The sequence below is a fragment of the Hippocampus zosterae genome, chromosome 8, assembly GCF_025434085.1.
Source record: "Hippocampus zosterae strain Florida chromosome 8, ASM2543408v3, whole genome shotgun sequence".
NCBI classification, from domain to species: domain Eukaryota; kingdom Metazoa; phylum Chordata; class Actinopteri; order Syngnathiformes; family Syngnathidae; genus Hippocampus; species Hippocampus zosterae.
In genome coordinates this window covers 22167815-22451510 of record NC_067458.1, presented here as the reverse complement: position 1 = coordinate 22451510, position 283696 = coordinate 22167815, and the positions used below count along the sequence as shown (strand labels likewise).

The 283696-nt window shown below is 44.7% G+C and overlaps 13 protein-coding genes and 1 long non-coding RNA gene across 23 annotated transcripts; 6 read left to right on the top strand and 8 right to left on the bottom strand.

Annotated features, from left to right (window-relative positions):
- The first annotated feature begins 1497 nt into the window (after nt 1-1497).
- Nucleotides 1498-13618, top strand: sh3gl1b (SH3-domain GRB2-like 1b). Its single transcript, XM_052073753.1, has 9 exons — nt 1498-1854; nt 4779-4847; nt 5181-5253; nt 5360-5503; nt 6271-6404; nt 6495-6653; nt 6746-6849; nt 7719-7852; nt 11304-13618. The coding sequence occupies exons 1-9, from the start codon at nt 1810-1812 to the stop codon at nt 11495-11497; spliced, it is 1056 nt and encodes a 351-aa protein (XP_051929713.1). The 5' UTR covers nt 1498-1809; the 3' UTR covers nt 11498-13618.
- Nucleotides 13619-13816: 198 nt separating this feature from the next.
- Nucleotides 13817-20527, bottom strand: mpnd (MPN domain containing). The gene is made up of 13 exons (XM_052073744.1): nt 20174-20527; nt 18756-18952; nt 18434-18655; nt 18249-18351; nt 16918-16996; nt 16743-16839; nt 16540-16612; nt 16372-16448; nt 16122-16290; nt 15176-15246; nt 14786-14875; nt 14600-14692; nt 13817-14478 (listed from the first exon to the last, which is right to left on the bottom strand). The coding sequence occupies exons 1-13, from the start codon at nt 20175-20177 to the stop codon at nt 14392-14394; spliced, it is 1362 nt and encodes a 453-aa protein (XP_051929704.1). The 5' UTR covers nt 20178-20527; the 3' UTR covers nt 13817-14391.
- A 569-nt stretch (nt 20528-21096) lies between these two features.
- Nucleotides 21097-26260, top strand: mutyh (mutY DNA glycosylase). Its single transcript, XM_052073736.1, has 15 exons — nt 21097-21456; nt 21581-21711; nt 21793-21832; nt 21908-21981; nt 22052-22093; nt 22175-22246; nt 22408-22521; nt 22593-22690; nt 23438-23582; nt 23739-23829; nt 23909-24091; nt 24494-24642; nt 24912-25061; nt 25444-25494; nt 25655-26260. The coding sequence occupies exons 1-15, from the start codon at nt 21351-21353 to the stop codon at nt 25790-25792; spliced, it is 1584 nt and encodes a 527-aa protein (XP_051929696.1). The 5' UTR covers nt 21097-21350; the 3' UTR covers nt 25793-26260.
- Nucleotides 26261-26841: 581 nt separating this feature from the next.
- elovl8b (ELOVL fatty acid elongase 8b) lies at nt 26842-30380 on the top strand. The gene is made up of 8 exons (XM_052073763.1): nt 26842-26988; nt 27080-27143; nt 27879-28066; nt 28381-28461; nt 28602-28658; nt 28818-28932; nt 29304-29431; nt 29891-30380. The coding sequence occupies exons 2-8, from the start codon at nt 27086-27088 to the stop codon at nt 30053-30055; spliced, it is 792 nt and encodes a 263-aa protein (XP_051929723.1). The 5' UTR covers nt 26842-26988; nt 27080-27085; the 3' UTR covers nt 30056-30380.
- A 4059-nt stretch (nt 30381-34439) lies between these two features.
- Nucleotides 34440-119278, bottom strand: LOC127605904 (zinc finger protein GLIS1). The gene is made up of 11 exons (XM_052073775.1): nt 118732-119278; nt 84565-84757; nt 82894-83772; nt 82272-82833; nt 54598-54759; nt 51324-51434; nt 47633-47774; nt 41837-42008; nt 37150-37295; nt 35685-35837; nt 34440-35592 (listed from the first exon to the last, which is right to left on the bottom strand). Exons 1-11 carry the CDS (start codon nt 119015-119017, stop codon nt 35456-35458), a joined length of 2943 nt encoding a protein of 980 aa, XP_051929735.1. The 5' UTR covers nt 119018-119278; the 3' UTR covers nt 34440-35455.
- LOC127605907 (uncharacterized) lies at nt 90608-91863 on the bottom strand. 2 transcript variants are annotated; one of them, XR_007963684.1, is made up of 3 exons: nt 91692-91863; nt 91147-91219; nt 90608-90675 (listed from the first exon to the last, which is right to left on the bottom strand). It is a non-coding gene; the product is annotated as an uncharacterized LOC127605907 (long non-coding RNA). The 2 variants fall into 2 exon arrangements; XR_007963683.1 differs by lacking the exon at nt 90608-90675 and adding an exon at nt 90922-90989.
- Nucleotides 119279-120912: 1634 nt separating the features above from the next.
- Nucleotides 120913-128045, bottom strand: ube3a (ubiquitin protein ligase E3A). 2 transcript variants are annotated; one of them, XM_052073727.1, is made up of 11 exons: nt 127848-128045; nt 126603-126649; nt 126265-126506; nt 125002-126131; nt 124698-124842; nt 124383-124588; nt 124143-124307; nt 123384-123539; nt 123225-123298; nt 122372-122515; nt 120913-122140 (listed from the first exon to the last, which is right to left on the bottom strand). In XM_052073727.1, coding segments are annotated over exons 2-11 (2385 nt in total). In that variant the 5' UTR covers nt 126605-126649; nt 127848-128045; the 3' UTR covers nt 120913-122019. The 2 variants fall into 2 exon arrangements, with proteins under 2 accessions (XP_051929687.1, XP_051929688.1); XM_052073728.1 differs by having other exon boundaries at nt 127986-128027.
- A 2827-nt stretch (nt 128046-130872) lies between these two features.
- Nucleotides 130873-158787, top strand: atp10a (ATPase phospholipid transporting 10A). Of its 2 annotated transcripts, XM_052073703.1 has the most exons (21): nt 130873-131288; nt 134814-135018; nt 135108-135193; nt 135515-135621; nt 135699-135830; nt 136896-137026; nt 137504-137756; nt 138036-138253; nt 138589-138783; nt 141655-142216; nt 147624-147727; nt 148415-148541; nt 149069-149253; nt 149965-150319; nt 151309-151385; nt 153364-153489; nt 153621-153821; nt 155045-155125; nt 155205-155309; nt 156221-156408; nt 157976-158787. In XM_052073703.1, exons 1-21 carry the CDS (start codon nt 130873-130875, stop codon nt 158265-158267), a joined length of 4146 nt encoding a protein of 1381 aa, XP_051929663.1. In that variant the 3' UTR covers nt 158268-158787. The 2 variants fall into 2 exon arrangements, with proteins under 2 accessions (XP_051929663.1, XP_051929664.1); XM_052073704.1 differs by lacking the exons at nt 147624-147727; nt 148415-148541; nt 149069-149253; ... (6 more) ...; nt 156221-156408; nt 157976-158787 and adding an exon at nt 140390-140424 and having other exon boundaries at nt 141655-141832.
- Nucleotides 158788-162044: 3257 nt separating this feature from the next.
- On the bottom strand, nt 162045-181544 carry gabrb3 (gamma-aminobutyric acid type A receptor subunit beta3). Of its 2 annotated transcripts, XM_052073737.1 has the most exons (10): nt 180245-181544; nt 170442-170489; nt 169130-169221; nt 168979-169046; nt 166654-166874; nt 165999-166081; nt 164900-165037; nt 164652-164804; nt 163657-163901; nt 162045-163312 (listed from the first exon to the last, which is right to left on the bottom strand). In XM_052073737.1, the coding sequence occupies exons 1-10, from the start codon at nt 180385-180387 to the stop codon at nt 162950-162952; spliced, it is 1554 nt and encodes a 517-aa protein (XP_051929697.1). In that variant the 5' UTR covers nt 180388-181544; the 3' UTR covers nt 162045-162949. The 2 variants fall into 2 exon arrangements, with proteins under 2 accessions (XP_051929697.1, XP_051929698.1); XM_052073738.1 differs by lacking the exons at nt 170442-170489; nt 180245-181544 and adding an exon at nt 169340-170145.
- On the top strand, nt 169364-186041 carry gabra5 (gamma-aminobutyric acid type A receptor subunit alpha5). 2 transcript variants are annotated; one of them, XM_052073742.1, is made up of 11 exons: nt 169364-169426; nt 171328-171423; nt 172374-172477; nt 172573-172697; nt 173405-173472; nt 173756-173976; nt 174877-174959; nt 177993-178136; nt 182142-182294; nt 182602-182813; nt 183623-186041. In XM_052073742.1, the coding sequence occupies exons 1-11, from the start codon at nt 169364-169366 to the stop codon at nt 183914-183916; spliced, it is 1563 nt and encodes a 520-aa protein (XP_051929702.1). In that variant the 3' UTR covers nt 183917-186041. The 2 variants fall into 2 exon arrangements, with proteins under 2 accessions (XP_051929702.1, XP_051929701.1); XM_052073741.1 differs by lacking the exon at nt 169364-169426 and having other exon boundaries at nt 171282-171423; nt 172393-172477.
- A 2605-nt stretch (nt 186042-188646) lies between these two features.
- LOC127605886 (gamma-aminobutyric acid receptor subunit gamma-3) lies at nt 188647-201438 on the top strand. Of its 2 annotated transcripts, XM_052073745.1 has the most exons (9): nt 188647-189111; nt 189932-190077; nt 192309-192376; nt 195009-195229; nt 197469-197551; nt 198614-198751; nt 198894-199046; nt 199925-200124; nt 200805-201438. In XM_052073745.1, exons 1-9 carry the CDS (start codon nt 189056-189058, stop codon nt 201084-201086), a joined length of 1347 nt encoding a protein of 448 aa, XP_051929705.1. In that variant the 5' UTR covers nt 188647-189055; the 3' UTR covers nt 201087-201438. The 2 variants fall into 2 exon arrangements, with proteins under 2 accessions (XP_051929705.1, XP_051929706.1); XM_052073746.1 differs by lacking the exons at nt 188647-189111; nt 189932-190077 and adding an exon at nt 191282-192069.
- Nucleotides 201439-208137: 6699 nt separating this feature from the next.
- On the bottom strand, nt 208138-231700 carry oca2 (oculocutaneous albinism II). Of its 2 annotated transcripts, none has more exons than XM_052073721.1 (24): nt 231404-231700; nt 229025-229246; nt 227770-227865; nt 227482-227667; nt 227279-227336; nt 226733-226805; nt 226469-226626; nt 226258-226340; nt 225350-225503; nt 224511-224582; nt 224175-224240; nt 223668-223724; nt 221591-221715; nt 221346-221484; nt 219173-219305; nt 218582-218729; nt 215973-216030; nt 215725-215833; nt 214244-214371; nt 214063-214122; nt 212932-213036; nt 212634-212727; nt 210688-210781; nt 208138-208754 (listed from the first exon to the last, which is right to left on the bottom strand). In XM_052073721.1, the coding sequence occupies exons 2-24, from the start codon at nt 229237-229239 to the stop codon at nt 208667-208669; spliced, it is 2499 nt and encodes an 832-aa protein (XP_051929681.1). In that variant the 5' UTR covers nt 229240-229246; nt 231404-231700; the 3' UTR covers nt 208138-208666. The 2 variants fall into 2 exon arrangements, with proteins under 2 accessions (XP_051929681.1, XP_051929682.1); XM_052073722.1 differs by having other exon boundaries at nt 227482-227637.
- Nucleotides 231701-233043: 1343 nt separating this feature from the next.
- Nucleotides 233044-280619, bottom strand: herc2 (HECT and RLD domain containing E3 ubiquitin protein ligase 2). 3 transcript variants are annotated; one of them, XM_052073700.1, is made up of 91 exons: nt 280397-280619; nt 279022-279140; nt 278537-278630; nt 277866-278009; nt 275813-276032; nt 275624-275724; nt 274321-274462; nt 274136-274240; nt 273840-274011; nt 273399-273572; nt 272081-272269; nt 271850-272001; nt 271506-271663; nt 271304-271417; nt 270708-270959; nt 269708-269901; nt 269023-269223; nt 268676-268904; nt 268317-268441; nt 267196-267374; nt 266870-267057; nt 265727-265882; nt 265470-265655; nt 265177-265353; nt 264998-265101; nt 263682-263832; nt 263310-263524; nt 263107-263239; nt 262896-263023; nt 262197-262392; nt 261802-261929; nt 260996-261175; nt 260777-260913; nt 260148-260299; nt 259865-260056; nt 259490-259677; nt 259202-259394; nt 258744-258926; nt 258469-258653; nt 256985-257132; nt 256703-256899; nt 255985-256215; nt 255746-255884; nt 255476-255622; nt 254819-254961; nt 254475-254751; nt 254136-254278; nt 252844-252942; nt 252611-252779; nt 252221-252346; nt 252025-252133; nt 251562-251701; nt 251053-251243; nt 250867-250972; nt 250670-250761; nt 249784-249959; nt 249599-249710; nt 249381-249462; nt 249085-249319; nt 248420-248597; nt 248251-248332; nt 247358-247529; nt 247130-247274; nt 246570-246795; nt 246063-246234; nt 245619-245805; nt 245221-245364; nt 244756-244947; nt 244500-244653; nt 244319-244426; nt 244005-244136; nt 243661-243819; nt 242913-243031; nt 242685-242810; nt 242378-242533; nt 241828-242142; nt 240696-240910; nt 240376-240553; nt 240049-240210; nt 239812-239903; nt 239595-239734; nt 239092-239279; nt 238703-238900; nt 238555-238638; nt 237767-237908; nt 237187-237381; nt 236284-236396; nt 235409-235599; nt 235176-235281; nt 234260-234472; nt 233044-233710 (listed from the first exon to the last, which is right to left on the bottom strand). In XM_052073700.1, the coding sequence occupies exons 2-91, from the start codon at nt 279091-279093 to the stop codon at nt 233438-233440; spliced, it is 14508 nt and encodes a 4835-aa protein (XP_051929660.1). In that variant the 5' UTR covers nt 279094-279140; nt 280397-280619; the 3' UTR covers nt 233044-233437. The 3 variants fall into 3 exon arrangements, with proteins under 3 accessions (XP_051929660.1, XP_051929661.1, XP_051929662.1); XM_052073701.1 differs by having other exon boundaries at nt 258744-258923; XM_052073702.1 differs by having other exon boundaries at nt 261802-261926.
- Nucleotides 280620-282087: 1468 nt separating this feature from the next.
- On the bottom strand, nt 282088-283177 carry LOC127606245 (odorant receptor 131-2-like). The gene is made up of 2 exons (XM_052074353.1): nt 282402-283177; nt 282088-282293 (listed from the first exon to the last, which is right to left on the bottom strand). Exons 1-2 carry the CDS (start codon nt 283124-283126, stop codon nt 282194-282196), a joined length of 825 nt encoding a protein of 274 aa, XP_051930313.1. The 5' UTR covers nt 283127-283177; the 3' UTR covers nt 282088-282193.
- Nucleotides 283178-283696: the final 519 nt, after the last annotated feature.

The window sequence follows — 283696 nt, the reverse complement described above, 5'->3', positions numbered from 1 at the left end:
TTCACGCTATAGTTCAACCGGAAATGGAAAAAAGTTTGCAGCCAAAAATTGGCCAAACGATCAGATCGCAAAATCGCTCGTATCTCAAAGTACAGCTGTTCATAATTTGTCCGTGAAATTTTCATGTCCTTTAAAGGCAAATTAAACTGACGTTTTTGCCATGCAATGTTTTCTTTACTCAGTTCATGAAATGCAGAGAGCAGATTTTATAAATATAGTACATTTTGTGAAACGTTAATGGCATATTTTGCATGTCGGATATTGCAGTTTGCTTGGTTTATGATACAGCTTTGTGAAAAAAATGGAGACCAGAGCAAAATGGTTTGGTTTGTCGTTTATTGAACATAAAACATATAATCATTTGACAGAAAATAATGTAGATAAAATTGTAAAAAGAAAGAAATCAGTCTTCATTCAACACAGTTATTATGTTCAAGGGAGTAGGAAGAAGTAAAAAAGTTATAGGATATTATCACTTCCTCTGATTTTGACATTCGTAGGTATATGTTTGAGTGAAATGTTATTTCATTCTATAATCTATTGACAGCATAACTCGCATAAAGCAATTTTGAACCGTAAAAAGTAGTGCATTTCTGACACCTTCTGGTCAACAGTAATATTGTTTCAAATCTGGTTTAGAGACAGAAGTTAAGCATACTTTTCAGTCATTTTATTGGAACACTAGAAAATTATGACCAACAGGAACAACAACATCAAAAAAAGATTAGAAAAATAAATCTAAAAGACTCAATGTTTCCAAGCCAAAGTTTTGGTTTGACGGTTTGAATGTTAGGTAGTTGTAACTCAGTGGAGGCCCCCTAGAAGCCCCTGACTCACTGAGCAAGTGATTTGTGCAGTGGTTTATTTCAATTACAGTACTATTCTTCAAACAAGATCGTAACATAACACATACTTTCGAGAAAAGATTCACTGTAATCTGCCAGTACATTTTAGACTTCATTTTAATATACTTCTATTTGTTTCCATTTTTAAAATTCGTTTGAAAACACATCTTGATTCTTTGGCTTTGGACCCAACACAAGACTGAAAATATTCTATTGTTTTCTGATGTCGACTGTGTATATGTTCATATCATTCATTTGTGGTTTAATTTATTGTTTTCTTTTTTTTGCTGTATTATTTTTATTTTATGTTATATGTAAAGGGCTCTGTTACAGCTGCAGTTGTTGTGAAATACGCTATATGAATAAAGTTGTAGTGCACTAAATGCCTCACCAGCCATGAATCTCACCGCACGTCACTGTAATTTGGCGCGAAAAGTTTTCTTGTTGTGTGAGTGAGGTAAATGATCATTTTCAGCCTATATGACAAGTGAAGTTTGTCTCTGACGACCGAGTAAAAAGTGTGCTTTAATGTAAGAGCAACGAGAACATCTGGCCCGGTGACCTAACCTGCACCTCCAATCGCAACCACACGGTGGTGGTAGACACCAATGCAAGAGTTCTCACCCCCGCCACCCAACACACATTGAAACTCGCCCCAGAATCGTTTCATTCCTCCACAGATTTGTTTGTGTGAATACGTGGAAACTCGCCACAATTCACCACTGCACTAAATTACACTTCGGGAACAGTCTAGCCGGTGTATGTCCGGTGACAGTGGGACAACTCCCCCGCGGACGTGGACGTGGACGTGGTCAGTCGGCGTGTCCCGACCCAGTTGACGGACATCTGTGCAATCCTATGATACCTCCGAATCATTTCCACTCGTTTTGCCCCCAACGCTGCGCGGCCAACTTGGGACACTTTCACGCCACGAAAACGCCGTGAAGTTGAAGACACTGCCAAAATGTCCGTGGCAGGCTTGAAGAAGCAGTTTTATAAAGCGAGTCAGGTTTGTGCAACTTTTCTTCTTCAGCCCAGTTCACCACCACCACTACCCCGCTTGGGTTCGGCTAGCTAACAAACTCTCGTAGTTAGCTTCTCTTAGCGTTCAAGCTAACGCGGTTGAGTTTCTGCTCATGCTAATGATTGGTGCACTAACAACAATAAAAAAGGAAATGTTACATTTCCCGATGCGTTTAGTGTTTTTGTATTTCGTGTGTTTTGTCTCCTCCTCCCCACCCCCAAGCTAATTAAAGTGGAGGTGAATCTTCCAGGCGTTTCGTTCCCTTTGAATTTTTATTTACCAAAGTTCACCGACGATCGTTCTTTCAGCCTCCCGTTGAGTCACGATCGAGAAGCAAACAACTTTTGAATGTATCTGGAAATGTGTCAACTTTCTGGAAGACCTGGCGACCTCTTTTCCACTCCAGCTGTGTTGTTAGCCTTTTTTTTTGTTTGTTATTTAAATCCAGGAGATCCACAAATCACCCATGACATAGATTGTGAACCCCCACTGGTGTCTTTGGCCACACAATTGATGAGAATTAATGTAAACGTGGGACTTCTAATCCTACTTCTACTCAACCCGGGCAAGGATTCAGAAAAAGAATGTCTTTTTCTTCACCACCCCTGCTGATCTAAGCAGGAAAGACATTTGGTTTCTGCCTCAGGCTTCCTGTCAGGAACACAGACAGATCCCTGACGGTTAGAACGTGTTGCAATGCCAGACGAGCTTGTGTATAAACACCAGAAGTGGACGCTAAACACTATCTGAACAAGCGCGGGAAAAAATTAATCGATTAACTCAAACCACTAAGTTAGGACCAAAATCTCTGTCTTGAGTTTGTCTTGGGATCATATCCCACAAGGACGAATGCAACTTCAGACGCAATAACCACTGTGTGTAGAAATAAAATGGAATGAATGCGGTCAGCCATAAGGAAATTGTTTAGGTTCTTTTTACACTTAAAAAAAAATACAGGCAACGTATCTTAAATAAACACCAAAAGGTAGAATATCAATGTTAGCGGTGTACTGTTTATTTTGCTGTATTGTGTAGTTTTGATGGCTTCTATAATTGCGATGTGATAATGGTGGGATTCAGTTGGGTAATTTGCCACGAAAGGCCCAGGTCCTAAATATCCAGTCAAACACTGTTAAACGCATCGAGATAAGCGCTACTTTCCCCTTTTTTTATTATTATTATTTGGGCTTCACCTCCTTTGTTTTCCCTCTTCTCAATAACAGTTGACATGGCTCGGATTTTCCTCACTGGAGGCATACAGGAAGCGGGACTGGATATCAGTGCCCAACAGTGCTCACATCCTTGTTTATATCCTCTCCTTTTCTCGCCTGCTTTTACATCATCATTAACTCCAAAAGCATTGAACCTTAATGACCAGACAAACAAAAATCACGTTTGACAGCTAGAATGGCCAGAGGGTAAAAGTTGCATTTTATGGCATTGAGCTCCTCGACAGTTCCAGTGAAACCTCGAAGGCAGTCTGTTGATGTGAGAGATGATCATCGCCTGACCTCTGGGAATTTATCCAATTTTGCTTAAAATTGGACCAAAAATTGTTAATTATTCACCACAAAAAGTATAACATTGACATTGCTCGATTTCTTGGTTGTTTTCTGCTCCGTTTCCTTCAGCTTGTGTGCATGTAAACAAAAATGTTGCAGCGACGTGAGGGCAAGGACGTTACGTAGGCCGGTTTTACCCTGCATGTACAAGTGCCCCATTCTGGTTTGTATCTACATTTTCAAGTGACATACATCCAAGCGTAATGACATTACCGCAAATATCATGTTGTTGCATTTAATTTTATTAAAAAAAAGAAATCGGGGAACTTGACCACTGTGTATTTCCTGACAGCATTAATCATTTCCATGATACGTTAAATAATTCATAAAAAGTTCCCTTGATCTTCTCGAATCGAACGAGGGGTTTAGTTCGTGAATCTCAGCTCATGAATACAACTTGTAATAAATGCGCGGACTATTTGTTGATCCGATTGATGCGTCGATGCTACGCTCAGATGGGCAGCGATCCGATTTGTATCTGACTTTTCATCCATATTTGGAAGCGGTCCGATTCCAATCTGATTCAATGACACATATGCAAAGTGCGCCCCTCTGGAGTCAAAGAAAAATGAAAAAGCAAAGTCCCTTGAACCTTCATATAAATCCAGCCGTTCGAGCTCCCTTCTCATAGATAAGCAAACTTGAACCCGGAGACACAAATCTTGATTTCTGTGATGTCGAGTCAGCAAAGACTATCTTGTGACGTGACTGTCTCAAGGCTGCGTTTCAACCTTAGCCTTACGCCCCCCCCCCCACACACCCCACACAAAAAATGTAATTCCAGCCATGACAAAAGGATTTCAAGCCTTACCAATAATTCAAACTATTTTTGGTTCCATCATCCTCATGTGACATTTGCCTGATAATTACTCACTTAAAAAAAAAAAAAAAATTATGGTCGTCGATACTGAAACCAGAAACAGATTGCTGGGAAAAGTCTGAGCATGACGTAAGGGTTAACAAAAAAAAAGTGTATTTATTATGCTGATAAAGTGGGTCACACAGTTATACTGCAACCCAGGGCTGTAAATCATCGCCGTTATCTAAGTTGGTGTTTACGGCCAATGGATCCGGGAGGAACTTAAAAACAAAACGGGACAGATGTACAAAGTCGCCGAGCCCAAAGTCAACAAGACTGAAGCAATTAGTCCTTGCACCAGAACAATACAGTCAAGCAAATGGCGGCGTCTAGCTGCGGAGCAGGCGTGTGGATTTGTCTATTAGAACCGTATGGGCCTCATGAAATGAGCTCACCCTTTATACTCCCCCCCCCACCCCGTCCCTCCCACACTTTTCACCCCCCCCCCCCCCCCCCCGGCTCTTTGTCTTCCTCCTCTCTGCCGCTAGATGGTGAGTGAGAAAGTTGGCGGCGCTGAAGGAACCAAACTTGATGACGACTTCAGAGATCTGGAGCGGGTAAGGCAACAGATTTGTTTTCAAAATGAACAATGAGAGCGCCAACAATAGCAAAAAAAAAAAAAAAAAGGTTTCTTAGTCAACAAAGTGGACACGAGTAGGTCAACACACCCTAGCGAGAGTGAAAAGGGCCCTGAAAAAGGGATTCTTATTGTTATAATTTTTTTCCTTCTTTTTAAGAATGACTACTTTGCAGATTGAAATGAACAGCAGCAAATAAAGCCAACCATCAATTTGGAAAAATCCTGTTTATTCCTCATCATTTTTTTTTATATGGGGTAAATTCCTGGAATTTTATTTGCTTGTTGAAGTTCATGCCGTTTCACCCTGTAGAAAGTGGACGTGACCAGTAAGGCTGTCGCAGAAATGATCTCCAAAACATCGGAATATCTCCAGCCCAACCCTGGTGAGAGAGAGGAGGATGAGAAGGGGGGGCGTTTGCATATTTACAATATTATATTGCAATATTTTGGAAGCGTTTCATCAGCTTCCTTCTCTCTGCCCTGCCGCAGCATCGAGGGCCAAACTATCCATGTTGAACACCATGTCGAAAATCCGCGGTCAGGTGAAGAACCCCGGCTACCCCCAAGCCGAGGGGCTTCTGGGAGAATGTATGACCAAGTATGGAAGAGAACTGGGAGAGGAGACTAACTTTGGTAAGTAGGAGAACCACGTCGTGCCGCAAAATTGAATCTTCATCCTGTCATATTATTCACTCGGATAATAACCAGCAAATCAGGCGACCGTACGATACACAAAGGTGCTTGTCATTCACGGGATTTTCCTGGACTTTCAAAAGAACATCTACCAAATTTTAGCATGTGGGTCTGAATCATTGCATCAGCGCTAAATGGCAGCAGCAAAACACACATTTGCAAAGTGTGGCCAGAATGTCGACGCTCTTTTGCAGGGGTGTCCAAACTTTTTGCCAAGGGGGCCAGATTTTATGTGGTAAAATGTCGGGGGGCCGACCTTGGCTGACATTCTTTACATCGAACAACAATATTGTTCAACAAATTTTAGTAAGCCAGTCTGTTTCACATTTCACAATTTCAACAATCTTAAGAATTTCTTTTGGTTCATTTGAAACAGGAATTTGAAATATGACATATCAGTCAATATAAACACGGAGTGATGTCTTGTTAACTCGTGAGTGATGCCCTCTAGTGTTTAAATGCTATTACTCATTTAGTGAATGCTATTACTCATTTAGCCACTAGAGGGAAGCAGTACTCTATGAAACATCACTCACCAGTCTACGAGACCTCAGTCAATGCAACACGTGTTCCATTGCGCCCAACCTACGGGCCAGACGGCACTGATTTTATGACGGGGGCCGAGGGCCGGATGAAATTCGACCGCGGGCCGGACTTTGGACATGCCTGCTCTATTGCCTCGCTGACATGTTCATGTCCGTCTCCAGGTGGCGCACTCGTGGAAGTCGGGGAAGCCATGAAGAGAATGGCGGAAGTCAAAGACTCGCTAGACATTGACGTCAAACAGAACTTCATCGACCCATTGCAAGGCCTCTGCGACAAGGACCTCCGAGAAATTCAGGTTTGTTTGTTTTTTTTACCCGACGTGACGCGCCGCATTTCGCCAGAGGGGTGCGCTGTGGAGACATTCTGTGATTCCGTCGGTTCGCAGCACCACCTCAAGAAGCTGGAAGGTCGCCGCCTGGATTACGACTACAAAAAAAAGCGGCAGGGCAAAATTCCCGATGAGGACATCCGACAGGCCCTGGAGAAGTTTCACGAGTCGAAGGAAGTCGCAGAGACCAGCATGTATAACCTGCTGGAGACCGACGTGAGCACTCGCTTTATTCACTTAAGCGTACAGTTGGACCGGCATCCGTGACGTAGTTTGGTCGGAACGCCGTGTTGTGTGTTTGTGAGTAGATTGAGCAGGTGAGCCAGCTCTCGTCTCTGGTGGAATCTCAGCTGCAGTATCACCGGCAAGCAGTCCAGGTCCTGGAGGAGCTGTCTGACAAGCTCGGAGAAAGGTGTGGTAACATACACCGCCTTGTGTATACAACTCGCACACACTTAGCTTCCGGAAAACATCATGGCTGCACTTAGTATTGATCGGGCAGTATCAGTTCACACTTCAAAACGGTGCGGGGGGGGGGATGCTCGCTGTAAAATGAAATATACGGCGTGTGGCGGGGGATAAGAGAGCTTTTTGTTAAATCATGAATTTTCACGCACGTGAGGCACCACCGCCACCTACTGGTTTTTTATATGATTTACAATGCAAACTGCTTATTCTCATTCACAGATTGCATCAGACCCCTCCTCCTCTCTGACGCAAAAAAAAAAAATAGACGTACAAGTACATCCTTGGTAGGCGGGGCCTAATTTTAAAAAGACGTACACGTATGTCTTGTGGGGATGTAAGAGTTAAATATTGCATGTTTAAATAACAAAATGTTCAACCAGACCGTGAAATGAAAGTCTGCTGGCTTTATGCTAGCATGTGATAGGAAAAGCTCAAGATGGGCTGATGGAAATTAGGAGAGATGTTATACTGTTCCTGTTCCTGTTCCTGTCACTTCAAACAGCCGAAAGGAGCACACGAAGCAGCAAGACATTCAAACAGACCATAAAAAAAAAAAAAAATAAACTTACGTATACAAAGTATCCCATCTGTGCGAACGACAATGACTGCTTTAGCCTTTTGGGGCGGGACCTTCTTTGCCTCTTCTTCTCTTCCTGCTCGAAATCTTGCTCTCTTTTTTTAGTAGAACTCAGCGCCGTCTGGCATGTTGTGGCATCGCATGGTACTGCAATGAAGGTGCAACCTGGACATTGAAGTGATCTTCAAAACGAGCTCTAGTGGTCATGTGATCGACGTGCGCGTCTTTTTGAACAGGATGACTGAGGCCCAGTCCCGACCAAGACGCGAATACACACCCAAGCCCAAACCTTTGTTTGACTTCGGAGAAGACAACCACTCCAACGGGGGCTACACCACCTCAATGGCCCCGCCGCCTTCTCGCAACTCAGGTGAGGCACTCATAAATTTGCTGAATTTCATTTGGAAGGGAGACACACAACATGTCCGGCGATTCCGGGAAAACTGCAGCACGGATTTGAGGACACGTCTGTTTCTTTGAAACTGAGCCGAGAAACATTCCAGCCATTTCCAACGTGATTGCACAAGACCTTCATGAGTCAGTGCAACACAGCAGAGATATGCCGCACACATCTGGTGTGTTTGTGTGTGTGTGTGTGTGTGTGTTTCTCTTTTGGCTGGTCATTGTCTGACTGACCTTGGTCCTCTTCCCCGTGACATCACCAGAACGATCAATTCACTGCGTTAGATTCTCTTTGCGGAAGCAAACATTGCGTGAGTCAAAGTGGGCGGAGCATGATTTTTTTTTTCCTGTGGTATTATGTGTTTGTTTTGGGTAGCTTTTTTTTTTTTTTTTTGCCGGGGGGGAGGTTGTGAAAAATAGAAAGCAGAACACAAACTAAATTGTCGAGGAGTTTCAACACATGCGCCTCATGGCTTCATGTTTTCATTGCTAACGTTGCACGTGGTGAAACGCATCCGCATCCTGCGTTCTGAGCCGAAGCGCATTTTCGTTTTTTTTTTTTCTTCAAAAAAGGAACTCAAATTGCCACGATTTTAAATCATGTGCTGTTGAAACATATTTGTGCATTGCACCGCATCTTGTCAGTCATCTTTATCATTTACCCCCAAAGTGCACTGTACACGGTTTGCTCTTACCCCGCACGACGTGTGACATTTCGGCATTCACGAACCACGACACTATCGTGTAGGAATTAGATGCGGCTTCTAATTTGCCTCATGTTAACATCAGTCTTTTCTAACTATTTTACATTTGAAAAGGGTCTACACTCACGTTTTCAAACTACTACAGTCTGAAATGAATGAATTAATGAATGGTTGTATTTTAGGGGGATCCTAGGACTTGGGTAGCGACCAATCACGGCTCACTTCTTTTTCGAGTTTGCTCATGTGACATTTGCAAGCAACGGATGTCATTTTCAGGCGGCCCGGTAGTCCAGTGGTTAGCACGTCGGCTTCACAGTGCAGAGATACCGGGTTCGATTCCAGCTCCGGCCTCCCTGTGTGGAGTTTGCATATTCTCCCCGGGCCTGCGTGGGTTTTCCCCGGGTGCTCCGGTTTGGGCGGCCCGGTAGCCCAGTGGTTAGCATGTCGGCTTCACAGTGCAGAGATACCGGGTTCGATTCCAGCTCCGGCCTCCCTGTGTGGAGTTTGCATGTTCTCCCCGGGCCTGCGTGGGTTTTCTCCGGGTGCTCCGGTTTCCTCCCACATTCCAAAAAACATGCGTGGCAGGCTGATTGAACACTCTAAATTGTCCCTAGGTGTGAGTGTGAGCGTGGATGGTTGTTCGTCTATGTGTGCCCTGCGATTGGCTGGCAACCGATTCAGGGTGTCCCCCGCCTACTGCCCGGAGACGGCTGGAATGGGCTCCAGCACCCCCCGCGACTCTTTAGAGGATCAAGCGGTACGGAAGATGAATGAATGAATGGATGTCATTTTCAGTCAACAGCAAGTGGCAAAATAGCCGCCCCCTGAGATGCCTAAAAATCGGTGGATTTTGTCACTTATTTCATATTTTACAAACGCAGTACAAATCTGAATACCGTGTTTACACTCGTGGGGCCGCATAGAACATATTTATGTGAAGAAAATGTTTCACTTTACTTCTCTTTTAACTAACAGCAAGGACAACCCGTCCCCCGCCCCTCCATCCAGTCGTTTGGGGTACGCTCTATCTTACCCATAGAAAATGGTTTTAATATACCACAAATTCGACCACTGTTCATTCCATGCAGGTTGGAAATTAATAATTGAAAGAATGTGCCCCAAATCCCTCAAGTGTTTCACTTAACGTAGGCAGTTCCATTCGTGTCAGTGTCAAATACCTTTTCAAGACGTAACAACAGGAGGAGCGATGAGCTCTTTGCGCCTCTCCAGCTCGACAGTGACGCCACACAAAGAACGAATTGTTCAATGACGATTGTGCAGTTTCTTTGTGCACGGAGCTCCCCCTGCTCCCAGATCAGATGAGTGACACGGGTAGTGGGAAGGCAGAGTTGTGGGGGGGAGAAGTACCCACGCTCTGGACTTGTAGTGTACCTGTGGTGGTCAGATGGGGAAAAAAATATATATACAGTGGTACCTCTATTTACGTAATTAATATGTTGCGGAAGAAATTTCTTAACTAGAAAATGTAAGTAGAGACACGTTTTCCATGTAAATGCCCTAATCCGTTCCAAGCCACCCCAAAATTCAGACATAAATGTTTTATAAAGCATCAAAATATGTATCAAATACTTGTTACAATTAGATTATTGCACAATAAATGAGAGTTGTGCATAATGTAAAAAACATAGAATAAAGAATAAAAATGATGGTCATTTAACTTTTAAATCCGTCCTCATCGGGGGTTTTTTTTGCCCTCTTTAGTCCGTGTTGTCTCTCAGAAGTGTTTTTTTGCCTGGCGTTTTGTCAAGAAATGATCCAAGGATATTTGCTTTTGTCGGCTTTTAACGATCCTTTGAAAATGAGCGATCGCCCAACTGGTGAACACTTGTTTCGGGTGATTCACATTTACATAAAACGATCTGAACACCTCATGGCCTGAGGGACGAATGACGAGGAAGCTGCATAGACACATACGGTAGAGGTCCCTCTTAGCCAATGGGATGCCAGGATGATGCTAGCTAATAGCTAATGGCACAGCAGCTATAAGTATGTTGTGTTCAGGAAACTCGGAGCTACGAGCGACAGCCTATACTGTATTTTTTTACCTTTCGTATCTTGAAATTTCTTTCGTAGCAAAGGGTAATATTTTTCTCTTGGGGCGTTTTGTAACTCGAACATTTCGTATTAAGATACATTTGTAAGTCGTGGTACCACTGTATGGTTTATCAGAAGAAAAATTGCACCTTAATGTGTTTTTGGGGGACACTTGTTACATTAAATGAAGCTTATAATAGCTCGCGGAACTTATTTGTCGACACGCCATGACTGCTACTGCGAGCGGGGCGGGCGTACCTGCCTGCAAGAGGCGGGGCTGAAACATAGCCGTGTTGAAAACCGTCTTGGCACCTGGCGTACACCCACTAGAGAGCAGCATTTTCTCGGTCAGATTCTGACGGCTCTGAGGATTTCCCGCAGAAACGTGCACCACTAGTTTAAAGGGTCTTGAGGGAATCTCGAAACAATGGTAACAAATTCACCGTGCCTGTTTTTAGTATCAGAGGACAAACGGGGAGTATGTGTGCATGGAAAATGAACAGGATGTAATTGTTACGGACAATAAGGAACTTTTTTTTTTTTTTAAATAACCACCAAGCAGGAGATGACACTACAAGAAAACCGGTGCCTCAGGATGTTGTGACATTGTCTGTAATGCTGTGGTAAAAAGTCCTGCTTTTCCCTCCCCCTCGGCCGCAGCCCCGGAGCAGCCCAGCTGCAAGGCGCTCTACGACTTTGAGCCAGAGAACGAGGGCGAACTGGGCTTCCGGGAGGGCGACATCATCACGCTGACCAATCAGATTGACGAGAACTGGTATGAGGGGATGCTCAACAGCCAGTCTGGATTTTTCCCCCTCAACTACGTGGAGGTGCTGGTTCCGTTGCCCCACTAAGCCAAGAGTGGGTCGGGCGCGGGGCCTCAGACAGACCCGGCGTGGTCCACACGAGAGCCGCTTCCGCTCGGAGGACTGACTCTTAAATCCTCCCTTGAGTTCTAGACCGAGACAAAGCAAGCACGCAAAGCTCAGGTTGATGCAATACTCCCCCAGTTTCAAATTTGAGCGCCTCAGTGATGACACCTGCTGGCCACTCTGACAATTGCTTTTTATTTTATTTTTAAAATCTGACTGAGGTTTTGAACCACACCGTCGCAGCCTAGCGCTTTCTAGCAACAAATGATACCTGTGGAAGGCAGTTGAAGCATTTATTCCATAACCTTGATCGCCGGTTGCAGGTCCAAGTACTAGTCAGCGCTTTGCCCTCACAAGCAACTAAGTGCACTACAATACAATACAATACATGCTGATTTATATAGCGCTTTCACAACAGCGGCAGCTGTAACAAAGCGCTTAACAAAACACTAGTAGAACGATTATCCATCCACACAGCAGTGAAAGGAAAACCTTCTTTTCTTACGCTTATTTCCATGGGCAACCCATACTATGAAAACTGCAGGGGCCCCAAAATTGAACCCTGTGGAGCAGAGTTGGGACTCTGGTTAACCAAGGCCGAACTCATGTGCAGAAATGTTTTTTGGAGTGGTGCGCTTACAGAACTAGTACGACACTTGTCCTACTTTTGTCTTGAATTGTCTTGCTCAGGATAAAGGGCGTACTCGTACTTGCACCTTAAGCTGGAAATCAAGAATATGGAAAAAATGGTCAAAGAGCTACCCATAGCCACCAGATAGCCTTCAGTGTTTTGGCTTTTCAATGGTTTTGTCTACAGTGTTTTCTTACAGCATCTCAGTGATGCTAGCATCACTTGACAAGTACACGTTGCCCCATTTTGTTTCAGTGTGTGTCCTGACCCCTTATAGAGCCCCTTTTACACACGCGGTGCCTGAAAGGACGACGCTGCTGGCAGCGTTTGTGTCTTTTTGTCCGTAATGTGAAATTCCTGCTTCCCTCTTCCATTTTTTTTTTTTTTGGAGAGGTGCGGGAGTGGCAAAAGTCTCCCTTGCAGGTATTTCCAAGCTCTGGATTTTTATCTCAACTCTTCCTGTGCTTTTAATACAAGTGGAATCACCAAAGTGGAACGGCCCAACAGTGAGACAAGTTTTAAAATATTGAACACACTTTTAAAAGTATTCCTCAGCGTAGCAACTATTTTTACTCTTACGCAGTCCAGAAATGGGAGACTATCCTTTAACATCACTTTCAGGAAAAGACGATTCGCTCGCAGTCATCCAATGTAGAGGTAAAGTGTGCATGCTTCAAGCTTTTTGTCTTGGAAGTTTACTGTAAAACTGACACACAAACAAAAGCGAGTGAAACATTGTCCACTGAAACAACAAAACGTTTTACCGAACCACGTCATCTAACGAAAGTAATGATAACGATGCGAAAGGAAGAGCTAAGACATGTTAGCGTTGACATTAAATTCATGGACCTCATGTACAGCAACCATTTCCGGTGCAAAGACCAGGCGGCAAAATTGTTTCACCTGATGTTTTGTAATATTCAACACTTTTTAGAGCCGATGCTTTACAAGGTTGCAAGAATTTGAAGTTCCTTCACTCACTCCAACATAGATAGGCGCTAGGCCCCAAAATGGTGCCATGGCATGTGTTTTATATTAGTCAGGGCTTTAGCAGTGGGTCAAACAGATTGTGTTCCACCCTGGAGCTTCCACTGAACAAGAATCCATTTGTGTACGGTTTGAGGATTCCAAACTCACTCAAAGGGAAAACGATCAAGGGAAAAAAAACTTTGATTCGGATATGTTTTTACCATTTTGTCAGTGTTTGTGTATTTACCAGAGCGCCACTGTGTTTTGGTCCTTGTCTAATATGTTTACAAGTGGTATCATAGCACTGTGCATGGATTGCTTGCTGTTGAAGGAAAAAAAACAACAACAAAAAATTGCTTTAGAGTGCCTTTTGGAACAGAAAGGTGGGAAACCAAAAACGAATGGAGTAGCTACTTTAACTAAGTGGTCCACAATTTCAAACCCGTGGAACTTTTACAACACTACAGCTGTTTCCCTCACATACACGGATAACTTTTTTTTTTTTCCAAAAAGTCCCATTCATTTCCTGATTGTAAAGCGCGACGTTTTGTGTAGTCTGTCTTAAATATTCAACGGAATCGTTCTTACACGTATTCGGGCTCACTATAGTATTATTTTTATATCTAAACCAATTACAAAAAAAAATGGCATGTAGTCCTTTATGATATTCTTCATTGTTGTACCCTGTAAAATGTTAGATGTAAGCCACCTTTTTACCTCTGGTATTGAGAACTGAATTTAACCACAATTATTTGGTCTTTTATTACCATTATGTGCATCTTTTCTGACCCTCTCCACTTCTTACAATAAACAAAAGACAAAAAAAAACGTGATTTTTTTTTTTATTTTCTGATAAGGTAATGCAGAAAAATACAAAATACAAAAAAAAAGAAAAAGAAAGTTGGTTTAAATAATTCCAGTGTGTATTGGTTGAAACGCTTTTGAAGAACAGCCTTACGGGATCGCTCTGTTCACATGCAGTTGCGATAATAAATAAAAAGTTGAGAGAAAAAGAAACAAGTGCACAATACAGTCGGTCTCAAACTGGGGTGTGTGGGCAGGCTAATTTTTTTACATTATTACTCTTCTGGGAGCCTAAAACCTTTTGAGAAAACGGCATACAGTGAAATCACCTCAGTGTAACCTCAACAAACATTCACAAAATCACCAAAACGAGAAAAAAAAATAGACATATGAGACTTTCTGCCCCCCAATCAATGTCTTATCAATGACGAAGGCAAACTAAACGCGGCAGCGATTGGTCCGTCCGCACGTCTCACTGAACGCCGCTCAGCTGGCTGTAGACGTGCTCCAGGATCTGGGAGTAGGCTTGGTCCTTGGGGGCGTGGCAGCTCAGCGAGCCCTTTGAGGGGATGGAGCAGCGAGCAACCGTTGACTTCATTAATTAATAATGTTACCAAACACAAAACCCCAATTTTAAAAAATGGTTCCATAAAGCTGATGTTGGAAGTTGTTGCCCTCACCTTGATCTTGTCCATCATGGTGGTGTCGGGACACCAGTACTGGTTGAAGTGGACGAGGTCTGGGGCGGCCTTGTAGAAGTCCACCAGCAGCACCTGCAAAGAATTTGCAGTAAAAAAAAAAAAATGAACCAAATTTGCACTTATTGTCATTTATTTTTATTTTTTTTCTGCCACAAACGGTGATACCATCTCATTGAGGACGTCACTGGTGAGGAAGTTGTCTTGAACATACGTGACCTCCACAGCCACGGGGATCCCGTAGTCGTTGGGCCTTTGCTGCAATGAAAGAAACCGCCCCCCCCCCACCCCAAAAAAAAAAAGTCAACTTTGTGCTTTGCGGACAAGTTGGTTTTTTAAAACGGTTGCGCGGGCTACATCAGTTGTAGATGAAGTATAAATAAGGAAAATAGTTTACTGAGTGCAATAATTAGAATGAACCAACTTTAATTCTTTACATGCACATTTTCAAGAAATGAAATATTGTGGGAGGGGGTGGGGTGGTGAGCAGCTAAATGAATGCACCAAACATTGCATGACTTTTATCCAATGTAAACGCCTGAACGACTGCATGCTCACCTCGGGCGGTGGCACGACCCAGAACGGCGTAATAGTGGAGGCCACACCTTGATTACCGTGATAATACGGTCCTGAAAAACAGTTGAAATGCATTTTTTAAAATTTTCCTCACTTAGGTTAAAATATGATAATATAATTTAATATAATATATTATATTAATATTAATATAATATAAAATAAGTTGTAATAGGTAGCGAGCAATATGGATTTTCTTTTTTAGGGCGATGACTGCTTAATAAACCGATACATTTTTGGGGAGAGAAGTGAGGCGGGGGGGGGGTCCCTTAACAGTCACAATAAAGATATGAATTACTGGCAGAACATTTCATTGTTTGACCTTTAGTATTTTTTTTTTTTACTTTCCCACACAGAGGGAAAAAAAATTACCCGATTTTTTAAAAATGTTTGAATGTGTTGAGGCGGCCCGGTAGTCCAGTGGTTAGCACGTCGGTTTCACAGTGCAGAGGTACCGGGTTCGATTCCAGCTCCGGCCTCTCTGTGTGGAGTTTGCATGTTCTCCCCGGGCCTGCGTGGGTTTTCTCCGGGTGCTCCGGTTTCCTCCCACATTCCAAAAACATGCATGGCAGGCTCATTGGACGCTCTAAATTGTCCCTAGGTGTGAATGTGAGCGTGGATGGTTGTTCGTCTCTGTGTGCCCTGCGATTGGCTGGCAACTGATCCAGGGTGTCCCCCGCCTACTGCCCGAAGACGGCTGGGATAGGCTCCGGCACCCCCCCGCGACCCTAGTGAGGATTAGGCGGTTCGGAAAATGGATGGATGGATGAATGTGTTGATTTGTATTTAAATTTTAAAATTGGCTGCTTTGTACCTTTTTTTTTCTTTTTTTTTTTACAAGTGCTAATATGGGGCCACTTAAATCATCCAGCTGATTAATCGGTCAGCCCCTAATTGTAATATCCAAAAGAGTCCCGAGGCGCAGGTGTACCGCAGATGACGCCAAGGCACGGCTGGAAGCCGTTGTTGGAGCCCTGCAGCCTCAGCTGGTGGTCCATCTGCGAGTCGATGTCCTGCAGCGACGGCAGGGCCGGACCCCGAGGGTGACTGTGGTACCAGCCAACCAAGGACAAGCCGCGCATGAACAAATTTTGGCAGATCTGGTAAGAAGGAAAAAAAAAAATCAATAATGATAATTTTGTGACTTTTTAGTGAGTGTGACAATTTTTTGTGTGCGTTACCTCCTCCTCAACAGCAGAGGCAGCGTCTCTGTCCGCCAGTCTCGTTCGACAAGGGAACGCCCGCAAGACGGTCAGCACTGAAACAACACAAAAAGATTTGAAGGATGTTATCATGATTCTTTGTTGTTGTTGTTTTTTTTTTTTTTTTACTTCTCAGGTCAAACTTACATTGCGTGTTGGTGTCCCACCGTCCTCCCAGGTATCCCACCACCTCACTTGTAGTCAGGTGGCAGTGGAAGTCCTCAGGAGGAAATGCAAACAGTGCATGTGAGTGACGGCGTTTGTGTATGATTGTTTGAGCCCACCTTGAATGTGCCCCCCCCCCCCCCCCCCGCCCCCAAACGTTTTTAGTGTGCCTGTTTGCGCGTTACCATGAGCAGCAGCACATTACTAGACACGGCCACGTTGAAAGGCTGGAACCTGTTAATGGCCGAAAAGGCTGACAGCTCCACCAGCGTGTGAGGGTCTCTGAGGATGCAAGGTCACACCTCATTAGTTCTCTCCGGAGGACTCGCTAAACTTTGACCAAGGATGACTTTTAAAGACCTGGAAGCATCCCTGGTGCCCAGATTGCAATATCTGACTGGGATTCTTTCCCGGTCCGTTCTCCTCGGAGCCAGAGCATCTGTAACAAAAAAAAAAAAAAATCCTAATTATTTGGCCAACTTATGTTATAGGGCAGCATTCAGTCATGTCTGTCATCTAGTGGTGAATAGTGGTACGACAACGTAAAACTTGGCAGTTTGGTACCCATGAATTTGCATTTTAGTGATTTTGGTGCCCATAAAGGTTATGGACGGAATCTCTAGGCGCAGCCGAAGCGTTGAGGGGGTCCGTTTTGGTGGCCTCAGTATTGCATCCCTGCTTTTTGCAGATGATGTGGTGCTGTTGGCTCCTTCAAACGGGGCTCTCCAACTTTCACTGGAGCGTTTCGCAGCCGAGTGTGAAGCGGTTGGGATGAAAGTCAGCACCTCCAAATCTGAAACCATGGTCCTCAGTCGGAAAAGGGTGGAGTGCCCCCTCCGAGTCGGGGGGGAGATCTTGCCCCAAGTGGAGGAGTTTAGGTATCTTGGGGTCTTGTTCACGAGTGAGGGCAGGAGGGAGCGAGAGATCGACAGGCGGATCGGTGCAGCGTCTGCTGTGATGCGGACATTGTATCGGTCTGTCGTGGTGAAGAAGGAGCTGAGCCAAAGGGCGAAGCTCTCAATTTACTGATCGATCTACGTCCCAACCCTCATCTATGGTCACGAGCTATGGGTCGTGACCGAAAGAACGAGATCCCGGATACAAGCGGCCGAAATTAGTTTTCTCCGGAGGGTGTCCGGGCTCTCCCTTAGAGATAAGGTGAGAAGCTCGGTCATCTGGGAGGGGCTCCGAGTCGAGCCGCTTCTCCTCCACATCGAGAGGAGTCAGATGAGGTGGCTTGGGCATCTGATTCGGATGCCTCCTGAGCGCCTCCCTGGTGAAGTGTTCCGGGCATGTCCCACCGGGAGGAGACCTCAAGGAAGACCCAGGACACGCTGGAGAGACTATGTCACCCAGCTGGCCTGGGAACGGCTCGGGATCCCCGGGGGAGAGCTGGAAGAAGTAGCTAGGGAGAGGGAAGTCTGGGCTTCCCTGCTAAAGGTGTTGCCCCCGCGACCCGGATAAGCGGTAGAAGATGGATGGATGGATGATTTTGGTGCAAAGCTAAAGGCCGAGACTTCATTGCATGTTTATGCGGACACAAATTTACATATTCTTTCCCCGCCCTCTTCCTTAAAAACTAACTGATAAGTCAAGTTACAGAACTTCCTGCCAGCCGTCCTTGAAATAGGAAACCATTTGCTGAGGAGCAGATGGGAGATTTACAGGGGGTGTGTGGGGGGGGGGGGTACCGTGTAATCCTCCAGGTTTGTTGTTTCTGTTCTTCTCTTCTGCTTGTATGGCTGATTTCCCTTCCTCTTCGTCCTCGTCGTCATCTTCTTCACTCACCAGGCTCTGACGTCAGCAAAACAAATAATGAGGTAGTTGTGACCTACACTGAAAGACGGTTTGTGATTTAGATGACACGTTTCCTCACCATGTCTGCGCTGGGCTGGTACTTGTGCAGCCAGGTGGTCTTGTATTGGGCCAGCTTCTGCCCGCGGTAGCGCACCGACGCCCAGCCGCAGCCGGATTTCTTGGCCGGGTTGACCAGACGCTTGCAGTGGGTGGCCCAGGCGCTCGGCGAGTTGAAGATCTGACCCGTCTCCACCCAGCGGATTTTGCCGTCATTCAGCAGGTCCCCGATGAAATTCTTACCCTGATGGAAGGAAGCGTCGGACACGGCGACAAACGTGATCACAACGATGAAGCCTTTTTTTTTTAGCAGTTAAAAAGACTGTCACGTGCTATTTTCTTACCAGGTAGTGAATGGCCAGCACGCCATCGCCAGGCTCCACCAGGCCGTCCTTGAGGAGCACCCGCAGCGTGATGCCTCGCCGCGTGAGTAGCGAGCCTCGGCCCGAGCTGGAGCGCAGGTCGGCCTCCTCGCCGCCGCTCAGCTCCTCCTCGTCATCCTCGCCAGCATCTTCCACCACCTGAGGCGAGCCGGGCACCTCTGGGAAGAACACACACACACACACACACACACAGTAAACAATGTTACCTTCTCAAACTTTTACCGGTGATGCGCATAGAACTGTATAACTATTATGAACTATATTAACAAAGGGATCATTTCTATAACCAAGCAGATTTCAAATCCGTTCTAACAGGGTTGATGTCAGCATTTTTCCATCCTCTGATTGGTTGGTCAGAGCAAAACATGTTACAGCCAACTTGAGCTAGCAAAAGACAACAAGCAGCAGGTTAGCAAAAACTGACCGATTCCAAATAGAGGTATCAAGCTCTTGCCATTCCCAGTTAAAATTTACTTTCAAAGTAAACAGTGAACAGCTACACCCTGCATACGCAAAGCAAAATGTTATAAACAGCCTATAAATAGCATCTATGACGGTATTATAATACTTCGAAACAGTTGAATCACACAGTATAACATGAGTCACTGGGGAAATAGTCTTTATCCTCTTTGTGAAAAATAATTTCAGTCGACCGAGTCACTTTGTTGTAAAACTCGTCTTTGTTTGCGTCTGTATGATATTATATCGCCTCCCGTGGCCGAGGCGCGCACACCAGAGGGGAGTATAAAGACTGGAGCGGATAAATGGCATTTCCATTCATTTTAACAGGGAAAAATGATTTTCAATGAGAGTTAAAAGAATTAGCTATATTTTATGCTTGCGCTTTTTTCAGGTCAAAGGTTTACATCCACAAAAAAGGCGTTTATAAGTTTAAGTACGTTTTCATATGTTTGGACGTATTTCAAAAATGGGGGTTCTACAATGTGTTTTTTTTTTCATTCTTTCTCCCCAACTGCGCATGGATGTGTTATTTATCCTCCGCGGTAAACGGGGGTTTATCTCTAATTACTGTTGACCAATTGTTTTAGTTTTCTTCCGGTGGGCATAAGGATTTGGTTGCCAAACCGGTCAGTGTCAAATAATCTACTTTAATGTCTCAGTGATAAAAGCCTCCTATTGTGGCTGCTATATGCTAAAGTGATAGTAATCCCCCCCCCCCCCTGTTTGTGTTTTCAGGGGGCAAAACGACCCCCCAAATGGCGCGTCTCCGTTTACTGTCGCTAAAAGTACCGCTGCTAGTCAGCTTTTTTTTTGTTTCCGCGTTCCGCCAGGACCGCGGCCCGCTCCCCTCCGTCCTTTTTCGTCCCCCGCAGCCTTCGGGATGACAATTAAAGCCCACTTTCATTCATCCTCCTCACCCATGATGGCTCCGAGGGCGCCGGGAACGAGTCGCTCCAGCTCGGGAAGCCAGGCCGCTTGAGCTTCCAGTCCGGATCGGGGTTTTCTCTCTCTCGCTCCCGGTCGAAGATGTACCGTTTTACCCCTGCTCACGGTGGCTCGGGCTTTTGAAAAGCTTAAAATGAAGGCTGCGCTGTGGTCGTTTCCTTGTGTTGCTTTAATGTCGGCTCCCCTCCCCTTTCTTTTTCCTCCTTGTCACTCTCTCCCTGGGCGCCAGCTGCCATGCCGACCACCACCCACTTCCCCCCGGGAGGCTTTTATGCACTCACATTATTAGTAACATTAAAACACCCCACGATTGGAGGACAACATTAATCGTGCTAATTATTGAAAATACATCAAGAATGTAAATAGTGTCGCGGTATTGTGTGTGTGTGGGGGGGGGGGGGGGGATTTGGAAATGAAATGTAAAAAGCACGCTGACTACTGTGGGGTGTTTTTAAGCGAGAAAGTGTTACACGAAAAGTTTATAAAATTCCACATTGTTTCAAGACAGTTTGTATCCGCGGCACGGTCGGCGTCTTTTGGGAAGAAAAGCTCTTTTCTTAGACTTTGCCAGCAGAGGGCAGCAAATTTCTAGTGTCTAACGCCGTTAATTTGATTTTTTGTGTTTCAGTAACAGCACGTAGTTGTACCTGGCTTTTACAGAATGAGCCTGAGACGTTTTACATGAAGTTGGATGACAAACAAGCCGCCGTCTGTGGAAGTTTGAATGTAATTATTAGGAGAAATCGATCTTATCTTGATGTTCTGTATTTGCCTGATGCTGTCTTTTTATTGTCTTTTTTTAAATTCGGGGATGTTTAATTTTAGACCACCATTTAGAGAAAAATCATGATGCTGATGAGAGTTAAAATCCCTAATCTTTTTAAATCATATTTGCATTGTATTTTGTACAATTTTATACATTTATATTTTTTAATTAAACATTTGTTGACTTTTATAACCTGTCAGTATCAAGTTTCGTTTTTACCGGATATGACGTCTCGTCAAAAGTGTTCCCTCGCAGCTGATTGGAGGAGCGCGGGTGAGGGGACGGTTCTTTAAAGTCGCGGGAGTGGAAGTCAATAATCAACCGTTCCTGCTGAAAACAGTGACGGGAGAAATTAAATAATCGCTTTCCACGTAAGTTTTCGTATGTGTGCGTTACGTTTAACGATGCGTCGGCTTAAGAAAGAAGCTCTAGAACCGGTGGAAAACGTCAAACCGAAGCGGAAGAGGCAGCGGACGCGTGAAAAAGACGGTAATAATAATAATGTGACCCAAAAAAATAACAGCACGCTTGCTCATATCGCTGTTCATTAAAATGTTTTTTCCTGCCCTAACTTGCCGTGGTATGTTACATCACGCTGATTTTTCTCCTGCAGAAGAACCCACGGGTGCTGTTTTGCCCTCCCCCTACCACACATTCTGTGACCCTGCTAATGTTGCCTATCTGCGAACTCATCTTCTCAGCTGGTACGACCTGGAGAAGAGAGAACTCCCATGGAGGACTCTGGTATGAATTTAGCAATTTTTTAAAACACTACACGTGGTCCTCGTGTCATGTACTAACTAGTCACTTGTGTTACTCCAACAGGCACTAAGAGAGCCCGATGTCAACATAAGAACATATGCAGGTAAGCTTAAAGGTCGTCATTGCATTATGAAGCTGCCAATACTCGCTTGAATGTATTTGTCGTTCCCTGTTCAAGTGTGGGTGTCTGAGATCATGCTACAACAGACCCAGGTCGCCACAGTTATGGACTACTACATAAAATGGATGAAGGTACACATTTTAATCGATGTGTGGTGATATTATCAGTTTGTTGATGTAAAGTTGTGTGAATGTGTTCCAGCGTTGGCCCACGGTTTCGGATCTTGCCGCTGCGACACTGGAGGTGACCACTCTCACCTTAGATCTCAGTTTTAAAAAAAAATACATAAAATGAATTGAGACTATCGATTTTATTCATGAGTAGGAGGTGAATCAGATGTGGGCGGGCCTTGGCTATTATTCACGGGGGAAGCGTCTCCATGAAGGTGCCAAAAAGGTGAGTCATGGGCACCTTTTGTCACATTAAACTGCATCTTAATTATTTATATTGCGCTGCATTGGTCAAATGGTGCCATAGTAAAAAATAAAATATATATTAAAAAAAAGGTCTAATGGACACCTGGTTATGTAATGTCATTGGTGCTTTTGTATGTGCAGGTGGTTTCGGAGCTTGGGGGCCAAATGCCCGGCACGGTGGACGAGCTGCTGAGACAACTACCAGGAGTGGGCCGCTACACTGCCTCAGCCATCGGCTCCATCGCCCTGGGCCAAGTCAGCCATCATAGACGCACACCGCGAACGCCCTTTAATGGCAGGAAATAACGATATTGCTCATCGCTTAGGTCACAGGAGCCGTGGACGGGAACGTCATCCGCGTCCTGTGCCGTATGAGGGCCATCGGGGCCGACTGTACCAGCCCTGCAGTCACAGAGGCCCTTTGGTGAGTAAATCAACTCCGTCAAGATCTCTGAAAATTCAATCATTACAAGCAGCCTGTGTGATTGATCACAGTGTTAGTCACGTTAAATCTACTACAATGAGTGTACAAAAGAGAGATAAGATCACAAGAGATTTAAATTTAAGTAGAAACAATGACATCATGTATGTACGTACACATGCATGCATTTGGGCACACGCTACTAAATACTACTACTACGAAATAGCGTGCAAATAGTTTACGTTTGTCAGATACATAATTGTCGCATTGCTAATTCATTGTGAATTAAAAATACAAATTAAAAATAATTTTGCTATCAAAAGTATGTTTTCATTTCATTTTCATTGTTGTTGTTATTTTAATAATAATAATAATAATAATACATTTTATTTGTGGGCGCCTTTCTAGAAACTCAAGGACACCTTACAACAAGCAGTTAAAATCACGAGTACAATGTTAAAAAACTACATCAAATAAGATAAGAATTTTAATTAAATTTAATTTAATTAAATAATTAATTATTATTATATTTATTATTATTATTATATTTTATTATTTATTATAATTATTTATTATAATTATATATAATTATTATTATTAATTATTATTAATTACATAATTTAATTTAATTTTAATTTTATAGAGACTTAGAGGACTGTTCAGACTTTTGAAGTATCATTCAAGCAAAAAATGATTCGCATCAGGCCCCCCAAAAAATGAATGGTTCTTTCTTCTCCGTTTGTCTTTCAGGGCTCTGGCGAATACGCTGGTGGACCAAAAGCGACCGGGTGACTTCAACCAGGCTATGATGGAGCTTGGTGCCCGAGTTTGCACCCCAAAGCGACCCCTGTGCGAACAGTGTCCCGTACGCTCTCAGTGCCACTCTTACCGCAAGGTACAATCAAAATTGCACACACTTGGGGCACACGCGGCACTTGAACATTCAGCGTTGGTGTGTCACCTTCGGGTCGAGTCAAGCTTGTTCGTCTGTTGGTAGAACTTCAACTAGTAACTGGAGGAAATTATGCTTGGTAATCATGATTGTGTGTAGGTTCAAGCCAAACTGGAGCAGAATTCCAAGAGGCTGTTCGGAAAAATGGACACGAAGCCGGCGGCCACACTTCCAGACATAGAAGACTGCAGTAAGTCATCTTCTTTTCTTCACACGGGACTTGCCATCATTTTTTATTTTATTTTTTTTCTGGCAACTCTTGCCAGAAGGTGCCGACGGATTATGCCCACTATGCCCACGCGAGCCTTGGGATGAGGAGTTGGGGGCTCAGAACTTCCCGAGAAAGCCCGCCAAGAAGCCTCCCAGGCGGGAGCGAACCTTGACATGTGTGCTGACTCGGCGCGGAGAAAGAGGCGAGGAGGAGTTCCTGCTCATGCAAAGGCCAAATAAAGGTTGGAATTTTTGTTGCAATGTGGATTTTGATTCTCATGATGCATTTCGGTTGGAGTGCAATTGCCGTCGCCTTCGATCCATTCCATCAAGATCGATTCTATTTTCCGCACGAAAAGGCGCAGCGAAAAGCCTTCCGAGAGTTCAACGTTAACGAGTCAATGTTACAACTTGCTGTTGGTTAAGTGAACTGCGTCTGTTGGCGTTTCCTTGCGTGTAGCTCCATCTAGTGGATGCATTGTAGATTGCATCTAATAATGCAGTGCGCCCAATGCATGAAAAAAAAAGACAAAATAGGCCATTCATTGAAGTTGCGCCTTATAATCCAACGTGCCTTTTAGTGTGGAAAATACGGTATGTGGTCTTATATACATTTGCCCCCAAATCCATGTGGTTTTTGTCAGGTTTACTGGCAGGCTTGTGGGAGTTTCCTAGTCTTTTGTTGGAAGAGGAGGAGCGATCTGAAAAGAAACACAAGACGGCGCTGTGCGAGCACCTCAGCAAACACTTGCGAGCGCCGTTGATCGATTGCTCCCTTCACTACGTGGGAGAAGTAAGTGCTTGAAATTGAAAGCTGTTTTCTCCAGGCTTGAAAGCTCCTTTGAATTCTGACCATGTGCTTGAAAAGCCATCAGAAGGACTCCTTGTCCAAATTAGGTGGTCTTAACTCATCCATTAAAATGAATTCAATTCATGCAATGTATGCAATGTTACTTTGCATCTCTTCATATTACCGAAATGGAGAAAAAAAATGAATCCACTGTTGGTTTTGATTTTTCACCGCGGATGCTTCCCCTGAATTTGTTGCCCTGTTCATCACAGGTGCTTCACATCTTCTCGCACATCCATCAGATCTATGTGGTTTACGCTTTGGACCTGGGAGACGACGAGGCGCCTCCGCCGATGGGAGACCTGCGCTGGATCAGCAGGCTGGCGCTGCAGGAGTCCGCTGTGTCTACGGGAGTGAAAAAGGTCACGTCGTATATTAATGGAATCCACAGACGCAGTCAACCCCCTGCATATTTGCATTTCGGCAGTTGCAAATTTGCAGGTTTTTATTTGGTGGGGAGAAAGGAGGGGCTTTCCTATGAGGTCACATGACTTTTTAATTTACACAATGTGTATTTATCTTTGTTTTATATTTGGTTTGACAGTGAATTTCCCTTTTTTTTTAATCAAAGCAAAAAAGGAAAAATAAATCAGTCGAACGTTGGCTAGCAACTTGAAAAACTATTAAATTGTGTCTCAAGACACCTCTGTATTTGGACATTGTTTCCTGGTACTTTTAAAACTATTTTTTTGACATTAAACGTTTGTCTTTATTCAAATATACCGTATGTCAACTCCTGTGCAGATTGTGAAGCTTTATGAATCTGCAAGCCTTCAGAAGGAGCGGAACACTCCAGTAAGTATTCTTCCGCTCCTGGCCTTGTTGGAAGCATTTGCTTTAGCGTAGCGTGCAATTTTCAAAACGGAGATGCTGCTATGAAAAGCCACCAGAAGCTTCTTGATACTGCCTGTGATGATGATGATAATAATTAATTTGCACACTTGCCTAACTTTAGGATGCGACGAGGCAAAAGGACGACGGCAAGAAAAGACCACGCGGTACAAAGAAAGGCAAGATGAAGACGTCCAGTAGAAGCAACAAGCAACTGTCAGTCTCCTCCTTCTTCAGGTCCACGAAGCAAGAACCTTGCTGAATACTTCATATTTCTACGTTCTGTACACGACCGTCTACATTTACGCCGACCGTTTAGAAAACCTACATGGCGATTTACTTACATATGTCAGTGGCCGTTGACGTTGAGATTCCACTTGACGAATATAAATGTCCATGGGAGTGAACGAGTTAATAGCCAACTTTCAATTCTGCAAATTCCCCCCCCCCCCCCCCCAATGACGAATTCCCCCGCATTTTCCAAGTTCCTAGAATTTTTTAACCCTCATGACAGGATCAAACAAATCACAGAATTGCTGTATTTGTAGATGTCTAAAACGTTTTTAATTGCGATATATTATGTCAACGATACCAAAGGTATTAGAAATGCAGCAACAGAATCGAGGCACACACATTCCGAGGTTTACTTCATTTCTTTACATTCTCCTATGTTTTATCATGTTTTTATACAATAGTGTTATTTTTATTTTATTAAAAAATGGACAAAGTGGTGGTGGGTTGTTTTGGGGGGTGTGGGCTGAGACCGATTAATGAAATGTCAATTCGTTTCAGTGGGGAAAGCTGATTTGACATGAGTACATCGAGTCACGAACTCCCCAAAGTAGGGGTTTGGGGAGTTGTGAGGAGGATCCGACCAATGTTGTAATGTATAAAAAGTTTTTCCATATTTTTTTAACTTAATTGTTTTGCCATATGCCCTGCTTCTAACTGTGGTAAGAAGAATGAGGACAAAGAAGAAGAAGCCGATGATGTCTAATATGTCTGTCTAGCGAATTACAGGTCGAAATCAGTCGAAAAACATGAGCCAGGTGTGCGTGTTGTCGATTTAGAGAAGCAGTACGAGCGTCGTACTTCAAAATGTACGATACAGAAACGGAAGGAGTCGATAAAGGCTAAAAAGATCAAACGGGTGTTTATTTTATTTTTGTTTTTTTTAAACTGCTTGAAAACGCGTCAGGTGCCATTTGTATTTGTTTGAAAGACTCGTCGATGTCTTGAGTTTCATCTTGCTCGCGTCGTCAGTTTTAAAACAGCCAAAAGGAAAATAAACAGCGCCCCCCAGTGTACAGTTTGTGTCCTAACCTGACTTGGCATGCAAAGAATGCGAGTGCGTGTTAGTCTCGTTCCTCTCCATTGTTGCGCTCGAGTGTTGGTCGGCCGCATAAATGTGCTGCTCTGCGCAAGGAGGAAGAGCAACGGCCCACAACCCAACCTGAAGTATGTAACCTCGCTCACGCGGCGGTTCCGCCGGAAAGTATTTCAAATGTTCTTCAAGATTTTGATGACGTCTTTTTTGGCATATAATAAGCTGGAGATGACGTCCGCGTGGGAAACGATCTTGTCCGTCCACCAGCACATCGTCGACCATGGCGGTATGTCCCTTTCACTCTTTTTTAAGGCAACAGCAAATTTGTAGATTGTTAGCACATGTTTAGTTTTTTTGGAAAACTTTTGCGATCTTATTGTTAAATACTAAGTGTGTCGGGTGTACGCCCCTTTGAAACCTGCTAGACGTGTCGAATGAATGGCAGCATTGTCTCTGTGTTTTTAGTATTTAATCTCGTGTCACATCGTTTGGCGCCTCCATGTGACAAAATTTCATGTTCAAATCCTGATTTTCATTTTAAGAGGCCGGTCAGTCACCTCATTAGGTACATCGAAGTCCAATACCAGCATATCAAGTAGGCACCTTTGATCAAATTGTCCAATATCTCTAAATCATTAAATAAGACAGCGATCCGAGGCAGTAAAGCGCTACTTTTTGTCTCAACAAAACTTCAACTTTGCACTTTGTCGAAATGAAATCCTCAATTGACTTTTATGTAATTCCGCAGCACCAAAAGGGCAGCAAGGCACTACTTGTGTCTTAATCAAGGATGCCTAAGTCTGGTTTCTCGACTACCAGACTTGGGGATGACATTCAAACGTTGCCCCCACCCTTCATCTGCCCTAAAAATCCATATCGGTGATAACATGACAACTTTTAACCAAGATTTTTTTTGGTGGGGGGGGGACATTTGTTTTGACTTCACTTTTACTCACCTTGTGAACCTGTCATGTACCTTTATTCATTATTTTCTTCTTCTTATTTTTATTTTATACTCCAGACAAGAGAACTGACCCGTGGCCGCTGGTCTACTCGCCGATACCGGTCACGCTCATCGTCCTACTGTACCTGTGCCTGGTCTGGGCGGGGCCTCGGCTCATGAGACACCGAGAGCCCGTCGACCTCCGGGTGGTCCTCATCTTTTACAACTTGGCCATGGTGGGCATGTCGGCCTACATGTTCCACGAGGTGCGTCAAACCCGTCTTTGTGGGCGAGAACGGGTTCTGCGGCGTGTCTAATTTGCAAGAACAAAATACCGTACGATGAAACGGTCAAATGTAAAGCGGCACTTTGACACGCGTCATGCTACGTTGGCATCAAAATACCCCTTGCGGGAGATCGCAAAAAGGAAGCGCGCAAGCTAGCAAGCTATCGAGCAGGGCGCAAGCTAGCCAGCCGCAACTTCCGCGTATGGATCCGGCAAGCCCACGATAATTCCGCTGGCTTTGCTGCATCCAAAACAATCCAACTGTGAAAATTCTCGTTGTGACTTGTCTCGCAGTTCTTGGCCACTTCCTGGCTGTCCAACTACAGCCTCCTGTGTCAGCCGGTGGACTACAGCAGCAGGCCGCTGCCCATGAGAGTGAGGAACATTTTGTCGGAAAGCATCTCGGAGTGACTCCAAAAGCACGTCATACGTTTCATGTATTAATGATTATAATTAATAATTGATCTCAGTTGCTTCTTTTTTTTGTTGTTTTGTTTTGGTTTTTTTTTTCAAAGATGGCTCGCGTCTGTTGGTGGTTCTTCTTCTCCAAAGTCATTGAGCTCAGTGACACGGTATAGTATATACATCCACCTTTCTAATAGCTTGTAAACAGGTGTGTGTGGGAGAGGTGGGGGTGGGGGGGGGCGTGTCATTGAGAAAGATCTTTTGTTCTCTTGTCTGTCGCGTGACATGAAGAGAATGTCCTTTCTCTGTGTCGATGGGTGGTTCAGGTCTTCTTCATCCTGAGGAAGAAGAACAGCCAGCTGACTTTCCTTCACGTCTTCCACCACGCCACCATGATCCTCAACTGGTGGTCTGCCATCAAGTACACGCCGGGCGGACAGTGTAAGTCGACTTCTGCTTTCGGCAATCAAGTCAAAAAGAAAATTTGGCTCTTCGTAGGGAATTTGAATGTATTGTATGGGAAAATATCGTTTTTTGCATACCTCGAGTCAAATTTCATGCAAGTACACCGCGGTGTCTTGACTCTTAACATTTTTTTTTCCAGAAGCACCCACACGCTTCTATAAAGTCAAAGTCCTCGATTTTTTTTTTTTTTTTTTGGGTGGATTTTGGGTCGCGTGTTTTGGATGTTGAGCCCTTTGACCTCTAAAAATGAAAGCAAAACAAAACATCAAATCTTGAGTTGTTTGCCTTTTGGACGTCCACGTCGCTTCCCTTCATCCGCTAATAGAATCGCCGTGTGGGTATTGCAGGTTTCTTTATCGGCCTGCTCAACACTTTTGTCCACACTGTGATGTACTCTTACTATGGGCTGGCTGCTCTGGGCCCTCACATGCAGAAGTACCTGTGGTGGAAGTCATACCTCACCTGCCTGCAGCTGGTAAGAAGTTTTCTTACCAGTTTTTCTTAATCTGTTTTTTATTTTTTTTACATCGTCATCTGTGGAGGTCGAGCAAAGTAGCAAGTCTATTTTGACAGAGCAAAGAGTAGAAATTACAGATACAAAGCAGCAATACCTGTTCTTTGCAGAGGATTAATAATATATGCCGGGGGGTATTGTTGTGATGATTGTATGTCTGCGGGCGATTTGTATTGTTTGATAGCTTGAAGCTAAGCGGTTGTTAGACACACACAAATATGCGGATGTTCTGTGTATCGGTTTTCAAATGTAGGGAGTGAAATAAAACGTCATCAGGAACACACACAAAAAAAAAAATTCAGGTCGAGTACAAATAACTCGACTGAAGTAACTATAGACCAGAAGAGACCGAAAAGCACCACTCAGTAAGTGACGCGCAATGCAAAGAAATTGACGCCAGCTTTCATTCTGCCTCGCCAGCTGCAGTTCCTGCTGATTATCACGCACACGACCTACAACCTGCTCACCGAATGCGACTTCCCGCTCGCCACCAACATTTTGGTGGTGCTTTACGCCAGCATCCTCGTCATCCTCTTTGCTAACTTCTATCGCCAGAGCTACCTAGACAAGAAGAAGCGAAAGTAAGACGGGTTCAGATTTGTGCAGCGCTGTTTTTTTTCCACTTGAAAATGTTTACATCCAATCACACACAAGTTGCTGAACTCTGTTTGTGCGCACGGGTGTGCATACTCATCATTGCCACAAGAGGGCAGCGCATGCCCATTTTGGATTAAAAACAATTCGTAGGTGCTGACATGTTTCATTCATATATTTATTATTTCTTGAATGGAGAAAATGGCAAACATTCTAAAGTGTGTTTTGAGCAATCTGTACATTTTTACACAGAGGCTTGGTGTGCTTTGCATTACTGTACCAAAGGAAATAAAAACCCCAAGCCCACAAAATCAAACGGAGGAATGCAAAGATTGTTTCCCACTTGTTAGTCAAACAACACAATATGTTTGTTTCTGTGCTTCGGTCTTAAAACAGATATGCCACGAAAGACGATGTTTAAAAAAAAATGAATGAGAGGAGACGTTCACACTGTCACGATATTTCTTTCTTTCTTTTTTAGTCAGTAAAAGTGATTATGAGAGAATTTTGAAGGCTGGCCCCTTCTCATGAAGCCTCCTGTTTTTTATTTCATTGGGACTGTGCACATAAATCAACACAAGAATAAACTGTACTTAGCATAAAAGCTAGTTTTCAGCCGTAGTCCCAAGGCAGGTTTCTATAATAGCATAGTGAGACACAAAACTTTAAAACCACGATGACAGAAATAGGAACCAAATGACCACAAACCAGCACAGACTAATTACTTACAGAAACAAATTTGCTCCATCTTCATTTAGATTTACAAAACAGTTAAAATCACATTTCTTGACACCAAGACGCCACCAGATGGCGCCAAAACAATCGATTTTAAAGAAGAAAACGAGGCCTGCTGACGATTTTTATTTTCCATCACCCATCTACTTTTTGTCACTTTTTTTTTGTGGACCATATGTATTCAAAAATATTTTCAAAAGAGTACAGCGCTGGCTCCCGATGATATCATCTTCCGACTGGTTTGATATGAGCCAAACCGTTTGACAACACGTCATCGTGTACGGTTGGCGTCCTAACCTGACCCTTTGTTTCTTTTTTTTAGAATGCGGTCTCGTTCCTCTGCATTGTTGCACTCTAGCGTTAGCGGGCGCCTAATGTTGGAAGCCCGAGGGCCCTCAACTTGAAGTTTGTTACCAATCTGGCACGGCGCGATGTCGGAAAGTGTGTCAAATCTTTTTGTCGATTTTGATTGGGTCTTTTGGGGGCTCGGTGACAGCCAGGTGATGACGTCCGCGTGGGAAACGATCGCGTCTGTCCACCGGTACATTGTTAAACTGGAGGTAGGTATATATAAACATGTATCCATTGTTGATACATGTTTATTTTTCCTAAAACTTTTACTTTATTGTTCAAATACTAAATTTGAAGTGCGCTCTTTGAAAGCTGCCAAAACGTGTTGCATGAATGTCGGCGTTGTCTTTGTCTTTTTGCTATCTCATCTCGGGTTAGAATGTTTGTTTGTCCTTTGCATGGGACTACATTTAAATGAAACTCCTTGTTTTTGTTTGAAAATGTCCATCGGTCATTTCATTAGGTACACCGACAACCGATATCAGGATATCTAACAGGCAACTTTGATCAAATGTCAAAAACCTCTCAATCACTAAATATAACAGCTGTCCGTGGCGGTAAAGTACACCTTGTGTCTCAGTGAAACACACTAAGATCCGACAGGGTGGTGGTGAAACAACAAGTTTGTCTAGATGAAACCCTTCAACTCATTTCCACACAGTTCCTCAGCACCAAGATGTGATGATATGACGGTAATGCCTTACTATACATGGTCGTTTTGTTCGGCTAAAAACGCCTTACTATACATGGTCGGGTTTTTTTTCCATCCAAAAATGCCTTACTATACACGGTCAGGTTTTTTTTCGGCTAAAAACGCCTTACTATCCATGGTCATTTTATTCGGCTAAAAATTTTGTCCAAAAACGCCTTACTATACATGGTCGTTTTTTTTTTCGTCCAAAAACGCCTTACTATACATGGTCGTTTTTGTCGGCTAAAAATTTTGTCCAAAAACGCCTTACTATACATGGTCGGTTTTTTTCATCCAAAAACGCCTTACTATACATGGTCGTTTTTTTTCGTCCAAAAACGCCTTACTATACATGGTCGTTTTTTTTCATCCAAAAACGCCTTACTATACATGGTCGATTTTTTTCATCCAAAAACGCCTTACTATACATGGTCGGTTTTTTTCCGTCCAAAAACGTCTTACTATACATGGTCGTTTTTTTTTCATTAAAAAATGCCTTACTACACATGGTAGTTATTGTCGGCTAAAAATTTTGTCCAAAAACGCCTTACTATACATGGTCGGTTTTTTTTTCGTCCAAAAACGCCTTACTATACATGGTCGTTTTTTTCCGGCTAAAAACGTCTTACTATACATGGTCGTTTTTTTTCATTAAAAAATGCCTTACTATACGTGGTCGTTTCTTTTTGGCTAAAAACGCCTTACAATACATGGTCGTTTTTATACCGGTTAGAAACGCCTTACTATACATGGTCGTTTTTTTTCATCCAAAAACGCCTTACTATACATGGTCGTTTTTTTTCGTCCAAAAACGTCTTACTATACATGGTCGGTTTTTTTCGGCTAAAAATGTCTTTCTATACATGGTCGTTTTTTTTCCATTAAAAAATGCCTTACTACACATGGTAGTTATTGTCGGCTAAAAATTTTGTCCAAAAACGCCTTACTATACATGGTCGGTTTTTTTTTCATCCAAAAACGTCTTACTATACATGGTCGGTTTTTTTCCGTCCAAAAACGTCTTACTATACATGGTCGTTTTTTTTCCATTAAAAAATGCCTTACTACACATGGTAGTTATTGTCGGCTAAAAATTTTGTCCAAAAACGCCTTACTATACATGGTCGGTTTTTTTTTCGTCCAAAAACGCCTTACTATACATGGTCGTTTTTTTCCGGCTAAAAACGTCTTACTATACATGGTCGTTTTTTTTCATTAAAAAATGCCTTACTATACGTGGTCGTTTCTTTTTGGCTAAAAACGCCTTACAATACATGGTCGTTTTTATACCGGTTAGAAACGCCTTACTATACATGGTCGTTTTTTTTCATCCAAAAACGCCTTACTATACATGGTCGTTTTTTTTCGTCCAAAAACGTCTTACTATACATGGTCGGTTTTTTTCGGCTAAAAATGTCTTTCTATACATGGTCGTTTTTTTTCCATTAAAAAATGCCTTACTACACATGGTAGTTATTGTCGGCTAAAAATTTTGTCCAAAAACGCCTTACTATACATGGTCGGTTTTTTTTTCATCCAAAAACGTCTTACTATACATGGTCGGTTTTTTTCCGTCCAAAAACGTCTTACTATACATGGTCGTTTTTTTTCCATTAAAAAATGCCTTACTACACATGGTAGTTATTGTCGGCTAAAAATTTTGTCCAAAAACGCCTTACTATACATGGTCGGTTTTTTTTTCGTCCAAAAACGCCTTACTATACATGGTCGTTTTTTTCCGGCTAAAAACGTCTTACTATACATGGTCGTTTTTTTTCATTAAAAAATGCCTTACTATACGTGGTCGTTTCTTTTTGGCTAAAAACGCCTTACAATACATGGTCGTTTTTATACCGGTTAGAAACGCCTTACTATACATGGTCGTTTTTTTTCATCCAAAAACGCCTTACTATACATGGTCGTTTTTTTTCGTCCAAAAACGTCTTACTATACATGGTCGGTTTTTTTCGGCTAAAAATGTCTTTCTATACATGGTCGTTTTTTTTCCATTAAAAAATGCCTTACTACACATGGTAGTTATTGTCGGCTAAAAATTTTGTCCAAAAACGCCTTACTATACATGGTCGGTTTTTTTTTCATCCAAAAACGTCTTACTATACATGGTCGGTGTTTTTCCGTCCAAAAACGTCTTACTATACATGGTCGTTTTTTTTCCATTAAAAAATGCCTTACTACACATGGTAGTTATTGTCGGCTAAAAATTTTGTCCAAAAACGCCTTACTATACATGGTCGGTTTTTTTTTCGTCCAAAAACGCCTTACTATACATGGTCGTTTTTTTCCGGCTAAAAACGTCTTACTATACATGGTCGTTTTTTTTCATTAAAAAATGCCTTACTATACGTGGTCGTTTCTTTTTGGCTAAAAACGCCTTGCAATACATGGTCGTTTTTATACCGGTTAGAACACGACCTCCAACCTGCTCACCGAATGCGACTTCCCGCTCGCCACCAACCTTTTTGTGTTTTTTTACACCACCATTCTCATCCTCCTTGCCACTTTGTGTGTACATACTGACCGTTGCCACAGGGGGGCAGCGCATGTCCATTTTGGATTAAAAACACTTCGTAGGTGCTGACATGTTTCATTCATATATTTATTATTTCTTGAATGGAGAAAATGGCAAACATTCTAAAGTGTGTTTTGAGAAATCTGTACATTTATACAGAGAGGGTCGGTTTGCTCCGCATTACTGTAGCGAGGACACAAACCCAAACCCACAAAATCAAACGGAGGAATGCAAACATTGTTTCACCCCCGTTATTAAAACAACAGAGCAACATGATACGCATGTTTCTGTGCTTCACTCTGAAAACAGATGACCAATACAAGATGATGTTTTCACAAAAACGCATGAGAGGAAATGTTCACATTGTTGCGGCAGGGTCACCAAATCCATTTCTTCTCTTTCTATTGGATCAATAAAAGTGATTGTGAAAGGAATTTGGAGAATTCACTGGTTCAACGCCTTTCTCACAAACCCTCCTGGTTAGCTTTCTTTGGTACAGTGAACCCCCGCGAATATAATTGACAAGTGTAATAATGCTCTTAACTGTAAAGATCTATACATGCCACCTAACGGCAGCAAATAACTACTTTTGTCAAAATGAATCTCCTCAACTCACTCCACTACTTCCTTGCCACCAGATGTCACCAAAGTAATCTACTGAGTTACATGTTGACTTGCGTCTGAGCTCCCCCAGCGAGGCCCCGCCTCTCAAAGGCACAGGCATGTACACTGTCAACATATATTTGCTATATAGTTTTATGCAATTCGGGGTGTTCAAATATCTTTACGATGTGTTTTAATAAGCTTTTTTTCCCCTAATATAGTCTCGATAACTATTGCGAGTCAATTATCGCGGGGGTTCACTGTACAATCAAAAGAAGGCGGAGTGAATACTAATGACTTAAAGCAAACAGGATGGAAAGTTTTCACCAGCTATATCTCAAAAGTGTTTTTTTTTTCAAAATACTTACAATAAAATCAAAATTAGCGTTTGTTGTAAAAGTGGAAAGCTCCGCCTCTGCCACTGGAAAGGTACGTGTGACGTGATAATGGCGAGTTCTAAATACTCTATACGATATCTGGGTTACGACTCGGAGTACACTGACGACATGTGGTTGAGGCTGCGCTCAAAGCTGCCCGTCTGGAAGTAGGCGCCCTCCTCTGGACTGGAGGAGAACTGGCACTCTGTGCCACCTTGCAGCTCCTGACTCAAGTTGAAGCCTGGAAGACGTGCGCACAAACACACACACACCAACATGATGCAGGCGGAATGATTACCCTGGCCTGAATGGAAGCATTATGGGATGGCTCACCTGCGGGGCCCAGAGAGTTGCTGGTGGCCATGTGGAAGCCATTGTGCTGATGGGAAGCGTAGGCGTGAGAATCTTTGCCGCCACCGTTCACCGTCTGCTCCATGCAGAAGGAATCCGAGAAGTGGAAGCAGCTCTGGAAGCTACCTTGGAATTCTGCAGAGGTGATAAAGAGAACTCAAAAAGAAGCCCGAACTTCATCTCTTGACACAAGCCTGTGTGCACAGCAGGTTTTTCCTGTCCAATCCGATTTGAGCCTCTTGTTGCTAGGCCGGCCTAATCTGCCCAGGACTTTATTCTAAGGTATCGGGTACTTGTGGAGGCAGCCGATACCAACCGCGATAAGGGCCAAAATAAACACAAATATGACATTGTGAATCCTCCTCGGCAGTCGTTGACGCATTACGGCGGTAGTCTGACACATCATCAGCTGCATCGGGAAAAAAAATGGTCTTTGGTCACAATTTTTCGGATGGCTACTCTGGATTGTGAATACTCGAAGAGTAAATACTGTGTGCTGGGGCATAGGTCTAAAAATATGCGAACATCCTTACTCATAACAGGACATTTTGTTAGCTTAGCGTTCTGACTTCAGCGTTATGCGATTATGAAAGGCCCCTTGATAACATTTGTCCTCTCTCCTTGGACCCACAAAAAAAAAGTTCTCTCGAATCTATTTTAGACTCTATTGTGAGTCTTAACTTAGACTCGATCATTGTCTGCGTTGTCGCTGCGTGTGGAGAACTGGAGTCACAATAGCGGCGAGGCAACCGTTTCTGGACCGTGTCGAGGCGACGGCGTTAACCACAAAGCGGTGACGGGAACGTCCGTGTGTTCAAGTGCGCCGAGAAAACAGTGTTTAACTTTAAAGCGTGACCGGGGTGGCGGCCCGGCTCGCCATGTTCTCTGAGAACAGCGCGACGCGCCGGCTGCCGTTTTCTTGGCCCAGAAAAATGCTCCTCCAGACACGAGTCAGCTTTTTAAGAAAGCGCTTCCGATCTTTTGCGACGACCTTGACAGGCAAAATCACCTCAGCGGCCGGATCATTAGGTACACCTTCATTATGCCATTAAATTGTACAGAATTGATTAGAAAAATGATTTCATCATTTCGAAATGCACAACATTTAATCGTGATGTATTTCAGCAATAATTTTGAGATCCATTTGGTTTGAATTTTATCTTGCTAATTATTTAATGAACCAACATACACGCGTGACTACTTCATGTTTAAAAATTCATTGACAGTCATGTCAGTTTGTAGCCGTCATTTTGCATTCTTCACTTTCATTATTCGGTATTACATTTGTTCACACAGGCCCCTAAAATTTCTTAATATAAACTTGCACTGGCCAAGGAAACCACCTTTTGAATTATTATTATTATTATTATTTTTTTTAATGCATATGTTTGCGCAGGTGTCCTAAAGTGTCCTGCGCTTCAGAGCAAAAGTCCTCATTTGGCCTTACCGTTGTTGGGGGTCTGATGGTGGTGATAGTGAGAGAAGGGCTTGTGCTGGGCTTGGACGTGATGCTTCTCCAATGCGGGAGGGGGCGGAGGGGGTGGGGGGGTTGCTGTTCCCTTCATCCCCGGAGAGAGGAGTGGACCCGACACCCTGGAGAAGACACACACACACACACACACACAGATGTTGTCTTCCAATCTCAATCCATCATCTGAGGACTTGAACCGAGTCAAAGGCGTGATGACATCCCAAACGGACCTCCGCGCCTGCTCGCTCACCGCAGAGGAGGAGACGTGTGGAAACTTGGGGCCTCCCAACAAATACGGACTGTGCTTTAAAGTCAACAAACACTCAACCGAGTTTGCATTTCAGAGAAATGTCTCGAGATGTGCGTTAAGTGCCGTCATGGAAGACTGCAAATATTGGAATATTAGGGCTTTTAAAAAGTGGCAATATCTGTATTTTTTTTTAAACATTAACACTTTCCAACATAAGATAAAGATATTGACATTAAGAGCTTAATGCTGAGCGACAATGCAAAACGCCATAGATGGGCTAACCAATACTGTAGTTAGTCGCAGGGTAAGATTCCTTCCAGCAACACATTTGAACAAAACCGGTGTAGCAACACATGTCGACATTTAATGTCAGAATACTTATAGACATATATTCTTTATCCATTACTGGAAGCACCTGCTGTCTATTATTTACAAACAGAATGAAAAGTTGCATTGTAGTTCCCCCCCCCAAGCCCTGCCCCCGCTTTTTATTTTGAAAAAAAAAAAAAAAATCACAGATGGAATATCCCATTTCCGTCCATCCTGCTCCTCAAACACCCAGGCGGCCGATTCCGGCACGGCTACGCGCCAGCCGGCCACACCTCGCGTCTCGGGTGAGCTTGCCCAGAAGCGCCCACCGGGGGGCCCCACACGACAACCGAGCGAGTCTGCACTGCGTCACCGGCCGGTCGACACGCACGCTGTCGTTGAAAAACACACCAAATGGTGTTTATCCAAGCCGTAACTGTAAAGTATTTACCGCAAAGGGAATATTGAAGTAGCATGAATGACATCATGCTTTTTTTCGATTGGAGGCGGTCACACCAAGGGAATGTCATGCTTGTTTATTTTTATTTTTCGGCAGTAGAAATGGGATTTTTTTGAAAACAGCAACCCAGCTGTGTGTGTATGTGCGTGTTTATATATATATATATATATATATATATATATATATATATATATATATAGTGAGGATCAAGCGGTTAGGAAGATGAATGAATGAATGTATATATATATATATTTATTTTTTAAAAAATATTATATATATATATATATATATATTTAATTTTTTAAATTCCAATTTTGTTGGTAAACGAGGATAGCAGAGAAGGCCTTGCTTGTCGTGACCGCCCGCCACTCGCAGTAGTTTTGCACTGTAACCGCCTTTAATAAAACGCAGCTGGCAAGTCGACTCCCCTTAACTATTCAACAGCTCCTTAGCGTGTGCAGATAAGGAATGCAGCGCATAAACTACTGCTGCTGCTGCTGAAGAAGCACACGCTTGGCAGAGGCCGACGACGCTGCCGTCGGACACGGCCAAGGAGGTCAAAGGGGCGGGGAGGTGTGGGGGGGTGCTAGCAGGCCCCGTTCGGACCTCCTCTGACGGTCCTCGGTCGATTTGCAAAAAAAAAAAAAAAAAAAAAAAAAAAAAAAAAAAAAAAAGGCCGAACGCTGCGGGATTCTTGGAAATGAAAATTCACTTGAGTTTTTAACGATTGCAAATAAAAAGGTAGGAATTCTGGCTGGGGTTGAGATTTCAAAGTAGGGTTTAGAACAGGGGTGTCCAAACTTTTTAAGATTAAGATATCCTTTATTCGTCCCACACGAACTTTTTGCCAAGGGGGCCAGATTTTGTGTGGTAAAATGTCGGGGGGCCGACCTTGGCTGACATTCTTTACATTGAACAACAATATTGTTCAACAAGTTTTTGTAAGCCAGTCTGTTTCACATTTCCATTTTTATTTTAATTTCAACAATCTTAAGAATTTCTTTTGGTTCATTTGAAACAGGAATTTGAAATATGACATATCAGTCAATATAAACACGGAGTGATGTCTTGTTAACTCGTGAGTGATGCCCTCTAGTGTCTAAATGCTATTACTCATTTAGTGAATGCTATTACTCATTTAGCCACTAGAGGGAAGCAGTACTCTATGAAACATCACTCACCAGTCTACGAGACCTCAGTCAATGCAACACGAGTTCCATTGCGCCCAACCTGCGGGCCAGACGGCACTGATTGTATGACGGGGGCCGAGGGTCGGATGAAATTCGACCGCGGGCCGGATTTGGCCCCCGGGCCGGACTTTGGACATGCCTGGTTTAGAACAAGGTGAGGGGGTTTTAGTTGGGTTCCAATACAGGAATAAGGCTTTATGGTGCTTGTATTAGGGTTTGAAGCCAAGGAGAGGCGCGAGGTTTCGCCTTCACAGTAGGCGTCTCTTAACGGAGTTGGCGTTTGCCACTCAAATTCAATTAGCCCGCGTCCATCACGGCTGCGCAATCTAAACGCCCGGCGCTAATATTTGCACAGGGGCTCTAATATCAATACGCGGCCGTCAACGGCAGCATTCAGCCGCCGAAAGGGCTGCGCGCAGCGTTTACACCCGACATGTTGGAAGACGAGCGGCGGGTGGCAAAGTGACAAAGTGCGGCGATTGTAAATGGTCCGCTTAAGTCCGGGGGGGGTAAACACATTTAAGCGAGGAGGTTAACCACATTAGACAGTTTTCTGTACAATTTAGGTTACTTTTGAGCCGGCAGTTTTATGGGCATAACCCCCCCGCCCCCCCCCCTCATATTGATTCCTCGTAATTGGCGAAACTTTGTAAACTGCGCATTGTGTCGAAGCCCTTCAACCCAAATAGACAAAAACTTCATTGTGGCAGTCAAATGTTAAAGAAGGTGTTAAGAATTCAAAGTAGGGTTTCAAGCCAGGGTTAAGGTTTGAAAATAGGGTTTAAAGACAGAATTTGCCTTTCAAATTATGATTTAGACTCCCGGTTGAGTTAATATGTATAATATATACTGTATTTTTTAAAATTGCTTTTCAATCCTCAAAGAGGGTATCAAATGTGGGGTATGGTTTCAAATTACACTTCTGAAGAAGAGTTTCAGTAAAGGCTTGAAAAAAATTAGCGTTTCAAGACAGTGTTATGTTTTTATTCAAATCACCTGAACTCTTAGGAATTATTCTCACCGACTCACACAATGACCGTGTATGACGTGGAAGGCGCCCCGCTAACCCCACCCGCAATGACCCAAACGTCACTGCTAATTTCTTCCCGGACGCAGCAAATGAGGCGCAAATCTCACGTTGGTACAAACTCATTGCACAATCTTTTTTTGGGGGGGCTCCGAGCGCGTGCCGAGTCGCCGTCCTCGCAAGGGGATTCTGGTCCTGACGTAAGGGCGTTTAGCAAAACCGTACCCCCCCCCCCCCCCCCATGCTTTGACAGTTTGCTCTCATTAACACGTGAAACCCTTCCAGCTAAGGAGAGGTTTGCTCATCGCTTCGAGGCCGTTGGAGGAACATTGCGAACGCCGATCGGGTGCCAGAAAAAAAATGCAAAAGTGACGTGTCACGACGAACTCGCCGTGACCAGCGCGGCCCCTCGTCCCCGTCAGGGGGGGGGGGGGGGGGGGGGTATGGGGGGTCAAACAAGCGGATTCGTTTCCAGGAAGAAGAGCCAAATAGGGTTTGTGTCAGCGGGGCCGAGAAGTTCATCCTCCAAACGGGATCGCCCTTGCGTTCCCGCCGGGGATGAGGATGACAAATCGGCAGAAAACAAAGCGGGAGGGGGGCCTCTGCGGGACAAAGTTGATAATATTATCGGTGTGATTCATTTATTTGTCGAGTCCACGGAGATTCTCTTGTACAATCCCGATGATGCTCTCGCTACGGTCGGCTGGGCTTGAATCACAATGCGACGCGCTCACTAAATGAGCAGGCTGGCAAACCCCCCCCCCCCCAAAAAAGAAAAATCCTCCCCATCATCGTCCACGTTGTCCGACAAGCTCACATTTTTCCCGCTGCCAGTTCATTTGAAAGAAAACGGTGCGCAAGCATGACCAGGATGCAATCAATGGCACTTTTAGTATGAAAAAAAAAGGGGCGGGGACTAAGGTATGCCCTCGTAGGTGGGCAAGGAGTCCTTTTGGGGGAGGATGGGAGGGCGCTAGATGTCCCAATACTTTTGCAGGACGCTGTCTTCTTTTTTTTTTAAAGCTCTTTTGCAATAGCTCACATGAAATCAAGAGGTTTCACGTTCACGGAGTGTTTTGGCTCTCTCATCTCGTGGCTACGTAACATCGCCCTGCGGCCAGTAACGCAGACGTTTTTGTTAATGAGGAAACGTTTTGCGATGCCTGTCCGCCCCACATCGGCCGCCCAAAGTCAGCCATCGGGTACTGATTTTTCCACCCCCCTTCCAGGTCGTTGAAATTCATCTTTTTTCAATGGCATTCATCAAATCTGAAATTTGCGGTTACGCCTACGACACACGTGTGAGGAAATAAGGAAAAAAAATCAATTGCAGGGGGGGAAGCAGTTACGGAATGGTGAGATTTTCCCCTAAATGACTGTACTCCTGCCCCCCCCCCTCCCCACAAATGAATATCCACAATACTCACCCGTCCCTGTTGCCCCCCATGGGCGACAGATGACGCGTGCCGTTGAGGTCCGGGTCCAGGCAGTGCTGTCGTGAGGGCAGCTCGGCGGCGGTCGCGCTGGCGGCGGCGGCGGCGGGGGTGGCGAGGAGCTCGGCGGAGGCGCTGTGGTGGTGGGGGCCGCCGGGGTACAAGCCTTGAAAGACAAACACGGCTAATTGGTCAAACGTGCCAAACGCGCCGCAGGCTCCGCACTGCGTCCAACGTCGTGTCTTTTCGGTGCATTGAGACGACCTCTGATGCCAAACGGGCCTTTTGTTTTGACAAACTCGATACAATCACATGAATTTTTTTTTTTTTGGTGCATTTTGTAACTGAAAGGTTTTTTTTTTGTGGGCCGCCACAGGGGCCGTGCTTTCAGCTGCTTGTCGTTATTCTGCATAATGAACTTAAAAAGTTACATGTGCTCCTCCGACCGGCAGAAATATTTGAAAGGAAGAGGAAGCGGTTAGAGGTTTGCCTTTGTTATTCATCTGCATCATCTCAACGGGCAGATCGTCGTTTCGCAATCTCAATCGAGCCAACAGCGCACATAAGATGAAACGTCAAATTGTCCCAAGTCGCTTTTGAGCATCGTCAGAAAATGAGTCCCCCCCCCCCCAAAAAAAAATAAATATTCAAATGAACTGAAACAATCCAGGCGGCCCGGTAGCCCAGTGGTTAGCACGTTGGCTTCACAGTGCAGAGGTACCGGGTTCGATTCCAGCTCCAACCTCCCTGTGTGGAGTTTGCATGTTCTCCCCGGGCCTGCGTGGGTTTTCTCCGGGTGCTCCGGTTTCCTCCCACATTCCAAAAACATGCGTGGCAGGCTGATTGAACACTCTAAATTGTCCCTAGGTGTGAGTGTGAGTGTGAATGGTTGTTCGTTTCTGTGTGCCCTGCGATTGGCTGGCAACCGATTCAGGGTGTCCCCCGCCTACTGCCCGAAGACAGCTGGGATGGGCTACAGCACCCCCCGCGACCCTAGTGAGGATCAAGCGGCTCGGAAGATGTATGAAAGAATCCATTTGGCTCAATTCAAACATTGTGGATCACCTCAATTGAGATGACTGACAACCTAGACGGAGCGAAATATTTTTTTTAAACCCTCAAATTTTTGTTGCTATTGTGACAGTAAATTAGAAATGACATTAGGAATGATCCGAGTTGGCCAACGACATTTTACATTCGAAAACAATTCATGCCACAAAGCAAAAATGGCACCAAAAGCAGACACGTGTGGTCGCGCGACGACTAAAAACACAAATCTCAAGGCACCGCTGAACATGGAGACAGTCACTCCTCAGTAAGTCGCAGTAATTGCAGTCGCTCTTTGCAGAGGATAAAGAATATGCACATATGGTTTCATTAGCTTTCTTCATTGATTGTGCAATTATTTGTGGGTTATAAAAAATACCAATGCTATTCGTTAGCCTGTGTATGCTATTTTGCATTGCCTGTTAGCTTTAAAAGCTGTTGGTTTCGCGTTTAGCTGAACGTTAAACTCCAATTAGGAATTACATTAAACGGCCTGAATCATCTTTTTGGGAAAAGACTCGTGACAATCTGGGATCTCCCATTCACACGAGTTTCACTTTCCTCCAAACGGAATCATGTTCAAGAGCGAACGTGACTCACACTTCCAGTCAGAGTTGCTTGAAGTCTGCCCGCCGTAACTGCGGCCAGGGCGAGACTTACGAGAAGCCCTCGTGAATTTTACCCGGCCTAATGGGTGCGATCTTTAAAGCAAGAGGAAGGACTTGATCATCGCTTTTATTTGGCTTTATGTGCTCCCGCCGCTATGGCTGCTTTGCCTCGCCATCCAAACAAGTTTTGGACGGCGCCGCTAACCATCGCGCATCCTCTCGCGCTTCTTTCCAAAGTGGAACCAGTGATGAAATTGAGGCAATCGCCGCCATTAAGTGTCGACGGCGTTTGGCCGCTCTCGCGGCAGATGTTGCTGCTAAAGACCCTGCACTGTAAAAGTGAATTCGGAGATTTGCTTCGGAATACATTACACATGTTTGAAGATAATTGCTGAAAACGTGTAAAAGCTGAGAAGCGCGCATTAATTTTTTTTTTTTTTAAAGTCTACAAACCCCTGCTCAAAATACATTAGTTCAACACTTTTCCCCAACATTAATGTGATCTACAACCTGTCCACAAAAGTATATACATCAAAGATTTAGAAAATGTGGTTGCATAAGTGTGCACACCCTCTTATAACCGGGACTTGACGGTTCAGAATGACCCAATCACACTCAAAACCTTTTGAAAAACGGGTTATCGTCGGTTGGGGTTTTATTTTATTTCTGTAAATTTTGTATTTCATTTTGTCTTTTTGCATTTTGAAATTCAGTTTTAATTCATTTTAGAGCAGGTTTTTTTTAAAGTTTTTTAAATTATATTTAGTATTTATAATTTTTTTTTTCAATATTCTAGTGAACTCTTCAAGTTTCTCTGGTTAAACTTGGGCTGTTCTAGTAGGCTTTTCCTGACACTTTTTGACCATAATTGCAAAAAGTGTTACGGTCAGGTTCGGATATGTAGCATTTCCTCTTCCTAGGAGCGTGATCAGTCCTCCGACTTTTGACGGCATTTTTTTGAAACACAAATGACGCATCTTCACTTCCACTAAAGTACAGTCCGCGAGTACTTGTTCCACCTGTGCCAGCTTGCAACACTCAAAGCCGGCACGCACCTTCGCCGGCTCCTCGAGGGACTTTAGCGCAACATCCCAGAACAGAGAGGAGGGCCCTGGTGAAGAGCCAAAACTCAAAAGGTTCCTTTTGGACGTACAAAAGACATGTTGAGCGTACACACTTGTCAACGGTGCGCAGAGTTCCAGCAACAATAAGAAGGAGCACCGGGGATTCTGGATGGCGTACAGGCCTAAAAACAAGGACAGATGTATCCAGAAAGGCGGGAGGCCCGCAAAGGCATCGCTCTTTTGTCTTGAATATCTTCAAAACGCATTTATCTCCGTCCCACTCCAAAGTGGTGCGGACGCCCGCTGATGGAAAAATGGACGGGCCCGCATGACGACCAATAAACGTTTCCTTGGCCCGCCTGTTGCCGAGCGCTCTTTGCATAACAAGACACATTGAAATGACGAAATGCAAACAAAGAGGTCGGGTTGGCCGTCACCGGGAATGAAGGCTGAAATATCCGGAGTAAAAATATAAATAACCCTGAACGCACCCGCACGTTGGCCTTTTGAAACGTGTCAGCCTCACATTTTGTGTTTTCATTTCATATGGATGCGGCCAGAACGCTGCCATGACGTTCTGGCATCACGGTCGCAGTTTAGCATCGTCCAAAAATATGTACTGGCACTGAAAAAGATTGCATTGAAAAAAAAATACAGACCAGGTGTCAAACGCAAAGCCCTACGGGTCAGATTTGATCCGGGTGTCAAAAACCTAGCCGCAAACGCTAGCTATTACAGTTCATGAAAATGAACAAATTAATGAAATACATACATATGTATATATTATATATATATATAATAAAACTATTTGGAAACAATATATACATATATTGAAAACGAAAAGTACACATTTTTACTCCAGCTCCCCACACGGAACAAACGGTACGGGACAAGAAGTGTAATTACATCACATCCTAGCCACAAAGTTTGTAAACAAACACATTGCAGCTCAGCTTCTGGCTAGCATGCCCCCGTCAGAAGAGCAATGCGAGTAAAAATCAAAATCGTAATTTTATTTATTAATTTTTTTTTAAATTTCAATGCGTTTGGGAAATAAACCAGAATTAGGCTTTCCAAACAAGGTTGGAATTATTTTCAGGGTTTCAAATTGGCTTTCGCGGCAGGGTTGGGGTTTCAAACTAGGATTTCAAAAGATCTTTTCAAGTCAAAGTTACAGTTTCAAAATAGCTGTTCGAGCATGGGTTAGTGGTTCAAACAAGTGTTAAGGTTCCAAATCAGGGATTCAAGTCAGTTTCTTTTGCGTCTCCAAATCTCTTCGGGTGAAAGCAAAGCAACTAATGAGCGTCGTCGTGTTGACGGCAGCGCTTGGACGCACGCGCCGACCATCATCCACGTCAGTCACGCCGACACGGTTGTTCAACGAGCACCCGCGGAAGCTCCGGCACCTCATTTGCGAACCGGCTTTGGAATGAACGCCGCCTGAAACGCGGCCAGTCTCTTGCGGTCTTTACTACGAATTGCTCAACAGCGAAGAGGCTCCGACAACTCCCACTGGTGTTTTCTTTACAAAAATGGGATTATTCCAGCAGTAGTGCTTGTTAAAAGATTGTTTCGTTTGGTTCAAGTCTTACGCTCTGGCATGTCAGATCTTCAGAACTGCAACAGATACAGACCAAAACATGCCCTGTAGCCAACTTTAAATCTATTTGTCAAACAGAAAAACTATATTTTCCAGATATTGACTGATAGACCCCCCCCCTCTCGAAATACTACAATTCTTTTAAAAAAGTAGATGAATTAAAAATTTCCAGGCAACGATCCTTTGATTCACATTTTAAGTTATGCAACTCAAGTAAAAGAACATTTATCAAATTTCACAGTGAAAGCATGACATATCGGATAGTTTTAGTTTTTTTTTTTTAATTGCTGTCAAATGTCAGATCGAATGTGATCTGAGAGGTTGGTAAAAGTTAAAAAAACAAAACAGTGCACTTCCCAACTCAGTAAAATTCCCCAGCACACAATCGAATGTCTCCAGCTTGCACAGCAAACCTAAAAATAATTCCTGCGCTTTTGACAATTGGCTTAAAATGATTTTGGCACACGCCAACTTGCTGACCATTTGCATCCTGGCTCGCAGCGTGAGCTCGGCCATTGTTGACTGTCAACAGGTCCAATATAACAACGACGCCAGACTCCAAAAACAACTTTCCACTGAAAAACCTTAGCTTTTCACCACTACAGTTAAGTGCTCAACTACTCGATCGATGTAATTTTAAATCAGTATCAGTACAGTTTTACATTTCCCACTCGTGTCTGTGCCTGCTTGTGTGTAGGAGCCCTTCCGAGTCCAAACGAACCTCGTGACAACGAACGCGGAGGGACACACGACGACTCGTTACAATGGTAGTTCGTTGTCACCATTTCCAATAAAATGTCCGCCAACTACGATGTCCGAAAAAGCGTGAAACATGAACGTGTATTGCAAGTGTAAACATAGCGTTCGTACTTCATCTCTGACATGAAATCAGCGAATGTTACGCTAACAGGGATGGCAATGGCTAGCGATGAAAAATGCGGAAATGGGCGTGGCTCGGACGGGGCGATCAATCACAACAAGTAAGACATCATACACGTCCAATCGCAGGGCTGTTTACAATCGGAAGATGGAAAGACTGATCGGGAGAGCTCGTGAAAACTCGACGATAAGGTACCTGCCCCCCCCCACACCTAAAATGTTCTCAACGGATTTAGACGATTCACAAAAATGATCAATTTAAGAAATAAAACGGCGAATTTCCGCGGATCCGCGGAAAATTGCCATCCCCGCCGTAGGCAACGGCCAGGGCCGCCGACGAAGCCAACTGTCATTTTGTTTCATAAGCTACGTCGCGGCGGCGGTTAGCTTCCCGCGGTTCGTTGTCACAATGCCTATTGTGTGGGAAAAAATAGGGTCGTTAAAACCAAGTGAAATCGGGACTTTGAAATGTGAACGACATAGCAATGAAAACATGTTTTTGGAGTCTGGCGACATTGAAACGAGGTTCGACGGTATCTACCGAGTCTTTTTGGCTAAATTACAGAGTGGTGTCAACGTAGGAGGGTCCAACCTGAAAAAACGTCTTGGCTCAGCCCTGGAGCGCAGCCGTCCTTGCTGCTGTATAGAAGTTGAGTCTGACTGGAGGTCTGGAGGTGCTGCATGGACAGACAGTCGCTCAGCACGTCCTGCTCCAGGTGAGGACACGGACGGAGCTGAGAACGACAAACAAATCATCACAGGTGGCAAACGTTGCTTTGGAGTGACTTTCTGTGGCGCCCCCTGGAGGGCACAGCGCCCTTATCTTTCATTTTCCGGATAAACTCTGCTTGTATTTAGAGTTTTAAAAAAAGTCCCAGGAAAAAAAATGAATACATGGGAATGCAACAGCTGCCTTGCTTTGTATACGCTAGCGATATCCACTGTTTAACATTGCGGTAATAAAAACAACATATTTTCGGTACGGGGATTTGTGTTTATCAGCCGCAAGCCTCCGAGGAAGACTTGCAAACGGCCCCAAATGTGCACTTGATTTGGTTTTCTTTCATGTGCGCTTCCACCTTCCACGTTGTTCTCATTGTCAGCGAGAGCTCACGAGCAAACAATCAGCCATTACTTTAAGCCAATACTATACACAAATAATACTGCTCAAATCTCGTGTGTGTGCCATAAAGCCCACGTCGTTGGAAGCCGGCTAATAAAGCACACAATCACCGAGCTACGACGCTACGGGAGACCGTTCTCATGACAATGAAGCAGGATTTTCGACGTAACGTCATGTCGTTCGCACAAAGTAGATTTTTATCATTTAGAAAACGTGGTGAAAGTCACTAATAAGCCATAACGATGTGCGGCGTGCCTAAATGCATCATATTCTTGTCTAAATTCAATAAATGCAACCTCTGAAGTTTATGTAGCAAAGACTCCGTAATTTCAACTAACAACTATCAACTAAGGCTTAATTTTGACCCCCCCCCCTCCTCCACCTATATAAACTGAGATGTATCCCTTTAACAATACATCCTAGACAAGAAGTCCTACTTTCTTATTATCGTGGGCTGCGACGTCATCTTGTGGCATCTTACATTGTTCTAGAAAGAGGACAAAAAAAAGGCAAACGATGACGTCATAAAAAAGCGCCCGCTGTACATTTGTAACTTTTTACACTGTCACACAAGTAAAAAAAAAAATCATCACTTTTGACATTAAAACACAAAAAGAATGAGACATTTATCTGACTTTTTGATGTTATTTTTTTATATTTGTTTCGAATTATGTTGCCATTTTTTTTCTGAACGCACTTTAATGAGTTTCTGATGAAGCCGTGACAAATCCATTTTGCCGAACTGACATCAAAACCGGGGGGAAAGAAGCACCGGTCTTGTTCCTGTTAAGTCGCTTAGCAACTAGCGAGAATGATGTCTTCCCTTTGCTGCCCAGCGTCGTAACAAACAGTTGGCAGGGCAAAAAAAATAAAAAATATGGAAGTTAACATCCATGTTTTAGGAATGTGGAAGGAAGCCAGAGTACCCGGAATTCAAACTCAGAGCTGTGAAGAAGCCGTGCTAACCACAACTCGGATGTGCTAAAGTTTTTACTCTTTTTTTTTTTCTACTCGTGATTTTAACTTGAGCTGATATGTTTAAAATGAATCAAAGGTGGCACGGTCGTACTTGAAATCAATCAGCAGGAATGCGGAACATGACAAGGTCAACTTCAGAGATGTTTTCATTCATCGTCCTCATTCCAAACCGCCCAATCAGGCGCACGCGTCAATCATCTTATTGCCGAGAATTGCATTCAGCCTTTGTTCCAACTTGGTGGCTCCCCCCCCTCCCCTCCCCTCTCCTAGCAATAACATACACACACAAACCCCTTCACAGCCATCGACTTGATCACCCCACGCGCATCTTTTGACTACCACCCTCATCGCAATACATTGACGACTCAATCGCCATCGGATCGATTTCACTATGCAAACGGCGTAAACATGTACACGGGCTGAGCGGCTCCTCCTGGGAAACCCTCCCTGAGAAACATTTATCACGCGTAATCCGCGCGGCGCTTTCCACCCAGCGGCAACACGCCAAAAAAAAAAAAAAAAAGTGCTTTGCTTTGCTGTGAATGCGCAGTTAAGAGCGCTCGCGTTTGACATTTGTCCATAACATCTGGGGGGATTGTGCATTACGGCTTATTAACAACGCTACGAGCGCACATGTGTTTCCCTTTATGAGCCCGCAGCGAACGGAACACATCACGCGGCCTGCCACTATCCACAACAATGAGTCCATTCTCTCTTATTTACTCATTTCCAGTCAGGGAGAAGAATGGGCCTTTGACCGTGAACACAATGACTTGCGCTCAAAATCTGATCTATTGTGGCGAAAATGAAAGGCAGGCCCGGGCCAAAGCCAAATTACTCGGGCTAAACTGTGATAATGTGCAAAATGCAATGTTTGACTTGTGTAAAGTTACGCGGGTGGCAGGGAACCAACGCAATGGACTGGAAATGACACCACGCTCGGGGTTGGGCAAACTCGGGCTCGAGTGCTAGGTTTGACGTGTATATATTCAAAATAAGATATCAATAGATAAAAATAACCAATTTTAGGAAAATATGGCTAAGTTTCAGGACACATGCATTAAATTGAGGGCGTCAAATCGTATACACGATGAGAAGAAAGGAGCATTAGTGCGGAGCGCCGATGCAGATTTGGAACTGGGAGTCGCAGCTTGGAGTTTGAAGCGGATTATGTGGGACAGGAGAAGTGAACTAATCTCTGTTTGTCAACGGACGCTACAGCTTCGTGTTTGCTTTCAAAAATTAGCTTGTAGCAGACGCGTGCACATTTTCAGCATGACGTCTCTGATCCACTGGTGAAAGGACACTTTGATCCTCTCCTCTTTCATCTAGAACTGCTTCAGACAACAAAGTGTATGCAGAAAATTGGTGAAGATTGCACGACTGTCTGTGTCCTATGTGTTGTGTTATTTTTGTTCTTTTGACTTCAAAATGGCGCCGCGAGAGTGGCTGCCTTTCCAGCAGCTCCTATATTTTGTTTGTTCTACTTCTTCCTTTCATAACTTTGCTGCTGTGAATTGGGAATTTCTCCATTGCAAGACTAATAAAGGTTTTCTTTTCTTATCAATAACTGATTCTGAAATCAAGTCAGGGAAAACAGACACTGACGGCAGTGCCACTGCGACTGGGCATGAGTGTTTGGTTAGCTTGAAATCTTTCGTTTTGATAAAATTAAAAAATATACGTCTGTAAGTATTCTGAGATTCAATGTCGACATGTGTTGCTACACCGGTTTTGGAAAAAAAAATTCCTCTTGCGTTCATCGATGGGGTAAATCCACTTTTTGCTCACAAAGCGGTAATGCGTTAATTTTGTAAAAAAAAAAAAAAAAATGATGGCCTATTCCTAAATTTAAATTCCAATCCAAGTCTGTCAATCTCAATCTGCAGGTGTACACGAAGTGTAGATAAAACACGATGTCGAAATGACGGTGTACATGCGAAATAATCATTTAATAAAGACACAAAAATATATTCTCCCGTTTTATTTTTTGATACACCTGAGGGGAAAAGACGAAAATAAATGAAGAAGACCCGAATTGCCGAGGGAATCATTCGAGCGTTCACAAAGTGCAAGAGAGAAATAGAACGAGAGGGTCGCGCGGGGCTCATTGTGTTTTATTTTGACGGGTCCAGTTTTTGGATTACATTCGAACGTTCTCACCCACGTGCGCAAATCTTACCTTTCTACGCACCTGTTGCTCTTTGGCCGAGTGGATCTTGACGTGCTTGCGCAGGGAGCTCGGGTCGGTATAACGCTTGGTGCAGCCGGGGATCTGACACGCGTATGGTTTCTGTAAGAAGGCGCAACGTATGCCCATTTAGACAGCGACCGGAATAAAGCGGCACGGCCAATGGGGGATCAAAGTGGGAGGAAATTAGATTGGAAGGAAAAGTTTAAAAAAAAAAAAAAAAAGGTCAAGTTGAAGTCTTACCTTCCGGCTGAGAAGGAGTAACAGGAAATGTGAAGGAAAAGCAAGACGGGGAAAATGAACACAAGTGAGTATAAGACAATGAAATTTGATTAGCATGAGCAACATCATCTTAGTCTGCTTTATTAATATCGTGCTTCACATATCTATCAAATCAGCTTTCATAAACAAAAAAAAAAAAAATGAAGAGTTTTAATTAAAGTCATGAAGTCAGTGAAGCCGAGCATCGATCCCTTTTTTCCCCCGCCATTCAGGAATGCAAGCAGATAATTGACCGATAATTAACCGATAATTAACCGATAATTAACCGATAAATAATAACGTGCTTCGTTATTTTTTTCCCGAAAACAATCCATTTGAAAATCCATGCATAACAATAATAGTGATATTTTAGCATAGACATTTTTTTTTTATTAAGCACTTGAAACAGTAGCAACGTACTGTATTACAGAAATAATCTCCTCTCATGAGAATTTAGTAAATATTTGAAGCAAAAAGTACGGTACATACAAACACACAATGAGTAGAAAATTGAAATAATTTATGTTGAAGTCACTTTAAAAAATATTTTTTCCAATTTCCTCACATGGATTTATTTTAATGAAACAAAAAATGTTGTCCGTTTGGTGCATCTTGTCCTCCATGTTTTTGCATCTGCTTGTGCCAGTGGAATTTTTTTTTTTACTTTTTAGGAAGCGTGTTGGAATGTCGTGTGAGTTTTCTGTGCTGTTTCGTTGATATTTTTTATTGTGGGCAACATGCTATATATATAATTTTGAGCGAATACAATTGTATTGTTTTTCTTTCCGCCTGTCTTAACTTATATTTACGTATTTATTTTCATAATACACAAAGATCAATATGATCTAACAACCAGAGCTCAGAAAACCCAGTTGGGTTTCTATAAAATGAATGACACCACATTATTATTATTATTATTATTATTATTATTTTTAAGAGTGGGTGTGTGACCACTCTACCTTTCTCTCAGAATACCGAATAAAATGAATACGAACTTCATTAGAAAATCTTATTTTGTGGCGGTCTAGTGTTTACATTCTCAATTGATTTTTTTTTCTTTTTTTGGGGGGTGACCGATTGAGATATCGCAAATGACAAGTGAAAAGTTGGAATTTCCTGATCAATTTGAGCTCCCCTCATTAGTAAAGCAAATATAGCATGTCATATGGCAGCCCCCACACACACACACACATACACACACACACACTTTAGAAACATAAAACGGCTATTAAAGCGTAAGTCGATACAGGTCTTTATTGGCCGTGCCTGCGCGTACGTTGACGGCCTCCGTAAATAAGCCGTTTTGTTATTCCAAAGGCGCTTACAGTGCCACTCATCTGGGATCGTGTTTGTTTTGCAGCCCGGCGTGGCACGGCGCCTCGAGTCAACAAAAATCAAGCGTGACTTCTGTGTGTAGAATAAATATCATTAAAGCTTAAAAATCATTTTCCCCTCAAGTGCTCTTGGCAGAGTGGGCCTTTAGCCGGGGGGGGGGGGGTGTTAATGTGAGGCCGTAAGCAGATTAGCTGTATCATTTGTCCGACTCGTGGAAAGAGTGGGTGGTGGGAAACTTGACTGATATCGTAACACAAAGCCACGTTCAATATTGTGCCCAAGCCGAGGCTTGTGACTCTGGCTGGACACGTGTGGCTTTCCCATACAGGTGGGGGGATACATGGGGAATAAAGTCTAGAAAAGGAAATCCCCCCCCCCCCCCAAAAAAAATGAAATCATTTCATTTCGGCTAAAGCTGACATAATTGAGGCAATCTGGGGACAATTTAGATGAAATGTTACTGCATGTTTGCAAATCGCATTATATTTGCAAACATATGGCAGACCTGCCATGACAGTCAGATTAAATTAACCTTTTTCTTTATCCTCTTCCAGGCGACCATTTATCCTTTACATTCTACTTATGTTATTATATGTTTTTATATGGTACAAAATTTAATTAAAAAAAAAAAAGAAATCTAGCATTTCCATTTGTTTCAATGGAGAAAGACGATTTGTGATGAGTTTTAAGTTCCGAGCACGGTCACAATTTCAACTCGTATCTCAAGGCAACGGCGTGATTGTAATTCATCAACCTGGCTGTAACGTTACCATACACGAAACAGCAACGCATACAAACACAGCAACATACAACTTCCCCTACATGCTAAAACCCAAACGTAACGCTCGAAGCAAAAAAAAAAAAAAAAAGGGACTGTAAAAACCAGGACGTTGAAACTGAAAAACGACCACACTGAAAACAATCAAAGCAGTGTCCTGCAAAAAAAAAAAAAAAAAAAAAAAAAGGAGTGACATTCATACTACACACACACACAAAAAAAAGTCCAAATAAAAAGTGTATAACGCAATATTTTTCAGTGCCAATGCATCTTTCCTACCAAGCCACGATTTATTTTCAAATCCCAAACTTAATGTGTTTGCTACTTAGTGTTCTGGCTCCGTACGGGCCAACCTGTAAACGCCAATAAAAATAAACACAACACACTCAGCTAAGAGTCAGTCAATTCAAGTTGTCCTAACTCGAGTTTTTTTTTTTTTTTTTGGGGGGGGGGGGTCACAGTTTAACATTTTTAAGAATGATTGCTCGTCTTTTTTTTTCCGTTTAGATTTGTTTTTAAAATTCAGTTCATTTCAATTTGTTTTGATTTTTCAAAATTGCTTCATTTTACGAGAGTTATTAATTTTTTTGAATAGATGGGGAAAATACATATTTATTTAAGTATCATGTAAAAAAAAAAGTAAAGTACACGAGAATTCTCATTGCGTGTTCGCAGAAGTGGTCTTTGTGTTTTTTGTTATTGTAAAGTGTCCTTGGGTGTCTTGAAAGGCGCTTATGAATAAAATGTATTATTATTATTATTACTGTACAGTGTTTAACTTTTGCGTAACAATTTCTTCTTCCTGAGTGCTCCTGAGAGCAAACGGAGCCGCTCTGGAAAAAAAAAAAAATCAAAGAGATGAGACGCAGCGGACACTTGTTCATTTCTGACCGTGTCCAGGTGAGTGCGCTGGTGCTTGGCGCGGTCGCTGGAGTTGCTGAAAGCTTTCTGGCAGCCGGGGTGCTGGCACAGGTACGGCTTCTCCCCCGTGTGGCTCCTCAAGTGGATCTTCAAGTTCTCCAGACGCGAAAACGCTTTGTTGCAGCCCTCAAACTGCAGAAGAGACCAGCATGTCGATTACACACGGACGTTAGGATGACAAAGCGTCCATGCAGAAAGGAGCAGACTTGAATGAGGTCGAATTAAGGCGCTGTGCTAGCTCGCCGCAGTTTCAGTTGTTTCGTGACCAAGCTCGTGACTCAAAAAAAATACATTTTACTGTCAACTATAAATACAGTGACGCAACTTATACAGATATATAGTATCATATATACAGTATATGCATATTAGCAATACTCAAAGGCATGTATTCTTTATCCTCTGTGAAAAATGAGGAATATTTTCGCAGCTTATTGAGTCACAGAAGAAGAGCTCTGACTTCTTCATTTGTGTCTGTACTGTATTATACTGCCCTCCAGGGGCCAAGGTAGGCACGTCGGAAGGAGCGGCAGCAGGAGCATTGAATTGCCGTATGAACTTGTGATGCACAAGCTGTGTAATTCTTGACATTATTTTACATTGTTTTACAAGGACAAACCCATATACTGCAGTGCTCTTTTTTTAAATTTTTTTTAGGGCCCAACCGATATGCATTTATTAGATTTTTTAAAATGTGAACTCCAATATCTGACAGAATAAAATTCTGATAACCCATGAATCAATCGATTAATTAAAAAAAAAAATATATATATATATATATACACACACACACATATATATATATATATATAAGTGACAGTATATATATATATATATATATATATATATATATATATATATATATGTTATTAATCCACATCCAGCGCAATCCTGCTTTTTACGCCTACATCAAGCAACGGCTGTGGAATCATTTTGTAGCGTACTGTTGATTTTTCTGCGTTTGTTAGTTAAAAATATATATATATATATATATATATAAAATGAATGAAAGGACTTTTTTTTTGGTCCCTTAAGACTTACAAAAAAATATATATTAATTATAGGCAGAATATTTGTGTCTTTTATTTTTCCCTTGTCTTTGAGTTTTTGGCACTGCAGAGAAAAATCGGAAAAATTGGGCAAAATTTTTGGGCCACTTTTCGAGGAATGACATTTTCTTTTCCTTGTGTTGTAATGTCTTTAACTGTTTTGTTAAGCGCTTTGTTATAGCTGCTGCTGTTGTGAAAGCGCTATATAAATCAGCATGTATTGTATTGTATTGTATTGTAAAAAAAATCAAATAAATGGAGGGTGACTATGCCCTGCCGGCACAGCCCATTGTACGCCACTGGTACAAAGACTTTTTCCCCCCCTCTGCGCTCAACCCTGTGACTGACAGGTGATCAACGCAGGGTGGGCTCGCCTCCAGCTTCCCTGCGACCCCTGAACAGGGGAAGCAAAATGGATGAATCTTGTCTCGCACTTTCCACGAGTTCCCTGATCACTTCCACAGCTGCACAAGTTCAAATATCCAGCACTGCCGCCTTGGGAAAAGGAGTGCCGCTCTCGAAACACGGGTGGTACGATTACAAATCTATTTTCCCTTTGGCCCGTGGACGTGCATTTGATGTCATGCCCAGTGACTTTGAAGACATGGCGTGCGTCTAAGTGACAGTTAATGGAAAGTGGAACGCGGTGAATGGTGCGGTAACGCGTAGCATGAGCCGAGCGCTCGCCGCCGGCGTCAATGGCACATTAGACGGACAAGTGACAGCGCCCGTAAACAAGCTCGTATCTGACCCCGCTCGCCCCATTTGATGCCGAGCACTCAGCCAATGAAGCCCACAGATTTGTGAACTCATGAAAGATTCAGAAGGGGGTCGCTTATCGCGTATCCGTAAGCTGTACACAAAACCTACCGCAATGTCAAGGCCCGCAAAAAGTGTGCAGTTGTGAATTCACTGTTACTTATAGACCAGTAGATAGCGGCAGACGTGAAAATTTGATAGCATGAGAATGAAAAATAAACAGAGCCGCTTCTCCTCCACATCGAGAGGAGCCAGATGAGGTGGCTTGGGCATCTGATTCGGATGCCTCCTGAACGCCTCCGGGCATGTCCCACCGGGAGGAGACCCCGAGGAAGACCCAGGACACGCTGGAGAGACTATGTCACCCAGCTGGCCTGGGAACGAGTCGGGATCCCCCGGGGAGAGCTGGAAGAAGTAGCTAGGGAGAGGGAAGTCTGGGCTTCCCTGCTAAAGCTGTTGCCCCCGCGACCCGGCCCCGAATAAGCGGTAGAAGATGGATAGATGGATGGATGGATGGATGAGAATGAAACGGGGAGTGCTGTTTTGGTTGAAAATTATTCATCCACATCCTGCGCAATCCTGCTTTTTACGCCTACAGCAAGCAACGGCTGTGGAATCATTTTGTAGCGTACTGTCGATCTTTCGGCGTTATTCTTTTTTTTTGTATTGTGAGATGATAAGATTGTTAGTTAAAAAAAAACATTTATTTGTTAGAAACACATGCAATCGAGGGATCGGTACACTGTGCCACTGGCCAATATTTTTGTGTTTTTGTGTTATTGTGTTATTGCTATCCAGTTATAGCATTACACATAAAATTAGCATGAAGCTAAAGGACTTTTGTAGAACAGAATTACGTGAATTGATGAAAAAAAAAGTTTTCTTTTGTGTTATGTGTCAGTTTTTCATCAACTTCAACTGAAAGTAACCGCCCCTTAAAAAAAGCTTGAAGCACGCACACTGGGCTTCGTTTGCCATTTTTGGACAGTGAGACACCTATCATGGGTGTATCCGGGACCCGTTCAATAAATGCGGGTCCGGCTCAAATTGTTCATTTCGAAAATGTCCGCATGGGTCGTTAGCAAAGCCTGGATCAGATCCGGTTGCAGCTAAGGGCAGAGTGAGAGCGTTCATCGAACAGGCCTGCCGCTTCATCAGGCTCATCCCCCACTTGTCGTCATTCACTCACACAACGCAGGCTGAACGCTCGTTCTATTCACCGACGCTCCATTTAATATCGGCGAAACCCAAACCCGTCACGGCACAGGCGGTTCGGGTGACCGCGGCGGATCTGTCGCCGCTTTTACAATTGTCCCTGCAGTCTGGCAGCTACGCCGGGTCTGAGTATTATTTGGAAAATGGAGTCAACTTTTTTTTCCCTTCTTCTGCGGGTTGAGACTGAAATTGGGCGTTAAGATGCAGAATTAAACGCGTTGAGCAACATTGCCGCAAAAAACTCAACAGTTGGCTGAAGCAAACCGTAAAAATTTCCACACGGCGCACTCTGCTCTTCTTTTTGGGTCTCGTTTGTTTCATTGTTCTCAAGTATATGAACCGAAAAGCATCGAAGTAAGTGCTTATTCAGAAAAGAAAGATAACGTTTTACTTTCGCCAACTGGCAGCGCGCTATTAAAACTCAAATAATCAAGCGTTTACGTCCAAGACCAACAAATGTCCGCAGCAAATGTTTTGACGAGCGCGCGCACTGTGGAAACACTTTTCAACACTCGGCGGTCACGCGAGATATTAAAGATGAGGTGTGAAAGTCGAATGCAAATCTTAGCATAGCAGAACATCAACACCACTTTGGACTGTTGAATATGAAAAAAAAAAAAAACATACGCGGGAGTCATGATTGCTGTGCCAAATGTTTGCATTTATGTTTTGGAGAGGGTGCGGGGAATCACACTTTCAATGCTTCTTTCTTTTGTGCAAAACAAATGTGGGGCTAAAATCTTAGTGCGGCTTGGAGGAAAACGTGTTAATCGGTTGGATGATTACTTGGGACTAGCGCAGATGAGATGGGCTGAAGTTTTTCCAAGCCGCTGGGAAACCGACTGGCAGTGTCGCCTCGAGGCAGAGGAACCGGCCAAGAAACTTGCTCTGATGATTTTTTTTTTTTTTGGTGTGCCTAATTTCAGGGTTGCACCAGAGGTGGCAAAAGTACTCACACTCCGTATTTGAGAAGTACGGATACAAAAAAGAAACAAAGAAGAAGTACTCATTGGCTTGGGTAGGCTAAAAATAGAAAAAAAGTACAGACTCTGAAATTGAGGTAAACAAGAAAGTAAAGATGATTTTTTTTTTGCAAACAGTAATAAAAGACCCGAAAACTGTCACGTTGAATATTTTTAAATGCGAGAGCTCGCTGGCTTAGTGTGTGTGAGGTTCGCATCCCTTTGAGCTACAAGGCGGCCTGAAACAGTTAGCATGATGAAGAGCATCGAATTAAACTGTTCGGCAGCATGATCAATGTCGTCCATCTCGGCAGTGTATCAACGCCTCAGTCATTTTGTCTGCGGCTGTCCTCTCACTCACTCCGTAACGCGCTGCAACAAACGAAAGGAGCTAGCCAAATTCAAGCCCGAAGAGACCTCTCCCCAGGTAGCTAGCTAGCTAGCTAGCTAGCCAACTAGAAATCATACAGCTGTTCTGAAGCAACGAGTATTTATATAAAGCATCAACAGGTGCGAAAACTGACCCTGGTTGTGCCTTTGGCCATGGAGAGAGATAATGGCTAGAGTAAGCCATTTTAAACTAAAAAGAAAAAAAGAAAATCTTGAGTGACAAGCTGTAGCCACCATTGTAGTTGAGGAGATCAGTTTCCAAATAAGTGAATGTGAGGCTTTCTAAAGTGCTTTGGATGGCGCACGGTGTATGTAAAGCAATACACTGTCAATATATTATATATATTATTTAATGAAATTGGAATTTTTAATTCACTGTAATAGGACTACTTTTTTGAGAAACGTTCAATCAGGAAGAATTGTATTCAATTTTAAAGTAGTTCGTTACTGGCAACACAAATAATGAATCATTTCGCATATTTTGCATTGACAAGAGTCTCGTCGATGCAAAATGGTATAGTCGATGAGTCGACTAATCGGTTTAACCCCCCATCTATGAAGCTTTTTATGGGGGGAGGGGCAGGGGGGTCAATTGCGCTCAGATTTCCATCAATAGAAAAGGATTCATTCATCCATTCATTCATTCATCTTCCGAGCCGCTTGATCCTCACTAGGGTCGCGGGGGGGGGTGCTGGAGCCTATCCCAGCCGTCTTCGGGCAGTAGGCGGGGGACACCCTGGATCAGTTGCCAGCCAATCGCAGGGCACACAGAGACGAACAACCATTCACACTCACACTCACACCTAGGGACAATTTAGAGTGTTCAATCAGCCTGCCATGCATATTTTTGGAATGTGGGAGGGAACCGGAGCACCCGGAGAAAACCCACGCAGGCCCGGGGAGAACATGCAAACTCCACACAGGGAGGCCGGAGCTGGAATCGAACCCGGTACCTCTGCACTGTGAAGCCGACGTGTTAACCACTGGACTACCGGGCCGCCCCACTGTCAATATATTAAATATATTATATAATGAAATTGGATTTTTAATTTACCTTTATAGGACTACTTTTTTGAGAAAAGTTCAATCAGGAAGAATTGTATTCAATTTTAAAGTAGTTTGTTACTGGCAACACAAATAATGAATCATTTCGCATATTTTGCATTGATAAGAGTCTAGTCGATGCAAAATGGTATAGTCGATGAGTCGACTAATCGGTTTAACCCCCCATCTATGAAGCTTTTTATGGGGGGACGGGCAGGGGGGTCAATTGCGCTCAGATTTCCATCAATAGAAAAGGATTGACTGTAAAAAAAAAAATCTTACATGAAGTAGAGTGCAGATCCCTAAACAATCTGCTAACATGCAGATTATTAATTATCTGTAATTATTAATTAATTAGTAATAATAATAGTAATAAATAATTAGTAATTATTTGTACTTCATTACTTCCCTTGACTAAATCATGCCCACTTCTTTTTACTTTGTTCAACAACAACAAAAAAAAGTGCAAGCGCTGCAGTAAGGTTAAAAAAAAAAGTGTCATTGAAAAAGAATTGTCGAAAGTTGCTGATGCATTAAATTTCCACTGGACTGAGCAGTCGCTGACAATGAACCAAAAAAAAAAAAAGTCCCAAAAAGATCCAAAACCGCACTCAGTGTGTAAATGTCCCTGCGCTCCTTTGGAATAAACTCCAACTGCAGCCCTCGTGATGGACACGTGGGTTTTAAGTTCCATAAACAGTGAAACGTGGTGACATGAGATTAATCTTGCCTTCGATATTATCTCTGAAAACAGCTTAGACAGCTCTAATCACTAGAATTGCTTCAAACATGTTTGGTTTTCCTCTCCGAGACCTCCGGCTGAGGTAAACCGGCACAGATAACCGCGCAAGCGGAGGCACTCCATCTCGATCCGGAGCGGGAGGAGGAGGAGAAGGGGTGGGGGGTTTTGGGGTTCGATCGCTGCGTAAACATTAGGGATGACAGCGAGGTCTTGATATGACTGGAGGAGACGCGGGTGGGGCGGGGGGGTCGGTTGGAAGGGCGGACAGGCAGCTGATCACAACAGACAGACAAACTGGTGGCGATAGCCTGAGGCCTTCGTGGGAAATGACTCCTGACTGGCAGGGGAGAAGGCCAAACAGCGTCAAGCGAGGCTAAAAAGGAAAGCAGTGTCGAGAGCCGCCGCGTGTGCATTAAAAACCTGCGGCTCAAATCGGAACAAACCGGCCATTATGGGCCGCTATCGGGGAGTGGAATGTGTGTGTGCTGACGTGCGGGACAGGTAGCTGATGAAGGACCTTTACAAGTGGCGCTTAACGGCAGTGAAAAAGAAATCAAAAAGGGAAGACACATCACTTTAGAAAATACAGTTGAACGTTCCGCACAAAAGGGGGGGGGGGGCTGAACCCTGCCGCAAATGGCAGTATGAGGAAGTGCACTCCCCTGTTTTTTTTTTTTTTTAAATAGTTTTTGTGGAGGGCGCCCCGGTAGTCCAGTGGTTAGCACGTCGGCTTCACAGTGCAGAGGTACCGGGTTCGATTCCAGTTCCGGCCTCCCTGTGTGGAGTTTGCATGTTCTCCCCGGGCCTGCGTGGGTTTTCTCCGGGTGCTCCGGTTTCCTCCCACATTCCAAAAACATGCGTGGCAGGCTGATTGAACACTCTAAATTGTCCCTAGGTGTGAGTGTGAGTGCGAATGGTTGTTCGTTTCTGTGTGCCCTGCGATTGGCTGGCAACCGATTCAGGGTGTCCCCCGCCTACTGCCCGGAGACAGCTGGGATAGGCTCCAGCACCCCCCCGCGACCCTAGTGAGGATCAAGCGGCTCGGAAGATGAATGAATGAATGAATGAATGAATGAGTTTTTGTGGAGTTTTGACAAAAAAATAAAAAAATAAATCTTACGCACAAGAAATGCCTCAAATGAAAAAAAACTAAAACTAAAACTAATGAAAGCATTAGAAAACTACATTTAGAAACTAAACGTAAAAACGATCCATGATGAAACATCCAAAGCAATCATGACCCTGACGTGCACGTGCACATGCGAGGAAAGACTCTCTGTAGTCTCCACTAACAACCCAGGCTAATCTTAGACATAGCCTCCCGTGGCAACTTGCGGCATTTACGACAGATCAGAATTTTCAGATAATAGCTGGGAATTCCACCCCCCCCCCCAAAAAAAACAAAAGTGAATAGATGAATTTGTGAATCGTGCACTTCCTGTCTATGAGAGATGAATAAACTGTGAATCAGGTCCATCGTAAAAACTTTCTTCACGTAAATGCACAATTTGCATGCGTGTTTGGAAAAAAAAATAAAACAGTTCACAAAGGTTCAATTAACCAGTGGTTACTCTGAGCAAGCGCCATTCGTTTGCAGTTATGACGCGAACGAGGTGAACCCGTCCTGCTCCAGATCATTGAAATTTGGCAGGGGTGTTAACAACACCCCTTCTCTGCGCTGTGTCAAATTTGGTGACTTCAAGATTGTCTTGAGTTCCTTGCTCCTTTGATTCCCCCCCCCCCCCCCCCCCCCACACGCTCCACCCACCCCTCCTCGCCAAGGGCCGGCACTGTTTTGTCCATGACCCTGCCTCGAAATGCTCGATGAGAACTCTTGACTAATGACCGGGAGACGTGATTGAACCCGCGCGACTGTTAACTCGCATGAAATTCACGATTACTCATGTTGCGAGGCCCACCGCCCTGGAAATGGAAAGGGTCCTGAAAAATCCCAGCAACCTCGGCAATCAGCCTTCCACTGTGATTACTTCTACCCTTCAGGTCCGACCTGCCCTGTTTTCCAAGCTTGACAGACATGACGAAGGGGCTGAGATTCCAGGTGCCAAAAAAAACAGCGCGCCGTATTAAACATGTTCTAAAGTGCCAAACGCTCAAAAGCCGTTTGTAGAACTTTGGGAGTGTGAAAAAAAAAATAAAAAAAACCCCGCGACTCGCTGCAACAGGCTCTCGGTTGATCACAAGGTGTCTTTCTCCGGGAGGGGAAAACCTGCCGACACTTCGGGATCTGTTTTGGAAGGGGAGGGCGGCAGATGGGGAGCAACATGTGCATTTAATCTGCCCGCTTCCAAATGCCCCGTGGCAACCACAGCAAAGAGCAGAAAACACGTAAATGGATGAAATTATATCCACATGATTCAATGAGACAGCTAACGGGAGGAAGGTTTCTCATGCGCTTCATCAGGACACCAAATTAAACACAGCTTGCCTAAAAACATTCACATTACATAGTTTACACATATCACTTCCACCGCCTTTTAGCCAGCCGGCCGGCCTTGCCTCTTGCCGAGGTATGAATCAAAATGATTCACAAAGACAAATTTGCACATGGGTTATTCCGGTCCCTCCTCCATGAAATTTCAACATTTCCAAACACAAAGTAAAAAGAAACATGCACTTGTTGCATTTATTTATAGCTGACCTGAGGATTTATTTTTTTTAAAGTACCGTATTTTCCGCCATATACTCCGTATTTTTCGGAGTATAATGCGCACCTTCAATGAATGGCCTATCTTAAAACACTTTTCCTATATACTGTAGGGCGCATCACATTATATCCATCCCATCCATCCATTTTCTGAACCGCTTAATCCTCACTAGGGTCGCGGGGGGTGCTGGAGCCTATCCCAGCCGTCTTCGGGCAGTAGGCGGGGGACACCCTGGATCAGTTGCCAGCCAATCGCAGGGCACACATAGACGAACAACCATTCGCACTCACACTCACACCTAGGGACAATTTAGAGCGTCCAATCAGCCTACCATGCATGTTTTTGGAATGTGGGAGGAAACCGGAGCACCCGGAGAAAACCCATGCAGGCCCGGGGAGAACTCCACACAGGGAGGCCGGCCGGAGCTGGAATCGAACCCGGTACCACTGCACTGTGAAGCCGACGTGCTAACCACTGGACTACCGGGCCGCCGGCATCACATTATAAGGTGCATAAAATCGAAGCTACAATAGTGGCTGCAGTGGCATTATTCATCCACTGGAGGGAGCAACGCTAAGAGGAATACAATACAATACAATAGCCGCAGCTGGAACAAAGCACTTTACAAAACATTTCAAATACGTCCAGGAAATCAGAATATTGATCAATATATAAGGCGCATTGGATTATAAAACACACCGACGGCTTTTGAGAAAATGGTGTTCCTTATCGCGCAGAAAATACGCTAATCGTATCTGTAGCAATAGTAATTCCTCAATTGAAAACACCAAATAACTGCCTCTTACTTGATAAGCAATTTTTGTTCAAGTTGGCGCAAAGTTTGATATCATTTTTCCATACAAAACAATAAATAATAATATCCAACTGTGGTATATATATATTTTTTTTTAAAGGGCCAAAATAAATTCCCGATTCTTGAATGACAACAATTTTTCTTTGCCACATTCTCTGTCGATAAATGCCCGGCAGATGAAGGGCGCACACAACCAAGGCTGCGAACACGAGGGAGCGAGTGTTTTCCAGATGCGGATGAACAAGAACGGGAGTGAGAGCCCAGCCGATAAATTGGTGGGAGGAAGCGTTCATGTAAATGACTCAAGAAATTGTTCTGAGCGGCCATTTTGCAGCCATGCCTGAATCATCCGGGGGCCCCGTGAGAAACGGTGCGGATGGCACAACAGGAAGCGCTCCGTTTTGATAATGAGCCAGGCCAGCTGGATCGCTCCTTTCAGCAGAATTGGAAAAAAAAAAAAATAGTCTGTTCTCTCGGTATCTGACTCAAAGTACAAATACTCGAGTAAAAAGGCTCTTGGGAGTGATTCGACTCCCGGATTTCGGTGAGACTCTGAAATGAGCATAAAAGGATCGAGTCAAAGTGATTTGTATTCACTGTCAGTTGCAGTCGATAAAGTCTACGCGCCGATGTTTAAATTCAGGCTTTTGGGATGTTTTACTTTTGTCAGACAAGGCTTCCATCTTGACACCCCACATCATAGCCCAGACATGTCAAAAAGATGGCCGATTAAGTGTCGCATGTATGAAGCAGGGCGGCCCGGTAGTCCAGTGGTTAGCATGTGGGCTTCACAATGCAGAGGTACCGGGTTCGATTCCAGCTCCGGCCTCCCCGTGTGGAGTTTGCATGTTCTCCCCGGGCCTACGTGGGTTTTCCCCGGGTGCTCCGGTTTGGGCGGCCTGGTAGTCCAGTGGTTAGCACGTCGGCTTCACAGTGCAGAGGTACCGGGTTCGATTCCAGCTCCGGCCTCCCTATGTGGAGTTTGCATGTTCTCCCCGGGCCTGCGTGGGTTTTCTCCGGGTGCTCCGGTTTCCTCCCACATTCCAAAAACATGCGTGGCAGGCTGATTGAACACTCTAAATTGTCCCTAGGTGTGAGTGTGAGTGCGAGTGGTTGTTCGTTTCTGTGTGCCCTGCGATTGGCTGGCAACCGGTTCAGGGTGTCCCCCGCCTACTGCCCGGAGACGGCTGGGATAGGCTCCAGCACCCCCCGTGACCCTAGTGAGGATCAAGCGGTTAGGAAGATGAATGAATGAATGAATGAATGTATGAAGCAGTCATTACGTGCCAGAAATTCCTGCAGCTCCTTCGCTGTTCTCCTCATCTTATCCATTTAGGAAGGGAGGCACAAAAATGACAGGAACAGCCCTCAAAAAACCCTTTCGGAAAAAAAATTTGGGCAGGTGTGCGGACTTTCAGAATGTGATTGGTCAATCTTGAACACGGCCACCTCCTCACGTTCGAAGAAGCGGTGCGCATTTGTACAACAGCATCGATAATTTCTTTCTTGTTAGCCCCACGGTAGATTGAAAAAATTGCGGCAACGTAGGACAGGCGGGGCTGCGCGACCACTTCATGGAAGCACTTAAGCGGCCGTGCTGCGGAGGCCTTTTGTCAAATGTCGACCAGCTCAGCAGCCCTGCATCACATTAGAGAGCTAAAATGTGATTTCCTCCCCAAAAAAAACAGCCAGCACGAGCTTCACCGGTTCACCGAGTTGAGTGGAAAAAGAGGTCACCCCGATAGGAAACGTCTCATGCCTCGAATTTAGAATTTTCTCGTCGCTCGGCGCACAAAGTTGTCCAGGTTTTGGCGTTAAGGGTCAACTTTCTAATAGCGTCCATATGAGTGCTTGTCAGTGAGAGAGTTACGACTGTCACAGAGTTGAGATTCTCAAAGGGGAGCGTTTAAGTTCATTTCCCGCTCTGTGTTTTTCTTCGAGGACTTTGATTTACACGCAGGACCTCCCATCTATATTATATTGGCCCCGTATGTCGGCTCTCGGTTCATCCCTTGTCTGAGAGGGAGCGCGTTCGGGTTCCGATCGTCGTTCACGTGACGATCGGTCAGCGCTGCTCAGCGGATGATGTACGATAGATCTCTAAGTTAATGTTGTATGATTAATTATTAGCATTTTATGTTTGGCCGTCATATTATTTCATGTTAAGAGTACCTATATTATACTCTGTTGCTTAATAATTGCTTAGGCGTGTTTTTATGTTGATGGCTTCTGATTGGCTGTTGAAGTAGGGAAAAGCAGGAAGTGGTTAGGTTGCCGAGAGTTTTCGATCGTACCGCGGTGCAGATGTTTGGGGAAAAAAAAAGTTGCGTTCAAACAAAACGTTTGAACGCAACAAACAGAACCGTTTCTTAAAAGTTTCTTAAACTTTCGCCGTTTCTTAAAGTCGAGCCATCCATTCATAAAGGACGAACCCCTCAACTTACACATCTGTGATGAGTGATTTTGCGTGCATCAGGTCTGAAAAATCCCTCGCATGGAATTAAACACGTAAGCAACAGTCTTAAGGTTTTTTTTTTTTTTCTGTGCCCGCAACATTTTTTTAAAGGTTGAGTCATCGGCCACAAAACACGACAATACTACAAAAAACGAAACTTTAGCATCAAAAATGTCAAATCTATCAATGAGGCTTCTTCGCATCCGCCAATATACGTTTCCACCCATGAGTGAGTGTGCGGCTCTTCGTTTCACCAAATCCCATCAATCTTTTTGTCCCGTGACAGTCGGCGTCGCCTGCCGAAGCAACCGTATCCACGTTTAACGGCCTCATTAGAGTGCAACACAATGCTTCGCGCTGCCACATTAGCGAGCGACCAGCCATTAATTATGCACCCCTTCACGAAATTCAACCCCCCTTCATGAAAACGACAAACCGGGAACCCCTTAGGGCAATGAAATCGCTCAACACGATCCGATGTTCCCGGGCAGCGGGGGCGCGTGATCCCGTTTGAGCGACGCCGTTCTTCCGAAACCCGCACTTTATCGATCTGTCCGGCACCTTTCATTCACACGTCTTTCTCTTGCTTTCTTGTCCTTGCCCCGTGAGAACTAGTCCCATGAATATGAAACACGCAAGTGGCATTACAAACCAAAACAAAAAACAAAACCATGAATATAATTGATTTTAACATGAAACACCCATAAGGGGTTAACCTTCGCTGATATCCTGCCCGTCGTTGTCTTGCCTCACACGGTCGGTCGGTTCTTGGCACTACGGTCTTCGTCCGAACGAAGATGGCTACGCAGAGCCTACAAATGTGTCTTTTAACGTGCGCCAGGAAATGTGGGTCGGGTGGACCTTTATCTGCGATAATTTGTTCCAGCCAATAATCGCCACTAGATGGCGGCAGAACACCAACGATCAAACTGCTTCATGGGAAATATAGGCAGTAAAATTATTCAATGTGATGACTGGCTAGCTTTCTTGATGTTGGATCTTTACCAATGAGCCTACCACACGAGCTATTTTCTTTCCTACACGCTTTTTTTTGTATATGTACATGACTGTGGTGTATTAACCATCATAGAGTTGTATGTTGTTTGGACACATTGACTTCCCGTAGTTTGTATTGCCATCTACTGCGCATGTGTGAAATGTTACCTGGGAAGCCTAAGCACAATACATTATAGAAAACGCGTGTGTGTGCCTCGTCATTTCAAGACACAACAATGACAATGGTTTTTGTGACGATATATGTATTTTTTTTGAATGATGAACATCAACATTAGCTATAACTGTTGAAAGGTTGTTCAGTTTTTCCACCTTTCCCAATTGTTGAACCAGTCGCTCAAACATGTCAGAGGACAGCATTTCATTTTGCGGCGGCTGGCGGTGGACACGTTGCTTCTCCGGGCATCACCACAACTCTGGAAAGATGCCGCTGCTTTGACATTAAACCCTGACATTAACCATCAGTGCTCCCAGAACAAAAAAAAATGTTTTTAAAAAGCCAAACAGTAAAACCACAGCATGTATACACATACTCCAAAGTACATTTCCAGAAGCCTTTTTGTTTTCGTGGAAGTGTTTGGGAAGGATTTGAATAGTTGTCATGACCATTTGCTTCGAGCTGCGATTCGAATCGTTTGGGATTTTCATATGATAGTCGTTTTTTATTTTGCTCTGACTTATGTCATTTTATTTTGTTTTTAGAGAAAGTTTGTTTTTTTGTTTTTTTTTATATTTTGAAAACGCTTCCCTTTGGTTTAGGTTTTTTTTTTAGTTTTAGTATTTTTTTTGTTTTAGTTTTTTTTTTAGTTTTAGTATTAGTTTTTTAAATGATTATTTAATATGAACAGGTATATCTGGAGTACAGTATTTGTTCTCTGCAACATAAAAAAAAAGAGTCACTAAATATTGTGTAATTAATCCGTAAACTACAATTCTCAAACAACTGTTTGATCTTCTTTTTCCCGATACGGACGTACGGCAATACTGAAATAAATAAACCCCAAAAGCTGATTAATATTAATTGACAAAAACAAAACGATCATGAAGGACATTTTCAATATAATTCCAGTTTGTTAGTTTTATAAACACATGATGTAGTTTTGGAGAGTTTTCTTTTTTAAATTTCTTAAAACTATTATACAGGCATATACACCAGTAATCAATATTCATTTTTTTAAATATATTTTTCATTGCAATTTTTTTTAAATCTAAGTTTTATTTATTTTGTCAGTATTCAAAAACATAAATAATAACCTGGATTGCTCCAAATTGAAAGTGCGTACCCTAAACAGATGGGCAAAGTTAAATTCTGAAAGACAAAAAAAAATCATACGTTTTCAGTTTGCGCGTGGGCGGCGGAGGGCAGTCAAGTTTTGCTGACCTGCCATAAAACGTCCAACTCTAATACAGTAAGTCAGCTCCACCAAGTCAGATCTTGAGCAGAATCGTACACATGCAATTACGTCCTACTTGAAACTCCAATTACCTTCAAACTCCGGATATTTGCTCGGAGGGCTTGTTCATCACCGCCTGCAGCTTTAATCGCTGGGGGAAATGTCAACACTTTTGCAAACCAGATGTTTGACTACTGAGCTTCCAGTGCATTTGGAAGACAAAAATGAATCGTAGGGCTGAAATCACCTTGTTTGTGTATTGCGGAAATGAGAAGGGGCCTGATGCATTCAGTTTGGCCATTTCCGGTCATTTACCAAAAACAAATCTTGTCTCGGATTATGCAAATTAGAACTGTACATACGAGACATTTTGGCCAAGAAGAAAAAAATTCTGTGTGCACCGAAAAAAAAAATGTATGTTACAAGTGAAAATATTGACTTTTCATCACATGCTCAAAGTCGAACTTCACGTTGAGCTTTTGCGAGATAAAACAAACAAACAAACAAAAAAGCTGGCATTCCCATTGTTCACGTTGTGCAGAAACATGGAAATAAATAGAAAGCCGTTGTCCAGACAAGGGATGACGGAACTGACCCCGCCGTACAGAAGCTCACGCCTATAATAACACACAGTGGCCTTGTCTTACGCGACAACAAATAAACATTGCAAAAACTGGACGCCATGCCAAGCCAAATGCTTCCACGCCAGAAGCTTTACAATATTCCGACAGCAAACACGCCACTAAAATGAAACGACGGGGCAGCGTGGCATTTGTGAGCCAACGGGAGCCCAATCGCACTTATGCAAGTGCGCCTTGGAGGCACTCCAGGTCTCAAAAGCGACAGCCCGGAAGATACGCGGTGCAACTGAGATGCCGCAATAATACCCCATTTTTCGGTTTGGACGCTATGTCCTCGGTGTGCCAAGCGTGTGTACTTTTCACAGAGGCTGGTGAAAGTAATTGCACTCTGTGAAGTACAAGCCATTCGACTAAGGTCACTTTTTAAGCAAGTACAGAGTGAAACGTACAAAAAAAGCGAAAAGTCAACAACCTTGTTTGATCGATACATCAATTCACGTTCCCTGTGAAACGATCGCTCTGGCTAGCAAAATGTTTTCCCATCGCTTTGCTAACGTTGCGAAATGACTATCAAAAAAAGAAATGCGACATTTGCTAACATCACAGGAACAAGATACATTTTCCTTATCCACTATTGTAATGACATCATTAAAAAACAAAAAAAATGTAAATATTTGAGCATCATGACAGATTAGACAGAATATAAAATGAGTTCCACAACTACTGTACATGATTGAGCAAGTAAAAATGTGTCGTCTTTCGCAGAAGATAAAGAATATATACCTCTGTGTTTTGTCACTTTGTCTGTCTACATTTGCCGAAGCACCATTTGTGTTCCCATATCCGCCGGTGCTTAAAACGTCAGAACTCGCAGCCGCATAGATGCCATTTGCCGCTTCTTGCAAAGTCAATCCTTTTTGCTTCGAAAAATAAAAAATATATTAAGCCTAATAATGGCTTGCATCTCGAAAAACTGCTAAATCGCCATTGTAACCGAAACATCTACTAAAGGACAGCAATGTGCACTTTGGATCTCCTGACCACTGACTTCCCCCCCCAAAAAACTTTCCACAAGTTTTTCGGGGAAACACGGCCAAACACGGCAAATCAAAAGGCTCACAATAATCATTTCAGTATATGATTCGCTCCGAAATTCAATTATCTCATAACCCGCTCCGAGTTCCAGTGCCAAATTTGTTTGAAAGCAAAAACCGCATCTCGTTCCCATCTCCCATCTCGCCGTTGGCGACGATCGATCCCGGGGTTCTGCAGTTCATCAGCCCCCGTTTCATATTCATGAATGATTTCGCCCTCCCCTTTATTTATTCATTTTTGCACCCCCCACCCCATACACAAAATACGAGTCAGACGCCAGTGCGCGTAATTTCGCAGTTACTTTGACGGTAATTTATAATGAACGTACCCCCCCCCCCCCAACCCCCAATAGCATCTTTATTTCATGGCTTTTCTTCCAGTCATGCCCTGGCAAAGTTCATTGATTGGCGTTGCAGCGGATGAACGCTGACGGCAACACCGGGGATGGAAACGAGAGCTAAGAGGTGTCACAGAATCAAGAATACAGTACAGATGTGGGTTTTTTTTTGTTGTTTTTTTTTTTACTTTTGACCTAATAACAGAATCCTGGCCAAACAGTTTCGATGTTAAACCAAGTCCAAAGTGGAACAAATGTGACTAAACATAAAACATGTTGTTTTGAAAGCGCAGAGAAAGCGAGAGCGCTCGCAGGTGATTGCGTCAACCTCCACGCAGGGGATCTCAGTCTTAAAATGGGGAAATAGGAAATATAAATCACGGCTTTGTGTACTGCACCCTTTAAATGGCCCGCTGGTAAAAAAAAAAAAAATGTGGTTCTTCTCTTCAAATGTACTAAAATGTTATTAAGAGATGTATAGAGCCGACATGAGTCGTTCAACTCCATTACATTAATTTTCCGCGCTGAAATGTAATCGTTTCCTTTTTTTTTCTCTCGATAAAAATTACACTGTGAGGAATGACATGCTTTGTTGATCCAAACCGCTCTTTTTTTTTTTTCAAAAGACAAACTGGTGCTACGTGCCAAAAGAATTCAGTCAAATTCTGCGCAGAAAAGATAGTCAAAGGGAAAAGAGTAGACATTTTTTGAGGGACTTGAATTTTGAAAAGAAGGGGATTTTTTTTACAGTTTATTTTACTAGTAAACCATCATCACTGTTTGTTTGAATTATGTCAAACTGTGGACAAAAAAAGGAAAGTCAATGATTGAAAAAATACATTTTTGTTGCTTAAATTAAGTAGTATTTTGTACCTAGAAATGTACAGTAAATAGTTGCCAAAAACATGTTTTACATCATTTATAGCTTTTTTGAGATATTTACATAAACTGTGTAAATTGGGTTCAAGTCATTTTCCCAAACGTTTTTTTCTTTCTGTATTTTTGTTTTCCGGCTATTTTTAAGACTTTTTCACAAATTGAACTTTTGGTCCAATTTCCTAGACAAATCCTCAATTTTGACCAATGCTGGGAAGCAATCAAGTACAAATACTTTGTTACTGTATTTAAGCAGTTAGATTTTTCAGGTGAGTGTACTTTACTTGATTATCGCTACCTTGAAAATCACTATCAAATGAGAGTACTGTACTTTGTCCTCATCTGATTCGGCATGTTGCCTTCGGACTGAATTTGCCCATATTTGGAATTTATTTTTCCAAATTCTTTCTGCCGGGTCTGTAAAAACCATTCAAGTCGAGTGTTCAACATCCGGCCTAATGCTTGAAAAATGTTGTAAAAGCCGCATTCAGTGCTTGCCTAATGACTCGTCAGAGATAATGCCCGATGAGTCGCCCTCATATTCTTTCAGATGACATCACACGAGGACGAAAACGCACCAGTGTTGATTTAAGCTTTCACCTCTTCTCTTATACATTGAAATTAACCTCGGCATTTGAACCGTAGCAACCCGCGTGTGCGTAATTTTAACTTGACACTTTAAACACACATCTTTTTGCTACGTAAGGGCAGCCATTCGACCCGGGTGTTTATTTTGTGCAGAAGCGACTTGTCACATGGAGCCTGTCAGCTGTATGACAAAGATGGGAACTCACAGCCAGCAACTATGCAACTAAAATACTTTGAAACGCGATGAGTGAATGAAAAGCCCCAGTTTGGTTGCATTGGCACCGGATAATGACAATGAAGTCCTTCTTTTCTATCCTCCAAGAATGTCTTCGCTTTGATTGTGACTCCTATTCACACGAGTACAGACCAACAATGCCAAGCTAGCATGCTAATCTTACTGTACATGGTTTGGAAAGTTTGCTGTGATGATAACAGTACTAGTTTGTAAAATATTTTGTGTCCATTGTCAAACTCTTAAAAAGTAAGGCTTGGTATGCTCATTCGTCATGAATTGACATGAAGATAATGCGAGCTCCCGGCTCCTATTCACGCTCGTGCTGATGCTAACACCAAGCTAACAGACTAATCTTTAAAAGTAGGAAGAGTTAGCTCATTAGTTTATCAAAAGTTTAGACTAGACCCTAGTAACATAACATTTTGGTGTCAATTACTGAACTTTTGAAAATCAAAGCCTTGTCTATTTGTCAAGAATTGACGTTTAGCTAATGTTAGCTAATTTCTCTCAAAAGTCTATTATCTTCATTTTATAATGTTTCTCTTAGCTTCACTACTTCCAGTACATGTAAAATTCATTATTATTATTTTTTATTTATTTGACTAATATATAGCTTATCGTCTCCTAAAAAAAGCAAAAAATAGAAACACATTTCCACTTTACGGCATACAATCTAACGGCCAACAAGAGCGTTTCAAAACAAGTCTTAAAAGGGGTCCTTCCGCCGTCCCCTTGTTGCGACATCAACCGAGACCCCCCAAAAACGCGCACACGCCTTGATATCTCCAATGTATTAGTAAACCGATCTGGCTCAGTAGAGAGGTTAAACTGATTACACTTTTGGACAGAACGCAATTATGACACAATCTGAGCGCAATGTATAAGAGGTCTGAGAGCAGGGATGGCGGCTCTTCGGGTTTCAGACACGAGGCAGTGATTAAATGTCGAGGAAATAGGCAAACTCCAAATATTGCATTCCACGCAAATGTAATTAGGGCGTACAGCGCGCGGAAAATCCGCCGTGCTTTGATACCCGCTTATAAGGTTGAGAGCAAAGTAGCTGCAGTGGTTTGACCTTTTGGATCTTAAATTGGAGAATTGCACAATATTTAAGAATATTATACACATGCACACCTGCGCACACACACACACACACTTAGAAAATAAAATAAAATAAAAATAGTGTAAGAACCACCAGTTGCTGTGTGCACCTTGTAAGCTGTGCGCATGCAGCAAGTGTTTTTTGGGGAGGCGGAGGGGAGGCGGAGGGGAGGCTGCGTGCGGCGGTGGGGCCCGTTCTTGGAAGGATGCAAAGTGTTGGATGACATGACTGCAAAAAGATTGACTGGGAAACTTTTTTGCCTTGACATGAACTTGGCTCCGGTCCTCTCAATGAGGAAAAACAAGGAAGATCGCTCCATCCAGCACTCGTGTTTTTGTTTGCCAAAACATCAGTCGTGCGCGCACACCGCCAGCGGTTTCATCACGTTAATGTCGCACATACACAGCGTTGCCTTTTAGCATGACGACCGAGCGGATCGGAGGAGGGAGGAAACAACAAGGAGGAGGAGTGAGGACGAAATGATGTTTGTTTGTGCAAATAAATGACAAACTACGCAGCTACCTGTTGAAATAATTTGTCAAGCGCCAGTGTCCGGCCAGGATCATTCCGGCATTGTTGGAAAGTTGGTCGGCACATGACCTTCACGTGGAGAAGTATTTGACGTCCGCCTGCGCCAAGTACATAGACTTGATTAGGTGCTTTTTGGGTACGTGCGCCAATTGAACAAACGTAAAGGTGAAGTTTACGCTTCGAGGCCTTTCCGCAAAACGGGAATCTGGATGATTCTTTTCAGCAGATAATCAAAAAGAAATCACGGAGTGGAAAGTACACAATTCAGATTAAAGACAAGTATATAAACACACACACACACGCACACTCACATTATGTTGTATAGGAACAAACCTTTTAAAACATCACTTGTGGGGTCACATTTTTTTATAACTGTTCCGAAAACTTTTTTTTAATTTATTGTAATGTGGGGACCAAGCCAATTCGTAACAATGCTGTAATTATCTCAGGGTGCTCACTGTTTCATCTCACCACCCGGAATTAAATGCTCACAAAAGACCAGCTCAAAACCAGCACACTGCATGACAGGTCCGTCAGTTTTTGCCATGTCGCCTGCAGTGCGGTTGGCCAAAAACTGACGTGCAAAACAAACACTATATTTAAGCACCAAAATGTTCAACTGGACCGTGTGACCTCACCTAAATTTGCTCACTTAAATCATTTTTTAAAAATAAAGTGTATTTCATGCAATTTTCAGTTAAAAGAGGAAAAAAAGCATGCTTACTCAAAGTTTCAAAATGATTACACCCACATTTCGCACCGCAGTTTTGCTGTCCGAGAATATGTCGTTGATATATTGTATGAGCGATTGTATCTGAGATACACCATCTGATTATCATAAAGCTGTGAGTCATCAGCATCGTTCTGGTAATTTCTGTCATGTTTGCGTATGACTTGAGAAAGCGGAAGCACTGAATAACAGTGGGCTGAGAATTGACCCTTGGGGGATCCCACTTGTGATGTTCTTTCTACTGGATGCAAAATGGCCAACTGGAGAATATGAAGTTGACAGCAACGGCTTTGAATAATTTGTCACATTAAAATGTAACTATTTTTGGCTGGAGTGATTTGTTGATTAACACTGATCATTCAAGAGGAGTGTCACACAGCTGTAAAACGAAATGATTATGGGATGAGAGCAACAACCTACTGGATTACATTTGGGAAAACCACTATTTGAACGCGGAACATTTTTTCCTTCAAGCCCCAGCCGCCCCGCAAAAAAAAAAAAAACATTGTCAAACGAGGCATTCAAACTGAACCCGAGCCCAAACTGTCCGAGTAAAATATTATCATTGCGTCCCATCGTCTGTCATCCTGCAACTTTGTTTTACAAAATACCAAGCTGAAGTAATTGCAAAAACAGCCGCTTAACTGATCTTGTTTCCATGCCCCAAAACCGCCAAACAAATCCATCACCGCATACCACAGCGTTCCCTAATAACAGTTAAAGCGCACGATTTCGTCTCGGCAAATCAGCTACAAGGCAAATACAGTGCGCACGTTGTAAATAAAATCCATCTTGCGCGTCTATTTCACATCGTGCGGTTTAAGATTTTTTTTTTATTTTTTAGCTCTGAGGGTTAGCTTCAGAGAGCCGAAGAACAATATCAAAGTCTCAGACATCGTCAGGGCTACTCTGGCTGGATCTCTTTTTAATATTTATGCAGACATGACGGGGGCGAGTGGGGAGAAAAAAAAAATGCAATAACGTAAAAACAACAAGTGAATTAGGCATGAAACACAACAGGATATTGCGGAGAGATTAAGTTGTTTCCTTCTTGCCAGCGTGTCCCTTGTTGCACCGCGTAACAGCCCACGGCGCGTCTTTAATTGGAGCCCCAACGTGAGTTGCGCAAGCTTTCTTGACTGTGGTGTCATTGGCAGAGCGTTTTCGGAGGAGTTCAACCCAAAATTAGGCTTTCATTTGAACAAAACGCATATTTTCAAGATGGTTTTGGTGAATTTAGAAGGGGGACAACAAAACCCGTAACACTAATGGACTTATTTTTATGACCCCAAAAAACTAAACTTTCATAACGTTTTACAGTGCATATAGTAGAATATCAGAAACATTTTCTTAAAGAAAAAAAAATAACTGTAACTTATATTTAATTGTTATTTACTATTTTATGGTGGATTTAGTAAATGAGCAAACACAAAGTATGCTTATTTATTCATTCATTCATTCATCTTCCGAGCCGCTTGATCCTCACTAGGGTCGCGGGGGGTGGTGGAGCCTATCCCAGCCGTCTTCGGGCAGTAGGCGGGGCACACCCTGAATCGGTTGCCAGCCAATCGCAGGGCACACAGAGACGAACAACCATTCGCACCCACACTCACACCTAGGGACAATTTAGAGTGTTCAATCAGCCTGCCATGCATATTTTTGGAATTTGGGAGGAAACCGGAGCACCCGGAGAAAACCCACGCAGGCCCGGGGAGAACATGCAAACTCCACACAGGGAGGCCGGAGCTGGAATCGAACCCGGTACCTCTGCACTGTGAAGCCGACGTGCTAACCACTGGACTACCGGGCCGCCCAAACCGGAGCACCCGGAGAAAACCCACGCAGGCCCGGGGAGAACATGCAAACTCCACACAGGAAGGCCGGAGCTGGAGTCGAACCCGGTACCTCTGCACTGTGAAGCCAACGTGCTAACCACTGGACTACCGGGCCGCCCTATGCTTATTTAAATATTATTAAAAGATTCCCATTACTTTTTGGCAGTTTACTTATAAAAAAAAAAAATAGAGAGAAAATGTTACTTTTGAACTTTAACCTCATTATTTTTAAAAGGAAGACAGTCGCAATCAAACCAAAACGAAATAACAAATGAAAAATCCACATCTTGAGATGTTTTTTGTTGTTGTTGTGAGTTTAATCACTTAAATATCTTAACTGTATTAATTTTATGGCAAAAGAAATCCTTTGACAGTTTTACAGTGCGCAGGACAACAAACAAACAAAAAAAAAAGCACTTCAATTCGAAAATAAATATATAGAAATACATTCTTTTCGTCAGTTTACTCATAAAGAAATACAGAAGAAGTGACCTCTTAAGCACAACCGTCTTTTTTAATTTTATGGCAAAAATAGGCTAGCAATAAAAATTCTTTGTATCATATATTCAGTCGGACGGCGGCAAAAATAAAAATCCTGACGTACGTAGAAAACGTACATAGATTGAAATATTTTGTTCATTTACGAATAAAAGTGAGGGGGGAGGGGGGGGGGGAAACCCTCAAACGCTCCTATTAATTTGACGGGAAGATTGTGCCAAGAAACTCCTTCTCGGTCTCGTTGTGAATTCAGTAGGATATCAAACACAAAATACGTTTATTGTCTTTTTTTTTTTTTTTTTTACGACTACCATTCACTTTTGACGTTGACGGCGTGCAAACAAACTGGAATTTCAAGATTTAAAAGATAAACAGAAATAGATGATTTAGACCGATAACACAAACTGATGTTACCAAAAAAAATTAAATAAAATAAAAATAACACCATGTCTGCCAAAAACAGTCAAATCCGACAAGGCCTGAAGATGATAAACGATCGCAAAACGCAGCCGCAGCAGCACGTCACGTACGGCCCATTGCAACATCCATCCATTTCTGTACCGCTTGATCCTCACTAGGGTTGCGGGGGGGTGCTGGAGCCTACCCCAGCTGTCTTCGGGCAGTAGGCGGGGGACACCCTGAATCGGTTGCCAGCCAATCGCAGGGCACACAGAGACGAACAACCATTCACGCTCACACTCACACCTAGGGACAATTTAGAGTGTTCAATCAGCCTGCCACACATGTTTTTGGAATGTGGGAGGAAACCGGAGCACCCGGAGAAAACCCACGCAGGCCCGGGGAGAACATGCAAACTCCACACAGGGAGGCCGGAGCTGGAATCGAACCCGGTACCTCTGCACTGTGAAGCCCACGTGCTAACCACTGGACTACCGGTCCGCCCAAACCGGAGCACCCGGGGAAAACCCACGCAGGCTCGGGGAGAACATGCAAACTCCACACAGGGAGGCCGGAGCTGGAATCGAACCCGGTACCTCTGCACTGTGAAGCCCACGTGCTAACCACTGGACTACCGGGCCGCCCCATTGCAACATTGTGAGAGAATTACACTGTCATCGGATGTCACGAGTCACAAACTTTATGGATTGAGCCTTCCTTTTTTTTTTAGTTGTTTGTTCCCCCCCCCCCCCCCCCCCCTCCAAATGGCATCTCTTAAAATATTAGTCGTTGAAAGGCTCAAGCGGAGGCCGGACACGAATTTGTGCCCCACAATAATGACGACTTCTCATGCCAAGACGCAAGCATGCCGCGAGACAGCAATTTAAGAGCTGCCAGAGAAGAGAGAGAGAGAGAGAAAGAGAGAGAGAGAGAAACAGTACATACAGTTTGAATACTGTATGTTGAAAGGGAAGCAGGGAGTGTGTATCGGGCGGGGGGGTAGATGGGGGGGGGTCGTGTTATGTTTGGACGTGTGCAGACGTACGCTTCATGAGTGTGCAATGGAATCTGCTGCTGGAAAGATAATAAAGGAGATCAGTGCCGCCCCCCCCCCCCCCCCCCCCCGCCTTCCGTAAAGAGAATGTCTGATCTATTTCCGCTCTAACAATTGCTCACATTCTTGAATGTCTTTGAGCGTTTTATAACCAAGAGCAAAAAATAAATAAAATGTAGACATTTTCAGCAAGGGCGGCCCGGTGGGCCAGTGGTTAGCGCTTTGACCTCACAGTGCAGAGGTACCGGGTTTGATTCCAGCTCCGGCCTCTCTGTGTGGAGTTTGTATATTCTCCCTGGGCCTGCGTGGGTTTTCTCCGGGTGCTCCGGTTTCCTCCCACATTCCAAAAACATGCGTGGCAGGCTGATTGAACACTCTAAATTGTCCCTGGGGGCGAGTGTGACTCTTGATGGTTGTTTGTCTCTGTGTGCCCTGCGATTGGCTGGCAACCGGTTCAGGGTGTCCCCCGCCTACTGCCCGAAGACAGCTAGGATAGGCCCCGGCAAGCAGACAATATACACGCAAACAATATATCGCCATTTTGAACCAATGTTAGCTTTTGGTGGATCTTCACACCTCTACTTACAAAGACATTCCTGAACTCGCAAATTTTGTAAGTAGAGGCACGTTTTCCATGTAAATGCCCTAATCCGTTCCAAGACGCCTCAAAATTCAGACATAAATGTTTCCGAAAGCATAAAAATGCATCAAACACATGTTACAATTAGATTATTGCGCAATAAATGAGAGTTTTGTCTCTCAGAAGTGGTTTTTGCCTGGCATTTTTTTTTCAAGAACTGATCCAAGGACAGTCCTTCGAAAATGTCCAAAGCAAACATCAGCATAGTGAGCGATCGTCGGACTGCTGAACACTTTTTCTGGGTGATTCACATTTACGTAAAACTATCGGACCACCTCACGGGCGAATGACGAGGACACCACATCTACCTCATTTACACACATAGACACATGCAGTAGAGTGCCTCATAGCCAATGGGATGCGAGTAGCGGTCCATACGGTATTTTTCCCTTTCGTATCTTGAAATTTCTTTCGGAACAAGCGGCAATATTTCCCCGTTGAGACGTTTCATGAACTTGAAAATTTCGTATGAAGAAACGTTCGTAAGTAGAGGTTAAATTCGAAACTAGGCTTTCATATCACTTGCCGTTGGACGATGACGGAGTGGACACGCTAAGCTGCACTCGGCGGGCGATGAGCGTGAAGCGGCTCAGGCAAACGGTATCAACTCGCCCTCGTCTTGCGTCTCACTACTCCAGACGACGAACTTTCTGGTACTGTTTGGCTTGGACACGAGGCCAATTCACTTAATACTTGCGGGTCGGCTCAACGCGTAAAGCCCCCACGCCCCCTCCCTATTTAAAAGGATCAAGTGCAGGCATTGTTTGGTTATGTTCACCATATGTGTTGGCTTTTCAGGATCCGAATCCCTTCTCCCAAAACGCCGGTGCTTGTGAAAATAAACATGGCTTTGCCCTACACAAATTGTGGACTAATTGTGTATTTGGACTAAATCATTTTTCAGGTCGGACTGCTTTTTCCATTTGCTAAGGGGCGCGGGGGAGTGACAGCTTGACATTGATCAGTGTGTTGACTTGTGGAATCGGAGCTTTACCTGTAACGCATACGACCACAAAGTAGTGCTACGCGAGCGGGCGGCTCACTTCTCGGCGTGGAAAAATAACATGTTCTCTTCACGTGTCCCACTAGCCTTACACAAGGAATTGTAATGATAACTATTGTAAAGGGAAACCTATATTTGCCTTTCAATTTCAGACTTTGTGATGGATGTGCGTGTTGATTTGAGCATTTTCTGGAACACGCCAGAGCGTAAAGTATATAGAAAATTCATTTCATTCATTCATTCATTCATCTTCCGAGCCGCTTGATCCTCACTAGGGTCGCGGGGGGTGCTGGAGCCTATCCCAGCTGTCTCCGGGTAGTAGGCGGGGGACACCCTGAATCGGTCGCCAGCCAATCACAGGGCACACAGAGACGAACAAACATTCGCACTCACACTCACACCTTGGGACAATTTAGAGTGTTCAATCAGCCTGCCACGCATGTTTTTGGAATGTGGGAGGAAACCGGAGCACCCGGAGAAAACCCACGCAGGCCCGGGGAGAACATGCAAAAACTCCACACAGGGAGGCCGGAGCTGGAATCGAACCCGGTACCTCTGCACTGTGAAGCCGACATGCTAACCACTGGACTACCGGGCTGCCGTATATAGAAAATGAGATTTCAAAATCACGAAGAAAAAAAATAATAAATTACAGCTTCCTGTGGTTGCAGTACAGCACAACGTGTCATCAGCACTCTTTTCCGCGCAGGAACAACGAGGCGCTCTCAAGCGACCGCGCCGGCGTAACACCACACACTCTCACGTCGGAGGTAAAACAATAATTTAAAAAAAAAAAATTCTCGCTCTTCTGCCGTCCCTCTGTGGCATGCGTGCTCTCATGGCCAACAACGAGGCACTCTAAAGCGGCCACACTACCAGACTATCTGAATGTATATTAGCGAGCTAACTGTACGGCTCTTGATATTTTTTTTTTATATGCACCCCCTCTAGTCTAAACATTCTCATTTCCGGTAATATTGTGTTTTTAAAATATGAAAAAGTCAGCAAAAAACATCTTATCCTTCTCAGTGGGGGGGTGGGGGGTCATTTTGCCACTTGATGTCGACCTCAAGTGACATCACAGTGCCTGATGGCTCAGATAAGGACCTTCACCGCTCACCTGTTTGAGCAATATCAATCGGAATGTCGTGTTTGTACGGGAGCGGGGGGGGGGGGGGCATTTTGCCACTTGATGTCGACCTCAAGTGACATCACAGTGCCTGATGGCTCAGATAAGGACCTTCACCGCTCACCTGTTTGAGCAATATCAATCGGAATGTCGTGTTTCTATGGGTGGGGGGGGGGGGGGGGGGGCGACCGCGTCAAACATAGATTTGAGATTTTTCAACATTTTAAAGAAAATGCTTGACTTGATTTTCCCTTATGTTGTGGGTGACTCGGTGTGTCACTGGGCCCCATTTTTTGACCCCACACCCCCCGCCCCCCAAAAAAATCTGAAATTGTGACAGCGGTTTAACGCTGAAGCACCACAATTCAGGAGCACATAGTTCTCAGCGATCATTCCTTTATCGCAGCTATTGTGGGTGGCTCCGGAACGTAACCCCCCCCCCCGTGATAAGCGGACAGGTTCGTTTTATTTATGGATTTATTTTTATTTCCCGCGTGGGCGTAGACTCACCATACACTTGTTGGGTTTCTCCCCAGAGTGAACCCTCATGTGGATGAGCAGCTTGTAGCGGGCGTTGAAGGGCTTGTAGCGGCGGATGCATCCGGCCCAGAAGCAGGTGAAGTCCTCGCCTTTGCGCTGGTCAATGTGGACCTTTTCGATGTGCCTCACCAGCTCCTCCTGCTGCTCGTAGGCGGCACTGCAGTCGATCCAGCGACACGACTGCTTATCGGCCGGCGTGAGCCCGACTTCCTCGGTCTCTGGGGGGCCGCCGGACGACGACGACGACGACTTGAGTCCCAGCGACGATCCCGGTGCCTGTTGGTGGGCGTGGCTATTCGGAAGGCCCCCGCCCGCATATTGGTGCAGGTGGTACGGCGGCGGCATGGCGGCGCGAGGGTGTTGATGGAGGTGTCGGACGTGCCCATTGCGCCCGCTTAAGTGATGGTGGTAGCGGTGCTGCAAAAGTTCATCGTCGCTGGGGGTGAAGTCATCTAAGGGCTCCTGCTTGAGGGTGGCCCCCGATCTTTGGCTCATGTCCAGCAGAGCCCCCGTGACGGCCCCCGATCTTTGGCTCCGTTCCAGGACGGAAGCGGTTTCAGGCCCCGATCTTTGGCTCCCGTCCGCTTGCGGCGTCCCCGACATGAGCACGAATAACCCCGAGCCATCCGACGAGCCTCCTCCGCCCCCCCCTGCATTCCCCAGGGGGGTCCCTGCGGCCCCGCGGCCCAGCCGCATGGAGCCCTGCTCCTCGCGCTGTCCCTGACCTTGCTCCGGCTCCGATGAAGACACCGACGACGAGGACGAGGAGCAGGAAGAGGGCAGGGACAGCAGGCAGGTGGCAGGTGAGTTTGATAGCTGACAGCTCTGCTGCAGCGAGCGGCGCTGGGGGCTGCGGTGCTGCGTGGGTTTGCGGGGGGGTTCCCGAGAGCACGGGATATTCGGCGGGGATGAAGAGGAGGAGGAGGAGGAGGAGAATCTGCCGCCGCTCGTGTGGCCGGGCGAGAGGTTGGCGCGGAAGCCGTTGACGCAAGCCACCGTGGACATCCGCGGGGGGGCGCAGATGACGGCGGCGATGTCGATCTCCTCGGAGGCGGTCCCGCTCGCGGACGGAGAATCGGCGGCGGCGGCGGCGGACTGCGAGGCCGGCGAAATGCCACGTCTTTTCAGAGCGCCGGTGCCGAGCTGACGCGCCGAATGACGGGAGCTCGTCGGGGACAAAGCCGACGGGGAGGAGCCGTCTTCATTATTAAAGGCTTGCGCCGCATCCGCCACGCACGCGCCGCCGCCGTCGCCGCCGTGCGCCATCTCGTCCCTCGACGTCCTCAAAACCATGCCGGACCGCGAATCGTGAAAACCGGTTTGGATCGCCGGCGCCATGCTCGAAACGGTGTAGCCCATCGCATCCTCTTCCTTGATGGAATACGGGAGAGCCGACGGAGGAGCCCCGTTGGCACCGCCGCGGCTCAGGCCAGGCGAGGCCCCGGACGGGGTCCTCTGAAAAGTCGATGACCTACATTGGGTGGGGGGGGGGGGCAAAAAAAAAAAAAAGAGACATCACAAAGACAGGAACATGAGCTCTCCATCATCTTAGCAAGCGTTGACAGACGCAGACTCATTCACTGAAAGTCAAACGAAGGCGAGTTTTCTGATATCGGCATTTTTTCGATTTTTTGGGGGGGGGGGTTTTTGTGCTTACTTTTTTTGTCAATTCTTCTCGACGGGGTGAAACCAAATCAAGTAACACGAGACTATAAACCGGCGTTTATTCCTAAGATTAGAAAGGCCGACCGCAGTTGAGACTGAGAGGCCACTGGCTTGAGGGACCGCCTGACATCCTTTGATAGCACAAAAAAAAAAAGGGGGGGGGGCGGGGGGGGCGGGGGGTTAAACCCAAGCCCAACACTGGGGGATAAATATGGAGTCACCTGTTTCTGGTGGCCCTAAATTGCGGCCTCGGAAAGGGTTTGTCCATTACAATGCTGCGTATTATGGTGGGAATCTTTGCCTCGCTGAATGGGGGGCGAGGGCTGGGGGGGGGGGACGACCCTGCTCGGATTTCCCGGCGCTTTGCTGTGATCCCCGACATAATAATTCCTGTCAGTTGGCTCATTATGGATTTTGTGCAGAGCCCCTGAGTGATGCGAGAAGATCTTTTCCTTCTCACGATGAAGGAATTGTCTTTGCCCCCCCCACCCCCACGTCCCGCCCGTCCCGCCCCCACCCTCACCCACCAACCCACTCAAAGAAAAACAGAGCCACGATTTGCCGTTTAGCTGAACAGTCACGTTCGGCGGCGGTTTACCTGGCGTCCTGGTGAGGGCCGTCCTGCAGAAGAAGATCAGGCGCAGGACTGTCACACTGGAGGCTCTGCGGGTAAAGTCCCCCAGGGTGACCCCCCAAGGGCAGCGGCAAACTCTGCCCACATGGCATCAATGTGCCCTGGGTGGCCCCCAGCTCGGCGTCGGCGTTCTTTGCTAAGCTGTAGCCGGCGTGACCTGGAAGCAGAGCGACATTACGACAATGAATGCACCCCAAAAAAACCCCCAGAAAGTTGTTGACCTTTGAACTTTGACACCCTTGTAATCTTTTTTTGTATCATTTTATTTATAATTCGGGCAGCCCGGTGGTCCAGCAGTTAGCGCGTCGACCTCACAGTACAGAGGTCATGGGTTCGATTCCTGGCTCCGGCCTTCCTGTGTAGAGTTTGCATGATCTCCCTCCGTGCCTGTGTGGGTTTTCTCCGGGTATTTCCTCCCGCATTCCAAAAATGTGCATGGCAGGCTGATTGAACTCACTAAATTGTCCCTAGGTGTGAGTGTGAGCACAGATGGTTGTTGGTCTCTGCATGCCCTGTGATTGGCTGGCAACCGGTTCAGGGTGGCCCCCCGCCTACTGCCCGAAGACGGCCGGGATTGGCTCCAGCAACCCCCGCGACCATTGTGAGGATAAAGCGGATCGGAGAATGGATGGATGGATGGATCGGACAAAATGGTTCTTCTGTGTGCCTTTTATGTTGGACTTTTTCTTTTTTGTTTTTTTTGGGGGGGCAACAAGTTAAGGCCCGCACACCCGCATTTTGAGAGCCTCGGCTCACGATTCGCTAACGGCTCTTGGTTTCTACCCGCCCATGACCCAATGTTTGCAAAAGCGTTGAACACGTGACGCACGGGGCGATGAAGCAAGTCGAAGAAAAGCAGATCGCCGTCAACGGCTGACGGAACGAACGATGCGACTGGAAATCGAAGCCATTCGGAATGCCCCGAAGAAGAAATCCGGGAACCGCAGACTTCCGATGTTGTCTTCAATGTAAATGATGCAACGCCACCGCTGATATATCGGGGGGGACATTTGGCGAAAAAATAAAAATGACAGGCCGGGTAATGTCAATGAGAAATCATCTCTAATATTAGTGTTGGTGCAACTGAAGCAAACTCCAAATGACATGCGTCCGGAAAACCAATTCAGCCAAGCGCAACGTAATAATTCATTTTGTATAAATAATGCCATCCGTGAGCCCCCGAGCGTGCGCTTGTCAGGTAAATCATTTGCTTTTTTTTGTTTTTTCTTTTGCTCAATTGACTCTTCATTGAATGATTGATGGCGGGATTTTTCCAAACCCTACAATAATTAATAACTTTTAGACGTTCATCCCATCTGCAAATAATCAGATGGTGCGACACACCAATGAGACAGTGTTGGTGACACGCCCGGTGAATCTGCTTCTTTTTTTTTTCTTTTTTTTTTCTTCTTCCCATCCGCAATACCGCACGATTAACGAGGAGGCGCGGCAGTGGCTTTGCGAACGTAACTCGGAGGGAGGAAATGTTGACAGAAAGGCAGCCAATATCCCCACGCCAGCCGCACGTGTCGCCGCTTCCCGCTTGCCTGACTCAATTTCGGCAACGCCATTTTCTGCTCGAGACTTGTCCCCACCCCTATGACCGGCAACCAATTAACTTGAAAGAGGCTGATTGTTTACTCACGTTAGCAAGCAGCCAATCATATCGTGGCATGCTGAGAAGTCCCCTCAGAAAGAAAAACGGCCCAAAAAAAAAATGTGTTGAATTCACTCAACGTTATTTCGTCAAGTGGTTGCACGACAATCATCTGGATCCAAACACGTTGTTTTAAGTAGATGTATCGTCTACTCAGATCAAAATTATATCTGAAAAAAAAACATTAGCAAAGGAATTACAGTAATCCCTCGTTTATCGCGGTTGATGGGAACCAAAACCACTTTAAAAAGTAGCGACCAATTAACATACACAGGTTTTTTTAAAAAAGTTTTTTTTAACCCTCGTAGTCCACCGTTTGTGATAAATTATATCTGAATCAAAGGCAAAGGCATTCGGAAAAACACGGGAGAGCTGAAACGTATGGGGGGGTTCTAAAATGGCCGAAATTTCATGACATCACCGGCTGATAATTCTCAGGCATTGCAGCAATAATAAAAAACGTTTTGATACCTTAATCTTCACAATTTACATATTTTGCACCATAGAGACCCATTATAATTCATATTTTTGAATGCATCGTAAACCTAATGTGTAAACATGCATTTCACGCGATTTTTACGTCAATCGCTTTGTTTTCGCTTGGACAGACGTATGCATGCCACATTGTTGGGTTGAGGTCATTCCAATTTTGCAACTTTAGGTGGCGCCGGAGGATCGCAAATGAGTTTGCCTTTTTGCAAGAGGCTTCAAACCGATGCATTTTACATGAACACGTCAGGTCGGGATTGTTAGTAGGGCTTGGTCCCATTTTGCAAAAAATAAAGAATAAAAAATCCCAAAGAACTAATAAAAACTATATATGTATGGATAGATATGCCTCTTAACATTTTGAGTGTTTGGAAAAAAAAAAAAAGAATGTTTGTATAACACAACAAACATCATTTCCAAAATTGTAAAACGCGTAACTTAGGTTTTTTTTGTTTCGAAGGACCTAAGTGTTAAGTATGCTAAAAGTCCACAAACATTCCACTAGAAGCTGCAAAACAACAGCGAGTCACATTGAGCACCATATACAGAACTGTACTCTGTGTATATGATTCTTTTTTTTTTTTTTTTTAATGAATATGTTCGAAAAAATCCACACTGAATCTGCAATAAACGAACTGCAAAATATCGCGACTTTTGGGATGTGGTACTTTTTTGTATTTGGTAGATTTTTTTAGTGCCGATGGGAAGTGAATGATTCCTTCTGAATTAAAACACGGCATGGCAAAAAAAAAAAAATTAAAATGAAAAAAATTCAAAGGAAGAGTCAAAAAGTGGAGCATAAACGGGTTCACCGCTAACCATCGTACTGCGCTTCTTAACAATCTAGTAATCAGCAAAGGGACCGGCACCAAAAACTCCGCCGTGGCCCGTTCCCAACCATGCCACAACGCTTTGTAAAAATAAATCGCGCAATACTTTCTGCGTAATCCAAACAAATGGACAAACATGCGGTGATGAAAACATCACCTCCTCGGTGGAAGTGATAACAGATGGAGAGGTAGTGTAAATGTTGAAGAGGAAAAAAAAAAAGTAGGACGTTTGGAAAATATGATTTTTTTTTGCAGGAAAAAAAAAGAAAATAAGAGGACTTTGTGAGCCACGAGTCACGCTCGGCGACAAAAACAAGGCCTTGGTACGCTGCGAGCCCGCGGCGGACGATGGAGCTCTGGCGTTGACGTGGATTCGCGGCTGTCGAGCGCAGTAAAAAGGAAACGCAAGAAACACAAAACAGTGCGCGGTCGCCAAGGGGATGCTGCGAGCAATCCTGCTTTCACTCAAAGCTGACGGTCTGTTTTCCAGCACGCCCATATTTTTTTTCGGGATTAAACTCCACCGAATGCGCTCGTCCCGTTCCGTGTTAGTCATCACAAAATGTCATCGAATCAACCCCGCCGGCAGTCGAGGGAAACGCCACGGTTTCAGTTCAATGCGCTTTCAACCGGTAGTATTTTGGGCGCCTCCAATCGGTTTTAACGTCAGAAGTTCACATCGCAAGTTGGAAGGATCCATCCATCCATCCATCATCTACCGCGCATCCGGGGCCGGGTTGCGGGGGCAACAGCTTTAGCAGGGAAGCCCAGACTTCCCTCTCCCTAGCTACTTCGTCCAGCTCTCCCCGGGGGATCCCGAGGCGTTCCCAGGCCAGCTGGGTGACATAGTCTCTCCAGCGTGTCCTGGGTCTTCCTCGGGGTCTCCTCCCGGTGGGACATGCCCGGAACACCTCACCAGGGAGGCGCTCAGGAGGCATCCGAATCAGATGCCCAAGCCACCTCATCTGGCTCCTCTCGATGTGGAGGAGAAGCAGCTCGACTCTTGAGCCCCTCCCGGATGACCGAGCTTCTCACCTTATCTCTAAGGGAGAGCCCGGACACCCTGCGGAGAAAAATCATTTCGGCCGCTTGTAACCGGGATCTCGTTCTTTCGGTCACGACCCATAGCTCTTGACCATAGAGGGGGGTTGGGACGTAGATCGACCGGTAAATTGAGAGCTTCGCCCTTTGGCTCAGCTCCTTCTTCACCACGACAGACCGATACAACGTCCGAGTTGTATCGGACGTTGGAAGGAAGTTGGAAGGATACTCCCCTTCCGAGCCGCTTGATCCTCACTAGGGTCGCGGGGGGTGCTGGAGCCTATCCCAGCTGTCTTCAGGCAGTAGGCGGGGGACACCCTGAATCGGTTGCCAGCCAATCGCAGGGCACACAGAAACGAACAACCATTCGCACTCACACTCACACCAAGGGACAATTTAGAGTGAAGTTGGAAGGATATGAACGACAAAAACCAACAGAACACACAAATGCATAATGAAAGCACTCACAAGGAGCAATAGTCATCACATAACCCCGACAAGAGATGACACGCAAACAAAATCCTCGCCACGAGAGAAGCTAAATGCAAGAGTCGAACGGTTTTTAAGCCTCTTTTTGGAAGATAGCGACTCGACTTCGAGTTCCCCGCCCGCCAATGGAGCGCTCTTCTCTCGAGACGCCATCGCGGTAGAGGAGAAACTCAACAAATGACACGTTGGCCGGTTCGTCCGGGGCGTGAACAAGGACCACAGAAGAAGACCCGTCGTGCGTGTTTCTTACGAGAAAAATTAGCAACAGCGGGCGCAAAGGGGATGGAAATTGTCGACAGACATTGGAGGAAAAACAGAGGCAGGACACTGTCCAGAGACACCTGGTGCAAATTCAGGACACATGTGTTGGCCCATCTACCCAAACAGCCACTGATGTCAGCATCACTAACAAAGAAAAAAAAAAGAAAAAGAAAAAGAAAGAAGGCCTCTATTGTTTTCGACCTCTCCCCCCCCTTCCCACCGCCACACTTCAACGTACAACAAAACTCGCGAAAAACAGCCGTTGCCGATAACAGCAAAGTCTAATAATATCCTCGGCTACGTCTTAAGTGGCATCTTCCGTTCCTTAAATGTCCTCACGTGTTGCTCGGCCTGCCGCCGCTTCGCCCGCGTAATTGGCACGCGGGGGAGCAGAAGTTGGAAGAGGAAAGCAAAAGGGTGGTTCATCCAAGCAGGCCACGCCCCTTAAAGGCGCACATCCAGTGCATGCAAATCTTTGAACCGGACCGATACGCTAGGTTTGGTGTATGATTGCTTTTGACAATCCCGCTACCATAAGCCTGCTCTGATGTCACCAATTTGTCATCGGCGACGTCCGAGGGGGGGGGGGGGGGGGGGGGGGGGTCCAAATCCTCTGGGAAGTCAAGCCCAACGCAGCTGTAAAAGCACGAGGCTGAAAACTACAGAAGGGAAGAAATGAAGTAGGCGGGGGACAACCTGAACCGGTTGCCAGCCAATCGCAGGGCACGCAGAGACAAACAACCATCCGCGCTCACAATCAATCCAAGGGACAATTTTAAAGTGTTCAATCAGCCTCTCACGCATGTTTTTGGAACGTGGGAACGAAATCGGAGTACCCGGAGAAAACCCACTCAGGCACAGGGCCAACATGCAAACTCCACACAAAAAAGGCCGGAGCTGGAATCCAACCTCTGCACTGTGAGGTCGACAATTTTTGACTGTTCAATCAGCCTCTCACGCATGTTTTTGGAATGTGGGAGGAAATCGGAGTACCCGGAGAAAACCGACTCAGGCACAGGGACAACATTCAAACTCCACACAAAAAAAGGCCGGAACTGGAATCCAACCTCTGCACTGTGAGGTCGACAATTTTTGAGTGTTCAATCAGCCTCTCACGCATGTTTCTGGAACGTGGGAGGAAATCGGAGTACCCGGAGAAAACCCACTCAGACACAGAGACAACATGCAAACTCCACACAAAAAAGGCCGGCACTGGAATCCAACCTCTGCACTGTGAGGTCGACAATTTTTGAGTGTTCAATCAGCCTCTCGCGCATGTTTTTGGAATGTGGGAGGAAATCGGAGTACCTGGAGAAAACCCACGCAAGCACAGGGACAACATGCAAACTCTACACAAAAAAGGCCGGAACTGGAATCCAACCTCTGCACTGTGAGGTCGACAATTTTTGAGTGTTCAATCAGCCTCTCACGCATGTTTTTGGAATGTGGGAGGAAATCGGAGTACCCGGAGAAAACCCACTCAGGCACAGAGACAACATGCAAACTCCACACAAAAAAGGCCGGCACTGGAATCCAACCTCTGCACTGTGAGGTCGACAATTTTTGAGTGTTCAATCAGCCTCTCATGCATGTTTTTGGAATGTGGGAGGAAATCGGAGTACCTGGAGAAAACCCACGCAAGCACAGGGACAACATGCAAACTCTACACAAAAAAGGCCGGAACTGGAATCCAACCTCTGCACTGTGAGGTCGACAATTTTTGAGTGTTCAATCAGCCTCTCACGCATGTTTTTGGAATGTGGCAGGAAATCGGAGTACCCGGAGAAAACCCACTCATGCACAGGGACAACATGCAAACTCCACACAAAAAAGGCCGGAGCTGGAATCCAACCTCAGCACTGTGAGGTCGACAATTTTTGAGTGTTCAATCAGCCTCTCACGCATGTTTTTGGAATGTGGGAGGAAATCGGAGTACCCGGAGAAAACCGACTCAGGCACAGGGACAACATTCAAACTCCACACAAAAAAAGGCCGGAACTGGAATCCAACCTCTGCACTGTGAGGTCGACAATTTTTGAGTGTTCAATCAGCCTCTCACGCATGTTTCTGGAACGTGGGAGGAAATCGGAGTACCCGGAGAAAACCCACTCAGACACAGAGACAACATGCAAACTCCACACAAAAAAGGCCGGCACTGGAATCCAACCTCTGCACTGTGAGGTCGACAATTTTTGAGTGTTCAATCAGCCTCTCGCGCATGTTTTTGGAATGTGGGAGGAAATCGGAGTACCTGGAGAAAACCCACGCAAGCACAGGGACAACATGCAAACTCTACACAAAAAAGGCCGGAACTGGAATCCAACCTCTGCACTGTGAGGTCGACAATTTTTGAGTGTTCAATCAGCCTCTCACGCATGTTTTTGGAATGTGGGAGGAAATCGGAGTACCCGGAGAAAACCCACTCAGGCACAGAGACAACATGCAAACTCCACACAAAAAAGGCCGGCACTGGAATCCAACCTCTGCACTGTGAGGTCGACAATTTTTGAGTGTTCAATCAGCCTCTCATGCATGTTTTTGGAATGTGGGAGGAAATCGGAGTACCTGGAGAAAACCCACGCAAGCACAGGGACAACATGCAAACTCTACACAAAAAAGGCCGGAACTGGAATCCAACCTCTGCACTGTGAGGTCGACAATTTTTGAGTGTTCAATCAGCCTCTCACGCATGTTTTTGGAATGTGGCAGGAAATCGGAGTACCCGGAGAAAACCCACTCATGCACAGGGACAACATGCAAACTCCACACAAAAAAGGCCGGAGCTGGAATCCAACCTCAGCACTGTGAGGTCGACAATTTTTGAGTGTTCAATCAGCCTCTCACGCATGTTTTTGGAATGTGGGAGGAAATCGGAGTACCCGGAGAAAACCCACTCAGGCACAGAGACAACATGCAAACTCCACACAAAAAAGGCCGGCACTGGAATCCAACCTCTGCACTGTGAGGTCGACAATTTTTGAGTGTTCAATCAGCCTCTCATGCATGTTTTTGGAATGTGGGAGGAAATCGGAGTACCTGGAGAAAACCCACGCAAGCACAGGGACAACATGCAAACTCTACACAAAAAAGGCCGGAACTGGAATCCAACCTCTGCACTGTGAGGTCGACAATTTTTGAGTGTTCAATCAGCCTCTCACGCATGTTTTTGGAATGTGGGAGGAAATCGGAGTACCCGGAGAAAACCCACTCAAGCACAGGGACAACATGCAAACTCCACACAAAAAAGGCCCGAGCTGGAATCCAACCTCTGCACTGTGAAGTCGACAATTTTTGAGTGTTCAATCAGCCTCTCAAGCATGTTTTTCGAATGTGGGAGGAAATCGGAGTACCCAGAGAAAACCCACTCAGGCACAGCGACAGTAAGAACGGAGTGTACCAATATGTGAACCTTAAGATGGATATCAAGGATTAAAGCATTGACTGCATTTGAAATCCATCAGAAGGTCAAGGTACTCGTGCTCAAGAATAACTTTGGCATACTAGTCGGACAACGAGATGCGAAACAAATCTCGTTCCGTAAGTCGCTGTCTCCTGCAACTTTCTGCCGCGTCATAATTCCACGCACAGACAACCAGCAGCGCTCCGTACAATCGACAGAATGCCTGGATGCTATTATAGCCTGTGATTGCTGGTAATCTGTTTCTCTCTTTTTTTTTTTTTTTTGGAAAGCTTACCGCCACGCTTCAATTTCTATAATTCCCGTCGCTTCCTTTTAAGTCACCAAAGAATCGTGTTAAGTGGTCCGAGTGAGAACGCTTGTGTTGCCGTTTAAAGCGTCCGAGTATTTGGAGACGTACGGTTGAAATGAAAAGCAGATGTGCTGATGGATAGGTGCTTTTGAGGATAGGAAAAGTGTGTGTGTGGAGGGCGGGGGGGTCCACTTGTGATTCCCCATTCCCCCCCCCCCTCTTTTTTTGAGGAAAGGGGATGTCACGGGTTTGATGCAAACATCTGTACCTGAAGTGCAACAAGCTGCCAAAACCGCAAGACGAATGCCTCTGGAAATCCAACGCGACACCTCAAACGTTTCCACTTTTGCTCCACAAATCACAACATTCAGCACGTAAGCGGCTCATCATAACCGTCGGCGTCATAATTGATATCACAGATACTGCTCCGGCGCAAAATTCCATTCAAATGCTTCACAACATTCAGGATGTGAGCGGTACTCTGTTTTTTTATTTTTATTTTTTTTTGCAACTTCCTCCATCCATGCGAGAGTCCCACAAAAATGCCACTTTCTGTTTTTGTATTTCTTTGCAGTCTGCTTGTCTCTCATTCAGAGGCTACAAATGTGCGACAGCGCCAGAAGAGAGAGGGTCACTTGTCCGCTACAGATGTTGCGTATTAAGGTCCAAAGCCCTTCCCGGCTTTTTCTGAATTTCATAACTCGTGTCTGTATTTGTGTCTGCGGCAAAAAAAAAAAAAAAAGGCCCGGAACTTATTTGTTGGCTTTGTCATGGATGTATGATTGAAAAAGCTCGGGGGCACAAGTAAATGAAAAATAACAATGTAGGGCTTCTTTCAAGCAGGTGCCGAGTGAGGGGAACAGAGGCAAAAAACTCAATTAAATGATTACACGTGCACATAAAAGTTTTTTTTTTGTTCGTTTTTTTTTTTTTGCAGCAAGATTACTGGCAACAGCAGACATGAGAACTTCCATGGGGATAAAATTCAATTTGTTGTTTTTAGCCGCTCTCAAGCGGGCATCTTAACTTGCTCGATTTTTCTCATGGTCGCTTGACCGGAAAAAAAAAAATAAAAGATTGCAAATAATATGAAAGATCAAACTTCTTAAATCGTCCAGCAGCAAATAGAATAATTGTTCATCCTACAGCCAAAAACATGTAACAATACAGTGGTACCTTCCAAATGCGAGTCGTCAACCAGACATTTTTTTTGTTGTTGTTGTTTGTTTTGGTTTTTTTGCAGTGAACTCAACTCAACTGATAATAAGCAGCAGTTTAGAGGATAGTGAGCTGTCAAAATAAAAATAAATATAACAAATAGAAGTACGCAATGTGTATTTAAAACGCCCTCAAATCAATTTAGCTTCATGCTACCACCGAATGGGAAATGCCATAGCTGGACTAATAAACACAACAAAAGCGCCAAAAAAAATTAGACCTATGCTGAGCGAGTCTAAAGTCACCTTTACTTTGTCAATGCATAATCACCTTTACAGGTGAACTTCATTTGACTCTGCAATTACAATTTTAGTTATTGATACAATTGTCTTCATCACGCTGTTTGCATCTTGACAATATGAAATCCACCGACTGGTCGACAGTACCTTGCCATCAAATAGTAAGTGCCTGCTGAGCTTCAAGTGTCACAGTGAAACACACATTTACTCGCTATATTTATCAATTTTGCTACCCGCCCGAGTCATTCATTCATTCATTCATCTTCCGAACCGCTTGATCCTCACGAAGGGTCGCGGGGGGTGCTGGAGCCTATCCCAGCTGCCTTCGGGCAGTAGGCGGGGGACACCCTGAATCGGTTGCCAGCCAATCGCAGGGCACACAGAAACGAACAACCATTCGCACTCACACTCACACCTAGGGACAATTTAGAGTGTTCAATCAGCCTGCCACGCATGTGGCACACAGGGAGGCCGGAGCTGGAATCGAACCCGGTACCTCTGCACTGTGAAGCCGACGTGCTAACCACTGGACTACCGCCGCCTGAGTCACTACATTTAAAAAAAAAAACTACTTGCAAATTCAATTAGAGAAAGACAGAAAATTATTAACAGACTCCAGCCCATGTTGTTACTCACTAAGCCACGCCTCCAAAAGTTACATGTTTAAAAAAAATATTTATTTACCTACATTCTCAGTTGTTGTTGTTGTTGTTTTTTTAGGTGATACATTTAATTTTTTTTTTTTTTTGGGGGGGGTGTCTGGAATGAATTAATGGCATTTCAATTCAGTTCTATGGGGAGATCTATTTGAAATCTTAACTCTAAGCACCACATCAGTAACATAAACACTTGAAAACATTTTTGCAGCCGTATAGGGGCTTTACTGCACTCGCACAAAAAAAAAACAGCAATAAAAACAAGATGATTATTACCGTAATCACAAAAATCGAGATTATTTTACAATATGCACAGTCCGCACATCACATGAAAGGTCACCATTCGGACAATTACTATGAAATACAAGGATTTCGTCCAGAAACCATGACGTTGCCAAGATTAATCAGAAAAGCATCACAAAGCATTTTTGTCATCAGCCAAACCACATCCCATTAGTGGACAGAAAAGAGACTGAGTGGTGGCGGAATGCGAGGCGGTCAGAAACGGACACCTTTTATAGTTACTTTTGGTACATTTGTCAGCAAAAAGTGCCAGTGTTGGAAGAAAAGTGATTGGCTACTGTTAACTTGAACGATTACATGAATGTTTTGTGGGGGTTTTTGTGTCCCCCAAACGATTAAGATAAAAAAATTTTTAAAAATCTAATTTGGTCCAGCAGAATCTCCAATCAGCTTTTCCCAATTGACATGCCATTCATCCATTCCACCCGCCCTCTCAAAAAATGGAACCCGCTTTTTAATAAGGATAATAACACTATCACACCATACTATGCCCCCCCCCCCGACCCAGAAGAAAATAAATAAATAAAAAGAAATGCATAAATCCGCAGGTGCTCACAGTAATTGTAGTAATTCTTTGCAGAGGATAAAGAACATACGCCTATTGTTATTTGATAAGTGAGTTGACTTGCCACCATACTTATACTACTGATATTTGCTCGTGGAGCTATAGCTCATATCTTGAAACCGTTTGAGCATTTGCCATCGGGAAGTGTGTGGCAAATCCTGGTTTGTTGGACCGGTGCGTCACACAGCTCTAGAACCGGGCCAGAATTCAGCATGGGTGCTTCAAAGTCAGACCGTTGGCTTATGAGGTGATCCGTTGACAAACTGCAACCCCGTATAAGGTTTTGAGGCCCCACCTACACTATACTGGATTTTTCTTGATTTAATGGAACCATAAAATCATTGTGCAATTGTCAGGGTAGAAGCAGCTGCGAACAAGTGCCCCATTTACTGACTACATTGCCGCATTTTGACAACAGAGACTCTCCACACTTGGCTTTTTAACTACGGGGTAAGAAATAAAACTAATTCAATATGACTGTAAAAGATCTAAAAAATACCAATTTTATATACAGTTACACAGCTGGGTCTCGTCTTGTTTTATACAACAGAGTGTTATCTTCGATCACTTTCATTATTTTACTTTGGGAAAATTAGTTCTAAAAGGAATCGAGCTCAACCTTGGAGGTTCCACCGTAAAAGTCATCTCACATAGGGGATACGTCTTCTTGTTGGACGTGTATCGTTCTGTCTTGAGTTCATCCCTGCGTCGGGGGGCCCGTTCATTGCGGTTCTGAGAAGCTGTCAGTGCAAAACTCACAGCGCGCCTTCAGTTTTCTTCAGCCGTCACCCAATATTTACACGCAAAGCCCAAGTTGTGAGAGAATCCGATTGAACACAGATGTTGGGGAAATTCTTGTGAAATGACAGTGGCCAAAACACAACCGCAAAACATGAGAGTATGCTGGTACCGAAGACGCAAGGAGGATCACGGAGCATTAGCGCCCGCCGACGCTTGCAATTTGACAAGCGGACTTCTGTAAAACAAGTGACCGATTCGCAGCAATTACTGCATCCAGTCAACTCCCGTTTTTCGTGGGGGGGGATATGTTCCAGATCCGCATGCGATAGGTGGAAATCCACAATGTCGGGACCACAAGAGAAACACTTTCAAGTTTTACTGCTCCCTTGCAGTTTTGGTTTGAAATATGATCTTGTCCTATTTATCTCATCATTTACACCACCTGCGCCACAACTTAGACCTGCTCCTACTTTCTGTCACCAAGTTGTCACGTACGCCAGAGGCGTGTAAAAAGAAAGTTAGCCTCAGTTAGCCGGAACGCCCAGCATGGTCTGACAAATTCCCAAAGACGGTAAGCTAGTAAGCTAGCTAGTAAGCTAGCAGTTTTTACACGGAGCACACTAGCCCAAAACGTTAAACCAAACTCAAAATATTCTGTCGATTGAAAGTATGCTAGTTTAATGCTAACATATACAATGCAATGCCGTCCACAAGCTAGTAAAAATTAGCATTGAGACCTCATCTGAGTGAACGGTTAAAGAAATTAATTAATAAGTAAATAAAGTAATTCAATAACTGATGCATCGCTCGAGAAAAGACTTCGACGCAGTATGAACGCAGCGTTAGCTTAATTCTTCGCGGGGAAGCTTGTTGTTTAAAAGCGGGCCCAAAAACCAGATGTTTTGAGAGCCAAAAGGGGGACGGCTCCGATTTCACTTCCTACTTCTTTGTTATATCAGCAAAAAATAACCAGATCTTATCTTTGAAATGGATACCCCCAAAGCACGCGTAACAGCTTGAGCTTTTTATGTTTCCTTTTTCCGTTAAAATACTTGGTCATTGCTTGGAATATTAGCTCGTGGGGATCATGTGAGGTTAACTGCGCCTGAAAATGTTGCTGTTTGAGAATATGTACCAGAGGTGAATTCGGACGTCTTGCGACACTAACCCTGACCTATTTATTAGATTACGTAAACACTTGTCATTTGCACAATAACAGTGTTGTTTTAACCTGCTCAACTTTGGGGGATTTTACGGTAGTTTTGTGTTAACCTTGGCAGCTTTTGGTGTATTTATGGTGGTCTTAAGTTTTACCTGTGCAATTTGTGTGTTTGTGTTTTTATTTTATTTTTTTTTTACAGGAGGTTTATTTTCACCAATTCATTCATTCATTCATTCATTCATTCATCTTCCGAGCCGCTTGATCCTCACTAGGGTCGCGGGGGGTGCTGGAGCCTACCCCAGCTGTCTTCGGGCAGTAGGCGGGGGACACCCTGAATCGGTTGCCAGCCAATCGCAGGGCACACAGAAACGAACAACCATTCGCACTCACACTCACACCTAGGGACAATTTAGAGCGTCCAATCAGCCTGCCACGCATGTTTTTGGAATGTGGGAGGAAACCGGAGCACCCGGAGAAAACCCACGCAGGCCCGGGGAGAACATGCAAAAACTCCACACAGGGAGGCCGGAGCTGGAATCGAACCCGGTACCTCTGCACTGTGAAGCCGACGTGCTAACCACTGGACTACCGGGCCGCCCTATTTTCACCAATGTAATATTTAATAATTACGGCAGTTTTTTTATTTTTTACTTGCACAATTTGTGGGCATTATGGTAGATTTTGTCTTCAAGGGGGAATTTACGGTAGTGTTACTTACTTAGTCAAGTTTTGGAGACATTGTGGTCTTTTATTAAGAATTTTTTTCAATGCCATTATTTTTACCTGTCCACCAACAGGGGTTGGGGGGCATTTGTTTTAATGCTCTAGAGGGGATGATAGAGTTTGGTTTTCACTTCTGCAAATTTCGGGAAATTACGGTAATCCCTTTTGAACCGACATTTTTTTTTTACTATTTCTTGGAAACCGGTACCATATGAAGTTCACAAACCTCTTTCACCAATCATATCGGTAGTGCTGAGCACCCACCCCCACGCACTACCCCCCCACACCCCCCACATCCCTTTGTAACCTTCAGATGAGCCCGTTGTTAGCCACACTATTGGCCTGAGCAGGCATAGCAGGGCTCGCGAGCTCCCGCAGTTCCAATGACTAAGGCACAGCGGGACCCCGTTAAAAATCCCCAAATGGTACCAAGTGACACCTATGGAAACACATTCAGTCTTGTGCGGTAGGAGGTCAATATACAGCTATTCACACAGACAGGGCCACCATCCAAGAGATTTATGGGCAAATATATTCTCCGAGTGTAAGCATTTTAGCTATGCGGGCATTAAAAAACCCTCCTGTGTTTTGCCGTCTCTTATTTAATGGTTGTAATAAGATTCTCTTTGTTATGATTTCGCCGCTGGCTGTGCGAGGCGGCCCGGGGTTTTACGGCCGACGCAGGACACGGACGGGTTTTGTCATTGCGGCGAAAATGTTTCAAGATACCGCCGCGTCCAACCAAGGGCGGACCAGGGCGAACTCACTTGGGGTCATCACAACAGAACGCAGACAGCTCTGGATGCTTGGAACCCCTTGACGGCATAACCGCGCAAAATCCTGTCAAAGGGAAAGAACCATGGCAAGTGCAAAAGGGCAGACCCAGTGCTACATTTCAAAGACAGTAAATCTTAGGGGGATGGGGATAGAACCCAGATGCAAACCAACAGTCATTTCTGGCCCCCCGTCTCCTAAATATGCAGTGGTACCTTGATAAATATCAATCCAGGTTAAAAACTAGTAGCCCCCCGCCCCCCATATTCCTTAGTTTGAAGTCTTTGAGTCATTTTAAAAATCAATTTCACTCTACGGTCTTTTAGTCATTTCAGAAATCTGCATTTTATGTCCTTTTTTTGCTTTTAAATGTCTTTTAGGTTAAATGTTGTCAATGTACGTTCGTTCAATAGTTTGAATAAGCAACTTCTGTTCTCTTTGCGGGCAGCCCGGTAGTCCAGTGGTTAGCACGCGGCTTCACAGTGCAGAGGTACCGGGTTCGAATCCAGCTCCGGCCTCCCTGTGTGGAGTTTGCATGTTCTCCTGCGTGGGTTTTCTCCGGGTGCTCCGGTTTCCTCCCACATTCCAAAAATATGCATGGCAGGCTGATTGAACACTCAAAAAAAATTGTCCCTAGGTGTGAGTGTGAGCGTGGATGGTTGTTTGTCTATGTGTGCCCTGCGATTGGCTGGCAACCGATTCAGGGTGTCCCCCGCCTACTGCCCGGAGACGGCTGGGATGGGCTCCAGCACCCCCCGCGACCCTAGTGAGGATCAAGCGGTACGGAAGATGAATGAATGAATGTTCTCTTTGCTTTGCGAAGGCGAATGTCTTCAGTTGTTCTTTTTGTTAATGCTTTTTAGATGCTGAGTTTTTGGTTGTGTGAAGCACGTTGAATTGCCTTGTGTATGTTTGTTTGTTTGTTTGTTTTATTGAGCATGTATAGTACACGCAATAACAGGTTGACAAAGGTCAAACAAAATTATTAAAGGAAAATTAGAAATAGTTAAAAGAGAAAAAAAACCACACATCACAGTTATATGCTCAAAGGAGTAGGAAGAAGTAAATAACTTATCTAGTCCTACCCCTTATTATGTAACTGAATTGTTCATTTTTCAAAACAAAGAAATGAAAAACGACATTCATTCATTCATCTTCCGAGCCGCTTGATCCTCACTAGGGTCGCGGGGGGTGCTGGAGCCTATCCCAGCTGTCTTCGGGCAGTAGGCGGGGGACACCCTGAATCGGTTGCCAGCCAATCGCAGGGCACACAGAAACGAACAACCATTCGCACTCACACTCACACCTAGGGACAATTTAGAGTGTTCAATCAGCCTGCCATGCACGTTTTTGGAATGTGGGAGGAAATACCCGGAGAAAACCCACGCAGGCACGGGGGGAGAACATGCAAACTCCACACAGGGAGGCTGGAGCTGGAATCGAAACCGGAACCTCTGCACTGTGAAGCCGACGTGCTAACCACTGGACTACCGGGCCGCGAAAAACGACATATCATTAAATATTTTTACCCTTGTGTATACTATGCTATTCTATTTCTACACCTTTTGGTTTGTATATATATAGTTATTCTTTCTTCTTTTGTATTTCAATTTTCTGATATTCATTATAATTAGCATTCCTTGAATACAATTGTTAAGTTGATCAAAATCCAAAACAAGAACAAACAGTTATATTACTATATTTTATAAGTATATCAAATGTATCTATTTTAATTCAGATTCATGTAGTTATTTTGCACTAATCTTTTGAATTTGTTTTTGAACTCCTCCAACGATTTGCTCATTTTCAGATCCGTTTCAAGCTTATTCCATAGATTGACACCAATTACTGATACACACCTTTGCTTAATGTATGAAACGTAAACGTATGAAATGTGCTTTATAAATAAAGTTACCTTCTCTTGCCTTGCCTATAAAATGTATTGTTTGTTCACGTTTGTGAGTGTCTGGCCGGAACAGATTCCTTAGATTCACTTTTTTTTTTTTCTCCAATTGGAAATATTGCTTTGGCTTTCATTTGATCTCATTTTAGTCTGAAACGGATTTATCATGAAAGCTGAGGTCCCACAATCTGCACTTCTTTCTGGCATTTACTTTGGGGGGGGGGGGTGCTGTGAGATTTATTTATTTTTTTTCAAATGTAAAATATGCGCCTTGGCACAATGCTAGCTGGGGAAACACTGCTTTGGAGTACCGCTACGCTAATCTGCCAAACATCGTCAACGTCGTTGATGTCGTGTTGATGGAATTCTGGAGCGCACGCGTGGCGAGAACAAGCCTAATCAGATGATAACGAGCATAAAATGAAGAAATCCCCCTCACTCAATCTGAATTTTTCATGTGTGTGTGCGTGTGTGTGTGTTGTTTGGCTAAATGACGTGTCATGCCGTTCACATAACCTGGCATTCATTTGTGAGGCACCATCAACAAAATATTCATGGTAACCCTGACCTCCTTTCCAACATGGCGTTCCAAAACCATAAAAGGGTTCGCTCCTCATTTATTTATTTTTAGGGGTTGGGTGGGGGAGGGGGGGCGGGGTCCAACAGCTTTGAAATGCTAATGTTTGTTTCCTCGCATGTAGAAAAAAAAGCCTTCTTAAAAGCAATTTGATGTGAAATATGGATTCCGGCCATTTGACATCATCCCTAAAATAAACACGCGAGTTCTCAGTGTGCGCTGTTAAATAAGTGTACCTTGGCAGCTCGCGTGTACATACGCTAATGGCGGACCGCTTCACGGCTCGTAGCTCTCGAGGCTTCCAGACGACTGGCATTTTTACAGTGGCCAACGCTGGCAGTAATTCCTTGTCAAATGACAGGTCTGGCACGACAAAATTGGCGAATGCGGTCGACCGTGCATTTACGTTTAGAGCGCAAAAAAAAAGCTATCAAGGACGTGGCTTTATCAAGGCCTGTTGACTTTTGCTGGATTGTGGTTGGAAGAACATTAAATAGTTCATAAATTCTCAACGCCTTGAACGGATGCGCATCCTTGCAAAGAAAAATCAGACAATCCACTTTTCATTGCTGGAACAGGGATGTCCAAACTATGGCCCGCTATTTTTTTTAAGTACATATCAGTAGCTTGCGTGTGAAGTTTCTCTTTTTAGTTTAAAATGGATTACCTTAGGCGGCCCGGTAGTCCAGTTGGTTAGCACGTCTGCTTCACAGTGCAGAGGTACCGGGTTCGATTCCAGCTCCGGCCTCCCTGTGTGGAGTTTGCATGTTCTCCCCGGGCCTGCATGGGTTTTCTCCGGGTGCTCCGGTTTCCTCCCACATTCCAAAAACATGCGTGGCGGGCTGATTGAACACTCTAAATTGTCCCTAGGTGTGAGTGTGAGTGCGAATGGTTGTTCGTTTCTGTGTGCCCTGCGATTGGCAGGCAACCGGTTCAGGGTGTCCCCCGCCTACTGCCCGAAGACAGCTGGGATAGGCTCCAGCACCCCCCGCGATCCTAGTGAGGATCAAGCGGTACGGAAGATGAATGAATGAATGAATGAATGAATGAATGGATTACCTTAAACAAAATCCTGCGTCGCATTCTAGCCAAAGGTACAATCTGGGTTGGTCGAAGCGCCTTTTGGCGTTGTAAATGATCGTCGTGGAAACTGAAAGCTCGTTGCCATGACAACTGTTGTTTTCTTCCAAATGCAACACTTGAACTACCAAATATGTAAAAATCACAAAAGAGAAATGCTTGACGGATCGCTTTTAGCGTGCATCCTTCTATTTTTATGTAGCGGCCCTTTGCGGGAAAAGTTTGGACCCCCACCTTCCTTGGAACAACAACTGATTGATTGGAAAAGTGTAGAATATTTATGGTTCCTATCAGATCATCGTCGAACCTTTGCAAATAATAATTCGAGCACAAATGCTGGCTCCTGGGATCAGATACGAGCGGCGAGATAAGGAACGTGGCACGTATTGAGCATGCACGTCATTCAAAGCGAACATTATTCATCCGTTTTTTTCAAGTCACTGCTGAGAGTATTTGAGCCGTGTTGAAAACACATACTTGGCTCCACATCTGTCTGATGCTAAACACTTGGGGCCCTTTTGGATATTTCTCCAAGATGACAAGAAGTGATGTTTTATTCAGCGTGTCAGGTGGGCCAAGTGATCTTGTCCAAACTTTTTGGACTTTGAGCTTCATGTGGAGTACGCGCGCAGCCAGGATTTGGGGGTGTTGATACAAAAGTCCAGAAAATGTGCCTAGGCCATGACGGTGCTGAGGAAATTCAGATATATTGATACCGCGAGGGGGACGTGAGGGAGCTTTGGATTGCTTTATTTATTTGAAATGGGTGATTGCCAGTGGTGGGAAGTAAACAAGTACAAATACTTTGTTAGTCTACTGTAATTTAGTACACGAGGTTTTGGATTTTTTTTTTTTAATTTATTGTATTTCGGTATTAGGACACGCCAATTGCGTTGAAAAGTCGTCCGGGAGTTGCGGTCCTTTGACTGCGTGTTGCCGAGAAGCGACGTCATCGAGCGGCAGCCCCACCCCCCAAAAAAAATTACGTCGCTTCATGGCGACGAGCTTACGCGTTTGCTTTGCTTTTGTCACTTAACTCATTTCCAACCGCGATGCTGTATGAACTTTTGTTGGGGGTTCAAGGAGGAAAATAATATCTACAGTCAAGCCCGAAAATATTCATACCCCAAGGGTGATGTTTCGCAGCAACTAGCTTGAGGACAACGTCATGAAAGGGGTGCGGCACCCTCATGGGGAGAGGCGGAGTTTTAGTGAACCGGGGGTCTTACTTCCGGGTTAGTAAAGTAGCCAGTCGTATTTCAAAAGAGACTAGTTTGCCATTGTGCCAAAGATAATACAATACATAATCACATAAAAATACTTGTAGTTAGCTGTGGAACATACTAAAACAAAAAACAAAACAAAAAAACCCCACGAAAACTAATCCCGAAACTCACCATGAAAACGAATTAAAACAAATTCAATATAAGTGTAAGCTTATGTTAAATTATTAATTATTTTCATTTCATATTGGAGCATTATATTCTTTTGTGTTACAGTTACCTAGGTTATATTCCGTTTAATAATTGCTTTAAAAAGTTTATGTTGATATTGTCTGATTGGCTGAAGTAAACCAGGAAGTGTTTGAGTTACCGGAAGGAGGTGTGTTCTCGTTCGTTCAGGATTTGCGGGGCAGACGCTGAAAAATAAAAGCTGCGTTCAAAGGATTCCTTCTCTCCTTTTGCCCATTCTTAAAGTAGAGCTACCACTAAAAACCCTTCAACTTACATAAGAAACAAACCTCAAAACGAAATAAAACTAACCAATAAAATTCCCAAACATTTATAACCCCTGGACCAGAAGCACAATACGACCAAAACGGTTAATTGCCTGGATTCATATCTTTATGTGTGGAGTCTGACACAGATTTAAAAAAAGAAAAAAAAATCTTGTACGAGTTCAAGAATCCTCATCTGCGTGCCAGGCTTCAGCACTTCACATATCATCTCAGCAACCAATTGTGAAAAGCCCATAACACAGTATGTCGGTCTGTCCCCGAGCGGAACGACAAACCACGCTGTCAAACTCGATGTAGCATCGCAAAAGGCAGCGGTCTGTGTAATGCTGTGCAACAAGCAGCAGGTACTTGTTAGTTAATCAGACTTTAAATTAAGCCAGGGGACATACGGGGGTTGCGTTCGGGAGCAGAAGTGGGGGGCTGGGGTGCTGTTTTGACTAAACCATCTCAGCGAGGGCCCTGTCATGGAGTCTCGTAGCATTTGCAAAAGATTAGCCCGCTAGTCCTGATGTAGCGAGCGCAGGTCAGGTAGAGTGCAGGGCTCGGACGGCGGGCGGGTTTCGCCCTATCGCTCCCATCTGCCGCTCATCTCGCAACAGAACGCCCGCTCGTGCGGGTACATGAGACATGGCCGGATAATCAGATTAAAAAGGTTTCAAAGTTCACTTAGTCAAGCTTTTGCTTCATAAAGCAGCGTGAACCCGCCTGACGAGAGACTATTCTGGTCTCATCAAGAGCAATAAGTTGCCAAGTTTTGCTTTGTTGTGTACAAGGAACGTTCTGTTTTATGTGGTCTCCAGTGCCTGTATCTACGCTAAATAAAGGAACAACAATAGTCCACATGGTCGGAACCTAGCACTCTAATGAAAACCAACTGTGAGGGAACAATAAAATCATTTGTCATGGGAGAAGGGTGCAGATAAATTCTGAGAAGCTTTTTTTTTTCCCACTTGGCCCAGGCACGAGTGCGCTGGGCCAAGCGCTCAGCACCTGGTTGTCACGGCTTTGACGCGCCCTAATTTATTTTAACCTTCAAAGCAATTAGATCGGACTCCAAACCAGCTGAAAGGGCCTGATTGTGCTTTTCATGCGAGTTAATCAATAACGTCCGGCGAGGAGTGAAATGACACAAGATGACTAAAAGAACGCCATCTTGAACGCCTCTAAATGGACAACAGATTCTGCAACACACTTCCTGCCATTTATTGTTTGTGAAAACAATGCTGTTTTTATGTGACGAGACAACAATTTTGCTGCATTCATTTAAAACGAAAGAAGTTGTTGGAGATGGGTTTGGATTTTGTAGTACAATGATTCCTCCCTCAATTGAAAGGTTTACGTTCCAGATCACAGTAAGGGCAAGAACGTGTTGAAATAGTCGGGCATGTGTTGATAGCGAACAGGAGCTTTCTGTCGGCGTAAAAAGCAGGATTAGAGCAGTTCAATCATTTTGATCCAAAACTAAGCTGTGCTGACATAGTTCCTGTTTTGTTCTTCTTCTTTGAAATTTATGTCTCAAACTAAATAAGTGGCAGCCCGGTAGTCCAGTGGTTAGCACGTTGGCTTCACAGTGCAGAGGTACCGGGTTCGATTCCAGCTCCGGCCTCCCTGTGTGGAGTTTGCATGTTCTCCCCGGGCCTGCGTGGGTTTTCTCCGGGTGCTCCGGTTTCCTCCCACATTCCAAAAATATGCATGGCAGGCTGATTGAACACTCTAAATTGTCCCTAGGTGTGAGTGTGAGTGCGAATGGTTGTTCGTTTCTGTGTGCCCTGCGATTGGCTGGCAACCGATTCAGGGTGTCCCCCGCCTACTGCCCGGAGACAGCTGGGATAGGCTCCAGCACCCCCCGCGACCCTAGTGAGGATCAACCGGTTAGGAAGATGAATGAACTAAATAAGTCTCCCACCAAGGCGGCCCGGTAGCCCAGTGGTTAGCACGTCGGCTTCACAGTGCAGAGGTACCGGGTTCGATTCCAGCTCCGGCCTCCCTGTGTGGAGTTTGCATGTTCTCCCCGGGCCTGCGTGGGTTTTCTCCGGGTGCTCCGGTTTCCTCCCACATTCCAAAAACATGCGTGGCAGGCTGATTGAACACTCTAAATTGTCCCTAGGTGTGAGTGTGAGTGCGCATGGTTGTTCGTTTCTGTGTGCCCTGCGATTGGCTGGCAACCGATTCAGGGTGTCCCCCGCCTACTGCCCGAAGACGGCTGGGATAGGCTCCAGCACCCCCCGCGACCCTAGTGAGGATCAAGCGGCTCGGAAGATGAATGAATGAATGAAGTCTCCCACCATCTAGTGGTTGACGGTGGAATTACACCTGTTGAAAATAAATGAGGAAAATAGCAAGACCATGAAGCTGGAGCCCGCTAGGAGACAAACCCCTCTCCATAAAATTTCTGCATATTCAAGGTTTGCCAATTTGCAAATTTGCGGGTTTCACTTTATGGGGTTGAATGACTAAAATGTGGACTATAATGTGATAAAAACCGAGTTGAACTCGCTGAATAAATTACACCATTGTTATTTTTTTATGTCGACTGCAGCAGCCCCCAACATTTTTTTTTCACTATTACTGGTTTCACATAGACATATTTCAACGGATCAATGGAACAATGGTAGTTTTGAGTAGTCGAGTTTGAATAAACACTGACTTTTGAAATTGTCGAATAATTAGCAAGTATTTGGGATTTCAAATATCAATCAAACCGCTCGGTTCTCCCACAGCCATCTTATTTTCATTGCAAAGTGCTTGGACGGAACTTAATCAATGACAAACAGCAGTGCGTGGGTGTGAGTGTGCTTGCAGCTGACAATTAAAAAAAAAAAAAAAGACTAAAGTACTGCGTGTCCCGTTTGGGACAGGCGAGTGATCATGTGACGTACAAGTGTTGCAAAAAAAAAAAAAGGTCATCGCCACGCTAGGAAGTCAAAACTGCAAAGTATTAACTCCATAATTTGACTTCACTGTTGAACTTTTGGGTCCATTGTCTTGATCTTTTGCATAAACGCTCACAGCTCATTAAGTGGCTTGAAAATGACACGCACACACTTTTTCAATCCTTTTGGGGTCGTTCGTCTCCTACATCACGTTTGCGTTAGGTGCCGCATTTGGAAGCTGACTTGTCGGTTTTGAGGGGAATGTAAAGCATGCATACGAAAACTGCCGCTCCATATTATCACGTGGAGTTCCCCAATATGTTTTAAAAAATACTGAGGAAAAAAAATCTGTGAAAAGGCGAATTTATTTTTGTTTGCTTTGCATTACCAAAACGGGTTTCAAAAAAGAAACGGGGGTGACCTTTTTTTTTTTTAATCTTCGCCGCCGTACGCTACGACGAGAGGACAGCAGATGTCTCCGGTGTTGCCAATGGAAACCCTGGAGCAACAAACTCACCCGCGGGTTGTGTTTCTCCACATCCAGCAGGTGAAACAAAGCAGAGAGCTCGAGAAGTCAGCGTCATCTTTGATTCCTTCAACTTTCCACTTGGCATGCGCGCAGCTGATGAGATGATATATAGCTTTGAGAATTCGGAACACTGTGCTGTATGGAGTTTCTTTCGCTCAATCAAGTACGGTCTCGAGATACGAGTGAGGGGGGGTGGGGGGTGGGGGTCAAGCTGCTTATTGCCACCGCTAGCACAAGTTTACTGTCAAACTAAACATAGATCAAAGACGATCACACCTCTTGTATTTCAAACAACCATAAAACTCGGCCTTCGTCCGTTTAGCTTAATGCTAACATACGATGCAAAACACCCTAAACGGGCTAACCAATAGCAACACTTTCAGCAGGGGGAGATTTGGAAACATACGGTGGAGCAACACGGGTAGACAGGCAATAAAAATACTCACAGGCTAATATACGTTCTACAAAAAAGAAAGACTAATATTAGTGCCGCTTGCTGTACTGCCATATACTGCCCCTAGGTGGCCACGGTGCACACACCAGTAGGAGCAGCACAATGTCCAATGAACTGAAGCAAAATCAGCTTAAAAAGAGTTTAGATTCTTGATATTCTATTAAATGTTGTCATCATGGGATGTTTTTTGTACTCGAGTACACTACGGCAGAGTGCTACAAGTCGAAGTAGAGAATTTGGAGGTGCCCCAGTCAGGTTAATACTTGATTCCTGTGTGTCTACGTTACCAGGAGCTGGACGGGTGGCCAGGCCCAAAACTACGGACCTTAATAAAGTTCGGAGGATCCCTGGGAGCTCTGCGAGCTGCGTTGCTTGAGGTTATTTTCACAGACGACAATATTTGAAAAGCAAGGAGTGAGTTTCAGTGAGCGAGGAGATAATGTGATGATAAGAAGATCTAATTTCCCACGATGCGATGTTGTTTTTTATTGTGTGGGAACATTTGTTCTCCACGAGAACGTGTTGTTTTGTTGAATTTGCCAGTTTTCCAATTTATGACAATACTTGTCACGGGGAGTGGGAACTTGGGATGGATGGAACAATAAAACATTTCCATTTTAAGACGTCCACTTAATTCGGGCCAAAAACAGAACTATATTTAAAGTTCCTTCAAATTGCTTCATCTTCCCGATACAATTCTCAACCTCCCCTTTCAACATTTATGGAATGATTCAAACTAGTCCAACATCAAACTGTTCAACTGGTTCAATTTTTTTCGCATCTGGCAAAGAACGGCTCCGATTTTTACAAGCGGTGCCGTGACCCGCATCTTCCTATGTGTGAGTCCACAGTCGTCACAAGCTATTTCAAAATTAAAATACATTTACATATTTTTTTACAGAATCATCACCTCCTAACACATTTCTGGACAATTCAAACCATTCCAGCTTCAAAACGTTATGCTTATTCGAGACATTCCAATCCTTCACAAATGTTGACAGTAAGCTTCTCAAACTCGGAACAATGTTACCTATTTGCGTCTTTCTGTCATTCCAACTTCAAATCTTCCATTGTGGAGCTCAACAATTCACTTATTTCAGCCTCAGATCTGCGGCATTCACACACTCATTCATTCATTCATTCATCTTCCTAACCGCTTGATCCTCACGAGGGTCGCGGGGGGTGCTGGAGCCTATCCCAGCTGTCTTCGGGCAGTAGGCGGGGGACACCCCGAATCGGTTGCCAGCCAATCGCAGGGCACACAGAAACGAACAACCATTCACGCTCACACTCACACCTAGGGACAATTTAGAGGGTCCAATCAGCCTGCCATGCATGTTTTTGGAATGTGGGAGGAAACCGGAGCACCCGGAGAAAACCCACGCAGGCCCGGGGAGAACATGCAAACTCCACACAGGGAGGCCGGAGCTGGAATCGAACCCGGTACCTCTGCACTGTGAAACCGACGTGCTAACCACTGGACTACCGGGCCGCCTTCACCGGGCATTCACACACGATTTCTACAAAAGTGCCCGGCTGCACACATAAAGTCAGTTCTCCGCAACACTGGCTTTCCATGAACAACCTCTAATAAACTATATAAACTGTACTCATGGACTTTATAATGTTTTTGACTGTATTTCTGTGGCAGCGGCAGCCAATGGCATTGTGCCCCCCCCCCCCCGTCCCCCCCGCCGGGCTCGACCGGTAGCATCCTGGTAGAGAGAAAGCGTGAACAAGAGTCAGGAATTAAAACGTGGAGATTTCTGGTCGAATGAAGACATGAAAGTGCCTCGGGGCTCAGGTCGCGTTTGCCTGTTTGTTTGTGACCACTCACTTCAAACCCGAGTTGGAATTAATGAAAAACATGAGTGGGGCTTTATAAAAAGCGACGTCAAATAGAATTACATCACATTCGAGTAGTGAGATTCAAAAAATGTTGCAATTTTTAATGGGGACCAGCAGACAAAGGACGAGCCAAATTTGGTGAGGCAACGAGCACTTTTTTGTGCACCCTGAATCGGTTGCCAGCCAATCGCAGGGCACACATAGACGAACAACCATCCACGCTCACACTCACACCTAGGGACAATTTAGAGTGTTCAATCAGCCTGTCACGCATGTTTTTGGAATGTGGGAGGAAACCGGAGCACCCGGAGAAAACCCACGCAGGCCCGGGGAGAACATGCAAACGCCACACAGGGAGGCCGGAGCTGGAATCGAACCCGGTATCTCTGCACTGTGAAGCCGACGTGCTAACCACTGGGCTACCGGGCCGCCCAAACCGGAGCACCCGGGGAAAACCCACGCAGGCCCGGGGAGAACATGCAAACTCCACACAGGGAGGCCGGGGCTGGAATCGAACCCGGTACCTCTGCACTGTGAAGCCGACATGCTAACCACTGGACTACCGGGCCGCCATGAAAGGAGTAAACGGACAAAATATTTCTACAACCCCCGCCCCCCCTTACCGAGAGCCGCATGAAAACGCCGTCGCAAGTGCCGCACTCGGATTCTTCCTTGATGAAACACGACCAACGGCGGAGCCAAGAAAAGCAAGTGGCACTGGCCAGATGGAAATCCAAAAGCCAGTCGAGCGGCTGCCGTCTGAAAAATGCGTGAGTCATGCGGCCACTATAGACATGCAGTCAGTGCGGGGGTGGGAGGTTTAGTGGTTTGTGGGTAGAGAGGGGGGCAATAACCGAGTACTGGCACAAATACTTTTCAACTACATTTTTGTATTGTTTAATTGTGCTGTCGATAAACATCCAAATTTGGCCCCTAGTCGTACAGCGGTGACACATCATCAATGACCAGTCATTGATCAGTATAAACAAATCAAAGCAACCCAACATGAGCAGAGAGAGAACAACGGGCACAACAACAGTCGAATCAACAATAGTAACATTCCCTACATCAGCAACAACAACAATAACAGCGGCGACTGCATTTCAGGACATTTTTCCGGTGCCCGTTTTGCGCCAAAATTGGGATTGTTGGTGTTTTCAAACTCCGCAGACAACAATGTGACGTTGTATCTGGACTTAAGTGCAGCATGTGAGTACTTTTGCCGCCTCCACATGCGGTGCACTGAGTCACGCGCAGTGTCCGAATGTTAAAAAAAAAAAAGTCTCGATTTGGGTTAAACACATCTGTGCAATTCACGGGCCCTGGCAGCTTGATCCTCTCATCAGTGAAAAGTGGAGTGCACCAAGCTTGAGTAAGCACTTTCTTTTCGGCCTGGTGTGGACTAAAAATAAATCTTTTTACGACGCACATTCAAGCCAACTGTGCAGCTTTTTCCTTGATTAGACTTGAAGCCTCCAGCATTTTTTTTTTAATCCAGAAATATTTCAACACTTATTCAAAACCCGATTGGGTCTTTTTCCTCTGATTGACTGGCTGAGAATGACAAAGTGTTTAGTTAACCGTACCGCACTGGTGAGATAAGCATTTGTGATGATTGGTAGTTGGTTAAGCATGACTGCCGAACAGTTTGTTTCTTTGTTAATTTTATTTTAAAAAGTAATAGTAATCCAGTAAAAACATTCTGTGAGAGATCAAGAGCAATGAATCACACAAAAATATTCTTTAGCATAATAGTAAATAAATGTTTTTTTTCCAAAACTAACAAACTGATCGTCTCGCAATATAGATCAATAACCTGCCCAAAGATGTACATTATAAAATCACCCTAAAGTCATCACTGAATCAAAGGATGACAACAGACGGCCTTTAAAGAACTTTTAAAGAAGAAAGTTGTTTAAGAACGAAGAAATTTAAAGAACTAGGCTGTGCTGAAATACTTCCTGTTTTGTTCTTCTCTCCTGTAACACATGAAATTAAATAGGTGAGCCACATAGTGGTCAAGAGTAGAATTACACCCAATAGGAATGAGAGGTAGACCAAAATATGGTTACCAATTTTCCCCCAAAAAAGGTTCTGGATCAAAAAGCTGGAACCTGTGATGGAAGGGGGCTTTAATGTCGAAGACAAAAGAAGAATTTACCCTCACATAAGTACAAAACGTTTGCTCGGGTTATGTTTGAGTAATTTAGCAAAACAACAAGGCTAGCCTGCTAGCTAACATGAGTGCTACTGCATAGCGCAATCTCCATTTTGCCATAAAAACAGCGGCTAATCCGAGCAACAGAAACGTTAATTCATTGGCCAGTCCCTCAATGATAATTTAAACTCTCTGATTTATTCTTATTAATTTTTTTAATCAACTCACAATTATCGGCAAAGAAACGGGCTAGCAATTTCTCTAAATCGGAAGAGCCATCGCTACGTAGAGGTTAAGATTAAGATACCGGTATCCTTTATTTGTCCCACACTGGGGAAATTTAAAATTGAATTGCAGATTCCCTTTCCTCAATTTAAACTCTCTGATTTATTCTTATTAATTTTTTTAATCAACTCACAAATATCGGCAAAGAAACGGGCTAGCAATTTCTCTAAATCGGAAGAGCCATCGCTACGTAGAGGTTAAGATTAAGATATCCTTTATTTGTCCCACACTGGGGAAATTTACAATTGAATTTCAGATTCCCTTTCCTCAACTTATTGACATCAAAATTCATGGACGGTGAGAAAACAACGGCGGCTAATATCATCACTCAGGCCATTGACCGTTTCCCGAAACGGTCTTGTCGAATGACATCGTTTTTGTTTACAGTGGTGCAATCTGAGGAATTTGCCACCCGGAAGTACGCGTGACATCATGCTGAAAAAAGGTCTTTTGGGTATTACGTATCGAAATGGATGGGAATGTGCTCAAGTATGGGTGTCTCATCTGTAGATGAGATCGTGGATCGGGGGGGTGAGTCAAGCGTTTGGGTCAGCGGTCTTTCCTCTCTCTTGCCATCTGCTCCGACTCAAGGATCCTTCTCGAGACTTTCCATGACCTGGCATCTCCTCCTCATCTGCCTCACCAGACGTGATCTTTTTACAGGAATGCCGCTGAGGAATCATCAGCGCTTCTCGGCCTTTATGAATCAGCGGAACATACTGCAAACATTTGCACTCTTAACACGCTTTTCCCAGGCAGTGGCAGCAGTGTTTGAAGCGTAAATCATTGCTGAGCTCATTCTTAACTTGAAGAATGAGACGGTGGTTGGCAATTGGACTAAAGCGAGGCCTTCCCTGCTGGCAAACATACACAACGCACTATTAGAAGCGCTCATTTATTTTCTTTACAACCTAAATTATAATCCGGTAGCTCCTTGAGCTACCAGTGAGCCAACTTCCAATTTTTTTTTTTGCTTTGACGTGCTAGCAATTTGACACGCCATGAATTTTTTTTTTGGGGGGGGGGGGGGGCAAAGGGACTCCGAGCCCGTTTTTGCCAATTCTACTTAGAAGAACGGATTAATGGCGTTTCCATTTCTTTGATTGGGAGAAGAGGACTTGAGAATGGAATGTTGTGAGTTAAGAGATTGGTCGCAGAATGAAATCAACTCATGTGTCAAGGCACCAGCCAATCATGAAAACCTGCACGCTGCCATATGGCCTGTATTCACCGCAAACTTAAAGACATGCAAGGAGAAGGATAATATGTCGTGTGCAATAGTGGATGGGAAACAGGAAGCGTAAACTGTCGGTAGATGGGGGGGGGAAAGCCAACAACGATCCAATCCAAAAAAAGATCCATTCGTCATCCTCTCATAAGTTGAGTCAATAGACACACCGAGCAGAATGTAGCCGAGAGAAAAAGTCGAGCCAATGGCTGTTTTCCACAAAAACTCGAGCAAGGTATCAAATGATGCGAGAATGCACGCTTCACTCAAAACCAGATATTCTTTTTTTCAGGGGGTGGAGGGGTCAATTATCACTACTTTTTTTTTTTTTTGGTCTATGAATAACTGCTATTTATAGCTCAATGTTGGGGAAAGCAATATTGGGCAATTCCACGGGAAAAAGACACAAATGGACGTCCATATACTGAAACTAGCTGGTTCATCAGCTAGTTCCTGTGGAAGGCTGGTAAGGTGGGCCTTCGGCCCACAAAAGTGTTGTTGCTTGGTTCAACTTTTTGTTCATCTTCATTGCTTATCGCGAAAATAAAGAGATGTTTAGCTCTACTAAATAACTAACAATTTTATTGCAATGCTTGTGGGTAGACAACATTTTTTCGCTAAGATGCCCGCGCGATCGTAGTGAGCCACTGCCTGAGCGGCGCAGTGGCAGCGCAGTGGCGGCGCAGTGGCGGCGCAGTGGCGGCGCGCAGCGGCGCGGTGAAGTAGGTACGTTTTGAAAAGGGACAGACGGAAGGACAGACCGCGTGCGGGACGACGCGCAATATATATATAGATTTCTTTAACCGTTCACTCAGATGAGGTCTCAATGCTAATTATTACTAGCTTGTGGACGGCATTGCATTGTATATGTTAGCATTAAACTAGCATACTTTCAATCGACAGAATAATTTGAGTTTGGTTTAACGTTTTGGGCTGGTGTGCTCCGTGTAAAAACTGCTAGCTTACTAGCTAGCTTACTAGCTTACCGTCTTTGGGAATTTGTCAGACCATGCTGGGCGTTCCGGCTAACTGAGGCTAACTTTCTTTTTACACGCCTCTGGCGCATGTGACGACTTGGTGACAGAAAGTAGGAGCAGGTCTAAGTTGTGGCGCAGGTGGTGTAAATGATGAGATAAATAGGACAAGATCATATTTCAAACCAAAACTGCAAGGGAGCGGTAAAACTTGAAAGTGTTTCTCTTGTGGTCCCGACATTGTGGATTTCCACCTATCGCATGCGGATCTGGAACATATCCCCCCCATGAAAAACGGGAGTTGACTGTTGACTATATATATATATAGATTCCACATGCGTCAACAGATTAATGTAAAAAGAAAATCAACAGCGAAGCATTAACAATTTTTTTTGTTTTGGGGGGGGGGGCATTCAAGCATGTAAAACTCTGAATAAGGAACTGGGGGCATTGATGTATATTCCCAATCGGAAACTAAACGGCAATTGTGGACCTTTGGCACTGTCGCATATTCCCTACCAGTCTCACGATTGAGTTTGGAGTGAAGTGAGTAAGTTCCCACGGAAAGGCCCGGCTACCGTACCGCATATCTGGTATGGCGTACGGGTCACCATCGCCGTTTGAGAGTTGAGTGGTCTTCCGTTGGACATGAATGATGGTAAAGCCGATCCCGCTGCTCATCAGTCTATTGTGCCATGCCTCATTTCACATTGATCATATTACATTTTTCCCTTCAGGGGAGACAGAGGTGGAATTCTAAACCGCAGCCCGGCAGCCGTTTGTTTTTCGAGTCATACAGACAGGAAACGCTGAACAAACTTGGGTTGTCATCGTTATCCCGATGGAAGTGAGGCAGTGGGATTTTAAAGGCTTTACCGTTATGTGGAGACATAAATCAAAAGGTCAAGGAATTCCGACTTTCTGCTCGCTTTATGCCGAGGTCATCACTTATTAGGACGGTAGAAGTAAATGAAGTACAAATATTTGGTGATAAAGATTTTTATGGGTATCTGTCGTAAAATATTGGGAAGATTACTCAGGACATGTAATTGGTGATTGTTACCCTGTAACGATTTCAATTACTTTCTCAATATATAACTAATTACGTGGGATTATATTTTGATGACATTTTTTTTTATACACACATTTTTTTCACGTCAAAAAAATATCCGACCGCGTACGCCACAAAAACAAACCGACATGCACATGTCTTGCTCAGTGTGAATCCGCGAGGCATAATTGATCTCCGGTTCAAAAGCGGCGGCGGTGGTGGTGGCGGCCGCCGGGACAATGGAACGATTCATTCCAGGAGCTGGATACTCGGAACAGAGCGCCCGGGGCACGCCGTGGCTCTCGTAATAAACGCGAAGACACGTCGGGAGGACATATGGTTTGTGTTTGGCGAGAAGAAACAACAATCAAATACGTTGATCCTCCCCTTCTTGCTGCAAGGATGACTGCTAATATAAAAGTCTGTTCTGTCTAATCATGATTTAGGACTGGGTAATTACCTCCGCTTTCTCAGGATGGAGCAGCATGCACAGAATCCTCGTTTTCCACAAGGCTAGCCTGACCCCCCCCCACCCCCCCAAAAAAATATATATCCACTTCATCTGCGAAACGTATTCATTTTAACTGTAGCTACAGAAACTAGTTGAGAGAAAATTCATTCATTCATTCTGTCATTCAAGTGCTCAGCCACAAAGATCTCTTAAATTCACCAAATAAATAACCAAAGTTACACGAAGCTTCACGAAAGCTTCATTTGTGGCTCATTCAACCTTAACAAAAGCACATTCAAGCACTTGACCTGCACGCTGGCTAACGGTTAGCCATTTAACAGATAGCCGCTAACCGCAGCCAACAACAGCTCTCATTCGCCGACACCCACGTCACTCCCCAGGCCCGGCTTTCGACTTTTTAGGCGACACGCATTTAAAAGTCACAGATACTACAATGTCAAATGTGAAAACGGACAAAATTAACACCTACAGCTTACGTGCAATTTCTTATCGGTTTCTGGTATGTGCAACATGTGCGGCCCAAAAAGGAAATGGCTTTCTATTGGCATCACGACATGTCAAGTGTGTGTGTGTGTGTGTGTGTGTTTGGGGGTTTCTCACTAAGGGACAGGTTACACAAGGTTATTTTGATTTTTTTTTTTTTTTTAAATACAAATGCTATTTTGGAAAGCACTGATTTGATTCACGCTAACGTCTCTGTGTGTGCGGCACGGGACACTTGCAATAATAACCAGAGGTGATGATTATTATTAAGGTTGTAGTACACCTGCACTGCACCCCGCAAAGAGCTTTTTTATTAGCATTAACAATAAATTAAGAGCAGGAAGACATGGCCTTAGAGTTAAAAAAATAAAATAAAAAATCTGATTTCTAATGTTAAGTATTTTCCACTTTATAAAAAAAAATACAAATGTTCCGTGAGAGCGGATCCAAAGAATGTTTGCACTAATTGAAAGGTCAGATTGACAATTTGTTTTACAGGATTATGTAAAGTGTAGATTTAAAGGAAACTGCCTACTGAGTTGCATAACTTCCACAGTAATGACATAATGTATGTCAGCTCACGGTACAATGTAGAATTGTTGTTTTAGCACAATTTAATGTGAAAATGTTGACAGTAAAAATGCCTTTAAGCTGCACAACTAGGTCAAGCCAGTAATTTATTGTGAATTTACAGTCAAAGATTTAAGAGTGACAAGTTGATCGCTTTTTGGGGTATTTTAATCATTTTCTACAAATAAATGCCCTAAATGACAGCACGTCTATTTGGCATTTCGCAGTTACTGTAAGTTGTAGTGAGTATATCATAAATGAAAAATGTTCAATGTACCTGTTAATTGCCAAATTGTAGAAACTATTTCCAGAGCCGTATAATTAAAAATGTATATTTGCACCTAATAATAATTAAATGATGTGAAGGAAAATTGTAAATAGTACTGTGATTTATCCATTTGTGTTCATATTGTATTTAATTGAAAGATGTTTGTTGTTTTTTTTTCTCTGTCTCCTTTCTTCTTTCTACATACATTCTTGCTGCTGGAGGCTGTAAATTTCCCCAGTGTGGGACGAATAAAGGATATCTTATCTTATCTTATCTTATCTACCTTGGGTCAAAATTATTCAACATGACAATAAATGACAATTTCCGGGTGGGCTGGCGGTGGTGGTAAATGTTCAGCGCATTTGTCTCCTTGATTGCCTTCTAACAATGTGAAAATTATTACCCTTTGCCTTTTTTTCGTTTTTTTTTTTCAAGGGGTTGTCAAAGCAGCTGAATATGGCGATAAAATCTCTACAATGGCAACATGGACTGTGCTTAATTTAGTAAACTTGTTCCTTTCCGTTCACAGCCATGTTGTTAGTGGAAGTCAGTCGACTTTGAGTAACAGAATCGACTATTTTTAAATCAATCCGACTTAATCGGTAAAGTAAAATGTTCGGTTTTAATAAACCAACATTTGCATAGTTTGTACATTTTTGTACCTTACATTTTTACTTAAGCACAGCAGTTGGGCAATAATTTTATCAGTTTTTTTTTTTTTACATGTAGTCCTATGTGTGCTTGTACTTAAGAACAGATTACTTTCCGTCTCAATTTCCTACCTTGCATCGGAGGGAACGTGAAGCAGGAGCGTGGAGCTTTAGCGGCCACATGCGTTTTTACGCCCGGCGTGGCGGGGGAGTCACCCGGGAGCTTAGCGCTGGAGTTTTCCTGCTGCTGCTGGTGGTGGTGGTGGTGGTGGTAAACGTGACCTCCTCCGAAGCCGGTGGCTACGCCACGCCGCGCCCACGTGTCCGCTCGGCCGACGCCGTGCACGGCCGTGAAGTCGCCGAACGTCGGCTGACAGTGGCTCACCATCCCGGAGTGCGCTGGTGCGGAGTTCTGCATCGGAAACGTTTCCAAGACGGGCGCTACCTGCGAGGTGCAAAAGCGGTTACTTTCGGGTGAGCTTTTTTGGCGCGGTGGGGTGTATTGATCGGCGCCACATCCTCGGCGTTGAAGGAGGTGGGGGACTTTTTACGCGCGTACGTGCATTGGCCGCTAAATTGCGAGGATGTGCGAGGCTGATCGATAGCATCCTCTGTGCTGCGTGAAGAGATCAGCATCATTCCTTTCTCTTTCGCTCCCCCTCCTCTCTCTCTCTCTCTCTCTTTCGTTTTTACTGTCTTTTTTTTCCCCCTCGGTTTTGATTGGCATCAGATATGGACCAAGCTGCAGCATTCGGACGCACCAATGACGAAATAAATATAAATATAATAAAATGGAGATTTATTTGTGTGCGCGCCTGCTTTAAAAACAAAATACTGTACATTTGAATTAATCAATTTGAAGGGTAAAATGCGAAATGAATGAACAAATACTACGATTCTTATATGTAAATGCAAAATAAATGTAAATGTTCAGGGTAAAATCAGAGCGTGATTTTCATAAAGGCGGCACTTTTTGTATTGTAATATGAAGGTTTACCTACAATGATGTAAGTCTGGGTCTGAATATTTATTGTTTACGTTGGCTTTCTGTTCAATGACGTCATTCCTTCAAAACGATATGTCTGAATAAATTCACAGATTTTATAAGAGCAACGTTTTTAAACGCAACACAAGCTGTTTTGTTTTCTTAAAATTACTCTAAATTAGTTTTCGTCTGATGACTGTTGTTATTTATAGCATTACCGAACGACAAGCGCAGTCTTGAGTGACTGCTGTGACGGACTCATTCACACGTTGGATTTCTCCTTCATCCGTTATCATGCAGCGCCATCTAGCGGCTCCTACACCAAGGACACAGGCCACAGACTGGAATTGATGCTGCGTTTAGGTACTTTGGGAAATCTGAGAACACTTCAAATTGTATAGGTATCACTTTTATTTATTTTGACTGTATTCAATTTTTTCCATTTATCTTTTTTTATATCGTTACTTATTTTGCGTTTATTTTATTTTAATAATTTTGAACTCCATGTTCATTAGTAATGATGACATGTTGTTGCTGTTTCATTTAAGCTTATGCTATTTCCAAGGGGCAATTTTGGCCTTTTACAACCAAAACTAGTCCACACACAGTTGGAGCACCAGGCAAAAAAAGATTGCTTTTTTTCAGGGTATCAATTTTTGACAATTTAGACAGCTGTGGGTTGTTCAGTAAATTGATTTTCAGTCCTGGACTGCCAAGAAACGCTCTTTGTTGATATTTTATGGTATGCGTTAGCATTAAATTAGCTTTCGTTAAATGAAATGACATGGTCTGGTTCAACAATTTCGTGTTTAAAAATATGACTCCTTCTTAGTTGTATACGTTGTCCTTGTATGTGTCAAATGAGCAATGGTTGACATGTTTCAAATTCCCACAAGATATGCAAATTTAATTTCCACAACCAAGTCAATACCAATTCACATTTCATGTCAGCATTAAACTAACAGAAATTTGTTTAATGTGGTTTGCATTGACATTTAGTTTTTAAAATATTCAACATTTACCGATATTTGTCTGTTATTTTATTAGCCAAATGGCTGTGAGAAATAAACAGATTGAAGCAATCACGCGAAGGCCTCTCATTTGAACAACTCTGTGTGAGAGTAAATTTCTTTTCCTTAGTGTTGTGATATGAAATTTCCCCATTTCTTGACAGCCAGCCAGAGTGAAAACAGGCCCCAAGGAATACTTTTCATGAAAAAAAAGTACGTTTTAAATCACATGAGCACACCCAGTCTACATGAGCATACGCCGGTACTTGCAATCTGCTCCTGACAAAGTACGATACATCGAGGCAAGGGGAAAAAAAGTGATTCTTTTACATTTTATTATCTTTTCAATATAGTTCCTCTTCTTTGCAACTCCGTAATTTCACTACGTCAAACATATGTTATTTACCTGAGAAATCTGACCCCAAAAAGGTTTTTGTTTTGGTTTTTTTTTTTTTTTTTTTGCTTAGGTGGGCTCTTGTTCTTCTCCTTTTGTATGTGTACTTCCCTTGACAATTCATCACAAACCAACAAACGGTTGTGAACCAACAAAAAGGTTGTGAAAGGTTACCATCTCCTCTCACTCGCACACGTGCACACGTTAGCAGAAAAATGTACCACTTCACTTCAAAATATCAGAAATGCATAAATACACTGTACGAGCTGAAATGGACTTTCCACTGAGCAACATAGGAGCATAGCGTTAGTATTTTGAGCTAACAACATCATAATGTGCTTTTCCAAAATGCAAATACAATATAATAATATACATATCTTATGCTATAAAAAAAACAAAAACATTAAGATTGATTTTCAACCTCTTTGGTTAACATGTGATTTTGGTAGCACAGCGTAATCATTCTGGCCACCTAAATTTGTCCTAAGTTTATCTTCCGTGACTTTAGTAGCTTAGCTTGAGCCATTTGGGCAGGCGTGTGGCTTTATATAGAGCCTGCATTGATCTGGAATAATTTGGGGATTTGGATAGAAGACGGTGGAGGAAACAAAAAAATCCCTTTAATTTATCAGGAAAACATACGACGTCAGTAGCATAGCATTAGCGTTATGGACCAAAATAAAAATCATCATGCTTGGTCGCCTAGCATTGTTAGCCTTTGAAGAGAGCCAAACTCTAATTCATATCGTTGAATTCAACAGATCTTTTGTCTACGCTGCGCTGTGATTGGCCAGACTGGCGGCTTAGGGCGTGTGGCTTAGCGAAGGATCGATTCATGTCACATTTATAAGTCCACTTTCACAGCTTTTCAAAAACAAAACAAAAGAACACACTCGGAAACCAAAGTTCCACCGTTGTGATGCTTGCCGAGTTATTTGTGGAGGCACATGTTTGCAGCAGGGTTAACCCTCACTGTGTAAAAGGTATACTCGGTTGCTACCCCCAAAAACAAAACCTAGACGGCGGGCACGTCACAGCATTCCGAAGCCTTTAGCGTAAGTGATGGCCTTGAGGAGTCGCTCCCGCAGTTTCTCCTTGGAACAATATTCCGGAAGGAGCAGCGCATTGAAACAGGTGTGCGAAGTCGGCAGCCTGCGAGACAAAATAGATCCGTCGACGGGATGTGTGATGCAGGCTGCTTTGGAACAAGAGATGCTTCTTTCCAAAAATGGAGAGATGCTGCGGGTGGAATGTGCTATGTTTTGGTCCATGACCTGTTCCTTTACCGTTACTTTACTTCACTAATAGACTAGCAGGTTGGTTTGACGCTGTCATTTAAAAATAATAATCACCATAAAAAAAAAAAAACACAATAGTCCGTACCTTTCTGTGTCTGAGCCATTTTTGACGATGATCATTTTGAGCTTGCCGAGTCCGCCGACCGGCGCTCTGTCCGTGCCAGTGGTGAATTGAAGGAATAGCCTCTTTTGCTCCTCTCCAAATGAGTGCAGTGTTCCCCAAAAGTCTCTATAAAAGAACAACAATCATCGACGTTATTACGATTGTATTTCCAAGAAAGTACGCTGGCTTCACGCTAACAAATAGATGAATAGCATCTATGTCCCCACGCTTTAAGGAACTGATATTTGAACACCACCGGTGGAGCAACACATAGACGAGCAATATAACAATATCCACAGGCATATATTCTTAATCCTCTGTGAAAAACAACTACCATAATGCAACTCAAAACCCCACGGGATAATGGGGAAAAAAATATTTTTTTTACTTTCAATAGCCTGTGGCATTATGGGCAAAATTTGTCTGTTTTTAGCATTTAGCCTACAAGCAAATACCTGCAAATACGTTTGAGTCCATTTCAATACATTTGAAAGTACTTGCTCATACGTTCAAACGTATTTGCCAGGCAAAAATGTTTACTCCATATTTGGCAGTTCATCACTTCTATATCTTTGATTTGGGAAATTATGGTAATCTGACGGCATTTTACTGAGGTGTTGTGATCGCCTCCTTGTATTATGCTGCCCCCAAGTGGGCAATGCATGCTAACCAAATCACACCATTGCACAAACTGATTCCTCTTTCCATTCTACAAAATTACATAATAACTGGGTTTGTACAATATTAAAGAGCGCTAATTTCCTTTTCAAAACCACAATTTTTTTTGTCGTTTATTTTCACGGCAGCTGAAATGGATGAATGAAGTCAAACTTACTTGATAATTTGCGTGTCTTTGGTGTAACCTCCGTCGTATTCGACCGTCTTCTCCAGGGCTTCAAAGTCAAGTTTCTGTTTGGCCATGAGAAAAGTCGTTTGTCAAACGAAAGACACCAACAACAAAACTAAATTGCATGACAAAAGCATGCTTCCTCACCCTGCTTCCACAGATAAGCAGCTCCACTTCCTCGGGCCTGAACAAGTATTTCATCGGGGACTCACTGGTAACCATGAGGAAACCTTTCTTGAACGCCCGGAACTGCCTTTCCACGCTCGTGTTCAGAATGTAGTCAGTGTACAGGTCCACAAATTCCTGCCCCCCCCCAAAAAAAACAAAACAAAACATATCTTTGTAGGTGTTTCTGCTGGGTGTGTGTAGCAGGTGCTTCAAGATTTATATGAGAGTCTTATGTTAGCATAAAGGGAGTGGATCTTTGATTTAAAAAAAAATTATACTGTGCCCAAGAGTGGAGTGTTCTGTCCTTTGCTATTTGCATAGATGTGCGCAGGTAAAAGCAGGTGTTTGCGCCGTTGTGGGCGTGAATAGAACCGACTTGCTTCCTGGCTAACAGAAGTGGCACATCTCATTCCCTTTAAATTCAGCGCTGGAGAGGCGCAGCGTTAACACGGAGGAAGCAGGGAAGCATACAGGAAACTGACTCGCTGGAATCCATCCAGCAGGTCGACGTGTCCAAAGTATGTTGCTAAGGAACTGCAAGATCTCCACTTGAGGATGATATAAAGTTGGCTCCTACGATGCGGGGACGTGTGGGAGTTCAAGTGTGTGCCAGGAGTAAAAACTTTTTTTTTTAAAAGTTTGTTTTCTATGGTTTCTCCTTATCTAACTTTGCTCAGGCAGGTCTGGAATGAATATCCCCGGCCATGATGAAGGGAGGTTCCCTGTATTTCTTGTTACCTGTCTGTTCTCCTTGGAAACAGGAATGTCTTCTGCCTTCTCCTTCAAGTCGTGCAGCACAGGGCTTCCAAAAAGGTCTGCGTGGGAGATCTGGAAGGTAAGCGCCATGTCCGCCTCCACATCGCCATTGTAGTCTAACAACTCCTTCAGACTCTGGTAAAGACCCTGGAACACAAAGAGTCTGTTGACGATTCTTAAGAAAAGTGAGCGCACTCGGAAGTCAAGTCTACGCAACCGTACTGGATGCGAGTCGGGGAGGTCGCAGAAGGTCCCCCTCTTGCCCATGAGCTTCCTGTAGACCACCATGGGGAAGTGCACATCCAGGATGCAGTTGTTGTAGATGGCGAGGCCAAGCACGATGCCCACAAGGGTGTACTGGGCTTCGTTCTCCAGGGAAGACGAGTTGAACCAGAAGAGCTCGGTGTCGTCATCGTAGGTGAACATCCCTGTGGGTAGAGTCACAAAGTCAACGCGTGGATTGATTACATCACAGGAGCAGACAGATAAGCGCAATAGTCTCTGGTGTTTTCAAACGCTCCCCTGTGATCCTCTCACCTATGTCGGGATTGAAGATTTCCTCCAGGACCAACTGGAAGAATTCCTTTGAAACGCCGCCCTCGTCCACGCCTTGCTCGCCCTCGAACTCGACAAAGAGTTGCTTCTTCAGGTCAGATGGGTTCTCCATGGAGATCATCTCCAGCTGCGTCGATGGCGGCAAAAACAGTTCAATGCCACTTTCGACAATCTTCAAAACATTTCCGTGGGTAAGGTTGATCATAATCGTAGAGGAAATTAAAATAGTAAGTTAAGGGACCACCGTATAGTGTCTAGACCCATACGTGGTCTCGCGGCGACTCACCCTGACGAGCGCGTCATCGATAATGTGATCCCGCCGCACTTTGAGCTTGAGGTAAGGGCTGGGCTGCTGCCCCTGTGCCGCGCCGTACAGGGCAGTGAGGCGACGCTCGCTGTACATCCTGATCCGGTTGTCATAGTACAGCCCTTGGTTCTTGGTGAAGACGTTGAGGACGAAGGGGCAAGTCTGGAAGGAGAACTTGGTTTCCGCGTCGACCTTGAAAAAGGTGAAGTCCTTGTCCATCTCCACCACGTCATTCAGAGACTCATTGACAAAGTCCTCAAATGGGATGAGGGGCTTCCTGCTGTCGATTGGCCGGACCCCGAGTTCTTTCTCCAGCAGGTCTATCTGAGGACCCTTCTTGTAGAGCCGCTCCTCACCCAGAAGCTCGTGCAGGCTGAGCTCGTCCGAGTCGGCCGCGCCGCCGTCGTCGTCGTCGTCGTCATCGTTGTGCTCCGTATCCACGTTGCCGCCCAACACGTTGGCGTAGAAGACGAGCTTCAGGCACTTGCAGGCGGCCACGACTGTGTCATCTTCATTGACCAGATGCTCGCCGCTGTACTCCCGGCTGACCACAGTGTAGGTGATGAGCTGCTGGAAGGTCTCCATCATGCGGCGGATGTGCGGGAGCTCATACCCGGACCACAGCTTGCAAAGCCGAGTCAGGGCGGCTACTGGTAGCTTGCTCATGGTCTTGCACAACTGCGGCAGTGCCAGTTCCAGGTACTCGGGACTGTGTAGGTTCCCATTTTCCATCAGGATGACAAAGATGTTCAGGTAGTCCGGATTGGCCTCGTACGCCTCCAGGTACTCCAGATCCAGATCCATGTTGGGAGTGAGGTAGACCAGTGCGGTGAGCAGAGCCGATTCAGCCTGCTCGATGGTCTGGAGTCGTTCGTAGACACGGCGCACCGAGTCAATGTCCACAGTGACATCAAGGGAGGCGCCCGGATGTTCAGAAGCACCGTCCCTGGGCTCGGAGGAGTTGATTTCATCCTTACGGAAGCTTTTTATCAAGGCGTTGGCGTTGGAGAAAATCCGACCGATGACACGGATAAGGGCGGAGTAGTCACCTTCCTCTTCGCACACACTTAGAATCGTACAAACAGTGTTCTCTGTGAGGTAATGGACATCTGGAGAAATACAAAAAAAGAAAACACTAAATTAACAAACTCTTTTTTTTGAACATTTCGGAAAACGTGTGGGAATGTTCAATGAAGACTTTACAAAAAACAAATATTGAAATCAAAATCAGCTTCACAATACCTGAGAAGTCCTCCTCAAGACCCGGAGGCTGAATGTCAGATCCTGTCTGGGAAGTTTTGAGATCACAAAGTTTGGCGTTGATCTTACACAGCTCCAGCGCTCTGACCGCCGCCGCGTTTCTATCCAGCGGTTGGAAATGGCGACACGAGGCGCAGAACTCGTTGTCACAGTCGTCATTGCCACAGCCATCGGTTAACTGCCAAAAGTAGCGCTCGATGAGATTCTTTGCTGCTGATCTGTTCCTGTGGCCCAAGATATTGAGGACCATAATTTCGTCCGATTGGCATAAATCTGACGATTCAGAAGTGGCGCTTTGATTAGAACGTGACATAACTTACATTCGGCTGGATCACGAAACCTTCTGCAGGTCCAGAGGACAATAGCCCTGAAAGAAAAATGATATATCACGCATTCCGTTGGCGGGCTGTGCATTTGATATCTGGGCGTTCAATGGGGACTTTACCTGACATTAATCTCTTCATACCACCTCTACCACATTGCGATTATCGAAACCATTAAAACAACACCCAAAAAAATGCAATATAACCGAATATAAAGAACCATTATTTTAGTGCAGTTGAGTATGACTTCACTTTTACTGTAAATTTTATACGATTGCATTTCACCTTGACAAGCTTTTTGATTTTAAACTTCATTTAGGTACAATATTCATCTAACTTTTTAACACATTTCAGTTGGAGAGCCACTGGTTGAAGTTCCATAGGGTACTGAAGCCTGGGTCGATTAGTTTGACACGGCGCAAATCAAAAAAATCAATCTCCATAACGAGGCGAGGCTGAGCTGTAATTCTATTTCTTATGTAGATTACTTTTTCAAGATAGCACGAACATAAAATGGGAGAGCTATAAATATAAATGTCTGTGTATTATTACGGTTGTCATTAACCTTTTGTGCTCTTTGCTAGCTATTTCTGTCCACCACCCTTCGTTTTTATGAACCATTTTAGCTTTAGTGTTAATTCAAATGTAATGAAACGTCCCAAGGTTGGGGATTTTAGTCTCAAATTGTCCTTTTCAAGTTAAACTTTTTAAAATTAATCAATAATTTACAGGCCGGCAGCAAATTGCACCTTCTCGCTTTGTTGTTGACATTTTCCAAATCCTTATTAATTGTATTGAATCACGCAATTTCATTCTTGACTCCAAACTTGAAAATGTTTCAACCAGATTACATAATTTATTAATTTCTGGACAAGGATCGATATTTTGTAACTATCAAACAAACTGAAAGGGTTCAATTTGACGAAAAAAGCCCCTTTTTTAAACCGCTGTAAAACGAATGTTTGTCAACAACACGCTCTCCTTGAACCCCCCCCCCCCCCACACACACACACACACTGCCTGACGTCACGCTGGTAAGTTGACATTTTTCATCGACCTTCTGCCGGCACAAACGCGACGAAATATACTAAAAGTAACCAGGGGTGAACAAGAGTTCGACACACACATTTAAAAACCTACACTAAGTGACAAAGCAATTATTAAAGTGAGCATACAATAAGTGCCCGTGTGTGTCCGTGACACTGCAAAAACACACACTTCAAAGGCATGCCGTCCACTCACTGTTTATTTTCGTCGCTACGTTTTGGAAACAAAACAAACTTATTTCTGCGTAAATAAAGGTAAATATAAACTAATGGATAAAAAAGTGACAACTTTAAGGTGAGCGACTCTTTAACAAATCACAACAAAAATCTCTACCATCTTGTCCGAGCGAGCGTGACATTATCCCAACATGCAACGCGCAGACCCTGACCCTCCCTCCCCCCGTAGCCACGAACCAGGAGGAGTTTCATAATTTATTGGCGTTATTTATTCGCGATTAATATTTAATTCCCAAATTGACATGTATATCTCATTAATTTTAATGCATAGTATTTACATGATTTATTTTGATTTTTTAAACTAAGCCGACAAAACGCTAACATTTGTTAAAATACTATAAATTCTGTCTTTTTTGTTTGATTATATATATTTTTTACGATCATTACTATTATGATCATTATTGTATGATTTTGGTTCGTAATACAATTATTTTATGCTGACACAAGCAAAAAAAATGCCAAAACATACTTTATAGTGTGGCCACTTTTGCAGTTCTCTTTATGAACACGTGGGATCACTGTAAGGACACATTTTGTTTATTATGAAATACTGTAGTGCTAAAAACAAACGCCAGAGAAATGATGGCCCACACTGCATACTATGATTAGACCTCAGTGAATCTTACAGCTACACAGTATACGCATTCAAATCTGATTATTCATACAGTAAAACATTAATATATTCTCCTCATTACTGCAAAAGGGGCACACATCAATCTCCCTACACCCTGCTGCGCCTTTCATCATGTTTTCTCTTCATTGCTTGATTAGAGCGTATTGGAAGTCATTAGGCCGCCATTTCACCCCCAATTAAAGTGAATTCAATATCATTCGAGGCTGTCCCAGATGGTCCCAGGGAAACTGAACTATCAGCTATGTGTCATGATATTACTGTTGCCAAAATAAAGTCCGTAGTTTCTTTCCTTTATAACAGGTTTTGATCTTTTCACCAATTTGAAATTGTTATCATCCAGAAAGATTGCGATTATATTTTAGTATGAATTAACTGATCATGCTTTGATTAGGTGAGTGTTTCTCATACTTTTTCCATTTTCCATTTACACTGATATTACAATTTAATGGAGATGTCTTGCCCCAAACAAATTATTATTCATGCAGGGTTTCTCTGCTGGTTTAAACACTATCAGGAGCACTGACCTACATTTACAATCTGAGTTTTAATTTGTGAAATTCATTTTGTCTATTCCTTTCATTTTGTAGTGTTTCTCTCTGCTGGCCTTCAATGGGGTCAGAGCGAAACATGTTCACTTAGACCAGCGAAACACATCTCTAGCAATGTGCATAAATTAACACTTTTAATAATCAGTATGTCTGGTGAGTATGATTTGTAGTTGATTTAAATTTTTTTCCCATTATCCTATTTTCAAATGCAACAACTTGACTATTTTTCCCTTCCTGACATTTCAAGGCTGGAATCCTAAATCACATGTGCCTCACTCCTCACTCATCCATCTTGGGAATATTTGGAATTCTTCTTCACGCCAACAAGACTCTTTCATTTTTATTATTTGTGTTTTATAGGAATCAGTTATGAAGGATCAGGCCTTGGAAAAGCTGATGGATTTTTGTAATCTAATGGATTTATTGAATTGATTCCATGTTGTCTTTTTGGGACAAATTCCAACTGCATCAGGCTGCTTTATTACAACACGCTGTTGTTGCATATTGGGGAAATACCTGGAATAGTCGACCAGGAGACTCTTATTTTTATTCTGTTTTATTATTCCAGCTGTGCACAAGTGTTGAAGTAAGTAGCCAGCAACCCCAAGTCCTCAGGTTTGATTTTTCACCTGGACAAATTTTCTTTGGGGAAATAGTTGCATAGAACATCACAGTTTACGGTCATGCCAGACGTCAGCGAAGCTCCTGAGGATTCAGCGGGGGGGAGGGGGGAGGCGGTTCTTGTGTGACACCCACAACAAAAGGTTCGAACAATTCCAAAGAAATAAAACCATATAGTTTTTGTAATTGCAAGAACTCATATTGTGTATTTTTTCACAAAAATTAACTGACTCAATTAAAAAAATATATTTTGGCTACCGTTTCTCTTTAATGTTTTTCCAATAGTCCAGAATCAGCAAAAATTAGGCCTCCTTACCGCCCACAAATAAAATGTATTATTATTATTATTATTATTATTAATATAGGACAGTATAATGTGCATGGGTAACCAAGCCGTGTCTGCCATCTGGTGTTGAATGGTAATATTACAACTTAAAACTCAACTCATATTTATTTTCTTTTTTTTCACAACTTCTGTAGAGACCTGCTATGTGAGTAGAGTTCATTGACAATATAAAGTATTGAAAACGTTTGCTCCCAAATCAAAGCAATCAACTCACTTCACGGAAAAACTCGTAACCCGGGTGCCTCGTATCTCAAGGCACTACTTATCTCAATGTTTCCTCCCAAATTTAATCAGCATTTTTGTTCTTGTACCTCATTCCTTCCGTCCTGCAACGGAAAATGAGCTCCTGTTCCCCGGCCTTCCTGGGGACAGGAACACAACTCCGGGAATACCGCGTGGCAGTCGTGGGAGCAGCCGGGCTGGGCTCCGGGGCGGGCGGCTGGGCTTGAGTGTCACGTTTCCAGTCAAGAGGGCCGATCTACACAAGCTAATGCTAGCCGGTTAGCTCATTGTAGTTTATGGGTTATGCTAGCCGGTTAGTCGCATCCAGGTAGTTTTTAGATCGACATGCCGGGGCGGGCCAAAGTCAGCATCCTTCCCGAAGTGGAAAAAAAGGAGACGAGCTCCAAACAAGCTAAAAGTTGTCCTCTGGGCGGGCGGAGTGAGGACATGGATGAAAAGGAACTATCTTCGCGAGGAAACTAAAACGCCTCACCAGGGAAGGGAAAGAATGATCACCTAGCCGCTAGTTTGAGCTGTTTTTCCCTGCCGCGCAAGAGAAAAGTTGTGGCGTCGCTTCCCGCCCCTTCCCCAAAATAAGAAGTCTTCGTCGGCCATGGCGAGCCCCGAAGGAGCCGCCGCCGCCAAAGTCAAACTGGGGCCACGGAAGAAGAAGAAGAGCAAAAAGGAGAGTAAAACCAGGAGCGTTTACGCCAACATCCTCTGCGAGGAGGACGACAACAACCCCAACCGACAATACGCCGACAACAAAATCAAGACCACCAAGTACACGGTGCTTTCCTTCTTGCCCAAGAATCTCTTCGAGCAGTTCCACCGCTTCGCCAATGTTTACTTTGTCTTCATCGCGCTGCTCAACTTCGTGCCGGTGGTCAACGCCTTCCAACCCGAGCTCGCCCTTGCCCCCGTGGTCTTCATCCTGTCCGTCACGGCCATCAAAGACCTATGGGAGGACTACCGTAGACACAGGTCCGACAAGGAGATCAACCACATGGACTGTCTTGTCTACAGCAGGCGAGTAACATAAGTCTACTGACCAAAACACTCTTTTGTAAAACACATTTCATATGCAAGTTAGCTCAAAGTGCTTCACACAAGCAACTCATTTCCAAACACAACAACTCAGAATCAAAGTAGAGAAAACAAAGGTTGCTTATGAAAAATACTAAAAGAGCCTACATTGACAATATTTAACGGAAGACTTTGAAATTATTTAAAAATCAAGTGAAGAAAAAAAAGGTAGGTTCCTAAAATTTCAAGAAATAATTTAAAAATGTTTCGAAGACCTTTATCAAAGGGATGGGTGGGAAAAAAGGCAAAGTATTTACACTCTGGGCTGACTTCACTTCTGTTGGCAGCTTATTCCATTTGTTTACCTCTAATTGACCCAAGTCTGAAAGTGTTGCTGTAAATATGTTAAATAAGTATATGCATGAGGCTAATGAGTTCGAACCAATCCTTGTCACGTGAACTAAAGAAAACTTCTCAGATGAGAGGCGAAACGTCTCGTTAAAACAAACTGAGCAGTCCAGTGATGATCAATTCAATGGCCTGATAAAGAAGTGACTTGGATGAATGAGAATATGCACATGTAAGTACATGTATGAAATACGCAGGAAGTCATCATAACACCCAAATTGAGTTAGCAAACGGACATTTACATTTTGATAGCAATACAGTCATTCTAAATCTGAGCCGATCTGTCAGGCACGTGTGACATTTACTTCTTGATAATAGAACAATCACAAGAGGTAGGCGTATAGGCAGTTTTTGCGAGTACTCAATAGATTAAAATAAGGCCGATATTGTGCTGATATGATACCTGTACTCGGTACTCTTACATCCCTAATTTCCAACATGTATTTTTATGGAGGTATATTGAGAGAAATTAACAATTTGAACGCCATTTCTACTTGGCACGTTCTTCACATCAGTTAAAAATAAATCAATAAAATAAAATTTCTTGTTTTCTAATGATAACTTGCGATTTATATGTCATATTGTGTGTGCCGAATAAAGCGTCCGGTGTTCTCGCGGGTCCTCCGCCTGTGTTTGTGGGGTGTTCCTGCCCTAATGAAAAGCGTGGCTGTGACGCACGTGTACAAAGGATAATTCACACCAGTCAAAAGGCTCTGTGTTTTTATGTTTTTTTTTTTTTCAGCGTTAAGTCCTTCTCGCATGCAACTCCATCCAGGTGATGCCGTCGCCTACGTGGCAGCCAGCACGCAGGAAGTTCCTGCTTCTGTCCCGAAATGCTAATATTTACAAAAAGTTCCGATAATGGAAGCATTGATGTTTGCGCTCTTCCTCCCGTTTGAGAAATTTAGCCCCGGTGGGGGTTGTGGGTAAACGTGGACTTGAAGCATCCAGTCAAGTTTACAATGAGTAATCACTTTGGTGTTGTTGATGCCACTCCAATGTCAGCTAAACAAACTCTTGCTTTGGCTCCACCTGGAAGACAAGTGTTTGTTTGGTCTTTGGAATGGGCTGGTTTCGCAGTGAACTCAGTTTCAACCTTCACACATTCCTCATTTTATTTTTCAATGTGGCAGGATTATAATCGTGATTTTTTTTTTCCGCTACAATATTGATCACTGACATTAACACTACTGCTAAAAGAAATTTACATAATGTACATAAAGCATTGCTGTTTTGATTTTGATTACAAACATCTTTTTAAGCAGCAGTGTAGTTTTGTATTTTTTTTCCCCCAATTAAAAAAAAAAAAAAGCATCCTATAAGAGATCCTACAGCAGTACGAATGGCATCTGTTCCCGGTGCCCATAACACACTGTAGAGTTCGTCGAGAGTGAATACTCGTACTCATATGTGACTGAAAAATAAGTGCTATCGAACTTCCCTCGTATTTACAATCAAAAATCCTGTTATGTAAACTCTGCATTTGTTTCCTCAAAGTCATTCGCTACCACAAATATGACAAAGCAGCAAAAAGTGATGTGAGATATTGACACTGTGACTTGCTTTGGTCCAAGAAGTGCAAGAAGTCATGTGCTCTTTTGATCAACACGCCCAAATTCATTGGTCACACTGCATTTTTCTCAGCTGAGGGCAACGCTAAGCTAACTCTGGAAATTGCAAGCGTTCAGTCGTTTGTTGAAATTCCACAGTGGAGTTGGCAATCAGCAACTGTCGGCGTGTTAAGCAAGAAACACCAAAGAATCCTAACGGCAAGGTTATCCACTATTTATGTTTTTTTTTTTTTTCCAAAGCCCAAAAAGATTCACCAAAGATAAAAAGGAAAAATTCGGGTTCGCAATTGGTGTTAAGGATTTATTTTGAGGTGGCACACCTCTCGTCTGTCTCAAATTTTCTGTAGCTGTCCGTGGCAAAAGCCTGAAATTTGCGTTCTTTAACGGTCATAAATATTCATTCATTCATTCATTCATCTTCCGAGCCGCTTGATCCTCACTAGGGTCGCGGGGGGTGCTGGAGCCTATCCCAGCTGTCTCCGGGCAGTAGGCGGGAGACACCCTGGACTGGTTGCCAGCCAATCGCAGGGCACACATAGACGAACAACCATCCACGCTCACATTCACACCTAGGGACAATTTAGAGCGTCCAATCAGCCTGCCACGCATGTTTTTGGAATGTGGGAGGAAACCGGAGCACCCGGAGAAAACCCACGCAGGCCCGGGGAGAACATGCAAACTCCACACAGGGAGGCCGGAGCTGGAATCGAACCCGGTACCTCTGCACTGTGAAGCCGACGTGCTAACCACTGGACTACCAGGCCGCCCTGACAGTAATCATGGGAGGTCCAAATCAAAGTCCTGAAGAGGGCAGGGAGGGCACAGGAAGTGGAAACCCATTCAAAATAAAACGGGTAGCAGTAGCAAAAACACTAGCTACTAAAAGATATTTGGTTGATGGTTGATATCATATTTATGGAAGAAGTCTTTCTAAAGAATTGTTGACACATAGTGTTGGCAATAGAGCAACATCATGTCTCGATCACGATTTGAAAACATGAAATCGGTGTAGATGAATAAATATATTCTTCTCCCGTCAGAACACTGTGAACTCATTTTATTATAATGAAGGATAAAAATAGAAAAACCCTGCTGAGTTTTTTTCACGTGTCGTCCTCATGATATAAAGACGTCTCGCTAAAGCTACATCAAGGTGTCCACTAAGGTTTTACTCATCATTGATCATTGTTGTTGTTGTTGTTTTTTTTTTTTTTTTACATCACACATGCGTTTTGAGGAATGCTGAACACAATTGTTAGGTTCTATCATCCACCCACGGATTCATGCCAACTTTGCCCGCTGCAGAAGACGACGGTCATCTTTAAAAAAAAATCTGAATTAAAGTTTAAAAACAAGCAGTTTTTAAATATTAAATTGTATCATAATTAAAAAAAAAATACCCGATTGAACACAATCTATTGGCCGACTTCGTATTCAATTTTGTTCATGCATCTTGGTGACTTACTCGTGCGTCCTGTTATGAAAGACATGTCCACTAAACGTTATGGCAATCAGTGAAACTCATTTCTTGCTCCCGCTCGGTCATCAGGACAGAGCGGCGCTATGTAGAAAAGTTCTGGAAGGAGGTGCACGTGGGCGATTTTATCCGCCTACGCTGTAACGAGATCCTGCCGGCCGACGTCCTGCTACTGAGCTCCAGCGACCCCGACCGCCTGTGTCACATCGAGACGGCCACTCTGGATGGCGAGACCAATCTCAAGCAGCGGCAGGTGGTGCGCAGCTTCTTCGACCTGGTGAGCCGACATCACTTTTCCGTCGCCAGGGTAAGACGATGGTACTGATGTGCCTAATAAAGTTTGCCGTGGTGCGGCTGGTTTTGCAGGACTGCGACTTTGACCCATCCAAGTACGACAGCGTCATCGAGTGCGAGAAGCCCAACAACGACTTGAACCGATTCCGAGGCTACATGTGAGTATCGTAGCTTGTCGCCGTGCGCTGAAAAAGAAAAATGGACTCAACTTTATTTCGTCAAGTGGTTGCACAAAATAAAATGATCCAGATCCAATTGGTTAAAATTGCATAAATTCACCCAAAAAAAATTCAATGTGGTGCGTATGCTTCACGATTGTTTTGGTATTAACTTTTATTTTGTCGGAGCATTTTCCTGACTCAGAGTACAAATACAGATGTATAATATAATACTGTATCGTAGCGTTTTGAGGGGTCCTATCTTCTTTCAAAGCGTGACCTTTGATTTCAATCGCCATTGACTTTGATTCATTGGGGCAGAATCCACCGGAGTGGCCGACGAGACGCACTTTACAAAGACAACCTGCTGCTGAGGGGCTGCACCATCCGCAACACGGAGGAGGCCGTGGGCATCGTCATTTACGCAGGTGAGCGCCACGCGCGTGACGCCGCCTCGGAACGCCCGCGCGGACATGACCGAGAGCGCGCGTATGCGTGTCTGCAGGTCACGAGACCAAAGCCATGCTCAACAACAACGGGCCACGCTACAAGCGCAGCAAACTGGAACGACAGATGAATGTGGATGTCTTCTGGTGCGTCATCATCCTACTGGTCATGTGCTCCTTTGCTGCTGTTGGTGCGTGACAGTGCAGTGCCACACGCACACACACACACACACACACACACACACACACACACACACACACACACACACACACACACACACACACACACACACACACACACACACACACACACACACACACACACACACACACACACTCAAATTTATGTTATCCAAATGAATTTTTTTATTGATCAAATTGGTCTGCATCTGTGAGTCACATACAATGACGGTATTGGAGACCCAAACTAGGAAATAGAAACCTAACACATTAAAACAGGTTACGGAATCAATAATTATTATTCACAACACCAGTTAGTGCCGATCCAAATCTAAGTCCTTTGAAAAGCTGGTCAATATCAGCCTCTGTCAAGCCAACAAGAGATAAAGAAACAGGAAGTAGAAACCAACAAAATAAAGCTAGCAAGACAACCAACGCTGATGCATGACAGTAATCATGGGAGGTCCAAAGCAAAGTCCTGAAGAGGGCAGGGAGGGCACAGGAAGTGGAAACCCATTCAAAATAAAACAGGTAGCAGTAGCAAAAACACGGCTTACTAAAAAGCACAGGAAGTGGAAACCCATTCAAAATAAAACAGGTAGCAGTAGCAAAAACACGAGTTACTAAAAGATCCTGTGAATTTTTTTATTGATCAAATTGGTCTGCATCTGTGAGTCACATACAACCGACGGGATTGGAGACCCAAACTAGGAAATAGAAACCTAACACATTAAAACAGGTTACGGAATCAATAATTATTCACAACACCAGTTAGTGCCGATCCAAATCTAAGTCCTTTGAAAAGCTGGTCAATATCAGCCTCTGTCAAGCCAATAAGAGATAAAGAAAAAAAAAACAGGAAGTAGAAACCAACAAAATAAAGCTAGCAAGACAACCAACGCTGATGCATGACAGTAATCGTGGGAGGTCCAAATCAAAGTCCTGAAGAGGGCAGGGAGGGCACAGGAAGTGGAAACCCATTCAAAATAAAACAGGTAGCAGTAGCAAAAACACGAGTTACTAAAAGATCCAAACCAAAGTTGTTCATGTGTGACATTATGTTCTTATTAATGCAGGTCACGGGCTGTGGATGTTTCAGTACGGCGATAAGAGGCCCGTTTTTGACGTCCTCAGTCCGGAGGGAACAGACTTGTCGCCCGTCTTGTCGGCCATCTATCTCTTCCTCACCATGATTATTGTCTTTCAGGTATGAAAGGCCCGACCTTTTGTTCACTAGCATACAGAGGCTAGCCAGCATGAGAAGCTAACCTAGCTGTCAACATCTATGATCGAACGGCGTTTGTCAACAGAGGACTCAAATGATTCAAATTAGTGATTAATAAATGATTAATAAAGGACTTTGAATAAATGATTCAAAGTCCTCTGCCAACAAAAGCTGGTCGGTATCAATTGTAGCTCAGCATTCAATCGTGACAAGTGATGAGCATACGGCAGCTAACCGGTTGGTGACTAGCTAGCTAGCGGCTAATCGGAGAAAAAAACAGCTCTGTATTCTGTTTCTGTTTCAGAGTCAGTTTTTATTGATTTATTTCTGTTTGTCCGATTGCTGACACACCGACCAAGCAAAAAATGTCACCCTGTGCTGGTCAGATGTGAAGTTTATGTCAGGATGCCCAAACCAATATTTGTGGATGGGGACAAAATCTGCTTGTTTTCCCCTCAGGTGCTGATCCCCATCTCGCTATTCGTGTCCATCGAAATCGTGAAGATCTGCCAGGTTTACTTCATCCACCAGGACGCCGAGCTGTACGATGAGGAGAGCGACTCCCACCTTCAGTGTCGCGCGCTCAACATCACCGAGGACCTCGGGCAGATGCAGTACATTTTCTCCGACAAGACCGGCACGCTGACGGATAACAAGATGGTGTTCCGCCGCTGCACCGTGGCGGGCGTGGAGTACTCGCACGATGCCAACGGTCAGACTGACATTCTTCCAAAATAATGATTGTAGCGATGTGCTTATAGACCACTTTGCAATGTTTTTGTCATTTAAAAAAAAACAAACAAACATTTTTTTTTTGTTTCTATGTTTCAATTAGTCATGAAATCCATTGACCCCGTTTTCTGAACCCTTAGTCAAATAACATGCGTAGAAATGGTGTGGTTACTCATGGTGCCATTAAAGCTCTTGCTACCCGAAAGAAGGTGTGACATCATCCTAAATTGTCCTGTCATGTGTCTTTGTTGTCCTCCAGCAAGGAGACTTGCCATGTACCAGGAGATGGACTCGGAGGAGGAGGAGTGTCCGTCCCGCGGCGGGACGCTGCCCAGGCGAGACAGCGTGGGCAGCCATCATAGCGTCAAAGTGGTGCTGCGCTCCCACAGCACCAAATCCCACCGCAGGACGGGCAGCAGGGCTGAGGCCAAGAGGGCCAGCATCCTGTCCAAGCACACGGCCTTCAGCAGTCCAATGGTCTGTGTGGCCCCTGTTCCCCCCCCTGATTGTCTCCTGCTGTCCTTCACCTTCCTCCTTATTTTGTCCTCTTATGTCCCCTATTGACCCTGACTGTCTCTTAAAGCCTCCACTCTCCAACGGTGTCCCCCGATGTCCTCCATTGAGCTGTGTCCTTCACTGTTTTTCTTCCGCTATCTCTCACCGCCGCTCGTGTCTTCAATCCGTGTCCTCCAAAGTTTCTCCTGCCTTGTCCTGCGTCAACCTTCACGTTCCCCCCGGTTCCCCTGTTGTCTTGCACCATTCTCAACCGTCCGCTCCCGCACTCACGGCTAAACGTTCCTCCGCGGCGTTAGGAGAAGGACATCACGCCCGACCCTCAGCTGATGGACAAAGTCAATGAATGCGGCAGTCAGATGGATTTCATGCGCTTCCACAGCCAGCCTATGTCCCAGCTGCCCTCCGACCTCGGCGACATCATGGATTTCTTTATCGCGCTGACCCTCTGCAACACGGTGGTGGTGTCCTCCCCCGACCAGCCTCGTCACAAGGTAACCTTTGCAAATATGTCCAAGATGCCGCATCCGTCTTTGGGGTAACGTGCCCTTTTCTCCCCGGTCTTTGTCCTTCATGTCCCTCCCATCTTCTGCTGCAGTGGTGTCGAAACTATGGCCGCCGTATCCGTTTTCAGCAGCTTGTGGCATTTACTAAAAAATGTGATTTTACACAATCAGAAAATGCTAATAGAAAAGGAAAAACAAAAGTGGAGGTTGTATCTTGTAGAGCAGACCTCACCAAGTTGGTGCAATCGGTAGGATCCCACGGACCGCATGATTAGCTCGCACGCCGGTTCCAAAATTAGATCACAGTGGTGAGACAGTGTGAATTTCTAGGAATGTTGTGTAAGTGATCATTTGATTATGTGTACACTCTCGTAGATTTATTTAAAAAAAAAAAACGTGTTGCATTTTGCAATTTATCCTTCCTAATTATCGTGTGAAAAATTTAATGCGATCAGTGTCTTCACATAAAAGAATAGCCTTCATTATTGGGGTTGTTTTTTTCAACATAATTTGAACGATTTGTTATTTCAGAGAGGCGGCCCGGTAGTCCAGTGGTTAGCACGTCGGCTTCACAGTGCAGAGGTACCGGGTTCGATTCCAGCTCCGGCCTCCCTGTGTGAAGTTTGCATGTTCTCCCCGGGCCTGCGTGGGTTTTCTCCGGGTGCTCCGGTTTCCTCCCACATTCCAAAAACATGCGTGGTAGGCTGATTGGACGCTCTAAATTGTCCCTAGGTGTGATTGTGAGCGTGGATGGTTGTTCGTCTCTGTGTGCCCTGCGATTGGCTGGCAACTGATCCAGGGTGTCCCCCGCCTACTGCCCGAAGACGGCTGGGATAGGCTCCAGCACCCCCCGCGACCCTAGTGAGGATTAAGCGGTTCAGAAAATGGATGGATGGATGGATTGTTATTTCAGAAGCGTGTATCAAGCTATTAGCCCTTGCTAGTCAAAAAGTAGCTTCAGTTTCAAAACGGTTGGCGGCCCCTGTTGTCGAGCTTCTGTAGAAACGCAAACACACTATCTAAGACTAAAATAGAAACAGAATGTCTTTTTATAACTACGCGGTGAATAACGGAATCCTTTTTTTAGAAGGAGAAATGCTTTCCTTCACTTTCTTCTCCATGTCCTGATGCAATTGGTGACCATGTCACATTGTTGATTCACACGTTTTGTTTTTTTTCTGGTGTGGAGATGGGATTTAACTGATGTTTACAGTCACCATATATACGGGAGTAACTCCGTCCGCTCACGCATGTTAAACGTGAGCGTTTCAGAAACCGAAAGTTTAACCTTAACCTGAATATCAACTTTATGAAAAACATAGTGAATGTAACTCCCTCGCCCGCCCCCGTATCCCCACCCTCACTGACCTCAACGGAGCCCTATTGTCTTCCACTGTCCTCCGTTGTCCCCATTATCCCTCAGCCTCCTCCACATCCCCCCCCCCTTGCCCTTGATAGCCTGCCAATTCCTTTTCATCACGGAAGGAGAGGGTGTACAAACGGCTTTTTAAAAAAAATACTGTACAAAAGACAGAAATAATGTACCAAACAATTGAATCACATTGATTTTTTTTTCTTCTTTGCAACACCCCAGACGTGTCCGTCTGTTGACCGAAGAAGCATGTACAGGTATTTTAGTTTCTCATAGCGCTCAGTTTTATTTCATGTGCTTTTTCAGCCTGCTCTCAGTTGTATATCCGTGTTTTGTTTTCTGTGGGTGTGGTCGTCCCGGTCAGAGGTGATATCCTCTCCTCCCAACGGCGTGCACTAGCTTGCTTGTCTCGCCAGCTAATCAGAGTCTTGATAGTCTGCGGATATATCACCCGCACGTATTTGTTTGCTTGCTTTTTTTTTTTTGTAATATGCCACTGTGATTGTCCACCTTTTTGTAAGTACACCCTTGTGGCTTCGCCTGAATGATTTATAGGTTCAAGATGCATGCGTGTGATAATAATAATAATAATAATAATGCATTTTATTTAAAAGCGCCTTTCAAGGCTGGATGCCAAGATGCACACGGTTCATCACTTGGCTCCACTATTGTACTATGCTGCCCCCAAAAGGGAAAAGGGACCGACACAAAAGGTCATATGCAAATGTTGCGTGGCACTGACCGTACAAAATTGTGTCGCTTTATTATTTCTCTGATGGGGAAAAAAAGCAACAAAAAAATTGAATGGACACTGATGAAAATGTATGTGTCAAAAACTAAAACTCATGGTTGTCGCACCCATGGAGCCATGCCCAAATTTGAACAGGAAGTCGTCCATTTTGGTTTGAAGGAGCTATTTATCGCTTGGAAATTAGCCCCCAACAATAGTTTCATCAATCAACACAGATCTTGGTGGACATACTGCATCTGTCACAACTTGATGTATAAAAAAGTCTCAAGGACCCATTCACGAAATTGAACAGGAAGTAGGAAGTAGCATTTCTCAGTCAGTAATGCCCACTGGAAAATGAAAAAAAAAAATCCCTTAACTCCTGTTTCCCTAATAAACACAAATTTCGGTTTCCTTAATTATCACGACAGCACACATAAAAAGGTCTCACGGGTCCATGCCTGCAATTGAACAGGATGTCGGCCATTTTGATTTCAAGCGACTATTATTTTCATCTCCCCTAGAAAGTTAGAAAATATTTTCCAGCGATACTTGTTTCACTAATCGACATGAAATTGGTTTGCATAAGTCTGTCCTAACAGGATTTATGGAAATATCTCAAGCCTGAAATTGAACAGAACGTCAGCCATTTTGGGTCAAATTCCCCAAATGGGTGAAATTAAATTACTCCGCTTTTTTTTTTCATCCAATATGGGTTGAGTGTGACGTTTGTCGTATTCCGTTGTGTGCCCTCCAGGTCCGAATGCGGTTCGAACTCAAATCCCCGGTCAAAACCATAGAAGATTTCATCAAACGCTTCACGCCGAGCCGCCTGACCTCGGGCTCCAACAGCAGCAGCTCGTCGAGCCTCACCACCAACCGCTCCTCCACCAAGGGCTGCTCCAGCATGCTGTCCTCCCCTTCGGCAGACAGCACCCTTACCAAGCTCGAGGAGGAGGTGACGGCGGTGGCCGTGGCAGCGCACGCCTTCAGCCCCACCCCTCCCACCTACGACGGCAAAATCCGAAACCCCGAGGGCGCCGATCTGCGCTACGAGGCCGAGTCGCCGGATGAAGCGGCGCTGGTTTACGCCGCCAAGGCCTACAAGTGCTCCCTCGTCGGGCGTCTCCCGGACCAAATGACGGTGGATTTGCCCCACTTGGGGAAGCTGAACTTTGAGCTGCTGCACACTTTGGGCTTTGACTCCACCAGGAAGCGAATGTCGGTGGTGGTGAAGCACCCACTCACGGAACAGATCACCGTCTACACGAAAGGAGCCGACTCTGTCATCATGGACCTCATTAAATCCCCCAATACAGGTAAGACTTGACTTTGTCCTCTATACGCTGCCGGTTGCCGATTAGAAAGAGTTACTTTCCACAAGCTAACGCACTCCTGCAGTGGTGTGTTTATGGAACACAAGATAGGAGTGTTTCTCACTGATGTGTCGCGTTAGGAACACCAGCAGATGTAGAAGGTGACTGTCCAGTTTTGTAGAAGATGTAGAAGGTGACTGTCCAGTTTTGTCTTGCATAGCACTGTGTGCCTTAAGCGGGGTTTTGGTTGCTGTAGCACTCCAGCCTCCTCACCCGCCCTTTGTGCCGCACCTCAAACCTTTCCACTAAAGTTACGTAAGACTAAAGAGAGGGAAAAATGTAGGAGAGGGGAAAAAAAAGGGGGGGGGGTAATATGAAATGGATAAATATGAATTTCCTCACCCAAAAATGAGTTGGTAGATAGAATTTAACAAAATGGCAAGTAAAACCGGGGGGAAATGGGTTTAAGGAAAAAAAGAGAATGAGTAAAAAATGCAACAAAAAAAAACCCAAAAAACTGACAGATTCATGTTTACCTGCGCTAAATAGAAAAACGGAAGAATAAAGACAAAAATGAGAAATAGAGTGGCTAAATTTAAAAATCCGATCCCCAAAATGTAACGGGGATCAAATAAATAGCAACTAAAATGATTTTTTTTTTCAAAATGGCAAAATCAAGTAAAAACTCAAAAAGATGAGAACATTTGCTAAAAAGAAAAAAAGAGATGAATGAAAGAAAAATGTGAAAAATAAAAAAACTGAAAGGAGCTGCAAAGGCAAAACCAAATGACCCTTCAACTGATAAATGCAAATGACAAAAAGTAGATGAAAGAAAAAGTGTGAAAATATAAAACTGCAAAAAATGTTTTCCTTTTTTTAAAAGCAAAAAAAAATGAAAAGGACAAAAATTGTAAAGGGGGCGGGGGTGGCCCTTGAATCGATCAATCCAAAATTCTGATAACAAAATTAGAAGTGAATCACGGGAAAGGGGGAAAAATACAAATTGAAAACAGGCCAAATAAAATCAAGGAAAGTCTATAAAGAGTAAAATAAATTTTGGAAACTGGGAAATGAAGCTCAAACCACCAAAACTGTCTGCCCCAAGTCAAGCCTTTCCACTCAAGTTATGCACGCCATTTTAAAATCGCGCCATTCCCATACAGCTCAGTGCTTACCTTGAACCTATAAACTAAAAACAAAAAACAAAAAAATCCGCAACCTGCTTGTGCAGTTTATTCCCCCCCTGTGGTGTCAAATCATTGTTCGATTTATCGTCCTATTGGGGACGTTATTATTCCAGGCATACAAAAGCGACCTCGCACGCAGTTGCGCAGAACACTAGGCCACTTCCCAGGATGCCATTTGACAATCACTGGCAAACACGCCGGTGTTATAATGTGATGTGAAACCACAGATATTGCAGGTCGAGCCATAAATCAAAAAAATATGTACGGCAGAATGCAACCCGTACATTCCTTATTCCCACGTTAAGACCAACCTATCTAAATGGAATTTTGATATTATTTTGGAGCTTCAGGCACTTCGCAACGAGTTGGTGGCAGCCAACTTGGCAACATCCAGCCACATCTTTGGATTTGGATTTTTTTGCAGAGACGTTATGATTTTAAAGCTTTTTAAAGCCAACCTTTTTTGCCCTCCGGGCTGGTTTCATGTCAGACAATATTTTCAGGGGCTGGCCTTTAACGCCAGATAGATGACCTGCATTAAAAGTGTGGTATTTTCTAAACATAATTAGAAACATGAATCATGACACGAGGAACGTCCTATCTAGCCGCAACATTCTCTGGTCGCTATGGTAACGTTTAATTGTGCCTTCAAAATAAGATGCGCCGCAAAAAAAAAAGCATGAAAAATATGACTCACCACTTTCAATAGGACTATGTCTATTAAATGTAGCCTTGTTTTTCTTGAAAGTCGAAGGCTCCTCTTCTGTCTCCTGGCTGGGCCTTTTCCCCTTCCCGAAAAAGACGTGTTTTTTTTTAATGCGAGAACTTATCACGTGGCCGAGAAGTGCGAATTCGCCTGCGTCATGAGTGACATACTGTAGACTGATATAACAGAGAATCCGGTAAATTTTCAAAATAAAACATCTTTCAGATTCCGAAATGAATACAACGGAAGGAAGTTATTTCTTCTTTCTGTGCGGCCTGGCACCAAATGACCCGCGGACCGAAGGTTGGGGACCCCTATTTTAAAGAGTGCCATAATGTAATGCGCTTGACTGACGTGGACTTTTGTTTTTGTTGTTTTGTTTTTTTGGGGTGAGGGTGTAAATATTTGACAGAATAACATTCAGATAACTGATATTGTGTGATTAATTAAAAAACAAAAAGGGAACTTTATTGATCACGTAACGCTTCCTACAATAACGACATGAATTATAGGTGGGCCATTTGACTGTTTTACATGACTTTGTAGATGTGTATTAAACTTTGCAGAGTCAAATCGGCATTTTTTTTTGGGGGGGGGGGGGTGGTGCCAGTGTTTGAAGGTCATTCTCGGCAAAAAGTAGGCTGGTCTGTTGTTGGCTCAGGCTAGTGGCTGGATGTCGAGCTTGGGAAAGACAAGAAACGGAGGAACAGCTGCCAGGAACTGTCAGATGCTCAGGTCATTGTGAACAAGTGCATCGTCATGGTGACGCAGCCATGACGTGTTCTGCCAAAACACCTTTTTTTTTTGTAGTTTGTGTTATATATATATCTCTCAATTGACACCGGCCCTGCAACTTTTCTGACACATCTCATGTTTTGGTTGTGCATACATTGCAATCGGGTCCAGGTGACATCATTTTCCCCCTCCAATAAAAGGCCTCAGGGGTGATCCAACCATCCGCCCAGCTCCTCCCCATCCGGAGAGCCTTCTTGGGCGTGACGCACAACACTGACTACTGTGTTTCACCGTCGGGTCCTGGCAGCCAATCCGAACGGCGAGCCAGTGCATCCTCATGGCAAGGCGGAGCCTTCATAATGGCTCCATTCACACAAGCGGGGGTGGGGTGGGGGGGGTTGTTCTGTGTCGCTATGCTTGCCGAGTGCGTGCATTGACGTCAGCTCGGTGGTGATCTCTGCCGGCCTGAATATGATCAGAAGCCCCCCCGCCCCAATCAACATTTGCATGCTGAATTAGAAAATTTGTACCCATTTATATTCCCAGTGATCGGTTCTTTTTCTTATTGTTTTTTTTTTTTTTTTTTAATCTTGTAGCGTTTCTCCTAGTTGGGCAGCTTCCATGACATCTGTTCTTGTTTTTGGGCTCCCCTTCGTTGTTCTTCCAATTCGTGAGCTGTAGGGTTGAGGTCTGGAACGTCAAAAAGCTTCTACTTGTCGTGCCAGTGTCGTCAACATCAACACTCCGTGTGGAAATTGACTTGTCCACTCCAAAAACGTTGACAATGTCTTTTAAATCCACGCTTGATTTGGTTTAAGCCTCTGGATCGTTTTAAATGCATGCTCGATAAGATTTAAGGCCGGGGACAGACTTAGTTACTCTAAAACAGGCATGTCCAAAGTCCGGCCCGCGGGCCAAATCCGGCCCGCGGTCGAATTTCATCCGGCCCTCGGCCCCCGTCATAAAATCAGTGCCATCTGGCCCGCAGGTTGGGCGCAATGGAACACGTGTTGCATTGACTGAGGTCTCGTAGACTGGTGAGTGATGTTTCATAGAGTACTGCTTCCCTCTAGTGGCTAAATGAGTAATAGCATTCACTAAATGAGTAATAGCATTTAGACACTAGAGGGCATCACTCACGAGTTAACAAGACATCACTCCGTGTTTATATTGACTGATATGTCATATTTCAAATTCCTGTTTCAAATGAACCAAAAGAAATTCTTAAGATTGTTGAAATTAAAATAAAAATGGAAATGTGAAACAGACTGGCTTACTAAAATTTGTCGAACAATATTGTTGTTCAATGTAAAGAATGTCAGCCAAGGTCGGCCCCCCGACATTTTACCACATAAAATCTGGCCCCCTTGGCAAAAAGTTTGGACACCCCTGCTCTAAAATGTTCTACTTCTTGCCCCTTTGATGGTGTTTTGACGGCGTGTTTTAAATGTGTGGGTTCAAAGCGGGACATTTCCTTGAGCTTTGTGTTAAATAAACGCTCTTTAGGGGTTTAAGTCTGGAGACTGATTTGGGAAGGTCTCAAAACTGTCCACTTCTTGCTTCTGGTTGAGGTCTGGAGATTGATCTTGTTTTGGTGTCCCCAGGTTAGTACGGTCGCATCTTTCTTTTAATAGCGAGAGCAAATCGGTCCGTTGACTTCTGAGTCATTTCCTGTTTGACAGTTGCGCTCGCATGGACGGTCTGTTTTTTCCTCCCTCGAAGCGCTATCTTTTCCGTCGGTCCGTTAAACGTCGTCTAAATGTTTTCAAGCAAACGTTTTAGACAAAAGTTAATGAGTGAGTATGCTCATCACTCTTACAGTAAGATGGCTGACAGCTTATCGGTGCCTGCAAAGCTGTGCTGTTATTGCATTAGCGCCTGGCAAGCTCTCTGCTATGTTTGGCCGGGGGAGACACGAGACCGGTGATCATGTGCAGCCTTCCCGCGAGGAAAACGCACACAATATTGGATCGTATTAAAACCACTTAGAGCAGGGGTGTCCAAACCTTTTGCCAAGGGGGCCAGATTTTATGTGGTAAAATGTCGGGGGGCCGACCTTGGCTGACATTCTTTACATTGAACAACAATATTGTTCAAGAAATGTTAGTAAGCCAGTCTGTTTCACATTTCCATTTTTATTTTAATTTCAACAATCTTAAGAATTTCTTTTGGTTCATTTGAAACAGGAATTTGAAATATGACATATCAGTCAATATAAACACGCAGTGATGTCTTGTTAACTCGTGAGTGATGCCCTCTAGTGTCTAAATGCTATTACTTATTTAGCCACTAGAGGGAAGCAGTTCTCTATGAAACATCACTCACCAGTCTGCGGACCTCAGTCAATGCAACACGTGTTCCATTGCGCCCAACCTGCGGGCCAGACGACACTGATTGTATGACAGGGGCAGAGGGCCGGATGAAATTCGACCGCGGGCCGGATTTGGCCCCCGGGCCGGACTTTGGACATACCTGACTTAGAGAGTAATTGAGAGGAAATCTTGTCGGGTGTTTGGGCCGTGAAGCGAGATGAGCCGTTAAAGCAGAGAAAGGGCCGCATTTTGTACTCGGGAGCTTCGTGCGAATCGTACAAAACACGAAACAGCAATTCGAGGAGTCTTGATCGTGTTTCTGAGTTGCATTTGTATGGCGGCTGGCGTTTGAGGTGTGAACGCAGATGGCGGCGCCGAGCATCCAAACGCCGCCGCGATGTGTCAACCCTCTTCTGCCAATCACATCACCGCCTTCCTTCCCATTCCGTTCTGTCGTGCGTGTTTCCAAGGTAACTCCAAGGGAAAACGGCAGAAAAAGATCATCTACAGGACCCAGAACTACCTGAACCAGTACGCCGCTGACGGCCTGCGCACACTTTGCATTGCCAAAAAGGTAATTCGGTGTGCTCGGACGAGCTCCGATTTGGAAGCTGGAAGCAGACGATCCCGCCTGTGCAAAGCCGTGGCATGTCCTCATGACTCACCCGCGATCTCGACCGCGATCCCACATTGGCTGATTTACGCCCGTGCGAAAACCGTCACCGCCGTGTGGCCATAAAACATGCCGCCGGAAAACTATTTCAGTATTTATTTGATAACCTCGCTATTCAGCTTGAGGTCCACGTACTAGTCTCCATTTTGTTTTTCACTAGTAAGACAACTCAACTCGGCTCAACTTCATAGGTAAGAGTACTTTAAAACTACCTTTGGTGCGAACAAAGTGCTTTAAAAAAGTCTTGGTTCAGAGTGCCTCGTCGTTGGCCATGAGTGTGAGCACGTCACAGAGGGAAGGGAAAATAGTTTTAAACGGTTGTGACAGACAGCATGACAACAATATCGATATAGAGTGCCTCATTTTGACATGGAAAAGCTCCGCGATAAAAAGTTGTTTTGTTTTCTATTAGTAGGCTGAAAGGCACGAGTAGAGGAAAAAAATGTTCCAAGACAGACACGGATATTCTACTAGTGCACTGAATTGTCTTCACACAAGCAAAAGAGCTTCTTGTCATTGGGTTCAATACGCCAGGGCCTTGCCCGGATCAAATTCTTTGCTCTAATTTGCAACCCCCATGCCCGCCAGATTCTGAGCAAGGAGGAATACGCCTGCTGGCTGCAGCGCCACCTGGAGGCAGAGACAGCCATCCAAGGTCGGGAGGAGCTGCTCTTCGAGTCGGCCCTGCGTCTGGAGACCAACCTCCAGCTCCTGGGTAAACTCGGCCCTATATACCCGAATGGCGGCCTGAGTGGAGATGGATTGACGTCCGTCTATCTATTTATTTATTTTAAGAAAACCTTTATTAGTCTCGCAATGGAGAAATTCCAGATTCACAGATTTTTGTGGGCGAAATATTTTCCTGGAGCGGCCCGGTAGTCCAGTGGTTAGCACGTCACAGTGCAGAGGTACCGGGTTCGATTCCAGCTACGGCCTCCCTGTGTGGAGTTTGCATGTTCTCCCCGGGCCTGCGTGGGTTTTCTCCGGGTGCTCCGGTTTCCTCCCACATTCCAAAAAACATGCGTGGCAGGCTGATTGAACACTCTAAATTGTCCCTAGGTGTGAGTGTGAGTGCGAATGGTTGTTCGTTTCTGTGTGCCCTGCGATTGGCTGGCAACCGATTCTGGGTGTCGCCCGCCTACTGCCCGAAGACAGCTGGGATAGGCTCCAGCACCCCCCGCGACCCTAGTGAGGATCAAGCGGCTCGGAAGATGAATGAATGAATGAATATTTTCCTCACAGGCGCGACGGGTATCGAGGATCGGCTGCAGGACGGCGTGCCCGAAACCATCGACGCCCTGCGGAAGGCCGGCTTGCAGATCTGGGTGCTGACGGGCGACAAGCAGGAAACGGCCGTGAACATCGCATACGCCTGCAAGCTGCTGGATCCCGAGGAGGAGATCTTGACGCTCAATGCCGACTCCATGGTGAGCCAGCCGGGGATCTCGGGGAAAAGTCTTTTCGTCTTTCAAAGTTGCAAACTGACACCTGGAGACGCAAAAATCAAATTGGGTGGAAAGATCCAACAGCAAGTCAAAAAATCAAAACCAAAATTGAAAATTATATATTCATGTAATTTTTTATTTTTGTTTGATTGGAATGAAGCTGTTGCTGATGTTGGCTTCAATTCCTTCAAAAGTTTTTTTTTTTTTTTTACTTTTTGACTCAATTTTGTGTTTCCCTTTTAATGTATTTAAAAAATATATTTTCTTTCCCTTTTGTAATGTTTCCTATTGCGACTTTATCGTTTCCTTCATTTTTGTAATCTTGTTCTTGTTTCTTTTCATTTCTTCAACCCTTCCTTTATTTTGACTTTTTTTTTTAATGGAATTGGCACCTTTCCTTGGAATTTCATTCATTTTTACTTGGTGATTTTTAAAAAAACATATTTCCTTTAGGTCTTGATTTTTTTTTTGATTTTTTTCTTTTTGTGTGTTAAATGATCTTATTTTTCCTTTCAACCCTCTTCATCATCCTTTAAGCTCTTTTCGGCTTATTAAAAGCAAACCTGCAGCTCAGCACTGTCTCTTGTTTTGTGCCATGCTCTTTTTTTTTTTTTTTTTTTTTTAAGTACTCGTGAAGCAGCTTCATGTTGCGCCAGCTTTTGATCCAAGCCGTGCCTGTCTCTTTCAAACTAGGAGGCTTGTTCCCTGCTCCTTGAGGAGAGTTTACACTACATCCAAGCCAAATTCCTGTGCGGCTCGGCCAAGTCCTTCCATGCCGACTTCGCCCCCTTCCACATCTATCCGTCTCCTCCTCCTCCTCCTCCTCCTCCTCGGCACTGGTCGTCCTCTCATGCCGCCGTCCACCGGCTGGGCCTGGTAATCGACGGCCGCACCCTGGCCTATGCCCTGGACCGCACCCTGGAGGACAAGTTCCTGGCAGTGGCGCGTAGCTGCCGCTCGGTGCTCTGCTGCCGATCCACGCCGCTGCAGAAGAGCATGGTGGTCAAGCTGGTGCGCAACAAGCTGAAAGTCATGACTCTGGCCATCGGTGAGTAGCTGCAGACCAGCCTTTGAATGCAGTCATTCAATATTCTTAATATCCACTCTAAGGTCCGTATACTAGTATGCTTTGTTTTTTCTCCTCAGTGGCAAGCAAAGGTGGGTAGAGTAGCCTTTAGTTGTAATGAGAGAACTGTTACTTTACAATAATATGCCTCAAGTAAAAGTCTTGGGAATCATCATCAAAAGCGAAAAATGAAGTCACCAAAAAAGTGTGTGTGTGTGTATATATGTACATATATATATACACATTCACACACACACTATATATGGCGGCCCGGTAGTCCAGTGGTTAGCACGTCTGCTTCACAGTGCAGAGGTACCGGGTTCGATTCCAGCTCCGTCCTCCCTGTGTGGAGTTTGCATGTTCTCCCCGGGCTTGTGTGGGTTTTCTCCGGGTGCTCTGGTTTCCTCCCACATTCCAAAAACATGCGTGGCGGGCTGATTGAACACTCTAAATTGTCCCTAGGTGTGAGTGTGAGTGCGGATGGTTGTTCGTTTCTGTGTGCCCTGCGATTGGCTGGCCCGGTAGTCCAGTGGTTAGCACGTCGGCTTCACAGTGCAGAGGTACCGGGTTCGATTCCAGCTCTGGCCTCCCTGTGTGGAGTTTGCATGTTCTCCCCGGGCTTGTGTGGGTTTTCTCCGGGTGCTCCGGTTTCCTCCCACATTCCGAAAACATGCGTGGCAGGCTGACTGAACACTCTAAATTGTCCCTAGGTGTGAGTGTTGAGTGCAAATGGTTGTTCGTCTATGTGTGCCCTGCGATTGGTTGGCAACCGATTCAGGGTGTCCCCCGCCTGCTGCCCGAAGACAGCTGGGATGGGCTCCAGCACCCCCCCGCGACCCTAGTGAGGATCAAGCGGCTCGGAAGATGAACGAATGAAAAAAAAAAATATATATATATATATATATATATACACACACACACACACACACTGTATATATTTTTATTTATTCAATTATTATCATATTTCCTAGGCGACGGAGCCAATGATGTCAGTATGATCCAGGTAGCTGACGTTGGCGTGGGCATATCAGGACAGGAAGGCATGCAGGTGAGTCCTTCTGTTGATTTCTGTTGTGCAAGGTGGCGGCCATCATGAACGCTGGGAGCAGCGCTGACGTGACGTAATAACGGCAATATTAACCAAGATTGATGTCAATTGGCGTCAACTATGGTTTTTTTTTGTTTTTTTTTTTTGCTTTTTAGTCAGAAAACAGAAAACCATGTTCTACTGCCGATGACGACAGAATGGAAAAAAGCTTTTTGGCTGTGGATTACAGTATTTCCAGTCATCGTGCTCACTGTTATTTGTTCAAGGTGGCTGAAGGACGCCTTTAATGGCTGTTAACGGTGTGTTTTACAAACCTGGTGGGCCCCTTTATTTGGCCGGCGCTCGTTTACAGTGTCCACATCCATGCTAATATCACGCAGAGGTTACAGCATCGTAATCATCATCTTCATCATCTTCATCATCATCATCCCCCGTATATTCCTGCTTAGCTCGCCTTTCCAGGAAGGTGATCTTGCATAGCAATAACGGAGACTCCCAATTAACTCTCACGGGCGTAGCACATCTGTTAAAGACTCCCATCGGTAACGGTGGTGGGGGGGGGGGGTACGCCGGATTAATCACCGTTAGCCACTGGCGCTCTTAAAGGGATAGCGCTGACTCCCGCGTGTGCTCAGACGCCCGTTTCACCGCCATAGCCTTGCTCGCTATCGCCCTATGATGAACCTGCTCCCCGTACGCCCATTGAGACGGCGCTTATTAGAGATCAGCAGAAATCCAGGAGAGCTACGCTACCAGGTTGCTAACGCTTGACCATGTCAAGTCAAGTCTACAGTATTTATAGAGCACTTTCAAACAGCCATCGCTGCATACAAAGTGCTGTACATGGAGCGATTTAACATGCACAATAAACCAGGCGTGTCCAAAGTCCGGCCCGGGGGCCAAATCCGGCCCGCGGTCGAATTTCATCCGGCCCTCGGCCCCTGTCATAAAATCAGTGCCGTCTGGCCCGCAGTTTGGGCGCAATGGAACACGTGTTGCATTGACTGAGGTCTCGTAGACTGGTGAGTGATGTTTCATAGAGTACTGCTTCCCTCTAGTGGCTAAATGAGTAATAGCATTCACTAAATGAGTAATAGCATTTAGACACTTGAGGGCATCACTCACGAGTTAACAAGACATCACTCCGTGTTTCTATTGACTGATATGTCATATTTCAAATGATCCTTGCAGTTGTGGATATGTGTATTGCTTGTTCATTTCCCCGTTGTTCGAGTCAAAGGTTTTGTGACTATTGAAAAGTCATGGTGATACATTTTATGTTTCAAATCAATCAATTTGCACTCAGGAGACTTCTGTTTAAGAAAAAGTCAAGTGAATAAGCAGTTGCATGTGATATACCCGTTTCAAATGAACCAAAAGAAATTCTGAAAATTGTTGAAATAAAAATAAAAATGGAAATGTGAAACAGACTGGCTTACTAAAATTTGTTGAACAATATTGTTGTTCAATGTAAAGAATGTCAGCCAAGGTCGGCCCCCCGACATTTTACCACATAAAATCTGGCCCCCTTGGCAAAAAGTTTGGACACCCCTGCAATAAACAGTAAGACAAATCGATAATAAAGGCGGTAGAAAGCACCAAACAGTAAAACCAAGAACAAATCTAAGTCATTCCGAGTCGAATGCCAAAGTTCTTGGATTATTAAATCCAGGATGGCACGGCATGACGAGTCGAACTGAGAGGTGAGTTCCTCTGTGATAGACGAGTCAGTTGTGAAAACTCCTTGAGATAGAAGTGTCTTGAGTTACGAGTTTGGTCATGGAGCAAATGAAACTCTTATCTCAAGGCACCAGTGTATTTGATTTAAGTGTATCCATAATGTCGGAATGATGCAATAGGTCAGACTACATCAAGTATATGTCGGACAAAGAGTTTTAGGGGGCTTTGGATGTGAGCGAGAGGCTCTTGTACCGTTTGCCGGGGAAGTCTCTCCAGAACGTTGTGTGATGTCTCGCAGGCGGTGATGGCGAGCGATTTTGCCCTGCCACGGTTCCGCAACCTCCAAAAGCTTCTGCTGGTGCACGGCCACTGGTGCTACTCACGCCTGGCCAACATGATCCTCTACTTCTTCTACAAGAACGCCGTACGTCCGACGTCACTAAACACAAACTGCACATGACCTTAAAGAGCAGCTTAAAAAGAAGAATAACAAAAGTGTCTTGGTTATAATGTTTGGGATTTTTTTTTTCTTCCGTTGTTTGATTCTTGGCTCAGATGTTCGTGGCGCTCATCTTCTGGTATCAGTTCTACTGCGGCTTCTCGGGCTCGGCCATGATCGACCAGTGGTATCTGATCTTCTTCAACCTGATGTTCTCCGCCTTCCCGCAACTCATCACCGGCACGCTCGACAAGGACGTGTCGGCCCAGACGCTGCAGCAACTACCTCAGCTTTACATCAACGGACAGAACTCGGAGGTGGCTGGCTGCCTTTCCACTACTTCACCCCTTGAATCGTTGTCCTTTTTAAACGAGTTCTGCTGGTTAAAATATATTTTTTTTTTGTCAAAAGATGCAAAAGCATGGCATGGCCTAAGGAATCAATACGATTATCTATTTTTTTTAATTGTGAAATTGTTAAAAATTTGCGTTTTGGGAAAATTCTGAAAAAAAAACTGAAAATTGGTGGGTATGTCAAACAGGCGTCGACCCACAAAAAGTTGCAGGAAGCTACACCCGTAAAAACTTGCAAAGTATGTCATTTTGGTTGTCACAAATGATTCAGTTGGCCCGGTAGTCCAGTGGTTAGCACGTGGGCTTCACAGTGCAGAGGTACCGGGTTCGATTCCAGCTCCGGCCTCCCTGTGTGGAGTTTGCATGTTCTCCCCGGGCCTGCGTGGGTTTTCTCCGGGTGCTCCGGTTTTCCTCCCACATTCCAAAAACATGCGTGGCAGGCTGATTGGACACTCCAAATTATCCCGAGGCGCGAGTGTGAGCACAGATGGTAGTTCGTCTCTGTGTGCCTTGTGATTGGCTGACGACCAGTTCAGGGTGTCCCCCGCATACTGCCCGAAGACAGCTGGGAATAGGCTCCAGCACCCCCCGCAACCCTAGTGAGGATCAAGCGGTTCGGTAAATGGATGGATGGATGGATGTCCAGCCTCTTAAAGAAAGAAAGAAAAACCTTTATTAGTCTCGCAATGGAGAAATTCCAGATTCACAGCAGCAAAGTTATGAAAGGAAGAAGTAGAACAACAAAAAAATAGGAGCTGCTGGAAAGGCAGCCACTCTCGCGGCGCCATTTTGAAGTCAAAATAACAAAAATAACACAGTTATAATAAAACAGTTTAATTTAGCAGGAAAAAAAAATCTGAAGATGAATGCACCAAAAGACATCCAGAATCTGCTATTTTGGTTCAAAACTGTCATTGCAGGCCTAAGGAAACAATTACAGATATATTTGGGAGGGGGGGGGTTTAAAAATGTATCCCAAAAAAATCATATTTGAAGCAAATTCAACGACCCAAGCCAGCTTAATTTTGCAACATGAAATTTGGTGGATTTGTCAATGAGGCGTAGACCCACCAAAAAGTCTCAAGAGTACATGGCTGAAAAAACACAAATTCTGGCCTTCTAGTTGGAAACAGGCCTGCAGATTGAGGGGAACTGTCAATTTATGGACGCTTTTGTTCACTTTCAAGGAATACAAGCCATACATGTTCTGGATGAACATGATTGACGCTTTCTACCAAAGTCTGGTCTGCTTCTTCATTCCTTACTTTGTGAGTGTCCCCGCCGCCAGTCTCATTTCTCCATCGTCGACCTTCCTGCTTTTAAACTCAACCCTCGTTTCCTCCCCAGGCTTACGCCGACTCAGACGTCGACCTGTTTACATGGGGGACCCCCGTCACGACCATCGCTGTGTTCACCATTCTGCTGCACTTAGGGGTGGAGACCAAAACTTGGGTGAGAAAACTCAGTCCCGGGGGGAAGACTCATCATACAATACAATACAATACAATACATGCTGATTTATATAGCGCTTTCACAACAGCGGCAGCTGTAACAAAGTGCTTTACAAAACAGTTAGCATAAAGTAAAATAATAAACACAACACATAACATAAAAAACGGACAGTCGTGCAGTTCTAACCACTTTTCCGTCACACGCTTTGTTGTTTGAAGCAGTTTGAGATGAAAGAGGAGAGAATCAAAGTGTCCTTTAACCAGTGGATCAGAGACGTCATGCTCAAAATGTGCACACGTCGGCTACAAGCTAAGTTTCAAAGTCAACAAGAAGCTGTAGCATCCATTGACGAAAAAAGAGATTGGTTCACTTCTCCTGTCCCATGGAAATCCGCTTCAATTCCAAGCGGCGACTCACGGTTCCAAATACGCATCGGCGCTCTTCGCCAACGCTCCTCTCTCCTCATCCTCAACTTCAGCGGCCATCCATCCAGCCGCACCAACGCCAACTTTCCAACAGCGCCAACATAGCCACTGAACAAATCAGGGTTGTGAAAAATGCTGCCCATTACTGGCGCAAAAAACACAAGCGCCCCAGGTCTATCCAGCACCGACAGTCAATGGCGCCGACATTCCTCCCAATCAAAATCTGTGCTGGTACAGGCGTGCTGCCGAGAAGGCGCAACCACCGAGCACAGATACTGCTCCTTTGACGAATGTCGTGGCCAAAAAGCGCTGAAAACAGTCCATATCGGGTCCACACGATGAAACAACAAACAACATGTGACAAAACAAAAGACAAAAAAGAACAAAAAAGCAAGGCTCTTGAAGAGCACTTGCCGAAGGCTGCCTACTCGGGCGCCATCTTGGGAAAAAAAAAAAATCATGTCTAAGCAATGCCTCTCGTTCCAGACGTGGATGAACCTGCTATCCATCTGCTTCAGCGTGGCTCTCTTCTTCACGGTGGCGCTGTGCTACAATGCCTCATGCCCCACCTGCTACTCCCCCTCGAACCCCTACTGGACCATGCAGAGGCTGCTGCAGGACCCCACGTTTTACCTGCTCTGTCTCATCACGCCAGCGGCCGCACTGCTGCCCAGGTAGGGAGCATCTGACAGCTTTGTTAAACGGATTAAAAAAAATTAAATGGCAGTGTCCCGTAGGAGGGCGGCCCGGTAGTCCAGTGGTTAGCACGTGGGCTTCACAGTGCAGAGGTACCGGGTTCGATTCCAGCTCCGGCCTCCCTGTGTGGAGTTTGCATGTTCTCCCCGGGCCTGCGTGGGTTTTCTCCGGGTGCTCCGGTTTCCTCCCACATTCCAAAAACATGCGTGGCAGGCTGATTGGACGCTCTAAATTGTCCCTAGGTGTGAGTGTGAGTGCGAATGGTTGTTCGTCTCTGTGTGCCCTGCGATTGGCGATTGGCGATTTTGTCTCTGACACACGCAGCGCTTCCACATTCTGTGTGGACTCTCGGCCGAATCCTCAATTTGCTCGCTGCATGCCAGCACCGCTATTTATTTCTTTGAAGTTTCACGTCTCATTGTACTTCTCCCAACCTTGAAGGTAAGTTTTGCGAACATTGATCGCTATCTTACTCGCGTGACTTGTTGTGGTCGTGCTGAGAAAACATGGGTGTCAAACTCATTTTCGTCGTGGGCCACATTTTACCTTCCGTTTCCCTTGGAGGGCCGTTATCACTAGAACCACATGTTAACAATAACGGTTTCTTCAACTGTGGTTTCAGTTCCTGTAAAGATGTTTTCAGTAACGAGAAAATGCTTACAATAATAAATGTCTCTTGTTTATTACATGCGGCCCGGTAGTCCAGTGGGTAGCACGTCGGCTTCACAGTGCAGAGGTACCGGGTTCGATTCCAGCTCCGGCCTCCCTGTGTGGAGTTTGCATGTTCTCCCCGGGCCTGCGTGGGTTTTCTCTGGGTGCTCCGGTTTCCTCCCACATTCCAAAAACATGCATGGCAGGCTGATTGGACGCTCTAAATTGTCCCTAGGTGTGAGTGTGAGTGCGAATGGTTGTTTGTTTCTGTGTGCCCTGCGATTGGCTGGCAACCGATTCAGGGTGTCCCCCGCCTACTGCCCGAAGACAGCTGGGATAGGCTCCAGCACCCCCCGCGACCCTAGTGAGGATCAAGCAGCTCGGAAGATGAATGAATGAATGAATGTTTATTACATATGAGACTTTTAAATTTTGGTGGAGATTTTGGCAAGCATCGCGAAAGTTGACATGTTTGATTTGCTTTCGCGGGTCACATAAAATGATGTGGTGGGCCAGATGTGGCCCCCGTGCCTTGAGTTTGACACCTATGCATTATCACGTATTTGAGAAAGGATCCAAATAAGAGCGCCGTCTATCTCCGTTTCCTGTAAAACTAACATATACCTGTAGTGTTTGTGTGTGTGTGTGTTTGTGAGAAGGTCCTAGAAAATTCGGAAATTGTAAAATTTTAATGTTTTAAGCGTAATATATGTACCGTACCATGCTCCTTGTGAGTGTTTTCATTTTGTGTTTGGCTGAAAGTGCATCAGGGACTGCAGCTTTGCATTTGTTCTCTCGTCGCATAACCGGTGGCTTATCCAGCGCTCACATGTCAAAAACAATTTTGGGCTCGGGGTGTGAAGTCCAAAAACTGACCAAGCGTGTGCGTTGCAGATATTTTTACCGGGCGTGTCAAGGCACGATCTTTCCCAGCCCCGTGCAAGTGGGGCGGCGGTTGGACCGGCTCCCCGCCAAAAACCCGCACGGGAACATCCTGAGCTTAAGCGGAATCCAGACGGGCGCGCGGCCCGATCCCGAGAGAAAATTCTCCGTCGCCAAAGACCCCCGCCGCCCTCGTGAGGAATCGCAGCGTCCCGACGCCAGTTTGTCGGTCCGGATCGAACTCCCCCCCGAGGGAGGCGTCAAGTACACCAAGAACTCGCAGGAGAGACTCAGTGTCGGCTGAAGTGCCATCCCTCCTCCGCCCCTTTGTCCAATTTGCACGTTTTTTTAATGACATGTTTCCAAAGAGCTTCTTTTATAAAGGATGCAAATAGGTACTTTATTTTATCTAATGTTATTTAGGGGGGCGGTGGGCGCAGTTAGAAGAAGAACTGGATGTTCTTTTTATTTGCCGGGATAGCTTCATTTTTCACAGAAGATGCATCTCAGTACTGGCCGGGTCTGAAACGATGAACATATTTCTTTTTAAAGTGCTTTGACGCAACAGTGGCCTTGATTGCGTCTTTCTAAGAGGACTTCTTTTCAGCACACAGTGACCTCGGTTCATTGCAGTGTTAGTGCCGCACTGAAAAGAAAAATACAGAAATGATTAGGTGGAAAAAAGTCATAAAAGGGCAAGTTAAAAAATATATATGTATTTATTAGTCTGACACGATAAGAACAAGAGGGTTGAGGTTTGAAGAAAAAGTCGTGTTATTGCAAGAATTTTGTTGTAAAGCCCCCCCCCCCAAAAAAAAAAGTTTTGAAAGAAGTCAAATTTCAAGAATAAAGTGACGATAGTTGTTAATCGCGTTCACTAAAAGTTGTAAATTGAGTAGAAGTCATAATTTGTGTAAAATTACACTGATTATTATTATTTTTATTTTTATTTTTTTCAACAAAAGTCCTGTATTCCCAGAAATGTCCAATTGGCTAGAAAAGTCGTAAATTACAACACTAAAATCCAAATTCGCAAACTGAAGAAAGTTAAATTTTATTCAACTAATTTTGCAAATGACAGGAAAACGTCAAAAGGAAAAAAATACAAGAATTTAAAGTTATTAAATATTAGGACTACCCCCCCCCCCCAAAAAAAAAGTGAAGTTATTTCATTGTGAATGTTTCTCGGATTGGTTCCACTTTTTCTGACTTTATTCTCCTCATTTTCTTTTTCCATTCTGGTGCGGCGCTAATACTCACTCATGTACAATTTGTCCGATCATTTTACTGGATGTATGCTAATGCTAATGCTAATGTCTCTTCTATGCATTCCAGTGAGAAATCCAAAGACATTCCAGTCAAATCTTGCGGGACTGATGCTTATTGTTTCATTGTGTTTTAACAGTGTTTACCAAAGATGCCTTGACCGGCGCAACTTGCGGACCGGGAGACTTAGCGTAGACTAGCCTAGCTTAGCCTCGCTTTATTTAGTTACGCAACTCTTGCCAGCTGCGTCTTCATATCTTTTTTTTTCTTTTCATATCCAAATAAGCTGGAAATGAAGGCAACTGCCTCGTTTTGCCCCAAAAAACAAATCATGTTAAGCTGGCAAACAATTTTACTTGAAAGTTTCAAAAACATCTTTTCTGTGCTCTTGTTCAGCTGGAAACACCAAAACAAAAACAAACGAAACTAAAACATTTGACTGGCCAAAGAAAAAAAACAAAAAAGTTAAATGCACTTTGACATTTTTAGACGTTCCGTTTGGATCCCAGGAAGAAACGTTCGTTGAATACATCATTGTTCATGTATGTTGTATTTTTCATATATGTGCCTTAACACTGGATAATAAATGTTATTGTTCCCCGTTGAGGAAAGCTGTTTTTGCGTATGATGTTTTATGAAGTATTTTTTTCTTTTCTGACTTTTCCGTGTAATTGACACGCACCCAACACGGTTGGCAAATGCCGTTATGTGTTACTACATGGCGACAAAGCACTTTTTTGTTTGATTAGACATGGCTATGGTCTGACAAAATGAAGGGCCTCCCCTGAGTTCAACAGTATTTATTGGCCACAAGATGGCACCAAAGCCATATTTATATATTAGACTAATGTATTGTATTGTATTGTAAAGTATAATATAATAATAATTTCAATAATGTATTTATTTTTATAGAGACAAAATCTGGCCTGTGGTGGGGGGCAGGGGAATGGGGGCATGGAGGGGTGGGGGGTATCATTTAAATTGCTAAAATTAAAACCTTTTAAAAATCTAAATTAAATATAGCCCGCATAAAAAAGGTTACGAAAAAGGTTACGAGGTAAACAATGTTGAAAGGGAGCTAACATGTATTTAAAATCATGAGGTCAAAAGGAGCCAAAGTTTAATGTCACGAGAATCACGGTTTTTCTGAAATGATTTGATGAATGTGTGTTTTTTTTTAATTGTCACACGATTTTTGCGCTAAGGAGTTAGACAAAGTGAAAATATTCAACAATGTTATGTTTTAAAATATAATTAATTTGGAATGTTACGAGATATTGAACAATTTTTAAAATATACATAAAGGAATGAACATATAGTTGGAGATTTTTTAAATTCAAAATTGTAAATATATTTGAATGGAAGATACGACAGTGCACAATATTGTACTCACACATTAATAACATTGACAACTAATGATTGAACCAGTCACTGTTCAAACTCGTCAAATGGGTGTCAGCACACCATCATTTACGTGCCTCCGATTAACCCCAGATAAAAGCCAGATGTTCTAGTAGGCTTTTCCTGTTTTACCTTCTAGCGCTCACACTGAATGCTACGCTGCAGTGAAAGCAAGACTTAAATCTTTGGCCCTCATTTCAAAAAGTGTATTGTCATTTTGATTCGTGTCTTCTGGCTTTCGGCGGCCAGGCTGCTACTTATCACTTTGTCGCATTTAGAGAAGGACAAGAGCAAACCTTGACACATAAAGATTGAATCACGCTCACACAAAGGCATCCTCCTGTTGCCTAGCAACCAGTCACGATTACCACCACCGTCTCTGGCCTTCGGTAGGTGCTCAGAAACAGCACGAACAAAACACATCTCTCATGTAGCATCGTAACAGTGAGTTAGCGGCTAAAGTTAGCCTCCAATAACAGCTCTGCAAACAAACGTACCACGATGAGGGCCCACCGGGGATGGTAGTCACGATTACCTCTTACACAAGCAATGAAACAGCTCTCATACACAATAACTGTTTTGTCCCTAAACAAGAGTACTACTAGTTTAAGTAACCGTAATATTAGTAAATGTATAGAGGTAACATAAGTAATCGTACTGTAAGTAATAGTAGTAGTTTTACTATTAGACAAACTGTAAAAGGGGAAATAGTTGTAGTAGCCGTAAGCTAAGCAATCGTAAGATAAGTAGTTGTAGAAATAGTAGTAGCAGTAATGGTACTCGTAGTCAAATAAGAGACAGGAGTAAAATAATTAGCGCTGCTATAAGTAGTGACGTAAGTACGGTAATATTTATTATATATATATATATATATATATATATATATAGTAATTTATAAATTGAAAAAAATCGATAGTTGTCGTAAAAGTAGTACTGTACTGGTATTTAAAAAAGTGAGAGTAGGAAATGTGCACAAGAGCACGTATGTGCCAGTAATCCCAGTAACTGAGATGAATTGAAGCCACCTTACCTGTTGAAGCATAAACGTCGTGCAGGTGACGTGGCGCCTCGCAATCGAGCAATGTTGCTCACGTTCACATTTTCGTTTCACAAGACGTCAAACTCGGCCAGTGGTTAAGATTCAATCGTCTCTGACGCAATACTAATTGTCGACACGTACACGTGATTGATAACGTGATCTGTGATTTGGTTGAGACATCATTGATTTAACTGATTTTTATTTTGTCAACTACCAATTCAAAACTAAAGTCAAAGTCAACAACATCCTCCATTGTTACGAGAGGCTTGCGCCACGTGAGCGCTCCGCCATGTTGTGGCAGGTGGCGTCCACTCCTACGCGTGGCCGGCCGCAGATGGCGACAACACTTGCGACAAGAACAGCACACACACCAGCTGGGATTTGTCTGTGTGTTTTTATAAAGTCAACACAAAATGAAAACAATGAAAAGTCCGGTGGTCAGTCTGTTGGGGAAAAAAAACATCAAAGACGCACACGCCAAATTTATCTTAGCATCCATGCTAACTTCAGCGTTGCAGAATGCAGTGGAACCTCAAATGGTGAAGGACCTCTCCCGACGCGCATACCCGAGATGATTTTTGGCGAGAGAAGTGGGGTGCACCCAAGACTGGTCACCAGCCAATGGATAAACAACCACTCACAGTCAACCCTTTGGACAATTTGGAGTCTGTAATTTTAAAAAAAGAGGACTTTTGAGAAGTTAAGCGGTACACACCCTGGACTGATCATCGGCCATTCGCAAGGAACATATGGACGAACGACCATTCACATTTAGACCATTTTGAATCTGATGACTTTGGCAAAAGAAGCATGATGCACCTTGGACTGGTCACCGATTATTTTCAGGGCACATACAGACAAACGACAGTCACATTCACACCTATGGGCAATTTAGTCTTATGGATCAATTTATTAATTTATAACTAAGGATTTATGGCAAGAGAAACGGGATACACCTTGGATTGGTCGGCAGTCAATCTCAGGGCACACATATACAAATGGCCACTCACACTCACCCCCTTGTACAATTTAGAGACCTTAATTAACCTTAAAATAATGTTGAGAGACGTGTGATGCACCCGGGACTGGTCGCTGTCCTGACATCATTTCCTATGAGAAAAACATTACTTTGATGTGGCGTTTGACCTTAGAGACTCCACTGTACGTGGCATCATAGCGACTGTACGCCGAGGACGATCTGGCGGCCGTGCCCTTGACATGGACGCTCGCGTGTCTGCAACGTGACCAGTGTCCGAGCGTCTCACACACATACACACACGTTAATTGACGTAGTAGAGCCAGTAGACAACGTTAAAGAAGGAGAAGGAGAAGGGAAAGATGAAGCGGGACCACCGGTCAATGGCATTGACGTCCGTCAGGTCGGGGATTTTAATCTTCAATTGTGACGATCGCCTTCTCAGTCGGCTCCTCCTCCCGTCCGGGCCGGGGGGACGCGCAGCCCGCCCGCCGCGCCTGTACTGGACTCCGGAGGAGTTGTCCAGCGGGACGGGGGTGGAGTTTGCCGTGGCATCGTACAGGCTGCTGGTGGTGCTGCTGCGGGTGCTGCTGGTGGTGACGGTGTGGACGCCCACCTCGTTGCGGATCTCCAGTGTTGTCAGCAAGATGTTGCCCTGACATTCGGCCTGGGGAGGAACACACCAAAATTGCCCTCAAACTTGGATAAGACTATATCTACTTATCTATCTACCTACCTACCTACCCAGTCTATCTAGCTAGCTAGCTAGCACTGTAAGATAGACAGATAGCTAGCTAGCTATAGCTAGTCCGTCTATCAATTTATAAAACAGATAGCTAGCTAGCTATAGCTATCCAGCTATCTTATCTCTCCCTAGCTAGAAAGCTATCTTGTCTGTCTGTCTAGCTAGCCGAATTATCAACCTATTTTATGTAGCTAGCTAGCTATAAATGTTACGCCATCTCATCTTGTTTTCTATCCATCCATCCGTTTAATGGCAGAGGTCTTCACCTTGGGGCGGTCAAAAGAGCCGCGGTCATTGTTGGCCTTCTGCGCCCGCTCGGCCAGCTTCTTCTGCATGCGCGGACCGCGCCCGAAGAAGATGTAGTTGACGAAGGCGTACTCCAGCAGGGCCAGGAAGACGAAGACGAAGCAGCCCATCAGGTACATGTCGATGGCCTTGACGTATGGGATCTTGGGCAGCGTCTCCCTCAGGTGCGTGTTGATGGTGGTCATGGTCAGGACCGTGGTGATGCCTGCCAACGCAAACGGGGTCCCGATGAGCTGGCCAGACTCTTCCTTACTGCTGCTTTTACCAGCGCTAATTCGAGACATGCTAACAATGCGGAGAAGCTAATATGTTCCTTACGTGTGTTTTAAAGCGACTGTTTTGCCAGTGTTGCTTCTCTACACGATTATAACAATCTAATTGTTACTTACTGCTTTATTAGTGCTGCTTGAAGATGTGTCATAAAGCAGATTTGTCCAACTATTCCTTCCTATGCTTTAACCAATCCATTTTTTCTTTTCTCATTGCTGCTTCGCCACTTGTTCAACTGCAGACTCGTGGTGTTCGTACCGGGCTATGAAGTAATCTAAAAATATATCGATGCACCATTTTAGAAATGTTTCTCTGCGTCTCCTGCCTAGACCGCGACTCCATTTCTGCGTCTGGAGTGCCGTTGTGTTCGTGGGCCCAAAATGTAGCGCTTGAACAGTGTGTGAGGGGGTGGGAGCGGAGAGCCGTGTGGGTCCATGCCATCGATTCCCACTTGAGAGCCAAGAACAAGAACAGCGGCGCGAGATTGACACAGATGAAAGCCGCAGTACGAATGAATGATTAAAGAAAACCGATTTGGAGCAGCTCTGTAATGCCGGAGTGGCCGGCGACATCTTTTGTGTTTTCACCTTCCGCTGTAGCACTAATGTTGTCGTTCTGACGTTTTTAGGCAGACGATCACCGTTCGCGTATCGCATGCGCGCTCATTCAGTTTGAAAGCGTTGACCTAATGCGACTCTGGCGGCCGAGGCGTCGTAGTTGATCCAGAAGGAGACCCAGGACAGGATGGTGATCAGGATGGAGGGCATATACGTCTGCAGGATGAAGTAGCCGATGTTCCTTTTCAGCTTGAAGCTCAAAGACAGTCGAGGGTAGGCACCTGCACACACACGCAGCGCGGCTCCCTTTACGTATGACAATCCTCCCCACTAAAAAATAATTACAGATTAAAATTTTGTATTTTCAAGCGTTTACCAGTGGAAAAGACCACGTTCCTGGAAACCAGCTTGTAGTCCACGATGGAGAACTGCGGGAGCTCGATGCGCGTCACCCCCGTCACGGCCGTGTCGCCTCCTTTCCAGTAGAATTCGATGTCATCCGTCGTGTATCCGTCTGTCACATGCGTGGGGGAGGAGGGGGGGGACAAAAAAAAAAAAGCAACATCAAGACAATGCTCTTTTTTTTTTTTTAAACAACATTTATACCATGTACTCGGGCGTAATGATTAAAAAAAAAATTGAATGCGTTTCACAAACACAATATTCATTCATTCATTCATCTTCCGAGCCGCTTGATCCTCACTAGGGTCGCGGGGGGTGCTGGAGCCTATCCCAGCTGTCTTCGGGCAGCAGGCGGGGGACACCCCGAATCGGTTGCCAGCCAATCGCAGGGCACACAGAAACGAACAACCATTCGCACTCACACTCACACCTAGGGACAATTTAGAGTGTTCAATCAGCCTGCCACGCATGTTTTTGGAATGTGGGAGGAAACCGGAGCACCCGGAGAAAACCCACGCAGGCCCGGGGAGAACATGCAAACTCCACACAGGGAGGCCGGAGCAGGAATCGAACCCGGTACCTCTGCGCTGTGAAGCCGACGTGCTAGCCACTGGACTACCGTGTCGCCTTACATCAATATTGTGTTTGTAATTTAATATGCAATTTTTTTGACTTTTTAAAAAATTATTAATTCGATTACTTAATCAGTTCGACCATGATTCACTTAAAATGACATTGTTGACTCCCGGCGCGGCGTGCATGGCTTTTCTGCATCACACGACCGGCCGGTCGGTTGGTTTTTATTGAACAGGGCGGTGAACTTGCGAACGAATCGCGCGCAATGCATTTTACGTTTGCCGGAGGGGCCTGCGACCGGGCTAACAAAAAAAAAAGGGGGGGCTGATTTACAAGCCCCGCCAGCGCTGACTGCAGCACATGTAAATCTTACACGCTTTCACACGTGATTCCACATGAATGGCGAGCGCAGGGGCACATATCATCAAGACTAATGAGGGTGCGCATGTGTGTGTGTGTGTGTGTGTTTGTGTGTGTGTGTGTGTGTGTGAACTCACAGCTCTCAATCTCCAATGTACAGTTCTGTTCATCCAGCGGGTATCGCCTCAGGTCCATCATGCAGGCGGCCGTCGTCGTGATTCTGAGTCCAAAGGCCAGCCCCCCCCCGCCATACCCCCAGGCCCCAATAAAAAAAAAAAAAAAAAAAGCATTTATTGGTTAGTGTCAATGGTGCATTGCAGTATAAAGAGGAAATACTGTTGAGTAAAAGAGCAGATGTACAGGATTACGGTATACACTGCAAAAAAAAAAAAAAGTTGATTTGTTGGTGACTGTGCAGCAGTGCAAAAGGTGACGTTGACATTCACAGACTGAGCGATGGGGGCCGGGGGGGTGGGGGGCAATGAGACCGAACTGGACTCTCGCAAACAATTTACAGTCGGTGGGTGATTCACACCAGGCCACATAAACTGTCGTGCATTTTTTTATATCAAAAGAAATTAATTGTTTACGTGACCTTTACCGTAGCAATGACGTGACGCAATCATTTTTGTTTCTGGCATTTCAAAAATGTGCACCTAAGCAGAAAATCTAAAATCTCCCGGAAACGTCAGTAAATCAGGCCCTCACATGCCCACGCGTGGCACCCCCCCCCCCCCCCCCCCCCGTGTAACCGAAAAGGTATCAAACCCGACGAAAGCGGCGCCGCTTTACCTGAGGCCGTAGAGGACGGTGCCGTCCGGGTGCAGCCGGATCATTCGGTTCTTGACGGTGACGCCGTGCACGAAAGACTTCTTGTCATTGAGGAAGTAGGTGTCGGGCACCCACAGCTGGTCCGCCACCCGATTATCCAAAGTGAGGTTGAGGGGAATGCCCAAGTAGGCCAGCCGCTTGTCCCGCCAGTACTGCTGGAAGTACATGGTCAGCGTGTAGTCCTGCAGAGAGGGAGAATTGCGCGCAGCTAGCATTAGCGATACTACCGCGGTAGACGTTCACATTGCTCGTCGTGGTTTCGCGCGGCCTATCAAATGGAAAGACGGGAGCGTGACATTTCATACCCGTCACCAGACAAATGGAAATCCTGTTTGGGCTCCCGTATTATTATTTTTTTTTACAGGAAGACTTTGTGAAAGGCTTTGATGGATGGATTGATAGATCCTTATAGATGGCCGGATCAATAATTAATAAAGGCCCTCATTGACTCATTGGCTGCATTCCACCACTGATCCAGCGTAAACACAAAAGCTTTTGCAGCCTTTTAATGGAGCCGACCGGACTCGATTCTGCTGACTAATATTGTCTTAAATAAATAAGCAGGTCACAGGAAATAAACAAACCTCCGCTTCAGTGACTCTTTAGGTTGGGAACGAGCGTGCATGTGTGTTCAGCATGCTGTGCCGTGTACGGGGCGGTCTTGGCCGCATGACCCCGCCCGTGTAGGAAGGTTGGAATGGCGATCTGTTGGCAGGCCCGACTGCGACCCATCTAAACTAATAAATATTACTCGTACACTCGCCGCCGTGCGAAAGTGCTGACCTGACGCAGATGAGATGATGGAAATGCAGTTTTTTGTTTTGTTTTTTTAAGACTGCCGCAATGTGTAGCAACCGCAACATTCTCTGCGTTAGGAGTGAATTACTGTACACTCGCAGAGGGAACTGATTTCTTGCTGCGGATTTCATGTGAATGGTCCGACTGTTCGTCTACAGGAAGCGCATAAGCGAAAGGACATACCATTACTTTCCCCACTCCCCGTATGCTTTAAACATATCAAGACACGCTTTTTAACGCAGTCCTTATTTTCACTCTCTCTGCGCCAGGAAATGGGAGACAATCATCTGACATCACTTTGAGGCAATGAAAAGCAGACTCTCTCTCAGTTCTCCAAAAAAAAAAAAAAAAAGAGACAAAGCATTTTTGCTTCAAGTTTGGTCACTGCCCGGTGAAGTAAAACTGACAAATGAAACAAAACAGAATCAAACACTGTATATTGAAACGGTAAAATGTTCAAGCAAACCATAGAACTTCATCTAATAATAGTCTGCTAGCTTAATGCTAAGTGCTAGCCACAACAATGAACCGCGATACAATGGCCGTTTACTGTACTTTCTTTTTAAAGTTAGCTATGAATATCTATACATATATAATATATATATCTAAAAGCGGCAGTGGTGCAGAGGAGAGCTGCTGACGAGAATCGACAAGACGAGATGAAAAGTGAGAGTGAGAGTGAGATGAAAAGCAGGTGTTGTTTTGAGACGCGATGTCCGCCCACATGCAGCAGCACCGGCGGAGTGGGTCGGCTGAATCAGCTTTTTACACAACAACGCAAACTCCCACCGCACGGAAGCGGCTCGGTGTCTGGATCGCCAAGCGTTTGAAATCTTTCGGCATCTTCACGTTGCGAACTCTTGCTGTATCCGGAACCTGACCGGCCTGACGGGCTTCAATGACATATAGTCGTACCTCGATTTCCTTTCGAGATCTGAAGCTTGGTTTCACATTCATCACACAGCAATTCATATTTTAACTCGCGACACAAAACAAAACAAAACAACAAAAAAATCCACCAAGTGGCGGATCATATTGGGGAAAAACGTATATTTTGACAAGGAAGCACTCAAGTCCAGATGCTCACTTTTGGATCTGTGTGGGTGCTGATTGTTGTCAGACAATTTGGACCTTGGGGGAGAGACAAAGACAGGTTTTCACTCTCTGATAAATGAGGCCACGTGGGAAGACGGCAGCGCCTTGCCATCCCGGGGCAAAGACACGTGTCAGACGTGAGACCTGTCACGCTAACACCTGCCTATCTCCTGGGGATGGCAGAGAGGAGCTCAAGTGGAGTGAAAGGCTCCAACCCAGACACAAAGGGAGGGTGGTTAAGGTTCAATAGAGACTTCCCCAGTGGAATTAGTGTGTGCCATGTTGTTCAACAAACCAGATGTTGAATTCATGGGGCAGTAATAAAAACGGGCTCATTAGAAATGTTTTATTTATATTATATATATGTATATATATTTTTTGCATGTAACTTACCATATTCACTTCGGAGACCATGTCTATGCTCGCCACGTCTATGCTCATGCCAACAGCCACAGGGGCACCTTAAAAAATAACATAACCAAGTGTGTATGTTATCGCATACCAATTAATATAATTATTATAATTACTCGTGAATTATTCTTACCTCCAAAGTCTGGCCTGAGACGAATGTCGTATCCTTTTAAAAGTTTGTCCACCGTGTCTTTGACGAAAGACATGTTGCCAGGCTCTTTGACGCTTAAAAGAGAAAATGGCGGCCATGTTAAAAATATTGGAATATTCCTAAAGTTGAAGAAGAAGAAGCAGACGAATACAAAGCAGTAGAAGAAGTTATCCTTGGCGCCAAGAAGCTCACCTGGCGCATGCGCACATCGCGGCCATGACCAGCGGCCAGCAGTGCCGCCAGAACGCCGCCCGGGCGACCGTCATGCTCCCGGTTAAGGTGAGCTATGTGGCGGGGTGCAAGTCAGCGCTTCGCGCCGTCGCCTCGCGGCGGCGGTCGGTCGGTCGTTCCCTGCCTTCCCTCCCCGCTTCCTTCCCACTCTTCCTCTCTCTCTCTCCCCGTCGATATCCGCCTAAGTCAGGTGAGACTTCACCCACACGACGACACCCGCTTGAACGCGCCATCAATCCGCCGCGTGACGTCCCACGCAGTACCTCTTGCTCCTTTTTAGCATCTTGTCACGTCAAATCACGTCCTAGCGTGCTTTAGATTCATTTCTGTGCACGTGAAGCGCTAATGAGAGCCAGGGCTGGGCCAGCTGGGGGTTCCAGCTGCCAGTAGTGGGAAATAACCAAGTACAAGCAAGTACTGCATTTATTTTTCTTGATGACTCGACTCTTACACCCTCCATTTGAAATTTCTACTTTCTCCACAATACTTGGTCCAAATACGTTTTTCATCCACAGTGCAAAAAAAAAAATGTCATTCGAGAAAGTTAACCGAGTCTCTGATCTTGATCACTTGAGATATTTGGGGACTTCTGTGGCATATAGAAATAGGGACAGCGGTGCCACGGAGAACCGTGAATCAAGAAGTATTATTGACAACGGCAACACTTGGTGAAGCAAGATATTCCCTATCCGTGACCATGGACTTGGTATCAGTAGTGATAAGAAAACAACTTCAGATGTCAAAAATAGTCAGATCTGCAAAAAAAAGCTGTGGTGTTTGTTGTTGTTGTTATTAATAGCTATTTGAGCTTTTTGTGTGTGTGTGTGTTTTAGTTTGCAATGTTAGCTAAGGAGGTACATGTTTTGACAACATTAACATCTGAGCCAATGGTAAAAAATATAAAACAAATATCATCTTGCCAAATTATCTGAACTATAAAACAGAGTTAAAAAAAAGCTTATTTAATACAAAACAGAATTTGTGCTTTTTGGGGGTCAGGGGGTTGTTTCTTAAGGCAATTTTCTGCTCAAAAGAAAGCCAGTCGACATAAAATGACACTCACCTGGTATCGTAGATGGCATGAAGCTTTTTGTTGCCATCAACGGCGTTCCTGTAAATAAAATAAAAAAAATACAGTTGGAACCTGTTCAGAAACGGATTCCAATTTACGATGTAAAATATTCATATTGATATCAAATAGCCTCCTGAAACAGTGCAAAGACAGATGGCGTGTGGGGCCACGCAACTAGGGACAGGGATCAAAGTAAATTGCGAGCTTGTTTTTGAAGGGGGGGGGGAAAAAAAGCATGTAAAGCGAGTTGACAGCCTCCCCAAAAATATCATTGCCCTGATCGATTCAGGTGGTTCGTTTGCCTTTAATTTAGCAAAAGCCGACGCTGTGAGCACAAACATCGCAATTTCAAGGTAGGGGGGAATAATGTAATTGTAAAAATGTTCTGAATCGTTCCGCTCTTCCCGCATCGCAAGGCGCCACCTGTATTCATTCAAGTACAATTTCTTGCCACTGAAATTTCAACACGTCACCCAACTACAAACCATCATCGTTCGTATTATTTGTGGAACATAGCTGTCAGAAGCGGGGTAACGATAAGAAATAGATCCAGTCGTCTTATTCAACCTCTCTCTCTCTTGCTCTCTCGCTCTCTCCGTTCCTCTCTCTCTCTCGCCCCCCCCCTCCCTCCAAGCATCTTCACCCCTCCGCCACTGCGCACATCCACCAGTGCTGCTTCCCGCCCTCTCCTCTCGTCCTCTCATTTGCCTCCTCATCATATTTTATACCTTTTTTTTTTCCGCCCCTTGTTTTTCCGCGACGCCGAAGCCGGAATGATGCTGATGCTTTTCTAATTATTTTTCTATTTGAACGCCACGTCTTTTTTCGGGGGGAGGGGGGTTCTTTTTTTCAACCCCCTATCCTCCTCATCCACCAGATCGTTGACGGCAAATTTGGAGTGCCGCTCCGGGAGAGGCTGCTGACGGGCAACGCTGGAGGACGGGAGGGAGTCGTCGTCGTCGTCTTCTTGAAGGTAAGGGGTCGGGGGGGGGGGGGGGGGGGGTTGGACTTGGTGTGGGGGTTGGGGGGTGGAGTGCTGTTTTACTGTGTGGAGAGGCTCATGTGTGGTGCAGGGATGCAGGTGGAACACTTCCAGTCGGTTGTGTTGTTTTTAACCAGTTCAATTCATGTAGCTTACGAACTGAAATATTACAATCAATAAACACTTGAATTCATACATGTAGAAAAAATAAATACTAAATCATGAAATAACCAATGATAAATAATCATTAAAGAAATGCGACATTTAACCCAAAATATAGAATATTCATATCACAATCACATCACACTGATTGGAAAATATTGAATCGTAACAAGACCAGAATAAATATTAAATAACAAACTAAAGAACCTTGAAGATTTTCACTTCTTAAACAGCAGTGGGACAAAATAGAAATACCCAAAATTTATATTGAATAATAAATACAACGTGGAAATATAATTTGAAAACTAATTACTGCAACAGTAGAAGTATAAAGAATACCTCAAATAAATAATATGACTCAATAACGATTAAAACACAAAAGAATGCACATTGCAAAATGAAACGCATTTAAAATTAATACAATAATAAGTACCTATTTAAATATGAAATGCATATAAATATATAAATATAAAAAGACAACATGTGAAACCATTCAAATGAATACATAAGGAAAATAAAACTACCAAAAATATTGATGACAATGGATACCAACAATGAAAATATCTTTGGCACCGTTTTTAATCAACATAATGATAACACATAACACCAAAATTGGTGCAAAAAAAAACAAAAAAATGACCAGCTTCTTTCTGACTGTTTCTGTCACAAAGAAGCACAGCGATGTCGGCAATGGCAGAGCACTTGACAGCGCTTGTGCTCGTCTCCGTTTTTTTGGAGCACAACTCCTAACGTACCCTTGTTTCGCTCGAGATGATCAGGAGTGCATTTTGGCCGCAGGAATGGGCGATGGAATGCACCGCAGCTTTGCAATGAGACGCACGTGGCTCTGCTTCTTGCTCGCCAGTCTCACCTGCCGCCCGTGGTGAGTGTTTCGCACCACCATCATCATCATCATCATCGCCGTCACATGTGATGAAGATAATACTCGTTTTTTGACATATGCTTGTCGTCGTCCAGCCTCCAGCAGGAGGCGACGGGAACGCCCACCGAGGCAGAATTAATTAACAACATCACCGTGTTCACGCGTATCCTGGACGGACTGCTGGACGGCTACGACAACAGGCTGCGCCCCGGATTGGGAGGTAACAAATTATATTCACAGTACACGCATTAAATAATAATACAGTGGGGCCTCGATGGGTGAATAATTTTTTTTTTTCTATAGCAAATCAATTTTCCCCATTGGAATGAATTGGACTGCCATTTATCCATTCGCAATTTTCTTTTTGACATTTTTGCAAAAGAAAAATATCACTGTGTAGTGAAATATGAAACTGAATAGAAAGAAAGTGGTTTAATGAACTGTTATTAAAAAGTAAGTAAAAAAATGAAAGGAACACACGCACACTTGCGTTGATGCGCCTTGATTGGGGGCCCTGTGAATGACAAAGTTAGGTCCGCCCCCTTGTGATTATGTTCCCTTTGTATTTGCTTATTTCGCTGTTGTCGCGTTCAATAGATGACTGAAAGTGCTTCGGTGAATTTGGCTCTACTTTATTTTTTCACTTAAGTCCATAGGTGTCAAAGAATTTCTGATTTCTCAAGAATCTGACTGTTGAAAATGTTTTTTTAACCTAATTTAGAGAAAATACTACTCCGAGATCACTTTTTAAAATGTTTTTTTTTTCATTAAAATATTCAAATTCACACAAAAAAATTATCCTAATTACTTGCCTCTCTAAAAATGCCAAAAAAAGGTCATTCCTTTCTAAATGTTCACAAATGTTGTCTCCCACTCCAATTCCAAATGTGAATTGTCTTCAATCATCTGCTCTCTCCAATCCAACAGAAAAGGTGACAGAGATCAAAACCAACATTTTTGTCACCAGCTTCGGTCCTGTTTCGGACACGGAAATGGTAAGGCTTCAACATAACGTTACTCAAAAGCTACAAGAGCTAATGAAACAATCCATTGCAATCAATTTCCAGAGCAAAATCCTCTCGTTTGAATTTGACAAAAGTATGAGCCCTGGAATTTGCCCGAAATGGCTGTTTCAAACCAAAATGGCCGACTTCCTGTTCAGTTTTGTGCACAAAGCTTTTATGTAGGCCCCGTTATGTCCACCCAATTTCACAATATACCCAAGGAGTTTTTTGAGAAATGGTCGATTTAAAAAAAAAATGGCCTGTTCAATTTCAGGAGTACACCATCGACGTGTTCTTCCGCCAGAGCTGGAAAGACGAGCGTCTGTGCTTCGAAGGCCCCATGAAGATGCTGCCACTCAACAACCTTCTAGCCAGCAACATCTGGACGCCTGACACCTTCTTCCTGAATGGAAAGAAGTCCATTGCGCACAACATGACCACGCCCAACAAGCTCCTGAGGCTGCAGGACGACGGCACGCTGCTCTACACCATGAGGTACCTGACAGGCCGTTTACTTGATGACACACTCACCATTCGTGATACTTTGATTTAGAAATCCCCCAATTTGATTTTTTTTTTTCCAAAATGAATGTCCGTCCTTTGATTGATTTTTGCTGTGAGTTGTGAGACCATATTTTACTCGCACGTGAGCTCAGACATCTTTTTGTGCTGCCAATAGCCAATTTGGTGAGTTGAGGTGGTTCATTTAGACAAAAGTAGTTTTTTTCTGCCATCACGTGGCATCTACAAGCGCTTAGTGTACACTATGCGCCTTTTTTGGGGAGCTTGTCGATTACTCTCAAACCTAAAAGGGGTTGTAATGCCTCTTGATGTCACAAGGTGGCAGCAAACCTTATTTCACCCCACAACTCCCAATTAAACAAGGCTGATGTGGAACTAAATGTAGTTCCTTGGCCCACGATGCCATGAAAAGGGGGTAAAAATGATCTTATTAGACACGGCTTTGGCCTGAGCACAAAAACAGAGAAAAGGAGTGGCAGAGTTTTGAGCAAATAACGGCGCATGGGTTACCCACCAAAAGTGGGTCCACCCATAAGCTGATATTCTCATTTCACGGACTGGGCCGGTCCCGTATCCCAAAAAAAAGATAACTAATGAAAACTATTTTTAAACATAAAAAGTGACAGTGGACAGTTTTATTCATTTTGATGTTTTTACAAAACAAGATATGTTCTGCTTCTGCAGCATCGCAGTATTTTTGTCACATTTCCATGATGACATTACAATTGCGTCCACACGGTGGGAGTAGCAGTCTTCATCAGGACTCCGGCCTCAATGACTTTTATAAGACTTAATGGACTAATCCTCCGTTTTAATCACACACATTTTCTATATTTCGTGCACGGATTGATTTCCATTGTTTTTTTTTTTCAGACTGACCATATCTGCAGAGTGCCCCATGCAACTGGAGGACTTCCCCATGGACGCGCATGCCTGTCCTCTTAAGTTTGGAAGCTGTAAGTATAACCCGAGGCGCTTCTTTTGTGACGTACAGGAAGCAGCGCCGGTCCTTAAGCTTTTGGGATTAATCACGAGGGGCTTCCCTGCAGGAGGAAGACGGTTGTGCCCGCTGTATGCCAAAAGTCACTTAGGTTAATCGCAAGGTAGACTTAAATACACACCACTCTGAATCGAACGCTCACAGGTCAGTTTATTAGGTAAGCCTACGACGGCCTTCACCAATCTGTCTTTTTTTTTTTTTTTTTCTCAACTAACCCCCCTGCGGATAGCGTGAGTCCACGTTATTTTCTGCTCGTTTAGCTTGGTTATGCAAAAGAATTAGAGGAGGAAGCTGACGGAATAATCAAATTATGGAACAACACAAAATGCTAACTTCTGAGCTGCTTTGGGTTTTTAGGAAAGCCTTTTTAAAAATATATTAATAAAAAAAATATATATTTTTTTAAAAAAGGGGCTTTTGTGTGATTTGCCGGGGCCTTGGATGCTATCAGCGTCGTATCCGGTTTCTGCGACTCCATTAACCCGAGCTAATCCTTTGACCTCCGTGGATGGCGCCTCCCTGGTTGGCCCGCTTTTCCCGTACATGTTTATGTACTCCAGGCTCTCACTCAACGCTGCAATGGTTCTGTTCTTGCACACATTAATCACCTCTCATGCTCTCGTGAAGTTAATATCGCTAGCTCGGCATTCGCTAGTTTCGCAAATGGGAAGCTGACATACTCTGGTTTAAACCGTTTATTATGTTTTTGTTCTTTTTAAAGAGATATGCTCGTGTTAAAAAAAAATCGCCATGAGCCATGCTCAAATTACAAATTATGTTCAATTTTCTAACTTTAACTTTTCACGGTTGTTGATGCCCAACCAAAAAGATTTGGAAGGACGATTTTTACCCTATTAGACAAAAAAGGCTGCCACCTGACTAAACGAAGCGCCTTCCCTCTCGTCCAAATGCCACAGATAGTCCCCAAGCAGTATATTTTTAAACTAGACATGGTTTGGGCTGCCTCACAGTGCAGAGGTGCAGGGTTTGATTCCGGCTCCGGGCTCTCTGTGTGGAGTTTGCATGTTCTCCCCGTGCCTGCGTGGGTTTTCTCTGGGTGCTGCGGTTTCCTCCCACATTCCAAAAACATGCACGGCAGCCTCATGGAACAGTTAATGTTGTCCTTAGGGGAGCTTGTGAGTGAGAATGGTTGTTTGTCTCTTTGTGCCCTTTGCGATTGGCTGGCAACTCGTTCAGGGTGTCCTCCGCCTGAAAAATTGGTCTGAACGGAAAAAAACGGTGACTGAGCAGTAATCTGTTCCTGGTATTTGCAATATCAATCACTGCTGTATTTGTTTGCATAGCAACAGCTAGAATGTTCGTATTTTTCATCATCATCTCTTTTGAAATATCGCAGTCCCTGACTAATCCAGACTAATATTTAGCTTTCTCTCTGCTCAGGTTACGCTCATGCTAAACGTTAGCATACTCGCGTCAAAGAAGGAGTTCAAACAGACAATGGACGGGCTGGTTACAAGACACCCTAATGTTGTTGCGGCTGGTCAGGGACAATAATCCCGGCGGGGCTGAAGTCAATCTGGGGATATTGAAGACAATCTGTGAAGTCTTCTGACACCACAGTTGTGGGATTAGTGCTCGTAGATTGGACCGCGGAGTGCCACACAAACACACACACACACAGATTTAGTAACGGGGTTATACTTTGCGATTGGTTTTCCCCTCGCAAACTGTAGCTTCTATCGCACATAGTTTCCGCAAAAAAATTGGTGTGACAGAAGGCCCAGTATTTGCCAACTACAGAACCTACCACACAGCAAGACATTGCACGCTTTCCCCCGCAGGGCATCATCTGATTACGTGTCTCGTGACCTGAAAGTCTAATGCGTAAGAATAGAAAAGATCGCGGTTGATATCATGCAAGTAGCTTCAACTGAAAGGGGGTAAATTCCCCACTATCGTTATTTTAAACAGAGTCATCGTTTATTCTGATCATGTTTTGTGAGCGGACTTCATTCTTCAGGCAGGCTTTTTTTTTTTTTCGCCGGGAGAAGTAATTGTCAGGTGGTCAACCTCACATTGCGTTGCATGGGGATGGGGGGGTCATTTTTTATCCCGTCAATGTCCCATGCCCTGTTTGCTTAGCGCCTCCTTCCGATTCTCCATTCAAAGCACCAATTCAGCATTTTACATTTGAACATAAATTAGCTGCGGGAGAACGTCGTGTACAACGGCCCCCGTGTCTGCAACCAGCGTGTTGTCAAACACATTAAAAAAATGATCGCAATGATCCAACAAATGGTTTTGCTTGTTTTCAACCTCTTTGAGGAATTTGACGCGTGATTTTTTTTTCTTCCTTTTTTTAAAAATGTCTGGAACTCTTAATGAGCAGTTTGTGAGCTCAAGCAGCTGAAGCTAAATCAAGGGAGTCAAAACACAACATTGTGTGAGAGGACATTTTGTCCATTTTTCGGAGTTCGTAAAGGAGAATGTTTTTCAAAACTTCCGCTTTGTGATGTGCTTTTGCCATCCAAAGTGGCGGCGGTGGTGTTGTTGTTGTTGTTTTACTAAAAGCTAGCAGCCAAAATGACATCTGGCTGCGAGCGATGTGACTTCCAGGCAGCCCAGGTGGCTATAAAGAAGGACGCTTGTCCGACCAGCGTGAAGACACGCAGATTAACTTTGAACACTTGTCACTGGTATGATTGTAGTCAAAGGTTGAAAGAGCACAAATTGAATAGAAAAGTCACGCAACCTGTCGTTTACAAAACTCTATCATCCACAAATTGTATGCATTTACACGTATGCGCCAAAAGCTTTCCTTCAAAGTTACTGACAATAAAATGGCCGACTTTCCATTTATGCAGAAAAAGAATTGCGTAACAAAACAAATGTAAACTGTGTTATACGTCTGTAAAATATTTTATTGTACTAATATACAATATCTTAAATGGTATTATTTACAATAATGGCAGGCCTTGACTCAATTGTCCCAAATTACCATGACAACGGAAATGTTTTGCTCCCTCAGACGCATACCCGGTCTCGGAGGTGGTCTACACGTGGGATAAGGGGGCAGCCAAGTCGGTGGTGGTCGGCGAGGAGGGCTCCAGGCTCAACCAGTACCACCTGATTGGTCAGACGGCCGGCACTGAGGACATCTCCACCAGCAGAGGTTAACCCACGCTTCTTCCATTAAACATCGATAATTTTATATGTACATTATGGGCTAACCGTCGGGGTGTGTATGCCTTAGCTCCCTCTGTTATGCGCAGAAGAAGAAAAAAAATCTCCACTGGGCTTTTTTTGTGCTCATTATTGCTCTGGCGCCCTCTGGTGGCATCCTAATGTCAAAGGCGGATGCCGAAGTTAGCTTCTTTTCAACACGGTGTGTGTAATAATAGCAACTTCTGCCCTTCAACACGGTGGAAGATTCTAATTGATCTTCCTTCGCATTTTGAGTACTCGGGTCCGCTGTCTTGATATTTCCTAGCATAACAGATGCTAGCATGATAGCATTTGATCGAGGGTTGACGTGCTAGCGCCAGCGTTAGCCATGTCCGACCCTCGGCATAGGACTCAAGTCAAAATCAGCCAAGTAAAATATGAATGGACTATGCCCATAATGAATCCTCTAAAAAAAAAGATAGTCGTCCAAAGACGGTTGTTCAACGCTCACGCAAGACAGTTTTAGCTCACGACGCTGACATTGAATGAAGATTTACATAACTACCATCGATACTTGTTTGAGGTAGCAGCTAACGCAAATAAGCATTTCCAAAGCGCCTGTGGAGGAGCAACTGTACAACCTTTGCTACCCCGCAGACACTTTTAGAGGCAAATGTTTGCGAATCAAGCCTGAGAGTGACAGCAAGTACATCACACGGATTTGGGAAGGCCTCCCTCCCACACACTGCCAGCTGTATCCCTCCCCCCCAACCCTTTCCAAGTCCCACACTTGCATATCGTCCCAGCTATTGGTTGTGCAGGGTTAATCCTCACGCGGTGTCCCTCAGTCAGTTGTGCTTTTATCAAGTGACGTCATCACCAGCGGGATTGGCCGCAGTGGCAGTGCCATGTCAGGGCGAGGAGGGGGGGCCGAGTGGCATCTGCTCTATTCTCTTGTGTAACATGGCGTTCATGATGTCAAACCTTTGTTGCCACCTTGCTATACTGGCTGTCAGCATGTGAAGCAGTCTACCCTGTCTCAGCTGTCCAACGAGGTGGAGGGATGTTCAAAGGTCCTATTACGGGTCCAAACAGGTTGCCGGGCTGCTGGAGGTTAGCATGTTTAACATTTGTGCAATTGCCATTGGAAATAGGGTGTGCACATGCGCCGCAATTTGAAATAATACTGTACTAAAGGGCATGATGAAAAACCCTGATCACGCTGCCTCAGTAATTGTTTCTAGCAATATTGTATGTTAGCGTATCAACTGTTAGCATGTTATCATTCTCCTTTCCCAGAAGGCTTTGAGTTCATGAGCTGTTCTTAAAGCCCCCCCCCGACCCCTCAAAAAAAGTCAGAAAAAATTGCACTGTATTAAAAAAAAAGTAATATACAGCAATGACATAATTAAATCAAATATGAAGATTTAAACAGGTTTGTCACTCAAATTCAATGGAATTGTCTGTCTCCATGTGTTATTTTGCTATATAGTTTTTGCAAAAATTTTATGACGCTGTCATTGTGTGAACACTCAAGACTCCAAACCAAACAAAGTGTGTGGTCACACACTCTTTTTGAAGTAGATAAACAATCTCTCCTATTCATTCATGGTTTATTTTAGCACAAGTCTAACTCACAACTTTTACATTCAGTAAATCTGTCATTGTCTCCTGTAATATAAATTCCTTTATTGCTTGTGTTCGTTAAAAAAAAACACATATTAAATCCCAATGACAATATTGAGGCAAATAAAATCTCAATTAGTTTATTTTGCCGCAGTTAAGGACATGCAGTGGATGCTCCGTTCAATAGGATTCACTCTGGATCACAGCAACATGAAAGTAAGTGTAAAATCCTGCGCCACTGACGGCGGTGGAAATCCCACCGTGACGCCAAATGCTTCCTTCTTTAAGACAGACGGAGCCTCCAGACTTAATTAGCGGGGCTAATCTGAGGTACGAACCCTCTTTAAACGGGCCGGGAATAGCTTGCATTGGACACGGGTGACCCTTGACCTGGTGCGTTAAGCCCACACCGAATAACGCAGACAAACGAATGCGCGTGTTCCCCAACAAGCGCAGAACGGGCCGGTACAGACGCCCACGCTTACTCACCAGTTGACCAGCATTGCCGCGTTGTTCTCTGCGATGAAGGGCAGCTCGCCGCAGACGCTCCAAAATCCAAACGTTAAAGTCCACCAAAGCCGCATTTTTTTTTTTTTGGTCTTCTTTATTTTTATTTTTCCACACCTGCCCATCCACGTCGGGGAGAAACAAAACCCCAAAAACAGGGTCAAACATGAGCGGCGGCGGGGCGACGCCGGCGCCACCGAGCTCGTCTGACGGATGCTCGTCCGTTGGCCGTGGGCATGACGGATGCTTGTCAGAACGTCGTCCAAACTTTTCCCCACGGATGTCCCGCGGCTGCCGGCACCCTCTAGCCGTCGCTCCGCCTCTGCCGCCTTAGTGGTGTCCCGGCTCAGGAGACAATGTGCCAATCCAGAGAACACACACACAGACGCACACAGGATGCAGATTGTGACGAGGGATTAGTGAGAGAGGGAGAAAAAAAAATCGGATTTTGCCAGGAGAACGCGGCAGTCATCTGTGGATTTTTTTTTTTTCCACGGGAGAGGAAATAAAATGCAATCTCCCGTTGGTTAACAGGATGATGATGATGATGATGATGATGACTCACCCGGCAACCCATTTATTTGGCTTTCACATGACAAATATGAGTGGGATCACACTCCCTGATTCCAGGAAAATTGAAAGAACAAGAGAGACAAGCAGCTTTTTTTTCCCCCCTTTAATGGCAACAGTTGATCACAATATCTATTTTGGATGAGACGGCCAAAATAGCAAATCGCCATTTCACGTTAATATTTTGATATCTGCTAGTATCCGGGGGATTGCGGCGCCATGTCAACGAGCAGGAATCCTGTTTGTCTTTGACTAATACCCTAAACAACATGTCTGAGTTCTAAGGGCAAGAATCCTGTTTATCTGATGACCACAACGAGATGGGTGCGCTCAAAGGGTCAATAATCCTTCCTATCGTGATTACCCGTAATACCCAAAACAAGAATCCAGTATATCGTCACTGACACCCAAAACACAAAGGCCAAGGTAAAGCAGTGGTTCTCACATTTTTATTTTATTTTATTTTTTTTTACACCAAGAACCACCTAAAAAAATTAATTTAACTCCCTAAGTACCACCATCATGACCAACATAAAAATCCGGTCGCGTAGTTGGCCCAAATGTTCAATCAAACACAAGGCGGGTTTTATTTCTTAAAAGTATATTTCATGTTATCGTCATCCACCGTAACATTTACAGTGCACTAAAATAAATGTATTGCGTAAAAATGCGTTGAAAAAAACATATACCGACATATACAGTATATTTTAAACAAAATTATTCATTCATTCATTCATTCATCTTCCGAACCGCTTGATCCTCACTACGGTCGCAGGGCGTGCTGGAGCCTATCCCAGCTGTCTTCGGGCAGAAGGCGGGGGACACCCTGAATCGGTTGCCAGCCAATCGCAGGGCACACAGAAACGAACAACCATTCGCACTCACACTCACACCTAGGGACAATTTAGAGCGTCCAATCAGCCTGCCATGCATGTTTTTGGAATGTGGGAGGAAACCGGAGCACCCGGAGAAAACCCACGCAGGCCCGGGGAGAACATGCACAAACTCCACACAGGGAGGCCGGAGCTGGAATCGAACCCAGTACCTCTGCACTGTGAAGCCGACGTGCTAACCACTGGACTACCGGGCTGCACTAAACAAAATTATTAAAGATTAAATGCAAAATGATTAAACTTAAATGTTACACACAACCGAACTGTACTTAGGCAGTGATTCTTTAGTGTGCCACTAGAGGGAGCCTGCGTACCACTGGACGTACGGTAGCACACCTTGCACTTAAATTTAATACCCGTGCTCTTGTCCAGCATCTTGCCCGATTGTGACTGAATATCTGTTGTGTTTTTGTCAGGTCAGTACACGGTGATGATGGCTCACTTCTACCTGAAAAGGAAGATCGGCTACTTCGTCATCCAGACGTACATGCCGTGCTTCATGACCGTCATCCTGTCGCAGGTCTCCTTCTGGCTCAACCGTGAGTCCGTGCCCGCGCGCACCGTCTTCGGTAAGATGCGCCCACCCTCTTGTCTTTTTTTTTGCCTTGTGTTGCGAGCCAACATTTTAGTGACCAGGGGGGAGCTTCAGATACGCTGCCGCTTGAGTGAGTTGAAACGAAATGGAGGAGAAAAAAGTATTGTGATGCCCTCGCGTGTGGGCAAGGCGAGCCACCGTCCGACACGTTCAGTCAAACGGTCAAATGTGATAACTCGTGCTCAGACACTCACACGCAGGCTCGCTGTAATTTGCTTTTTAGAGCTGCTCTTCACGTCTGTATTGATCGATCAAAAAGGTCGCGGTTCCCGCCCACGCAGGTGTGACCACGGTGTTGACCATGACCACGCTCAGCATCAGCGCCCGCAACTCGCTGCCCAAAGTGGCCTACGCCACCGCCATGGACTGGTTCATCGCTGTGTGCTACGCCTTCGTCTTCTCCGCCCTCATCGAGTTTGCCACGGTCAACTACTTTACCAAGCGCAGCTGGGCCTGGGATGGCAAGAAGGCCATGGAGGCCCAACAGCCCAAAGTCAGTAGGCCTTCCAATTATTATAAACACAGTCAAAGCAAAATCTGTGCTATTTTATACACTGTATATTTATAGTGATTTTTATTTATTTCTACACACGGATTGACATCACTGCAGTCGCACTCACAACTGTGATGGGTAAAGTTCTCGACACCCACGTCACTCACCAGGCCCAGCCCCGGCCTTTAAAAGCCCGACGCACTCAGTCACATATACTCCAGTAGAACATGTCAATGGTCAACCAAAGTGAATAAAAAGAATGCGCCTCACATGTACGTTACTGTGTTCCAAAATGCTAACTTTTATCCAATAAGTTGATCAATCGATTGGGAAATTGCTTGATTCTAAAAAGATTCAAAAGCTGTAGCCCTCATGCCCGAGCGAACTGTGTGGAGGTAACAAAGACAGTTCTCCAGACGGTTTCCCTGTAAACACCATCCATCCATTATCTACCGCTTATCCGGGGCCGGGTCGCGGGGGCAACAGCTTTAGCAGGGAAGCCCAGACTTCCCTCTCCCTAGCTACTTCTTCCAGCTCTCCCCGGGGGATCCCGAGTCGTTCCCAGGCAAGCTGGGTGACATAGTCTCTCCAGCGTGTCCTGGGTCTTCCTCGGGGTCTCCTCCCGGTGGGACATGACCGGAACACCTCACCGGGGAGGCGCTCAGGAGGCATCCAAATCAGATGCCCAAGCCACCTCATCTGGCTCCTCTCGATGTGGAGGAGAAGCGGCCGTGACATTAAAAAAAACACATTTTTGACATGTACAGTTTCAAAGTTTCAGAACTGCGTAATGTATTTCCTTCCGCCAGCGTAAGGACCCCTTGGCGCTGTCCAAGAAACCCAACAACGCCTGCGCGGCCGGCGTCAACTACACGGCCAACCTGACCAAGGATGCGTCCGTGTCCACCATTTCCAACAGCACGTCCGTGCAGCTCAAGGCGGCCCCCGAGGCCAAGGGCGCCGACCCCAAGAAGACGTACAACAGTGTCAGTAAGATCGACAAGATGTCCCGCATTGTGTTCCCCGTGCTGTTCGGCACCTTCAACTTGGTCTACTGGGCCACTTATCTCAACCGGGAGCCCGTCATCAAGGGAGCCGTTTAGATGGAACTTAAGGCGCAAAAGCCAGCAAGCACTTAACGTTCCAAAATGTCGCCGTCTTGTTTTCATTTGAGGTAATTTCATTGCATGTTGCTTCTGCTACACCTAAACTTTCCTTCGTTGCCATGTTTTTCCACATTTTAAGTGTTTGGATTTGATTGTCCTTCTCTCCGGAAAAAGGGACAGGAGGCATCGTGCCGCAGTACAGCGAGGTTAATTGTTAGCTGGGAAAAATACCTGACGGATTTCGTCAAATTGGTAGCAAATATGAACCAGTTACGCTGAGTGATGCTCAATTGTAAACATTTTGGATTTTTTTTTTTGTTGTCATTTTGTGTGGCCAGAGTATAGTGGCAAAATTGTACAATTTGCTGTAAAATTACAAACTAATAACTACGCAATTTTCCATTAGCAATGTGGAATTTGTAAAACATGTCTATTAAGACCCACAAAACACATCGACAGGAAAGAAAACATTTCCGTTTGAAGCGGCTATGTTGGGGTCACTTTCAAAGGTCGGTTAAAAAATAGGAAACAAACTCAACACGTTTGGGAAGTCAGCCCCCGAAGCCATTTTGACCTAACCACAGGGACATTGGTAGCTGTGTCTATCAAGAGTGGATCCACAAAAAAAAAGACTCAAGAAACCATGCCGGAAAAGACATCGGAAGTCAGACGTTTTGGTTTAAAGCAGCCGTCATTTTCAGCGGGTTATAAAAATGGGACACCACAGTTTTGAAAATTCTATCACTTAGCAACCCCAAACATTTGGAACCAATTCCATCAAGAATAGTTCCATAAGAAAAGTCTTAAGAAACCAGACACAGGAAGTCGGCCGTTTTGATTTGGACCAACCATTTTTGACTATTTTCTGGAGTCAATGAAACGTATTAAACTAACTCCTTAACTTGAAAATTCAGCTGCTGGAGCTAATTCCACTTAACGAAAAAAAAAAACTTCTATCAAAAATAGACACACAAAGAGTCTCAAGAAACCCCACCTGAAACCACACAGGAAGTCAGACATTTTGGTTTGAAATGGCCATTTTGGGTCAGGTTTGCCCTATTTCCAGATGTGTCTTCAAAAACAAATTTGAACTCTCAATTTTCAAACTGTTTTTTCATTGAGCGCAGCATGGCAGCAAGGCCAAATGCTATGCAAAAAGTTGTGATTCTTTTTGTTCTTGGCCCACAGCAGCTTGTGTATAGCTTTTTTGAATGTTTTTTTTGTACAAATGTGGACATGTCGCAAAGCCATGCCAGCCAACGTGTGATGCCTTCAGAGTGCTCTTGGCGCACTCATAAATGTTTGGATTTTTTTTTTGGCACCCTCCCCCTCTGAAAATGTACTTTATTCTTATTTTATTGCAACTTCTTTTTCCAGGAAAAAAAATCAACGAGGAATAGAACACATTTCTTGCAAAAACATCAGTTTTTTTCAGGTAATGTAACTTTTTTTTCTCCAAAAATGTCGATTTTTTTTTTTTTGTTCTATGTAATTGAATTACATTTTTCTGCATAAATATAGATGAAATCTAATGAGTAACTTGTTATGCTGTCTCAATTATATAGTACTTTTACCTTACTTTCAATTTGGATTTTGGTGTGCTCAATTTGTGTTTAGCTCTCATAAATTTCTGCCTTCATTTTCTTTTTGGTGTGGCTTTAATGCTCGTCGTCTTTAATGCTCTTTGGTACTTTATTCTTCCTATCCACGTCGTCGTGTTTTTTTAAATGCCTTTTTTCCTGCAAAAAAAATGTATTATTTATGTATACCTGTATTTCCATTTATTTAGCAGCAGCACCACAACACTAGTATCGGATTCGTTTTGATTGAATACAGTGACGCCTTTGAACGACTTTAGTGTGGTTTTTATGAGTTTTGAAAAAAACCTTCCATGTATTTGTTTCTGTCTCCTGAGAATTCTGAAATATGAATGCAATGTATATGCCTCCTGAGTGGCCTGTCACCATTTTAAAAGAAACTTTTTCGGAGCACATGGATGTATGATACTTATCACATGAAAGTGCATTTTTAATATGGGCTGTTCTTCAAGTGCAAATAACTGAAGCAATAAATAATGCTTTCTCGGAAAAAAAACCCCTAAAAAAAAAAAGAACAACCATCATTCGAGTGTTAGGATTCTTTTTCTTGGCGGGAAAAAAAATCCCTTATCCTCAAAAATCTTTTTAAACAAAATAATCAACGGATTTATCATTATTAAAATAATTGGCAGTTTGCAGCCCTCCGGTTTTGATTCTTTTTTTAAATGCTGTTCCCTCCAAACTATATGAATTTCTTGTACAATTGTGGCCTTTTTAAAACGAATTGTTGTGAAAGCGCAATATAAATCTCGTATTGTATTCTTACGCTCGAGTTTTTTTTTCTCTCAGCAACATCAGACGAGTCCAAAGCCATGTACTGTTTATAGGTACACTGGCCCCCTCTAGTGGTACACGAAGGAATCACTTAATTACATTTCAATCTGTGTGTAAGGTTAGCCTTTTTTATTTCTCAAATTCGTGTACATGTTTCAAGTACGGCTACGTCGTATTTACTTTATTTAATTAATTAATTAATTTTAATTTTATTCATATTGGGCATCAATTATGCGCATCTTTTCGCTATTTGAGGTCCCGACCGGTCCCTTTACCCAGCAAATAGTGCTACACAGAACATGTTTTTCTTTTTTAATTTTTCCATACAGTTTTAATGTTCAAACTGCATACAATGATGTATTTTGAGGCGCTACATGCTATAAAAGTTTGAGAACCACTGCTAAGTGAGACCCGTGGTGGAAATAGCGCATGACGATATTAAAGATGGATCAAATCACTATATTCAAAGTTGCATTTCTCCACATGAAGCTTAATCTTCCTTAATGGAACAACAAGCCGGCGGCACGTGCTTGATTACACACGGCACGCACATGTCGGGTCGGCAGTTAGCGCACATATAAATCCATCTTTCAACATCTGGCTCACATCTGCTTGCGGAGGATTTAGCTGCATTTAAGTTGCTTTTTGCATCCTCGGCGCAGCGACTTAAGCCGCCCAGCGAGAACCGTCACGGCACAAGTGCAAACAGACGCGCCGGTTAACCTTTGGACGCACTTTTACCCGCGCTGACTGACTCACTCGCTCCCCAGATGGAGATGAATCGTATCGTGGTCGCACCTGTATAAGCTTTCGGTTACCGTGGTCACCTAAGAATTCAAATTAAATTACGTGTTTGTCCTGGTGGTCTTTACTGTGACTGATATATCTAACTGAAGTTCGAGTTGAATTGCAAACATGAAACAAGGAGACTTATTTAGAATCATACATATTCAATCAAACAACATCCCTTGCAAATGTCCACTAGCTAAATGCTAAACACACAATGCAAAACACCACAGTGGCTAACAAAATTAGCATGAATACATATAACCCGTTGAATGTTTTTTTTCCTAACCCCCGCCCTGACACACACAAATGACAAGTTTGTATTCATTTGGTTTTGTGGGAGTGACTTTTTTTTGTTTTCGGAAATTACAGATTTTTTTTTAATCTAAAAAAAAAATTTATTCGTAGAAAAAAATTCAAGGAAAAAAATTGTGTCCCTGAAAGAAAAAAATCTGACTTTTTGTCAAGAAGAAAAACACATTTACCTGTATAAAAGCGTGACTTTAAAGGTAAATAGTATCCGTATTTATTCATCACGCGTTTGTGTTCTATGCAACTCCCTTTGTGACCAGCAGAGGGAGGCAGCAGCTCAGTGATTCATTGTGCTGGTGACTCAAGTAACCTCTGATGATCATAGCTTGACATCTTTTTATGTTTAAATGAGTTGATGGTGATGAAATATTAAAGCCTCGGTCTCTCTTTTGTTAAAATGATCTAATAAATACAATAATTAATTGGTTATACTCTATAAGTCAAAATATTTTTAATATGGAGTTGTAATACAAAGGAGCTAAATTGTAATTTATTACTAAAAGGTAAAAAGTTGAGAAAAATTCACACACACAAACGAAGTAATCCTCGTATTTTAAAACTTATGTGAATAAAATTAATACTGCAAGGAGATCGCATGTCATTTTACAAATATAAGCATTTACATAAATGCATAACATGATCTCATTTAATTCACTTGTATGTATTACCGATTATTATTCATCACAATCACAGGAAAATACTTACTAAAATACTACGTAAATAAAAAGAAAAATTAAGTAATATTTTGAGACTAAAGTTGTTATTTTGACAGGAAAAAAATATTTTTTAATAAATGCAGGAATATTTTGAGAAAAACAGTATTTCCAGGGGAATAATTCCTAAATCCTCCATTAAATTATTCACATATTTTAAAAGTCAGTATTCTTGAAATAGAATATTTTTCAAAACGTCCACATTTGTTGTAATAGTCATGTGTAAAAAGTATATATTTTAAAAATGCATTCATACTACTCATTTAAAACATCATCACATTTTAAATAAAGTCATAATATTAAAAAAGACATACTTTAAAAAAATGAAGTCATGTTAAAAAAAAAATCAAGGCATTTTGAGTTAAGTTTTTCTTAATGTCATGATAGAATCAATTCAACGTGATGGGTGAAGTGTTTATACCACCAGTAATATTTTATGACATTGAGTAAATCCACGGAATCGTGTCGTTTTCTAATCATTAGTTAGCCTTTTTTTTGAACAATTCATAACAATAAAAGTCACCATTTTCTTCCTCCGTCCTCTTCAAAATAAACCTGCCCCACCCCTCTCTGGCCACCCAGGGAAACACTTGTCTCCAAATATACCCATCCGCGCCTTGTTCCAGGCTTGTGTGTCACACGCATGAGGAAGAAGAGGAGGAGGACGTAGAAGAAGAGTTGCACCTCTTCTCCCCAGCCACCTGCACCTGCCTCTCTTGCGCTGTGATGCGCAGACCCCTTTTGGCATGATGATGATGATGATGATGATGATGATGATGAAGAGGACGAGGTCGCGCGCCGATGCCGTGCGCAAAAGCCAGGCAACACCGGCGTTTTGGATATGAACTGAAAAGATTTTTAAAAATGTCTTATAGGGGAATGCGACTGGGATGAAGAAGTTCTAGAAGGACTTGGAAAGACTTGGCTCAAGAGACCAAAGACTGTCGGCCAGCATGACCTCTGCTTGGTTACCTTTGTTCCTCCTCTTCTTTGTGACTCTCAATGCAAGGTGTGTTGTTTATATTCGTTAAAAAATCATACAACAAAATGCATATTAAGACTAAAAAGGAATGTTGGAAAATTTGCCGTAAATGTTGTAGGTAAATTTCCATGGGAAGTTAAGATGGAAAAAATGTTGTCAATTTCACAGACTGGAAAGTTTTCATGCGAATGATTGTGAATTTATGAACAGGCTTTGAATAGAAATGTATTGTAAACATAATTTTTTTGTCGTAAGCAGACATCCATGCAAAAGAGATTCGATTCCAATTTCCAATTCAGTTTTCTATTTCTGGATGTAACTCATCCTTTAAAATATAGTCATGCCTTCAGATACAAATTGCCATTAACCCATTGCAGTCTTCCCATAGAACCCACCCAAAACTATTTGTTGACTTTTTAAAGAAGGAAAATACTCTGCAAAACCTTACTTTAAAAAAAAAAAGTATGAAAATAAAGTACCTGTTTTGGTGCCATTTTCGCTTCAGTACAATGGACATTGTGCTGCTCCATCTGTTGTATGCTCCTTGTCCACCTGGGGGCAGGATAACACAGACATACGGATACACAGTACATGAAGGAAACAATCACACTTGTTCAGTAAGCCGCAGTAACATTCGTGGTTCTTCACAGAGGACAAATAATATGTATATATATGCCTGTATGTATTGTTTTAATTCTAAGTCAGAGCATCCTTTACTGATCCCAGGAGAGGAGCAATACATGGGTTAAAGATGCATACACTAAATATTGAAGGAATGGTAAAAATTACCAATTCGTCAATGGATGAGCGTACGGATTCCATCCAATAGGTACGTCTGTGTGTTTAGGTATGTGATGTCCGACTACAAGGAGGACTACGAGGATGCGATGGTCCATCCGATGTTGTCATCCAAATCTCAGCAGTCGGATGGCACAAAAATCCTCAACGGGCTACTCAAGAATTACGACCACAAGCTCAGGCCCGACATTGGAGGTAATTATTAAGATTGTTGTTATTATTTGATAATAATCATAACGTCAACTCCCACACCCAAGGAGCTATGTTGAAGTGAGATGAGGAGTTTCATTTGGATTAAAGTAGGGCTTTTGCTGCCAAGGAACTACGGTGAAGTGAGATGAGGAGTTTCATTTGGACAAACGCTGCACTTTGCTACTATCTTGTGGCATCTTGCTTTTCATTTATAGGTTCCCGGATGGTCTGGCTCCCCTCTGTATGAATCCCAAAATATAAATCAGGGTTGCATGATGTGAGAACATCGCAAATTGAAGCCAATCAAATGCACAATTGCAATTTCATCGCCATGGCGACACACCTTGCCCTGTCAGAAGCTCTCCCACAGATGACACTGATTGATTGACTCATTCATCCACTTTCATTGCTGTTATTTACACGCAATTACTCAATCCCAGATGCTCTCCGTGAACAAACCACTCCGTTCTGGATCTTGCGAGACTGCCGTGTGGGGGGCATTCGAAACTGTTCTGTTGGTCAGTTTGATGATTGAGGACCCCCGATGAAAAGACGTACACTTCCACGTTAGCATCTGGAGCTAGCTGCTAATCAGCCAGCTAGCTGTCACCTGGTCAGATCACACATTTGTAATCTAAGCAGTCTCCGGCTAACATGAGAAGCTAAATAAGGCTTGAGGAGCCGACGATAAGAAGAAAGGAGCGTTAGCACGGAGCGCCGATGCGGATTTGGAACTGGGAGTCGCGGCTTGGAGTTTGAAGCGGATTATGTGGGACAGGAGAAGTGAACTAATCTCTTTTCGTCAGTGGATGCTACAGCTTCGTGTTTGCTTTCAAAACTTAGCTTTTAGCAGACGTGTGCACATTTTCACCTCTGATCCACTGGTGAAAGGACACTTTGATCCTCTCCTCTTTCATCTATAACTGCTTCAGACAACAAAGTGTATGCAGAAAATTGATGAAGATTGCACGACTGCCTGTGTCCTATGTGTTGTGTTGTGTTTTTTTTGTTATTTTGACTTCAAAATGGCGCCGCGAGAGTGGCTGCCTTTCCAGCAGCTCCCATATTTTGTTGTTCTACTTCTTCCTTTCATAACTTTGCTGCTGTGAATTGGGAATTTCTCCATTGCGAGACTAATAAAGGGTTTCTTATCTTATCTTATATTAAATAGCCAACGTCATCTTTTAATTCTTCTTTAGTGTGGAGTAAATCATGTTTCGCGCTTATTGCTTTTATTTTGGAAGGTTTCTAGTTCCTGTTGGTTTCATAGGCCAACCCAAGCAACATTTTGTCGACAAAGGAGTATGATTAGTATTTGTTATGTAATGAGAAACACTCGCAAGAAGCTGCTATAAATTACAACTCACACCCGATTGATGCCATACACAGCCGTGTTAGCATGTAGAGCGAGCCACGAACTCGCCGGCTATCCTCGGGTGTCCTGAGGAAAACACTGAAGCGTTTCTTTCTTGATTTTCCACTCCGTTTGATCTTTTATTGAAAGAAGAAAAGAAAAAGAAAAGCAAAGTTAATCCACCTGCTTTGATGAGTTTTTATTGGAAATCAAAAGGTTGGATTTTCCTGCGGTCTGAGAAGGAGACCCAGAAAGAAAAAGAAAGAAGATTCTGCCTTTCTCTTGCTCGTACTGAGTGGAATCGATCAGCTTGAACCTCCGCGTTAATGACGAAATTAACGCACATTGCTCTCCTTTCTATACAACATACAAACACACTCGCAATATGTGAAACACGTGACAGAAGTAATGCTTTGGATCAAGGAGATGGACAGAACGCGATATGCTTTGGATCATGAGCTTTTTTTCCCCCTTTCGAGGATAGTTGTTTTGGATCAATCGTGTACATGGACTGCTAAATGTTGGGATGTAGGATGTTGCATGCCTTGGAGTATGAACGCTTCCCTTTTATAGATATTTCACACATGATGTGGTATGTGTTGAGTCATCATGAGCTGTCCCTTTCATTGCTAGATTGCCAGGTATTGGCCATTTGATGTGGTATGCTTTGGAACACGAGTTGTCCTTATACATACAGTACATTTTATCCAAGATTGGCTTGATGACCGGTGGGCACGTTAAGTGGCGAATGTTCTCTTGGCCTTATGCGGTGCCTCACATTGTGTGTCCATCCATCAATCCGGTTTGTCACAAAAATATACACAAGTGGCCAACGTGAATGTCACTCTTAATTAATTAGAATTCTCATCCTTCTCAACAGTGAAGCCAACGGTCATCGACGTGGACATTTTTGTCAACAGCATCGGACCCGTGTCCTCCATTAATATGGTAAGTCACGACACATCCGTGGTTAATAATTTTGATTTTGATTTATTTTGAAGGCTCAGAAATTGCCTTTGATGACAACAAGCCTATGTTGTTGTTGTTTTTTTTTTTTGAGTATTATGAGCTCTCCCTTTTTAGTTTTTTTCTGTTACTACAAAAAAAAAAAACCTCTACAAAAGAAGTGAAAATTTTCCTTTGGCAGAGTTTTGTCGATGTATCAGTGAGGCTGATCAATCACTTCCCAGCCTCATGCCCGTCTCCATCTAATGGGGAAACTATGCCATAGATTAGCTGTCTGGAAATGTCTCGTCCTTTATAAAATCTCCCTGCACAAATGCACTCTCACACCGGCAACCATTTCTTCGGTCTGCCATTATATGCGTGATAATGTCCCATTTTTCTTGTTCCAATCCCCGGGGCGGCGCACAATTAAAACCTTTACACCCTACAAAAAACACTAAACCGAACCTACGTGTTTTACAATTTTTGAAAATTGTGGATGTCGCATTATTCCAGCATTTTTTTATTTTCAATCACTCAAAATGTTCAGCGGCATCTGTGCTATCCATACATATATAGTTTATATTAATTCTTTGGGATTTTTTTGCCCTTTATGGACAATAAAACCGACTACCGACTGCTGTCAGGCTGCTGAATAAAAATAACAATAATAATAATAATAATAATAATAATTAAATGATGTGAAAGACAATTGTAAATAGCACTGCGATTTATCCATTTTGTGTTTATATTGTTTTTTTTTTCTTCTTTCCACCTACATTCGTGCTGCTGGAGGCTGTAAATTTCCCCAGTGTGGGACAAATAAAGGATATCTTAAAAGCAGTACTGTGCTATGACACTTCAAAGAAATATATATATATATATTTCTTTGAAATATATATATATATAAAATCTGAATTGAAAGATGTCATCTCACACAAGTAGAGCCTTGAAAATGTCACTGAAAAATTCCCAAAAATAATTTTGGGATGGAAAAAAAAAATTATGGAAGTGACCTTTTTCATGACAATGTAACAGCATACAATTTCTAGGAAATGTTTTGAGGTGTGATAACTGTCATTTATTAATATTTTGAAAAGGAAAAGTCACAACAACCATGTAGAATTTACAACACGGGGCTGCCGTCCTCTGCCGAGTCGGGGCTGCTCTCCTCTGCCGAGTCAGAGCTGCCGTACTCGGTGGTGTCGTCGGCGTCCCCGGAAGCGTCCGAATCCGAACCGTCGCTTTCGGTTTCCCAAAGGGCATCAAGCACCTCCGTTCCGCTGTACCTTTTCGCCATGTTCGTCTCTCACCATCCAACTCACTCTTGTGGTTGTGCCGATTGATCGAATACAAATCACTGCTACCTGGCCGCCTTGACCAATTGCGCACCGTACTTTCAAATGACAACCAAACCGAGACGGACCAAACAGTGGAATTCAAAAAAGCTGCTGGGTACCCAACATAACCTTATTTTTTTGCAAAAGAAAAAAAAAGTTGTGTCTGGAGGTCCCAACCAAGCCCTACTGGCAATCCCGACCGGAATTGTTCATGTAAAATGCATCGGTTTGAAGTCTCCTGCAAAAAGGCAAACTCATTTGCGATCCTCCGGCGTCACCTAAAGTTGCAAAATTGGAATGACCTCAACCCAACAATGTGGCATGCATATGTCTGTCCAAGCGAAAACAAAGCGGTTGACGTAAAAATCGCGTGAAATGTATGTTTACACATTAGGTTTACGATGCGTTCAAAACTATGAATTATAATGGGTCTCTATGGTGCAAAATATGTAAATTGTAGAAATTACGGAATCAAAACCTTTTTTATTATTGCTGCAATGCCTGAGAATTATCAGCCGGTGACGTCATGAAATGTCGGCCATTTTAGAACCCCCCCCCCTTTAAGTTTCAGCTCTCTCGTGTTTTTCCGAATGCCTTTGCTTTGATTCAAAGACGAGAATACGCCATGATTTTGCATTTAGCGTAAACGTTCCACTATGAGGGTTTTAAAGGTCATCAGCGCCCCGTGCTCCCCATTATTGTCGGCGTGCTTGTAATTAGCCTGCTACTTGAGCACTTTTGCCCAAAGGTCAAACGCAACATGAAAATATTTGGAAAGCTGAAGGGAAGCCAAAAGGAACGGTTGCCATGGCAATGTTCTGCTTCCTTGTCTCACGTGGTCAAATAATCATAGTAATTCAAGCCTCTCGAATCATGGCAAATTGTCACGCTGGAGGTCCAGCTTTCCAGGGGTGCTACTGAGTGAACAATGGCTGATTCAAACCGAAATGGGCAACTTCCTGGACAATTTTGAGCACGGAGACTTTTTCTTGTGTCAAGTTATGAGACATATTTCTACCAAAATGTTTTGTTTATTGCTGAAACTAGCATTGGGTTGCTATTTTTTTTTCTTCCTCAAACTTTCCCATGGGGTCTACTTTCATATTAAAATGGAAAACTCCCTGTTCAATTTCAAGCATGGCTCGACAAGTCCACTGAATATTGTGTTGACTTTCATGGTCCATGAGACTTTTTTTGTGCGTCAGTTTAGAATTGACTTGTTCACCCAATTTTGTGTCAATTGTTCAAACTGGTGTCAGGGACTAATTTTTGTCTTCCTACGTCGGGTCTTCCAGGAATACCAAATCGACATCATCTTTGCGCAGACGTGGACCGACAGCCGTCTGCGCTACAACAGCACCATGAAGATCTTGACGCTCAACAGCAACATGGTGGGCCTCATCTGGCTGCCCGACACCATTTTCAGGAACTCCAAGAATGCCGACGCCCACTGGATCACCATGCCCAATCAGCTGCTCAGAATATGGAACGACGGCAAGATACTTTACACCTTGAGGTAAACAAATTTCACCTGGCATAGCAAAATGAGTCCCACGTCGTGCAGGTGCGTTCCGAGATACAAAGCAATCAGTCGGTCAAACTTGTACCTCCTTCATTGATTAAAAGCGCCATTTTGTTTGCTGTTTTCGCACTCATTTTAATAATTCGACATTGTCGTGAGGTAAGATTCCAAACAATCCCCATGAGCTCAGGAACAGGAACAGTTGCTATGCTATCTTTCCAAGTTCATGAACTCCAAAATACCCTGAAATGGTCTTTTGTCATTCATTCAAGTAGCATAGTGCATCATCATCACAGATACCTACCACTTTAGCAACATGGCTAACCATCGTGCCTGCTTGGCGGCCATGTTGACAGGGGCGATTTTCCCATCAGGCCATATGTGGACATTGAAAATAAGTCATACCTTGGTCTTCTCTCGACCGATCTACATGACCTTCACGTTTTTGTCAACACCAGAGTGTGTGCTGTCAATATGGCGTGTCTACGATGATGCTAAGCTAGGTGGGTCAAAGCGAATTTCATGTATGCAGAGGATAAGAAAACCAAAGGATGCCCTCGCTTTGTGAACTGGGAGTAACATTTCACAGGTAAAACTATTTGTGTGGCTTTTTTTATTGTGTATATTGACAGCACACACTCTGGTGTTGACAAAAACGTGAAGGTCATGTAGATCGGTCGAGAGACGACCAAGGTATGACTTATTTTCAATGTCCACATATGGCCTGATGGGAAAATCGCCCCTGTCAACATGGCCGCCAAGCAGGCACGATGGTTAGCCATGTTGCTAAAGTAGTAGATATCTGTGATGATGATGCACTATGCTACTTGAGACACGCAGCTCAAAGTGTGGGGGAGGGGGGCTAAACTATCAATATCTGTGGCAGTGATGAAATGGGTAATAATAATAATATGTGTATCGTAACACATTGGTTGCTATAATCACTGGAAAGCTGAGATCATTCTCTTTTTCATGATGCCAAGATCTTCTTTTTGAAATCTAGATCACTTTGATTCATTTCGCTATGCCGGGACACAAATACGTACACTGATGTGTGCGCATCTAATTGAAAAGGGTTTCCGTGGCAACCTCATCCTTACATTCATTTCAATGGGACAAAATGAAAAGTGGCCACTACCTTTTTAATATTTTAAATTTAATGACGTTGGTCGTAAATGAACTAAAGCACTCCATGCTTTCAAGGTCTTTTACGTGACCCGTAACTCCCAACTAATTTATCAGCCGCTCACAATTTTGAAGACAATTTCCTGTGTGAGTCAGAGAAAATGTGCCCCTGCTCCCCCCACCGTTGGTAATTAACAACAACAAAAATCCAGTGACTGTACCATATCTCATCTCTTTGCACTTCATTTAACTTCTTTGTGAGGTTCACCTCGACCCCGCTCGACATCAACAAGGCACGGTCGCGTTGCGCCGGGCTCGTGTACCTTGAGAATTTGCTTTTATGCTGATTTTAAGGGCTTAAGATTGCAGTGAGATTGCACAAGAAGCGGGCGATGAAATGTCAGCAGGTATGAAATGCCTTGACGTGGCGGGAGCAAACAAAGATGACATTTGTTCCAGCTTTCACCAGGGTAGGAAGGAAATCACGTTTTTTTTTTTTTTTTAATTCTTTTAATTTTTTATTTTTGAAGGTTCAAAACCGTTAAGGCTTTACTTTGGAGAAGCTACAAAGTCGATTTGGAATTTATTTTTTAAACCTTGAGAGGAAGAATCATAGCAATGTCATTTTATTTCTAGCCAGGTCTTCAGAGCAAAATTTCTTACAACCAAACTTCGACGAGCAACGCTGGTTTGTGGCGATCTCACATATTAATACAGTAAAAAAACCCAAGCCAAATTATTTGCGTGGCCACACTTGTAACAGCACTCTTTTTTTTTGCTTCAATTTCATGGATATTGTGCTGCTCATGTGGTGTCTGTGCCTTGACCACATGGGATCAGTATAACGCAGTAATATTAATTATTCTTCGCAGAAGATAAAGAATATATGCCTGTGAGCACATGTCTACACGTGGTGTCCGTCGTGAAATATCCATTGCTTGAAGGGTTTTAACATCAATGCTATGCGTAGCCTATTTATGGCTTTTTTTCCATGATGCGTCCACAATAAGCTAGCAGACTCACTCCCATTTTGAATTTTTGTCAAAGTCAAAGGAAAAATTCGGACAAATGACATATTTTGAAAGGAACGCCCAACTTGTCGTTGCAGACTGACCATAAACGCAGAGTGCCAGCTACAGCTGCACAACTTTCCCATGGACGAACACTCGTGTCCACTTATCTTCTCCAGCTGTGAGTATGGATAATTAACTTTTTCATTTTATTGTATTCCATTTAGTGAAATCTACACACACGCACACAATTTAATTGAACCATGTCTAATTTATTTCTACTCGAAACAAATTACTTTTTGTTTTGTTTTTTGTTTTTTTTTTGGTCACCGTAGTCCTTTACTTTGTTTCCTATTGAATTGTGCACCTGTGAAGTGTGTCTTTGGTCTCGCGAGTAATTAGATTTTTTTTTTCGAACAAAAGGACGCGCTTTGTGCTATGTAAATAAAGGTGCTTTTTAAAGGGCTCCTCAAAGGAGGCGCTTGGGTGTAAATGAATGGCCTCACACTATTCCACGCCTGGGGAACGCTTCGGAACAAGCGGTCGCCTGCTGTAATGAAAGCCGGCGGGGGAGAAACTCAAAGCCATTTACCTGTACTTAAGGAAGTCAGCCGATGAGACAGCCGTCTCCGTGGTAACCACTCCATCCTCTTCGCGTGGCGTCTATCCCATAGAGTTGGGGGGCGACGTGCCTCTGGCGCTGGTCCACTAATCAACTCATTACAATGCAGATATGAAGCCCGCTTGGACGTAGAGCAATATGGTAGATGGCGTATACCGTGAGCACGTTAGCATCTAGCATAATGGCATCTATCCTCATTTGAAACGTGACTGTGAGGCAAGATGGAAAATCCTGATCCATCTGCCGAAGCCGTTTCTTTGTTATGATTCTTGTTAACAATAGTATGTTTACAGTTGGCATGGTAACTTAACAGTTATACGTTAGCATACCAGCTGTTAGCATGTTAGCGTCACTCCTTTGTGCATTTTGATGTGGTTGTAAGTCTAAGACTTGATTTTTTTTTTTAACAAGGATGTGTACAGGCTAACAGTTGAAATGTTAGCCTACCCACTGTTAGCATGTTAGCGTCACTCCTCTGCATTTTGATGAGGTTGTAAGTCTCAGACAGTGAAATAATCATTGTTTCTAATTGAAGAAATTATACAGTAGCTGGCATAGCAACTGTTGGCACGTTAGCATCTAGCATCTGTTCTCACGCGCTGTGTTTTGGAACCGTTGCAGACGGGTACCCGCGAGACGAGATGGTCTACAAGTGGAGGAGGAACTCGGTGGAGGCGGCGGACCAAAAGTATTGGCGCCTCTACCAATTTGACTTCATGGGTCTCAGGAACGCTACCGAAATCATCAAGACCACAGCAGGTACTTGAGATCCAAAGCCCAAAAGTCCAAAACGTCACACAGATTCGAACAGTTCCAAAAGTGGAGACATTAGCCATCGGAATGATGGCTAAAGGTCGGTAAGTGTTTTGGGATTTTTGGTGCGGGCTTGCGCCCCCTGCAGGTGACTACATGGTGATGACGGTGTACTTTGACCTGAGGAGGCGAATGGGCTACTTCACCATCCAGACGTACATCCCCTGCATCCTCACCGTGGTCCTGTCCTGGGTCTCCTTCTGGATCAAGAAGGATGCCACACCAGCCAGGACCGCTTTGGGTCAGACGAGACTTTCAACCCTCAACCTTCTTTGAAACTATATCCCTGTCTTCAACTACTAATTTGCAATGCTAACACAGTCTTAAACCGCTTACTTGAAACCCTACCGTTGATTTAAATCCCTAATTTGATCCAAGATCAAACCTTCTTCTATCCCTGATTTGAAACCCTAATCCAAGACCAAAAACACCCTAACTTGAAACCCAACCCCTGTCTTGAAACTCTCGTTTGAAACGTCGGGTCAGACTTTGAACACACATTTGAAACATTCACATTTGATTGAAACCCATAACTAAGATTGCCCGCTCATTTTGATTTTGAAACCGCATTTTGAAATTCTAACCCTGGTAGGAGAACCAAATTTGAAACCCTACCCCGTGTTTGAAAGTCTAATTAGAAAGCTATAGCCTTGCTTGAAACCAAGACCATAAACTTGAAACCCAGGGGGGTCCAGGTGCTTCCTGTAAACAGGCCAGCGTAAAGCAAAAAGGAAACGGTGGCATGCAGGCCCAAAATAGCCGGGGCCAACTTGTTGCCATGGCGACGTGGGTGTACAGGCGAGGGAGCGATGTAGGAAAGAATCGCGTGCAGATGTTCCAGGAAGACCGGATGACGTTAAATAGATCCAAATAGAACGGAAGTCATTCATAAAAGTGCTCCAGCAGAGCTTTTAGCCGTTTCGGCGTGACGAAAGGGCATTCAGAACCCTGCCTGCTGCCCGAAGACGGCTGGGTTAGGCTCCCACATGCCCGCGAACCCTCGCAGGGGGAGGCAGCGCGTTCGAAAAGGAATGGCTGGATCCTAGGGTTTCAAAGAATGGTTCGGCCAGACACAGCCCCGAAACTCGACTTTGAAACGTTTTGCGACTCCCCCTGCAGGCATCACGACGGTGCTGACGATGACCACGCTGAGTACGGTGGCGAGGACGTCTCTGCCGCGCGTGTCCTACGTGACGGCCATGGACCTTTTCGTCACCGTCTGCTTCCTGTTCGTCTTTGCCGCCCTGATGGAATACGCCACCCTCAACTATTACTCCAGCTGCACCCGCGCGCCAACCTGCATAGACCGGAAACGCCATGTAAGTTTGCCACGCCTTACCACTGTTCAGGTTTCGAGCACAGCTTTGAATTGCAAGGTAGGTTTTGAAATTGAGCGATCAAACTTGTTTTCGAGTTTTCAACGGGGAGTTCTAACCAGGGTTTGTGTTTCATTAGTTGGAGTTTCAAATGAGAATTTCAAGACATTTTTACGGATTCAAATTACGGTTTCAAAGAAGGGTTAGGGTTTCAAATTAGGATTTGAAGTTAGGATTTTAAAACGGCATTATTGTTTCAAATTAAGGTTTCAAGAAAGTGTTAGGGATTCAAATAAGGGTTTTGTGGAAAGGTTCAGGTTTATAAACTAGGGTTATGATTTTAAAATAGAGTTTTAAGACATTCCTAGGGTTTCAAATCAGGGTTTCAAACAAGGGTTATGGGTAACCAAAATTAGGGTTTTGTTAAAGGGTGTTTGTTTCATATTGGGGTTTTGTGAAATGTTATGTTGTGTTTGAACGTTCAGGCTTTAAGAGGGTCTCAACTTCAGGGTTAAAACAAGAGTTAGGGTTTCAAATTAGAATTTCAAACAAGTGGTAGGGTTTTGTGAGAAGTGTAATGTTTGAAATTAGGGTTTCCCACAAGGTTTGGCCTTCAAAGAACAGTTTCAAATTAGAACTGCGGTTTCGAGCTGGAGTGAAGTAGGCGCATGTCTTGTTTCCAGAACTACTCGGTCCTGGACGCAAGGCGGCCTCCTCACACGGTGGTGGCCCTGAACAACGCCACCTACTGGCAAGACTTGGACGACACGTGCGCATCGCAGTGTCTGGACGGCAAAGACTGCGGCGCCTTCTTCTGTTGCTACGACGACTGCAGAGACGGCGCGTGGCGGAGGGGCCGCGTCCAAGTCGACCTGCTGGATCTGGACGCCTATTCCAGGGTCTTTTTCCCCACCTCCTTCCTCCTGTTCAACGTGGTCTACTGGGTGGGCTATCTCTACCTTTAGCGTTGCCTGATCGTGACATCAGACGGGCGTCGAACGATGGCCATCCCAAAGATAGGAACAATGACAACACACCCCTGTTGGGCTGTGTGCCTACGGCGGCGCTAAGCTAGTAGGGGCAAAGGCGTCAGCAAGAACTCCCCCATCCCAAAAATGGGAATATCCTTTTCCCAGGTAAAATTGTTTTGGTGGATTGTTCTCAAAATGTTCAGTAGCAATAGTGCACGTTTTGGCATTAACAAAAAAAATGTAAACCTCATGGAAATCGGTTGAGAAATAAGCAAGTCAAGTTTCATGCCTTTGATGGGAACGTCCTCCCCTGCAAACATGGCCGCCACATACGGATGTTGGTTCAGTAGCAGGGTATACTTTCCTTGTCCGCCAACAATAGGTGAAAATTGATAAAATATCGATACCATATTTTCAAAAACTGCTTGAATCGACTTACAAAAAGTTTTGACTGTTAAATTTCCGTTTTGGGATTTCGAGGTTAGGATTGGGGTTCGAGTCATTGCTAGGGTTCCAGCCTAAAGTCCGTGGTTTAGGGTTGGGATTAGAGGCTAGGGTTTGTGTTTTACGAGCTAAATTAAGCGTGACTAAGGTAAATAGCTCACTGATTTGCTCATTAGCTATAATGGTAGCTTGTACAAAATGTCTTGCTGACAAACATTTTTTTCTTCTAATTGTCTACTTAATAAATGGGGAGTTCAAGCCCTACCTAGCTAATAGTAGCCAGTCGCCTAATTGCCTTGCTAACATGTTTGGGTCAAAAATAATATTTTTTTCAATTAGTAGCCGACTTAATAGAACACTTTGGGCCGGAATGATCATGTTTTTTACAATCAAGCACAATTTTTTTTTTAAATCAGAAATATCATCAGACTTGGCGGCATGGTGACCAACTGGTTAACATGTCTGCCTCACAGTGGAGAGGTGAATGGTTCGATTCCAGCTGCGGCCTTCCTGTGTGGAGTTTGCATGTTTCCTCCCACATTCCAAAAACATGCATGGCAGGCCGATTGAGCACTCGTAATTGTCCTTAGGTGTGATTGTGAGCGTGAATGGTTGTTCGTCTCTGTGTGCCCTGTGATTAGCTGACAACCAGTTCAGGCTGGACGCCGCCCACTGCCTCAAGACAGCTCGGATAGGCTCCAGCACGCCTTGTGAGGATAAGCGGATCACAAAATGGATGGATGAATGATTGTACTTATTTAGCTTGTATTTTCAATAATATTAATTTTTTTTAAAAAACTGAAAATGAACAATATGGCCACCCCCCTCTCCCCTCCCTCTCTATTTTGGTGGGGCTCACGGTCGGGACCGGAGACTAATTTGTCCTTTCTAAATCATTGTAAATACATCGTTAATAATGTCCTAACTATCAATCGGCCCCCAAATTGTACGTGGACTATTGCTTGGGCGCACTTCAACCTCTTAAAACATGACAAAACAATTAGCTTTTCCACGAGAAAATGAGCAGCTTACGTGCTGTTTCTGTCTGTTTTCTTTAATAAGACACCACGATACGCAATGCAGTCAAGGACGAGGCTTACAGTTGATTCTCTCCAGGCTCAGATTAGGAGTTAGCCAACAGAAGCACACGCTTACCAACCGGAGATGGTTCGCATTGATTCGTTTACATCGTATGTCCATCTTTAGACAGCAAGACGATGGTTCAACGTTTGAATCCGACATTAGGGCATTCAAACCATTCTCGGTGCCTTCACGTCCTTTGCACACCATGTTGGACACAAAAATTCAGAGCAGCGGGAAATGTTTTGCCCCATGTCATAGCGTCTGGCCTGGCTTTGTTGGTCTGTAGCGACCATAAAAGTCCGTCTTTGAACAGACTTTCAGGGATATTGCGCCTGATTCATTGATGCGCCGAAGAATATAGAATATATCACAAATGTTCAATGTCATTTCAGCATTATTTTTTTATTATTATTTTTATTATTTATTTATTTTATTATTTTATTTTATATTTTTTATTATTTTTATAAAGTGCCGGTGAGTCTCAATTTATAATTATATATATATATAGCTAACAATGCATCTGTTCAGAATGATCATTTCATTGAGAGAATTTTGTAAAAAAAAAATTATATTATATGTAATTATAATTATATAATAATTATAATATATTATATTTATATATAATATATATATATACATGTATATATATTTTTTTTTTTACAAAATTCTCTCCATGAAGTGATAATTCTGAACAGATGCATTGTTAGCTAATGCTAGTCTCGTCAAAAATCAGGGAAATGCGAATTAATACAAACAAACTTTATAGTATGCTGTAAAGTTTCTACAGTTGTTGGCAGCGTGGCATACTTTTAGTGATAGTTAATATATTTAAAATGTAGGCATACGTGGAGGGTGTTATAGGAATATTATGAGGAGACGTTTGACGTGCTATAGCGAAACTAGGCTAAAGTCCATCGTCTCATTATTCTTAATGATGAGTATTATTTTTACATATGCTATGTTTTTACTAATTGTTTGTTGTTGTTGTTGTTGTTTGGTTTTGCTCAGTCTTTTAAGGCACGATTCATAAATAATAGAACACAGCACACTACACTTAGCCTGAGTTTGCTAGCTAGCTACTAGTAGCATGTTGCTAAAACATGCCTCACAAATATTCTTTTTAACTGTCACACTAATTAAATCCTTGACTTTCAATGCCCTCCTGAGTATCAAGAGGTTATCAAGATAAATACCCAGCTGAGTTGTGGCCAGTAGCCTAAAATGCATTGCTAACATTGTTGCTTTCAAATTTGATCAAGTTTCAAATAATACTCAACACCTGCCTGAGAATGTCTACTATTACCATTATTGTATTATATACAGTATCTATGTATATTGACATAGACTTTATAAATAGTATTCTCTAAACAAACAAAAAAAAAGAGACGTTACCAAAGGAAATAGATAGCCGAGTTGCTAAATGTCTGGTAGTCCGAAAATATAAGTATTTTGTCAGAATACTAGTTGAAGACAACACCCTCTTGAAATCATCTACTAATGGCGTAATTAGAAAGAATGAGACATTACCAACGTAACTATCTAGCTAACTTGCTAATAGTAGCCGGTAGTCAAACAATTGTTATTTCATATTTCATTCATAGCTAACATATTTTGGGTCAAAATTTTGCATTTCAAACATTAGGCCTTAAAGCTCAAAACGCTCCTGAGAACATCTACTGTTCATTGTTTGCGCACTTCTTTCACATTAGGTTGTTATGAAATAAATACCACGTTTAAAATAATAAAAAAATTAAATATAGCATAGAATTTTTATCAACAAATAGTTAATTTAAAAAAAAAAGAAAAAGAAACATTTTTGGGGCATGTTTAAAAAAAAATAGTGTGAAAATAAACCAAAGACGCTTCATGAATTCATTAGTAGCACAAAGTATGTCAGTATGTTGTTTTCAAATATTCAGTGGAGTTCCGTGGGCGTTGGAATGGGCTACTTAGCTTAGTGTTGCTACGTGATGGCTTTTTTTTTTTGTTTTGTTTTTTTGTGTAAGCGTAACTTTTGATTGTCACTTAAAGCAATAGGCTCCCACGGGAATTTAGTAGGTTGTGCCCCCAAATAAATAAGTAACAGTATTGCAGATGTTTGTTTCCTGGAGACATCTTTTGGGAGCACAAACATGCCAAACCTTACTCGCCAGGGTCAAAGGTCACAGGTGGATATCCAGTCAGCAAAATTGGTCTGGCCCAGCTCTGGGGCAGACACGGCACGTACACTTGGCCCACATACCTCAATGAATGATGGTCCTGCAGAGGCCCACGTCTGGCATCCATGATGTGGGCCGCATTCGGCCCAGATCTGAGCCGCATTGTAAAACTATATCTGGCCCGACACTGGGCCAGAACAGGTTCCTGATATCAGCCTGAATTCAATCTCAACTAAGCCACATCTTTCATGAGCCATATTTGACCCACATTAAAAAAAAGTCTCAAAAACGACTGTTATAAAAATATGTTTATTGTCATAATTTGTGAACCTCACATACAGTATAACTCCACATACACTGGAAAAATGCACTTTTCTTTATTTAACAGTGAACACAAAGTCAAAATTGGGATGCAGCTTACTATTGAACGGTATTTTTCTGTCCATCAAATTGTTGCGCTCTCCATGTCCTCTTTTCTTCTCATGCTCTCCTTCCTGTCACCATCCCGATCAGGAGCCAGATGTAGCCATCTTTTTATTGTGTCATCAATTTCCTGGTCTGAGGCCCAAGATGTTAGGCTGTTAGGGCTCAAAGCGGCTGTAAGAACTGTAAAAAAACAAGAATGGACTGTGTGTTATGAAGTATCTGGTTTGTATTGCAGCAAACGGAATCATAATTAAATTCATTGTATTTCAGTGCTGAAAGGATTCTTTTTGGCAGCACCTCTGACTGTTCAATCACCTACATTTTCACAAGTGATGTGTCGGCCAAAAACGCCTTACTATATATACATGGTCGTTTTTTTCGGGCTAAAAACGCCTTACTATACATGGTCGTTTTTTTCGCGCTAAAAACGCCTTACTATACATGGTCGTTTTTTTTGGCAAAAAACACCTTACTATACATGGTCGGTTTTTTCGGCAAAAAACGCCTTACTATACATGGTCGTTTTTTTCAGTTAAAAACGCCTTACTATACATGGTCGGTTTTTTTTCGGAAAAAAACGCCTTGCTATACATGGTCGTTTTTTGCGGCAAAAAACGCCTTACTATCCATGGTCGTTTTTTTTCGGCTAAAAACGCCTTACTATACATGGTCGGTTTTTTCCGGCTAGAAACGCCTTACTATACATGGTCCTTTTTTTCTGTCGTTTTTTTCGGCAAAAAACACCTTACTATACATGGTCGTTTTTTCGGCTAAAAACGCCTTACTATACATGGTCGTTTTTTTTCGGCAAAAAACGCCTTGCTATACATGATCGTTTTTTTCGGCAAAAAACTCCTTACTATACATGGTCGTTTTTTTCCGGCTAAAAACGCCTTGCTATACATGGTCGTTTTTTGCGGCAAAAAACGCCTTGCTATACATGGTCGTTTTTTTCGGCTAAAAACGCCTTACTATACATGGTCGTTTTTTTCGGCAAAAAACACCTTACTATACATGGTCGTTTTTTTCGGCTAAAAACGCCTTACTATACATGGTCGTTTTTTTCGGCTAAAAACGCCTTACTATACATGGTCGTTTTTTTCGGGCTAAAAACGCCTTACTATACATGGTCGTTTTTTTCGGCTAAAAACGCCTTACTATACATGGTCGTTTTTTTCGGCTAAAAACACCTTACAATACATGGTCATTTTTTTCGGAAAAAAACGCCTTACTATACATGGTTGGCTTTTTTCGGCTAAAAACGCCTTACTATACATGGTCGGTTTTTTTTTCGGCTAAAAATGCCTTACTATACATGGTCGTTTTTTTCGGCTAAAAACGCCTTACTATACATGGTCGTTTTTTTTGGCTAAAAACGCCTTACTATACATGGTCGTGTTTTTTGGCTAAAAATGCCTTACTATACATGGTCGTTTTTTTTTCGTCCAAAAACGCCTTACTATACATGGTCGTTTTTTTTGGCAAAAAACGCCTTGCTATACATGGTCGTTTTTTTCATCGAAAAACGCCTTACTATACATGGTCGTTTTTTTTTTTCGGCTAAAAATGCCTTACTATACATGGTCGTTTTTTTCGGCTAAAAACGCCTTACTATACATGGTCGTTTTTTTCGGCTAAAAACGCCTTACTATACATGGTCGTTTTTTTCGGCAAAAAACGCCTTGCTATACATGGTCGTTTTTTTCCGGCTAAAAACGCCTTACTTGGTTTGCCAGAGTCAAGCCAGTGCCTCCTTTGCCACTCCTGGGCCGTGTTCGGCCCACATGCATTATGCCAGTGCCGACTCAAGGCCAGCTGTGCCAGCTTCATGCCGAATCCGGGCCAGATGCCTTTGCTGACTGGGTAGTGTCAAGAAATAAGTCTGATTTTAGAGTGACCAGTGGGGAGTGGAGGGTGGGGAGGGGTGTCCTTTTTTTGTAGACATGTGAATTTCACAAATATGACAATTACATTTTGGGGATGGGGGAAGTGACAAAATAGACGTCGCCGCTTATGTGAATGGACAGTCAAGAGTGCCTGTGTTGTTCTTGGTTTGTTTACATGTACCTATTGTTGATATTGTCCATGAATAATAAAATAACCAGATGTCATCCTTTTCTAGGACATATAAAGCAATGTGTATTTTTTTTGGGCGGGGGGCGGTAAACAGCTTTTTTTCCTGTGTTGATGCCGTAGCTTGGGTCATACGTTGAGACTGTGCTCGCTGGTATTAAAAGTAAAAGTCAGTTCATGAGCCGCCAATTTGTCACATGGTAAGGCAGGGTAGCTGATAAGCATCCGCTTCCTGCCGCTCCACTTTTTGTTTTCGCTTCCTTCATTTTCAGAGTTGTACTTGATAAACTTTAAAATGTGAATCACCAGAGCGGCATTGTTGGGAAATAAAAGTTGTTTTTTTCTTTTTAAGTGTAATCAGTTGTCGTCATTGTGCATTGTGATTTAATTACGGCCTACAAGAATAACATCGTAATGCACATTCATCGTTGTCTATTATGTTGTCGTGGCGCTGGATGCAGAATAATGCCGTCTAATGAATGCATATTTGTGCCGGACTCTGGCATGGCCGTTTCTAAGCAACAGTACAAAGAAAGCTGAAGAGGCTTCTTGAGGCCGACATTATAAATGTTGACCGGAGTCAAGTATGATTATATTCCTCCACTGATGCAAGAAAGCGATGCGTTTTGAAAGCAGTTGGTCATGTATTTAAGCTCGCAGACAACGAAAAGAAGATAAGAAATCAAATTAAGTCCGTGCCAAGCAATCACCTCATACATCAAATAAAAATGCAAATGTCTCATTTGTGGATGGGATCCTGTCAATAAATGATTCTCAATGCATTCCGAGCAGACCAAAAATGTAGGAGTAAAATGTTCGAAGGATAGAATTAAAGGCCACACTTTTAAAGACAGACAAGCTTTGAAAGAATTTAAAAACACCATCAACTTTATTTCTTTGATATCTCTCGAGGGAGGGGCGTAGGGGGTTCGGGGGGGGGGCGGGTGTCCTCTGAAGTGGTGCCGCTGACGAGACACCATCACGACTAAAGTTAGAAATCATCCGCACGAGATCACCGCTCAAGCACCTTACATCTGAGCTCTGCCAACAGAAGAACATTTGACGGGTATGTGCCCAAAAGTATTACACATGATTATAAAATCCCTTTAAATGGGTGTTATGGTTCCTTTAAACATAAATATTAACAATAATAGTCATTGGGGGAATATTCTGTTTAATAGGTGAGGCCATATTGAACAAAAGGCATTAATTTGATAGGGGGGGTACAATTGAATAGTGCCGAATGCTGCTTTGGCCCTCTTCCTTCCACTCAGGAGAGGAAAAGCCCGAAATTTCTTCTTCTTGTTCTTGTTTGGGGTCAAAAGAGACCATTTAAGATTGAGATCCCCCCGATTGTGGTCTTTCTTCTGCGTCAATTCAAGTCCTGGATCACATGTTCCACCCGAGTCCGATGTGAGTGGCTAGCAGGTAGCACATGCCGATCATGCACGTCATGATCATCATGGGGAAGCCTAACCTGTCGGAGCACAAAAAGCAACAGACAATATTAAAAAAAAAAAACTCTTTGGAACGACTCCCATTGAACGTTCGGCAAGAACGCTCGCTGCCCGTCTAAAAAAACTTGTCTCCAAACTAATTTGTGTTCTTTGGCGTTTGACTTGATTTTTCGTTTGACTGTTTTTGCTTTCTACTGTCTTAATTATTAATTTATTGTTGTATGAATAATTTTGTCTCCACGTACAGCACTTTGTATACAGCGGTGGCTGTTTTAAAGAGCGCTCTGAATACACTTGAATTGAATTGAGGAACGTCGCATTTTTGGACATGTCTTTGAACGCATCGCCCCTGAAACTCACTTCGGCTGTTTCCTGAGAAGGTAAGAACGAGAAACTGATTTTTTTTCTTTAGTCCTTTGGTTTTGGAAACGACGTCCGAGGCGGTGGACATACATCTTCAGAATGAACTTGTCGGCGGCCTCTCACTTGGCCGCCACTTTCACTTTAGCGCGTCCTCATATGTTCGAGTGAGTGCAGATGGTCGGGCGTTTGGCCGCCGCCCATGTCCTCCATGGACACATGGTGCCTCGCGGGGCCCGGGAGACTTTGCCCCCCGGTCGTCAGCCAGCACGGATCGGTTGGACCCACACCAGAAAGCCGACAATTGTGCCGGTTGTTATTAATATTACAAATGGGGAAGTCTGACATTTTCAAGCAGCTGTTTTCCAGGAGGTCTTTTCAGTCACTGTTCATGCACTTGTCTCAAGTCATTAGATTTTTATATTGTTTGAGATTGGACACAAATTTTGATAACTCCCAAAACCGGAAACTCGTGTAAAAAAAAAGTGCAGTCAGTGATGATGTTGTCATGAGCATTTGTTAGCGAGAACAGCTGTAATTACTCTTAAATTTCTGTGAAGTCCTTTCAACCTTAACAAGCGGACTGCCGTCATTAAAATCTAATTCGGAGCAGATGTCGCTTCTTTGCGGAATGACAGTCGGAGTCACGGATGAGTTCATAAGCATCGGTCGAAGCGATTTCAGAGCTTGCGAGGATAATAAAGGAGGGATCAGGCAGCCACTGGTGACCGCTCGCCATTCTTACGTCACCGTCCATGAAAAAAAGGCCGCGGGGATCAAGTAGGGCGTGAAGTCAACGCCGCACCGGTCGGACCTCAGCTGTCGAGGGCTCCGAGGGGGTCTCCCTCGCAATCAGCCGCCTCCCCGCGAGCAGCTGGCGCAGGTGACCTACTTGTGACCGAGGTGCCGGACAGTGGTTGCTTCATGAAAAGTATCGACGGTCCTTTTCATGAACCAACCACGGCGTCTTTGTAGCCTGAAAATGAAAACTTTTCATCTTGTCAAGCGGAAACCTGGTGTGTCCGAATGGTTTGTCTCGCCATGTCTGCCATTTTGACATTTTTTTTTTCATTTATTTGTGCAATAATCTAATTGTAACATATATTTGTTACGTATATTGATGCTTTGTAAAACATTTATAGGGGGCTTGGAACAAATTCAGGCATTTTTACATGCAAAACGCATTTCTACTTCCACAATTTTCTAGTTTGGAAATTTGGTACCACTGAAGTGGTACTTTTAGCAGAGTCTTCATTGATACGAGAACAACAACCAAACTACTTAGGTCAAGAGTGTGAGCACTTTTGATGGCTTGCTGAGTCTGTAGATGAAATCGTGACTCGGCTTCCATAGCAACCAACCCTGTGGCTTTGAGTTCAGTGAGTGCAAGGCAGGTTGGATCAGCCAGTTGAGAGAAGTACTCTCATTTACGTTCCCCGACATTTCCTTCAGTGGTCTCCCTCTATGTCAATTAAGCGAGCGAACGCATCATCGTCTGCGTGCGCTTGAGCACGGGACATATGGGGGATATTAACATGCTAGCAGACCTTCGGGCGTTGTTGTGTCACATCAACTTCCGAAGAAGGAGCCTACCTGAAGAACTCCATGAAGGAGAAGCCGTAGCCGTGTTGTTCCGCGATGCCGGCGCAGACCACGTTGGCCGACGCCCCGATCAATGTGCCGTTCCCTTCGCGCACGGGCACAGACACGAAAAAAAAAAGGGGTCAGCGTCCTACGGCAACTTCGAATGACGAGTAGAATTTTCATGATTTCACGAGTAGCAACGACGGCACGCAAATGTCTGGCCAATGTTCACACTCGAGCTTCACTTGTAACATGTCAAGACCAGAAGCGGCCAAAGAGCCTACTGGCACATGGAAATGAAGATGATATCAAGGATATGGAATTCATGCTCAAACGGCTTTGCATGAAGCAGTTAGTTAGTTAGATAGTTGGTTAGTTATTTACCGGGATCACACTTAAAATAAACAAATATACCTTTTGGTCAAGGTGAGTGAGTGAGCATAATTGCATCTAATATGTGAATTTGTTTTGCTTACCGGTAGCTAGTTAGTTAGTTACCAAGACTACATCAAATATGAATCAAACAAACACATGAGTCCTTGTTAGTTACTTAGTAGGTCAGTTAGTTATGCGTGGGTGGTTAGTTGTTTAGGTAGTTAACAAGACAACATAAAATATGAACTAAACAAAAACAGTCATACAGTCATTGTTAGTTACTTCGTAGGTCAGTTAGTTATGCACGGGTGGTTAGTTGGTTAGGTAGTTAACAAGACAACATAAAATATGAACTAAACAAAAACAGTCATTGTTAGTTACTTAGTAGGTTAGTTAGTTCTGCACAGGTGGTTAGTTGTTTAGGTAGTTAACAAGACAACATAAAATATGAACTAAACAAAAACAGTAATTGTTAGTTACTTAGTAGGTTAGTTAGTTATGCACAGGTGGTTAGTTGGTTAGGTAGTTAACAAGACTACATAACATATGAACTAAACAAAAACAGTCATTGTTAGTTACTTAGTAGGTTAGTTAGTTATGCACAGGTGGTTAGTTGGTTAGGTAGTTAAGACTACATAAAATATGAACTAAACAAAAACAGTCATTGTTAGTTACTTAGTAGGTCAGTTAGTTATGCACAGGTGGTTAGCTGGTTAGGTAGTTAACAAGACAACATAAAATATGAACTAAACAAAAACAGTCATTTGTTAGTTACTTAGTAGGTCAGTTAGTTATGCACATGTGGTTAGTTGGTTAGGTAGTTAACAAGACTACATAAAATATGAACTAAACAAAAACAGTCATTGTTAGTTACTTCGTAGGTCAGTTAGTTATGCACGGGTGGTTAGTTGGTTAGGTAGCTAACAAGACTACATAAAATATGAACTAAACAAAAACAGTCATTGTTAGTTACTTAGTAGGTCAGTTAGTTATGCACGGGTGGTTAGTTGGTTAGGTAGTTAACAAGACTACATAAAATATGAACTAAACAAAAACAGTCATTTGTTAGTTACTTAGTAGGTCAGTTAGTTATGCACATGTGGTTAGTTGGTTAGGTAGTTAACAAGACTACATAAAATATGAACTAAACAAAAACAGTCATTGTTAGTTACTTAGTAGGTCAGTTAGTTATGCACGGGTGGTTAGTTGGTTAGGTAGTTAACAAGACTACATAAAAATAACAAAATACCTTTTTAGTCACAGTGATTGAGTGAGCATGATTACACAAAATTTGTTTAGGTTCCTGTTAGTTAGTTAGTTAGTTAGTTAGTTAGTTAGTTAGTTAGTTAGTTAGTTAGTTAGTTAGTTAGTTAGTTGCTTCTAGTGAGTGAGTGACTCCGTCATCATGGTTATATGAAAAAAATAACCACAAGTTTTGTTTGATGGTAGTAAGTAGGTCGGTGGGTCGGTCGTTAGGCAAAGCCAACAGACAGAGGAAAAGGTTCCATTTTAGTCACCATTATTTCTTTTGCTGGTTAGCTACCAGGACTACGTCCAACATTCACATGAGTGAGACTGACCACCGAGGCAGGCTCCCATGGCCAAGGCAAAGATGAGAGGTTTTACGGGCAGGTTCACATCCGCATCTTGACTCAAGTTGATGAGGACTGGAATCTGAAGAGAGGAAAAAGAGATTTGATTTATAATTTTTAATTTTTTTTAATGGATAGCTCTTCCAGTAGCGGCCCAAATGGCCTCATTTATAACGTACTATATCCGAGAACATGATACACGCCACGCAACATGAAGTCGCCGATGAGCCGGTTCACGGCTACTTGCAATGTTATACCCGCGCCACGGACGGAGCGCAATGCTCACCATGGTGGCGGTGAAGGGGATGTTGTCGATGAGAGAAGAAGCCAAGGCGGAGACCCACATCACCAAGATGATGGCGATGGCCATGCGCTGGTCCTCGGGCACGGCCTGCAATCAAGAACACGAGAACGTGAGCGGTTCTCTCTCTTGACATCATCAGCCAGAGAGGTTCAAAAGGGGAACCGGCTTCTTTGGACAAAATAAGGAGAGGGTAGTCGAGATATCTGTTTTCGAATGTAAGGAGTAAAATGTTGTCAAATACATTTACCTGAAAAATCTACTCAAGTACAAGAGCAAAGTTTTGGGAATTTGTGAGTCCCCGCCACCACCTCACAAAGACAAATAACGCACAGTTTTGCTCCATCAAGCCGCTAAGCAACACAAATGAGATCTCTGCCTTGCACCTGTCGCACGCTTGCATGCAGATGAGTTTTTTTTGTGTGTGTGTGTGCGTGTGTTTCACAGGAAGTCAGACGAAAAGACCGCAACTATGCCCGTCACCAGTGATTATCTGCGCTGTGGGTGGGGGGCTCACTGCTTTCTTCCAGCTGACGCAATTATTACGGCTGCAATCTCATGCCCGCTCGCGAGGCGGGCCAAGACGATGACATTCAAAGCGATACCAGGTGGAAACGTGGTCACGCAATTTGCAGGCAATGTATGGAACGGAATATCCGAAAGCTGATACGATGTGTCACCGGTGTTGCCAATGACACAGGAGCAACGCTGGCATAAATGCTCACACTCTGTACTTGAGTAGAAGTACAGATACTGAAAAACGACTGGTGACAGAAGATGTATTCGTTCCAAGCCGTGTCTAATACAAATATGGTGCTTTGGCGCCATCTGGTGGCATACAGGTGACAAGCAAATACTGTATGTTGAACAGAGGCTGAGGAGTCTAATAGAAACATTTACTTTGCCACCATGATGCGGCGACTAAAGGCCATTTTATGTTGCCGTCAATTACTGGCGGATTTTCACGATTCAATAGCGTTTTTTTTGTTTTGTTTGTGTATTCAGAAAAATAACTAGGTGCAGTAATAGATACCTGAAATGTACTCGAGTACAGGAGCAAAGTATTTATAGTTCTTTTTGAGTAATGGAGGCGCGCTTCAAAATCGGGTGACTTACTTTGATTAGCAAGGCTGTCTGCTCGCCGATGTAGTCGATGAGCTGCAGCTGGGCCAGAGCCTACAACATCAACAACGGGGGGGGGGGGATTGGAACAATCCCGTCAAGACTGGGGATGTTTCGAGTGTGTTGCCACTCTGAGTGTGTTTTTTTTTTTTTTTTAATTGTCCGAATGAAGCACCTCCATCAAGACGAAGAGGGCAGCAAAGAAAAGCAGCGTGGCCCACTCCACCCGGTGTAAGATCATCTCAAAGTCCTGAATGTCGGCCAGGATCAAAAGCCAGAGCGCGCCGAGGATGGCGATCCAGCCTGAGCGGGAGAGAACAAATCAACAATAAAGTATAATTGAGAAAAACAGGCTGCAGTAAAAAACTATTGGACAAAAAAAGGAAAAAATTATGAAAACAAGGACACAAGTCCATCCGCTGTAATTCTGCGTAAATAGCAGCGGAAACCGCTTTGCTTCCAAGAAAGAGCACAAATGGAAGCAGAAGGACGCCCCCCCAAAAAAAAATAATTAAATTGGACTGGACCATTCATGCGTACATTTTTTCCCAGAAGTGAGTGGCTCAACTACTAACCAAGCTAACGGCAATAAAAAGTAACTTTCAATCGCAGCTCCTGAAATTCTGCCAAAAATTGCATCATTAAGTGTCTTATTCACTCACTCACTAGCTAGCAACTAGCTAGCTAGGTAAATAAACAAGCTCACTCAGCAACTAGCTCATAAACTCACCAAGCACCTAATTCACTCATTCTTTCACCCTGTCTCCATACAAACGCATAAAAATAAACTCACTCTTTCCCTCATTAATTAAAAATTCACACAACTGCAACGTCCAGGGAAACATAACCATTGACTGGCACCGAGTGTACTCCTCGAAGGGTATTTGGTGTCAAAGTGAGTAAAATGTCACGCGAACTATGTAGTTCAAATTAAATGCCGCCGAATCAGGCGTTTGTAGCAAATCTGAGTCTCCGACGGCATGTTTGCGCGCAACGAGTCGTGAGCGTCCATCCATCCGGACGAATGAGAAATCATCGGCGGCCACCCACGGAGCAAAGTGATATCTCAACCGTGGTGGCTTAATGAGCTTTTAATGAGGCCGAGCTTTTGAAAGCGGGTGTAATTGAAACCAATGTCGCGTTGGCACCCGGGACGCTGCTATGGGGGACACGCTCGTTGAACAAATGTCACGGCCAGGCGGCTTGTAATTAACTCAGGCATGCACCGGGGAAACCACCAGCCAGCGTCATTATTGGGGCGCCTTTCGCTCATCGACTCTCGCCATCGCAGGTGTACAGTGGTGGGAAATAACAAAGTACAAACACTTTGAAATTGCACTGAGGTCGATTTTCACTCCGTCAGCAAGGACCTCATTCATGAAATAAGTGAACCAATTTACTAACTGGCTGTGTATGTATCGGTTACATTATTCCGTCAGCCATTAAAAACTCAACAATCCACTCATCCACTATTAGTTCAAGAAATAACTCAAAACTAAACAAATAACTAACTCACTTTATAACTATTGACTTTTACGCGCCGTTACCTTCCAAGTATGAACTTTTATCTCCCGCCAATGATCAACAGCATGTAACTTATATATTATGACATGACTACCGACGTGAGTCAAACAATGAGCACAATTCCGTCCTCACCGAGATCCAGGTGTATGCTGGGAACAAAAGAGTTGACAAAGAACATGAAGATCACCACGGCCAGCACCGACGCGCACTTCACCAAGAGCACCTTGTCGGTGATTCTGTGCTGTGAGAAACAAAAGTCAAGAACAGTCAAGGAACAAGGCCTGCGAGAGGAGCGGTGCAACTTTCAAACACGTCATGAGGAAGATAATCCGTGACATCAAGCATTCACATGTAAAACCAAAAAAAACTAACAAACAAACCTTCTTTTGAAGCTCTTGAATATTCTGCTCCCAGTTTTTGTCCTCTTGGGAAATTTCTCTGTTAAACACATTTCACGCCATGTTCAAATGCATTGTCATATTGTCTTGAATAGAATGACATGAAGCGAGGCAGCCATTTCTTACTCACTGGTAACCCTCAGAAAGTTTTGAGAAAAAAAAAAGGTGGCCCTTGAAACCTGTTTCAGCGCTCATCATGAAATTGGGTGGGCATGACTAGCCTAACAGAATTCACACACTCACAAAAAAGACCTTTGAAATGGAACAGGAAGTCAGCCATTTTGGTTTGAAACAGCCATTTCTCACTCATACCTAAAAAGTTGGAAAAATAGGCGTCCGACACTAATTTCAGTCACAAAATGTGGCGGATGTTTCTATTTTAAAGGGAATGCACAAAAATGTCTGAAGGAACCGTGCCCTCAAGTGAAGAGGAAGTCGGCCATTTTGAATAGCGGAAGCCATTTCTTACTCTCGAGCAACCACTGGGAAGCTAAAAAAATAAAAAATAAAAAAAATAAAAAGAGCTCTTGATACCAATTTCACCAATCAACACAAAATTGGGCGGACATAGCTATCCAAACAGGAATCCCCCCAAAAGTCTCAAAGACACATGCCCGAAAGTGAACAGGAAGTCAGCCATTTTGGTTTGAAACAGCCATTTCTCACTCACACCTAAAAAGTTGGAAAAATAGGCGTCCGACACTCATTTCAGCCACTGACACAAAATGTGGCGGATGTTTCTATTTTAAAGGGAATGCACAAAAATGTCTGAAGGAACCGTGCCCTCGAGTGAAGAGGAAGTCGACCATTTTCAATAGCGGAAGCCATTTCTTACTCTCGAGCAACCACTGGGAAGCTAAAAAAAAAAAAAAAGAGCTCTTGATACCAATTTCACCAATCAACACAAAATTGGGCGGACATAGCTATCCAAACAGGATTCCCCACAAAAAGTCTCAAAGACACATGCCCGAAAGTGAACAGGAAGTCAGCCATTTTGGTTTGAAACAGCCATTTCTCACTCACACCTAAAAAGTTGGAAAAATAGGCGTCCGACACCAATTTCAGCCACTGACACAAAATGTGGCGGATGTTTCTATTTTAAAGGGAATGCACAAAAATGTCTGAAGGAACCGTGCCCTCAAGTGAAGAGGAAGTCGGCCATTTTGAATAGCGGAAGCCATTTCTTACTCTCGAGCAACCACTGGGAAGCTAAAAAAAAAAAAAAGAGCTTTTGATACCAATTTCACCAATCAACACAAAATTGGGCGGACATAGCTATCCAAACAGGATTCCCACGAAAAGTCTCAAAGACACATGCCTGAAAGTGAACAGGAAGTCAGCCATTTTGGTTTGAAACAGCCATTTCTCACTCACACCTAAAAAGTAGGAAAAATAGGCGTCCGACACTAATTTCAGCCACTGACACAAAATGTGGCGGATGTTTCTATTTTAAAGGGAATGCACAAAAATGTCTGAAGGAACCGTGCCCTCGAGTGAAGAGGAAGTCGGCCATTTTGAATAGCGGAAGCCATTTCGTACTCTCGAGCAACCACATGGAAGCTAAAAAAAAAAAAAAAAAAAAAGAGCTCTTGATACCAATTTCACCAATCAACACAAAATTGGGCGGACATAGCTATCCAAACAGGAATCCCCCCAAAAGTCTCAAAGACACATGCCCGAAAGTGAACAGGAAGTCAGCCATTTTGGTTTGAAACAGCCATTTCTCACTCACACCTAAAAAGTTGGAAAAATAGGCGTCCGACACTCATTTCAGCCACTGACACAAAATGTGGCGGATGTTTCTATTTTAAAGGGAATGCACAAAAATGTCTGAAGGAACCGTGCCCTCGAGTGAAGAGGAAGTCGGCCATTTTGAATAGCGGAAGCCATTTCTTACTCTTGAGCAACCACTGGGAAGCTAAAAAAAAAAAAAAAAAAAGAGCTCTTGATACCAATTTCACCAATCAACACAAAGTTGGGCGGACATAGCTAGCCAAACAGGATTCCCACAAAAAGTCTCAAAGACACATGCCCGAAAGTGAACAGGAAGTCAGCCATTTTGGTTTGAAACAGCCATTTCTCACTCACACCTAAAAAGTTAGAAAAATAGGCGTCCGACACTAATTTCAGCCGCTGACACAAAATGTGGCGGATGTTTCTATTTTCAGGGAATGCACAAAAATGTCTGAAGGAACCGTGCCCTCAAGTGAAGAGGAAGTCGGCCATTTTGAATAGCGGAAGCCATTTCTTACTCTCGAGCAAAAACTGGGAAGCTAAAAAAAAAAAAAAAAAGAGCTCTTGGTACCAATTTCACCAATCAACACAAAATTGGGCGGACATAGCTAGCCAAACAGGATTCCCACAAAAAGTCTCAAAGACACATGCCCGAAAGTGAACAGGAAGTCAGCCATTTTGGCTTGAAGCAGCCATTTTGGGAGAATTTGAATCCATGCTCGTTTTTTTAAAAGACTCTCAAGGAATTTAACCGAGCAAGTATCCTCGCAGTGTCAGAGACTTTGCCTACTTGGGTGTCATGTGGACATAACATGATGTCAAAGTGATGCCTTTTTTTTTTAATTTTATTTTTTTACCTTTGGAATGTTTTCATCATCTTGCGCAGCAGACTTTCTAGGTTCAGGACTTTCTGCATCAGGAGGCATTTGACAGCCGTCTCCTCTCGGCTGGCGGGATTGATGCGCTGGGCTGTCTGCCTCCACACCAGAATCTCATGTTTGAGCTCTGCGGTTGATTACGCACACAAAAAAAAAAAGAAAAAGGGAGAAAATACTTGCATCAAGGGTGGTTCTCGCAGCTTTGAAGATGATGTTTCCGGTCAATAAGTGTTGAATCCCGCCAGGCCGCCACATATGAGGGTGGCGGTTGCCTCGGCATGCCGGATCGAATAATTCATGAGAATATTCTTGGGATGGGTCAAAACTGAGCTAGAACCTGCTATTTGTGCACATTAAATGAACCGGAGCTACTCTGGTAAGCAAATCTGAGCAATTATGAGACAAGACGGCAAGCGGTGGAGCCGCAAGGAGCGAGCGGCCGAACCCGCCTTCCTTCGATCGGCTCGGTGGCTGCGCCAAGGGATCCACCTTCCTGTGGTTCTGTTTTAATGATGCCCTGTTGAGCTTCCTCTCACGGTCCCCGACATCACAACCAGTATTTGAACTCACCCACAATTTCGATGGATTCTTTGTTGTAGAGCTTCTTGTTCCAGTAGAGCATGCGCAGGAAGGGGAAGGAAGTGAGCAGGACCAGGCATATTCCCAGGAACATGTAGCCGGTGAAGTTGGCAAAGTCGATGCCCTGCGAGATACGCGCACAACGAGACGGCGGGGTCAAAGTTTCGACGTGCGGGGCTGGACGTTTTGCGTCGTCGTGTCACCGGGCGGACAATTTCAGGACGTTAAAGCGGCAGTCTTGGAATTTTAAGGGTGCAAGGACTGGTGTCACGATTGTTAGATAAATATATGCTAAGGCTCAACCAAAAATAAGTTTGAGGAAAAAAAATATATATAATTCCTGGAATCTCCATCGGACTCAAAAAAATTCTTATCGGCCACGCCCTAATATACACCTTTGCATTTATAAAATGTATGTTCTATAATTACGACCTCATACAAACTTTTGTTTCAGTGCGAAGATAAACTGCAGGAATGAGCGGTGACGCTCACTCACAAAAGCGTTTTCACTTGCCTGCAAAGACTACAGATGAAACGCGAAAGGAAATATGAACGGTAAAACGGTCATTTTAATCAGAGGCCTCAATTACGGGTAATTTCCGCGAATCAAACTCTTAACAAGCCGGTACTGGAAGAACAAACCGTACAAATATAATAAAGACAGACGGGGAAGCTATATCACAACGCATTTGAGCAAAGAATACGGGCAGAACATAGTATGATTTTTTTTTTTCCTACTCTGAACCTTCCATTTTGGAGCCATTACCCGGAATGAGCTATTAAGAAACTTTTACTGGAGGAATAAGACATTACGCACTCAATTCGAACTGTGGATATTTTCATCAAGAATCTTGGTGTAGAATGGCGGCAAGCTTTGCCTATTTGGATTTTGCTTGTATTGGCAAGAGTCGCCGTTTGGCTCCACAGTTCTGCGCTGTTGTGAGAAACAACTTTGTCATCTACTCGGCCGGAGTATCGCCAGGAGGCGCATCACCTCCTCGTTTCTCCAAGTAGCTTCCCGCTAACATCCGCGCTTGACATTTTGGCCTTTGGCGGGCGGGCTGGCCATATTCGCTCCGTTGATTCCAGCAAATGGGGGGGGGGGGGGGGGGGGGGGGGGCTCCCGCCATCCAGTTTGTTTTGGCGCCGCTCACAGAAGAGCAGTGGGCGGGGGACGGCGAGGAGGGGGACGCCAGTTGGGTCGTGGCGCCACTCTGATAAGGACAGCTTGTGGGCGCACGCATGGTTTGCTCGGCTGTTTTGTTTGCTTGCGTGTCACGGGAGGGATATTTTCGGGCGAAATCCAAAGATAGACGCGGCGACCGAGCGGTGGCGTGCGTGTTGTTGTTTACATCAAGTCCGAGTGTCCTTGTATTTGCATTCCAAATTGCCTTGTATAGAAAATGCGCACCTTTTTGAGCTCTGCCTCACTATTGGTCAGTTTGTTGCAGTGCTGGGAGTACAAATACTTTGTTATTGTACTTAAGTCGATTTTTCAGGTACCTGTAATTTGTTTTTTTTTTTTACTTACTTACTTTGTCCAAAGTAGGCTTGTTATTTATTTTTTTTTCAACCTCCATGGATGATGACCGGACATTCTTTTTCTACTTTTATTGTTGGTACTTTTTCATTTTTACTTGTATCAGTATGTGCTTTCACCAGAGTCAATTTTTCATTCATTCATTCATTCATCTTCCTAACCGCTTGATCCTCACTAGGGTCGCGGGGGTTGCTGGAGCCTATCCCAGCCGTCTCCGGGCAGTAGGCGGGGGACACCCTGAATCGGTTGCCAGCCAATCGCAGGGCACACAGAGACGAACAACCACTCACACTCACACTCACACCTAGGGACAATTTAGAGTGTTCAATCAGCCTGCCATGCATGTTTTTGGAATGTGGGAGGAAACCGGAGCACCCGGAGAAAACCCACGCATGCCCGGGGAGAACATGCAAACTCCACACAGGGAGGCCGGAGCTGGAATCGAACCCGGTACCTCTGCACTGTGAAGCCGACGTGCTAACCACTGGGCTACCGGGCCGCCCAGAGTCAATTTATTTTATTTTATTTTTTTAGATGTGTTTTTACACCTGGGTCTGAGTGACACGACACCTCGTCAAGAGTGCACAGCGAAGCCAGAAAAAGCCAGCCTGAGTGAGCTCCTACTTGTCTGCGCAGGTCCTGATTGGACACGATGATGACGTTCGGTGGGTCGCCCACAGCTGTGGCCGCGCCGCCGATGTTGGTGAAGATGACTTCGGCAATCAGCACGTGTCGGGGGTCCAGATTGAGCACCTCACACAATCTTTAAGAAATGCCAAAAATGAATCAGATGTTACACGTATACTTCTGAATGTCACTTTTCAAGTCAATTCCTTTTAAAGGGTCTTAAAGGTTCCAAATGGTGGCACCTGATGGTGACGGGGGTGAAGAGCATCATGGTGGTCACATTGTCCAGGAACGCCGAGAGGATGGCGGCGATGAGGCACAGGATGATGATCATGGGCCACACTCGGCCTTTGGAGAAGCGGTAGGCCTAGCGGGAACGAAGCAAGCAGAGGAGGAAGGAAGGAAGGAAGGAAGGAAAGTGAGTTAGCATCCGCCAGCCAGCGGAGACGTCAAGCGAAAATTAACAGTGAAGATTCATAAGAGCGCAGCGGAAGTCGGCGTTCGCAGGGTTGCTAATGTGTGGAAATTCATTGGTACATTTTTAGAAAGTTACCCGTAAATTTACCGGGGCAAAGCCACATATTCAACATTGCAAAAAAATTTTAAAAAATAATAATAAATACATTAAATTAAATAAAAGCGCTCCAATCAAACGGCGTATTGTATTCATAATTGCAGTTACTTTTTTTATGTTACATGATATCCACCCACTAAAAGCTTTTTCTCATGCAATGTACACTTTTTAAAAAAATTATATTATCATGTTTCTTTTTTTTTTAATTGCACTGTACATAAATTATGTTCTCATATTTGTCATTTTGAATTCATACACTTACAGGACATATGTGTCCATTTTTTTTTTTGGGGTGTAATTTTCAAATTAGCGGTATATCAAAATTATGTTCTCTTACCGAGTCTTGCATTTTCTATATTTCATCAAAGATTTTTCTCATGCGGTATATCCTCTTTTTGAATTTTGTATCTATATTATTTTAAAGATCGAGATAACGTATCAACTATTTTAACTATTTTGCTCACATCTAAACTATTTCTCATATATTGTATATGCATTAGTTATTTTTTTTTTTACATTATTCCTAAACAATGTTTTCATATATAAAAAAATAAAATAAATAAACAAATTATATATATATATATATTCATTCATTCATTCATCTGCCGTACCCCTTGATCCTCACTAGGGTCGCGGGGGGTGCTGGAGCCTATCCCAGCTGTCTTCGGGCAGTAGGCGGGGGACACCCTGAATCGGTTGCCAGCCAATCGCAGGGCACACAGAAACGAACAACCATTCGCACTCACACTCACACCTAGGGACAATTTAGAGTGTTCAATCAGCCTGCTACGCATGTTTTTGGAATGTGGGAGGAAACCGGAGCACCCGGAGAAAACCCACGCAGGCCCGGGGAGAACATGCAAACTCCACACAGGGAGGCCGGAGCTGGAATCGAACCCGGCACCTCTGCACTGTGAAGCCGACGTGCTAACCACTGGACTACCGGGCTGCCCATATATATAATAATATATATATATATATATATATATATATATTATTATTATTATTATTATTATTTTTAAATAAACAATACTGTACAGTATAAGATTTTCCTCATACATCTATCATTTCATATTTTATTTTTGACATTATAAACAATCATCTCTTCCCTATTTCCACCTTATGAGTTTTTGGGTTTTTTTTTTCCTGCAAGGTTGACAAAAGTTCAATCTGCAGCAGAGAACGCGAACCTCTGATGAGCGTTAAGTCGGCGAAAGGCCCTCGTCCTTCTCACTCAGCGCATTAACATTCATCAGCCTTGATTATTCTTCACCGCCTTGGCCCGGAGGACACATTGCGCATATTTGGGATTACGGCAAAGAGTTCCTGGAGTTTGCGCACGTCCTTGACCTCCACGAGGAGACGAGGACGAAGGGCCTGCGTCACAAATTCAATTTGCACTCGTGAAAAATCAAGCCGGGCTGATGAAAAGCTCCATCCCTGGTACTTCTTAGATCCCCGTGTGAAATTTGTGATCTCCGGGGGCCAAAGTGTGAGGAGGTCGCCGTGACCTTTCACCTTTCAACCTGTTCATGGGTATAGACATTCCCCAGAACAGGAAGTCACGAGAACCGAGGCCGACGCATGTCATTGTCAGCGCCGACCTACTTTCTGCCCGCTAAACACAGCAAATGTCATCCACGCGCGGCCGTTCAAATGTCAAGCGTGCGGAGAATAGCCGAGAGGTCGATACCAATCTTGTCGCCTGACTTTGGATTGAAGTGCGGGGAAGCGCCAAAACGCACCTTGACGGCACAGTAGTCAAAGAAGCCCGTCTCGGAGAAAATGGCCACCAGCACCATCTGCGAGAAAAAAAACGACATGACACATTTTGGCAAATTCTCTTTTGTTGACTGTTGAGTTCCTCGCAGTAAATTGAAGGCTGAACAGTGACGGTTGTTTATTTCAGCTCTTATTTTGAACAAGCTTACGGCGATTCATTCAGACTTCTTTTATTTATTCCGACGTCTCGTTTCATTTGATTGCATTTTTTAATCTGATTTCATTTTATTGACGTGATCGATATACTCACACCAAGTTATTCCCTACAACACATTGCGTATGATGACATTTGATTTGATTGCGAATGCCATTCAAATTTGATGTTGTGATGTCACAGTGATGTCACACGCATCACCAAAAGCCATTGAATCGCTCACGGTACCTACTTTTATGAATAGAATTCAATTTTTACAATCCAGTCTTTACATTGGGGGGGAGGGGGGGGGGGGGACGGACTTCCGTGGTCTCACCATGCCAAAGAGCAGAGCCAGAGTCTCGTAGTCGATCCATTCCACCACCTGGACCAAACTGGGCCGCTGCGGGAGGGAAACAAACGGCAACGACACGTTTCTGTACTGCACCCATGCGGTCCAATTCATATTGAATCTTTCAGTGTAAGACTCGATGTTGGGAATGGGTTGAATTAGTCGGCAGATATGGAAATGTGAGGTCAGTGTGGAAAATCTCCACACTGATCAGGAAATCCTGAATGGGCCGAGCAGTTTTGATTCAAGAACGGGAAACCCGTTTCTAATAAGGTGGCGAGCTGTCGACTTTCTCGCCGTGCGCTGAAGACGTGAACTTACGTCCCCAATGATGGCCAAAGCGGACAAGGCGGCCAAAGATCCCAACATGGCTGCCAGAGTGCGATGGACGATCTGGAAAATGCACACAGCGACACACCAATGGGGACTCAATACACAGAGAGGAAAAATAATAAGAAGAATAATCTGATCGATATAATGATGTGTTCGCGGTAAGCAAAATCACCAAATGGAAAATGAATGCCCTGAAATCGGGACTTGCAAATGTGAATGTTATAGCGGCGACAACGGGCGACCTTGAAACGAGGTTCGACGGTATTCACGTTAATACGACGACTTCCATTTTTCCTAAAACTGCTTCATTTCATATTTTACTAACAGTAGAGGGACCGATACTTTTGCTACTAAAACTAATATTAATTTTGCTAATACAATAGTACAATTACGACAACAACTACGCCTTAGTTATATAGTTTACAGCACAGGTGTCAAACTCAACGCTCGGGGGCCAGATCTGGCCCATCGCGTCATTTTATGTGGCCCACGAAAGCGAAACAAAGATGTCAACTTTTATGATGCTTGCTAAAATCTCTCCCAAAATTTTAAATTCTCATTTGTAGTAGCCTAAACAATAGGTGAATAAACCGTTCTTCTTGACTTCTTTACGTGGTTTCAGTCATAACGGCCCTCCAAGGGAAACTGTAACTAAAATCAGGCCCGCAAAAAAAATGAGTTTGAAACCCCTGGTTTACAGTATTGCACTTTCTATTACTACTACTACTACTACGACTACCCCCCCCCCCCCCACACACACACACACACAAGTCATATGTAAATGCTGCCGAGTCAAAGAGGACATCTTCCCCGCCGGAGGGGCGTACCTCAAAGATGATGAGAACGTAGACACCCGTCAGGATGATGCCGGCGATGGCCACCTGCGTCTCCACGTTGAAGTAGAGCGACTGGTGGGTGATGGAGAGCGGCACCACCTCGGCGTCCGCCATGAAGGCCTGCACCGTGATCGTGATGGGGTCGCTAGGACGGCAAACAAAGTGTGAGCGTTTGCGTTCAATCAAAAAGTCTCGATTGTCTGCCAGCCAGGAAACCGGAGCATGAGATAGAAATGATGAAATAATACACAAAAAGCAAAGCAGCAGCAGGAAAATGGCCTTGCGTAAATTCATTCATCTTCCGAGCCGCTTGATCCTCACTAGGGTCGCGGGGGGTGCTGGAGCCTATCCCAGCTGTCTTCGGGCAGTAGGCGGGGGACACCCTGAATCGGTTGCCAGCCAATCACAGGGCACACAGAGACGAACAACCATCCACGCTCACACTCACACCAAGGGACAACTTAGAGTGTTCAATCAGCCTGCCACGCATGTTTTTGGAATGTGGGAGGAAACCGGAGCACCCGGAGAAAACCCACGCAGGCCCGGGGAGAACATGCAAACTCCACACAGGGAGGCCGGAGCTGGAATCGAACCCGGTACCTCTGCACTGTGAAGCCGACGTGCTAACCACTGGGCTACCGGGCCGCCCAAACCGGAGCACCCGGGGAAAACCCACGCAGGCCCGGGGAGAACATGCAAACTTCACACAGGGAGGCCGGAGCTGGAATCGAACCCGGTACCTCTGCACTGTGAAGCCGACGTGCTAACCACTGGACTACCGGGCCGCCCATTGCGTAAATTCAACTCAGCAAAAATCATCAGAAAAATAAATCGTAACGTATATATGCCTAAAGTACAGTCAGAAAGTATTTGGGTTTTGTTTCTTTGTGGCGACATACCTGCTGAGCATCTCAAATGTTTTGGTCACTACCATCTGGTCGCTAAGCTCGCTGTGCAGAGGAATGGTCCAGTTGTAAATCACCTGGGGGAAAAAAAATAAGGTGAAGCCAAATTTCAAAAGAAATCATCATTTTTGACCTAATCTCCACTGATTTTCATCCTTTCAGATTTTTTTTTTTTTTTTTTTTTGCTGAGCAATTGTCACCCAACCTGCTGTGCTCTCCTCCTCCTCTGGCCCGGCGGGTCAGTTTGCTCCACCTGAACGAGGACGTACTCCTGGTTGTCCAAGTCCACCACTCCGCGGCTGAATGGCCCGCCCACCTGCAGCTTGAGGAGAGCGTTGTCCCGGAAATCCGTCAGGTTGATTGCTGCCAAGCGGCCGCTGGTCAAGGAAGAAACCGACCAGTGTTGACTGAGAAAGATCCCTTTTTTTTCCTTTTTTTTTTTTGTCTGTTTGGAATTTTCAGTGGATACAGAAGCTTTCGGTTGATGAGACGGCCTGCATTCTCCAAGGGTTGTCCCGATCAGGATACATGCTGAAGAACAGCTGGACACACGACAACAATTACAAATAAATAAATGAAGTACATTAAAAAAAAAAATCCATTCATCCATTTTGCAATCAGCTTATTTTCACGGGTGTGCTGGAGCCAATCCTAGCTGCCGTTGGGCAGTAGGCGGGATACGCCCTGAACTGGTTGCCAGCCGATTGGGCACACATGGACAAATAACCATTCGCGCCCAATCAACTTGCCATGAATGTTTTTGGAATGTGGGTGGAAACCGGAGTACCCGGAGAAAACCCACGCAGGCACGAGGAGAACTTGCAAACTCCACACAGGAAAGGCCGCAGCCCGGATTCGAACCCTGGGCCTCAGTACAATGAGGCAAATGTGCTAATCGGTTGTTGTCGTCGTCGTCCCCCCCCCCCCCCCCCCCTGTGCCGCTAAATAAATCAATCGCAGCATCTGTGATTCTGAGCGAGTGTCTTCTCATTCTCAGCGATTATGAGGCCCTTACACTGCACAGAACAACAACGGTGAAGATGGTGGCCACTTTGGAGATGCGGAAGCAGCATCTGTGAACAAAACAAAAAACTGATTACACCAAACAACCAACACGACTACTCCTCCAACTACATACACATACATATTTATACACACACACACACATGCACACACACACACGCAGTCTACACATGGTGTGTGTAGTGGGGTCCTCACTTGACACTTCTGGCTAGCTTGAAGCTAAGGCTGAGATGCTCCAGGTGGTCGCTCTTGTCGGATGAGTTGGAGCGCAGCAGGGACAGACTGGTCACCTCGCTACCCAATCGGTACCGCCTCTCCAGGTCCATGGCGCTGCTGTCCCAAGGCTCCTCGCTGGGATGATGCATAGTCATGTAGGCCATGCTGACGCATGAGCAAATCAAAGCCATCTTTTGATTTAGAATACATTTATAGAAACGTTTTGGGGTTGTTTTTTTTTTTTTGCTTTGTTTTTGGCGTGCTCACCTGTCATCGTGTGAGAACCTCAGCAAAGGCGACCTTTCTGAGATGTTGGCTGAATTTGTTTTACCGCTGAGGATATTCACCATGTTAAAATTGTGCCTGGAACAAAAAACAGATTTTTTTTTTCTCCAAACTTTCCAAGGAGCACTAATGGGTGACTTTTGGTTGTGTTGTGTTCAGGGCCCCTCAAATACATTTAAGAGTAAACAGCATTCCATTTTCTCAGGGAGCAAAAAGGCTTTTTCGTGAACTCTGACCGCGACTGAGCAGGTGTCACGTCTGTGCAAGCAGGCTGCCAGATGCGCTCTTGCCCTGAGAAACAGGACCCCATCATTAAGGCGGCCTTTTTTTTTTTTAAATCACATTGCTGCTGCTTTCAGAGACCTGCAGGGAATCACAGCTGGGTCCCCGGGACTCCCCCCACCCCCCACAACCCACACACACACACATACATGCACAAATCCACTCACTTTACAGGTGCAAGCCTTCAAATTCTTCAAATTGGACGCATCATTTTGGATCAAGATGGCGTTTTGGCAGCACTTCAGAATTGCACCAAAATTTCAAGAAAATAGGCCTCAAAACATTGGAATTTGAACCAGTTTGATGTTAGCATACCTGACATTATAAAATCAATTTGGGTGTTTCTGTGCTTTTTTCTCTGCTTTTTGGTTAAGTGTCAAAATTTGAGAACAGCAAAAAAAAATCATGGAAGTCATGAAAAATTTTGTGCTTGGATGATTGACACGCAAGACTTAAGCGTATTTTACAGGTGCGCCGAGGTCCAGCAAGCATCAATAGTTGGTCTTTGGGGTTTTGATGAGACATTGGAATTAGACAAAAATTTGGGGAACAAATGCAGATAAAGCGCAAAAACTTCAGCATTTCAATCGTTATGCGTGACGGCACGCAAAAGCTCAGTTTAGTGAGCATCAAAGGATTAGCTTTGCACGTTTTGCTTTTTTTTGGGGGGCTTTTTGGTGACACCTCAGAATTTTGACCAAAAATCAAGGATCAGGTTGTGCAAAATTTACATTTCGTGAGACATTGTAGCGTATCTCTTAAGGCATAATTTTTCAGTCTTTTGATTTGTCTTTGGATTTTCGAGAAGACTTATTGAACTGAGAGTTTTGCTTTCATTTTGGTTCCAACAAATTTCCAAGAGAACACATCTGCAAAGCTGCGCAAAACATCTCCATTTTTAACCATCGTCACGCCTGAAGCCACCCAAAAGTCTTTTCAGCCGTCAGTCCCTCACCCGTCTTCTTGTCGAACGGGCAGGAATGCCTCTGCGTGGATCACGCACTGTCCCGTTGGCAGACCAGCCGACTGTTGCTGCAGTTTCTGTGTCTCCAGCCGCTCCGAGATCCCCTGCAGCAGACGCAGCTCGCCGAAATTTCCAGCGGCCTGATGGACCGGCGCAGAGGCCTGGGACATTTCCAGGTCCAGGTTGCTTGTGTTCTCCAGGTACATAATGACACTGCAGGAGCACATACAGTTGTGGAACAACTGAGAAGATGCATTCCATCATTGGTCAGGAATGTAGACTCCTGTGAAAGTCCATTCACAAAATAGATTTTGGAGGGGTCTTATTCTCAATTTGTATGAAAATGTTTTGGTGGCAAGCAGCTATATTGAACTGATTGGCAGATAATCATTTTTAGGCCATAGTCCTGTTTAATAGAAGAAAAAGTGCTTTGTCGCCATCTTGTGGCGACAAAGCAAATAGGCAAACCGTTTTCAGCAGACCTCCATTACTGGTGACTTTTTGCTTGTTCCAAACACTTCTATACCTTTCAATGACTCTTCCAGTTTATCTGTTGCAACCTGCTGATCGTCAACTAACGACACCACTGTTTTAAAACTTCAGCCCCCAGAAGCCAGTTTGTCTAAAAAAAATTCATTTTGGTCGGCCTATCCATCAAGAGTAGACCCACAAAAAATCCACAGGAAGTCCAAAAACATGAAATGAATGTGAAAATGTGTTTTTGTCATTGTTGTTGGTGACTGACCACAAAATTCTAATGGACCAACGGTAGCTGAGTGGTGGGAAAGGTGGGATAGTCGTCAATTTCAGACATCACATGATCCGCAAATACGTGGGGCAACACATCAGCTGAGCGGGGGCCACGGCGGCAGGGGGTCAGTGGACCGGGTCGGCTCCATCAGACATTTGCTCAGGAATCCGGGTGGGGATTATTGCTCACATGGAAGTCGACTGGAGCTCACGTGCCGTGTGATCATACGCCTCCAAAGAACGAGACCATGAGACCGACATTCTGGGGGTGTTGCGGCTGAGTGCTCCAGCAAAGGGCAAGCTAAAGGCATGCTTTCATTGCCAGTCCAGGAGCGTCTTTAGATCCCCCCGTGGGGCCGCAGGGAAGATGCGGTGTGTCTAAAGCAGTGTCATTGTTTTGTCAATGATATAGGCTCAATGTCAGGATGTGGGCCAAGCCCCCCCCACCCCCCTCTTCAGCTCGTGGCGATTCCCTGGATGACATGGAATTGTAGATGAAGAAATCCATTATCAGGCCCCTTCCTAGAAATTCACTTTTTTTTTTCTCCTCGCTGTTCTGGAACATGAGCACCAGAAACACATTCAATTTGCTCGTGAACACGCACTTCTTCACCGTAGGCTAAAATACTCCCCTGGCGCCAAAAGTATTATAAGCCCCAAAGTCAAGTCATTACGCATCGAGGATTCACTCGACTCGAGCGCTTGTGGTTTGAATTCTGACGTTTTTTGCCAACTTCCGAAAAGACTTGTGATGGGCCTCATCCCGGCCATGAATGAGCCCTTTTGTGGCCGCCTCCTGCCCGCCGGCTGTACAAGCAAGACAAACTGCTTTTTTAACAATTTTACACTCTTGGCTTATTTGAATTACACAAGATTTAAACCTTGCACATTTGACAGCAATGTTGCGATATTACTCGCTTGCAGCTTTACTTATGAGGACAGTATGTGAGTCAATATACCAGCAGAATCATCTTGGCATCTGCCATCTATTCCCTGCCCTCCATTGGCCACGATGTCGCCTTCTAACTGACAAACCAGATGGAGAAAAAAAAAATCCAAATGCAAAGCTCGAGGATTGTCCACCGTGTCTCGACAAGGTCACTGCAACTTTAAGAAACCTTCTGATATGTCCAAGTGGCATCACAACTATTTTTTTTTTTGTCTTTGACTGAAACAGGTGCTTGTCGCAAAAAAAATAAAATATTTGCACATATGCGTTGTGATTTTAATCACTGTCGTCGTTGGGCGTCATCAAGCTTAACATGTCCATCTCGGCATCGTGAAATATCATTTCCCAAATTATAAATGGATTTGTTAAACAGCCCACTAATCAATTTCATTTAATTATGTGAAAGTCCACCAATGAAAAATCTCAACTTTTTTTTTTCTCAAATGGGAAAGTCTTAAAAAGCCCCTTAGTTTTTTTTCCATGCTTATTATTCCATTGCTAAGCCAACAAATAGAATAGCAGTCTCAGATTTTTTTTTTTGGGTACCGTACTGTAAATAACTCATCTCATAAAACATCTTCTTTCTTGAGCTCTAAACTTTTAAAACGGGCCAAAATGACCCACTTTGAACTTTTAACATTTGACCCGCAGGAGAGGAGATGAGTGCGTACCTGCGTTGGCAAAAAAAAAGTTCTTCAAGATGATGGCGGTTTCTCCTAGTGACCTCCTGCGGCGTCGTGGCTGAAGAAGAAAGATGGAGTAGATGGAGACGGAAGGGAAAGGGGGAGGGGGGTGGAGGTAGGCTAGGAGGTGTTGGCGTCTCCTCTCCCAGCGAAGGAGATAGTCCTCGGCGCCCTGGCGTACGAGAGTTCGGTCAGCAGGAGAAAGAAGAGAAAAAGGAGGAGGAGGAGGAGGAGGCCCAATCTTCTAATAGCGGCTTAACGGCAAGACTTTCCCCATTCACCCACCCCCCCCCCACCCCCGCCCACACGGCCCCTTTGACTCGAAATCCTCGTAACACTGCTCCACGAGTGCATTTTTGCACCACTCTTACTTAACTCTTGCCGTTTATTTTCTACTTTGGAACTTTTTGCCTCCTGGTTTGAGCAGAACTGAAAAAGTTGGGAGATATTTGGGGCGCGGTTTTCACTTCACTTGATCCTGCTACTTTTCTAAGATGCATGCTGCTGATTTGATGTGGTATGCTTTTCGTGAGATGGTATTTGGGTTGGTCATTTAACTATATATTGGATGTATGATGTGGTATGCTTTGGATCATAAGTCGCTCCATTGAATGGATATTTGACATAGTGGCCTTTTACATTTTTTGTTTACCAATAAAATGGTTTTCAAATAAGTCGTGGAAAATATCAACAATGAAATAAAAATACTGTTTGATTTATACTGATGCATTTGGTGGAAACTGAAACTTTTCTGCACAACTCATGCATGAGAACCTTACTGGATTTGCGCTACACAACCACAAAAAAAGGCCTCGGGGGCCCCTGAGTTTGAGCTCAAAAGACCATTTTCTTTGATCTTAAAAACGATTAAGTGACCTTTTTTTTGGGGGGGGGGATTGCACAGGAGTATCATGTGCTGTCTTCAAGCTGCCTGTGAAAACGTCACATCCTAGCAGCCACTGAGCGTGATGTGATGCTGAAGGCTCAACCAGGAGAGAGAAATGGTGCAGAAGATTCGGCTCCTTCCACAATTTTCTTCCAGGTTCACTTTGACCTGGACAGATAACGACTTTGTAATATTAACCAATGGGTGATGTATACAAAATGATTCCAAGATGAGTTCAATCAAAACTTTTTTTTTACCGTGACCAGAGGTTCCAATCCACTGCAAGTGAATGTTTAATCCCAAATAAAGTTCGGGTGTTGCAAATGGCAGATCCAGGTTTGACTTTTACTACTTGGGTGAAAGCTCAGAATGTTTTTCGACGTACGGAGTGGGGGAGGGGGGGGTGCTTTTATGTTTACAAAAACTGGCATGCCGTAGAGTCACTTCATTGAGGTTTCCCAAAATTGGCACCGAGTCCACTTTACGTAACTTACTACATTTGCGTGGATTGGGACTTGGCCTTCAACATCTCGCCTGGAGCCCCGACAGTATGAGAGCACCTGACTCTCAGCAGCGTAATGTACTTTTGCTCATTCTTCCTGGGGGTTGGGGGGGAGAAAAAAAAAAAAAAGGTCACTAAATCCACAAAGAATGCGATTGATTTTTAAGCCGAGCCTTCCCTTGTGCAGCCGCTGAGAGCATTTCAAAGGCAAGTACGCAGGAATGACAACTTTCCCTTGAATACATGGCACAGTCATATTTTATTCTGTATATTTATTTATATACACACATTCAACAGGGAGACACTGTGACAACAGACACTTCATTAGACCGACGTCTGAGCATGAACTACATCTTTAAAACGATTATTCATCTCCAAAGACAAAAAAAAAAGGGGCGTGGGGGGGCTACTGTTTATCCACTTCTATTTACAGAGACCAAAGTGGTCTTTACAATATAAATAAAACGTAGCAATCATGGGATGGCTCTTATAAGCTCTTAATGCTTCACAGCTGGTTGCACACACACTCATATTCACACACAGACGAGTGCGTCTAACCTGCAGGAATGTGAGCATAAAAAAAAAAAAGATAAAATTCCACCTGAACCCGCCTTCCCAGTAAGCCTGCAGGAGATCAGTGCCCGGTGAGGTAGTCCTGGGTGGAGTCCGAGGCGAAGGACTCGGCGTCCTCGTTGTCCGAATCGTCACTGCTGTCATCGGCGGCCGGCTCGCCCGACAGTGCAATTCGGGCATAGTCGTCCGTGTCGATGGACTTGCAGAAGTGGATGGCGTATTTGAGCTTCTCCTGCAGTACCTGCTTGCATGAGTAGCGTGGCAGCTTGAGCAGGAAGAAGCACGTGTACGACTCGGGGAGGAAGTGGTCGGGAGGGTTGTACTTGTCTAGCACCTGAAATTTAAAAACAACAAAAAAAAGTACTGCAGTACCTCAGGCTACAAGGGACCCTGCTGACTTATAATTATTTCCGGGTCCCTGCCGTTACTTGGCCGATTTTTTAATTTATTTTTTTTGCTTTGACTTGAGCAAAAAAAAAATCCAGATACAGAGCTAAAAAGAGGCGGTTTATTGGCATTCGCAGTTGACGTTTAGTGTCAAATGAAACACACACGTTGACAAAATTGTCGATAACACTGCAGACAACTCCTTTCTTTGCTTCCTCTGGTCTATGCTTTGTGTCACCAAGTCATAATTTTTGTCCAAGCCTGTTTCAGGAGTTTGTTGAACAACAATTCAAAAGTGCCGTCTAATTTTCATTTGTTTTTTCTTTTTAACTACCACTGTTGGGTTCAAGTTAGTTCTGTGACCACAGTTTTTTTTTATTTAATGGCCTGGTGTAAAACTGTTTTTCTAATTTTAAGTGTCTTATAAAGGCTGGGATGTTTTCTTTTCTTATTATTTTTTTTTAGTATGGTCAAGTTGTAGCCAAACTTTTCCTACCTGTACGACAAAGTCACGTCCACGGAAGTCTGCGATGGTGCGCGGCAGCCGTGTGCGCCCCCAGACGAAGCGTAGGAAGAGGGAGCGCTCCGTGTTGGAGAAGGACTCCATCACTTCCCAGAACCACTGCACCAGGGGGGCCGTGGGCTCCACACCCTTGTAGGTGGCCACAGATTTCAGCAGATGCAGCGGGATGTCGGGGCTCCCGCACACCTGCATGCAGAAAATGCATTTAATTTGATTTATAGCCGCAGGATAAGGCATTGTTCACCTTTGAAGGACGACTAGGAATGGCCAAAATGAGCTAAAATGGCTGCTTCACAGCAAAATGGCAGACTGGGTGTACTTCAGAGTATGGCTCCTCATGATAAACAGGCTGACCAAACCTTTTGTTGGCTGATTATTTTTGTCAAATTCTACAGGCCAAAGTGACTGCATCAAAACAAAAATGGCCGACTCCCTGTGTCTTTCCAGGTATGGCTTCTTGAGACTTTTTTGTGGGTTTACTCATAACAGATCTTTCATGTTTCATGTTGGTCAACAAAACTGTCTTTGAATGGTTGTCAAAATTGTCGAGTGACTGCAGTTGTTTCTTGTTTTAGAACAACCCCCCTAAATTGTTTTTTTGTAAACTCGGCATTGCTCACATGTTTAGGAAATTTGGTAGGAATAAGATGAATCAAAAATGGATGAAAATGTCTCTTAAGACCACAGGAAATAGCCAAAATGACCTAAAAATGCCAAACTGTGAGTTTCCATGCATGGCCCTCAGGAGGTTCATGCTAGTCATGTCTACCGAAGTGAAACTGGCTTCAGAGGCTAAAGTTTCATAGATTTCTTGTTATATTGCGACTTAAACTTGATTGCCTTGCCAAACAGGCCCCCAAATGACCCTTAAAAAAAAAGCATTGGTCACCATAGTTTCCAGTTCATATCCGGTGAAAAGTGACAGCACAGGAACAGGAACGACACGGGCCATGCCCTCCCGAACGGCTGACACCTGCTCGTCAAACTCGTGCAACCTACCCAAAAACAACAACAGGAATAGCAGCAGCAGGAGAATGAATATTAACACAGTGAATTCTTTGTTTAATGGCACTCCATTCCTGTAGGTGGCGGTAATGTGCATTCTGTGTTCTTTGCACTGGCCTGTAATTGATGGCGAGTCGCACGTATTCCGCGCGGTTGTCCAGCGTGATGTGCGAGTACTTTGAGCTGAGCTGGATGTCCTGGCCACTGGCGTTTGGGACGGTGAAAGGCAGAGTCATGGCCTCAAACTCCTCGGACGTGGCCTCATTGTCACGGATGTACATCAGGCCGGGAATGAAGTCCTTGTCCACCTGGAGACGGGACGGTAAACAGTCAGGGAACGTGCGTGCAACTTGTTCAGCGAATTTGTTTTCAAATACTTTTTTTTCTTCTCCTTTTTAAGTGTGAAGCACATTGAATTAACTTTTTAACTTGAGTTAGCTGTTTACAAATCTTAAATGGCGCCGACTTAAACTTTACGATATCTCGAGGGCAGAGCATGTGAACGAGAGTGTGTGCGTGCACATGTGCGTAAGAGGAGAAGAGGAAGAAAAAAGAAGGAAGCTCATGATTGCAGCGTGAGGCCACTAGTGCATTACTACCGCGACGTCGGCCCGAGACCGACAAGTACGTTCTCATTCCCGACGGGGATTAACCCGGGTTTTAACGAGAGCAGGAATGTAGAGGAATGTGCTCCGTTTACAGTAGAAAAAAAGCTCACAATGAGGGATCTAATTACATCAGAGCTGCTAACGGTGGGCGCCATTTCTGTGGCCTCATTTCATGCATTTTCGAGCGATTCAACATTTTACAGCAGTTTTTTGAGTCGTCTCCACTGATTGGCTGAGACAGCAGAGTTCATTTAGACCTACCCAATAGGTTGCCTTGTGACTTGAATATTTGATTTTTTTTTCTTGTTGTGGTGAGTGCTTACTAGAAAGGGGTGCATTACACATAATAGTGCAAAACTAAGTTTAGAACAGAAGTGGTCTCACCTCACTCAGGTCCGCGATGGTCAAGTTCATCCCGGCCAGCTGTTTCCAAACTGGCTCGGCTAGATTGAGACTCAGTGGACTTCCGGAGCGGATGGCGATGCCCAGCAGAACCCCTGCGGATGCGCGAGGGGGGAATGAGACCGATAAACATTTGAGGACAAAAATAATAATAATAATAATCAATATAAAAATAACACAATAGACAGAAAAGGAGTTTGAGGAAAAAAAGTTGGATTCTTACTAGAATAAAGTAGTATTTGAGAAAAAAAGTAAAGTGAGCCACCTGAAAATTTTACATTTGCGGGAATGTAGTCATCTATATGAATCTATAATTGAAAGAAGTCATGCATTTACGAAAAATAAAATCTTAGTCACATTTCGGAGGAAAAACAAGTTGTCGTGTATTGATGGGAATTTTTTTTTCCTCAAGAAAACCGGATTTTAGAAAACAGTTAGAAATGTTACATTTCAGTGAAGGGTTCGTTTTTATTTTCGAGGAAACGGCCAAATTTCTGAGTGAAAAAGTGATCATACAAGAACAAAGTCGTGCTTTTGCGAAGCATGACTCGTAGCAAGGAAAAGTCAAATTTCCGTGGGAAGAAAACTAAATCTTACAAGGATAGTCACATTTTCAAGAGATTCATTTGACAGAAAGTCCAACTTCACTAGCTAGCTAACAGCTAGCAACTAACTCGCTAGCTAAAAAAAAATTTGACAGAAAGTCCAACTTTACTAGCTAGCTAACAGCTAGCTACTAACTCGCTAGCTAAATAAATACTAACTCGCTAAAAATAATAATAATAAACAAACAAACTCAGAGAGGAAAATGCAGCAATCGAGTCATACTTTCCTAGCTAAGATTGATTTTCTCAAAAAAGTCACAGGAACGGGGAAGGTGTTTACCAAGGAAGCGAAACATGCTCATGTGCAGTTGCGACTTAGCGGCGGGGTTGAGCAGGAAGCAGTCTCGGTTGGCCCCCGACTCGTCGCGTCCGTTTGGGGTGACGATGAGCAGCGGCGTCAGGGCGTTCTGCAGTTCCTCGCACATCTCAGCGATGGACTCGCTGTAGCCGCCGCCGCAGTCATCCACGGACTCCCCTGAAAGAAGATCGAACAAACAAAATGATGCTCAAGTCACGCAAAATAATGAATACGGTGTGATCGAGTTGTTCTGTTAGCGTATTTATTTTTGTCTCGTTTCTTTTTGTCTCTCTAAATGTAGCAACATGACAGGATTGGCCCAAAATGACGCAAAAAGCAAACTCACAAACCACACACACACATAAAAAAAGTTCATGTAGATTGCTAACTGATAAAATATGTAATTAATGGCGAGTTAGCAATTAAAATCTTTAATCCACTGACGGTCCTTATGAGATATCTTCAAAAAGGGGCCAGGCCATGTATGTTACTGGGCAAAGAAAACCAAACATTAAGTTTAATGGAAAAAAAAATCCATTAAACTGATCTTTCTGACACCCACCTACAAATTTGACTTTCCACACTCGATGGGGGAGCAGCAGAGAGTCGGGGCTAAACGAGCTCATTTTGGCACACATCTGACCAAACACCGATTTGGTTCCGTCAGGACCCGCCAGGCCTCCTTTGCTTCGAGAACGCTTCACCTGCAAACAAAGAACACAACGTCGGTGCTATGGTGCGCAACAGTGGCGCACTGACATATGTTCATATGTTCATCTGGAAATTTCACCCCAAAGTGAAATATCCCAAACTTTTGTTCGGTAGTGTTTGACAACCACATTAAAAGACCTGACAATACACGGCTGACTGAGTGTATGTGTGTGTTTGTGTGTGTGGTCCAAACCGAGGCGCTTTGTGTAACTCTCTGAGCAGATAGCCCTACGGATAAGTCTGGTGAGCAGATCACGCACACACACCGAGAGAAAAATCCCTTTGTAAAAGACATCACATGAAATCATCAGGAGCCTGTCCGGCCTCATAATGTGAGTTGCATGTGTGTGTGCGTGTGTGTGTGTGTGTGTGGGGGGGGGGGGGGGGGGGGGCAACTAAAGCATAAAGTAGATGTTATGTTTTAATTTTACAGATGAGAGAGGCTCAATATAGTGTTTAGCAAAATTAATAAAATGACATACAGCCAAACCTTGTTTATCGTGTGAGTATTTGGGGGTGGGCTGTGGAGGACAGCAGCTGCTGCTTGAGTATATTCATTGTCTTGTTTTTAGCCGTTTATAGTTTTTGGTTTTGAGAATGAAGTTCTACATATATATGTGTGTGTGTGTGTGTTGCTACCTGTATTCTGTTGAGCTCTACCACAGGTCCATGCTGTCTGTCCCGCACCATGGTGGCCTGGACTACCTTCCTGAAAGCCGCTTCCTGTTCAAAGAAAGCCACGTTCAAAACAACACCGTGTAACACCACACGCACCCATCACACCCACCTTGCCCTGCGAGATGAGGATGCCGCGGAGGGTGTCAAAGCCCAGTGAGGGTCCCTGGCCCGTTTGGCCCAAGCGCCCCTCCAGGTCAAACATGGGAATGCAGGGGCAAAAGAGCTCGGAGATGTGGTGCAGCAGGAGCAGCCGGTTCCTCAGCGCCATGATGGAGATCTCCTGCAGGTGGTTGTACTCCATCGGGACCTTGGATTCAAACATTGGTCAGGGTCAACCCGTGATGTCATTTTTGAGCAGTGGTTCACAAACTATAAAGAGTACTGCCTCAAAATATAATTTTTTCTCAGAGTACATTTTGAACATTTTTTTTGTCATACCACTAGAGGGAGCCCACATACATTTGTGAATCACAGAGCTCAACCTCCGAGTCGTCGTACCTGTGCGGGAAGCTTGCCGGCGTTTGTGGGCTTGCTCGTGGACCAGGCGAGCGTATGGGCGGAGCCGCATGCGACCCGGTTGATCTTCTTGCCCTGCAGCGCCGCCACCAGTCGCGGCCTCTGGATGGCGTTGGTGGTGCCGTCGCCCAATTGGCCCTCGTCGTTGTCGCCCCATGTGAACACCTCTCCTGAGCCCAACAGCACATCGATGCAGTAAGTGAGAGACCTCCTCCAAGGCCAAACATCTGTCTGACTCGCCTTGGACTACAATATTAATTTTCAGATGTGAGACCCAAAGTATGGACTTGGCTTTGTGCTGATGCAGCTGCTTTAGAGTGCCTCGTCGTCATAGTGTGGATATAAAACCCGCGATAACCTAATGGGATATATCTTGGCCAATGGAGGCTTCAAGCAGCTATATTTTCACAGCTCAAACGTGTGTGGGCAACAGAAAGACGCTGGACAAAGTCGCATTCATTTTTCCGGGGCATGGCTCCACCTACCATCCTCCGTGCAGCACACACAGTGCAGTGATCCGGTCGCAATGGCAATGACCTTCTTCCCCTGGAGGCCTTGAACCTGCCTTGGCCGCCTTACGTGGTCATCGGACCCGTGTCCCAGTCGATGGTAGTCTCCTTTGCCCCTTTAGGACACACCCAAACACATATGAGTTCGGTCATTGGTAACTACGACGACGGGGGCCGCGACGAGGGGACGTACCACGTGTAGACGGCTCCCGACTTTGTGAGCGCCACCGAGAACTGTGAGCCGCACTCCACTTTGACCACACCCACGCCGGTCAATGAATCAATCTTAAAGAGGGGGGGGGGGGGAATGAGATGATAGATTTTGATGATGAGTGGCTGTCATTAAATACCACCTTGGGAAAAAAAATGAACCCTTAGCTTTTAGAATCACCATTCTGAACGATAGTAAAATAAAGTAAACGTGACATACTTTCATGGGTACTTTGCAGCCGTCGCTGCCTCCTCGGCCAAGTTTTCCATAGTCGCCGTCGCCCCAAGACCACACCATGTCGTCATCGGTCAGGCACAGGGTCTGGGCGTCGCCACTTCCGCAGGCCACGTCGATCACCCTGTGGCCCTGCAGGGCGTCCACCTGCGTAGAACATTACGGTAAGGTCTGCTGAATCGAATAGGTCACTGCCCAACTTGGCACTTGAATGACCAGAATGTCACACTTGCATCCCTATGCAGATGTGGAACAAAATGCTCCAAATTTTGGTGGGAACAATGACATAGCATGATTAGCATGAAATGGTACCAGCTTGGGCTTCAGCTGGTCCTCGCTGTCGCCGTGGCCGAGGCGGCCATAGCGGCCTTTCCCCCAAGTGAAAAGCTCTCCGCTGGCCGTGATGCAAGCGCTGTGCGCCCCTCCCGCGGCGATATCCACCACTTCCACTCCTCTCAGGGACTCAATTACGCGAGGACGATCACAGGGGCTGAAGGAGGAGAAAAAAAAAAAAATTGACCAATCATCCCTGTTGCTGGCCCCCCCGCTCATCATTACTGACAGTGCGGTTTATCCTGCATTAGCTAATCTTGTAAAATTCCCCTAGGTTTCTACCTGGCATTTTCCCCCACCTTCTATTGCCGTGGCCTAGCTTTCCATCTTCCGCCTCTCCCCACGAATAGACCTCCCCCTCCGAGGAGAGTGCCAGGCAGTGCTTTCCTCCTGAGTTGACCGCCACTTTTCTGATGAAGACATGCTGGATGGACTCCAGCAGAGTCGGCGTGGACACCGACTCGGTACCGCCGATACCCAGTCGGCCTCCGGCGCCATACCCGGTGGCATACAGCTGCAATAAGTCCGGAGTTACAACATCAGGCGCCATGTATGCGGCAATTGAATGTATGCAAACATCGGGACGATACAGTGGCGTGCATCTTGACTAGATTCCATTTAAAATGAAATGTTAGATCAACTTTAGAAGGTTCCCAATGTTCCATCTTGTCCAAAGTTGCCATAGTACAGGGGTGTCAAACTCATTTTTGTCATGGGCCACATTTTAGCTACCGTTTCCCTTGGAAAGCCCTGATGACGGAAACCAAAAAAGTCAATAATAACGGTTTATTCAATTATTGTTTAAGTGACTGTACTGAGGAGTTTCGTGACACAAAAAAAATGCGAATGATATGTCTCTTATTAGGGCGGCCCGGTAGTCCAGTGGTTAGCACGTTGGATTCACAGTGCAGAGGTACCGGGTTCGATTCCAGCTCTGGCCTCCCTGTGTGGAGTTTGCATGTTCTCCCCGGGTCTGCGTGGATTTTCTCCGGGTGCTCCGGTTTCCTCCCACATTCCAAAAACATGCATGGCAGGCTGATTGAACACTCTAAATTGTCCCTAGGTGTGAGTGTGAGCGTGAATGGTTGTTCGTCTCTGTGTGCCCTGCGATTGGCTGGCAACCGATTCGGGGTGTCCCCCGCCTACTGCCCGGAGACAGCTGGGATTGGCTCCAGCACCCCCCGCGACCCTAGTGAGGATCAAGCAGTTCGGAAGATGAATGAATGTCTCTTATTTATTACATAAGAGAATTTGAAATTTTGGTCGAGATTTTAGCAAGCATCATGGAAGTTGACATGTTTGATTTGCCTTCGCGGGCCCCATAAAATGATGTGGCGGGCCAGATCTGGCCCCCGGGCCTTGAGTTTGACACCCATGCCATAGTACATAAATGTGTTTTTTTTTTCTCCATCAAGATGTAGTCCAACCCACCTTTCCATCGGCAGTCACGGCAAAGAGCGTCTGCTCGCCTCCAATGAGCTGCACGGGCCGCAGCGTGGCGAGGGCTTCGGTAGGCGTGGGCACTTTAACCTTGGCCCCCTCTATGCCGCCGAGCTGCCCGCGGTGGTTGTGCCCCCAACCGTAGATGGTCCCGCTGCCGCCCGCCGAGAGCGTCCAGTCGTCGGGCCGCCGGTTCATCCACTGCACCAGCTGCTCGTCGTGCTCGCGCTTGAACAGCTCGTGGCTCTCGTGGAGCACGTTGACGCTCTCGTGATCGGCCATGAGCTCACGGATCTTCTTTGTCACCTGAGAGGGAACGTGTTTTTTTATTTTTATTAAATTATTATTATTATTTTTTTTTAAACGAACGTTATTCATGTAACGAAAACATTTTCATTAATATCATTGAGACTGTGTTTTGTTGTTGTGGATTCTGCTGATTTTGTGTTTATGTTTGCAAAATGAACAATTTTTTTTTTTTTTTTTTGCAATTCGAAGACAAAACAATAATAAACGGCTTTCACTTATTGTTGAAACTCACCTCGTCCAGAAAGGGTCTGGGCAGGGAGGTCCTTTTATCCAGCGCCACAGCCACTCTGGAGGCTGTACAGTAGCGGCGAAACCAGGCCCATTTGTGTGTCTCAGCACAACACGGCAACGTGTCCAGCTCCAGGTCACAGGCGAGAGCCACCAACACCTGATGAGGAATAGTAAGAATGCATTTTTATTTTTTTTTGAAAGGCAACTTTTAGGACACACAAGGACAGCGGACAACGCAAGGGTAACATCAAAGTGAAAAAATAAAATAAAATAAAATAAAATAAAAAGGATGCGGCACATGCTCAGACCTTGAAGAAGGGGCTGTGGAGGAGCTGTTTCCCACCCCGGACGATGGGGTCCTCGTACTCGTACTGCCTCTGCAGAGCCTCGGGAAGGCCCTTGACCAGGGCGGCCAGCGCACTGCCTGTAAAGCTCTGAGGGACAGACAAGGCCCGAATGAAGTAAAAACTACTCAAGACAAATGGAAGTAACACAGAATTTGGATCAGGGCTCATCCCATCTGCTCGCTGGCTCACCACGGCGCGAGCCTCGCCGTCCGTGTCACCCAGCAGCCTGTTTATGTTGATGGATTGCCCAAATTCTGTGGTCAGAAGCTTTCGCAGTCTTTGCAGGGCCCACATTCTGTGTCCGGCAGCTGTGCAAATACAACACGACAAAAGTTAGAAATGTGCGGTGTGTAGACCACCAACACCACCAACTGCCGGACAACTTTGGGAGTTTCACAATTGGATGAAATATAATTCATTGCGGGGCGGCCCGGTAGTCCAGTGGTTAGCACGTCGGCTTCACAGTGCAGAGGTACCGGGTTCGATTCCAGCTCCGGCCTCCCTGTGTGGAGTTTGCATGTTCTCCCCGGGCCTGCGTGGGTTTTCTCCGGGTGCTCCGGTTTCCTCCCACATTCCAAAAACATGCGTGGCAGGCTGATTGGACGCTCTAAATTGTCCCGAGGTGTGAGTGTGAGTGCGAATGGTTGTTCGTTTCTGTGTGCCCTGCGATTGGCTGGCAACCGGTTCAGGGTGTCCCCCGCCTACTGCCCGAAGACAGCTGGGATAGGCTCCAGCACCCCCCGCGACCCTAGTGAGGATCAAGCGGCTCGGAAGATGAATGAATGAATGAATGAATGAATGAATGAATAAGTCATTGTGTGCCGAGATCTAAAACAATTCAATTGGACCCTCATCAATTTCTCCCATTGAGAGGAATTTCAATTCCGTGAATCCCTTCCCCCCCCCACAGCACGCACAATGCTGATTGAGTTCATACCCAACGCGCTGAGCTGAGCACAAGCTGCCAAGGAGGCGGCGAGACGAGGCACGATGCTCCTGTTGGAGGCAAAGTTGAGCCTGAAGTCTAGTAGACATGTCACCAGGTCCATGGAGGGGCAAGATAAGATGCAGCGGTCTGAGAGCAAGTCTTTGGGACCTGCAGACAAGAGGATCCACATTCAGTGTGCGACTGTGTAGTATTTCAATGTTGTCGTTGTACTTGTCTACATTTTTTTTTTTTTATTGGGAATCAGTCCAGGTATCTGTACTTATGCTTGCGTACAGAGTGTGCAGCCGTTTTTCCCATCCTCCGGCGTGCGTCAGTTGCGAGATGTGGCCTACCTGCAGCGGGCATGATCGGGTACACCGTGAAGCGCCAGCCCCAGCCGTTGACCGAGCCGTCGCTGGTGAATTTCCACTTGAGCTCGTCGCCCGGGATCCTTAATTCGCTGGACCAGTCTGACCACTCGCGACCTAAAATACACAAACCCGTACGGTTTTAATGAGCCCACGGCAGACAACCTGAGAAGGTGAAGTTTGGATTTCAAGCAGACGGCTGACAATGTGTAAAAATAAATGAATTATTCTATGACGTCATTTTTTCTTCTTTTTTTTTTGATAAAGAAGCCCATGTTTAAAGAATATTGTCTTCTGACCTGATCTGACTGACACAATCCTGTTGGCTCCATCCATGACCGTCAGCGGGTCGTGCCGTCTTTCAGTCGAACATTGTCGGTCAAACTCTATCCGCAGACCTTCGGCGCCTTGCGCACAAAAACAAGTTGAGCGCTCGATCCAGCTGGTCGGGATCTCAAAGGTTTATCTATTTCTTTTTACCGGGGATCTTGACGGTGCCGCTGGTGGAGGTGTCGTCGGTGTAGGGGTGGCTGCTCTCCACGACGACGGGCTGCGAGGACAAACGTCCGCTTTGCGAGTCAGTGGCCACGTCCTCCAGTTCGGTGACGCACAGTTCCAGCAGCATGTCGGCCACCTGCTCGCAAAAGACGCGTATCAGCAGACGTACGGCGCTACCTTGACTTATCTGTCGAATTCGCTCCACGGCGAATGAAAACAATTCATTGGAATTCCTTACCTGCGGGTACGCCGTCCCCATGCCGGACAACACGGCCGAGAGCACCTCCTTGCCTTTCTCCCCGGAGCGACAAGACACGGCCAGCTTAAGCAGGTCCACCATGACTCGGGTGTCGTCGGGCACGAGCAAGCTGGAGAATTCGTCCAGGTACTGAGGCTCTGGGCCCACCACTTTGCTTTGGCTTTCAGAGTCCTGCTGACAAAAAAAAAAAAATGCACATCTTATTGACATTTATTTACAATACACCAATGTACCATATTTACAGTACATTTTATGCATCTACATACATTTTACATAACTTTAAATACATTTCTAAGGAATTCTACTATATTTACTATATTCCGGCCAATTCTGGACCAAGTCTGAAAAGACGTTTAAAAACGTCTTTGGGAGTGAATGAGTTAAAGATGGACTTACAGTGCATTTGAAGTTCTATAAAGCTCATATTTAATGCCTAGAACATGCCTCTTTGGTCTTTGCCATGGTTTCTGCGATGATGCTGGCGGCTCCCGGGTCATCTGTGACGGGGATGAAAGGACGTGAGGATGCGCCCGAGGCCGAGGGAGTGATGGCAGACGATGGCGTCACGGCATCTTCTGAAGAGGGAACCTACTCGCGTGCGCCCACACACACACACACACACGTACACAACAAAGTAACATCAACAACAAGCTTGAATAACTGAGTTTTTTTTTTTTTTAAACCAAATGTACAGTTGCGTTCAACAGTATGCAAATTGTAACGTAAGCTCTTTAGCATGTCTTCTTGCCAAAAGATTAGCTCCATCCACACATGGCTTAGTGCTGTGCGGCTATTATTTTGAACACAAATGAATCAACGGGGCCATATCGTGGCTTTTGTACCTCGCCCTTCTTGTCTTGCCAGGGATTGGGGCTGACCGGCGCCTCCAACTCCGGCGTGACGGGAGGCCCTTCGTCATCACTGACGCTGGATGAAGACGACAAGTCGAATGGAGGCACGGGGGAGCTGGAAGGACGTTCGGCGGGCACGATCATGCTGGCTGGCATCAGAGCTCCCACCACCGCGTCCCTGGGAGAGCACAGAACAACCACGGTCATTTAAATGTAGGTAAGGGGGCAATGACACTTTTCACATTTATTAATCGCATCACTTGGAACGTTGGCGTGGTTTTAATCAATTACAGAGAGTGCGTTTTAAGGCAAAATTAAATACAGACAGTCGGCCATGCTTAAAAAAAAAGAAAAAGAAAATCATTGACGAACCCTGCGCAACAATTAAGTGGCGTTCGATGGTGGTCTTTTGAGGTTCTTTGCAGCAAAACATACCTAGCATACATGATCTGGAGGGCTGAGAGCACATGAGAGAGGGCTTGCTGCTTGGCCAGGTTGCCATCCAGACTGAGGAGAATCTTGGCCAGCGATGGTCGATTGGGCTTCACGTTGCTCTGACCGATCATTTTGTTGCTGGCCGCTGACGGGTCGCTGTCTGACTGGACGCCTGCCGGGTTATACAAAAAAAATAATAAAAATAAATAAAGAAACATCGCCAGCTGTTACTAAACTATCTAGTGCCCCCTGGTGGCGAGAAAATAAAACAGCATTTGGAAGCGGGTAAACGGGTGAAAGCATTTCAAGCAGGGCTGGGCTAAAGTTTGAGCCAATTTTTTTTCTTGTTTAATTCGAATTCATTTTAAATAAAATGAAATAAATGAGAGTAAATTACTTTTCAATTTATCCACAAATGAGCCGGCTCCTTTGTTCACCCTAAAGATTCAACAGGGGCCATTAAGCCCAAACGTTTGACCACTGCAGATGTACAGGATAGAGCCTCACCGAGATAAGACGCCCCCAGCGAGTCCCTGGCGGTCTGGAAAAGGACCGGCTCGTGCACGGAGGGCGTAGTCACATCAACGGTGGTCCAAGCCACGCTGTGCGAGGAGCCGCAGGCCACCCTGGTGATCTTCTGGCCCTCCAGACCTTGCACCAGAGTGGGCTTCCGATTGACGGTGGTGGTGCCGTTGCCCTGCTGCCCGTGGTCGTTGTCGCCCCAAGCGTATACCTGATCCGTCAGCACGCGAGAAAATTGTGGATGTCAAACCTGCATTTTTTTTTCCCGCCTTCAAATTTTCTTCAAATTTTCAGGCCAGTCCAGAAAACAATTATTCATTGCATATTTTGACATCTACTTTGTTTTGTACAAAGTGAAGCTCTGTTTGTGTCCTCCTCATAATAAACAGTGAGGTGCCACTCGGTCACAAACATCCAATTGTTTGTTGTATATTTTTAGCTACAGCTTGTTTGTATTCAGTGACAAGCAGTGATGCTGCATTTTCATGCTTGCACTAAACATCAGTGGCGGTTCGTGATCACAAATGCCACAGCACCATACAAACCTGTCCAGAATCGGTAACCGCCAAACAATGCAAGGCTCCCACTGCGACATGGACGATCTTTTTGCCTCTCAGCCCCTCTACCATTTGGGGCTTCCGCACATGGACATCAGTTCCGTGGCCCAGTCGGAAGTAGTCCCCTTTGCCCCTGTGCGTGCGGATGGAATTACAAAGCGCTTCAAAACCAGGACATGTCATGAGTTCCGCATCATATGACGGGTCCCACATTACCAAGTCCACACCACGCCCGATTTGGTGAGAGCCAAGGAGAACTGAGCGCCGCATTCAATCTGGCAGACGCCTTGCCCGTTTAATCTTTCAATGTTCTGGGGAATGTTGCATCCTTCGCTCCCGCCGCGACCGAGTTTCCCGAAGTCTCCGTCACCCCACGAGAACACCAATCCTGTCGAGGAAAGCAGATTTTAGCCTGCTGCACGTCCGATTTAAATAACTGCTACTTTCCCAAGCACAATGAATACATACTTCTGTCAACTGATTTAAAAAAAAAAAATAAATAAATAGTGTCGTCCTCGGACAAAGACATTCCAGTGTAGTCTATTCTTGAATAAATGACAATATCTTTATTATTCATTCATTCATTCATTCATCTTCCTAACCGCTTGATCCTCACTAGGGTCGCGGGGGTTGTTGGAGCCTATCCCAGCTGTCTCCGGGCAGTAGGGGGGGGACACCCTGAATCGGTTGCCAGCCAATCACAGGGCACACAGAGACGAACAACCATTCGCACTCACACTCACACCTAGGGACAATTTAGAGTGTTCAATCAGCCTGCCACGCATGTTTTTGGAATGTGGGAGGAAACCGGAGCACCCGGAGAAAACCCACGCAGGCCCGGGGAGAACATGCAAACTTCACACAGGGAGGCCGGAGCTGGAATCGAACCCGGTACCTCTGCATTGTGAAGCCGACATGCTAACCACTGGACTACCGGGCCACCCAATATCTTTATTAGTGAGCGCTATTTCGTTTGAGACATTTAAAGGCGAACCTGCGGCGAATGAATATGATCAAGTCTGGGAATCTTAAACAGAACAAGGCTAAACGGATTTTCATCGTCTCTTGATCACTGACCAATTCTAAGATATTCGATCTTTGAGGAATACCTTCATCAGTGAGAGCTAACGTTTGCGCATCCCTGCTACCACAGGCCACCTGGATCACACGGTGTCCCAGAAGCACTTTCACCTGGGTGCCACACACAACAAAAAAAAACACACCAAATGACACGATAATTCATATGCGACTGAAGCAGAAACGCCAAATTCCGCATACAAGTTTCGGTCTCAGCTGTGTCGTGTTGTCGCCGTGTCCCAGGCGGCCATATTCCCCCAGCCCCCAGCTGTAAAGCTCCCCGGAAGAGGTGATGGCGGCGCTGTGGGAGCTACCGCAGGCGATGTCCCGAATGCGCTTGGTCTTCAGAGCCTCGATCAGCCGAGGCTTGTCGCAGTTCCTGAGATGGAAAGCAAAAAAAAAATAAAAATAATGCGGAAAAGACCACAACTTTCACACACAAATGCACCGACTGGTATTTTCTAAAAAAAAGAAAGCAGACTTAAGCGGCCCGGTAGTCCAGTGGTTAGCACGTCGGCTTCACAGTGCAGAGGTACCGGGTTCGATTCCAGCTCCGGCCTCCCTGTGTGGAGTTTGCATGTTCTCCCCGGGGCTGTGTGGGTTTTCTCCGGGTGCTCCGGTTTCCTCCCACATTCCAAAAACATGCGTGGCAGGCTGATTGAACACTCTAAATTGTCCCTAGGTGTGAGTGTGAGTGCGAATGGTTGTTTGTTTCTGTGTGCCCTGCGATTGGCTGGCAACCGATTCAGGGTGTCCCCCGCCTACTGCCCGAAGACAGCTGGGATAGGCTCCAGCACCCCCCGCGACCCTAGTGAGGATCAAGTGGCTTGGAAGATGAATGAATGAATGAAAGAAAACAGACTTACATTCTGCTGAAGTGTCCCAGCTTCCCGTCATCGCCTTCTCCCCAGGAGAACACCTTGCCATCCACGGTGAGCGCCATGGCGTGCCGTCCGCCCGAATGCACCGCCACCTTCTTCACGACGTAATTGCTGAGGGCGCCGATCTGCCGCGGGATCGGGATTGTGCCGCTGGTCATACCGAGGCCCAACCTGCCGTTGGTGGCCTCGCCGCACGCGTAGATCTTTCCTTCCACCGTGACTGCAACGAATGATATTTAGCTCCGAGTGGGAAGATAAATAGGACGCGTTACGTCACCTACCTGCGAAGAGACTTTTGGAACCGCCGGCGACTTGAACCACGTTAAGTGCCGAGAGGGTTTCGGAGAAAGAGGGCACTTTGATCTGCAAAGAGAGAAACACCAGACCCGGATGATGATGATGATGCATATTCCCGGTTGAGATGCTACAACAAATATGTATCTATTTTGTTTGGCATAGCAGAACGAAGACTTTACGATTAGAATTTTGCAGAGCGCACCTTGGATCCCTTGAGTCCACCCAGCTGGTCCTTGTCATTCAGCCCCCAAACGAACACTTTAGTCCTGATGGTGGCTGACGACTCCAGCCCTGAAGATTTCTTGCGAGAAAGACTAAAGCAAAGAGGTCACAAGTTTTGAATGCAAAAACTACACTTACGATCAAAATACGAGTTGGCCGCCGCACCTTCCAGTAGCAGTTTTCTCATCTTCCTCTTCCTCGTTGTCTGACGCCAGGAAAGGGACGGTGGCCAGGTCCTCATCTTCTGCTCGGATGCGTCCCACAAGGGCGAGACCGTGAATCTTGCAGTCTATTCCGGAGCTGCGACATTGCTTGATGGCAACTTCGATGTATCTGTGATACTGAGGGGAAGCGTCACTTAAGTATACATTGGAACAAAAAACAAAATACCGTCAATCACCATTCATTTCATTCATTCATCTTCCGAGCCGCTTGATCCTCACTAGGGTCGCGGGGGGTGCTGGAGCCTATCCCAGCTGTCTTCGGGCAGTAGGCGGGGGACACCCTGAATCGGTTGCCAGCCAATCGCAGGGCACACATAGACAAACAACCATCCGCACTCACACTCACACCTAGGGACAATTTAGAGTGTTCAATCAGCCTGCCACGCATGTTTTTGGAATGTGGGAGGAAACCGGAGCACCCGGAGAAAACCCACGCAGGCCCGGGGAGAACATGCAAACTCCACACAGAGAGGCCGGAGCTGGAATCGAACCCGGTACCTCTGCACTGTGAAGCCGACGTGCTCACCACTGGGCTACCGGGCCGCCCAAACCGGAGCACCCGGGGAAAACCCACGCAGGCCCGGGGAGAACATGCAAACTCCACACAGAGAGGCCGGAGCTGGAATCGAACCCGGTACCTCTGCACTGTGAAGCCGACGTGCTAACCACTGGACTACCGGGCCGCCCCGTCAATCACCAATTCATCGTAATTAATTGTTGGAAAGCTTTTATTATTTTTTTTGTGTGTGTGTGTGTTTTTTCTACCAAATGTATCCCCTCCCCAAGATAAACAGCGGCTCCTTTTAAATGGCTGCAATCCAACCAACCTCAGTGCAATCATTGAGCAGCAGGACGGTGGTGTCTGTGGGGTTGATGTTAATGCTCTTTAGCTCCGTTAAGTTGTTCAGTGAGCTGCCACCTGCAAATCACAAAAGGGGTCTCTTTTCAAAATGTCATGTTTAATTGCAGGAGTAACACGATATCGATCCACACATTTTTCACATTTCAAAAGGTCAATTTTTACCCGATACCACCACCAGGGAGGGCATGTAGCTGCTGTCTGCTGGGTCCACGACCATCTTGAGCCGATGCACGAGGACGTCTGGGAAGAGCTCCATACGAATCCAATGCTGCAAGACAAAGTCGCATAGTCAACGGCAATGGGTGCCTAGGTGGCAGGGGGGGGGTCTATTTGGGTATGCCGTCTTACCTTCCCCTGCGAGCCGGACGACTGCCAGCACTGGTCGCCGGCTTCGATGAGTCGCGAGGCCTGGTTGACGGACGACGACACATTGAGGCTCTTGACAGCGCGCGACCAATCGTCAATGAGCATGCCGCGCTGGCTGCCGTGGTGCTTCTTCAGCTGCTTCCCCGAGCGGCCGCTGAAGGCCGGTGATTGGCCTGGTGAAAATTATCAGATGGAGGGATGATGTGATATGTGCAAAGAAATTTCATTTAAAGTGAAGGTATCACTTTATGATGACCAATTATTTTGAAAGGCTGTTATACATTTCAGTTCTTTCAAAATAAAATGAATAAATAAAGAGAAGGTTTGAAAAACATTTTTGGCTTAGGGTTAGGATTTTAAATGATTACTCAAATGTAGTTTTTTCCACTTTACTCAAGCAAAAAAACAAAAACAAACAACCCCCCCAAAAACACCCCACTGTGTTTCAGAACTCCTAATTTGGGGCATTTGTGCTTGCGCGTTTGACTAACCAGGCTCATTGATTCTGCCGAAGGAATGGCGGATGTTGTGCTTGCGTGTTTTGAAACAGTTTTCGCAGAAGTCAAAGTCATCGCAGATTCTGCATTTGAACCGGGCGCCGTTGATCGGGAACATCTGGCAGCCGTCGCACCTGCGATGAGAAAAGAGAGCAGACGTTTGAGGTGTGAAATTCACATTTTCTGCCCTGAAAAGATCGAAAATGACGTCTTAGATGGAGTTGGGGGGAAAAAAAGGGTCACGATTTAATGTCGCCCAATAATCTAGGATGCCAGCTTCTGACTGGGGCTCATTTTCTCAAAGCTCGTGCAGTTCTTCAGCATGGAAAAAAGGTCACAAAAAGGCCTTTCAATTCTGCGTATAATTAATTTTAAATAAGTTTAAAATGTGTGGCAGGTGTAAAAAAAATCACATCAAAATTCAACTTGATAAACAGAGTTTCTGTTGTATCCCAACCTGACTCCAGGGTGGACGCTGGGCACCAGTTCCATCTCGGATAGCAAGCCAGTCCAGTGCGACTGCTGAGGGAAGTCCACAATCACGTCCTTCCCGTTGGCACTGAAAGCTGAATCAGAGCCACAAAGGTGTTCCATTACAGCCATTCTTCTTTTGTTACAAATCACCGTTCTTCAAATTTGAAACGTGGCCTTACCTTTGACAACGCCAACGCTCCTGTGGGTTACGGACCCCCATTTGTATTTTGGCGTGGTGACTGAAGGCTTAACCCTTACTTTGTCGCCGATCTTTATATGTGAGGGAGAACTCTGTGGCGGGAACCCTGGAGGTGTTGACAGAGACGATTCAAACAAATCATTCAAGGCAGCTAACTTGAATCAGTGATATGCAGCGTCTCGGGTTTGTCGTGAGTCCCCAAACTCAATTTCGTGAACCGAATATACGTAAGTGAATCATTTGACTCACTCGTGTTGCTGGTAAATCTGCAAATTTGATTCCATGAACGGACACAAAGAACAACTCCCGGTAATTCAGCTGCGTTTTCAGTACATCCGTGAACACGCGTCGACGAAGCAAAGCAGCTCACCAAGCAGCTCGATGTGGATGTAGCGGACCCAGTAGGTTCCGCCTTTTTGCTGCCAGTCAGACTGCACGTTTAAATCGTGGAGGCCGTCGCGATCCAGCTTGATGACTTTGCCCACGTCGCCGTCGTAGACTTCCTCGTACGTTCGGCAGCACTTGACCATCATGCCCACCTGAAGGGAAACGCTCACGTCATCCACTGTTCGCCATAATCGCGGTCGGAAATCATCCCCTTACCTGAATATTCTCTCGGACGTAAACGGCGTAGTCGTCGTTGCTCTGGAAATCCGATCGCTTCTTAAACATCTGGCTTTCGGTCACCACTACACCCGGAGGCTGTGAGGGGAACAGGTAAGACGTAGTGATTTGTCCATTTTAAGGACTGGTTGTTTTCATGGAGTCATGGAACTTGAATTAGTGAACCCAGAAACTGAATCATTCATTCATTCATCTTCCGAGCCGCTTGATCCTCACTAGGGTCGCGGGGGGTGCTGGAGCCTATCCCAGCTGTCTCCGGGCAGTAGGCGGGAGACACCCTGCACTGGTTGCCAGCCAATCGCAGGGCACACAGAAACGAACAACCATTCGCACTCACACTCACACCGAGGGACAATTTAGAGCGTTCAATCAGCCTGCAATGCATGTTTTTGGAATGTGGGAGGAAACCGGAGCACCCGGAGAAAACCCACACAGGCCCGGGGAGAACATGCAAACTCCACACAGGGAGGCCGGAGCTGGAATCGAACCCGGTACCTCTGCACTGTGAAGCCGACGTGCTAACCACTGGACTACCGGGCCGCCATAAACTGGATAATTGCATTAAAAAAAAAGTAAAATATTAAAAATAAAATCATGTTGGTTTATTATTTTGTTCAATTTTATTTCAGTATTTTTCTTCTCATATGGCACAGTGTTCAGGACATTGCATATGTGGGAGTGCAGGAGTTGTAACCCGTTTCACCGCGACGTTGATGTGATGTATTTTGACGCCCGGAACTGATGATGTTCTATGTATTTAAACACGTGACCATGTTTTTCTTTTTTCATTCATTCATTCATTCATTCATTCATTCATCTTCCGAGCCGCTTGATCCTCACTAGGGTCGCGGAGGGTGCTGGAGCCTATCCCAGCTGTCTTCGGGCAGTAGGCGGGGGACACCCTGAATCGGTTGCCAGCCAATCGCAGGGCACACAGAAACGAACAACCAACCACGCTCACACTCACACCTAAGGACAATTTAGAGTATTCAATCAGCCGGCCACGCATGTTTTTGGAATGTGGGAGGAAACCGGAGCACCCGGAGAAAACCCACGCAGACCCGGGGAGAACATGCAAACTCCACACAGGGAGGCCGGAGTTGGAATCGAACCCGGTACCTCTGCACTGTGAAGCCGACGTGCTAACCACTGGACTACCGGACCGCCTTTCTTTTTTCAAACTTTTTTAAAAATTCAATCAAAAGCTTAATAAAAAAAAAAAAATTAAATAGTTTTGGAAGGGAAGAGGCAAAAGTAAAGTGATGGCATACCACAGCAAACACAGGCTCGGCCTCTTCCAGCTCCTCCAACACTTCCTCATCGGAATCTTCGTCCGACACGGTGTCAGCGTCCGATACCTCTGAGGTGTGAACGTCAGGATGGTCCAGCAACCAGCCCACCAGAGGCTCGACACCTGAGGAGAAGGGGAGATTCAAATGAGTCTGTAGCATTTAGGGCTGTGACCCCCCCCCCCAAAAAAAAATCACAAACATTTCAAGCAGACACGGACGGCGCCGGCGGTAAACCAGAAGTGCTCCTAACTGTTTCTGGTTGAGTCTGCCACTTCGGACAGTAAAATGATCCAACCGACAACACGGGCCGGTCCTTACCTGGTACACCCGAGGCGCTGCTCGTGGTTCCTGACAACGACTTCAATGCGAACTCGATGTTCTTCCGGGGGAAGCCCATCTCCATCAGCTGCAGGACGATGGGGAGAGGTGGAACCGGCGAGGTCTTGTGCTTCTTCTGCTTGGGCGGCCGGACGTGCTGCTGCTGCTGCACGGTGACGGGCGTGGTGGCCTCGCTGGAGCTGCTCTCTTCAAATAGCGGAGAGGACGGGTGGGCCGATTCCACGGCCAAGTACTGACACACGGCCAGGGCTGCGGCCTACGAGGCAACGCGATGGTCAACATCGGTGGTGGGAAGGAACAAAATGTAAAGACTTCCATCTCACCTCCATCTCCCGCCGGTCAAAAATAGCTTTGATGGGCGACGGTTGAGTGGCGGCGGATATGAGCTGCTGCAGGAGGATCATGGGAGGAAGAGGGCCCTCGGGGGAAAGTTCTCCAACGTCTGGAGACGACGCAACCGCATCCTCTGATGAACAAGAGTTTCATATAGAAAAAAATCTTTCGCAGCCCATTTCGGGATGCTTTGATTTTAAAGGCCTCCTTTTGCTTGTATGTGGAAGAGGTGGCGGCAAATTTGCAATTCTATCATTTAATTGTATTTTTACTTTTATTTATCACTTTCTACTTTCATGACGATGTTCGATGTAATGTCACACACATTACATCGAACCGTTTTACTTTTCAATGTTTGACAACCAATTTTATTCCCAGTATTTAAATCTTTCATTTTAAATGATTGTGCAGCGGTTGACTCATTCCGATGTCCGCCTCACAGCACAGAGATCGTGAGTTCGAATCCTTCCCGTGTGGAGTTTGCATGTTCTCCGCGTGCTCGTTTGTAATAAGCACGTTGAACTTTCTGCCATTGCGTAAACTGCACCCGGAATATACATTATTTTTTTACCAAATACATTTTTTTATATCCGGAAACTTAAAATGCACATTTTCATTAAACGTTACGATGCCACCGTCTCTCTTACCGCTGTGGTTGGGTCCGATGTCCACCACGGCTGGCTGAGAGAGGATCTGACGCAGTTTGTCCTGATGCGAGAGGAGCGCCCGTGTGGCCTTGAGGATGTACAGCCTCAGCTGCTGCCAGCGCAGCAAGTGGATATCCACCTGGTCCGCTGAATCACACCGCACAGAATTTTTCATCATGCTGGTAAACGATGGACGTCGCAACGTATAGCCCAAAGATTTTGGTCGCGGTAAAATAGTCTCTCAAAAAAGTGGGCTAATTTCAGACGCACCTGTAAGGCCTCGACTGAGGCACTTCTTCATACGCTGTTTCTCCAGTTTGCTTCCAGCCAGGCTCACCAGCTGAGCCCAGACTGCCAGCATGGGCTCGGAGAACGGCAGGTTCTGCACGCTGAAGGATACCGCGGGACACTAGGAAACATTCAAATCCAAAAAGGAATTTAAAACTTCATTCATAAGAAGGACCTTGGCTTATTGTGGAGCGCTGAGAGGACATTGACGTCTCCCATACCGCTTTGAGGTGACCGAGGAGGCACACTCGGCTGTTGCGCATTTCATGAAACTGCGCGGTGATGCGTCCTTTTGGCGTGATGCGGGTGACGGTGCCTTCGCCGTATTCCTCGTGGACCACCTGGCCGCCGAGACGCAGGCGGCCGTCAATTCCTCCAATCACGGCCAGTACTGCCATGAGGCTGCCAACCCTGGGACCATCGGCATCTGGGAAATACTCCTCCAGGAAACTCTGAATTTAGGAGGCGGTAAACGTGCGAGACAGAATTAAAATAGCACCCAGTAGAGCAGTTTTTTTTTTTGTGCCAAGGCACATCTGTGATCCAGCACATCAAAATGAGTCAAGCAAAATGACCGATAATTTAGAAACGGGGCATAATTGTTTTTTTTGGGGGGGGGGGGGGGCATAAAAGGGGGAAAAAAAAAAAAAAAAGGAGAATGAACCCAGCTTTCCAATCTGTATCTGACCTTACTCATTATATTAGTGTCGTGAATTACAGTCAAATGTTATAATTCAAATCCACACGATGGCAACAAAGCAATATTATTTTTATTCGGCAAGACGTTGGCCTGTACAAAAAAAAAAAACAAAAAAAAACAGAAGTAATTAAACCTTAACGTCAAGATGTCACTTTTCATGAAATAATTATCTTACCGCAATTCACCCACAAATTTAGTTTTACTGTGTGTGAAATTTATTAATAATAATAATATCGTACCGCTTCCGACTGGCAGCTGGTCATGACATCTCCGATGGAACTCAGCTGAGCGTTGATGTACTCATTGATGAGACCGTTCCACTGGATAAGTGAGTGCAGGGTACGCAAGACTCCCACGATCTCCTCGGCCAGCGTGCTGCTGTGAGTGGCCGTCAGGGAGGCTTGAGGACGGGACTTTCTGCGTCGCAGAGAACCCTCTGCCCAGAAGATGGAAGAACTTTAAAACATAAAGAAAGAATAGCCCGAGCATGTGCCCTGGTGTCCACTTGGAAAATTGCACACCTCTGAGCAGGGGCAGGTCCGAGGAGCAGGTACTCAGTAAGCTTCCCAAGAAGCCAAACAGCTTCTCCACAAGGAACCTCATGTCTGGCAAGCGCTCCAGCTTGTCCCAAGAAGGCAGCACGGCTTGCAGGAGACGCAGAGCGAGGATCTGTAAAGGCACACAAGTTGTGAATACACAATACAGTCCGGCTATTTGCAAGTCGTGGGGACCAGGCTGGCCCATGAAAAGTGAAAACCCGATTATAATTAACGGCCATTGGAATTAATTGGGTCACTCATAAACATACAAACACTGTAGATCAGGGGTGTCCAAACTTTTTGCCAAGGGGGCCAGATTTTATGTGGTAAAATGTAGGGGGGCCGACCTTGGCTGACATTCTTTACATTGAACAACAATATTGTTCAACAAATTTTAGTAAGCCAGTCTGTTTCACATTTCCATTTTTATTTTAATTTCAACGATCTTAAGAATTTCTTTTGGTTCATTTGAAACAGGTATATCACATGCAACTGCTTATTCACTTGACTTTTTCTTAAACAGAAGTCTCCTGAGTGCAAATTGATTGATTTGAAACATAAAATGTATCACCATGACTTTTTAATAGTCACAAAACCTTTGACTCGAACAACAGGGAAATGAACAAGCAATACACATATCCACAACTGCAAGGATCATTTGAAATATGACATATCAGTCAATATAAACACGGAGTGATGTCTTGTTAACTCGTGAGTGATGTCTCATAGAGTGCTACTGCCCTCTAGTGTCTAAATGCTATTACTCATTTAGTGAATGCTATTACTCATTTAGCCACTAGAGGGAAGCAGTACTCTATAAAACATCACTCACCAGTCTACGAGACCTCAGTCAATGCAACACATGTTCCATTGCGCCCAACCTGCGGCACTGATTTTATGACAGGGGCCGAGGGCCGGATGAAATTCGACCGCGGGCCGGATTTGGCCCCCGGGCCGGACTTTGGACATGCCTGCTGTAGATGCTTTCCACAAAAATATGTCAGTTATAGTTTCGTATAGTTTTTAAAAATGTAAAACAAATTGTGCACAAAAGTGGCACCTTGACTGAAGCACCAAAACAAAGGTGTCCAGAGGAACATATGACTAAATTAAGACACGAATAAGGGCAAAAACTTTGAAAAAGGAAGAAGCCGATGAAAAAGCAAGAAGAAAAGGCAAAAGCAGCTATTTAAAGGACGGCAAAGTAGTCATAAGAAGACAAAGACATTCTGGTGTGGAATATGAGGATGGCGCCCTCTTGCGGATAATGATAATACCTGAACATCATGTTCACATTTATTTTAATTTAAAAACAATGTTTTATCGAAATACCCGATGGATTTTCCTGAAAATATTTGATAGCTAAAGCCTGACTGCGACTTGACTTGCCCAACACAAATTGACTTGTCTCATTCGCAACCTATTTGAGGGTTGCCCGTGTGAACTGATCCCGCTCTGCCACTCACCTGTCGCTGCAAGGTGACCGCGCTGAAGGACTGGTTGCCCTCCACGATGTGGACGAGCAGGCCGATCCACGCAGTGGTGCTCAGTGTGCTGCACATTTGGGGCCTGAGTGCGATGCTGCGAATGAAGCCCAGCGTGCACCAGCTCCTGTGCTGCTCGCGGGATACCAGCCTATGCGTGTGGCAACCTGACGGCAAGCAAAGAGATGCGGCGATCAGACCCAACAACACCATTTATTTTTTTTTCAAAAATATTGACGGGCAAAGGTTGAGTTTACCCATCTTGTCATTAGCCGCACTTTCCACCAAGATCCTGAGGAGCCCGCAAAGGGTGCGCGTGGCATCCGTTTGCAACACGTCGGCGTAGATCCCAGAGGACAGCGCTAAGGTCTTGAGCAGGTTGACAGTGCTGGTGAGCATCATGGCTGTTGGATGGCTGCTCTTTTCCACTAGCTCGCCTTCTGGAACGATGACAGCAGAGTTTTAAATATTGCCAGCTCACTCTTTGAAAATTAAGTGAATTGAAAAAAAAAAGTCATTAAACATGGACATCCTGTGATACGCAGATGGCATTCATTTTCTGACATAGTTTTCGCGCTAATATAAGGTGAGATAGCACTAGTTTTATTATTTCGGCAAATAACGGAAGACGGGTACTTCCCCAAAAAAAAGTTAAAAGACGATGATGTGGGGGGTTGAGCGTACAATCTTTGTAAAAGTCAAGCACTGTACTGACCCGCGTCATCTTCCGTGTCAGAGTCCTCAGCGGCCGGCTGGGCAGCGGGTGGCGGCTCGGCCAGTTTGAGGTCGTACTTGCCCTCCTTCCCCATCCGATAAGAGTTGGTGCTGCTCGTGTCCCACTGTACTCGGATCCAGCCGTCCTCGCCCAGCTCGCCAATGACCCGGCCCAGACCTGGAGCTGGACCGTCCTGGATGCCGAAGAAAGTCACACATTAGGAACACACGGAAAGGAAAGGAAGAAAATGAACAAAATTCATTAAGTAATTATGCCCAAATCTCATACCTGATCTCCCCATTTCCAGTCCACCCCCCTCATGACCCGTGTGCCTATTTTCATCATGGCTGCCAGCTCCGGCCCGGAGGCGGGAACGGGCACGGGGGCCGCCTCCTTCCGGGACTCTTCCAGCACGGTGGCCGAGCCGCCGTGCGGCGACAAACTCAAGTCCTCATCGTTGCAGTCAGTGCTGGGTCCTGGTGGAAAGATTGCGATCATCAAAAATGAGAGATTTTATTCTGAAATTTGTTTCATTATTGTTAGCCACTCTAACATGATGCACAGTTGGAACATTAACACTGGGCTTAAATATAAGACACAAAATTAGCCTTAGCCTACGTGCATAAAGTCCCTGGATGGAGGACACCAAGACGATCTACTCACCTATGAGCCTGAGGATGCTCTGCGTGAGGGCCAGTATGCCCGAGTTGAGCAGGAGGCTCAGGCTGTTGGCGCCGTGCTTGAGCGACAAAATGTGTATCATGGCCAAAAGGAAGCGGGCCTGCGGTATGGTGCCAAGGCTCGGTCCCGCCGGGTTCTCGTTGGTGATGGTTTGCAAGGGAACCGGTTGCACCCCTGCTTTTCGGGAAAAATACAAATTATTGCATGGTATGCTTCGATCTTGACTTTGGCCAATCAGATGCAATGCAGAGTATGGCGTGCTCACCGAGTTCTTTGAAGCGTGCGCTTGCTTCGAGGAGGATGTTGCGAACGTTGTGAATAGCCCAAGAGTATAACTTGCCAAAAGTCACCTCCAGCAGCATGCGGTTGAAGGGAGGGATCAGGTCCACATCCTTCAAGCAATCGGAAAGAGGCTCCCTGAAGATCCAAAAGACCTTTTTAGAATGTGTCGAAACCATCGAGTGGGCAAATAAACATTCATTCATTCATTCATTCATTCATCTTCCGAGCCGCTTGATCCTCACTAGGGTCGCGGGGGGTGCTGGAGCCTATCCCAGCAGTCTCCGGGCAGTAGGCGGGGGACACCCTGAATCGGTCGCCAGCCAATCGCAGGGCACACAGAAACGAACAACCATTCGCACTCACACTCACACCTAGGGACAATTTAGAGTGTTCAATTAGCCTGCCACGCATGTTTTTGGAATGTGGGAGGAAACCGGAGCACCCGGAGAAAACCCACGCCAGCCCGGGGAGAACATGCAAACTCCACACAGGGAGGCCGGAGCTGGAATCGAACCCGGTACCTCTGCACTGTGAAGCCGACGTGCTAACCACTGGACTACCGGGCCGCCCGGCAAATAAACAGCCAAACGTTATCTTTTGAAGCACAGTTACCCGATGTTGGTTCCTTCCGGTATTACTCTCTGCCAACCGCACAGCATGGCATACTGCACCGATGGCAGCAAAAAGCTCTTGGAGGCCAACTTCAACATGGTGTCGATGCCCTCCAACCTCACTTCCGCCCTCTCCAGCTGTCAAAAAAAAAAACAAACAAACATTGATCTTGGTCTTCGCCTACGCTCGGCAACTACGGAGACATTTTTGATCGGTTACCTGTTTGAGGAGACATTTCCTCATTTTCTCCACATCCAGGGGCTCCTCCTTCAGCGCAAACTCCACGATTTTAGCCATCAGGCTGGACTGGGGGGAGGCGCCGCCGTGCAGGCTGTGCTTTAGCCAGCGGTACTTGTGAACATTGTCCACCGTGCTCAGAATGGGCTCCCACTTGTCCTGCTGTTGTGGAACAATACCATTGTGTCAGACTTTAGGAATAAGATGGGATGAGACAAAGTATTGATTTTAAAAAATATGGACACGGTTATTGGGAGATGATTACATTTTTTAACTAAACATTTTTAAACGGAAAAGAACGAATTATTTAATACATTCATTCATTCATTCATCTTCCGAGCCGCTCGATCCTCACTAGGGTCACGGGGGGTGCTGGAGCCTATCCCAGCTGTCTTTGGGCAGTAGGCGGGGGACACCCTGAATCGGTTGCCAGGCAATCGCAGGGCACACAGAAACGAACAACCATTCGCACTCACACTCACACATAGGGACAATTTAAAGTATTCAATCAGCCGGGCACGCATGTTTTTGGAATGTGGGAGGAAACCGGAGCACCCGGAGAAAACCCACGCAGGCCCGGGGAGAACATGCAAACTCCACACAGGGAGGCCGGAGCTGGAATCGAACCTGGAACCTCTGCACTGTGAAGCCAACGTGCTAACCACTGGACTACCGGGCCGCCCCTTATTTAATACAAGTGATTCAAAAAAGAGAGATACATTAAAAAACGTGGATTTTTCAGCTTAATTCGTATTCCACAAAAGCAATATTATAAATAAAAAAAATACCTTAGTAGTCTTGCTTGTGGGTGATTTCCGATCAGCTGCTGTTGGGCTGATGTTGACATTCACTTGTTCTTCGATGGTCCCTTCGTTCTCCAACTTTGGCTCTTCTACGTCACTTGACTTTTTAGGTACTGGAAGAAAAAAAAAACACAATTAAGAGCTTGCCAATTATGAACACAAAATCATTGAGTGAATTAACAGGGCACCCATGGTCCTTATGAGTGTGTTCATTTTGTATGTCTGTTTCACCGTTTGTCCCGTTCAATAAACGGCTGAAGGCGCACCGTAAGCGTGGCTCTACCAGGTGGCAGATGGTAATTCAACAAATTTTGAAAAAATAACAAGTGCCCCAATTTATTATATGTGGAGGTACAAGTGAATTTCATCACCACAACTACCTCTTTTCTTCCGTCGGTCTCTGATGAGCTTCTGAGCGATCCTGCGCCAACGCGGCTGAGAACTGAGTAGCTTCAGCTTGGACACGATGGACAAGTCGTTGCTCACCGCCGGACGCAGCTCGTTGAACAGGAAGCGCAGGCGCTCGATGACCGGGGCGCATACTTCTTTGTAGGAGCGGCCCTGCTCCTGATGGGTCTGAAGAAAACACCGGCGCTTTCAGTGAATGGTTTGCACGTCTCCATGAGCAACATGGGTATAAATATGAAAAAGAAACCTTAAAAAAAAAAAAAAAACAATGCAGAGATAAAAAATATACATATATATATATATTTTTTTTTTTACATAAAAAAATTTGGAAAATTTGTTGCGGGAAAATAAATCAATAAAAATAAAAATAAATAAATAAAAAATAAAATGTAAAAACAAAATAAAGGTACCCCCAGAATTTCACATCTGGAAAATGTGTTTATAAATGTGAAGATTTTTTTTTTTTTTAAATATGAAAAAATGTAAATGTAGAAATAATGTTTAAATCTATACGGAATTCACTTGGGAAAAAAAGAAAATATATTTCTAAATACAAATAAATTACCTATGGATGGGAACATTTTCTAAAAATACAATCAGATTGTGTTTAACCTCAGACAACTAATTTTTTTTAATGAAGTCAATCAACACTCCTCCTCCATCATCCCTACCTTGATCAAAGAACACTTTGCCTGGTAGACCATACGGCACACGTCAATAACCGATTTAGGGAGGGACCTCTGCTTCCCTTGGTCCACCTCCAAGGCACATTGACTGACAAGCGAGAGCGCAACGTGACCTGAGGAAAACAAAAATAGAAGACACTCTTAAAAAAACAAAACAGAAAACAACGAGCAGTTTGGTGTCCTGTTGCTTGGTTACCAAGGTCCTGATGTTTGAGCAAGCAGCAGAGCAACAGGCGGCCAACTTCCTCCACGGGATGCTCAGGTGGGAAAGTGATGGGCGTGATAAGATGGTACTGCTTACAGCAACGCTCTATTTGGCATAGGAAGTCCTGCAGGGCAACAAAAAAAAACTTGCAGATCCCCACACATGATGCAACAGTTTCAGTCACTTGGCTTTACCTTCACAGTGTGCTCCTGAGTGTTGTTGTCGGCGATGGCCTGCAGGAAAGGCTGCGCGTGGTCGCTCAGGGTTATCCGGCGAGAGTACAGCTTGGCTTTATCTGGCGCGGTGCTCCCCAGTGAGCTGCAGTGGTCCTCGTCCTTCTCCTCGTTGTAATTGTAGTGGATTTGGCTGGTCTGCAAGCCGCCGGAGAAGATGGAGGACTGCAGCCAGGCTGGGAAAAAAGTGTCAGAAGGTCAGGCTCAAATCCAACAGGGGGGTGGGGGGGTGATTTATTGCAATAAACTATTCATTGGGCGCACTTTTTTTCTTAGCAGTTTCAGTAAAGGCAATATATTACAAAGGGGATGAAGATAAACAAGTGAACCTACTGGCACATTCCATCTCCATGGGTGACAGGGGGGTGCTCTTGGCCAGGAAGGACGCGTGGAGACCCAGCAGCAGGCCCAGATTTCTCTCGGTATCAATGAGAGGCGATGACAGACTGCTGAGGTCCGGAGTGGTGACCATCTCCTGGTTTGGCTGTAAATCGTAAACCACGCTTTCAGTCATTTCAATCAATTTTTCATTGACAAGAGCCACCTTTCACATTAGAAATATGCTGAACCCTAAATATTCTCACCTCTCCGGATTTTTTTTTTTTTAAACCCTGTACTGGTATCCACTGTAAGACTAGCCTTTTAACTGTTTTTGTGATCCGGCCAAAGCAATAATTACCATCACGTGGAATCTTGGTGGTAATGTTTAATTCACTAATAGCTCATTTCAGCTGCATTTGAGATGTCCTGAATTCAATGTTTTTGTTTCTCTACTTAATACCATAAGCCTAAAGTCACATATGTGTAAAGTGACAGATCCCAGTGAACGGACACCCTGATTAGGAAAGGACAGAGCCGACTCTTCCTACTCAGGAAACTGAGGTCTTTTGGGGTTCAGGGGTCACTCCTTAAGACGTTCTATAACTCGGTGGTGGCCTCGGCCATCCATTATGGCATTGTCTGCTGGTCAGGCAGCATCTCGGCCAGGGACAGAAAGAGACTGGAGCGACTGGTCAGGAAGGCCAGTTCTGTCCTGGGTTGCTCCCTTGACACTCTGGAGGAGGTGGGCAACAGAAGGATGCTAACTAAGCTAAAAGCTATGATGGCCAGTCCCTCCCACCCCCTCCAGCCCGCCCTGACAGCACTTGGTAGCTCCTTCAGCCAGAGACTGTTACACCCGCGCTGCAAGAAGGAGAGATACCGACGCTCGTTCCTACCGACTGCTGTCAGGCTGATGAATAAAAAATAACAATCATAATAATAATAATAATTTTTATCCATTTGTGTTCATATTGTATTTAATTGAAAGATGTTTGTTGTTTTTTTTCTCTTCCTCCTTTCTACATACATTCTTGCTGCTGGAGGCTGTAAATTTCCCCATTGTGGGACGAATAAAGGATATCTTATCTTATTCAGTTTAAACTGATTATCAGTATGTGTTAAAATTTTATGATCATCTACGTGGTTTGCTGTCATTTTGTAGCTTCTATAGGCAACTGCAAAACCTTTGGGGGTGGGGCCGTCAATTATTGAGATTTTTGCTATATGCGGTTCCCTATCCCAAACAAATAGTAGAAGTTCACTGTAAATACAACTAGAAATGATTAATCAGTAACTAAAAGTATGATGGCATAGTAGATATACAGGACCTCCATATACTGGCCAACGCAGAAGGCCTGCATGGACTCCTTGGTGTCCTCAAACTGCAGGGCAGCTTCCAGAGCAACGACCGGGTCTTCTCCCGCAAACTGGGCTGCAAGAGAGCAAACGCTTGAGCACACCCACCCCCCTCGGATATGAAAAGATGTTTCAAATTAAAATGGATTACCAAGGACGCTGTTTCCTGTGAGCGACTGGCACTGAGCCTGAAAGTCCTTGATGTCGTACACGCGGCTGTTAATGACCGTCCAGAAGCCGCCATCTTTGTTGTGGTTCTCCAGGTCGGCTTTGCGAATGAGGGACACCTCTTCGTTGTTCTTGGAGCTTTGTCCCGTGAAGAATGAACCTGCACCACCACAAACAAAGTAAGGTTGCATTGATTCCACTGCTGTAGTACAGAAAACATGGGGGGGAAAAAAAGTACAGGTTACATGTATTTGATGTACAAAGAGCTTGACCTACCCATGATTCCAGGCCACGCCAAATCCTCATTGTCATCCTTCTCATGTCCGGGGGCCAGGTGGTTGAACCGGTCGAGATGCTCCAAGAGCCCGGCCAGGAGAGGGATGGAGCCCGTCTCCTGCATCAAGCCCGCATCGATGGTGAGCAGGAGGACGATGGACACCACCAACTCTGGCAGGAGCACACCTACACCAAGACCACAGACCGCATAATTCACGTTTTCGGTGAATCAACCAACCATGCTGCAGGCTCCTCACCCGTCAGATCTCCTTCAATGACGTGAGATGCTTCGGCAAAATGGCGGTGTCCGGTGGAGGCGATGCTGGTGGCTATGGGGAGGATGTCGCCAATGTGGGTGCAGAGCAAGGCGATGTACTTTTTTAGCAGCGAGCCGACACCCAGCAGCTCCCGATCTAATGGAGGGAAGTTGAAATCAAAGTTAAACGCTCGGAGCAGCGGTCCTCATATTTGAGACCGCCTACCTAAATACTACATCATGACCAACAGAAACATATTTAATGCCATGGGTGTTTATGTTGTTCAACAGAATCCGGTCATTTATTACCACCGAAGCAAATATTTGGCTAATATTAGATTCTGAGAGTATGATAAACGAGAGCAAAAATATTCCGGAAACACTGTATTACTGTTCCAGCTCAGATGTTTTTTTTTTAATGTTTTGTTAAGTAAAAACAGCATTTTCTCCATTTAGGACAATCTAATTATTCTGTAACTGCTCCCCACTCCCCTCTCTACTCAGCTTTGAAGGAGGAGGGAAAAAAAGTAGCTAGCCTCTCATATTCATTCATTCATTCATCTTCCGAGCCGCTTGATCCTCACTAGGGTCGCGGGGGGTGCTGGAGCCTAACCCAGCTGTCTTCGGGAAGTAGGCGGGGGACACCCTGAATCGGTTGCCAGCCAATCGCAGGGCACACAGAAACGAACAACCATTCGCACTCACACTCACACTTTGGGACAATTTAGAGTGTTCAATCAGCCTGCCACGCATTTTTTTGGAATGTGGGAGGAAACCGGAGCACCCGGAGAAAACCCACGCAGGCCCGGGGAGAACATGCAAACTCCACACAGGGAGGCCGGAGCTGGAATCGAACCCGGTACCTCTGCACTGTGAAGCCGACGTGCTAACCACTGGACTACCGGGCCGCCCAGCTAGCCTCTCATATTAACTTCAAAAATGCAGCTCATTTGGTTCCTCTCTGCAAGCAGCCAATTAGCAAAAGTCATCATCTGTGATAGGAATTTGAAATTGCAATACTATTAGTTAGGTCAGGCATTCATGAAAAACTAATTGGAGAATCCTGCACAGCGCGCGACAATTTAGTCGCATTTGGCCATGTCGCTCGGTGTACGCCGCGCTTTTAATATGACGCGCCACTCACTGTATCCGTTGACATTGATTTCATCGTTGACGCCGAGGTAGAGCTTGCTGACCAGCAGCCTTTGGAAGCGCAGCAGCAAGTCCAGAGACGCCGAGCGTTCCTTGCTGTCGTGCTCGGCCTCCAAATAGTTGGAGATGCGCAAGTGGGAAATGTCCTTCAGCCTGGCGATGGTCTGCGACGCGATATTTCTGCAACAGGATCCGACACGTTAGTTATGTGTGTGAGCTTCGGACTTTTCTGCGACGAGTGATTTCAGTGACGATTAATTTAACTGGTGAAAAGGTACAATTGAACAAGAATACCGGTTAAATTGAAAATACAGATACCTTAGAAGTTGCTGCACAAGTTGCACCAGTGGCAGAATTTGCTTTCCGGCCGACTCGTAGATGCCGGTGTTGATGAGATCTTTGTCCAGCATGGCGCGACAACGCTGCATGGTGGAAGCATTGGCTTCCTGTTCGTCTATCTCCTTCTCCTTTTGCGCCTCCTTCTTGGCCTCAATGTCCTGTCATAGAAGAGCCAAGAAAAATGGGGATTTTCTCACTAGCTATTTTGGATTGAAGCAGCCATTTCTTACTGAGAAGCGGCCGGTCAGGTGTTAGAAAATTTTGAACCCGAGACCACAAACGGACACGAAATTGGAAGGACAGCTCTACAATAAACGGACACACAAAGTCTCAAGAGTTAATGCCGAAATTAGACAGGAAATCAGCCATGTTCGTTTGAAGCACTGATCTCCTGCCCAGAAGCTAGCAAAAAAAGCTAGCAAACGATAGCACCCCCGCGAAACATTTTTCACCATTCAACCGAAAATTGGTGTATAGGTATCATGACAGGATGCATCAAAAAGTCTGAAGAAGCCATCCCTGAAACTGAGCAGGGAGTTTGCCACTTTGGTTTCAATCAGCCATTTCTCATACAAGGTCATCATTATTGTCAAATAATATGCTTTATGACAATACATTAGTCCCCCTAAAAAAGTTGGAAAAATGTCTCTTGGCAGTTTAACCGCTCAACATGAAATTTGGCATACGTGTCTAAATGAAAAAAGTATCAATGAGCGATGCCTAAAAAAAAAACAAAAAAAAAACATGAAGTCGGCCATTTTGGCTCCAAGGAGCAATTTTTGACAATAAACATGAAGTCGGCCATTTTGGCTCAAAGCAGCCATTTGGGGCAAATTCGGGTGCTTCTACTACTTCTTATTGACCCAAATTAGACCAATTAGTTTAAGGTCTCCAACAAACTTCAACTTATCATGATTGAAATGTTTCTTTTCCCATTAAATTCCCCAAAATTTAACCTCTTCTAGAAAAAAAAAAATCATACTAAGTGTCTGCTTTGCCTCGACTAACTATTGGTGCTACTGCGCCTTCTCTGGAAACGACTTTCTTCAGGCTTCTGATCAGCTAAAAATGGCCTCAATGGTTCAGGTTCAAGGTCTGACCTGTATTTCGGCAGCGATGGCCGCCTTCAGCGCAGATTCCAAGCCGCCGTCGGCCATCAAGCTGCTGACCAATAAGTCGATCATAAAGCGACGGCCAGGGGTCACGCTCCTCTCATTTCCAGATGCTGCGGCACAAAAAAAAAAGCTCATCACTTATTGGTTTCAATAACACTAATAGTGTTTAACTTTTGTTTATACTTGACTAAGGATTACCTAAAATGAGATGTGGATGTATATCAACAACTCAACACATACTGGTCAGACTGTTTTGTTTACGCTTACCCGTTTGGTTTGTATGGGAAAAATCTTGCAAAGATTATGAAAACGGCTCTAGAATGTAAATGCAGTTATGCTCTTACCGGTATTGGGGAGTAACGAGGACAAGGCCCTCGCCCGCTCCTCGGCAGTGGGCAGCAGCACGGACCACCCGCTCTGCAGGACGGACTGAGCGGCGGCTTGCACCGTGTTGAGCACGCCGGCATTGCTAGCCAGCACAACCACGGTTTGCTTGAGATTATACAGCAGGGCGCTGCCGAGCCCCAAACCCAGCTCCTCCGGGTCCACCTGGTTGCTAATGGCGGCATGGAGCTGGAGCGACAAATACGAGAAGCTTCAATTTTCAGTCAGGGTCAATGTGGGTATGATCCATTCCATTTTCAATTGGTAGCCCGACATTAAAAAAAAAAAAAGACACAGGATTGATTACCTGGAGCCTGAGCAAGTTGAGCGCGGCGACCACCATGCACTCCTTCTCCTGCGGGGGAGGCCAGTCCGAGCTGCCGTCCATGCCCTCGCTGACCTGGCGCAGAAGCAGGTCCAGCTGCTCGAAGGTCATGGGGCACACGTCCACAACGAAAGGGACGCGCTGGCCAACAGACCACTCGGAGCACGAGGACCACACAAAACTCTGGGGAACAGAGATTTTTTTTTTGTTTTAACCTTTTATGTAGTTTGACAATGAGAACCTTTCATTCATTCATTCATCTTCCGAGCCGCTTGATCCTCACTAGGGTCGCGGGGGGTGCTGGAGCCTATCCCAGCTGTCTTCGGGCAGTAGGCGGGCGACACCCTGAACCGGTTGCCAGCCAATCGCAGGGCACGCAGAGACGAACAACCATTCGCACTCACACCTAGGGACAATTTAGAGTGTTCAATCAGCCTGCCACGCATGTTTTTGGAATGTGGGAGGAAACCGGAGCACCCGGAGAAAACCCACGCAGACCCGGGGAGAACATGCAAACTCCACACAGGGAAGCCGGAGCTGGAATCGAACCCGGTACCTCTGCACTGTGAAGCCGACGTGTTAACCACTGGACTACCGGGCCGCCACAATGAGAACCTTTATTTAAAAAATATATATATATAATAACAATGTTTTTTGAGCGCCTCACCTGTCCCGGGCCGCAAGAGATTCCCACAATGTGTTTGGACTTGAGACCCGGCAGAGCTTTCGGGTGCTTCTTGTTGTAAAAGAGGGTGTCGAAGTGCTGCAGCTTGTCGTTGCTGCCCCAGCTGTGCACCTCGCCGTCGTCGGTCAGGACGAGGCAGTGCGATGACCCCACGGCCACGTCCACCACTTTCTTCCCTGGATGCAATCGCAACAAGCGGGTCGCTATCAGAACTGTTTTTCCATCTTTGATTTTTATATTGGTCAGGTCAAACTACTACCGTACTGCCACCAGGCCGAGTACGGGTTAGGGTTTCGAATTAAGGCTTCAAGCATGGGGTTGAGATTTCAAACTAGGGTTTTGAGGCTGGGTGAAGATTTTAAAGGTGGATTCGGGAAGGTGTCCAAAATGGATTTTCAAACTAGGTTTGGGGTTTTGAAGGAATAATTACGCATTTTATTTTGAAAAGTAGCTTCGAAAAAAAATGTCAGGAATTCATTCATTCATTCATCTTCCTAACCGCTTGATCCTCACTAGGGTTGTGGGGGGTGCTGGAGCCTATCCCAGCTGTCTCCGGGCAGTAGGCGAGGGACACCCTGAATCGGTTGCCAGCCAACCGATTCACACAGAGACGAACAACCATTCGCGCTCACACTCACACCTAGGGACAATTTAGAGCGTCCAATCAGCCTGCCATGCATATTTTTGGAATGTGGGAGGAAACCGGAGCACCCGGAGAAAACCCACGCAAGCCCGGGGAGAACATGCAAACTCCATACAGGGAGGCCGGAGCTGGAATCGAACCCGGTACCTCTGCACTGTGAAGCCCACGTGCTAACCACTGGACTACCGGGCCACCCAGGTCAGGAATTCTATCCAGCTTATCCAATTTGGGGGTGAAGAATCGCTTTGAGTTCAGGTTTTGGTATGCATAGAATTCCCCGACCACTTGGCCACGGGAGTTCAGCGCACGCAGCTTGCCGTCTTTCTCTCTCTCTCTCACCCTGCAGACTGTCCAGGACTTTGGGGTAGCGCACATGCTCGTCGGTGCCGTGGCCCAAGCGCTGGTTGTCGCCCTTTCCCCACGTGTACACTTGTCCGTCCTTGGTGAGGGCCAGCGAGAATTGGCTGCCGCAGCACACCTTGATGATGTCCAGGTCCTGCAGCTTCTCAACCAGCTTGGGGGTCTTGCAGCCGTCGCTGCCTCCTCGGCCCAGCTTGCCGTAGTCGCCGTCTCCCCAGGACCACACTTGACCTGGAAGCAGCAAGGAAGAACATCGGCTGTACTCGTTTATAGGTCACAAGGGTAGAAAAACTTTTGGAGCGTTGTGTCAAGTTTTTCCACTGAGGCATCTGGACATTTTTATTTTAACAAAGTTATGACATAAAACCTTTCATTGACTCACAAAACGCCCTTTTGGTGCTGAAAAACTCATTTTACGCGCCTGTAATTGTGGCACAAATCTAACATCGCGGAGTTCGCGGCTAGGGATTATTATTTCTTTGAATCAAAGGTATTTTTCTATTGATCCTGATCCCTATTCTATTCCGATACGCGCCGATTCATCGGCCAGTCCAAACCCCCGCCGCCCTCCTCACCGTTCTCCATGACGGCGAGCGTTTGCGCGTCGCCGCTGCCGCACGCCACGTCCATCACCTTCATACCCTTCAGCGCCGTCACCGGCGTGGGCGTCAGCTGGTCCTCGCTGGAGCCTGCGATCACGGCGCATCAAAATTTGATAAGCGAGATGCCATCATTTTTCTTTTTTTGTTTGCGAGCGTGACAGCGGGCGGCGCTTACCGTGGCCCAGGCGACCGTAGTTGCCACGTCCCCACGTGTAGAGCTCGCCATCCGCGGTGATGGCGGCGCTGTACGTGCTGCCGCAGGCCACGTGGACCACCTGCTTTCCCGCCTGTTTCCCGTTGAAAGCGGCGATCATGGTGGGCTCTTCCAGATACCTGGAGACATGCGTTGATTGGCTAAAAATGCGCCTTGCGATAAAAACGACATCAAAATTTTTCACTCATTCACTCCCAAAGACGTTTTTAAACGTCTTTTCAGACTCGGTCTAGAATTGGCTGACACTGAATGAGTTCAAAACAGAAAACAAGGCGTGGCCATGTGAGAAGCACGCGGGCCCGTACGCGGTGTCGCCGTGTCCGAGGCGGCCGCCATCGCCGCAGCCCCAAGAGAAAACCTCCCCGCTGGACGACAAGGCCAAATAGTGCTGTCCTTCCGGGTGGGCTGCCACCTTGGTGATCTTCCTGGAGCTCAGTCCGTAGATGAGCATGGGCGCCTGTTATCGCGAAAAAAATAAATCCATTAAGGTTATGACGCAAGTGGATGCCACAAGGACACTGAATGTGACATCTCACCAGAGTGGTGCTCTTGTAGTTCTGGGCGTAAACGGCGCCGCTGTTTGACAGGATGAGGAAGCCCTTTTCCGAGCACACCACTTGAGTGACGCCCATGTTGGCAAGAGCTTTACACTGGATGGGACCGTTCAAGTTGGCGTAAAGCTTCCAGCCCAGGAGACCGCAAGCAATAACCTCCTGCATGTTCCCCTGAAAAGCATGACACAAACAGTGCGACCTGAACTTACAAGTTTCCTTTTTTTCTTTTCTACCCCCCGTAAGCATCAGAACAATTTTCCTCAGTGAAATGACATTATTCCGTTATTACCGTTTACAAACGTTTTTACTACAGAGAATTAGCGCCGTGTTGGATAAAAATAGAAAACAATGTAAAAAATAGTTACATTTCTCAAAGTAGTTTATGTCGTATCAAAGAGTTGAATGTGTGATTATACTCCCCCCCCACGCCCGAAAAAAAATATTTTCAGGCAGTTACAATCAAAATTATTCATTTTAAAAGTTATAAAGATATGTGCCTCTACCAAATGGTTGGGACATCACTGCACCTGGTCAAAAAAATGTTTTTTTTGAGGGGGTGGGCACAGGGGGTATATTGGATTTACTGTATTTTTCTTTTGATTACTTCACAGCTGATTTTTTTTCCCCCCAACACATCAAAACAAATGAGTTTTCTCCGCAGGGTGTCCGGTCTCTCCCTTAGAGATAAGGTGAGAAGCTCGGTCATCCGGGAGGGGCTCAGAGTCGAGCCGCTTCTCCTCCATATCGAGAGGAGCCAGATGAGGTGGCTTGGGCATCTTACTCGGATGCCTCCTGAGCGCCTCCCCGGTGAGGTGTTCCGGTCATGCCCCACCGGGAGGAGACCCCGAGGAAGACCCAGGACACGCTGGAGAGACTATGTCACCCAGCTTGTCTGGGAACGACTCGGGATCCCCCGGGGAGAGCTGGACGAAGTAGCTAGGGAGAGGGAAGTCTGGGCTTCCCTGCTAAAGCTGTTGCCCCCGCGACCCGGCCCCGGATAAGCGGTAGATGGCTGGATGGACATCAAAACAAGTTACAAATGTTACATGTCAAGGAAGTGTTTATTTTCCTTTCTGAATGTGCTCTAATGATTGGTGAAGCATATAGCGAAAGGGCGTGGCCTCGTGATTGACATCAAGGGGACGGTGGATTCGTGTCTGCGTCGAGTGTTCTCAGTTTGCATTTGTGCGCGACTATCCTGTTTAAGATACGCCTGAAAGTGCGGTGGTGACTCTCCTTTCGCAAATGCAAAGGCATTACAATGCAAAAAAAAAAAAAGAAAAAAAAAGTGAGTCGTCACCTTGTGCGTGGTGGGTGAGTTGAGTTGCGGAGGGCTGCGGGGGGTGGCCAAGCGGTCCAGGTGGGCCAAAATGACCACGGCCGTCTGTCGCAGGTCGATGGCCAGGTCGTTGTCCTGGGGCAAGGTCAGGTAGCGCAGGAAACTCTCGTTCGGACTCAGTGGTGTCGAGAGGATCTGGAGATGACAAATTGATCATTTCGACAATTATTCGACTCGGCACGACTTAGATTTGTTCTTGATTTTATTGCTTGGTGCTTTCTACCGCCTTGATTACCGATTCGTCTTACTGTTTATTGTGTATGTTAAATCGCTCCATGTACAGCACTTTGTATGCGGCGATGGCTGTTTGAAAGTGCTCTAGAAATACTGTTGACTTGACTTGACTTGATTATTGCCCTACCCCGTCGCGGTTCCATTGCAATTGTACCACAAAACACTGACCTCCGGTTCCTCATCTGGGATTGGCTCGTCCTTGCTACTGTAAATGCTCTTGAAGCGCTGCAGAAGGGGCAGCAGGGGCGCGCTGGTGCCCTGCGTGGAGCGTTCGTTGTCCATCTCGCGGGTGCCGCTCTCCCACAGGCGCAGCAGCAGCAGGATGGCGGACAGCAGCTGACTGCAAACAGGGAAGTCGGCGATGATTGAGGGGGAAGCTTTCATCGGGAACGTGAGGTTTCGTTTGCCGGCTCTAAATCCGATGACATCATTGAGGGCGGGGCTACTTGCGGTTGCTGGGGTACCTGAGCGTGCCCCTCTGCACAGCCAACTCCAGCAGGATGGCCAGCGCCAAGTGTTGGTCTTGAAGAGGAATGTTGACCTTGGTGCCGGCGTTTCCGTGGATGTCACTGAGCCGCGGGAAGACGGGGAAAAGGTGAGACGGCGGGTGCATCGGGTGTGGCGAAAGCAGTGCGAGTGGAGGGCTCACCTGAGGAACTTGGTGGCCCTCTCGACCACTTCCAACCACACCGACGACACGGTGCCCTCGTCGAACAGAGTGGCCTCGGGTAGGGCTCGGAGAGCGTCCAGAGATTCCTGAAGGAGCTCACTGCAGAGGTCTGCGTCGTCGCCTGCGCCCAATCACAAGTCAAATCAAGTCAACAGTATTTCTCGAGCACTTTCAAATAGCCATCGCTGCATACAAAGTGCTGTACATGGAGCGATTTAACATACAAAATAAACAGTAAGACGAATCGGTAATAAAGGCGGTAGAAAGCACCAAGCAGTAAAATCAAGAACAAATCTAAGTCCTGCTGAGTCGAACGCCAAAGAATTACAAGTGAGTTTTGAGGAGGTTCGGTATATGTTGAAACTGGTTGCATGACCTGACGGTTGAATATTCTTGTAATATTTTGGGTGGGAGTTTTGGGGCATTTAAAAATAGGGCGTCAAGCCTGGGTTAGCGTTTCAAAACTGGAATTAGGGGATTAAAATTGGGTTTGAAACCCCGCTCAGGGTTTCAAATAAGAATTTTGAGAGTTTCGAAGCAAGGCACCTAAAGTTTCAAATTACAAAAATAACAATCATAATAATAATAATAGGGCGGCCCGGTAGTCCAGTGGTTAGCACGTCGGCTTCACAGTGCAGAGGTACCGGGTTCGATTCCAGCTCCGGCCTCCCTGTGTGGAGTTTGCATGTTCTCCCCGGGCCTGCGTGGGTTTTCTCCGGGTGCTCCGGTTTCCTCCCACATTCCAAAAATATGCATGGCAGGCTAATTGAACACTCTAAATTGTCCCTAGGTGTGAGTGTGAGTGCGAATGGTTGTTCGTCTATGTGTGCCCTGCGATTGGCTGGCAACCGATTCAGGGTGTCCCCCGCCTACTGCCCGGAGGCAGCTGGGATAGGCTCCAGCACCCCCCGCGACCCTAGTGAGGATCAAGCGGTACAGAAGATGAATGAATGAATGAATGAATAATAATAATAATTAAATGATGTGAAGGAAAATTGTAAATAGTACTGCGATTTATCCATTTGTGTTCATGTTGTATTTAATTGAAAGATGTTTGTTGTTTTTTTTTCTCTTCCTCCTTTCTACATACATTCTTGCTGCTGGAGGCTGTAAATTTCCCCAGTGTGGGACGAATAAAGGATATCTTATCTTATCTTACAGTTGGGGAACAATCATGTGACGCAAGCTGTCCTTGTTGATTGGCCGTGACGTCGGGCGAGGTTTGCGACTGCGTTCACCTGCGCTGAAAATTTCGAACCTGGCACATTGCCGCTTTTCCTACCTGACCTCCAGGCCCGACGCAGGAAGGCGAAGGCAAACGACAGCGCCGCCCTTGAGCCCACCATGGCCAAACCTTCCACGCTTTTGCTGTCAGGACGCGAGCTGACAGGGGATAAACAAACACACAAGCGCTCAGCAGCGAGAAAAACCATCACGGCGACTGTGCCGCGCTTATGTCGCGTGGCGGTACCTTTTATTGTCAGCGGCGGGCCGCGGGGGAGGGACGGGGAACTTCCAGGCGAACGTGTCCTTCTCCACCATGCTGTAACTCAGCGAGATGTGGTAGCGCTCCAGGATGACCAGACGCTGGCAGAGACGGCGAGCCGACAGCGTGCTTTTGGCCATTTGGGCCGACAGCTTCTGCTGATCGTCCACCAGCACCATCAGGCAGTCCTTCAGCTCTTTCTCATCTGAAAAAAAAAAGCCATCCTCGAATTATTTTATGATACGAAATGCTGAATGAACTCTAATAACCCGTAAATATTTCGGAAGGCTCATATGTTATCTGTGCGTAGGTCAAGGGCGCACCGAGACGAGCAACCATCCACGTTCGCAGTCACACAGAGGGACAATTTTAAGTGTTCAAGCAGTCTTGTTTTTGAAATGTGGGAGGAAACCGAAATACCCGGAGAAAACCCACGCAGACCCGAGGCAAACATGCAAACTCCACACAGGAAGGCCGGAGCTGGAATTGGACCCCCGTACCTCGACACTGTGAGGTCGACGCGCTAACCACTGGACCACCCAGGTTGATTTATTCATTCATTCATTCATTCATCTTCCGAGCCGCTTGATCCTCACGAGGGTCGCGGGGGGTGCTGGAGCCTATCCCAACTGTCTTTGGGCAGTAGGCGGGGGACACCCTGAGTCGGTTGCCAGCCAATCGCAGGGCACACAGAAACGAACAACCATTCGCACTCACACTCACACCTAGGGATAATTTAGAGTGTTCAATCAGCCTGCCATGCATATTTTTGGAATGTGGGAGGAAACCGGAGCACCCGGAGAAAACCCACGCAGGGCCGGGGAGAACATGCAAACTCCACACAGGGAAGCCGGAGCTGGAATCGAACCCGGTACCTCTGCACTGTGAAGCCGACATGCTAACCACTGGACTACCGGGCCGCCAGGTTGATTTATCTGTGCCCCAATTTTTATTCTTTTCTTTACAGCACACCCTTGTTGTCCTCGCGGGGTCACAGCAGCCAGCCCCGGAGGGGACGAACAAGACGGCCAAAATAGCCGCTCGGAAATCTACTTAAGCTTTTATGTAAGCCGGACTGGCCAGAGGCTGCGGCGGTAACGCCGCCTCAGCTGTGCCCGCAGCCATTGGGGGCGCACGGCAAACGCACAATTGCAGCTAATCCGTCATCCTCATGGTCGGTCGCAACGGTTGGACCAACGAGCTAAAGTTGTGGAGTGACGATCGAAATTGAAAACCTTTGAGCGGTAAAGTAGAGTGAAAAGATCTTAATGGGTGAAAAAAATAATCTCGTATTCCAGAACCGAGTTAGTTTCCAGATTCAATGGAGGACAGTAGAGCTCAAAACGGAAAGGAAAGAAACTCAAGCACGGTAGAGCGACCAATTTACAGAATAGATATCAATATTTATCCTCCTTTGAAAACTGCTGATGTGCGAGATCTGAGCGGGTGTGGGTGAGCAGGAAGTGCGGCCGTTTGAACCCGCAGGCCGGATGGCGTCGCGCTCATCCAAGCGGCGATCCAGTTACTTGATGATGTCATTTTCCTCAATCAATAGTAAGAAGGATCCCCCTCCACCCTCCACCCTCCACCCCCACCAGCCCTCTTATGCCCCCAAAGTCAACTCAAAGCTTATCTCCCTGCAGCATAAAAGCGGCCCACCCAGTCGCATTACGCTAACACCACCAAAAATATATCACCTCTCACTCAGAGGGGCTTAAAATGAGAGTCCGACCATTAATCGGTCATCTCATTTAATTGGAAGATGTTAGCATCTTCAAAAACTGCAAAAAATGGTGGGGGCTGAGTTTTCGCTGTTGTAAAGAAAAATTATAAAACTGTCAAATCTTCTGCCTGTATTTCACATCTTTACAGCTGGAAGCATGAAAGTATCATAAAAATTAATTGTTCAACAGAACGTTATTGTGTCAAATATCGGCGTCTGCCTCCGCACAAAAAGTCCCAATCAGTTGGGGTCCATTTAAAAGCGAGCGCTTTGCATCCGGAAAGCGTCGCAAGGTGACGTCGCCGAGCCGCTCACCTGGTTGCCGTCCCCAGTCCCACGTTTCGATGATGGAATGGTGGACTGCCGCGGACGCCACAGTCGCCGCTTCATCTTCGTCTTTCTTTTCCTTGTCGTTGGCTTCATCCTTTTTTTGGCCCGCGAAGCAGCCCGGGCAGTCTTCTGCAAGATGGTAAAGACACAGTCGGAGTTAACTTTGAGATCAATATATTAGCTTTTAAAAGGTGGCGACTGCAGAGTTGCAATTTTGTGTATCGGGGATTGTAATGGTATGCCAAATTCAAATATATATATTCCGATTATGTAAATACATTGATTTCGAAGGTCATGGTTGGGTTTGCATTCAGTACCGTAAGAGGACAAAAATTGTTAAACTAATTCAGAGTCAACTGCTCTTAACAGGCTACGGTACAGGTCGAAAGAAGGCGAGAGAGAACAATTTGCCAGTGGTATGACGCTACAAAGCAAATTAATCTGTTCGGAAAATTCTAGAAAATCAAACAAAAAAAGAAAGTTGTCGTAATAAATGTAACCAACCAAATAGAAATTGATTTTATTCCTCGTATTTCACTTTAAGATGATAAAAGAAACCCCGGGACATACTGTCCCGTAGCGTTTTTGCTGATTCAGAGGGGGGAAAAAAATAATACCGGTAATAATAATCTGCACGCGCCAAGATGGTGTCATACCCGGATGCGCCGATTCCTCGTTGTTGAAGGTTATCTCCTCATCCTTTACCATTTCATTCCACATCTCGCTCAGTCCTTCCGCCGAGAAGGCCCACTGCCAGAGGAGAGCAGACAAAAAAATGAATAAATATATAAAATGAATCAACGCATTGTTGTGCTGGAATCTGGTCGCTTTAGTTAAGCTCAAATACAAATTATAGCTTCAATTCCCGACCAAGAGGCAATCTTAAATGTTTTAAAATTCACGGTTTGTTCAACTAAGAAAGGGGTTGAGTGCATCGCTCCAATAAAAAAACAATTTGATTTGTATCTCGATATATTTGCAAGTGGAATGAGTAAATGTGATGCGCTGGCATCTTTTAAAACAAAACCAATTTACCGATTCAAATCAGTTTTTGTTCATTCGTATGGAAAGTTCCCAAAAGTATGACAAGAAACAGAATAAGGCAACCCATCGATTCATCTTTGTGGATCGTGTCACGTACCTGTAAGTCTATCTTGAGCCATTTGTCATGAAATCGACTCTGAGCATCGAGGTTAAAAGACGGAGAGGGCATCTTTCCCCACCTCGCCTCCTCCTAACTCGGCTGCAAACGCAGCCAACCTGCAAACATGGGGGGGGGGAAAACAAAGAGTTGTAATATCAATCAAGTGGCAGCAGAGTTGACCCGTGCAACATAACACACACGGGGCAACACACTGTCTGCTGCATATTGTGCACAGATGTCAAATTCAAGACGTGACGGCCAGATCCGGACTGCTGTATTATTTTAGGTGGCCGTCTAAATCAGGGGTGTCCAAAGTCAGTCCTCAAGGGCTGCTGTCCTGCCTGTTTTCCAGCTGTTTTCAACACAACTGATTCAAATAATCAGTATCGTTCTCATATTGCTCCAGGACTGACAATGATCATCCTTTGAATCAGGTAAGTTGGAGGAGGGAAACACGCAGGATAGTGGCCCTCGAGGACAGGAATCTGACAGATAGATTTTCGAATAAATCGAACACTGGTTGAACAAACTTCTGCTTTCAAATGTAGTTATCCCCCATTATTTGAATGTTATTTTTTGTCTATATAATTACATGAGAAGCCAATATCACCCTCATAATGAGGAAAAAAACAAGATGTGGCCTGAAACCAAATTGAGGTTGACACCCTTGATATAATGGAATGAAAATTATCCTCAACGCACAAAATGCATTGACTACACCGTATGGTAAATTCGACAGTAGCAGGCCACTGTTCTCCTTCTCATCGTATGATGGCGACACTGTTGGAAATTCAATCATCAGTTGTTTACAGGCGGGACCAGAAAAATAGGTTGCTGCCGCATCTAAATATAGTTGTTTTTATTTTAATCGCGACGAGAATGTCGGACGGTCGCTGTACCGTTAAGCGAATAACACATTTAAAATAAACATGAGCCGATATATGAAATAGCGCCGATTATTCCAAAGAGGAATTGCATATGTTTATGTTTGTGTGTACTACATATGTGTGCGTTTATCGCGACATGACGATGGGAGGGTTCGGTAGAACATCATCATCGTAGCTTTTAAGTACCAGCCGGCCTGCCACAGTTAACCCTCGACAAGGCAACTGTAAATAAAAATGTATCATCTGATTATTTGCGCATTTTAACCGGGCAAAGTAGCGAACCCTTTTGCTCGGAGGCTAATGCTAAGTAGTAGCCTAACGCAATGGGAATACAACGTTAACCGGAGCTAGTAAGGCTAATCCAGCTGTCGTCATCCTAGCCGGGGTTGGAATACACCTCCGAAGGAATGACACCCGGGCGAAACGTTTTATGGGGAAGCCAACAATTAAACGGATTCCTAATTTACCAGGAAGACTCAAATTACCTGCGGTTTTCCGCTGATGCCTTTGCCGTTCTCTTCTTAGCTCCTATGCTGCATTGTTTGGACTTGATTGACAGATCTCCGACATGGGTTCTAGGCATGGAGACTCACTACGTCGCCGCGGTAGGGTGCTGTATTGCGTTTGTTTGTGTTACATTCCTGGGGCCGCCAAGTGGGGGGTGGAGTGGATGACGGCCACGCCCGTTCGTTTCAAGGTTCCGCTCCGCCCGCTTGGCGGCACCATTACAATAAACCACGCGCTTCTTCTAAATTCAAGGCGGGACGTTAACTCGAAAGATTGCCGAATATTTGACATACAGATCAGAATTGAAATACAGTGTAGTATATTGGGAGAGATTTGTGTCCAAATAATTCCCATACATACATACATCCGTAAATTTTTGACATGTTCGAGATTCTTTTATTTTCACGTGGTTTTCAGATTTACAAATATGTACAATAATTTCACGGAGTTTTGGTTCAGTGAAAAAGTGGTCCTATCCCAATCCAAAGGTTGGTTGTTCGATTCCCGACAATGTCGAAGTGTCATTGAGCAAGATACTCAACCACCAGTTGCTCCTGATGATGGGTCATCATGAGGTTAAGACCTCGGATATCGAGAGGCCCATACATCTGGAGGCTGCGATGCTGTTGAGTAGCCTTAAAGTGCAGTCGTGTACTGTTCTTTTTGATGTTGTGGGGTTTTTTTTGCACAACTCCCTATTGTATTTTAATAAGAAGCTGAACTACATGAGTACACTTTCCAACCAAAAAGCAAACACATTTAATTTTGGTAACATATGTACATTTATACCAATCCAGAATTGTGTTTTACTCTTGTATTTTAGTACCGTCCATAATGTTAGCAAACCAATGTAGCGGGGAACTGGATTCAATAGATTTACCTATATTACCAATTAAATTACCAAGTGTAATAGAAAACATACTTGAAAAACAAAAATAACAAAATTACACAATATACATCACAGGACAAAACAATTGATCTTTGCATATGTTAGCATAAAAATGTTTCCAGGTAGGCATAAACTCAGTTCTGTATCTCCTGTAAAAAAATGTTTAGAGTTACTTGTTGAGGCCACTAGATGGCGGATAAGCGCCACTTTCCAATTAGGACACTAATGTCGTTGTTTTTTGTGGGGGGCCGGGGGGTTGAGTAAAATTACTTTTTATGTTTGTTTCTTTTTTGTTTTTTGTTCAACCAGGTACGTAACCTGAAAACCTGCCTCAAATACTCCGCCTGCAGCCAGGTCGGCATTGCCAATGAAAATCATTTTTCAATTGGGTTATGTGAATAAATAAAGGTGAAATATAAAATTTCAAACTTCAAAGATGTGTTTGTTTAAGATCCGGCAAGTATCAGTAATGACTAATAAAGTACTGGCAAGTATCGGTACATTTTGGGTAATGTGGCGAAACGCTTCATGAGGCCTCATCGACCTATTTCAAGTTTCAAGAATAATTTCACTCCATCCTGAATGGATCAATGTTAACTTGTGGGTTGCCTTTTATGATGTCATCGTGCTTGTTTGGCCTTTCATTTTTATTTTTTTTCTTGACTGGACTGAATTCGGTAACGTCTGTTGGATTAGACTTGCGCAGAATTATCTGCACTTCTATTGCTCGGTTTGTCACTTGTGAATGCAGAGGTAAAAGTGACACTGTGCACAATGTGAGTGTGTGTGTGTGTGTTGAAGGCAGTAGAGCGTGTGAAGTCAAAATGCGTCTGAGGTGAGGGTAGTAACAAAAGCGAGATCCTCTCAGGAAACAGTCGCGGCTTTATCAGGAGCGTCTGACCCTCCGAGGTGACGGCAAACAAAAGTACACGAGCACGACCCGCAGGCTCTGATCTCTCAGCCCGTAGATGAGAGAACTCAGACATCTGGGCAGGAGAAAAAAGCACACAAACAAAACGGCCTGAACTTGTGTGAAGTTAACGTGGTTCAACAAAGAATATACGAATGACATAACGGTGGAGAAAAAGAACGACAAGAGGCTGAGGCCGAGCTGCACCAGGTGCATGAGCAGCGTGTTCCGCGCTTTACGGACCGAGTGCTTGTCCGCGGCCGCCGACCTGGCTGACACCACCACGCCGACGTAGCTGAAAACGATGATCAGGCTCGCCGAGGCGAACGAGAAATACGTGTAAATGTTAGCGTACAATTCAGAAAGCGGCACGAGGAACATGGCGCCGTAGGTGCACGGCTGCGTCATTTGCAGACTCTTCAGCCGCCGGAATGGAAAGGTGATCAATAAAAGCCCCTGGATGAGATTATTGAGGAAACAAAAAGCCCACACGGCCAGCACGGCCCACGTGGTGTTCCTGACGGTGATGATGGAGGCGTGCCTGAGAGGATGGCAAACAGCCACGTATCTCTCCAGCGACATGACCACCAGCACCAACGGAGACATCCGACTGAGGAGGCTGGTGAGCATGCTGAGCACGCCGCAAACGGGATACGAGAGGGTGACGCGGCTGGCCGCCAGCAAGTACATCAGTTGGCTGAAGGTCAGCTGCAACGTATCGGCCAGCAGTAGATTGTAGAGCAGGATGTATCGCGACGTCTCCCGAAAGACGGATTTGCTTCTCAGGACGAAGAGCATGAGCGCGTTGACCGAAAGGAACATCAAGCAGAAGGAGGTGGTCAAGGTGGCGATGGTCACCCGCTCCACGAGGCTCAGTTTGGTCGCGTTGGCCAAAAATGTGGTTTGCATGGATGTTGGAAGACACGGCAAGCACGCAAGCGCAGCACCCCCCCCCCCCCCCAAAAATTGTAATAAATTAAGATGTAAACGTTGAGACGCAATGATAGCGGACCGCACGCCAGCACGCTTTCTTTATACGTTTGCATGCTCCATGTTGACATCACCGGTCACCATGCAACACCCTCCCAAGCCAAGCCCCCCACCCCCCACCCTTACCCTCGTCAGCATCACTCGGGAGCACGGCAAGTCAACATTAGTAAAAAAGAAAACAAGAAAAAGATTAAAGTTCTGAACGCGGCATCGGCCTTCACATTGACAAGATAAAAAAATGCCCCCCAAAAATCAAAGTCGGGGGGGGCTGGATTTGGGTGACTGAGAGTACGACTGTGTTAGTGATTGATAGGTTGCATGGAAGTTGATACAACCGGTGTGCGTGTTCTTTGTGTTCACCCTCATACGGGCGGTTCCGATCCTGTCCAACTGGTTTGGACAGGATCTGCTCAGAGTAGAGCGTAGATCGACTGGTAAATCGTGAATTTGGTTTTTCGGTTCAGCTCCTATGTCACCGCGACAAACCGA

What these genes read in the sequence shown, in the direction of transcription:
- gabra5 (XM_052073742.1), top strand. Translation starts at nt 169,364, where the DNA reads ATGACCAGCGGCCAGCAGTGCCGCCAGAACGCCGCCCGGGCGACCGTC. An exon ending in GCTGCGCCCCGGATTGGGAG is followed by an intron (nt 172,698 to 173,404) that starts GTAACAAATTAT and finishes CCAATCCAACAG; the next exon opens with AAAAGGTGACAGAGATCAAA. An exon ending in CTGTTTCGGACACGGAAATG is followed by an intron (nt 173,473 to 173,755) that starts GTAAGGCTTCAA and finishes GTTCAATTTCAG; the next exon opens with GAGTACACCATCGACGTGTT.
- sh3gl1b (XM_052073753.1), top strand. Translation starts at nt 1,810, where the DNA reads ATGTCCGTGGCAGGCTTGAAGAAGCAGTTTTATAAAGCGAGTCAG. An exon ending in ACTTCAGAGATCTGGAGCGG is followed by an intron (nt 4,848 to 5,180) that starts GTAAGGCAACAG and finishes TTCACCCTGTAG; the next exon opens with AAAGTGGACGTGACCAGTAA. An exon ending in GCCGCCTTCTCGCAACTCAG is followed by an intron (nt 7,853 to 11,303) that starts GTGAGGCACTCA and finishes CCTCGGCCGCAG; the next exon opens with CCCCGGAGCAGCCCAGCTGC.
- gabrb3 (XM_052073737.1), bottom strand. Translation starts at nt 180,387, where the DNA reads ATGGGCAGGTGTGGAAAAATAAAAATAAAGAAGACCAAAAAAAAAAAA. An exon ending in GCGGCAATGCTGGTCAACTG is followed by an intron (nt 170,490 to 180,244) that starts GTGAGTAAGCGT and finishes TTTTATTTACAG; the next exon opens with GAACGCCGTTGATGGCAACA. An exon ending in GGCCGCCAGAGTCGCATTAG is followed by an intron (nt 163,902 to 164,651) that starts GTCAACGCTTTC and finishes TTGCGTTGGCAG; the next exon opens with GCATCACCACGGTCCTGACC.
- ube3a (XM_052073727.1), bottom strand. An exon ending in TTTCCAAGGAGAACAGACAG is followed by an intron (nt 123,540 to 124,142) that starts GTAACAAGAAAT and finishes GGGGGGGGGCAG; the next exon opens with GAATTTGTGGACCTGTACAC. An exon ending in AATGGCTCAGACACAGAAAG is followed by an intron (nt 122,141 to 122,371) that starts GTACGGACTATT and finishes TTTGTCTCGCAG; the next exon opens with GCTGCCGACTTCGCACACCT.
- mutyh (XM_052073736.1), top strand. Translation starts at nt 21,351, where the DNA reads ATGTGTGCGTTACGTTTAACGATGCGTCGGCTTAAGAAAGAAGCTCTA. An exon ending in TCCATGAAGGTGCCAAAAAG is followed by an intron (nt 22,247 to 22,407) that starts GTGAGTCATGGG and finishes TTGTATGTGCAG; the next exon opens with GTGGTTTCGGAGCTTGGGGG. An exon ending in GCAGTCACAGAGGCCCTTTG is followed by an intron (nt 22,691 to 23,437) that starts GTGAGTAAATCA and finishes TTTGTCTTTCAG; the next exon opens with GGCTCTGGCGAATACGCTGG.
- atp10a (XM_052073703.1), top strand. Translation starts at nt 130,873, where the DNA reads ATGGCGAGCCCCGAAGGAGCCGCCGCCGCCAAAGTCAAACTGGGGCCA. An exon ending in TCAACGGACAGAACTCGGAG is followed by an intron (nt 153,822 to 155,044) that starts GTGGCTGGCTGC and finishes TTCACTTTCAAG; the next exon opens with GAATACAAGCCATACATGTT. An exon ending in GGGTGGAGACCAAAACTTGG is followed by an intron (nt 155,310 to 156,220) that starts GTGAGAAAACTC and finishes CTCTCGTTCCAG; the next exon opens with ACGTGGATGAACCTGCTATC.
- oca2 (XM_052073721.1), bottom strand. Translation starts at nt 229,239, where the DNA reads ATGTACCTGGAGAACACAAGCAACCTGGACCTGGAAATGTCCCAGGCC. An exon ending in AGGTTCTCACACGATGACAG is followed by an intron (nt 227,668 to 227,769) that starts GTGAGCACGCCA and finishes CTCATGCGTCAG; the next exon opens with CATGGCCTACATGACTATGC. An exon ending in ACATTTGAGATGCTCAGCAG is followed by an intron (nt 225,504 to 226,257) that starts GTATGTCGCCAC and finishes TTGCCGTCCTAG; the next exon opens with CGACCCCATCACGATCACGG.
- LOC127606245 (XM_052074353.1), bottom strand. Translation starts at nt 283,126, where the DNA reads ATGCAAACCACATTTTTGGCCAACGCGACCAAACTGAGCCTCGTGGAG. An exon ending in CAGCTCGGCCTCAGCCTCTT is followed by an intron (nt 282,294 to 282,401) that starts GTCGTTCTTTTT and finishes TCTCCTGCCCAG; the next exon opens with ATGTCTGAGTTCTCTCATCT.
- herc2 (XM_052073700.1), bottom strand. Translation starts at nt 279,093, where the DNA reads ATGCCCTCTCCGTCTTTTAACCTCGATGCTCAGAGTCGATTTCATGAC. An exon ending in GAGCGTTGGCGTTGTCAAAG is followed by an intron (nt 252,134 to 252,220) that starts GTAAGGCCACGT and finishes GCTCTGATTCAG; the next exon opens with CTTTCAGTGCCAACGGGAAG. An exon ending in GGCAAGACAAGAAGGGCGAG is followed by an intron (nt 245,365 to 245,618) that starts GTACAAAAGCCA and finishes GCACGCGAGTAG; the next exon opens with GTTCCCTCTTCAGAAGATGC.
- mpnd (XM_052073744.1), bottom strand. An exon ending in TGCTGGCCATTCACTACCTG is followed by an intron (nt 18,656 to 18,755) that starts GTAAGAAAATAG and finishes TCCTTCCATCAG; the next exon opens with GGTAAGAATTTCATCGGGGA. An exon ending in GTGCCTTGGCGTCATCTGCG is followed by an intron (nt 15,247 to 16,121) that starts GTACACCTGCGC and finishes ACTGTTTTTCAG; the next exon opens with GACCGTATTATCACGGTAAT.
- LOC127605904 (XM_052073775.1), bottom strand. Translation starts at nt 119,017, where the DNA reads ATGCAGAACTCCGCACCAGCGCACTCCGGGATGGTGAGCCACTGTCAG. An exon ending in TTCGTGCTCATGTCGGGGAC is followed by an intron (nt 82,834 to 82,893) that starts GCCGCAAGCGGA and finishes CCTGGAACGGAG; the next exon opens with CCAAAGATCGGGGGCCGTCA. An exon ending in GAGCCAAGACGTTTTTTCAG is followed by an intron (nt 42,009 to 47,632) that starts GTTGGACCCTCC and finishes TTGTCTTTCAAG; the next exon opens with GCTTGTACCCCGGCGGCCCC.
- LOC127605886 (XM_052073745.1), top strand. Translation starts at nt 189,056, where the DNA reads ATGACCTCTGCTTGGTTACCTTTGTTCCTCCTCTTCTTTGTGACTCTC. An exon ending in TTTGTGACTCTCAATGCAAG is followed by an intron (nt 189,112 to 189,931) that starts GTGTGTTGTTTA and finishes CTGTGTGTTTAG; the next exon opens with GTATGTGATGTCCGACTACA. An exon ending in CCGTGTCCTCCATTAATATG is followed by an intron (nt 192,377 to 195,008) that starts GTAAGTCACGAC and finishes CGGGTCTTCCAG; the next exon opens with GAATACCAAATCGACATCAT.
- elovl8b (XM_052073763.1), top strand. Translation starts at nt 27,086, where the DNA reads ATGACGTCCGCGTGGGAAACGATCTTGTCCGTCCACCAGCACATCGTC. An exon ending in CGGCCTACATGTTCCACGAG is followed by an intron (nt 28,067 to 28,380) that starts GTGCGTCAAACC and finishes CTTGTCTCGCAG; the next exon opens with TTCTTGGCCACTTCCTGGCT. An exon ending in GTACACGCCGGGCGGACAGT is followed by an intron (nt 28,933 to 29,303) that starts GTAAGTCGACTT and finishes TGGGTATTGCAG; the next exon opens with GTTTCTTTATCGGCCTGCTC.